We start from the raw sequence: 288,358 nt of genomic DNA on the forward strand, positions 1-288,358 counted from the left end.
TAATTTGTAGCATTTTCATACACCTTCCCACTTTAATTAGCATTTTGGAGAACAGCCTCCCCCCTACTTCCACCACCACCACCACCACTACCACCACCTAGTCGCACACCTGACTTTGCCTGGCTTCTCAAAGCATTTGTAATTACCAACAATATCCACTTCATTCTTCTCAACAGGAACCTTGTTTAGCCAAGCAAATCTTCCATTAGTTAAATAAATGCGTTGTGGTTTCATTATGGTCCAATGGCAACCACAGATGTGTGTGGTGCAGCCTGGATGTTGCTTTTAATAGAGCTGCAGCTGGTGGGATATCCACACTTAGTTACACATGACAACACATAATCAATAGAAGACTGATTTTAAAAAATATTTTTTTAACCATACAATCAATCCATGTCAACTGCACTTTGCTGAGACTGATTCTGAGGTTTGAATGCTGTTATGAAACTAAAAATGATACCTGCTTATTCTGGTGCTCATTAGGGCTGGTAGCTCTAGCACTGCCCAAATTACAGTACATCTCCTGCTACATATTTCCCAATTTTTCTAAAGACGCTCTGCATGCCATTCATCAACAGTGGAGAGATAATGTCCTGACAAAGCTTGTTTTGATTAAACACTTCATCTGTATTGGCTGCTGCATCATCTGAACCACAGCAGACCAGTCACAGTCTCTTAATCGATACAACACCTTGGGTATTGACCAGGTCTTTAGCTCAGACCACTTCCTAATGGGTCAGGACACCTGTGTTTGCTGTACCTTGCAGAGTGGGTTGCCCATTCTTGATGCCAAACACCCTTATCAGTATCTAGTCACACACACACACACACACACACACACAAAACATGCACAATCAGAGCAGCATCCTCTTAAGCCGGTCATTTTGTTATCACCACATTGCACAAACCAACCCATTCATTAGCATTGATTTCCCTTTGAATGACTATAAAATGCTCCTCTGTCCATCCGTTCGCTCTATCTCTTATTCTGTTTTCCTCCTTGTTCCTTCCTAACCTTCCCTGCTCTGTCTCTCCTCTGGCTCTGAAGGGACTCCTCCTTCTGGACGCTGTACAGTAGGTGAACTCTTGTTAATTGCTCACAGCAGTTGGAGGTTATCAGCTGGCTGGCAAGTGAAGGTCTGAATAATAAGCTGAGCTGAACAAGGCCCAGGTGAAAAACAATTAATACAGGAAAGAAGCTGCTGCTTTCTAACCAGGGAAGACAACAAGGGAGGAGGAGAGATTAGATGAAGTGGCTGCAGGTTTAGGGGTGACTCATAAAAAGGGTAAATAGGAGCGCAGGCAGTTGCTTGGCTGATTAGGTGCTGTATATAAAAGGTTGCCCTGAGCATGCCTCTGGCTGCCCTTTTCATGGTGATTCCTGCATTTCCATAATGCCACTTTCTGATGGTTTGAATGTCTGAGGTTGACACACACACACACACACACACTCTCAGACACACACCCACATCCTGACTATACACGTGGCTCAAAGTTTGATCTGCATTGGACAGCACATCAATGAATGTATTGATTTTTTTTTTCCTAGTGCCGTTTTTTTCTGGACGACCTTGCATTTGCAGACAGAATTTCAGCCGAACTGAACCATGGACCTACCTGCATGGCTCGGTTTCGAGAACCCTCACTGGAATTGTGCGTGTGTGTGTGTGTGTGTGTTTCAATTCATTATTTTAAACACAAGAGTTATCAATCATATCATACCTGTGGAAAATATCCAGAATAAATACTTTTTATGAAACTTAAGTAAAGAAATGGTGCAGTCAAGAGCAGTGTTCTTCAGATGTAACCCCCTTTTTTGAACATACGCGCACACACACACTCTTCTTCTATCAGGTCTCCACTGTTCATCCTCCACTTTATTGCCTGCGGGCACTCTAACTTGGGAGTCTGAACTTATTATGCTTCTCCCCTCTCTGAATTTTGGTGCACTCAGCTTGAGAATGGAGAGGGAATGAGCTTATTCTACCTGCGTCAGCACAAGGAATGGTTATGCTGCAGACGGTGAGGAAAGTGTAATGAGGAAGCACTAGGTTTTTGGTTTTTGTCGCGGAGCCCTTCACCCACCCACCCCCTACCCCTCCTTTGGATCGGCTTCTCCCTCTCGACCAATCAAGCATGATGTGATTTAAGCCCCCCAGCCGCCACAGGTGAACTCCATGAGAGCAGATTTATGAAAATGTTTAACTTTTCCTGTAAGACTGCTCCAGGCTTTCTGTCCTCACTCAAAACCAATCAACCAAAACGCTCCATTTCTCTCTCTTTGTTTCTCCCGTTATCCTCTCTTCTTCTCTATCCATCCCTCTCTCCCATATTTTGTCCTTAGTGTGTCTCTCCATTTTGCACGCTATCACACCTTTGTCCTCGCCTCCGAGAGCTAGGGAAATAGGGATGACAAATCTTTCTTCTCAGCAGGGATTGCTGGAGGGACTTTTTCATTGATGGAGGCTGATTCTTTCACGCTGTGGTCGGGGGAAGGCGATGCTTTCTTTTTGTGGCAAGCATTGAGCTTAAATGCTTACCCATGGTTTTGGGTATGAACAGTGTGCTTATGTTGCTAAACAAACATAAATACTCTATTTTTGCAATCTTTTTTCTGGAGAGCAGAGAATAAATAAACAACATGACAGTCGGTTCAGTTTTCTGATAAATGGCCTTGTGTGCTCCAGTAGTTGTGACACAGAGGGCAAGAAAAGAAGAACATCGAGGGAGAGAATGGAAGGAAGATGACAAGATATGGTGTTTGTCTGATCCTTGAGAGGGGAGAGGTTTCATTACCTGAGGGACTTCAGCGGGTGGATGTCTCGGCGGTGGTGTATTTTTTTCTCATTGCTTGTCAGAATTGTTGGTGCTGCTACATAGACTTCTGTGTTTTTAGTCACTCAGGGATTTCTGCGGCACCGGCAGGAGCCAGACAGCCCAGGAATCAGCCGGTGATGGATGGCTACGTCTGTCCAAGAGGAGTGAAGGGTCACGGGGGTTCACAGCAGTGATGGAGACACTTCCCTGCTCGGCCCCCATGACTTTTTTAATTAACCTCTTTGGGAGGACCAGTCTCTTCCTGCAGAGATAATCACAGGCTGGAAAGTCCCTTCATTAGGACTTATCTGACCTCTGTGTGTCCAGTAGTGTCCACAGTTGCTTTCCCTACATCCTCTGCCTCCCATTCAGTGCAGTAATGGCACTGCCACACGGGGAGGGAGAAAACAGGCGTGAGAGTCAACAGAACACATAGGATTGTACCCAGTGCTTCAGAGTTTTCATTCTTTGTAACCTCTGTTTCATCTCTCTAATTCTCCTTGCTAGAATTTGTTATATTTCACAGTGAGGCAACTCCATTGATCCCACCAAGAGACAATCGCAGTTTAATGGTGAATTAGGCAAGGCACCTCTTGCCAGATTCCTTTGTACCCTTCCTCTTTTCATCTCTCATTTTCTCCTCTCCGCGCTTACTGTAGACCTTGTGGCCTCATTATATACAAACACACAAGACACAGAGACGGAAATAAAAATTATCTTATTTTTCACATTAGACATCTAAGGGACAAACAGGCCTCAGTACTCCTTAGGGGAAGTGATACCCCTCTGAGTGATGCCCCAGAACACGCAGATCAAACGCCTCTCCTCTGGGCTCCGCGCCTTTCTTCCCATCTCTCTATTTTGGCTGCCTTCTTTCATGTTAGGGAACAGTGGCTTAAGTGGCTCTATTGGAGTCCTCTGATGGGCTCTCAAATGAAGCCTGGGTGAGCTTGGGAAATAAATTGGTTTGTTCTGAGGCTTGTGACTCCCATGGCGCCCCCTGCCGTTCGCGCTCCGATCTGCGCTGCATCCGACGATAGAGGAGGGTGGGGACGGGCAAAACGAAGTACACAAAGCTGGCAGGGAAGAGGTCAAGGGAAAAAATGGGGGGGGGGGATGACTCATGCAGCTTGCTGTGCTGGAGAATTTACATTTCATCTCGGTCAATGAGAGTTTTATACATGCTAAATGAACACTCTACATTTGATTTATTCACAATGGAAGGAGGGAGATGAGGAGGAGAGAAATTCATGGATCCACAGCTCCCCTGTGTGGACTTCCTGCACAAAAGCACTCTCTCACTTTTTGAAAATCCAGAGCATCAATGATTTGACTTCTCTATTTCAGTCAGCTGAATGGTATCACTACACACTCCATCAAAGCCGTAATACTGCATCTCATGACCAATCAGCTAATTTAGCTGCAACACTGAATCCATTTTCTTTCCTACGCCTACTTTTACACCATTCTTCTGATTCACATGTGCCAATAACATGCCAGCAGGCTGTATTGGTTTGGTTTGTTCTTGTATCAACAATCCAGCTCTGAATAATTCATATTTCTTTAAGATTCCTGTTTGTCTGCATCTTCTTCATTCTCATGCAGGCTTGCAGAGTCCTTGGCTTCTCTGTGTAGCTTATCTGAAAGGACAAGTTGCTTTGCTCGCTGTGTGGGGTGATGTGTGCGGGTTGTGTGCACCCACAACCATACATCTCTGCGTTTTTGCATGTCATTTTATTGCCTACAAGAAGATCCACAAATCAGAGAGCCTGGTGTTTGTGGTTAAAACATGAGAACATAGAGCCTTTTTCTTTGGCTCTGTATTTCTTGCGTGTGTTTGTTTCTGTGCCATTTATCTGCAGGTTTTCATCTTGTTACAGAACAATCTGGGCTTTCAGTGTGAAAACAAACACACACCTGTCATGTCCAGGTCCTGAAGTGTTAATTAATACATGCTGCTCAAAGATACCACATCCTCTTTGTATAACAGATTGATAGCACTTATGTCACTTTGCAACTTGTCCTTTAAACTTGAATAAAGCATCATTGATATCTTTGAAATTTTACTATATGGGCACTGGTTTAAGTCTTTAAAGTTCACAAGTCACTGCAGTAATTAAAGAGCTCATACCAGTGTAGTTAGTGACCGTTTGTGATGACCCTTGATTGTAATGTTAGCATTTTATCTGCTCCATAACAGCAGCCTATTATTAATCATACAAAATAGTACTAGTTCATATACAGTGGTGAAGGATTTTTTTTTTCTTCAAATATAAAATTTTATGCTCCACTGGCCTCATTAAAATTCGGTATGTAGAAAAGTATTGAAATGGTAACATTAAGCAACATTCAAAATACTGAAATTACCATAAATTGTTATAAGTTGTTACACCAAAAAGTCAGTATTTTGTGCTATAGGCAATCACTAACATATATATATATATTCCTCTTGTTTGGCAAAACATTTTTCATAGACAAAGAAATCCACAGAATGTTGTCCTACACATATATATGCAGTTAATGCAGCTGCATTGAGACCCGCAACAGTACTTTATCAACTCATTGTGTCTCTTCACTATTGTATGAAAAAAGCTCAACCATCTCTGGCACAGAGTCTGTAGTATACACTTAAATGATAAGCAGTAAGTATTTATAGTGCAGTGCTCTGTGAGCCAAGTCATTTGCTCTATGGATGTCATTCATCCACCAAGTGAATAACAATATGATAACAATACAGTTTTACACACACAGGTATATTACTACACTTGACTCATACCTCTATGGTATGTTTCTAAATCTAGTTTAAAGAAGGACTGATTGAAGATTTGAGGTTCTAAAATGTGCAAATGTGCCCATGTGGAATTCAGGATTATGATGTGAAGTGATGGACAGGGCCTGCTTTGACTTTCCACTCACTTGTTACACCAGTGGAACCAGTGGTTATGCTGTATAAAACCCACTGTCAGCACCAGTCCCAGGTGCACAGTGCATGAAAATCCGTTGAATTTAACCATGTTTTGCAGCTCTGACACCCCTGACAGAATTAATGTGTAATTTTTTTGTTGCAGACATCTGAAATGTTTTCACCGTGTCCAAATTATGTTTCTAAGCAGTTCTCATAAAACTAGGAAATGCGTCAAGGGGATTAAAAAATGTTAAGTAAGATTTTAGAGTTGTGAAACAGGGCCCAGTGTCCTCAGGACCCCAAACACAACATTTCAGTTAAGTAAAAGTGGCACTGTCACCAAAATATACACATATAAGTATTATGAAGCAAAATGGCACCTTTGAGAGTGTTATATTACCTAATAGCACCTGATGATGCAGCATTTTAATGTTGCAGCAGGTTGAGGTAGAGCTATTTTTAATGACTTAACAGCCTATATTTTGATAGTTTATTATGTATTGCTGTGTCATACTGAAGAAATGAAGCTCTAGTTCCTCTGTTTAAATAGCTCATGGAGGACTGTGTGGAAGGTTTGAGGTGAAGGGAAAGTGAGAAGCTTCCAGTGCTCAAGAGACAGTGCAGAGCCAAAGCAGGAAGGCCCCAGGTCTGCAGCAGTGGCATGTGTGTGCTCGCACTATAAAATATAGTAAATTCTGCTCTACAGTTTAAAAACTCTTTCACCTTTCACGTTGCATCGAACATCGTTTTCTTCTACATAATCCTCACCTCCTCAGTCTAGTGGAGGTCACCCTCTGCAGCAGGACTGGTTTTGATGCTCCAGGTGACACTGGGGAGGATTCGAACCAGAAACTGCACCAGTGATCCTTTACAAGAGCTAACAAACCCACCACACCACTGTTACAGTGGGAGACAATGTGCAAACTAATGGCAGATGTCATTTAATGTGGAGTTCCCTATGAAATGCCATGGTGCAGAATTATAGCTTAACATAAAATGAATATACTCAAATAAAGCACAAGTAGGATGTCTAAACATGTTGTGCTCCACCAGTGAAACATGAGCACTGTATAGGAGGTCAAATAAAACGTGTTACTGTAGCTTTGGGATTTATCACACCAGTGAATTAAACTTCGAGTCCCATCATCCTTATAAAACAGTGCTATTGTCCTGTGATTTCGTTATGTCACAGCTTCATTCATATTACCAGCGCAAACACGCCATGGGCTGATAAAAGTTGTGTTCATACCACGGTTAAAGCATCAAAGCCGATTATGACCCAGGCCAGGAGGCAGAGCAGCAGAGGTGAACGGGCGATTTTATTGGTCGCCGGCGTGTCAGGAAGTCTAAAAGCAGCCAATTGAAAAACACTGACACTGTCTTTGACCGTCCGACCTACAGTACCTGTCAACACAATGCACTTCTACTTTAAAGGTAATGAGCTCCCCGAGTGTGTGTTTTTTTTTTTCTTTTTCCCAGAGCAGCTGTTTAACCGGGGCTGAAATGGTTATAAAAATGACAGTACACCAATTATCCCGGGAGAAAGACTCAGCGCTTTTATGAATGAAGTTCAGCACAGTTTGTCCCGCTTTTTATCTACACCAGCCGGACTCTGGGACATAACATTTGTTGCCACTAACAGGATGGAGTGGCTGTTCCAGCGATGCCATAAAGAGGCTGCTTTCCACTCTGTCTTTCGCTCGGTGCTGCTCATGTCTTGTGTGGTAAGAGCAACTGTGATTATTTTATGCTCTAGTATAATCATTTCTTACATGAAGACTTTTAGAAAAGTCTTAAGCATACTATAACAGGAAGGCTCTGACGTCGGAAATGCAAAATTGTTATTAATTGCATTTTTTTTTTTACAAACATTATTTGTGCTGGGTTTTCGTGCAGCTCTGTCTGGCTTTGATGCTGTGCTGTGCAGAGAAGTAGGACAGATTATAAATTGGTCACTGCGTCCAAGCCAAGGCCTATACTCATTTATCTGTGACAGACAGCGCCAAATAATAAGAGGATAAATACTGAATCCAATCCAATCCAAACATGGCAGCCCCTTCAGAGGGTAGGAGATAATTAAATTCAGCTATAACTTCAACTCATCCAGACATAAAATAACACGAAACAACCACATGTCCAAGTAATTTATTACACATACAAACATCATTCTGGAAAGCCACAAAATATGCTCTTAAAATCTGTTTGGTGACTTTGACATGTCAGCACTTTGAGATGTTCTTGTCCCTTATTGCCCCCGTGCCACACCTCCACAATCCTATTCAGCTCCTGGTCCTGTCCGTGTCCATGTATCCTGGGCTGTGGTCCATTGGTGTCCAGCTTCACTCAGCCTTCACGGGGAGCTATGTACCAGGCCACCACTCAGTCCTTCTCGTCAACAGTCCCAACGAACAGGCGGCCAAGGACATCGGCAGGTACAGCACAGTAGTGAGTGGTCAGCACTATAATCATATCAGGTGACATCTTAACAGTCTTTAAAAAATAGCACAGGGTTTCATTTTCTAATGCAGTTCAAATACCTCAAAGGAATAGTTAGAGTACAATGAGAAGATCAATACCACTCTTGAGTCTGTATAATTAAAATGGAGCTACGGCCAGCAGCCAGTTAGCTTAGCACAAAATTCTGGAAACGGGGGAATAGCCATTCTCGCTAATTAACAAGTCATCTTAAATCTTTTTTGTGTAATCTGTACAACAACCAAAGTGTAAGATCGATAAATAGTGGTTTAATGGTTAAGCTTCTGGAAACAGTGCAGTTTCTATCCTCAGGTTCTGTGTACACATTGAGCAAACAAGATACAAACGTCTGCTTTACGGGTGCTGGTCAAGCTGGAGTCATACTGGCTGTTTCCTCATGCTTCCAATGCAAAGACAACAACTGTCTCCATAGCTACATATTTACTAATTACATTCTTTTGCTTTGGTATGTGACTTGTGGTTTGCAAATTAGATAAAGTGGCTTAAACAATTTAAAGTCAGTCACACATACTGCATGTGATTTTTCTTCATGGGGAGGAGATACAATCTTGTCAAAACTCACAACTGGTAGGAGCGCTGTATTTGCACCCTCATTTTCTTTGCTGGCATTTTAGCTGCATGCAAATGAGCTCTATCTATTTACCACATGTCAGGGCAGAAAGTAGCCACAGAGCACGTGCCAGATATGTAAATCACCTCCTCCAGAGCCCCCGGTTTGAGCAGGGGGCACGGTCGAGCTGGCGATAAACTATAATATGAGTTTAGCTGCAGCAGGAAACAAGAGTTTACTATCTTTCTCAGAATTTACCGCACTGAAGTATTTTCCTGCAGCCCTCTTGAAGAGCACTGTGATGAAGGGCTCAGTTTTCATGCTGTAATTGATAAACAGCTGGTGGCTTGTAAGTGTTTAATTTTTCTTTCCTCTCTTTCCATGTCTGCCCCCACCGTTTCCATCCACGCTCCCTGCCATCCTGTCTTCTTTTCCAGGGCGATCATGGAGAGGCGGCTGGCAGCCAGTATTAACATTCTCTCCAGGATCTCCACAATGTAAATCATATTTGACCCTATCTTGACACAACTTTCTACTGAGCTGATGCACAACCACGAAGACCTGCTCAGTTGTAATGTCTCTCACATACACAGACATTTACATGCAAACAAACACATATGTTCTTTTTAGCTGGTTACCAGGGAAACCACAAGGTGAGCAGGCTGCATCTGAATGGCTTTTATCAGTTTTCCTATCACTAGAAACTGAGTGGCAGTTAGTCTTCAAGGTAGACATGTGTTTGTATGCATGGATTAGCTTTTCCTGTTAATGCATAACCGCACAAGGAAAAAGGAAGGAAAAAGGACAGCAAAGGACAGACATTAAACCTGTTACCTAAACAGATGTTTTAGCCTAAAAATAGAGGATGTGGTCGGATTAGTTTAGGGGTGAGGGTGTTGATGGAGGTGGTTGAAGGTTTGTGTGTTTGAGTGCAGGTGTGCAATGGAGAACGTTTAAGTCTTATCCAGGGTTGTTCCATGTCACAGTTCAGCATTTATTCTGACATCAGTCATGGGACATGGTTAAAAATGGGTTCTCGGTGAGTGGTGCGCTGTCAGTCCACAAGGCAACAACGTGTTTACAGGAAAGAGGCAGTTATGCACAGGAACAGTTTGACAATATCACTGTAAATCACAGTGGACATTATAAATGGTCTGGCATTGTTGAGAAATGGCGCTGCACTGTGTACCGTACATGGCCTAGTTCATGTACTTGTGTAGCTGTAATGTCTTTTCTTCTTTGGTTCTTTAGGTTCTATTGGAAAGGTGAAATCCAGGACTCAAGTGAAATTCTGATGGTAAGCTCACTGAGAAAGTCCTTTTGAGATCAACGTGTACTCAACAGGCATGTTGAAGCACAACGCAGAGCTGTAAGATGAGATGTCATTGTTGTTGCAGCTGGTGAAAACAAAGACCTCCAGGATCCAGCAAGTCATAGATTATGTGAGGTGAGGTTTTGCTTTATGTAATATATGTTTATTTTAAGGTTATCATAGTGAAAATGTACATCAAATTAAAGTTTCAAACTTACTTAATGCTTAAGCCTGTGCACACTGCTGTAGACTTGCATTAAAAGTTTGTTGTGGTTATTTTCAAGATTTCATTACCTCACTATAGGAACTTAAGAAATTGGACCTCCAGTTTTCCACTAGTATTCATGAAAAGCATATTTGATAATGTGGTGTTATTGCTTTAGTTGCTTTAGCTTGAAAAGGATTTTTAGATGTTTGAGCTAATAAAAGATCCAAAAACAGATACATTCATTAGAAAAAAGGGGAAGTTATTGATAAATTGTATATAGAATTTCAGGCGTTGGTGGATGGGCTATGTTCTTTATTGGTATTTATACATCCATATTTGACAATGTCAGGTAGAAGAATTTACATATTCTAGCTGATAATTACCATTAGTAATTAATAATATATTTTCATTTTCTACTACTGGTGAACTCAGCATTAAAGCATTCAATTTGCATATTTATCTACTACAATATCTAAAATTTTAGTTAATGGATGAGGAGAGGAACTGTGTGAGTTTCTTTGCAGTGTGACCATCATTCTGTTAAAGGTTGTGTTGTGAGGTGTTTTAGTTCAACAAGTAGAGCCTGCTTTTCCTCTTTTTAGTTTACTGGGGGGCCTCACTCCAAACAAACTAGAGGTTTAAAGGTGTGTGTTAAGTCAGTTATTAAGTGTAGAAGGGGTGTAGAATGCTGAAATGACAAAAATGAGTGAAAAAAGGCTCAGGTTGAAAAGGGCTGGAAGCAGTAGAGATATGCTGAAGTGTTCATCTGTATGAATAAATGGTTTGTTTTACGTGACATGTTTGTGTTTGCATGGCTCCCTTCAAGGTCTGTCCACCCCTACGCAAACCCAGAAGTCCTCAGCTTCCCGGTGAAGGACGGCAGTCTGGCTTACATGAGTTGGATGGATGAAGCCATTCCAGATGACTGATACATCATTAAAATCAAAGCCAGTCTCAGCATGGACTGCAGCCCAGAGAGGAAACCTGAGCCACGTGCGCACGCTGTTGTTTTGAAGGCTTTGGATCGAAGGGTTCAGAAAGTACCCTGCTGAACAAAAGTTCAATACATGACATTTACAATATTTTGTTGCTCTGACCTTTTCACTGTAAAGTCTACAATCTACTGTGGAGATCTGATTTAAGTCCTTTGAAGAGCTTCATATCCCAGCCACAGAAAATACTTGTTTCTGATTGGCTGCCAGTTGTCAGTTAAAATCGTATAATGGGACAAGTACATTGCAGTGCAGTACAGGGTCAGTTCACTCACACTGGTATAATTAATACAATATGGTTTAAACTGACAGTAAACTAACTTTTAAAAGTGGATTACAATATTTATCTCCTCCATTATGCATTATGCATTATGCTTTTATATTATTGCACTTTTTACACAGGTAGCACTATCCTAATAGCAGTGATTCTTTAGAGTATTATTATTTTGTGTATTGTATTTGCATTTGCTTATGATTTGTTTATGCATCCTGCAGCTTTAACATAGTGATGGTTTGTGCTGGATCATATTAATGAGATCACTATACCACATGACCATAGCATTAAGGTTATTGTTTTATCATAGTCATGTACTGTTACTGTTACTCAACCTGCCGTTGCCCGCACATTAGTACTACCTAATGCTTATAAGCAAAATTTGTAGTCACAAGATTTTAAAAGCTGTTCTCCAAAACGCTGAGTCCTAACAAAAAGAAACCCGATCAGCAACACTCAGAAGAACAGGATGTCAGGGCAATCTACATGTACCCACCGTTTCAATACTTGATTGCTTCATCTGGCTGTAGAAGAGGGACACAAACACGTGTGCATGTGTGTTGCTGACATTTCCTTTATTGGTGTGTAGGATGCAGTTAGTGACACAGAACGTTTTGCCTTGTGCACTGTTTGTACAAGTAAATCTAAGATGGTCACGCAGCTGAATTTCAGTCCTGCTCCAGGTTAGCTCAGCTTGTACTAATAAAACATTTACTAGTATTGTGTAAAACCTCAAATACAGCTACACAACCTACTGGGGATAAATTAACAAACAGGCGTGATTGATAGTACTTGGCATTATTGTACATCTTGACTGTTTAAAGACCTCTGTTTCTCCTCTCCTCCTCCGCCTCTGACATGTATTGCTAATGACTTATTAGAAAATGTTTTCATTGTTTGGTTTGCATATGAAAGAGCTGCTGCTGATAGGAGCATGTCTCGCTTGGATAACACATCCTTGATCTCTGCAGGAGCAGTCTTGCCAAGTGAAAGCCAAATTAAATAACTCAAACAAACCAATCAGATCCTGATAACACATTTTAAGATTGCTTTGATAAATACGAATTGGACATACGCCACATGACCACACATGAATCGCGTACACTTCCCAACACGATTATTATGACCTGTCGCTTGATGTTCTGTTCATTTCCAAAAGGAGCTTCATTACTGTTAAAGACAACAAATCTGTTATGGTATGCCATGTCATATTGATGCCCATAGAGCACTTGTCAGCCATGCATGCTTACCTCATTGAACAAAAATACGCTCTAAGCCTCAGTCTGCAGAAAGGGTTTCCGGCATGAGGCCCCAACAAAGAAACTGCAGACACGTTTTAGTCAGGGTGTTGTGTCTGTGGAGCCAAAATAATCCTCCCCATCAGGACCAGAGATCAGGCCATGTAGTGGCTATATGTGTGTGTGTGTGTGTGTGTGTGTGTGTGTTTTTGTGTGGGTGGGTGGTACCTCACTCCATATGTATCCATTTACACACCAGTTTGACATGTATGCACAGTTTGTGTGTATGTGCCATCTTTGAACATGCCATACAGCCACCCGTATGAGTAATTATAGTTGACTAGGGTGAAATAAATAAAAAACTGAAATGGTATCCTGCAATTTGATTAAATGTTCACTAGATGGTGGTGTTTCAATACACATGAAAAACATGGTTATCATGTTGAATCAACTGTCATTTTTGTGCTGAGATATTAAAAAAACACAAGCTGCTCATTTCCCCCCTTTCAATATATTTCTGCCATATACTTTGCTTTTCTTTTTTCCCTACATTTCCCACCACCCCTCCTTCCTAGTAACTTGAAAGGTCTCTGACTGGCCCTTTTCCTCTCCTCCACCATCGAGATGAGTACCATGCAGCACCATCACCAGTTTTTGGATGACAGAGGAAGGGTAAGATGATTTTTAGATCTTTGGTTTCGAACCAGCCTTCTACGCCACAGAATTGTAAAAAAAAAAAAAAACATAATTATCACCAGATACATGATGTGTGTCTTAGTAATGATCACACAAAACCCAAGTTCCACCTTCATCAGTGAGGTGTTCTAAAGATAAATTCCATTAAGTGTATAGTATGTCTTTCTCATATCTTGCTATCATTATAATTGCCAGGAACAACCAACCTCAATGGGCACTGGTTACTTTACATCAGATACATAATTAGTTTTCACTTCGGGTAATTCAACAGACTGAATCTCTGTGTATTTATGTAAAGACCTGCTATACAGTATGTTCAGTCAAAGCCTAATTGGTTGTGGTAACTAAAGAAATGTCATCCTGTATATTTCCACATGAATATTATCCAACTTGTGTAAACAGGGAGACATATGGTGGGCTCTTTTTCTTCCTGTGTTTCATTAAATTCTCCATGGGTTGCAGTGGTAGGAACAGGATAATTAAGAATAAGCTGTAAGAAACAGGCACAGATAACATGCTCCCACTGAGCAATTCAATAAACTGTGGATAATAACACACACACACGCGCGCGCATTATCTAATCTTGTGAGGCAAGGATCGTCAGCCAACGTCAAGATTTTTTTAAAACTGTGTGTATGTATTTGCTGTGAGTGGCACTATAATTTATCAATAGTGCTATCATGAAAAGTGATTTATAACTTATACGAATGTCTGGATGGCGACAGCAGCAGTGGGGTCAGTGACCTTTTCTGCATTTTATACTGTGCACATGAACAGTGTGCACAACTACAAATACATTTCAGCCATTTGCGCTCACACTGCAAGATGTTAAAGTACTGCTTTACAATATATTGTATCCTATGTTGTATCATGTCACTTCTCATAATAGAGGCATTTGGGTTGTCAGGTTGTGGAAAATCTTCCTGCAGCATTAAGTTTGCTTTGTCCTTTTAGCTCTTTACTGTGTTAATTAAAGAGCCCTCTCCAGTGAGCTGTTTGACCACCTACCTTTCAGAAAAGGGCTGCAGGGCATCGGGAACAAAATCCATCCATTTTCAACAACTTATTAACATTTACAACTGCAGACTTGACAGATTGCTTTGTTAATGATTTGTTAACATTTATAATTCCAGGTCACTCATAAAGTTTTGCTGAATACTTATTGGAAAATGAAAAACCCATTACCCTTTATTAATGACTTTCTATCATCTATGCCTCGTCCAGTTTTTGGATATTGGAATAGCAGCAGTAGAATCCAGAAGCTCAGAAATAATTCAGCTCACCACATTGCCTGGCTTTTTCCAGTTAGCACTGCATTGCTTTTACAGTGTTCCTGTATTGTTCAGCCGTGCACCAACCCAGGTTCTGCCATCCCAAACACACACACACACACACACACACACACACACACACACACATCAACATAATGCATTCCCTAGCCCATTACTCTAACCTTAACTAACTATCACAACTAAATGCCTAAACCTTAACCTTACCCTAACTGTATTCTGAACCCTAGAACTATTAAGTCCCCATGGATTTGTGTGCATTCAGGTTAACATCTCCAACAGGACATAGGAACAAGGATCACACACACATCTCATAACAGTAATCTTCTGTCTGAAAACTTGTTCTCATGTTTTTTACCTGCAGACATTCAAGGATCCCAAACCTCGCGAACAAGTACAACATGATGTGTAACCCCCTGACAGATCATTACAGGAAGCTGATGAACAAAATACAAGGACATCAAGGTACACCAGCCAAGTGTGGTTGTCTCTTTAACTAAACTGTCACAATAATGTAAAATCAGTTCATATTCCCATTCCAAGGGGCATCAACAACGTAAAGATGACAGTTTGCAAAATGACATGTAATGCTACTCACAGCACTTCATATACAGCACATTAACTCCACTTGTCTGGATCCAGCAAGGAAACCACACTGTTTGGCTCTTAAGGCTGTTCTTAATGTAGGATCAGGATTTGTAAATTAATAGCATGAAAGAAACATGAATGTCTCATGCCGTTGGTGCTGCAGTTACAGCAGCTGCCATTTATGTCTTGTGTTCCTTAGGCGGCAATGTATAGTAGATTACTGTGCATGCAAACACATGAGCCAAGTAATCATGGCGTCTCACTTAATATGTGCTCTAATGGTGAGTTACCCAAAACACTGTTAAGATGAAATAGTTACTTCCAGCACTGTTATTTCTACTAGTGGATGGGAGCACAAAGAAGCGCCCACAGGACTGTGGCTGTCTAGTTTTTGCAGTTTCCGTGACCACAGGTGCAATCCCGGTGCAGAGTTGCACAATCTGGAACAGGGGCTGGAGCACGGTGAATACTTTGCAAGTAGGAGGAATACATTAGTAGCAGACAGTTTACTAATGGGCTGGGAGGAGAGTCCCGACCAGCAACTCCAGAAAACTGCTCCTCCCTGGGGAGGTGCAACATGATTATACAGCAGCACCTCAGACTTGCTTCTGAGCACAGAAAATCTACTTTAAAAATAAAAAATAAAAAATGTAATGCATATTTTAGAATCAAATTATATCTGTCCTGTTTTCTTAAAGTTTTGCTTTAAAGAAAAACTAAGTGTATTAAGTAATATGCCCTCACAGCAGACCAAGATGGAATTTTTAAATAGGTAGAGAATGAGTTTTTGTATTTAACACAGAGTAGCACATAGCAGGGATCCACTTGACACAAAGGCAGACCTTTTTGGATCCTCTTACCTACCATAGATGAAAAGGAGCTTTGCACTCATTAGTGACATGGTAGAAAGCAAACAAACATGTGAAAAAATATTATGCCTAATGAGCAGAAAAAACATGATGACACGTGTTAGCAGGCATGCATATATAATCATAGTGTTTTGGAAACACAGTGCATTCTTTGAATGATTAACTGTAAATTGAATGCACATACCAGACGTGGTCTCATCTAATGGCTACAGGGTTTTAATCAACTGAAAGAGAAGAGTCTCATTCATCTTACCAGCAGTCAAGGACAATATTATTAAGAAGCTCTGACTCATCTACCCAAGTATACAATAGCCTCTGATTGAGTTTCATTGAGAGTGCTGGTGTTCATTTTAACATGTGAAAGAAAGAAAACAACATAGGGTTTATGATTCTGTAGAAGTTTCCCTGCACACACCAGGTTTAAGATAAGGATATGCTTTAACAGTGAGTGTGTGGATTTCTCATTTTGCCATTCAGGCTGCACATTCACTAAAGTTAAGATCACTCACACACTGTCAAACAGGTGTTGTGGCACATGTAAACTCCGAATTGGTTTAGGTCTCTGCATCGCAAGGTTGCATGGAGGGGAGAGAAAAGTAATGGCTCAGTGCCTGAGTGAGTAAGCCCACACTAAAGGTGATTGCTTTCTTCCTCTCCTCAGCACCTCCTCTATGAATCCCTCCCTCCTCACGCTCCTCCCATCTCCACTGCTCTCCATGCACCTCATAAATCCTCATCTGCAGCACATGTGCTCCGTGTAAGACATGCACATTCACGCTCACAGCAAATGAGAAGGAGAGTGAGAGAAATTGAGAATGAGATTGGAGACACTTGTGCATGGTAATAAAGAAGTACACATTTCTTCTCCCATACCTTCGTCTTGGCTCTGTTGCTCGTTCACTTGCTCACCACCACCTCCCCCTCCCTCCCTCCCTCCCTCCCTGAGCTGCTACGCGGATTCCGTCATCAAAACACACAGCGAGGCATGCTGGCTCGCTCACTCTCTGTAGGTTTTGGACACACACACACACATTTGTACACACACTCTCACACTGGAGCCAGCATTCAAGATGCAGCAGCAAGAAAGCATGTCTTCTGATTCCCTGTCAGGTAAAACGCAAAATAAGATGTGTATCTGTCATCCCTCCCTTTTCCTGCATCATTATCCATCTTGTTCCCCTCTTTGTTAAATCCCACATTCTTATTTTTTCTCTTGTTTCCCCGGCTTCTCTCTCCCATCATCTCTTGCTCTCTCCCTCTGTTTCCATCTGTCTCTTTTCCTATTTGTGTGTTTTCCCTCTTTTGTATGTTTGTATGTCCATGAGTGCATGTGTGGTGCTATCATAGGTGATAATTATGATGATTGTTATTGCAGAAAAGCAGAAGGTTTTTTCCATATGGTAATGTTGCTGGGAGTATTATATATATATAGGTGGAGTAGCTCCTGCTACTATGACTTCACATCCAAAGCGCAGCTGTGAAAGTACATATGGACCTGAGAATATTGCTTTCTTCTGACCTAGATACAATGACAAGGCTTGTGCTACTTCAGCTGGGATCTTCTTGTTTTCCTCTAACTTACAATGTGTTTAGTAGTTGACTGTGCTTATCTGTGAAGTGTTGTTTTGAGTGTCCTCTTATAGAGACAGCATAATTTGAATGCTGGCTGCAATGGAAATTTCGCTCTTATATGAAATTTAAAAAGCAAGAGGTTCGGTTTGCTCAACAGTGGAGGGGCCTGGTTACATGTGTTGAGCTCAGCCTATGGAGGTTAGAGTATTGCTGGGTATTGAGCTGGGAACTAGACAGTGCACGCTCATCTCTCATTGTGTAATTCATTTGATTAGCACCAGTAAAATGTTAATCTGGAGGCAGACATTCATTGTTGCTCTTAGTTTACTTTGATTTACAACAGCTGAATGCTAGGTTATGCCATACTGGTGATAATGAATGCATTTAAAATCAGGAGAATTAAGAGAAGAATTAGTTTTTTTCCTCATTGTGCACAGCATCAGACTTATTAAGGCTTCACAATGCGAGCCTTTCTGAGATGTACAAAAACTGAAAAGCAGGAAATAATGAGACTCTGTATGGTGCAGGGAAAAACTGAATTTTGACACAATTTCACCTCTGCCGACTGATGATTAACAGCTAGAAATTTTGGGCTCCTCATTCAAAGACACCTTTCATTATCCACTCTACTTTTTTAAAAAGTAAACAGCTACCTGATGTGCTGTAGCTGTATTTTTTGGGAGGGTCAAGGGCATCCTATTCCAGCATGCTCTGGGTAGAAGGCAGGGAAATAACCTGCTGACACTTTCAAAATTGTCTATTTTTATTTTTGTGCCATTTTCTCTGCCAGTCTAACTTGAAACCATAGACTTTTTTATATGTCTTCACACCTAGTCTGCTCAACTTGAATTATCTGAGCATTACAACATCTGCTCCTCTATTTTTTTTTTGATACAGGCAGGACCACAGTGTATATTATATACATATTACATACAGTTTTTCTTGGTGGCAGGTCACCAACACTGACAAATGCAGACTGAGACTAGGGGGATGCAAGGTCCACAGTTCTTGTTTTATTGACTTGATACATACAAATGAATAACTGGCACCAGTGGAAAAACATAAAACATTTTGCCACATTACAGATTCACTTCAGGAAAGATGCAGCTAAGCTTGAAATAGTAGGCTGTGATTATCTTGTGCTAAAAACAGAAACCTGACACCTGAGTTCCACAGTTGGAGTTTGTTTAAATGACTAACAGAAATACTGAGTTTGAAAATTGTACAGTGACATTTGGATGAAGACAAAACATAATGTTGTTGTGGCTGCTGTGGTGTTGTTCATGATTTACTGAAACATCACTCCTGTTCTGACACCTCACCTGTCACCCATCACCAGCTTCATCCAAGCTCCCAGGTGAAATCATTATCAGCACATCCTTCAGTTCAGGTTGACTCACGTCACGTCTGCTGTACTTTATGTACAGCAGAACAACACAGCAGCACAGCTCTGAGGTGATTGTGTTACAGATGCATTGTTTGCTCCGTGAACGTCTTAAACAGATGGCTGTTATTAGCAGCACAATCCCAGCATGAAGAAGAAAGCTGTAATTTACCCTTAAGTGTGTTGTATTGGCCCTACAGCAGTGGCATAGCAGGTGGCAGGCAGGATTACATAATGTGTGTGAGTGCAAGAGAGACATGTGAAGGCTCACAGCAAGAAAAGTGTAAACCACAAATAAAATGACTTGTTTGATGTAACACAGAGTTAAACAACATGGACTTGCAGCCTCTTTTAGTTATGCATTTCTGCAGCATGCTACTCTGGTTTCCTTTCTGATGACAATACAATTTTTCTGATTGTCTTGGCAGAGTTTCTGTAACAGTTTGAATGTGGGAAAACTCTTAATCAAAGAGCCAAACTGCACAACGGAACAAAACAAACATTTCCAGAAATATACTGCATTTTCCTATGAGAATGAGCAGCAAACAAGACGCACACACACACAACCATTGTACATGGCAAAATGAAGCATGCATCAAAAACCTGAGCAAGTCTGCAAGTCCCCACCTCTACCTGCAAAAACAAGAGATTAGAATTGGTCTAGAGCTAGTGCGTTGCTTTAGTTTCTGTTCTGACAGCACCATCACTATCATTACTCAGCTAACTTTTAAAACTGTAGAGATGATTGACAGCTAAACCTTCCTGTTCATCTATCCCATGAGAATATAGTTCTAGGTAGATGGATCTCCTCTCTGCCAGAGGGCCAGTCAAAGGATACTCAACCAGCAGCTACTGAGAGAGTTCAATATCTGGGTCAGTTTGGATGTGATAAAAACATTGTCTGATACAGTCAAGTGTATCAGCTTCTACACAACTCCCACTCACCAGCTATGAGAGATGACTACTATTAAGTCATGGCTTGGAAGTCAAGGTGATTGGAGTTCCCAGCCACAAGGCTACAAAATGGAAATTAAATCTTTCTCCTACTGACCTGCTTGAATTCATTGTTTTGTCTTTGTAGTCAGGGGCCATGCTTCTGTCTTGGCTTACAGTTTCATTTTTTGACTGTTTTTATGATTCTTTTCACCAAGTGTATTTTATCAGGCTTCACCATCTCAGAAACACAGGGACACAATGTTAGTAGCAGACAGTCTTTTTCACATTTAGTTTTCACAGTCCAGCTGTTCATGGCTGTTCTTCAGAGAAGTTAACAAACTAATTACTGATTTGTTTGCCCACATTGTTCTTTCAAACCTTGTCTCAATAACAGCCCATGGACTTAAAGAAATTAAACAAAATTGAAAGCATGGCGGCTTGTTTGTCCCAAAGCACAGCCAGCTGTCACTCTGTCTGTGTTAGTGTATATGTATTGTATTTGTGACAGTGAGTGCTAACAAGGCAGTAAACTGACTCATAACTGATGAGGCAGCTGACAACAGTAGGTAGAACCTCTTCACCTATATCTTTTCAGTCAGCACACCAAATGCAACCATTCACACCATATCACTGTGATATTTTGTGATGAGTCATCTGGCCTTTCACAGCCTTTTTTCCTGGTGAAGTTGATTTGATCTCTTAAAGTCTAACCTCTAGAATGTGACCCAATCTGTCTCAGATAATATATGTAGTTATCCTGATCTCATACAACTCACAGGCAGTGAATTATAACCCAGACAAAGTCAGAACCACATGTTTTTCTTCAAGCATTTGTCCGCAGTCCCTGCGTTCAATAAAAGCTGGATCTCATAAAGCAGCAATAACTGTGGGATTAGCACCTTGCTATATTTATTATAACTGAAGTAGTATTTGTACAGTTATTCCTATGTTCCCTAGCTCTATAAAGCACATAATGAGAATCTGAAAAAAAGATGTTCAGCTGCTTTGTATTCGCTTAACATGACATGAATTATTGTTGGAACTCGTCAAAAAGGTTTTCTGTTCTCCATGTGACGGATGGAGGAGATCCTTCCCAGTCCTGGTGCTGCCTGTTGAGGATCATCAGGCTGGATGGCTGGCACCTGGCGAGGTGTGGGTGTGGACATTAGGCCTGATCAGAAGTACTCTGCTGAGGGGGCAGGCAGTCTCTCTCTGCAGTTTGTTCTGCTTGGATCTCCAGCACATCGCGTGGGGATTGTTTGGGGCCTGGTTTTCTTTGTTTAGTGGATTATGTTGGTTTGACTCTAGGTTTTCGCATCCACATACTCATACACACACCCTCAGCCACCTCACTTACAGACACGCATCCATAATACACTACTGATTACTGATTCCTTTTTCTTGAGTTGTTTAATAAATTTCTTTGTTTAAAAGTTATGCCTGGTGTGGTCTCCACCTTTTTGTCTGGTTCCCTGATTATGGAACGTGACACCCAGCATAGCCATATGACTCTTATTGTAATAGGCCTATATTTGAAGGAACCTATCACAGTCTTAGGGTTAAGGATATGGTTCCAAGATATTGGACCAGGGAATGTAGGACCTTGGGAGCCTGGGAGCATAGTTGCACTCCCATTTGTGCAGTCTTGATCTGTATCTAATATATAATGTATTGATTTTTTTCAGCCTCAGTGTACTGGAGACTCTCTAACATATACTGAAGGTTGGTGCATGACATTCTGTTGTCATTGTACCATGTTTACTTTGAAATCCCTCAAGTTGTCCGTTGCCTGGGCTGTATGAGCACTTGTGTCTCCAAGACAACTTCTGCAGCTTGTGTGCTCTATAGTGACAGTGATTTATACAGTAAGAAATTCAACACATTCATATGTAGAACACTGATCTTTGATCATTTCCTCCCTTGACTGAGGGGTTCAACTGTAGATAAAATTTTAATTGATGACCAGAAGCTACAAAACTGCTCAAGCTTCATATTAAAGCCGTGGGTGTCAAAAGCAGCAACTACAGAGACTTTTTCCTTCGCTTTCCAGCTTGCTCTGTTGTGCCATTGACTGGTTGACACAGCCCCTGTGGCCTCGTGCCAGTATCTTCATGCTTCTTAATACTGTCATCTCTTTGAGCCTGTTATTCGACAACTATGGCTCAGTGAGACCCTTCAGTCCACATGAGTGGTTGCCAGTGGCAGTGTGACATACTCTAGAGCTGTAAATGCTGGTGGAGTCTCCCCCAAGTTGTGATTGGTGGTAAGCTCGTGGCATTTATTTGCTTGCATGGCACTTCTGGAGAAGCTCTGAGAGGAAGTTCAATCATCATCTCTGCATGTGGGCTTACCTTGTGGCCTTTGCAGCATTGCTTTGTGTGAGCAGAAAACAAGATGAAGTTTCTCAGCAGCAGCACAGCAAATTTAGGGACTCTAAATCCCCCTAAAGCTGCATCGGAGCACGTGGCCAGTAGCATATAGACAGGCAGGATTCATAACTTTCCATTTTAATGGATGCATCTCTCCCTAAGTGCCTCCTCAGTTGGTTACGATGAGTGTATACCACTTTATCCTCTCACCATTGTCAATTCTGCTTCTATTTCTGGAAGTTGTACTTGTATTACATGAAACGGCGGCAAACAATTACACAACCGCAATTTCTCTGATTATGGATATTAAACCAAAAAAATTACTGCAGGTGAGAATGGTGATTTTGCATTTAGATTACAGGAAAACCGTTGGAACACAGCAGCAAGAAATATTTAGAAGATCCAAACTGGTTTTGGGCTCTAACATATTTATCAGCTTGGCCTCAAGTCAGCACTCAGTCCAACCAAGCCACGGTAATACACTTTTTGTGTGTGGTAAGAAAGGGACAGGAGTAACTAATAAAATAAATGATGGCTGCTCTCCATATTCGGCATCAGAAGCCTTTCCAAATAGCCAGCATGTGCAATAGCGGGGTCCTGGAACTGGCTCATCTAAATGAAATGCAGCCAAAATTAATGTGATTAGTTACACCTGTGATTGGCAAGTCCTGCATGAGAGAGGTCGTTTCAACATCTTATGCTTGTGCAAGGTGGAAATAGATAAACAGGTACAGTATCACCAGAGGCGCTGATACCATTCAACACTGCAGCAGACCTTGCTTCACATGTTTTCAGAAATGCATTCATTTTTAAACATGATTATATGCATGAAATATGTGGATATTGTTTCCATAAAAGCAGTATTTAGAAATTTAAATATGCCAATTGAATCAGATGATATTTTGGTGAGAAAAGTCTCCCTGGAATCGAATCTTCAATATTTGGAGGTTTGGCTATTCTACACCTCTAAATCAGGCTCCTGCAGAAGTCTACTTTAGATGAGCTGGGAGGCTAGAATCTATATTATGTGGGAGTAGAAGGTGCAGAAATTGTTACATGATGGCAAGTCAATATAAACCTCTATATTTTCACAGAACTTGTGTGATACACATGAAGGAAACCCAAAATATCAAGAAAAAAATTGTTAAATTTAAGACCTCACTAACACAGATTTGTCTTCGATTACGCTCCAACCACAGTCAACTCAGTAAATTCAGGAAGGCAGCCTACGTCCTGCCTCACGTTCTCTGTGTTTGTGCTTCAATCTAAAACCTACGTTCGATCACATCCTCTCTCCTGTGTCACTCACTACATTGTTACTGGAACAGGAGAGCAGGTATTTCAAACAAAATGTGTTGTGAGGCATCTCCTCCAAACTTAAAGTATTGATCTAATACCATTAGGGACCTTTTATATTTGTTCTATCAATACCTGACGGAAGGACTCTGCAGCAACCGGTGAAAGGTGAGGTTTATTGTCATATTGTGGAGCACAGCTATTGATGCAGAAGGGGGGAAAGAAATGCTAATATTGTGCAGTTATTGATCTCAGTCAGCCACTAACATGTAAAAGACAGGAGGGTGCAGCACAGTGTAAGTATATGCAAATGCAATGTGGCCATGCTCGTCATTTGAGTTAGATTAGAGTGTCTAGCTACTATCTGATTGGAACACTCCTTATCTTTTACACACAGAGGAAAGCACACTCATCCATGACACCATGCTTTCATGGACACACAAACATCAGTGCACACACACACACACACACACACACACTGGCCTAATGAATACATGATCTATTGTCTCTTTTCCCTGCTGTTCATTTGAACTTTAGTAAAATGGGCTTGATGACATAACTGCCCCATAATCAAAGGTAACACAATACAAAGAGGGCAGACTAAGTGTATCCTAATTATACTCTCTTATTTGGGAGAGGATTTTGTTGCTTTGAGAAACACTTACAAAAACCAAACACCCACATGCTAAATGCAAGATGTTGTAATGTTATTTGCATTATGCATTTGAAATTAACCATAAACAAACAGCAGCAAATATGGTTATTTTGAGAAGTTAAGGTTAAATATTTTAAATATATTTTTGCATGCATATATATACATATCTATTCTACAGCTGGGTCTCATACAGTTTCTATTGTGGCTTTGTCAGTCTCTTAAAAGATCTTCTCTGAAAATACTGCTGTACAGGGGTACTCTTACAGCTCTTCATGGGCTTTGTGGAATGGCATTATTATTCTTTAGTCAGTCCTCTCTGATCAAAAAGCCTTTTCAGCATGGCAGAGTGCTGTTCCATCTTGCATCTACTTCCTGTGTTGCTTCAGTTCAAATGTGGAGAAGGGAAGACTCTGCAAACTTAGGTCTAATTCAAGTATTTCAACTTTTTGGTCACTAGACATTTATAATGGCAAGTATTTGACAAAAATTTTTGACGTTCAAGTCCAAAACATGTGCAAAATACATGCTGGCTCACTGACATGGTTTACTGGGACACTTAAGTTAGATTGAAGCCCTCCTTAATGTTATTAGTTACATGAGTATTTCCAGCTTTGGCTTTAAAATGTCTACCATAGAAAGAATTGATTACATGAAGTGACCGAGCTCACAGCACTATGAGAATGACACAAGGTTTATGAGTTGCATTCACAGACTGTATAAACAGTCCATGGTTGTACCTGCAATTTGCAACACAGCTAGAGTGAAGGAGATGTCAATCACACACTGTACGCTGCCAACACAGTCTTGTGAAGAGGTCTAATCAGGCACAATAAAATAACACCTGTGTGGGTGGACCATGGGTGTTTATTAGCCTATTAGCTATGATATCATTGTAGGTCATTATTCTCCTATATTTATACTACATACTTAGATACTTAATGTAATCATATATATGTGGTAATTATCTTAATTGCAGTGTTTCACTGTTATGCCATAGACAAACATCTGCTCCCACGTCCAAAGCAGCAATCCCACTTATCGCCAGTAGGCGGCAGTAAATGTTTGATTGGCGCTGTCACTGCCATAGAGGAACAAGTTAAACATGTCTTAATGTCCATATTTTATGTTCAACAGGTATCGGCAAAATAAGGTCGCTAAATTAAACTTATTTGCTAAACTAGTAGAATTTCTTTGTTCAGTCTGTGATATTTTTAGCTTTATATATAGTTGTATGTTTGCATGTAATTTTTGCTCTCTGTGAGTGTAGACCCAGTTGGTGCCTTTCATGTAATTAGGGCCCGAGCAACGAGTTGCGTGGGCCCAACGGGGCCATGCAACGAGTTGCAAGGACCCTCTTGTTTTCGGTCTGTTTATTATTATTATTATTATTATTATTATTATTATTATTATTTTTTTTCTTCTTTTTCCGCCTCTTAGATCGGCTTTTTGAGGGCCTTAACATGTGTGAAAACTTACCAAAATTTGCAGACGCGTCAGGCACGGCGAAAAATTTAATAATTTAGGGGTCTTGAGCATGGGCGTGGTAAAATGCCCTCGGTAGCGCCACCTACATTTTTAAACGGAACAGCCCCTCAAGCCCGTTGCGCCTAAAAATCTGAAAATCTACACACATATGTAACATCCCATGACGCACCAAAAAGTCTCTTGGAGCCATATTCTAAACCCAACAGAAAGTATTTTTATTTTGACCGGAAGGTGAAAAAATTGTGTGTTTTTGGCCATTTCCAGGGGTCGCTTGAACGCGAACTAGTCCTAGACGCATTATCCCATTGACTTCAAAACTTAATAGTATGTTCTTAAGACATAGACGATGTTAAATTGCGGCAGATTTTGAGTTTTTGTTGAAGGGCGTGGAAGTTATGGCCCCTCAAAGTTCGATTACTCGCCACGAAACAGGAAGTTGCTTTATTTTTGCTATATTTCGGCCATACTTTGTCCAAACTGCATCAAACTTTACAGGATTGTTAATGGTACCTATCTGCACACATCCATATGTCAATATTCATACAATTGTTGTAGCGCCACCTATTTATAGCAGGAAATGACATATTTTATAGTGTGATGTCCAGTTTCTAGACGGGTGACCAGATTCACTTCAAATGTTGTCAGCCCCTCCTTGACAATTTTTGGAAGACTGGCTCCGAAAATTGTGAGTTTGGGTCGAAGCGTGTGCCGGTTCTGGCCCGTCAAAGTTCGGAAACCCAACTTCCTGTTTGAAACCTCAGATTTTGGGGTAACTTCCTGTTGCGACTCTCTACTTTATCCTACAGATGGAGCCATTGTATTACTCTTTGATGGGTTTTTGGAAGGGGGTCTCTGTGTGTGTGTGTGTCTGTGTGTGTGTGTTTGTGTTTGAGGGGGGAGGGGAAGAGGAGTTGATTGAGTCTGTGAGAAGCTGCCACAGAGAGGTTACAGTCAAGAGAGCCATGAGCTGTCACAGATGATGAGCTCTGAAAAATATTATCACAGAAAATAATTAGCATAAAAGCTTTTATTTTAAATTTGTTGCAACAAATTCAGGTTTCTTACACTGTTTCCCTTATTGAAAACTAAATTCTACCTGAAATGTATCAATAAAAATCTTCTTTTGCAGTTAATGTCACCAGTTTATAGTTTAGTTTTAATAGCATTCCCTGTCACTGATGTGCCTTTAATTATCGGTTCTATCAGGGATCATTTATGTGTTTATCTTACGGGGGTGAGCCACCTCACAGGTTGGTTATATTACCTGTTGACCTCAGCTCAGTGAGCTAAGACAATGTTTAATGCAGTGTTTTTTCTGATATGAAAATGGATATTATTCAGCACATCTAACCTCAGCAGGCCCCTCTTCAGAAACTCATATCTGTAGATGTCAAAGCTGGCTCAAAAAATTAAACTGGCTTCAAATTAATTTTAAGGAATTGTAGGTTATTTTGAATTGATGTAATCTTTCTCCATCACCCTTTCTGTTTCTTTCTATCTCTCTACTCATCTTCTCCCATATGTCTCCCCTTGAACAAAGCTGAGCGTGGATTGATGCTGTCTTTACAGTTTGGTTTTGATCAGTTAGGAAATTTCACAAAGGGTCAGCTGATTTTTTCGTGTTACTCAGTGTACGGCGACAGGAAAAGTGCACTAGGTCCACCGGCGTCGAGGTTAACCAGCTGAATATAAGCCACTCAAGTTGACGACAAGTGCATTGAAAAGTAAAAGCTGCTGGCCTTTACCTTTTCTTTGTCAAAGCACCTGTTTGGCCAGTAGTTAGTAAAGTAATATTTTCAGCGTTGTCCACAGTCTCATGACATGTTTAACATGAAGCACAGCACGCTGATTAAGCTCATGGCAAACCGTTACTAACAGCTAAAATGAAAGCTTGTCTGTATATAGTCTAACTGGTTAGTTTGTCACTAATCTCAAAATTTTGCAAATTGCTATAAACTTCACTCTCTTAAACCAGTAACAGTCTGAGCTGGACTGATAGGGGTCTGTATGGATAAAGATAAAATCCTAATGATACCCATCCCTACAGCTGGTTAGTGGCTTCGCCCTGACTTTAGGCAGATGAGATATTCACTGTTCAAATAACTTCATTATAAGCCTTGTTTAAGCATAAATGATTTATATATGCACCCAATAACAGAACTTAAAAAAATGCTTTTGCTCAAAGCTCAAAGCTTGTAAACTCAAGTTAAAACTGAGTTTTATCTCCTTTTGGGAGGGGGTATTTCTCTGTGTGTTTGTGTGTGTGTGTGGGTGTGTTTGTGTTTGTGTTTGAGGGGGGAGGGGAAGAGGAGTTGATTGAGTCTGTGAGAAGCTGCCACAGAGAGGTTACAGTCAGGAGAGCCAAGAGCTGTCACAGATGATGAGCTCTGAAAAATATTATCACAGAAAATAATTAGCACAAAAGCTTTTATTTAAAATTTTTACATCTGGGAAGTGTGAACTGTTACGCCAGCGTGTGCCCTGCGACCTGCGTTGACCCCGCGGTTGCCGGGGTCCCGCGGTCGCCGCTCCCCCGACGGGCGCCGGGTGCGAGGGCCCGTTCAACGCTGCTCGCAGCTTTAATTTTATTATGTTATTATTTATCGTGTATCTACCGTTGTTCTGAATGTGTTTTCAGAATCCCTAAGGATTCTTATGAATTATTGCCAAAATAAATAAATAAAGAAACAAAAATAAAAGTAAAAACGTATAGCCACTCATTTCCCAAGTGGCGCCTCTATTTCCGAAACCAAACAAAAATGGCCGCCCACTGGTGTACGACACAGTATCACAACTCGGGAAACCGTTTAAAAAACATTTTTAGCGTGAAGCCCACGGAATACTTTTCATCCAGATGATTAGTGGAGTCTTTGAGGAGTCAGAAAATACCTTCAATACAGCGGTAAGTGTTTTAAAATGTCCTTCGGGTTTTTCCAAGCACATTCGGTTATTATTATCTTTTGAAGAAACAACGCTGTATTGACTTTACGATGGTGATGGTAGTTCTGTTTATGCATCTGCAAAGGAGCAAACTACACCAGTCCACCTGTTGCTTAAAGAGAGCTTACTTAGGTGGACAGAAACTGTTGAATCAGATCACACGGGAAGTAAATGTTGTGTACCTTAAATCAACTAAATAAACACAGAAAAACGAACAAATTTGCAATTCAACAAATCTACATTGTCACATGGTCAAATAGTGGGTTAATTTCTTTGGGGGGTAATCATCATAGAGTTAGTTTTCTTGCCCATAGAGTCTTACAGCTGGGAAAATAACTGCTGATGTGGGGAGAATGCATTTTGTACCTACAAGCCTGGAATACTACCTCAGACAGCAATGCCTGCAAAATATTGATTGAGAACAGAATATGTATCTGTCTTGAGGCTGATCAATAAATCAGCAAGGCTATGAAAAAAAATCCATATAATTTATATCACATCAGCCAGTTGTCCTTGGATCTGTCTGTCAACCAGAGTAAGTGAGTTCTGTCTAAGACCTGTTTGAGAAATGTGGTGCATGGTTAAATCTGAGTTGTTTTTTATGGCATTGGTCTTCCAAGTTATTTGTGTTTCCTTAATTTCAGTCCTTATTTTCCACTGTAGTAGATGGTGAACAGCCTTGTTCACACATGAGAGTAAAAAAACAAAACAAAAACCCAGCGCTCATGTGCTTCACAGTCTCACTCATGTTGCTTTATTAAAACACATGAAGCAAGGCCTACTTAGTAAAACTGCATCAGTCCAAAGACTTCACTTCAGTTTTCCTTGCCTTTCTGTCTCATGTCTATCTCACTCTCTCATGGTTTTAAAGCTTGTGATGCTAATTCTTATAATTGCATAATTCAATCAACACCAGGATTAAAAACCTGTCTCTAAGGAAGCTCCGCTAAATGGAAAACTCTGTGCTTGACCTGCTCCTGTCCACAGCATGACTGTAAGCTGATCAGTCAGATGCTGTATGCAGCAGCTGTATCTCTGTATGTGCATGTGTGTTTGTGCACTTGTGACTTGAGGCTCTGATGGCATGGTGACGAAGCTACCTGGGATATGACACAGTCTCTAAGAGAAAATGATCAAAGAGACTTAGCTGACAGGGTTGTGACCACTCTAAACTTAACTAGTGCATTAGGCACATTTCACACACTCTTGTCCAGTGTATGGGAGCCTTAATTCCACTATATTGTTAATTAGATTATTAAAAGAATACATGACAAAAAATTGTCAGTGCATTGCATGAATAATATACATCTCAGTGCACTGAATATTCGCTTTCAAACTCTGCATGACTGAAAAGTCTCTGGAAACAGCACTGATAGTTTTATATTCTGTTTCCCAAGTTTACATTTCCAAGAACAAGAGATTAAAACCTTCAGTTTCAAAGTTTCTGCCAGAAGCACAAACACTTTCGAACAAACTGTAAAATACAGAAGTGTGTTTCTCCCACTAATTATATGAAGTATGTCATATGCTTCAGTGCTTCTCATTTGCTGTTCATCAAAACATCATCTATATTTTATAACGAAACACACTGCACCACCATGTAGGGATGCTTCTCTGCATGTCCTATCTCATGAAAGGGAGAGCAGCAATGCACCATCGCTACAGCACATTCTTTAGCTGCATACTCCTCTCATTAGCCTCTAGCTGAACTGCACACAAACAACACAGCACACAAGAGGCGCACCAACAGGTGATCTGCAGTGTGAAGAGAGAATATCTGAGATGCTAATAAGGGTTTGTTTCACAAAACAGATCTGTAATGAAACTCTTGGATTGTGCTCTGCGTTGATCAGTCAGCCCCTCTGTAACAGTAACCGACGTGTGAGAGCTGATGGATTGCATTTCCCGTGTGAAAAAGCATATGTATTGCTTTTCTGAGATTTATGTCAGCTCCCCATTGGAGATACAGGAGAATCCAATATATTCCTGTCTCGCTTCTTTTATATTTATCCTTTCTACACCTGACATCCTCAGTGATTGAAGTGACAAAAAGTGGAGCGCACGCAGTGGTCATTACCCTCCAATGGTACTTCTAATTAAGGAAAGATTTTTTGCATTCACTGAGCAAAACACTTATTTGCATGAATGGAAAATCATAAATGAGGGGTCCATTAAACAAATTTCCTAATTGTTTGCTTTTTTTCTTCCTACTTCACCATCCCTCTAAAGCTATTACTCTCTATTCTACCCCATTATCGAGTGCACAAACACCAGCCCCAAATTGTCTTATCTCTGCTTTGATAAATGATATCTTTCTCTTATAATTGTGTTTCTCTCTAGATGTGCGGTGTCCATCAAGACACTGGATGTCACGTGGTCACTCCTGTGAAGAGCGAACTGTGTGGAACCCGAAGTACTGTGTGGTTGCTGACTGTCAGATGCTGCTTCTGAATGAGGAGGAGGTGGTGAGAGCAGACAGCACAATCTCTTGTCTGGCATGTTCCTCTGTGTCACCATTGTCTCTCTCATCTGCTCGTGTGTGTGTGTGTGTGTGTCCTTGTCAATGTCATTACACAATTTATGTTGGTGCACTGCATGTCAGAGTCTGAACTTTGTTGGACATCTACTTTCTGTCACCTGATACCTCATACTTTACACTCTAATCCCTTTTTCCTTTCTAACTGCTGCTGTGTTAAGCTGTCATATTAATATACTAAATAATGATAATATTAATTCTAATAATGATAGTGAATGGAGATTCACAATGAAGAAACACAAGGTCCAGACTGAACCCTGTGCTGTGTGAAGAGTTCACTCTACATTTACATTCATCCCACATCAGAGACCAGCAATAGCCAGGTTAAGCAGAGCAAGGCTGAGTCTGGCTCTTTGCCTCTGTTGTTTTGATTAGTGTCACACTGGATTATGCTAGTTTGTGTGAGATTAGAGGTCCTGTTGTTACGAGCAAATCAGCAGTCAGCAGGGTAATCTAAATTACATTGTTCTGTCGGCAATATCCTCTCCTCGCTCAACAGCTTTGTGTGAGCTCATATTTAAAGCCCCCACAGTAGTGCAGTGCATAAAATCATGCAGATACAGATCAGAAGCTTCAGGTAATGTTTACATCAAACATCAGGGGGAAAATGTGATCTCAGTGCCTCTGACCGTGGTGTGATTGTTGGTGCCGGACAGGCTGGTTTGAGTATTTCTAAAACTGCTGATCTCCTGGGATTTTCACACACGGCATTCTCTAGAGTTTACTCAGAACGGTGTGGAAAGCAAAAAAACATCCCGCGAGCTGCAATCCTGCGGATGGAAACACCTTGTTGATGGGATATGTCAGAGGAATGGCCAGGCTGGATCAATCTGACAGAAAGGCGGGTAACTCAGATAAGCACTCTCTACAACTGTGGTGAGCAGAAAAGCGTTCTCAGAATGCACAACACGTTCAACCTTGAGGAAGATGTTGCTACAGCAGCAGATGAAGACCACGTCTGGTTCCACTCCTGTCAGCCAAGAACATCTCAGACTGCACAGGACACCAAAACAAAAACACATCCTGTTTTCTACTGGTGGTAGAGTCACAATTTGGCAATAAGATAAATCCATGGACCCAACTTGCCTTGTGTCAATAGACCAAGCTGCTGGTGGTCTTGGGGAATGTTTTCTTTACACTTTCACACTATCGGCCTATATAAAATCCTATTATAAACTGCTGTACAGTGCATTGGGTTTGATAAGCCCTCTAAGTCTGTATATCATGATCTCATTGATACCTGCGGCAATACACCCCCACAAACGCAGCTCCCTGCATTTTAAGTATTATAGAGAGTAATTTCACTGTCCATGTCTTTTTTGATCATAAAGCAGGTCTAGGTGCTGTATACAACACTGTATTGAAATGCTGAAGCAGGTCTAGGTGCTGTATACAACACTGTATTGAAATGCTGAAGCCAATATATCAATCTATCTGTCTATATTTTATGAAATATCAGAGCATTTTAGTCCAAATTTGTCTGTTTTGTTCATTGCAATGCTGACTGCTTAACATTTTCCTCAGTGGTGGCCATCACCACAGCATTTACTGGTGAGTTTTACCAAGCTACAGTGGGCCACAATGAGTTACCTGTTATTGGCCTGGCTCTATGGCATGCAGAAAACAGTCAGCCAATCAGAGGACAGACTCAGAGACAGACACAAAGTGCCCTGTTCTTGTTAGAGCAGAGATAAATGAGACAGAGGAGATGTAAAACTATACTGAGATGGTTTTTTGGTTCTTAAAACCACAAATATATTGTATTACGGATATCAAAACTTCAAATAAAACCAGTAAAGTGTAAAACATGGGACCTCTAAATGAAGGGCTGTTTTGTTTCGTAGTTCTAGATTATGTCACTATGTGGCCTCGGTCTCTGTCTGCGTTAAAGCGGCTACATGTAGAATTTGACCCACTTTGGTGCCCACATATGGTAACTAAAACACTACAGACAGTATGCACTCCAACCCTATATAATTTATGTCCTTCAGTGAAGCCTACAAAATGTGCAGCATGATTTGCTATGATTAATACCTAGAATTATATTAAATTTTAGAAGTTTAGAGAGATGGCTTATACCTTTTTCTGAGCATGGAGTCATCTCATGTAATTTGTCACATACCTTTGGCCAGCTTAAACCTGGTCATTCCAGTGAGAGCTGCTCACCCAAATGTTTCTGTATGCACCTCCTGCTGTGGGTGCCAATAGCTCATGCAAGTTGGTGTCTTTCAACTAAGGCCACTATGTGAGGACCATCAGCAGCAAATTAAATTAGAAGTGCCTTGGAGTTTCTCAGGCCCTCTTCTATGATCATTAAGGTCTCAGTGACAGAACAGTGCCCCTTTGAGGGACTATGGCATCTTGAGCACTTAAGTTGGCCGAATGTTTGATCTCAAATATGAGTGCACTGTTTCAAAGTCACAAAAGCCTCTGGACAAGGCATAGTTACTGGGCTTGGTTAACCTTTTTTTCATACCGGCGTGACTGCTGGAACTTGGAACATGTAGCCTAAGTTTCCCTTTGTCTGCAATTACTGAGGTATGCCATGTTGAAATAGAACAATAATTGCAGGGAGGAATTATTCCAATCGACCCATCGGCAGGCTTTCCAATACAGTGCTTTTTGTTTCACAGCAACAAAGAACAAGAGCTTTTAAATGCATCCATCTGGACCCTGACTATGAAAGGTCATTGGTAACGCTGCTGGATTTCTGTTATGTCAGCAAACTGCAGGTCAAAGCGATGATACAGTCTTATAATGGCTTTCTCCAAGTGAAGGTGGGATAACATGGTTTAAACAAGCTCAGTTAAATGGATCAGAGCATCAACTGCTGTGAACAAGCAATCACACGGTCAAGGTCAAACATTTACACTTCTGAGAGATCTGGAGAGTATGTCATGGCAGTATTGCTTTTCAGTTATTTCAGTAACTGATTACGCCTTGTACTTAGTCTCAGAATTAGTGATTTGATTCAAAGTGTTTTATATATGTATATTTCAAAGCAAAAATACAGCTTAGGTAAAGCTCCTTAGACTCATGCAGCCTAATTTACTGTAGACATTCCTCCATGTACAGTACTGTGCAAATGTTTTAGGCAGTTTTAGGCACTAAAGGTGAACTGAGGATGCAGTCCCACGATTAATTTTTATTCATCAGTTAACCTCATGTGAAGTGTAGTAAACAGAAAAAACCTAAATCAGATCAGTATTTCTTATGACCCCCCTCCCCTACCACCCATCTTTAAAACAGCTCCAGTTCTCCTCAATCCCCTGTACTTAGGTAGTTTTTTTCTAGCGTCTTGGAGAAGTTGCCTCAGTTCTTCTGTGGATTTTAGGCTGTCTCTGTGTCTTCTGTCTCCTCATGTATTCTCAGACTGACTCCATGATGTTGAGATCAGGGCTCTGTGGTGGGGGGGGTCAGACCATCTGTTGCGGGACTCCTTGTTCTTCTTGTCTCTGAGGATAGTTCTTTATGATGCTGACTGTGTGATTGGACTCATTGTCCTGCTGCAGAATTAATCTGGGACTGATCAGACATCTCCCTGATTGTACTGACAAAGGATAAGAGCAAAAACCTGTAGACTGCCTAAAACTTCTGCACAGTACTGCACAATACTGTATGTATGTGTGATAATACTCAGAAGTGATATAGAGTGGTTCAGGAGAAGCCTTAACTTACTTGTTCTTCTTTTCCCTATGATGCAATTCTCTCCAAGCAAACAGTACATAATGAAATATGTCTAAGAAAACACTAGCTGTTTGTCTTTTGAAACACATTTAATAATTCAGATTTAGCCACAAATTAAAAATGAGCTTATACTTTGAACTTGCCCATTGGTTTTTGATGTATGAAGCTGACAGATTTAGTCCACTGCATACTGCACTTTTTTGGATAGTGAAATAAATTAATTTATTATGCAGCATTTAAGCATATTGCTCTGTTATCTAGAATTTTATATATTAATAGGTATATATTATATTAACTCTTCATTTGCTTAAATTTGGCCTGTATATTCCTCCATTTTATACAACCTTTAGAAAACACTGGAGTGAACAAAAATGTGAGGTTCAAAAGTGAGAGGAAAGAAAAATCAGTGTGTGCAGCAAGACTGTAAGAGTCCCTGAACAAAAGTGTTGATTTATTGTTGGCTGTGAAAGTTTTTGCTGCAGGGGTTTTTGTAAACAGTGACTCTTCTTTATGTCTTTGTTTCTATCTTTTTGTGTTTTCTTTTTTCATCTTATTCTATTTTTCTCTCTCTCTCTTCGGTCAGTTTCTCTTCTTCTCCTCCTCATACTCATGCTTCTCTTTTACTCTAATGGAAAACATAGAATTGAGGTGCAGTATCACTGAGAACAGCCAATGCTGATACTGTCATTTGTTATAGGATGTTTTTAAGAAATGATTGTGGCCTTATTTGCCAAAGACGATTAGGCCCTGAGCCATTTGTACAGCCAATGTGACACCTCCGTAACCATAAGAAAAATTATGCTTCCACAAACAGAAAGAGAGACAAATACAGACAGTGAAAGCAAAACTATGAGAGAAGGGATAGCCATCTCAGCATTCAGCCAGTGTGTCACATGTCCAGAGGGCTGCAATATGAAGCCAATAAACTGAGAGAAAGGTGTGATTCCAGAGGGCTTTCCGGACTTTAAACTTTTCTCATTTTCACCTTCAGCTCGTTGTGAAGCCTTCAATTGTTCCTTGGTCACATGAAGCCTGTGTGTAAAATTGACATTCAGCTTATTACTCTCATCTACATCTCTAAAGTTGCACATGACTGCCAGTAGAGGGTGCTCATGATTTCAGTTGTGTGCAGTTAAAATTCCCTATGGATACTTGAAAGAAATGCACCAGTGTTTAAATTTAGACTCAGTCCAAGTAGGCTTTGCCATTTGCTTTACTGTTAATCAAATCAGTGCTCACAGTACATCAGTGGCAAAAGCAATTAGCTTAATTGAGTTAGTAGGGAGTGAAAAGATAGATCACTATTTCTGGCAGCGATATATTTTTCTCAGTTAACCTTCTCACAGAAAATTAGTTAGATGAGTTTCTTATCTCATTAGAACCATTGTTGTTTATTATTTAAACCTGACCTTTATCCAGAGAATGTTTTTCACAGTAAGCATGTGTTTCACTCCAGCTCATACAGACACACCTTGTGGCCAGTCAGGGAATGTGCATTAAAACTAATGTTCTCTCTGGTAGAGCCATTCTGCCTATTCTGTTATTCACCAAAACTTTCCTGCCCAGATTTTTCCATCTAGTCAGGGGACTTTTTCCTCAGCTGAACTGTCAGTAGCCAGCTGCTCTGACCTTTACTCCTCTCAGAGATTACTCATTCAAGTTATTTTACCAATGATGGAATAAAGTGAATACACATCGTGACTTCATCATACTTTCCCTCCTTTACCGTACTTTCCTAACATCAGTTAGCAAATTATACACTTAAATATGCTAAAATAGAGATTTGTTTCAAATTGAAGAGCAACACAGACACATTTGCTTACACAAGTGACTCTATCTTATTTTTTAAGTGGCTGTCATCCTCAATATCATCAATATTTTAGGCATGTGAATGTAGGTAATGAGTATTACTAATTAATTGGATGAGTTTATGAATTCATCATTAAATAAGATTATTATGATAAAGCTACACATTACTGCAATTCCGGGCCAACACTATTGTTTCGCCCTTACAGTACAGGACTGTACATATCACTGTCACTACAAATTGTTTCAGTGAGGCTCAGATTCTCATCTTGCTTAGTCATTACGGCTCAGACCACAGACAATGTCTTTACGTCAGAGAAAGTCTGAGTGAGAGCTGTCCTTAAAACCAAGTCCCATGAGGCAAGTAAAGAGGTGACTCGCTGAGAGGATCAGGGAGAGGGACAGAGAGATAAACAGACAGACATGGAAACAGAGGGACATAGAAACAAGACAGAGGGTGCTGCATTGAGTCGAGAGGTGTGAGGATGTTCGATAAGCCATTATCACTCTGCTCGGAGGACGTCAGGCCCTATCCTTTTTTCTTTGAGTCACCACTTTCTCACCACAGCCATCCTTCTTCCTTTGTCTGTTTAATCTTTTGCAGCCAAACATTTGGTATGCAAACTATAGGAAGATATGGTCTGACACCGACTGATGTGATGCTAATGCCTTCTCTGTTTTATCCAATGACTCCTCATTTATCAGGACCAATCCAGCTATTGTGTGCTATTGGCCCAACACAGCATTAAACATGGTGACCAGAATAGCCACAGCAAAATAAATAACGGGCCTCTGTGACTATTGTATGTGCATTTCTTACAGCTGTCATTTTTCTTTTCTGTTAGCTTTCATTCTACTGTGCGTGCTCTCTATCTGCCTACGTTGTATCTGTGCCTTTTGTTAAATTCATTCAGCCTTTTATCTGTCTTGAATTTCTTTCTCTGTGTCCTCCTTTCCCTCTCTGTCTCAGCAGATCCGTCCCTTGTTTTTGCAGGAGAAGCGCTCTGCGTCATGCAAGGTCCATCTTCTGCGCGACGCACCATCAGCGTTCCAGTGGAACACAGTTTCCAGAACTCCATAGCCAGCTGTCCACTGAGAGGGTGAGTAGCCTGAGGACATGCCTCTGCTGTGATTAGCATGCATCATTATTTCCATACACACACTGGAAATCTTTTAATCGTTTTCTTGACACAATTTAATTAATTTAAATAATTAATAACATTGAAATCAACTGTTAAACACTTGTTCAACATGGTTGTGGACAAAATCATCATAATGACTGTGGAGACTAAGGAGAAACAATGCTTTGTTAAAATCTTTGCTCTGGTTTTGGCTTTTTCTATATTCTATTTGTGTGTGCAGTGCTGCTAAACATCATCTTAGTCAGAGTCAAACTTGAGCACTCATGCAGATGCTTGTTCTATTCAGTGGTCAAATGGGCAGTGTAGCTTAGGAGAAGCACTTCTTTCCGCTCCTCAGTGACATAACCAGTCACACACTCACACAGGCAAGTGAGCCTTTTAAAATTGCTGATACTATTTTTTTCTACTTCATATCCACTAGATGGAGAGCTTGGTGCTTTGTAGCACTCCAGTGTACTTGGAATGTTTCATCATAACCACTAAGGCAGACATTGATAAAGGCTTCGGTCTCTTTCAAACTGCAGGTGTCATGTTGCACTCTCCCTATTGCTTTTATGAAATGTAGTGCGGTAATATAACACAGTTACTCTCTGCATATATCACTATGTACACTTACTTCTATGGAAAAGATGGAGCGCCACAGTGAAACTGTTTTGAGTCTGTGAGGGGGAAAACACAGCATCAGTCACAGTGAAACACTAGGTGGCACTCAGGTTTGACATTCAAGCATTTGTATCCCACAGTTACTGTTGCTGGGTTGTTGGCTGGCATGCAACTTAATATGATCTATCTTTAAATCAGTGTGTGCAGTGGTTATTTAGTTTAAGTGCTTTTTAATGATGTCACAACATTATTTTGTCTACACCCTGCATACAGCACAGTATATTAATTTAGGTTTTATTAAGTTAAGTAATGTTCTGAGGTGGCATTGCCCTCAGGTATATATCCCTCAGGCAGTGTTACTGGACAGCATATAGATTGTAATGTTGTGTAAGCAGTGTTGTGTAAGCTTTTTTAACCAAAATGCTCTCATGTTTCTTTGTTACCACAGTGGTTTTAGTGATGTTTTGTGCTGTGAACAGAATCATGATTTCTGCAGACACTCCACATCTGTTTAAACAGTGATTTTCACATCTGTCTGTAACTGAGTCAGTCAGTTTGTGGTTGGATTGATGTGTAGTGGGATCTACAGATCATCAACCCTCGGGGAAGCCATTTAGTTCTGTGTTAAATAAAAATACAACTTTTGAGCACTGTTTTTTCATATTTTCTTCATCCCTTAGTTGATATTAAAGGTGCTATATGTAGATTTTTGCTATCACTACATAGCCAATGTTAGGATTAAGAACCCCAGCAACCCGAATGTTAACTCGTACTTTGCTTCTATTTCTATTACATATTTTCTTCTATGGAAGTTAGGATGTTAACCAGCTAACCCCAGGTCATCTCATAATACCACTTGGCAATAGTCAGTCACTGTTGCATTCAGTCTGCCCCTCCAGCATGAAAGGATGAAGAAGTACCGCTACCCAGAAGGCGTAGTCTAACCCCTTGTCTTGTAAACACAGCAATGGCTGAAGCTCTTGGTAAGTAAACAGCTGTTAATGTCAGTGTTGGCTACATAGCTAAAACTTACACATAGCACCGTTAAAAAAATAAATGGTAAGTTTTTGTCCTTTTAGTTAAAGCATGTAAATGTCAGTTAAAACAATTTAGAAAATTTCTCATTCAAATAGTCATTTTATTTTGTGTGCTATAAATACCTTCAGTTTTTTTTCTTGTACTTTATTTTAAACTCTTGTCTTTCTCTTATGCCCCTTATCTACCAGGAGAGGTCACACTCTTGTTGATAGCATGATAAGGAAATGAGCAGAGATGTCCTTATTTCTCCTCAAAGTTATTCCCTGCATAGCACATATTTGACTTTAAAAATACAAAGACTACAGGTGCTAAATCACACACACAACACCCAAAAGAATAGAGGACTTTTAAATATGTGCATCCCATTTTCTAATCTATATTCACCACTGATACAAGTGATGACACGGTGATGAGAAAATAACGTAACATACATTATTATACAAGATTGGTATGATTGCTGTAGGTTGGTTTTGTTTATCTGAGAAGGGACAGAGGCTAAAAGAATAAACAAAGTCTGCCAGCTACTTCACTAATTACAGAGTACCCCTGCAACTCTGCCAATGACATTCTGAAACTTTTCCATGACTATTATGTAAGATAATTTTTGAATCACTGATTCAGATTTCCATAGCCAAGATACACTATTCTGCATGTTGGCTAGAATACATTACAATACATTAATATATTACTGTAGTGGTTATTATGTCAGCCATTTAAACATAATTTCATACTTTCAGCTGTTCGCAGGGCAAACTTTTTATTTTTGTCACCTGAATCCAGTTGCATTTGGATTTGAATTCAGTGGTGACTGCCAATGAAAAATAACTCACAGGGGCACTTAGAGATCTGAGGCGGCATTGACTGAACATCGAAGGGCTACTATTACAGAAATGCAAGTGGAAAAAGAATCTGATATGATACTTGCCAGTATGAAAAGCATAATTAGGACTTTAAATGCATGTTTTAAATGTTTTTGTGAACCATAATTTCAGTGTAAAAGTTCCAGTTATATTTTAAAAGGAACTCCAAATATCCAGTGGTAGCATCAAGGTAACCTGAGATAAGTGAAAAGTAATTCTAAATTAATCAGTATGTTGAAATATCAGACATTTGTGTGCATTATTGTTAGTGTGACCATGGTGGGATACTTCAAACACACTTGTTCATTGGCAAAATAATTGTCACATGAATTAACACAAGTGACACTTTCAGTATCATACTGACAGAATGTTTGTTGTTAACTTTATCCCTGAAAACAAACACTAATACATGTTCTTGTCGCCCCTTCAGTGCCTAACCTTTAAAATTGTGCTTGTGAGTGTGTGTATGTGAGCGCACCTGTATGGTTTTCAAATAATGTTCCACATCACAACACTACAAACACTCACATGGTCTATGTTTTACTAAATTATTCATTGGCGTAGGCCCCACCTGCTCTTGTCCTTGTGTGACACAGGCTCTAAATAAGCAGCATGATGAATAAAAATGACACTGAGATGAATAGGAATCCACAGCAAATCAGAGAGCACTCTCATCTCGTCTCATCCTCCGACTGAATAGCGAGCGGCTGCCTCCTTTATTCTTTTGAACTCTTCGCGGTTTTGGCACAAACATGCCAGAGACAGAGAGCGCTGTTACGCTCCCACCAGAGCAACTACGCTTAATTTTACTGAGGTGAAAGTTTTTTTTTTTTTTCTGGATAAAGCTTTGGAAAAGTTCTCAACTGTTGCTTCTTTAAAGATGCTGGGGCATATTCTGCCCTATTTTCCAGTTTTTTACATCTCCCATAAATATTTTCACAAGCTGTAACATTTTAGACAGGATTAAATTGAACTAGATAACTGACCAAAGGCTGCTAAATTATTTTTATGTGCCTTGTAGCACAAATACTGTCTCACATATATTTTAAGTATCTTAATATTCCCTCTGATGTTTAATTTAACAAAGCTGTCCTTCCCTCCATCTCTCTCCTCATAGTTTTTCATTACAATTAGCTCTCATTAGATAGAATTGTATTTGTTGTCTTTGTGCCAGTCACTCCAGTCTATTTTGCCAGCACACAACTAAATAATTGTTTTGCCTTGTCAGTGTCTTGTTTTACAGTTTTAATGATGAGCCCAAAACATGTCAAATATGAGGAACTATAACTTATCAAGAAAGTGGGGTAGTTGAGATAAAACTGTTTCCGAGGTGGAGGTTGGCTGAGCTCCATTTGGCCACAAAATGTAGCTGAAAGGGCAGAGAAACCCACTTTAATGGAGTACAGGTTGCATATGAGCTGGTAGGAAAGATATAGAATCATTATCAGCTGATAATCTAACAGTAGCAGTCAGTGTAGATGCTGTGCTAACGCAAAGTTGTGAAACTACTGTCTGTAAGCAACTCATCCAATTGTTATTGCTGCCAAGCTTAAGTATTTTAACAGCTTTTAGGTGTTGTTAGCACAGTACTCGTTTGGATCCGGCCATGACAAGAAATCTTTATCGGCCACTAATTTAATTAATCATCTTTTTTCAAGCAAAAATCACAAACTTTCTTTGGTTCCACTTTTTCTCATTGTAGATTAAATATCTTTTGGGTTTTGGCACAGGCTGGACAAAAAAACCTCTGAGACGCTGTGATAAGAATTTATTTTCACATTTTTTTTACTTTTCAGGGACTACACAATTATTTGGTGATGAAAATAATATTTTGTTGCAGCCCAAATGTTAACTTGCCACTCAAGCTGTCAATTCAAGAAGGCAAAAGCAACAAATACTGCTTTGCCGAGCTGAAATGAGAGTAGAAACCATGCCCGGGCCAGCTCAGCCTGGTCAGGTTTTTGAGTCCATCTATTGTTAACATTCAGGTTGCAGCACAAGGGAAGTTCCTAAATTCTTCTGGCATGTTAATGTTTTCCAAACTGATGTTACCAAGTCCTCGTTATGATGAGAAAAAAATATGCTGAGAGTGAAATTGATCAAAGTGGAAACATTAAGCACTGCCACAGTCCCCTCCACCCATCTTTCTCCCTCTCTCTCCACCGCAACGTGGAAACTGCTCCTCTCTCTCTCTCCCTCTCCCTCTCCTCTCTCTCTCTCTCTCTCTCTCTCTCTCTCTCTCTCTCTCTCTCCTCCCTCCCATTCTGTGCTCCGGTATACTCGCTCTCTCACTCTCTCCCTCTCTCCCCACTCTCCAGAGAGGGGTTCAGTCAGACAGATGTAACACAGCAGTAGAAGCCTGAGCTGAGCTGGCAGGCTGCGGAGGCCAGACCAGAGCCAGCAGCTCTGACTGGAGAGAACAGCGAAGAGGTGACGGCAGCAGCGGCAGCACAGGGGATAAAACAGTAGTTGTAGTAGCAGTTTCAGTAGTTGTACTTCAGTTACAGAGCTGACTTTACCTCAGGATATGGGTGTGTTGATCTGGGCGCTCATCACCCTGTGAATTTAACATGGACCCTGACACCAGCACCCATCCAGAGACACAACATGGTGAGTGAGATTTGAAGGAGGAAAAGATTAGAAACAATGAGAGTGATACTGTGGGAAAAGTTGAGGAGCGTGTTAGTGAACAAGGGAGTCAGGTCACATGGTTTTCCCGTTAGGGTTGCTATTATGACTAGGCTCTCCATTTGGCTCTAAAGCTGTTGACTAGGGCCTCTGTGGTCAAATGAATAGGACTTCAGTCTGTTCTGTTGAGTAGGGGGTGAAGGGGTGAGGGGTGTTACATGGCAATGTGATGAAATCAACTGCCTGCTTAAGACATTTTGCTCTAATGACCCTCTTGTCATTACTTTAACAGGGTTGTAAAGTTTTTTTTGCTTTTTTGTAGCTAAGAAAGTTGAGAATTGTTTTGTCTGAACTCTCTCTGGGATTTGTCTTGTCGGTTTTTGGCTGGTTTTTGGTGTGAGCTTCACAGAGCAGGAAGCTCTCCTCCTGCTCTTTGAATGGAATAATTAACTGTGAGGGCCGTGGGTGTACCATTTCTGCTCAAAAGCAGCAAGATAATTTGATGGTTATGTGAATCTGTATATTTGTATGCTGTGTAGTGGTGCTGCATGTGGGTGTTTGTGTTAGAGACACAGAGGGGCACCAAAGAATGAAAGTGGGAGACAGAGGGAACGAGAAGGGGAGAGACCGAGAGAGAAGGACTTATGTACACAAATAAATCCAGGGGGATCTAGACTGCACTGTAGGCCAGTGCGAATGCTCACTCTTTCTCTTCCCCCTCATTTTCCGCTGCCTCTTTTTTTTCCTCCACTGCTCCAAATGTTGGAGCCCAAACTAGATAGTTAAAAGGCAGAAAAAAATGGTGTGTTATTAACTGGGCCAGAAAAGACGATGTTTTGTCTTCATGGCCGATGGGAAGGACTCTGCTGTGCTGCTGATGAAGAATGTGGTTAACAGAATGAGTCAACAGAGAACATATTTCCAAGAGACTGTAGTTTCTCTTCGCCAGCGTCTAAGCCACATTGCTTTATGCACTGGGCTCTCTGCCATGACGGCGAAGGAGAGACAAAGAGAGGGGAAAGAGAATCGCTAAAGATAAAACTCTGTTTTTATCCATCTCCTGAGACACAAAACTTCTGTTAGCAATCTAACCAAATAAGCGAGAACATTAAGCTTCTTCTCACCTTCCCAAAATAAAATGTCAACTTCATGCAGTAATACTCACTCTCTTCTCTCAACCAGTCAGCCAGCCTCTTTCAGTGCATACAGCTTGAGGAGATCCCTTCTAAAGGTCCAATATAAATAGAAAAGTGGGAGTAGAAAGGGCAATAATCTGATATCATCTGATTACATTCACACCTCAGGCTTGCACGCTACAGGAAGAGTTCACGCTTCCCAAGGCTTGCAGGCATCACTTTTCACTCATTCTCAGATAGACACACAAACACATGCACAGAAATATCATTGCTGTTGTTTGCAACAAATCCTGGAGTAGACTACTTTGCATTGAATTTCTATATGCATGTGTTTTCATATATTACACATTGCTTTTTGTACTTTGCATATAAAGTAGATGCTGATCTGCTATCTGCATATATAGTAGCTGCAGATAGCACTGTAACTACATCTACATATTTCTTGTTTGTATCTACATCAAGCAGATAGTTGCTGATGCTGGACAACCTCTTCCGATATTCATTATTTTGGAAAAAAAAATATCAATGGCATTCCTACCTTACAACTTAAATTAAAAGTGGTCACTTGAGTAACTGCAGAACATGTGTTCACCCAATAGTTTTTTTTAGAGAGTGTCACTCAAAGTATTCCTCCTTACAAGCACCCATGCCTAAATCAGGCCTTAAAATGAGCATGACCACTGGCTTATAGGAGCACATAGAGATGAGAGGAATTCTGAGGGAGGAAAGTAGAAAGGGAGAGGCAGAAAAACTCCTTATCCATGGCCTTCATTGACATGTAAATAGGTCTGCATGTTTTTGTCCTAGTTGAGAAAGGTTGAATGCTTGCTCATGTACTGGAGGGGAAAACACAGGGACATTTTTTTGTGTAAGTGTGTGTGCGCTTGTGTCAAACAGAACTTTGATTAGACAGGGATTAAACTGGATGAGATTCCTTCTCTTTCTTTATAAAGCATTTTTGTGAAAAACAAGAGGCGTTTCAGTCATTTTCCATTATGAAGTGAATTAGGGTTTCTGAATACACTTCTAAAATACCCAGATTTTATCCAGATGAAACTGCGGTCTTGTGGGTGAGAGCACTGCAGGGCTTTGTCTTGAAGAATGTTCAGCTTTTAATAAAAGATTTATTCTTGCTTGTGTTGTCATGTGCTAGAATCTAGCCAGACTTTGGAGCTGGGTGGTACAGGGTGTGTAAATTTAGGAACTCTGCTGTCAGCTTATAAATTTTAATCTAGTTTTAGGAGAGGGAGCATTATCTTATGCCTGGCCTCATGGTCAAGTCAAGTTCATTATGTCATAGAGACTTTCTTCACTCTTTGGGGTTACACACTTGGCAGATGAATGTTTAGAAACTGATAAAAACACGATGTTTAGTCTGTTCCTGTTTCTAGCTGTAAACATGTTTTCTGTATGTAACCCTCTGTGTTGTCTGTATTTGCCTGTTTTGGAATTTTAGAACATCAGAGGAAAATCATTTTGGCAAAGTTGGATCATTGTGGCACATACCACTTCTTTAAAGGACTATTTTAGTGTTTCAGGGACTTGGGTTTATGGGTTAAGTAGATGAAAACTTGCTGCATGGGCAGATAGTGTATGTGTGGGCTGTGAAAGAACAACAGTGAGCTAAAAGAGGCTTAGAAGCTCATTGATTTTCGGAGTTGGTTGATAATATGTGATTGTACTGATTGTAGTCTCATCACTAGGACCCCTTTGTATTAAATGTAGACATGATATTAAAAACATTATTACTTTAAACTTTCAATAATTAAGAAATTGTGAACTTGATACTGACATAACAGTTGCTTATTTACACATTCAGCAACATCATCAATCAGTTGATGTACAGTGGGTTTCTAAAAAAAAATAGGACACCTTACTCACTCAGTTCAAATTTTGGAACAATTGGATAGATTAAGGGTAACAAGCCTGTGTAGGGCAGTTTTAAATGAGCTATTTGTAAGTTTTGATATCGCTACATAGCCAACGTTACCCTAACCCTAACCCATGCTAACCAGCTAGCCCCAGCCAGGCCGGCCTGTCTCATCACAGCCACTCCAGACTGCCCTGAAGAAACAACGCCAATCACCACCACCCACTCCTGGCAAGAAACCACATTCAGCAGCAGAGAAAACTTAAATTTGCCCCTTTAAGGTCAGAAGCATTTATACAGTAAGTATATATGAACAAATGAACATAAGAAGCCAGGCTGCTGACCTCGAGAGGTCAAGGCAAGTGGCTCTGCTAGTTGAGCTGGAAAAGAATGACAGGAGTAGTTTTAAATAACAGGCTGTGTGTTGTGGCACAGGCTTTTCCAGACTGAACTAGCTCTGATGACTTCTGATTCGTGGGTTAGATGTTATTTTGAAATGAAAACCAAACATTAACTTTATATACACATCTTTAACTTGAATAAACTGCTTTTCCACCTTTCATCACAAGCCTATTAGAGAGAACTTTCTTAAGGTGTCTTGTGTGAAAACATTCAGGTTGTGTCATCCAGTTGAGACTGACTACATTTCACAGTTCTTCTCAAATTCATCTTGAGTAGCTGCTTGTGATGGGATTTCTTGACCATGCTTATTTGACTTTATTTGTGGGGAATGTTTCTGAAGACAGAGAAAAAAACACATACACCACACGGCCATCAGTCCGTACAAGAGGAATGCTGTGGCTGTTTGCTTAATGGATAGTACTACACACTGGAAAACTCAAAATGTGTAAGGAAAAAGCTGGGAAAAAGAGACATGAAAACACAGAGGGACACAGAAAGAGACAGAAGATGTTAACTCACCTCAGTGGTCAATGTTTAGAGGCTTTTTCGAGCTCTACACATTTACTACAAACATGATTAGATTTATGGAGGTCAAGGACACATTTGTTTGACATTGCACATTTGGATAATGTATCACTGACCATTTCCAAATGTGGCTTGAGCATTTAGGTCCTGATGCGTCCTCTGTGCATTGTATTGTGTTACTACTAGGGATTGTCTCATGGATAAGTGTGATGGAACTGTATGCATTTGTGTCTCCTATATATTTCTCCCTTTGACCTCTTTTAGCTAAACTAAGGAGCTGCAAGGTCTGAACTCAAGAACAAAAATTTTTTTTGGCGGAGTTGTGTTTGCCTTTCCAAATGGAAATCATGCCGATCACAGATTACAAGTGACTGCTGGGTTTTAGATGTACTTTTTGTGTGTGGAGAGAAAAAACAAAATAAATATAGATGAGTTTGAAGTCATCATGTTGTTCTTTGTAATTTATGCTTGTGTGATTCGTGATGAATGTTGTAAAGGAGACATTCAGAGGTCAACACACCGCAAAGATGTCTGTCTCCAGAGCAGCAATCTGCTGATTGTGATGTTCAGTTTCTTTGTCTGTTGTAGTGCGTAATTTGTCTGTTTATGGTGCATAACCACAATGAAGCAATTGGTAAATAAGTGAAAATTTCAGCTCTGTTTCTTTTGCTCTTTCTCTCCCGCACTCTTGCCCAGTACCCTTTATCTTGTTTACCTTTTAGATTGAGTTTTCAGCAGTATATCCAGGGTTTTCCACAAGTGCATACAATTTCAAGTTGGATGAAAAAAATGGTGGGGACCACATTTAAATGTAAGTAACGTAGATCCAAACATAGATCCTAAAGCAACACTACAACCAGATCTTCCCTGTAATCTCAATAGGTCTTGCTTGACCACAGTGATGCAGACTCTACTTTGATAGTTGCTGGCTGACCTACAGTACCTCAGAAGCAGAAACAAAATTTTAGGCCAGTTTCTTCTGAACAAAGTGGAAGGTAAAGTTTGTAATATCTTAAAAAGGCCAATTACTGACTCCAGTACTCTCACACATAGTTCTTTTTTCAGCAAAAAAAAAGTGATCATAAAAGTGCAAGAACATGTCCTCACCTTTTTTCTCAAGCTGATCTACTTTGGCAGTTTTATTGTGGAAAGGTTAAGTCTTGTTAAATTGCACATAATTCAGAAATACAAGAAATTCTGCCTTTTTTAAAACTATATTGTTATTACACTGAACTATAGGACTGAATATTTGCACACCTGTAGGTTACAGGAAGGAAAATGGCAGATTGCTAACCAAATGATCCACAGCTGTTAGGTCCACACATGAGATGACAGATGAAAAGTTCATCAAACCAGCTAGTCTGGTGATGGTGGATATAAATAACACTGTAAGAGCAGAGCTAAGCAATAACCTCAGAGAGCTGACTTGTGGCCAGCAGCAACAGTGGCACAACTCCATTTGGCCCTGTTTGTCAGAAAGCCACCCTGATGAGAGACTGTCAGTCAACGGAACACTGCTGGGGAGGGGAGGGGAGGAGGGGGAGGAGGGGGGCAGACGGACGAGAAACAGAGAAAAGCAGAGTATGAGACAATGAGACAAGAGAGTGTTAAGGAAAAATGGAATGTGTGCACAAATGTAAAATCTGACCTTGCTGCATGTTATGTAGATATTAAGCATGTTTGTGTGGTTGTGTGCGTGGGTACTAGTGTGTACATTTCTGTGTTAGTGTATGTCCATGGTGTGTTTTGCTGTCTAAGTGTGTGACGTGTGTCTAAGTTGAAACGACTGCAAGGGCCAGAAACTGAGCCAAGCACAGCCATGAGCTTGTTACACGCTCACAACAAATTTATGTTGGGAATGTGTTTTTCACGTCTCTGTAAATCTTATGTAAATGTGCTGGTCCCACACTGAGCCAAGAGTGCCACAGAGGGTGAGAGTGGTGAGGGTATGAGCTGAGGGAAAGGAGTTGGAAAATATTGACTGTGTGAAAGGAAACTGGTAAAGTCAGAAAGAGCATGAATAGTATCAGACTTAAGTCTTTTCCTTGGGAAGTTCTAATGAGTGTAGGATGCTAGAATAGTAAGATAAACTGATCTTAATCAGTGTTGTGTTTATCCTTCTTCATTGTTTATGTGGTTTACCCATCTACAGATCTGTGATGAGCCACCGGGGTATTCATTTCAGTGCCAGTACTGGTGGGAAAATTGAGTAATTTGAGCCTGAAATTAGAGCTTAGGAAAGGTTGATTTCCAAGTCTTTTACTACTTTATGTGCTTTGTTTTTACCATCACAATGAATTTATGTTTAACCCATGATCATGAGGTTAACTGCTAAAACTTCTTGTTCTACATCATGTCATATGCTGTTCTGTGTATAGTGTTTGTACAACTCCCACAAGTGACATTTAAGGAAATATAAATATATAGGAAATAATTTTCTCAACTATAAACCATATGTATGTATGTATGTATGTACACATCATGTGCATTTACTTTGCTTGAACAGGCCTAAGGCTATTATTGGCATAAAAAACACAGAGTAGCCCATTGTAACGCAGCAATCTGCTGTCCATCTCAGTTGAGACCAGAGAAATGTCTCTTGTCCTTCCTGAGCTTTGTTCCTAATTTTAAAATGAGCTGTTTTGTTGTCTGGCATTGTTTAATGTGCCATCTCAGCTTTAAGACCCAGTGTGTATGTTTCTGTAAGTTCAGTCTGACACTTTTGTCCAAATTGGCAGACACAGCTCTGCTTTATGAAGGATTTCTGAAAGAATTCAAGCAACATCAAGGATTTTACTAGAAGAACTAATCCTCCTAGTATTAACAATGCCTTCCATGATCACATCTAAGTAAAGTCAACAATAGCTCATACAGCTCATATGAGGAGGATCTGGTGGTGGAGGAAGCTACAGTAAAGCAGGAAACTGCATCTGCATGGGGATGTCTACCTAAACTGACACAATTGTCAGTTTAGTTAGATCACTTGCCATTTGTCACAAGGCCCTCAAGAGTTCAGTGTGTCAGTCTGCATGAGCAGGTTTAGGGGATGCTGACAGTTGACAGTACAGAGTGACAGAAAACATATGGGGAGAGAGGCGTGAACGGTATGTGATAAATGTCCCTAATGAAACCGGGGCCTTGGCAGTTACATGGTATGCACTTTAGACCCCTGGGCCCCACGACGCCCCAGTTCTAGCCTTTTATAAGTTGAATTCCCTTTGGAATCCTTCCACAAAAAGCACTTGCTGGCATGGTAGGCATGGTAGCAGCCTGACCCCACGTGCCGGACACAAGTGCCTTTGTCTCTAAAATGGCAGATGTTGGCATTCCTGACTGTCCCATTTCCAACTTGTCCTGCAACTGAAATACACATTCCTGTTTCTCTGCCTTTACTGGCAGGAGGAAACGAGAGATGAATCATAAGCCAGACGCTCTGATTTGAATTGATTTAGTTTGACTGTTTTATGTGTTAAATTTTGTCTGACTCAGCTTTCTGAGGAGCACAGTGTCATTTTGTTTATGCATTAAGTCAGGCTTCAGTACAGACATTTAGATTTTTTTAGCACCCAAGCACTCAACAGAGTATAGAATGACAGAATTACTTCTTGAAGCGCATCATTAGGATACTGTAGATACACATTAGGTAGACTATTTGTTTCTTCTGTTTGTTGCTGATGGTTCAGCTCTTTTGTCACACTGACACTCTCTGTTCTTTACTCTCTGCTTGCTGCTGGTCTCCTGCTCTCTCTTTTCTTCTTCTCCCCTTTATATCCTGTATTCTTCTCCATTGTTGCTGTCACTCTCTTCAGGTTCAGCAGCAACATACCTGCTGTTTCTGGAGAAAGATCTGTTTGAAAAACCCAGTGTTTGCTGTGCCTTTTACTCTTGAGAATCTGACTTTCACATGCTCACGTACAAAAAAACACAGGGTTAAACATAGTTTCTTCACTGTGCACACACGTTTCACACATTCATGGATATAAACACACACAAATCGACTCAGGAAAATAAACAGAGGAATGGGGGGGGGGGGGGATTACTGAGACAGAAAGGGAGACAAACAGAGGAGAAGATAAAAGGAGAGGCGTGTCAGAGTTGTCTATAGGAGTGGACTTCACAGCTTCACTTTTTTGTCCTTGTGTAACACTATAGCCCACATACCAAAGTACTCACTCTCTCACTATGTCACCTTAGCCTTTGGGTTTCTGTCTTTCCCATCCTTACTCTGACCCCCCCCCCCCCTTTTTATAGTGTTTTTCCTGGTAATTGTTTATTGATGCTGGAATTAGACTTAAGCCAAACTTGGGCCTAAACAAGCATCCTAGTCTTCTCGATTTGACCTCAGTGTGCTTTAAACACCTTACCAGGCTTGCATTTAATTGTTTTAAACAGTGAAAACAAACTTTTTAAGAATGTTATGCAGAACTTGGAGTATTTGTCCACTGGTTCATATTGGGGTATTCATATTTCGCACAGTAAGGTTAAAATTTTTCCTGACAGCAGTTTAGACAAAGATAGAAATCAAGAGTGTTGTCCATCTTAAAGTGTGTCCCTGCCCCACTTAACTTCTTAACTTCAGCCATTCTCTGTCATTATTTAATGGCAGATCACCGAACATACATAGACCTCTACACACCTGTGAGTACCTGAGAGCATTTGTCTTACATATTTTTGTACTTAGCACTTTTAGCTGGCATGTGGTAGTGGTGGTTTTAGCAGAAAATGTGAAAAAAGGCGTAATTGTAATAAACTGTTCTGGAAATTTGGAAGCGATTAAGCCAGTCTTTTAAAAAAAGCAATAATCACATGCCAAATATGTCAAATAACTCACATCACCAAGTCTTGGTTCACAACAAACAAAGACAAACTCACAACAAGATGTTTAACTCGAGAGTTTTATAGTTGTGCTGAATGCCTCGCAAGCAAGAAACACATGTCAGTGATAGATGAACATATTTATCCCATCCTCACTGATGTCACAGACTGCCTCTGCAACAGAGCAATTTGTATCATTTTACATTTACTGGATATGTGTGGAAACTGGGCTGTTTCCATTTTGGTTTTGGAAGCCAGGACTCGCTAAATGTGGAGTGGAGGAAACATGGAGGGAGCTGTCTGTCATCAGTTTATTCTAACATTTATTGGCTCTCCTAGTGCCCTGTTACAATAATTATAATTAGCTTAATTATAGATGTAGGAGTAGTTCAATAAAGGAAACATCTTGTCTCCGCAATTATCTGCCACATCACTCAGTTGAAATCTGTTTACCTTAAACACAAACTTGCTCATTAAAGAACTAAATGGTGTATTAAAGACTAAATAAACAAATACATCAGGAATGCTTGTATAGTAATACAGTAGTGGAAGTAGAACCACACACAGTTTGAAAACAGGTTTCATCTTTGTGTCTTGTCCAGTAACTGTGACAATGCTGCTTTTAGAGCATTACCTAAAATATGTGAAACTTAACATCTTTTTTGATGCATGTTTAGCCACAGTGGCAGCGTGGCTCCAGGAATTAGAAGCCCCGGCTGAACTGGGGCTTGAACTTGGAACCCTCTTGCTGCAGGCCACTGCAGACTACCAACCCCATCTCAAGAAAATTGTAATAACATTGAAGATCCTTTCACTCATCAAGCGCTGTTTTGACAATGGTTTATGACCAAATACCTGTCTAACTGATGACATTCCCATCAGCTGCAGCTGTACTTAGTGTTAAGTGAGAATTATCACACTATCACACTAGCATGCTAAACTAAGATTCTTAACATTGTAAACATTATACCTATGAAACAGCATGTTAGCATTGTCACTGTGAGCATGTTAGCCTCCTAACTTCATTCATTTTTGCAGGAAGCATTGCTGTGACTAAGCACAGACTTACAGAGCTGTAGACTTGGTCTTGTTAAATTACTATTGTCACTGACGTATTTTGTTCAGATGCAGAAAATTGCACATGATAGCACTGGATATTATTTCAATGAAAGCCAGCACAGTTTAGCACTTCAAGGGAAGGTCATCATATGATATTTGTCTTATTACACAGCCCTAAGACTTTAGTGTGACAGTCATTCTGACCACATCTAGTTGCAATGTGACGAGATGTGGTGAGAAGAGGAGAGCAGGAAGAAGCTGAAGCAGAACTGAACTGGTGTGAATAGCAGGTGGAGGGGGAGATCTGATGTCACCTCTGTGGGCAAATGTCTTGCTTGACAAATGTCTGGCCAAGGACAGCAGCAGAAACATGAGAGGACTGTTCTTTGTTGGGAAGGAGGCAGGGACATGGGAAAAGACAAGGAAACATCCCAACACAGCCATTTACTACAGTAACACACCTGGTTCCTGTGCTTTAGCATAGTTTTGTGTGCTGACTCTTTTGCTTTAAACATGATTTAGAAACTTGCTTGGGTTAAATTTGCAATTACCTAGTTTATCTCTTAGAGAAAGGAAACAACAGGTGAGACTCTTATTCTTACTATCTATAGACATAAAAAGCTACTGTCTGTCATTTGCAGCCTACAGAGAAATTCCTTGGCTTGCTTTTGCAATAAACATACAGTAAGTATTTTTTAGAATATTTTTATAGACCGTTTAATATTGAAATATTAATTGGGCAGAGCAGAATGCCACAGTTAACAAAGACAAGTAATTGCCCAAGACAAAAACACTACTGATCATTCATAGAACTACTGTTAGAGTGTAGCCTAAGTGCACAGCAAACTTCAGCTAATGCTTTAAAGCTGGAGTGTGGTAGCGAGGCCCGGTCTGGCCCCGCGGTTTTTGGTCAACCGCAACAAGGCCTCTGATTGGTTGGATGTGAGATAGGAATTCAGCTCTCTGAGGTTTAAACTCCACCTCTATCTCCTCCTCCTCCCCTGAGCCCCGGGCGCTGAAGCACGACGGCATTCCCTGTGCATGGGCGTACATGTGTGCGGGCGCACAAACAGACACACACATGCACAGTCTCTTTCAGTCATTTGCTCATATGAAAGGGGCTGTAGAACAGGGAGTTACAGACATTTGAAAACACAGAGCAAGGAAGTGAGAGAAAGCAACAAAAGACAAAGAGAGTACTCTCCTGCCCTCTGTTTGTGTGTGTGGGTGAGCTTTTTTTTCTCTCTGTGTGAGCCTGAGAAGGGGGAGGACCTGAACCCTGCTAAGAGTCAGTGCCCCTGCAGGAGTCCACAGGACCATACACACAGACACTCACTCACTCACACACACACACACGCACACACACACCACGCATACTTGCTCAGTACACTGCAGCTACTGCAGCCTGAATGAGTGCAAAGCAGAGGGAGAAACAGAGCAAGGAAACAGGAGTGTGAGAGAGGGGAGGTGAAATCTCTGGAGTTACTACTTGTTGCTCTTGGTTTTCTGTGTGGATTGAGGATGATATTCCTTCTGCCTTCCCGGTGGCGGTGGGACCTTGTCTGAGGTGAGCGCTAGCATTCCACTCTTTATTTTTTTCCTCCTTTCACCGGCCAGTAATTCTGTGAGAGGAAAAGAAGGGGGGGGGGGTCTGAGTTACAAATTTTGTAAGTTTCTGTGTGTGATTGCTCTCTTGGTGGAATGGCGGAGGGGGGTTGAAGGAGAGGAGGAGGTGTGGAGGGAAGCTTTTCACGTGCCAGGGAAGCAACATTATCACACTGATCTGTCAGAAAAAGGAGCAAAGTAGAGGTTGAAAGAGGCATACTGTCTTTAATGGAGAAAAGAGGCTGTTGAATAAATGTCAGGCACTTAGAGCTGAAGAGCTGTAACATATGAGTCTGAGCTCTGCTTTTACAAGTGGGACAGCAGAAGATGAGAGGAAAAAAATCAGTGCAGATCTCAGTCTCTCCAGACTCTTTTCTGATTAATGCCTCCCTTTCTTTGGTGTTTGTGTGAGCAGCTTGGGACTGCCTTGCTGACAGCACCATGTAACATAAATGTGACATTTATTCATAACCTGTCCAGTATATAGTGTGTGTGTGTGTGGGGGGGGGGGGGGTACTGGAGGAGTAGTCCCATTCCAACACACTGTGGCAAAGGCACAAGGTAGTGTTTAACTACTTCAGCAATGTGTAGTTTTCATTTATCAGCTCCTGCATGATTACAGTGTGTTCTGTGACTCCTCTACCACAGATAGCAGCTCACTTGAGTGTGCAGCCTCATCATCATTCCTCCACGAACATGTGTTTACATGCTGCAGTCTATTACCCACAAACAGAAGTACTGAATGTCAATTTAGAAAGTTGCTCTTTTGGAGGTAGACATTAAAGATTTCTGTTAAACATTTTATGACCTTCTTGTATAAAGGGATTTATCTGTTATAGAAAACTTGTGTCAAACTGGGGATACACTTTACAGTATCCAGATTTCATGTAAAGTGCTTTTAGATATAGATTTTTTTTTTCTTTTTTGCAGTAGTAGTGCAGTGCTGTGTGTCCGGGCGTGGGGCGGGCATTGTTGTCCTATTATTAGAGCAAGCCAGGCCAGCCAGCAGCTGTGGGGAAGGAAGTAGGCTCAGAACAGCCGGAGAAGAGGGATTACTGGGAACACTGAGCGGGAATTATGGACCGACTGCTGGAATGGCATTCCTAAGGTGACCGAGTCAGTGGAGGGGAAGATGAGTGAGCCAGAGCACCAGTCAAGGATCAGTGTGGATCATAGGAGTAAAAGAAAGACATGGAGTTTGGAGTTGAACAGTGATTTGGACTAATACACTCTGTAGTAATCTGCAATTACAGCTGTTGTCTAATATCAGATGGATTACTTGGTTGCTGATTTGTTGACCTGGATTTGTGTTGGGCTTCAAGTAAATTTTTTTGGATTAATCTATAAATTAGTAAAAAAATACCAATCATGCTTTCTAAGGCCGCATCTTTAAGTTGTTTGTTTTGTCCAAAACAATCCAAAACTCAAATATTTTTAGCTAATGTAATGATATAAAACATAGATAAGTCGAACATTGTCCCATTTGAGAAGCTGAAACCAGTAAGAGTTCAGCTCTTTTGCATGATGAATGACTGACTTGGTGATTATCAATTATCATAAGAATGGATTAACTTAATCAGCTATTGAAGTAAACACCTCACTAGAAATGGCCATATTTACCTAAAAGCTACAATGCAACTGTAAAGGGAGGTCATTTTAGATTGAATAAAAGGTGATAAATAAAATACAAACTCAATGTAATCTGTCACTGCGTCTCCTAACCCACTCTCTGTAATGTCTTTATCTCTGACGGCCCAGGCAGAGGAAGCTGACTAAGTGGTCTAAGGTAGCGAAAGTGGAAGGAGTTTCTTACAGATAGTGATTACTTGGTGATTGACTGCTGTGATAAACTGCTGCCACAGTGGATAAAGAGATAATGGCAGTCCCCGAATTACTCTCATATCTCTCCCCCTCTCTCCCTGTAAATCTCTGATGTGTATTCCAGTGAAAAGCGCTTGCTTAATGTTATTTCATAAATGTGGCAACAAGGGGTTTGTTATTGGGAACTCTTTGACTTTTTTTGGTATTTATATTCTAATCTGTATGATCACTGCTGTGTTTCAAGGTGTCTGTCTTATTCTTCACTCTTGTAGTGTTGAATGCAGAATGAATGCAACTGCCAATCGAGCTATTGTGAAACAGTCTCTTCAAAAAAAAAAAAAAATTGGTACAGCACAATCGAGAAAACATTCACGATGAACATCTCTCATCTTGATCGTACTTGTTTAGATATTTTTTTTGCTGTTATGAAATCAAAAGTCTCACTCCAGCTGTGTTTACTCTGCAGGAAGTTATGAAAGTAACTATTTTGATCAGAAGTTTTTTTATTTGTTCTTATTTGTATAGTGGTATAGATCTCTGTATTTTGATACTGAGGTGTTTTAGTTCACTACTGTCCAGTGTTGCCTCCTCACAAACACCTTACTCCTTACTCTGGCTTACAGACTTAGTAGCACAGGACCTGCCCTCATTTCCCCCACTCCCTTTCCAGTTTTCCCTTAACCCTCCTATCCTAGTTCTCTGAAGAACAGCTATGTAATTAGTCAGAGCCATAAATCACAGACAACAGAAGGGTTTTTGATGTGTTTGACAACGATATATGGGGGTGGTTTAACCATGTAGGTGGATTTTGGGAGTACAGGAGGGTAGAGGGTTCCAGCATACTGTACAATTAATATATGAACATGAACATGTGTTTTGCAGGGTACGCTCCATGCATCCAGAGACACGTGCTCTGTGATCTCTGTGATCATGTGTGAGATAAATGATCTGGTTAGTGTGTGTCTCAATTTCCTTCACAGTACATGTGGGTACAGCTGTAGCCTTTGTCTCTGCACTGGCACTTAATGCTCATTAAGATCAAAATCAATTAGCCATTTCATTGTTGTGGAATACTAATGATGACTGTGGAAAATTATTCATTGTGTTCTTGTTATGGCAATAAAGTGCTTAGCATCTGAATTTAGAGACACAAAAGGCTTAGGTTCTTTGCTTTGTTGCCCCAAAATACCAGTTAAACAACAGATTATTCCCACTGCTCACTACTGAGGGAGCATGCACGTATACTGTTAGGATGCACAATATACATAGAAGTCTTGCTTCTAGCTCTATCACGTCTTTTCTTTTACTGAATTTAGCATGCTAACTGGCTAGTCTTGTCACTTTTCAAAGTAGTGCTGCTCAGAGGGCGTATTATAACCTGGACTATTCTAACCTTGTATTGTAAACGCAGTGATGGCTGAAGCTCTTGGCAAGTGACCATCACCATCTTCAAGAAGCCGTGTTTAGCCATAAAGAAAACTTACATATAGCCCCTTTAATGTTGTTTGATGTGAAATTTGCTATGCACATTAGCTATCCAAGATGACGAAATCTATTTATTGTGGCCTTTCACAAGTGTATCTCTTGCGCTTTTGCATGTAAGTGTGCGGAGAACAGAGGAAGAGGACTTCAAGACATGGGTTGTGGCACACTTCTCATAATAACATAATAATATGTTGCCATATTGACCCTCATTATTGGTCCAGCTGGAGTCCACATGTAGTTGTTAATAACTGAATTCTGTGCCCCCCCTGAGCAGATGTAGTGCTTTAACCCTGACTGTGCTTTTTGACATTCATGCCCTCCGCCAGTGAAACGGATGTATGGGCTCACTGTCTGTCTGGCTGTATTCATGTTGGCTTACAATTTGACTAGGCACACTGTAGTGTCAGCATGTATGCTGTGTGCCACCATGCTACATGCAGATATAGTTACAATAGATGCTAATATGGTCTTAATAAGTCACTAAAATCCATATCTGCAGCAGAGAAAAGTGTCTAATATCTGTCTACAGTGGTGACAACTGAGACTTTTGTTTTTGTTTGTTGTTGACCTTTAATGATCTGGTTGCCCATCAAAGAATCTTTGTGTGACATACTCCATCCAAATTAGTTTTATTTGAAAGTAGCACTTCAAGCTGTGAATGAGAAAATGCTCTCAAATCCCAGTGCAATTACTGTGACAGCTCTCATTAATGTCCCAGGAGTTGTTCCATTATTCACTGTCTATGCAGCAACTCTGACATTTTTTTTCTGTGGATGAAATCATCAGTACTGTCTGGCTCTCTGCTTGTTAGCTTAAACAGAGTCTTGTTCAAATTCATAAACTTGAACTGTACAACCCTACAAAAAGCCCTAACAAACAATTCAGTTTTGGTAATGGTCCAGTGTCCAGGTTTGAGAAAGGTTAGAAATGGAGAGTTGATGCAGCTTATGTAATTTCCCCGATGGAGTCATCCCAAAGGGATCCATAAAGTCTGTCTAAGTCTAAGTCTAAGCTTAAGCAAGAAACTGATGATGATATAGTACTGTGGTGAAATTTAAATAAATTGATGTGTAAATGAATTGCCAGGGAAATGAGTCGTATCCAGTTTGACATTATGTGGGCTTTACAGCCAAACAGGGGCATAACCTATTGCTGCGCCAGTATTTTTGTAAAGACAATTCTGAGATGCAAATGTCTCCCGAGGAGTTGATGTTCTCTGAGATTGTGTGTATTAATTTGCATATGTGATGTTAGTGTTTGTGTTCAGTGTTAAGGTGTGACACTGTGTGCGCCATCTTCTCTGATAAAGCCTTGTTGTGTTGTTTTCACAAGGAGCCCACCCATTGAGTTTTCAATGAGCCAAGAGATAACAGAGCAAACGTTTCAGGGCTCTTGCCTGTGGGTGTCCAGCAGTGGATCAGCGTCTAGTTTAACAGTTTAGTAGTGTACACTATGTGACTTATGATGACTATAGTACATGTCTCTCTTATTTTTTGTGTGTTTGTGCCTGCCCTTACACATTTTCCTGTTTCTTTTTCTCCACAAAGTTATGAACAAGTCAATGTCGAGTGGCAAAGGGGCAGCAAGTGTGTATGCTTGTAACTATTGTCTATCAGTTACGATAATAGCTTTATACTCACCAATTTATTTTACTGAGATCTGAGAACATGAGTCTGACACTGCAAGAAACACGAGCCAGGTGGTGTTTAATTTAGTTTAGCCAGATTATATAAACTACTTTATTTGGAGGTATAACAGGAAGAGAGCACACTTAAAAAGTCAGTAATAATCTCTTATTTTACAGGAAGACATGGTCTGTAGCTGTCTGGATGTTTGTACTGTAGTTCAGTTAATAATCTTACTGTTCATCTTTGTTTTCCTTTCCAAGTAAGGTTCACTTGCATGTGTTTTCTGCCTGTTCGATAGTTGACTGCTGGTGTTTTTTTGCTTTTTTCAGTTCCTTTTTAGATATGCGGTCACGTACCTGAATCCCAGCAGCTCATTTGATGAGTTCAGTGTTATTATTACTGTAGGAAATGATGGCCAAAATGATGAAAATAAGACCCAAGATGTAATAAACCCCAGTTACTCTTTAAAAGGAAGAAAAAGTCCCACAGCAGTGCAAATGGGGACTGTTTGCTGTCGGGTTTCCTGCTCTTTTATGTTTGTCTCCACTCTCTTTTCAAATCAGCCTTTATATTGACGTACAGATTTATAAACAGACTTTCATCCCAAAGCTCCAGACATACTGGTAACCAATAAAATCTGTGGAGACAAAAGTCCATCACTGAAGCAGGCCTCCGGCTGTCAAAACAAAAACGGAACTGGAGTGCAGAAAAGAGCACCCACTGTCTGCATACACAAGTCCTTCTGCACTCCCCGAGAATCTTTAAAGCTACTACTCAGGGTGTCAGCCCATTGTGGGCAATATATTTACACTGTCTTTTAAAAAAACATGACATGACGAAGTTTTTGAACTACAATTCGATAGTCTTATTGCTTCCTAAGTGCACCTTTCAGTGTTCTCTAATTTATGAGGCACTGCAGATGAAAAGCTCTTTGAATTCAAGATAAAAGTCATTCTATCTTGTCTCATGTCATGCAGCTTTCAAAGATGCCATGAAACAACTATTAAACCTCTGTTTTCACAGAGCAATGAAGTATTAAAGCAAACAAAAAGTTTTGGGCTTCGGTGTGTATTTTACATACACACTTGATAGAAAGCTGGGGAGACGAGGACTGACTTCAACATAAAATGTAAATGGCCACCTGTTCCAGTGGCATTCAAGCCTGGTTTTGTCATTTCTTGAACTATATTTAATCTATACACAAATGTTGTCACAGGCAATGTATCACAAGGCTTTCATTGTTTCTATGGTAACCAGTAAGGGGATCAGTAGATGTTCCACAGAGTCGTTATTCAAATCAACAGAAAGACACATGCTGCTTCCTGAGGCTGATTAATATGCTGACTAAACATACACCTGACAGTTTGATTTTCATAAGTTCATTTCCTGTACATAAAGCTTATATATTATATTACCTTACATGTTCCATGACAACGAGGTTGATTTCCTTTTTTGTACACACAAGAAAAGGTGTCATGACAGCAATGTTGTTGTTCAAGATACATTCATGACACTTTTTGGATACACCTTTCATGATATATTACTGCACTCACAAAGGGAAATATTCAGGTTCTCTCTGTTTATCAGTTCTCCTACTCAGTTTATCTTACAGTGTTCTCATAGTTTATAACATACATACACACACATACCGTGGGAGTGAGAGGAGTCATGTTAATCATGTAAGGAGACGGCTTAACATGCCAAGACAAAACAGAAAACAGGAAAGAGGGGAAAATGAACTCCACTCCCAGAGGTTCCCCTTTCCCTCCAACGTACCTTACTTCCTCTCGCATAACTCCCCACCACCCACTTTGACCCTTCACACACACTCACACATTCCCACAAAACTGCTCTAAGCTATTTTAATGAGGTCCATAATAATTTGGTTTAGTTTAGTTTGTAAAGGCAAATATGCACATGTTAGATACAGTTTAAAAGGAGAGTAGCTGAGGTTATAATAACCTCATTGAGTTTCTGTTGAGTTGCTTGTCAGTGTCTTTGTAGAACCAACTGGTGAAGACTGCACTGTCCCAGATAGTTGTACTCCTCCTGTGTCCTGCCCTCGATCTCTCTGAATAGCTACACAAATACGGACTCACTGCATATATGCACGCACACACACACACACACACATACACATACACATACACAGGCAGAAGTTGTACCTTTTGTCATTGGGGCTGCAGCCCTCTGAGGTAAAGGTACAGTCCCTGAGTGAAGTAAATGAAGGCTTTAAAACAGAACTCCAAATCTGCCCATTTCCTCCCTTTGGCCTTCCTGACAACTTCCATTTCATCTGCGGAAGGACACAGACAGGCACACAAACACACCCACAATGTGTCTGTGCATGTGTGTTGGGGAGAGAGACTATGAGATTGCTGTTTATAGCTCAGATGTGGATTCCCACGCTAGATAAAGTGTTGCTGATCAGAGGCCAAGCTCAGTGGCAAATAGAATTCACTTTTAAGTGCCTGTTTTGATGTTTGTCCTTACTTGATGTTTGAGTACATCACTGTGTGTATTTGTCCACATGCCTGTGTGTGTAGACTTGTTAGCAGATTCCCTTTGACTGAGTTAACTTCAGTGTGCTGTGCTGAAAGGGCTTCTTGCCAACTCTGTTTCCACATAACAGGAAATTGAAAAGGTGTAGCTCCCCTCGATCAGCTGCTCAAGCTTCAAGAAACTGAAATAATCTTGTCTTTTCCAGTGTACTTGTACCTCTTGCCGTTATTTTCTGACAGATATAAAGAAGCCATGCTGAACTGCTCTTTCAGACCGACACAAAACAAGCACCTAAAAATAGAGTGAGACCAACTTTTTACAGTGCAAGGAATTAATTAAGTCTCAGTAGCCAGGGGTGATAACTTAAATTAACACTTCTGCCTCTGCTTCTCAGTAAATACTCCCTGCAGTTCAGCAAAAATATTCTCTTGCCAAAATAATCCCACTTTCTTTGCTGGTGTATGAATCTAATGTATACTACTGATTTAGACTTTCTCTATACACTAAGTCAGATGGGAGCAAGTATAGAAGTGAAATCTAAGAGAGCAAATGTTCTTGGAAGTATTTTATTGTGAAGCCAGATGTGTTGGGATGCATTCAAGATTACTTTAACTGCCAACTGAAGGAATTTACTTCAGTAAGTAAAGCAAATTGGAGTGAGTTTATCATCGCTTTAAACAGTAACAAGGCAAAGAGTCTACAGTCATGCTAGTGGATTGAGGGATAGCAGTGCTTCAAGCTAAAAGCGAATGTAAACATGCTACTTTGCTCACACTGACAGTGGTAGCATGCTGATATTGGCAAGTATAAGGTTAATCATATTCACCATCTTAGTTTAGCATGCTATCATTCGCTAGATAGCACAACACAAAGCAGAGGCTGATGGGAATGTCATTAGCTTTGCAAGCATTTGGTAATAAGCCAAACTACTGGTCACACACTGAAATTTTGGCCACACTGTGGTGATTTATGTCTTACAGTTCAACCTGAGCAGTGCATAAATGTGTGTGTCAAATTTCATGGGAGTCTGTCAAATAGTAGTGGAGGGATTTCACTCTAACCAGAAATATTAACCAAATGGTGGAGCTGGTGGAAAAGGGAGGGGCTCACCAAAGTCGGTAGGTTTCATCCTCTGGGGACCATGGGCAGAGTACATCTTCACCTACTACAGGTTCACGAAGAGGGGAAAAATTTAAAGTGCAAACTCCAGCAACACTTCTAGTATAAAGCACAACTCTATTGGCAAAAAAACAACTTTATTGGCAATAAAGCTGGAGTTTCTACTGACCAACAGACTAGCTGACAGACCAATATTGCCGTTCCATGCCACTAGCATGGCTAAAAATAGAAACGGTATAATAAAATAATGTAGATGCTGCCTCTGTATTCTGCAGGAACTACAAAATGACTAAAAACACAGCAGAACACATTTTTTGAGTAAAATCTTTCTGAGTGGGTCAGTCAGTCTCATGTAGGCCCTGCAGGTCAGCCCAGAAATTCTCTGCTGTGAATTTGTTGGAAGGATAAATTACGGTAAGACTCTGGGGTACAATATCTTCACAAAACTGTATAAATCTCATGGTAGTCCAGGCCTGGTCCATGCTGCAGGGGTATTGGTTATTGTAAACAAACAGTAAGAAGGATATAGTGAAAAAAAATGTACAAGAGAGGGAAGATATTCATTGATTTCTGGGGCTATGCTGAGCTTGCAGGGGGAGATAAAGGAGCAAAAATACAAGAGAAGAAAATATATTTTGAAATGTGATTTTTAAAACATGTGCCTTCAGGTAAAGTATTTAGTCTCATCTGTAATGTCATCACAGTAATTATCTTGCAGTTCTTGGGAAGTCAAAACTTAAAATTTTAGTAAACCTAAGCAAGTTTTATTATCCATGATCTGATTCAGCTGAAAAACAGACTTTTGTAACATAATATTTAGTGTTTATGAATGATGAGTGATGTATGACATATAATAAGTTCTTTCTCTGTGTTAATGCATGGCAGTGCTTGTAGTACATTGACTTACTGTAGACACTAAAATTAGAGAGACTGAAGCAGGTGCTCATATACCAGACTGTGTGCATGCAGGTGAGAGCTCAATTAACAGTCAGCACATCTGCACTTATTAAAGGTCAGCAGTTGATGGATAGAGAAGTTCTACAGTACCATTAACTGCCTGCCTCAGTATTGGCTGTATCACTGCCAAATCTCTAGTCATGCCTCCTCAGCCTCATTCTGTGGGCCACTTAAATTTCACATGGCCATTTAACAAATTATGCCTATTGTTCATGTGACAATGGAGTCTCTGTGGCTGAATGGGAAGTAGCAACGCTTATGTGGGCTGTGACTGAATTCCATGAATTCCAACATAAAGAACATGAAAACTGTTGAATAAAATGGGAAACAAGATCAGGTATTATTGTTATTTAAGTGAGATATGTAGGTATTTAAGTAATCCACTCTATTAATGGCATGTCAGCATACCAGCACAGACGTTGGAGCTGTGAGTGAGCAAAGAAAAGAAAGTGAGCAATTAAATGAAAGAACAAGAAACAGTGGTTCTTTCTTACAATTGCAAAGAGAGGAGGATGTTAAAAGAGTAGCAATAAAAAGCTGAGGAATGAACTAAGAGGAGGATAATTGAAGCACTACAGTCCCACTTCTGTAATGACATGTTTCTCTACCTATAAAACCAGCTTCCTGGCTCTCTCTGTCCTCTAATTTCTTTTTCTGCATCTTTACAGCCTGTCCTGTCAGAGCACAGACTATAAAGGATTTAGACTTACTATGTGCACAATAATAAAGCACCTTGTATAAAGTCATTCAAGATTCAGTTGTCAGTCATTTACCATTTGGCAGGATTGGTTTTCAGAAAAAACAACCAAAAGTCACTAGTACAATAAGAAATCCAGAGCTCACAATGGCACAAAGTTTTTAGTACATCATGTTCACTTTAGTACTGTTCAAGATAACAGATGTGAGTTTTGTTTTTGTTTTTGGTTAGCAGCCAAGCACCACTTTCAAGCTTGTAACAACAGACTGTTTAGGTGATTTGCCATATTGGAAAGTTTCTGAAAAGCCTTCTAACATGGTACAACGCTTGTTTCTGCTTTTATTCTTCTATCCCTGTGCCCTAGCGTGTTGTTTGACCTGGGATTTAGAGAGGAGATGCCATGTAGATTAAATAAGAGCGGGATTACTAAAAGGAGATGGACAACGCAAACCCGCAGGGGGCTTACTCTGTGTTATGTGTGTGTTTGTGCATGCGTGAACATGTGCATGTGCATGCCCTCATGCCCACCACTGGGATCAATTAAGTCTCAATCTATTTGTTTTATGTGGGGATGAGTATGCCGATGTGAGTTTGTGTGCAGCTAGAATCTGTGGTTCTTTCTCATGTGTGTTGTTTTGCTGGTCTCAGTCGGGTGCTTATTTGATCCACAGAGGATTGATTAGAACAGATTTCCCTGTGTAAGCAGTCACTTAAATGTCAACAACACAATGTGGGCCATTCACACTGTAATCCTGACATTGTCTCTTTGATGAGCATAGCACATGGCCTCACTGTGTGTGTGTGTGTGTGTGTGTGTGTGTGTGTGTGTTACTCTGTGTGTCTATATGGGAAAAACACAGAATAAAGGTACATGGTGGTTGCAGTTATTGCTGAAATAAAGTAATTAGTGGATCAACAGGTAAGAAATTGTAAACTGTTTTTATAATTAAGTAATTTCTCAAGGAAAAAATACTGAACATTTGCTTGTTTCATCCTCTTAAATGGAAAGGTTTGCTTTTCTCAGTTACTTGCTTTTACACACACACACACACACACACACACACTTTTGATTACAAGCACTGGTCAACAATTTCAGGCTCTGTTTTGTTGGTGTTATTGAGTGCGATATAATAAGAGCTGGTACTGTGCTTGGTAAGGTAAACAGAAATGCTGTTAGGATTCTCTCCGTGGTGTGAGCTTCACTGTTGTGTTTTGTGGCTCTGTGGGGGCCTATAAGATCTGAAGACCACCAGTGGAGGAGGGAGATAAGAAAATAAGTACACCAACACAGGAGTGACCACTGGCCAAGCTTAAATCCACACAGGCAGCCTGCCAATGACCACACTATGAAATAACACTAAAGCAACTATGAGAGAGCAAATGATACTTATATTACTGCGGCAGCTTGGCAACAAATTCCCTATATGTGGTGAAGTGGAGTGCTTTCTTAACAAAACCCACTGCTGCATTCAGTGTTTGAGCTATCCTGTCTGAATATTGTGCTTCTCCTGTGCTCATTACTTACCTGAAGCAATGTGGGTTGTGCAGTGAGAAGGCACATGACACCACACACAGATCTGTTCTGTGTTTCAGGCCTTTGTCATCTTTTTGCTTTTCATCATGAGGTGGATCTCTTATCGCAAGTAGTTATATTAAATAGCTTAATTTTGATACCGAAAAAGTGAGGGAGGAATGTGTGTGAGAGCGTGTGACGGAGCAAGTAATGGTCATGTATTTGCCAGGTAATCAGGAGAAATGCTAGCATGAATGTTTTTGTTAATGACATTGTATTTGATGCTCAAATGTTGTTGAAATCTAATCAGTTGCTGCTCTTTAGTTCACAATTGTGGAAATGTTGGAGAAACTTAAACATTTTCCACAACATATATTTATCACGAAATGGAAGTAATGTTTTGTGGACTGATGAAACTAAGGTTCAGTTGTTTGATAAGAACACACAGCACTACATATGGTGTAAAAAGAGCACAGCATACCAACATGAAAACATCATCCCAACAGTGAAGTACAGTGGAGGGAGCATCAGGATTTGGGGCTGCTTTGCTGCCTCTGGGCCTGGACAGCTCGCTATCATCAAAGGGGGAAATGAATTCTTAAGTGTATCAAAGAATCTTAGAGGATAATGCCAGGGTAGCTGTCCACCAGCCGATGCAGGGCACTGACCCTAAACACTGAAATAAATCTACCACAGAATGCCTTCAAACAAAGAACATCTGCCTTTGGGAGAGGCCCAGTCAGAGGCCAGACGCAGCGGTCCCAAAATTTCTCCTGAACATTGTGCAGGTCTGATCCACAGCTACTGGAAATACTTGTTTTAAGTTAATGCTGCGAAAAGAGGTTTGACCAGTTATTAAATCCAAGGGTTCTCTTATTGTCTCTACCAGAACTGTGAATGTTTAATGGGTGTGTCCAAGAAAGACACAAAAGATTATACTTGTTTGAATTTTATTAGCTGTAGCACATGTGTTTGTCTGATCCTATGACTGTGAGATGCAGATCAGATCACGTTTTACGCCCAATTAATACTGAAAACCAGATCATTCCAAAGTGTTCACATGTTTTTTCTTGTCTGTGTACTGAGCTGTGTGCATGCAGTGAACATGTGAGAGATTATGTTTGTGTGTACAGTACAGTATATGGAAATGAAAGCTGTGATCAGCAGTTGATTGTGACTGTGCATGATGGTGCGTGAATGTATATGCCTGTGCCTTTATGGCACATTTGATATTTCATTTGCCAGAGGTCTCTCTGAGCTCATCTTAAGTGGTCACTTCATTAGCGAGTGCTCTCTCATCTCTTCCTCTCTCCCTCACTCCTTATTTGTGCTCTTTATTCCTTTAATCATGGAGGAAAAAAGTTCGCCCCCTCTCCCCCTCCTCCTTCATCTTGCGTATCTGTCTCTGGCCAACAGTGTCACACAGACTCCTCTGTTCTCTTTCTGTTCCTAGCCTTTTATAATGAGTTCTGCTTGGGATGGGGCATTCTGCAATTTGGCCTTTACTCTGGGGCCAAGAGGGAGTAGGAGGCATGAATAAGAGAAGGAAGAAAAGACAGCATGGGTAGATGGCACCAGTCTGTCACTATAGCAGCAGGAGCACTTTAATGACTGGCTATACTTATGGTAGTTATGGCTTATCTTGAAAAGTAACCCACACTTGCACACACAGACATCAACAATTACCCAACATACACATTTTGACATGGTTATCTTACATTTAACTATAAATCAAAATGTCAGTAGTCCATCAACCCATCACTCCACTGTATTTCTTCAGCCCCTGCTTGGATATGATTTGATGGTGGTTCAACTTCAACTTCACAATTCATGAAATTCAAAAAAGATATGACTGAGTAAAGTTGCAAATTTCAGAATAATTCTCAGCTGTTCAAGGGACAGAAATGGGGAGTTTATGGTGATGTTCGGCATCTTGGTCTCTTTAATTCTCCCATTTGTTCCCCTTTGTGAGTCAGACACTAGAGCAGACCATGTGGATCATTTCTTTATTGTGCATCTTTTTATTGGCAAACAATCATTTTCCCAAAAATGACCAGGAAGAACTAAAGGAAATCATGTGGAAAAAGTGCTGTGTACACAAAATGGAGCCAATACTTTTTGTTTCTCTTTTTGTTTCTTGTATTTTCTCACAAAAATAAAGGGACAGATGAAGCGAGAGCAAATCGAGGGCGGCAGGGAGAAGTGGGATAGAGGAAGGTTTTGATACTAACCTTATAGTACAGTCAGTGAAAGAATGAGAACTCTGACAAAATCCTCTTATGATGTTGTTGGATACAAGTTTTCTCTTTTCTCCCTTTTCACGTTCTCATACAGACAGAAATAAACATAAACTGCGTCAAGACTAGTACTGAACATCTCAGCTTGTTAGGATATGTGAGAGCAGGGAATGAACTCATACATTTGTCCCAGATATATTTTACGGGTGCTGGCTGGTTATACAGCACACTGTATAGTCTTCAAAAATCATTTCTGCTTTGTTATTGAATGGAAATGTAAATATATGATTATCCAAATTAAGTTTTTCTTAAAAGTCTCAAAGCATGCCTATTTGTATAAATGTTTGATTTGTTTTTGTGAAACTGCCATTTTATTTTGAGGATTTGGAGATTTTTTTGGATGTTTCTAATTCTGTATATCTCTGTATTCAGTGATGTCACTTAATGGCCAGAGATTTTACCAGGCTTTGATCTTCATATGGGAATCGCTTTAATCCAGACAAATGCACCATTTGCCTTGAGATTAAAAAGTTTGCTGGAGAACAGACATGCTCCTCTTTTATCTGTTATTAGAGAGGGGTCGTTGATTTCTGTGTCTATCTCTGTGCCCTTTCTCCTTAGTGGATTAGATCAGATTACGTGGTGATTGAACAGTGCTATTGAGACATTGTGAATGAGTGGGCCGTTAGCCAGCATACTATATCAAAGCTGATATCTGTTTTCTAACTTCCTTAGTTTCTTGCCATGTAACCAAGACCCAACCACAACAAGAAGGCTGTCTTAGATTACATATATAAGTGCAGTAGTTGTGACTTTAACAGAGGTTTTTTGTTGGGTTTACATTGCAGTGTGATGTGTGCTGATCCAGTTCTCTGAGTAAATCTTATGTGTCTGCTGTTTGTTGAAGCCATTCAGCAACTTCAGAACAGATTGAAATAACAAAATTAAGTGCTGTACTCTCAGATGTACATTACCATGTTTTCCAGAGGGGGTCAGTATTGATACAGTTTTGATCTGCTATTTGGCTCAGTCTGAGTCCACAGGATATATTACATGTAAATGCAGATGTGTGTTCCCAATGATGTAATGATCCACTGACTGAGTTACATTATAGATAGTTTGCACCATCTAAACCCAGAGCTGAAATAATAAATTAGGTGAACAACAAAAAAATAATCTGCAGCTATTTTGATAAACAACTAATCATTGAACACTAAACATTCCACTCCTCCAGCTTGTCAGTTGTAAGTAAATACAGCTTTTCTTTGACTCACATGGTAGTAAATTGGATATCTTATGGTTTTAGAATGTTTGTTGGACAAAACAAGACATTTTATGACACTGTCTTTGACTTTATGAAATTGTAATGGCCATTTTCTGACATAATGAAAATACTTGTTAGTTGTAGCCCTGTCTATATCCTGATTTACCATTCACTTTACCATTATGAGGGGAAGAGACAGAGAGAGAAGGAAACAGACTGTTCACTTTATTTTCTGTCTGACATCTTTAAGAGTTTGGTTGTGTTTACTCCAGAGCAGTAGTGACTTTATTACGTATATTAAAGTCAAGTTGTCTTTTAGAGGGTAAACTATTATCTGCCCAAGGAGATTCAAGGAGCAGTAGCTATCAATTTTAGCTTATCCCCTGCTTGTAATCCATACTAATATATTTTGTCGGTTCCAGACAAATAAGTTTTGCCCAGACTCTCAATCCTTGAATCTTTATGGTTTCTTATCACACACTGGTCTGCTCTGTTATTTCAGAGCGCTCTAATCCCAATGACTCCCTCTGAGGTGTTTTGCTCTAATGGCAGGCTATATTTCAGACATAACAGCCAGTATGTGCCACTTTCTGTGTGAGATCCACCATCCGCGTAGAGACAATAGAATGAGCTGTGTTAAGAATCGATACATCTCTCTTTGTCTTTTTGTTTGCTGTGAAAGTGGAATTAGTTCCATTTTCCACTCAGCTGGATACTTCACCAGCATTTCTAATAAATGTCTTAGATGCCTACCAGGTTCTGTGACTTTCCAGGTTTTAGAAATTTCATTCACTGCAATATATCTGCTATTCTCAGAAGGTTTCTAGTAGTGATGTTTCCCTCACTGGTGTTCATCCTGCTTTCAGTGTCTGGTGGTTTTATACATATACATTTATACATATACTTGATGTTTGTGGGTGAAACTGGAGCAGCACTGAGCATGTGTTAAAATAAAAGGTTGGGCGATAAAACGGTTATGATATAAATAATCAATAAATGTTTGACATAGTCCATTTTGAGGTCATAGTATCCAGAGTAACATGTGAACTTTACCATGCGACCATCCCACTTAGACAAGTTCTCAAGCAGCACTCCAACCTGAAGCAGTGCATTATGTCCAGTCCCTTTTATTCCACCAGTACACAAACCGACTCACTAGCTTAGCATTAGCTTGTAGCAATCTGTCATGGTGAGGAGAGAAAAAAAACAGATGATGTGATGGCGCCTACTGCTGTAAAACAATTTTTATGTGTGTGTGTGTGTGTGTGTGTGTGTGTGTGTGTGTGTTTTGGCCACATTGACCAGCCCTATGTCTTCCTTTTTTTTTCTTTTTTGTCGCCACACGTACTTGACCTTTCTCTTCATCCATCTCTTCAAAAGGTAAGACATTTTTACTTTTAGTGTGTGTGTGTTTCTAGTCTCTTGAAGCAGACAGCAGGCATATTCTTTCTTCCAATCTCTAAAGCATTTTATTGTGTATGAATGATATTGACACACTTATGCTACAATACACCTTAACATCCAGCCCTTGATGTTTTACTCTTGCTTGATGATTCTGTTCTCTATGCACTTATGCTGATCACTACAGTCAGCTTAATGTGTTCAACATGATAGATTTATATTCAACTCATTAGTGGGTCTGTATTAGCCTGCAAGACTTTGTTGTGTCCAAACCTTTTTAATTTCACTGTTGTGAATTATCAATTCAGTTTGCTGGCTGACTGGAAAGTGAGCAATTAAATATCTAGTGGAAATGCCTGGTTTTAAAGTAATGCTCTCAGTGTGTGTAAAGAAACTTGCAAATCAGTATTATCTCCATTACACCCCATTAAAGTATTCAAGTAGAAAGTGAATTAAAGTAAAAATACACTGCACCATGTTGGACTGGCTGCAAATATTCAACATTTTGTTATTGTCAACAAAAAGACCACAACCAATACAGCATTAGTCTCTCCATCAGCACTGGTTTTGACAGTCAGCCCTAAATCCATTGGTTTATGCCAAGACATTAATCTTTTAAAAAATGGTTACAGTCATATAAATTCATGACTGAAAGGGGCTAAGCAGTTTCCTAAGACAGCTGGCCACTATAGTATTTAGCAAACATTACTTAAATGGAACCAAACTGTGTTGGGGACTGTTTTCAGTGGCGGCTTAATACACATTTGAGGCTCTAGTGAGTATTTATGGCAGTAGGACAACTTGTAGGGGATTGACTTAAAATAAACAGTGCCCTCGGTGCAGCATTGTGAGTCACTTATGTGTTTTTGATAGTTTTTTTTTTGACAGTGGATGTCTATGACACAGAAGACTAATCTATATCAGGATTTGGCTGCATGCTGGTCTTTTCATGGAACGTAGAAAAATATAGAACGTAATAAGGCTTCTCCTTAAACCTGTTGTATCTGCTATGAGTCGGATGGATATTAGCTAGAAGGCTAATGAGCTTTGGTATTGTAATGTTTGTGTTCCTTAGGTAAAACAAATGTTTAGCACCAAAGAAATAGTGATTTGATTGCTTTATGGGTATCTCTGACTTGATCACTGTCCAATATGTCAAGCTCTTAACATTAGTTTCTCATCTACACAGTATTTGGCTTCCTCTAATATTGCTCAGACTGATCCTGGGAAAAAATGATAATGTACCTTTTTGTCCTGTCCCACAGGTTAGAGTTAAGTGCTAGCATTCAAATTAAAACAAAAGCCTGTGGTATACTTCACCTTTTTTTCTTGACCTTTTATTGGCCTCTCCACTGCTCACTGGTATCTTTGTGTGGAGTAATGGGAGGCCAGCAGCAGTACACGAACTCTACATGACCCTGATTCTCTGGTCTGTCTGTCTATAGACCCCTAAACTGTCTAACAAGAACTCATTGTAGGTAGCTATTCCCACAGTGACTGTTACGCAGGCAAGACAAATCAGTCTGCTTTGTAATTAAAAATGTTGTTTGGCTTCACACGTGCCTCCTTTGTGTATGTGAATGACACTCAGTGTTAAACATATGAGTTCAGTTGTAACTTTAATTTGTCTGTATTTATGTGACATTACAGGCTAGGTCTTTAACACGCTGTGTGTGTATTGCTGGTTTCACCTCACAAATGAAAACATGTTAACAGTGTCTTCAGGGTGTTTCATGGAAGTCAGCGGCAGCAGTGTGAAGCCTGAAGGTCTTTATATTCCCTCTGCTACCTGGCATGAGTCTCTGACTCGCTCTGGAGTGATGTATACCTACTAATGGTCCCACTAAATACTCTCTGTGGGGTCAGTGGAACAGTCAAGCCTATGTTAGAGACATGGACATACTCTGCTGCCTTCTGTCATTGGGAGTTTATGAGCTGAGGTAATGACAAAAACTCCACACAGCGTGTAGCGTTATGGTCCCCACTGCTCTCACTAGCAACAAGCGGCATCACAGTGAACAATTGAGCAGCCATAGAGGGAAGGAAATGTAATGCAGAGGTAGCATATGAGAGAGCTGGAGACAAAGACTTTGATTAGCTACAATCAACAGATTAATTCATTTATCTTGGGACCATGGGAGACATTGATTTTTATGTGGTGACATCTCTGTGGTGATTTATTTCTGCTCTTCACAAAAGTCACTCCTCAGTCGCAGTATGGTCAGTTCTGTAGAAATTGCCTCGCATTTACTTTTTATACTTTTTGAGTCTGTTTTATTTCTCTCTTCAACCATAGTGGTTATCAGATGCTAACTTCTTAGTTCTTCTGTGTTTCCCCACATAAAAGTTTGTGACTACGACAAAAGTTCAACATCTGCTCCTATTTCCTCAGGTGTTGCATATCTACATAAAATTCAACTTTTTATCATGAAAAACATGAGAAATCAACAGTGGTATGCTTATGATCCATGCAGTTTTAATATTTAAGTACTTTTCAGTACTTTAAGTCTACGTTTTATCAGATTACTTTTTAAATGATGTCTTTGTTTTAGGGACAGTCATTCATCACGATTCTGTTGTAAGGTCAAAATCACAGTGAAAAAAAGCCGACATTGCTTAATCCTTGTGTGCTGACATATGTGTGTCCCTGCTATTGTGCCTGCCTTTCATTGTGTCTGGTTGTGGACTATGGTCCATCTGCCTGACCCTCTCCTTCAGAGCACACTCTGATTGGCTCTCTGTCATTCTTACCAGCCTATTTACATCTGCTTCTGATAGGCTGTCATTCCCTGCCTGGGGAGGCATATTAAAGTGGATAAGTTGTAAAACCTGGAACATGATTGAGGCTGTGACTGGATCAGGAGTCACTGGCTGTGGGGGTGGTGGGGACACATTTTTTATAAATCAGACTTGTTCACTGCACCAGATGCTGTCTTATCTGTGAGTCTGCAACAGATTACTTCTGATAGAGGGAAGTAAAGCATTCTGTCATATGGAAGCTGTCTTGTTAACTCCACTCCACTAAAGCCCTCATCTGTGCATGTTTTCTATGCAGCCCAAACTTTTCTCCTGTTGTTCTCAACTGCATAGCATGCACTCTGCCTGTCTGTTACACACACTCACACAGAGTCACAGGAGTTGGAGATAGTGGTTCTGGATGTATGTAACTGTCTTAGACTCATTTACTGCTTTATGAAACAAAAGGACTCTGTTTCTGTCTATAAAATTCCTTCAGTGCACTCAGGCACTGGGAACAGGAACAGCTTTCCTGTCATTCAGGATACACACTCACACAGTATTCCGGACATCATGCCTCTGGGATACTGGTGTGGGAAACTTTGAGGGGGAGTGTTCAAAGGTGGAGCAAAAGTCTCAGCTTGTAGAACAAGACACAAGCATTCAGGAGAAGTGGATGTTTGATCTCTTTCTTCAATGGGAAATGGTTTCAAAATGGAGTGGATCTGACTCTCACACAATCCATATGGACTTAAAGTCAAGTAGTTGAGTGTCTGCCAGAGGAGTCTTAAGTGAAGTTTGCGATAAACAGAGTTGTACTCCATGAGAACTTTGCTGGGAGTTTTATCTGCACTGATACAAGTTTCAAGAGGACTTTGTTTTCAGTACTGCCGAGATATCTTGTTGTTGGTGGTCTTCAGAGTGGGAACTATAGCACCATGGCTGGGGTCATTAGGAAGGGATCTGGGAGACCCTCATATTACTACAGATTCCTGGGCAAGTCCCGACTGCAGCGTCAGCGGAGCCGGTCCCGCAGCCGCACCAGGCCGTCTGCCAGCAAGGGTAATAAATACTTCTACTGCTAAAAAAGTTCACCATGCAGCAGTTTTAGCCTTGTTTATGCCACAGGACACATGTACAGTCCAGTAATATTGTTTCTACAGCAAACTGTAGCTGTAACCAAAAAAAAACTCAGCAGAGACAGATACTATAGCTCACTAACAGGCCAATAATCATTTTGATAGCATCTGTGTTTCTGATTCTGATTAGCAGGCTCATATTTACAGTGGTGATTGGGTTTTAAAAAATCAGCTTTATTGTTCATATGAGAACTACTTTATAGTAAGGTTATGTTTAGGACTCATGGCACCACCCCACTGCTGTTGATGTGTTTTAGCTCGTGTGCATGTTCATGAGAAGCAGAGTGAGATGGCAGTTTGGCGTTGCTGTTCACAAGGTGATGCTACTCTACCCACATTTGACAGATCACAGCTGAGTGTTAACTTGCTGAGTTCCACCTTGTTCAGGTGCTTTGCCTGCAAAGATTTTTGTTCTGAGCAGCCAAGAAGTTCTTTTAGTCAGTTAGTTCGTTTTCTGCATAACTACTTCTTTTTCTTGTAGTCCATGTCCTCGAGCACTCTGTTTTTTTACTTTGCTGCTTTGTCTGCCTCTCAGTGCTGCTTTACTTGCTGCTGGAGGCAGTGTTTTAACTGCAAGGTTATAGTGATAAGTCTGCCCCCAAGGCTTAGCTCAAGTTAGTTGAATTGAAAGAGAAGAAGGAGCTCTGAAATCTTCAGCATATTGATTTTGTTCCAAGTGAACTGCTGTAACTTGCCAAATAAGATATTAAGACTATTGCGTGTCTCTTGCTCTCTTGCTGTGGATATGATGCAAACTTTCTAGAGACAAATTGTTTAGGCAGGAAATCATCAGGCTCACTTTCTCTCACTTTATCTGTAATTGAACCTTGCTTGGAATATTTTTTAAGTAACTTTATGCAAGTACATGTAGTTTGTCTCTATGGTATATAGACAGACAAAGCTAGTGTAAGTGCTTCTGTGTGTTGTGTGTATTTGCCTGGTTTGTATGGCCTCACTTTGCTTCTCTAGCTGATGAAAGACTTGCTTTGAAGTCTCCCCTCTGTATCATTCAGTACTCAAAAGACCACACACACACACACACACACACACACACACACACACACACACACATGCATTTGAGCTTATGTACAAAGACACTCATGCAAACACACTCCACCTTGATCTTTGTGGCTAAATGCAGGCTCCCCTATCAAAAACTTTTGCACACCACAACATTATCACAGTGATGTACAAACAGGAATGGCAAACAGAGAAGTTGTTCCTACATGAAGTAGAACATATCAGCAACTCTCAAGTACACTAACTCTCAGAAGGGAAGAAGGGAAAATCTCCCCTTCGCCCCTGTACACAATTGTTGCTGTGCGTTGTATGACCCTAAACCGGTAACCGTGTGTCATTGTTTATCAGTGCATCCTAGAGACCATAATGTGTGTCCACTGGCAGAAATCATTATGTGGTTGTTTGCCATAGTCACATGCCTCCAGAGGAATTATTATAATTGAATCAATAGACAACAAACAATTATAGAAGCTGCATAGAATATTAGAGCAGCTGTCTTTCATATCATGTTCAGTACTATTAGTTTTTCATAAAGCGATATTTAGGCAACAAGTGAAGCTGTTTTCCTCACAGAGCACCTTTGAAAGGAAGACCTGCTAATTGCATTGACAGAGGAAAGCAGTGAGTGCATTTATTGTACATGTAACACACAGGAAATCTGCTTGCAGAAAAAAAATCACATCAGTTTTCAGTGTAATAGCTTTAAATACTCATGGACAAGGTTAGGGAGTAGCAGGTGAACATTGTGGAGAATTTAGGAGCTAGGGTGAGTTACTGGAGACCAAAACAGGACAAAAAGTAGACTTATAGGGTGTTTTCACACCCATAATTTGTATGGCCCCGATTTAGGCCAGGTGTGAACACAGTAATTGTGTTCTGGTGTGGACCAAAACAACCACACAGAGAAAGGTTGTGGTCTCAAATAAACTCTGCGATGCGATTTGACCTCGATCCGACTCAACTAGCAGGTGTGCTCCATAAGTTTGAGCTAAACGGCTCCTGTAGCCAGGTGTACTTTGCATACTGCCCAGATAATTATACTGATATGAACAAAATGCCAACTCTGCCGTTGATCCATGGTAACTTGCATCACAAATCTTCTCTTGCAGAAATATACACTTGTCTAGAACTCAGGACTGTCTTCATGTATTGACTTTCTCACTTCTTAGACACATCTGGCCGATAAACAGAGTGAGTGCTGTCAAGAAGTTTGCAGTGATGCAATTTGGTTCACTTTGATTTTTCTCTACGTGTAAAGAAACTGAACCAAGGGAAATATAATCCAAGTTTATAAACTCATCAACTGATTCAGACCACAGCAGATGAACTGAGAATGAGGTGTGAAAATGTCCTTACATTTGCCTGGTGGCCAGAAACAAGACTCCAAATGCAGTCCCTAAAACATTATCTCTCACTAGTTTAAGTCGTTGCCATGTCACGCATATGCATGAACAACAAATCACTTTTTTGCCAAGGGAAATCAGGTGTCTTTAATCCCCATGGAACCTAGGTTTCTTGTTTACATGACACTGATGAGATCAGGTTATGGGGGAAAGCAGACAGTAACCAGGTTACTCAAGTGCATTTATGCCCATCGAATGTTGCATATTGAGCTGGGCTGCTTTATTTCTATTTGTATTATTACAGGATTTTTGCATCAAGTGCTTTGATTTGTCAGATATTTAAGTCACTGGATTGGCCCAAAAACAGACCTTCCCATCTGGTGTCTCCAAATTCTCACTGTATACATCAATATTGTGATATAAAATTACATACACAGTGATAGAAGATTTAATCAGTATTTTCCGTCCTTCTGTATGTGTATGTTTTCTCTACTTCATTGAAATGAGATTTGCTAGGATACAAATAAACTTCCCCAGTAAACAGTCGTACGTGCCTGGAGCTATAGATGATGTTATGTTGCTGAAATGTGTCTCGTTCGAGAGGCCCAGCAGCACAGTATAAAAACTGTATTTTTGTTCACACCACAGCCACAAACAGATCTGTGAGTTTATCTTGAGGAAGTTCCTGTAGCACCTCTTGACGTACACACTGTCACTGGGACAGATCAGGTGGCAGTTGCATGAGCTCATGTGTTATTGTTTTCTCAGCATGTGTGTGGCACATATCTATGCGTCATTATCAGTGTGTGGAAAATTTTATATCTGTTGGGTTCACGCTCACATCACTCCGGATCTGTTTCCCCTTCTTTCGCTGGGGTTGGTGACATTTACATGCAAAATTACTGCTTATCTGAAAGAGAGAATGGCAGAGAGACAAACAGAGAAAGAGAGGGGGGTATTGTCTGATCTGACTTGTTACGCTGACGTGTTGTGAAACTCTTGATGCAATCAGACTCTTTGTTCTGAATTGTCCTGTGACTGGAATACTGTCATTTTTCAGAGAAGAAATCATCATCAATCTCTTTTTTTTATCTACACTGGCAGAGCCTTTGTATAACACACAACTGTTTTAAATTGTAAAGGCCCATCCATGGAAAAGTTATCTTAGCAGTTGTAAACTTTTCTATCTCCTCGGAGAGAAACATTTTGATGAAGAAATTAGGTCTCTGAAAAAAGTGGATGATTTTATCAAAGTTAAGTTTCTGTCTGATATTTCTTGCCTCATGTTGGGTAGATTACTTACTTGGCTGAGATTAGTTGTCATTATGCTTGCCTTTTCTCTTTTTGCGTATTAGATTGTCCTTTGGACTGTTTAAATGCAAAGTTTGTGTTTTTCTCTCCTCTAGGTATGTTACCCAAACCCTTTGGTTATTCCCTGGCAGAAATAACTTGCTGGTCTCCCAGTGATCTTAGCCTATTCCTGCTGACCCAGATTTCCACTTAAAAACTGGCAAAACATAATCTAAATGCCAGCTGGCAAGTGTTAACACACACTTATCTCAGGGTCCTTCTAGATGAAATTAATTCCCTCTCCTTGAAGATATCTAAGCCTTTTAACCTAAACTCAGCCACAGTTTTAACTTTCCAAACCCTTATTCTGAACTGAAATCTATTTTTATCCTAGCGATTGAATCTCAAAGGAATAGTTTGACATTTTGGAGAAAATTATTTTTCACTGTCTTACAGGGAGTTTGATAATATCTGAACAAAAACTGCAGATGAGAAAATCAGTCTAAAACTTGAAGTGCATGGATGACAGTTTTTGGTCTTACAAGGGGCTATGTGCCGTACTTTTTCTTGACAGAGCGTGCTATGCTAAGCTAACTGTCTACTGGCTTTAGCTTCACTGAACAGACAGCAGTGAGGAGCAGTATTGCTCTTCTCATCTTATTCTCGGAAAGAGAATGAATAAGTGCATTTCCCAAACTGTTCTACTACTGCTCTTCTACTTCTTTAAAGGAGCTGCTTGCAAGTTTTGCCATCACTACATAGGCAACATTAGCAAGAACAGCTTTTTAGTTAACAGTCAAGAAGAAACTTTGCCAGTTCAGCATCAAACTTCATTCCTTTACTCACCAACAGCTGTCTCCAGTGGTGGAAAACAACAGCAATGTTTTGCCTCTAGTTCTGTCACTTCTTTTCTTCTAATGAAGTTAGCATGTTAACCTGCTAGCCTCAGCACAGCCAGCCTGTCCTGTCACTTTCTGACTTACTGTAGGGCCCAGACTACCTTGAAGAAGTAGTGCTACCCAGAGGGTGTATTCTAACCTCTTGCTCAGTAAACAGCAAGAAAGCACTTTCAGTGGCACAGAAAATGTAAAAATAGCCCATGCAGGCGCAATACTTTGTAGCAAAACACTTCTTACAGTAATAAAACATTAAATGAAATGTTGGCAGATAAGACTAAGATAACTCAGGTCAAATAAAAGTCTTTGTTTTGCTCATTATCACATGCAATCTCTCAGGGGCTTTAACAATGGTTACAGTCTTAAAACAAGGAAGGACTACACAAAACAAAAAAGGAAAACTTACAGGAAGAGGAAGAAAAAAGTGGAAGACAATCTAAGCAAGGAAGTTCAGTGGTGATCGGAACTATTAAAAACAATTGCAGAACTTTGTGACAGAAATACAGTCTAACAGTTGGATTATATATTGAGTCAAGTTAAGACATAACAAGACCAGGATAATAAGCCCAGTAAAATATTTCCATAGAGTTCTTGAGAAAGTAGTTGCAGAAAAAAGGGAGATGTTTCAAATAATTTGGAACCTTTAAATTCACAGGCTCTGACAGATGTAGGTCCTTACTGCTCTGTGACTGCTCCAGTGAGAGCAACCAGCCTTACACAACAGAACACGCAGTAACAGAAGCAAAGCAGCAACTGCAGGAAACCATGGAGTTTCACAGCAGTAAAGAAATGATATACAGCCAGCAGCTTGCAAGAAGGTGTTTGAACCACTCGACAACAACTCAATAATGCATTACCACTGACAGTTATTGCATGTAATTATATTCTCAATGGGTCATTACCAAAAAACAGTTTTGATCTGCGTTACTGCGTCATGCGTAGTTTTTGTTGGGGTGTTTATGATGTTGCCAGATTTTTCGGCTCAGTGTGGGCGTATGTGTGTTTGTGTTTGTGTGTGTGTGTGTGTGTGTGTGTGTGTTTGTCTCTGTTCACTGATGGGAAGTGAGGACAGAATTCAGGCAGATAGATGGGAAACACAGGCAGAAGAACACGGACAAAACATTGTGACTCAGTTTCCAACGCCTGAGTCACATGTACACCTAAACACAGGATGTCTGGAATCAAGTCTGTATTCATTATTTATGTATCCGAGTATTGATCTGCTTTAAATATTAATATAATGGAGAGAAAACTTGGAATGTAGAGCTAAGGGTTGTCAAGTTCAGACTGTAACTTCATCGCCATGGAATCACTTTTCCTGTTTTCTTTAAAACAGATTAGCCGTTTGATCTGTTTTTGCAGTTTGTGCCTTTGCATCCTCTCTGAGATTAAGGTCATGTTTTAGTAAAACAAAGGCTTCTTTTATTAACATAGGCAACCTAATTGTTTGCTCATTTTGACTTTATTTTGAGTTTATTTTTCAGAATATACAATCAGGGAATATGAGATGGAGCACTAAAAATAAACAAAGGTAACATGTAGTTAAAGTATTTCCTCTCTTCTTTTTCAGCTCTGTATTACCAGATGAGAAGTGACAATGTAATCAGTTTGCCTCAGAGATCATGAGGCAGAGGGCAGAGACAGTTAATATAGCAATCAAGCAGGGACATGAAACCGGCAGAACTCTCCACATCATTTCAATGTTTAACCCGGGATTACTTTATGATCTTAGTCTCATTTCTAGGGCCCATGTCCTTGTCTACCCTCTTCTCCCTCAGCCTGGCAAATTGTGAAGATAGGCCAGATGACACAGTGCTTCTGAGCACCAAAAGGAGTCCAATAATGGAGGGACAGGTGCAGGCTAATGCCCCTTAATCCATAGATATCAACTCAGATTACAAGCCAGAGCCAGGGAACAGTTTTGGAGAAATAGCTGCAGAACTATAGAAGATCATTGCCATACAGCTCACCCCTTACTTGCACATGCAGCACAGCAGACAGTATGTGCAAGTAAGCATTGTTATTTTCTCATATAGGTGCAAGGACAGTCAAGTTTGGGAAAAAAATTTGTTTGAACTGATGTTGGAATACATTTTAAGAAATGCATCCACAGGAGCTCTTAAAAACCAGTCATAATGTCAGATATCAACACCCATGCAGAAATGATAAGTACAAGCACAACTCTGTCAATGTGTGAGTCTGTCATTCTGTGTTTGTTTGATTTGTAATTTTTTGGGGATGGAAATGTTTCAAAGAGCTGTCGTATGTCATTTGGAAATATTATAAACTGGCACCAAGCCTGCATTATGCGTTTGCTTCACATCTGTGTGTCTGCAAGTTGATATTATTGAAGTCGGCATCGCAGGAATGTTGCTGCTGTGTCGCCCTCTGCACAAACACAAACTTCCTCCTTCTGCACCCCACTCTTCTCCTCCTCCTCTTCCTCTTCCACCCCTCTCCTCTGCTCTGCCTTCCCATACACACTGCAGACACACGGATGTGCCAAACTAAACATGAAGCAGAGTCCCTCTCCCTGGATGCGACTTGAACATGGTTGAATATAGAATTCTTGGCTTTGTGGAAAAAAAAATCCAGCCTTAAGTCGGCCGTGGGATGCAGTGCTGCTGGATGCTTCCTGTGTCTGTATTTTTACACTGTTTATTAGATGACTGTGTTTCGCAGACTTAGAGATATTTGAGGCGTTAATAGTGAATTCTAGCATGAATTCAGGCTGCTGCGATCTTTGTATTATCAAGCCTAAATCAACTTAAGTTAGTGGACAGTGGACTGTTGACTGTGTTTGCACTAGAGGTTGTTGCAGGATGACATTATTTTTTTTTACTCCCTCGTGCCTGCTAAGCTGCTCCAAGGAGACAGAGCAGCACCTCTTTATCACCCCATCATCTCTGAACTGAGTAAATACCGCATCTCAGGGGTCAAAAGTCCAGCGCTGTCCTCACAGTTCTGTGTTAACACATTATAGTCTCTGTGTACACAGACAAGGGAACACACTCTCTTCATCTCTGTCACACACCAATACATGTGTTGGACTGAACCATTAAGCTTGACAGTTCAGAGCTGTGCATGTAATGCAGTATGTGCCTGGGTGGCCCTCCACTGTGACCTCCATTACATGGATCATTGTCCAACTGGGAGCCTGATATACCACTAATGAAACTGTGCCTGCTGACAAAATAGAAATAGAAAACTTCTTTCTGGTAGATTGCTGTTTGATTGACATTAATTCATTTATATTCCAGAGACAGACACAGCTTTATTGCAGCACTCTCAGCGAGTCAAGGCAAGTTCTAGTTGTCTTGTAGTTGAAGAGAAAACAGAAAAGTGATGTATTTGTGAAGAAGGGAGGATGAGAGGAGATGTGGACCGAGAGAAGATAGTCCTCCAGGTAGAGAGAACACAGTAAACACAACCTGACAGCCTGTGATTTTTTGCTGTATATTTCACCAGCCCACAGAGAATGTATGTGTGCATGTGTGTGTGTGTGTGTGAGAATTTTTGTCTGCTTTTCCGTCCTGTCATAACACAAGAACTCTGCATTCTCTTTGGAGGCTATTTTTCAGCCCTGAGGGTATAGACTTGTGCTACTGACACGTGCTGCTGTTGATAACAGGTTCCTGCACTCAAGAGACTCTGTTCATTAGCTCAATGAGCGCAGGTTGGATTATTTTTCTAACTAGTTCAAATACACACTTTGAAGCAACTATAATCAATATTTTATTTGTTTATTTATTGTTTCTTTTAGTGGTGAACCCACTGATCATTTCACCCCACTCTGCCTCTCCCCTCAGCTCTACAGGGGTTTGTGGTGGGGCTGAGCAGTTAATTAAGATATTATCAAAAATTCAACATGACCAAGTGCAATATCTGAATCACAGGAACTGTAATTTTTTGGTAAAGGTAAAAGGTGTCACCACATACCAGTGCAAAGGACACAGACCCCATCAAAAATAACATCATATTATCACATAATATTCAAAGATTTTCACTAAAATCATGACTCATACCACAGTTGCAATACCTGTCAAAATAATAACAATATGATTTTGTGTGTGTGTGTGTGTGTGTGTGTGTGTGTGTGTGTCATCCAGCCTTAGTTTGTAGCCTTTTTCAGCTTTTTCAGGTTTTACTGCCTGCAGTATTACTGTTTCAGTTCACTTTCAACAATCTCATAGTGCTGTTTTGGGTCACTACAGGCTGCTCTTTGAAGTGAAAAGGCTCTAAAAACAAGGAAACAAGGAAAATTTAAAACGAGTATATTATATTGGATTTTATTTTGCCAGATGGCCACAAACAGAACCCCCAAGAAATGAAAATGTTGCTCCATGTGTGCTGAGGCAACTATAAGCAAGTATGCTGTTCACCTTTCAAGCTTTCAAGGGGTATTGTGTTGTATTTATAGCTTGTTTCCTCTGCCCCCAAGACGAGGACTGCTAGCTAGCAAACATGAATGTAAATAATGGTCTTGTTAAATTATTAAACAAATCAGCCATGCAAATGTTATACGAGAATGCAACTGCACTCAGTGTGTTTATAAGGCATCAGAGTACATGTAGTGTATTTAAGTATAGCTTTGTTTTTATAAGAGAACTCCATGGGATACTTTTAATTAGTGGATAATGTGCCATTTTCGTTTATTGCAATAGAAACTACGTGATTCAGCCAATAACCCAATCAATCCCCACTGAGAAGTTGTAAAATGAGTGTGTGCCTATCTAAATGAACTTGTTATGTTTAAAGAATGATGCAGACAGCCTGTAAGCAGTATTAACTGCACAGAAATGGCAGCAACAATGATAATGTACATAGTTCTGGTATAAGTGCACATATAGTAGATGACATATTTTTTCAGTGATGTGGTGGTAGAAGACAAATATCAACCATTCCTGGTCAGCAGGATGTTTACCAGTCGAACACCAGCAGTACAGAGTGTAGACACTGAATGTTCTTTTCAAGTTGCTGTCATTTGAAGGCACATTAAATATCCTGTGCAACAACTTGCTTATAACAACCTTTGCGAATTATCTCTGACATCACTGAGCCACTTAGCACAGCCAGCTCCTCGAGCATTTATAGATCATACAGCACACCACTCCAGGCAAAGGAACAATAGAAAGTTAACCGTTATTTTTATTACAATTATATCTGCACTCTGGCACAGCCGCACCAAAAATAAGTTGTTATGCAAAATGTTCATCACCATTCCTGTTTTTCCCCTTGATGATTCACTAGATGCTATCAGTTGCCTGTCTGTCTTCTAACAGTTTTTGTGACACATTACCACCTGCCTGCCCAGCGTGCTGAATCTCCGCTCACCTCCTGCATGAATCAGTTATACTATATTCATCCTGTTTGTCTCACCCCAACAGAAACTGACAGAATGTTCGAGAATATTGTGTATCACAGTTTTCAGAAGTAGGAGAAGCTTTGAACCTTTCCTCCCCTACCCCTCAGATGGAATTTTGCAAGCTGGAATATCCTGTGATGGTGAGGTGTTAGAGGAAGGGAAGATTAGCTGGCACTGGTCACTGGATGGAGTACGCCTGATTGGGAAATGCTAAGGAAATATGCAGTCTGACCTGCATTACCTAATGTTAATGGAAGGAAGGAAAGACAGATGGAAGGTAAACATACAGACAGACAGATAGTTAGTTATAGATAGATATAGTTAGAGAGTTGAGCATTTGACTGTACTTCCTGGGTCTTGTTAAGCAGCTGTGAAGAAGCATGGGAAGGGTGGAATCAAGACAGAGATTGCTCTGTTTGTGGGTAGATAGTGATGAAGGATGTAAAGTGGCAATATGAGTTTTTAGGGAATGTGTAAGGTTAAAGAACAAATGGGAAAAAAAAGGTGCAATGAAGAGGTAATGACAGATGAGAATTCAATTCGATTTGATGTGGGAGATTTGATGATGCAGGAAGAAAATTTTGAGACACAGGTTTGAAGAGAATATTAATCAGAACACACAGAGGGAAGAAAATGGGTTGGTGAAGGAGAACGAGAATGATCAGGATAAAGAAGGAAAGGTGGAGGATGAAGAAGAGAGAAATGGATTGAAAGGAACAGACTGGAATCGAAGGTCAAAATAAAGCCTTACAAAGATACCTCACCTTTTGACATAACAGCTGTTGCCTGCAGACCCCACGACCCTGTGATTGACCTTACAAATAGAGCCTTGCAAGCTAGATGGTCGCACATACACACTCATGCACCTTCAGATACCAGAATAATCTTAGTTGACAGCTGTTAGACAGACCCCTCTAAATTAGAAGTGTTAACAATCTCAGACCAGCCACCACATGTAGTACAAAACAGCTCCTTGACGATTTACGAATTTGTGTTTTAATTTAGGTTTTATTGAGCGTGAGCGTCTGCTTACTGTTTGCTGTCGGTTCGGGGGTTAGAGTCAGACACTAGTTATATAGCAAGGGGAAATTTTCCATGCATTTATAGAGAAACATTTACACGCAGATGGTGAAAACATGTGGAAGCATGCACTGCAGTTTCACACAGCAATTAGTTTGCAACTAAATGATGTGTGTGTGTGTGAATGTGTGAGCAGTGCTGTGAGCGCTTGTTGCAGCCAGCTGTGTACAAGTGAGGAGATTTCCGTTAAGAAATTAAGCAGACTGGAGGGGTGAATCCAATGGAGTTGAGCACAGAAATAGAGAGAAATTCACACTGCTGGCTTAATTCAGTCAATGTTCATGATTATCTTTTGAACGCTACTTCCTCATGAACAAGTTTCAGATCTAAAAGGATTAAATACACTTGTTGCCATGGCAGCAGTTATTTGAATACCACCATGTTTGTTTATTATAATAAAAAAGGGACAGGCATTTTTAATATTTCTGTTTGAAATGTTCTGTTAATGTACAATTTTTATTAACGTTGTACCATGATAATATTTTGGACAGGTTTTCATCCGCCTACTTACCCACAGCATTCGTTTCCTGTCAACAGTTAGAAATATAGCACATTTTAAAGTATTGGTAGATGGCCCTTTTTAACATTTTATCCAGAGCTGTCACTCTGTGTTGCCAAGGTCAGGCAAACATCAGTGAAGTATTGCAAGGCACTGATGATCATCATTCATTATCACAACAACCTGTTGTGTTGAGTCCAGAGATGTTGCATACCAGGTGATTGGATATGCAGTCTGTGGAACATACATTATATACTACAGTGTAGTGTGTGTGAGTGTGAGAAGGATTTACTTTATAATGCAGTTTCATCTTGATGAGTCACACTGCCACACATGATTAACACTAATTTCATTAGTTTCCAATGTTGCACACAGTCAGAGATCTCATTTAAATAATCTAACATTGCCTCAGTGATGCAATGACCGCATATGTTTTACAAAGGCTGATGATTATATCACCGTATCTGACCTAGTTAGACACATTTTTTACATTTTTATTCATGTTGTTAGAATGCCTTGTACTCAAAGCTATAATACATGTACAGATCATAGCAGCCTACACAACTTTCCATTTATCACACAGGGTTACATAAGTCCACCAGCTGCCTCCAATATAACATACTGATAATTTGCTCTGTACCTATGAGTTAGCAGTTAGCAGTGATGGCTATCTGAAATCTGTGGGGACTTGCACGCTCAACAACACTTGCATTCCACTTGGACATGTCCAGATTTGCTGCTTCCACACATATGCTCTGGAGCTCTTTCACATCTCTTTCATGCTGACCTGATACTGTGCTGTACTGTGTCTCCAGGTTAAAAAAAGAAATTATATAGAAACACACAGGTTAAAAAGATAACAGATACAGACAAGTTCAGACAAGTTCAGTTAACACGGAAAGGAATGTGAAAAATAAGGAACTGAAAGCTACAGGCTTTTTACATATTTATGGAGGAATAGGTAATAGTACGCAATCCTGTGTTAACGTCTTTGAATCAAATCAAATATAAAGTCAAGAAATAAATTGAAGATATGACCAACAAACACTTTTTTTTTCAATTTCATGAAACTTTTGCCTTTGATCAATACGAACAGATGTTGAAAGCTTTGAACATCTTAAGCTAAGGTTTGGGTTTATTACGTTTGAATAAAAAAGTTGAACCTTTATCAGAACTGTCACTTACAAAGCATAAATTTCTTGAGTTTGAAATTGAGCCAGGTCAGACTAGTTTGAGTGCAGGCCTGTTTGGCACCTCAGACTCCACACCCTTATTTCCAACACAGTTTGTGCCAAAGCTCTACCTTTGGTTCAGTGGTGTAGCTCAGTTTGAAGCTCTGTCTGTGTTGTTTCTGCTTGGAGTTTGTATATTCTCCTGTGGGTTTGAGTGAGTTTCTTCAGACAGTGTGGAGGCAGGCAGGTCAAGTGAATTGGGAATTTTAAGAGGGATACACACAGTCTCTATTGCAATACACAATAATGTCAACTAGGAATAATTTGAAATTTTGGGAATTACACCTTATTGTTTTCATGTGGAGAGTTAAATGAGAAGGTTGATATAATTTGTATGTTGGATAGCTTTGTTTATTATCCTTTTTTCCTTTAAATAAAAAGCTAGAGCCAGTGTCCAATTAGCTTGTCTTAGCATTAAGACTGAAAACAGGTGGAACAAACTAGCCTGGTTTTGTCCAAAGCTTAAAAATACACCTTTGGGATTAAACAAATGACAAACAACATGCTAATTAATGAGCTTAGAGATGCTGATAGGATTCTATTTTATTTACTTTTCTACTTTATAGTGAGCCAAGCTAGCTGTTTCCTTTTGCTTCCAGTCTTTAGTCTGAGCCAGTTGTCTCCTGGCACCATAGTTAACAGATAGAAATAGAACCAATTTCGATCTTCTCATCTAACTGTTGGCAAGAAAGCAAATAATTGCATTTCCCAAAACGTTGAGCTACTCTTTAAACATGTACTTTTCAAAAGACCAATTCCACTATGTAAAGATCTCTCTGTTTGCAGAGTCTCCTCCAGAGAGGACAGGACGCCGACGCAGTATGCCAGGCAGCTCCTCTGACAAGACCACACCCGCCATGGAGGCCACGTCCACTGCTGCCACACCTTTTAGAGTCACCGTGAGTACTGTGAGTGTGTTCTTCTGTACTGCCTCTGTCTTCTCTATTTGTTTTACCCTCTGGCTTTCTCTTTGTATCCACCTTAGTTTGCCTGAGCAGGCTGTTAGTTATATATCAGTGTCGACAGAATCCTGGTCTGGTGTCCAGATGGACCCATGCCAATCTGAAACTCGTTTACTTCAAATATTGGAATGGGACCTTTGATGTTTGGCGTCTGCACATCATGCATCTTGGGCTTATGTTCAGCACAGTATCCTCCATTGACTTTTCACATCCGGTGTGATTTCACATTGCATTTCACGCTGAATTATGTTCACGTGCTTCAAGCAAGCTAACACACACACACACACACTTCCACACCTGTGCACACACACAACGTCGTCACTCACTAACTTCTAAGCACACTGTCTCTCCTCGTCTCTGTCAAACATGCACGCACATGCAGCAGGCCTTTGTCTGTCATCTTGCTCTAATTCAAAACCAGTATGCTTTCTGCCATGTTTAATTCAACAGATAAACAGCCAGTTAATGAAGCAAAAAATTCTGTTATGAGTCATCAATTTAAAGCTAATTAGCAGTGCATATTCCCATTAATAAATAATGAGTGGGGAGATGACGACCCAGAGGTGAACTGTAAACAGTAGATGTTAAGCCAGCAGGGCCAGGGACATGCAGCACTCAGTCTCTCATAAACAATCCTCCAACTTCATGTAAACTTTCTGCTTTTTGAAATTACACTAATGGGCCAAGTTAAGTGCTAAAACACATTATATTACTATAATACTAAACTATACTCTGAAAATAGAAAAGATATTCTTATTTCTTTCAGTTCCTCCTTTTTGATTCCTTTTTTTAATCACTTCAGCACTCGGTTTCGCTAAAAGATCGTGTTCAGTCTCAAAAACCCCAAAAAACCCAAAGTGGGATGCCTCCAAGGCTTAGTAAAAGCTCACAGTAAGTAAAAAAAACAAAAGTAGGCTAGACCCACTGTTATTGGACCACCAGCTGAGTGAGAATAGAGTCTTTCACTGAACTGAAACAGTTGTAACTTTATTTTTGGAGTAACACATATAAATTACCACAGCTTGATGATGCCAAACTCTCATCTGTTCATATAAAAAAGTGTAAATGATGTTTCCGGGGGAATGGTTACCCGCTGTGTGTGTGTGACTGCATGCATTTTTGTGTCTCTCTCTGACTGATTTATTCCAATTTAAATTTGTTTTTCATAGGGATGTGAATTTAGTCACCGAGCAGTGTTTTTTTTTACATGACTAGGAATGAATGAGTAGATATATAGAGAGAGATGTAAAAAAGAAAAGAAGAACGGAAAGCTAGTAGGAGGCACATAGGGTCAGATGGAAGGGCTAAATATTGATTAAGTGTCTCTTAAGCAGCTCCTCGTACTCTCCGGGGAAGAGAGAGCGAAGAGGAACACTGCAGCAAAGTCATCCTGTCTCAATCACATGACCACTTCACTTACTTCTGTGGGCTTATTGCTAAGCAGCACTTCTTGCACAAAGATTCCTCAGACAGTGTTTGACCCTCTCCTGCACTTTTCCTCATACTGCCCCCTTCTGGCCTCTGATTGTAGCACAGCTAACTTTTTGATCTGTTGGGTTCCGTTGAATACAAACAAATAAACTAATAAGATTTGACTTAAATAGAGTTGATTTTCAGCTTAAATTGTTTAATTTTAAGGACAACAAGTAAAAAATGTGTAAGGACACCAGTATGATTTTGCAGATCTATCAAATTCTGAGTATAGATAGTACTGTAGAAAGACACAATACAGTATATGGATGGATGGACAGAGGAAAAGGATGCAGGCATGGTGGCACACACAAATGTTGGAATGAAAACAGGAAGACAAGTAGGCAGGCACTCGTTTTCTCCTCCTTCTCTCCTGCATCTCCCACTTTTAGCAATGACAAACCACCCCTCACTTTTCTCCCTCCAGTGAAAAGAGTTGTGGTGACATCTAAAGTACCCCTCCCAGGCCTTGAGCTAAATCTGTCAAAATGTTTTTCTCTCATGTTCTTTGCAGACTGGCTTTAGTGTCTGCACACACAAGTGGATTCCACGTGCATGCTCACACACGGACACACACACACACACATATGCATAAGCACATCCTTCAGTGCTTCTCAAAAACAATTTCTCACCAGCAGGCATGGACAAAAACTAAAATCTCTTCCAAGCCTAATCTTCCACAACCAATTCAGAAATAGTAGAAGACTGCATATATTAAATATAAAAGTTACAACTTAGTAGTTTTTCTTATTCAGTGCTTGTTTAAAGAGCTGACAAACAAACCTTATCTAAGTCTGTCACGTCCATGTCCCACTGATTGCACTAGCTGGCTGGATTGATTCTCAATTGTGACTTAGCTCCTTATCCAATCTCTCACCGACTCCTGTTCTCCCTACCTCTTCTCTCCTCTCAGATAATAGCAGGGGGTCTAATTGGACAGGTATGTCTCTTGTTTTCATCAGGTTGTGCTACAGGAGGACGATAGAGGTTGATGTGGAGGGAGGGAACACCCTGCTGATTGTCCAGGCACTGATTCTATCAGGCTCCATTAAGGAAGCCTGGAATTGCCAAGCCAAGGGAATAGAATTAACTTGTTGCTAGCATTTGCTTTAATTTCATGAAAAAAAAGCACTGCGATAAAATTGAGCTGTCCTCTTATTGCTGATTTAAAAGGCATGGACAGGCTGAGATTACAATCAAGTATGCAAGCCTATTATGCACTCACACACACACACAGGGGCATGCACAGAGATAACACATCTGCACTGTAAACAAGGTACGATAGTAAATATGGACAAACACATTCTTTCCACAGCCATCAAATTCCCTTCAGAGATAGTACAGTAAGCCAGAGGCTGGAGAGTTGGTGAAAACCAGGCTTTCCTCCCCTTCGAGGATGCATGTTGAATCAGATTATTCCATCCCCTCCTTCCCCTAATTAGCTGTCAACTGTAGAAATGTGGAATAATTAAAGAGCTCATTGAAATTCACACTAACATGGGATACTGTAATGCCCCCTGTCAGGTTGCACTGGCTGTAATAGCCTTATCATGTTTCTGAGTATAAGTAGGTGTTTGCAAAATGAAAGGTAAAGGGCCAGACAGCAAAAGCACTAATATGTATGGAAGACCAAACACAGCAATGTGGTGTCATAAATTAATTAATGGGGGGATCTCAACATTATGTGCATCCTGTTTTTTTTTGTTTGTTTTTTTTTGTCCATTCATGCATTGATATTTATTCAACCGAGCTCCACTGGGACATTCTTTTCCCATGAGACAATTTACCGCATTTCTTTACAACACAATAGAATATTGACATGATGTATGACATCTCAGTAGGTGTCAGTTTTTATTGTATGTTGTAGCTGCTGGCCATGTTGCTTTTCAGACCTGACTACACACAGCAAGACATAATGGGGAGAGGGTCAAGCTTTACACATCAGTGCGTTTGTCACGGAATGTCAGTCGTCATTTTTTAGATATGTAATTACTGATGTCATATGGAAACATCCACTGAAATGAGGACCGCTCAGAATATAAACACGGGAGGGTCCCACAGGTCTGTAATTCTACCCTTTGACCATCTTTTATTTCAGCTCTAGCTTGATTCTCTCTGCAGCCGGTGCCGTGCTCTGCTGAGCCCTGATCTGCCGGCAACCTTGTCACTCATTTGCTGCACTTTTCTCCTCACTTTCCTCCTCATTTAGTTTCATTCTATTGCTTTTTCTATCAACTCATGCTCTGCCACCTCCACATTGTGCTCCACTTTTTCCATTTATCCTGCTCCGTTAGCACATCCCTTCCTGGCAGGAACTCACTGTCATTTTCTCAATTTTTTGACTGGTCTCACCTCTATTTCTGTCCTCTCTCTTTTTCTCTATATGTCTCTCTCTTTATTTGTCTCCCTGCATATTTTTTCCTCTTGCTCTCTCAGTCATCCAGTATGAGTAGGTGCTGAAGGCAAATTAAATGCTAACATTTTTGCAGTGCTCCCAGTGTGTCATGTCTCCCTTGGGGTTTAATCTAGTGTTAATATAGACATCACTCATCCTTCCCGACTGATTTTTAAGTGGGAGAATAGGCTGTTCATATCTGCTGACCTTCACCCCGTCCAGTAGCTCCAAAAGAGCTTTGACAGGCAGATGGAATTAGTTAGAGAGTCGTGTTTTTAATGTCACATTGCTATCCACGTGCACTTTAGAGGGTGAAAGAGAGAACGAGGAATACAAAATAATCAGAGAAATGATAGGTTTGTCTACCTTCCTGGCTCCTCTCTTTCTCCCCCCCCCTCCCACTCATCAGAGTCTATCCATCAGGGGAAGGAGAGAAGTAAAAACCGAACGAGCAGCTACTAATCAATCCACCTCGCCTACAGGAACAGGTTTCTATTCACTGACTTATTTCTGCAGATGGGGAAAAAGAGAAGCTTTTTAATTTGTTAGCTGTGAATATGCCAACAGCAGCAGGCACACACACTCTCTAGGGGCTGCAGGGAGGAGGCATGGAATTACTATGACTTTAGAGGGGATTGTGAATGATGATATGCGGAAATGAGAAAAGGTGTGTGTCTGTGTTTGCGCAAATGCGTGCGTGTTATTGATTTTTCTACCACATCACCATCTTTGCCAAGAAAAAATCAAAATCCCCTGCCTCTCCTTAGGTCCTCACGTCATGTTGTCAAGGAAATAATCTCGACGGTCATGCTAAACACAGTCAAAGGAACAATAATCTTTCTGCACAGTCTGACTCATATTTGTCATTGTTTAGAATGGCGCCTATGCTTATTTAACCAAATACCCACATACTCACATGCACGTATGGAGTGAATGATGTATTTATATGGCTAATATTTAAGAGAGGGAGAGAGAGTTTTATTCAGAAAACTACCCTGTCGAGATCCTGTAATGTCTCGCTCACTAAGTGCAGTGACTCAGCCCTGTTCATTTAGCTAATAGCCCTGAGCAGAGTTCGCTGATGGCAGGTAGCAATAGTTAGCCATTTGCTGCCCACTTGTCTGTAAGCTTACATATACCACACCATCATGTCGGCTAGATTAACCTAGAACACTAAAGTTCACTTTTGTAACACTGTCACTAACGTCAGGTATATTTTACCCGATGTAACATACCCAAAAAAAAAAAAAAATACTTCTCATCAAAATATGTAAAAGTACAACAATACATGGCAGTTTGAAGTACTTTTCTTTCATTTCCATGTATACAACATCTCACAAAATGAAAAAAAGGTATCATGGGGAGGCTCTATAAAAAGGCTCTTAAATTAGTGAAAAATTAGGTAGTTGTTAACAAAAAATTCCTAAAAAAAACAATAATGGTGCTGGGAACTTGTTCTTCGGTCAAACCGTTCTTGGGACATGTGAGCCTTGTCCTGTGAAGTTACAGGCTCCCTGCATCACTGATAACTCTGGGTGAGATTAACAAAAAAATTCATTTTTTGAGAGGGGGGGAATGACCAGGTGACTATATAAAAAAATTATCACTAAGTGATATTTATTCATACCCATAACTAAAGTAAGCTGTTTCAGGTTATGTTTATATCACTACAACAAATCACCCGAAACGCGTGCCTGTAGAAAAAAACAGGGATGGGAGCAGGGAAACACGCCTACCTTCACTAACGTCAGTGAGCACCCTGAAGCTACCCAAGGACCCAACTCAGACAGCAGCAACACAATGAAAATAATGTGAACACAATCGTGTGGGTGAAAATCACCCGATGTTAATGTTCTAGGGTTAAGAGTAACTAACTATAAAATGTGACAGTTATTAAGTATGGACACAATAGCCATTGCTCATAATGATAAGTGGTGAGCAGTGTGTTTTGTTTTATCATGTTTTAGGTAACACAATGACAATGCATAAGATCCCCCTACAACCTTAAAAAATCAGCAGTAGCAGCACATATAGTACGAATTGCGGACAATGTGTGGTATATACCTGTTTTCATAGTACAGAAAACTGTTTTCCCCTTCTGTACTAACAGGAAATAATATAAATAATATACTTGCATTATAGGCTGTCAATCGGAATGTGACTTTGAAATGCCACCACCAGTTTCACCTCATAAAAAGAACACAATGTGTGTGTAGGAATTTAAAGGGGTACTGGACTTTCATAAAGAGTTGCTTGATCCTGCATTGCCCATAATGCAGCTCTTTAGCATCGTTTCTCAGACTTTTTCCTGCCTGGGAAAATCACACAGCTTTCAAACTCTTTGCCCCAGTTTGTAACACAGGCTCTCTGCCATAAATTTGTAGTTTCCAAGCCCAAACTAAGTTATTCTGTCAGACTTTAGAGAGCTCCCTCCAGAGCCACAGATGAAATTATACAACTGCTTCTACAGGCTGAGTAGTTCTCCCCATGACTGGTAAACTTCAGGTGGAAAATTGATGGAGTGAGCCTTTATTTATTTTTTTGGTCTTGTTTTCCAAGATTTTCCTCAAGCTGTCTCACCACCACATGCAGTTCATTGTAGCATTTACAAGATGTAAGTAGCTGCTCCATTAATATACTAATAATATATAATTAATATATAACTGTTTTGAGTATATTTATATATTTATAAGTCAGTGTGAAGACTAAAAACTCTCTGGGAATTGAGACACTGCTGTTGATTTTAGTCACATATGCGCACACTAATGAACCATTGACACTCCCATGATTGGCGTGAGTTTAAATATACTGACATTAGCATGTCTTTGTTCCTAGCCCAGAGTGCTCCGTGATGACAGGTGTTGTTCATCAGGATGCTGTGGCTCCTCTGTGATCAGCTGGCAGGCTGTCTAGAAGTCACTCTCTAATTAACCCTATTCTGTTGTTGCCCGGGGCGACCTATTTGCACTGTAGGCGGTAATTATACAGGTGTGATAATGGCCTGACTGGGACGGAGGGAGGTCCTTTCGCTGCGTGTCACCTGTCACTGTCTTGTGAAATGTGTGCATGCATTAGAATGACATAAGGTTAAAGCACTGTAGGTATGTCTGTGAGGTTTTATGAGCGTCTTCACCAATCTGTCATTCATGAAGGTGCTCAGTCTATTACTCAGCTGCTGTGTTGTTTGGTTGTAATAAAATCTGCACCTGAGCCTGAGCACTGCCCAGTTTAGTACTTTGTCCTGCATACTGGCTCACTTGTTAAATTCTGTCTTCTTCGTGCTGCCCTCCTAAGTTTCTCTATCAACTCTCTGATACACCATCTTTATTCTGACTCTTTCTTTTTCATCCTCTTCTCCTTCTTGATCTTTTACCCTGCACTGAAATCTAAAAAAAAAAAAAAAGAGCTGGGAACACGATCTGTTTTTTTGTGTGCTGTGTGTCTAAAAAACTTGCAACATCCTGCGATTTCTGCACCACATCTCATTTGTTCATATTCTCTCGCTCTTAATGCCAGCCAACAGTTGCCATGGAGACGGCGAGGTGCTTGGGGGAGTGTGATTGCAGATGTTAGAAGAAGTAAACACATAGACTCAAGACAAAGAGCAGAATGAGCAAACTAATAAAGGGGTGTATCCATTGAATTAGTGTATGAAAATGATTACAAAACACACAGCGTTTGTTCGTCGCACAATTTGTCACAAATGCAGACATAACAAGCACTGTGGGAGACGACCTGTAATTGCACCAGAAGTATTACCCACCGGCTTGTAATGCTCTTTGTGAATCCTCTTTTAGTTTGTTAGTTTTATGTCGCTTTGTATTCAGGACATACATTGTGTCTGACCTTGTCCTGACTTCTCTGATGAGCATCACTCACAGTCTGATGTGAAGATCTATACTCATTTGTTTACCCTTGAACTACTCATGACATTAGGCCTCACCAAATTCAGGATGTGGTGCGTAAATGTTGGTATTAATATGTCCTGTCCTGCTGCCAAGTTGAGCTTAATGATTGATACCTTGGAGCCTCCCCCCAAAAACTTGCAGTGACACGGTTTTATTGACTGTCTTTGTCTCTCTCCGTCAGGGCTTTCTAAGTCGACGGCTGAAGGGCTCGATAAAACGCACCAAGAGTCAACCCAAACTTGACCGCAACTCCAGCTTCAGACACATCCTTCCTGGCTTCAGGAGTGTTGACAATGACAGGTAGGTGTTTGTTCGTTGCAGTGATGCTGGTGTGTGTTCTTGTATGCTGGATTTGTCCATGTGTCTTCTATCCTGGTGCCTCTCTCTGTCTGATGGCTGGTTATTCAGGTCACTGTTGACATTCTGTGTTGTGTTGTCAGTATATTGTAAAAACCAGCGAATCCTGACTCTCCAATCTGTCACTTCTAATATGTCTCGCTCCTCCTCTCTTTCTCACTGTAACACATGAATCTCCTTTCCTCTCCTCTGTTCTGTCATGGCATGTTTGGTTTATGTTAGAGTTGAGGAATCAACTCATGCAACTCTCTGCATCGAGGTTGTACGTGTGCTGAAATATGATTTGTTTGCTTTGTCTCGCTATTAGGGCGATTTCAACATACTGTTGACAAGTTACATTGCTTGACAATGTACTAAGAACCACAAGTCACATCACAGAAACAAAGCTTTCTCTAACCAGTCACATGGCAGTCTGTTAGGAACAAACAACCCACTTCCCAAAACAGCCTCAGCATCCTTGGATGTGTTAGCTATTACTACACACCACATACTATTGTTTTTCGATTAAAGCCAGATACTTACAGTATGAGACACTAGTGCACTCACTGAGTAACCTTTTTTGTGTTGGCACCGAAAGCACCAACACAAAAGCCACAACGACCTAAATGCAAAGACTTGTTGTGGATAGGCCAGATGTTCATGCTTTGGTCCCAGTAATACATGACACATGCTGTTGTGATTGGCCTAAGAAATAAGGACAGTGGATACAAACATTTCACACTGCATGATTTATTAGGATTTAGACTGATGAGATCAAAGAATTGTATTTATTTTTAGTTACTGCATTTATCTAAAGGAGCAATTTGTAAGATTTGTTATCGCTACTAGCATTAACAGCTTTTTGCCTACCAGTCTAGAAGAAACACTATAAATTTAGAAAAAAAAAAATTGTCAAACTTTATTCCAGGAGTTGTCTCCAACTCTTGAGGACAATGGAAATGTTTTGCTCCTGGCTGTATCACTTCTTTTCTTCTGCTGAAGAAGCTAGCCCCAACCAGTCTCATCACTTTCTGATTGCTACTCACTGTAGTGTCCAGACTGCCTTAGGAAGTGCACTGCTCAGAGGGTGTATTCTAACCCTTCTGTTGTAAACACAATGATGGCTGAAGCCTTGGCAAGTGACCATCACCACTCCTAGCAAGAAGCCATGTTCAGTGGTAGAGAAAACAAACATACCTTTTTAAATTGGTTTTCTGTTTGTATACATTTCTTGATATTTTTTTTGTATCTGAATCCAATATGTTTGGTTAAAGCTCAACAGAAATGACAATCTTAATTTCAATTGTGATATATATTAATATAGTGATATGCAAGTAGGGCTGGGTACTGAACTTTGGTTCTTTTATCGCACTGACCAAAATGCTTTAATACTACCTGGTATTGAAAGATGCCTTGTTTTTCGGTGCCAAGTTTTGATACCAAGGAGTTAATCACATGATCAGGATCTGATAATGCTGCAGGTGATTGGCTGTAACGTTACATGCAGTATAGGCATGCAGGAAAAATACTTACGTGGTTACACTCAGTCAATCTGTATTGTGAACTACTGTGTGTGTGTTGAAGCAGTTAAAAAAGTTTGTCTTCATTTTAGCAAGATTGATGCTAGTAGAGCGTGATGCAATATTTGCAAAAAGGACATTGTTGTTAAAGCTGGCAACACGATGAATTTGATGAAGCATTTGAACGTGCACGGAATCAGTTTAAAAGCAGAAAGGTGCTTTGTGTTCAACTGCAGGAAGATTTAAAGTTCCACAGCATGCAGCAGTGAGCGTTAGACACTGACTTGTCACTTGTTCTTTTGCACTCACAGTTCTTTTGCACTGAAAAATATTTGTTGTATATTTTTTATGTTAGAAAACTGCTTTGAGTGGAAAAATGCCAAAGCTGAAAAATAAAACTCAAGAGTTGTACCATTATATGTAATGTCGTTTTCTTGAACTTATTTTATAAAATTGGTGTCAAAAAAAGCATTGTTCAGGAACTGGTATTGAAGTCAAGGTATCTGTATTGGTACCGGTATTGGAAATGTTTGAACAATACCCAGCCCTATATGCAAGAAAATTATCATGATAAAATAGTGCCTCCAAGGTCTCCCACTGTACTAAAGCTCAAGTGTTGTCCCTCACTTGTAAGTCCCTTTGTCCTCACTCAGCATGCAGCCTCACATATGTTTCTGTCAGTTCTTGCCACCTCTGGCCTCAGTCTAAACTGTACAGATGTATGTTGAGTCTTCTGCCCACAGCACCACCCATGTGATAGTGTTTTGCTTCAGGCTGTGATAATTGCCAGTTTCTGATAACTTCTCCCAATTTCCTCAGGGGCACAGGCACTTGGCAAACATTTGCCCTCGCCTGACAATGTCAATTAGAATTTCAGACCAGGCTGCGATGACCTGTAATTGCATTGCCTGCTCACTCTGGATTTTTGATGGTCTTTCCATTCATGAGCGAGAAACAGCTATCATTCCCAGAACCTATCTTTGCTGTGTCTGGAAAAAAGCCAAGGTGTCCATCTGTGGGGTTTAATTAATGGAGGTGCAGCGTTTGAAGAGATGCTCCATGGCTTTTGGTTTCAAAACTTGGAGCTGAATGGCTGCCTCTCTTCGTACTTTTAATGAGGCATTAACATCACTGTCAAACTATCACAAGGGAACACTACCAATTGTTCAGCGTGGAACATGGTGAACTGTTCCTCTGGTGCAGGCAGACAAAATGAGCTCATACCTCTTCTTTTGTCCCACTGTCTTTTCTCATTTCTTTCCCACTTCTATTCATTTTTTATAGCTTCTGTCTTTCTAACCTCACTACCTTCTATCCATTTCAAACTCATCACTCTCCAATTTGAGCCCTCCTTTTCTCCATTTTTCAAATAGTAGTAAGGTTTCCTAACCTATCAGCGTTTATGTGTTTCCCTCTGATAAAGCGCTCAGGGTAGACAGCAAATATCGGACAGGAAATTGGAATGTCCAGGAGGGTGTCTTATCTCACCTGGTTTAACACAGAAACAGACGCACTACACACACCTCATTTGCAAATACACAAGCTGACTCGTATATAATGATAGGTCTCAATACACATATCCTCATGCAGTAGAAGAAGAGAGAAATGCCACTCTGGTGCTTCCACTCTTCTAGGACGTAGAAGAAGAAATATATATTGTAGTTCGTGTGTATGTGTGTGCCTGTGTGTGTGTGCTTTTGTGTTTGTGTGAAAAAGAGGGAGAAAGCATGAAAAAGATGCAGAATGAGAGAGTAATGTGCTGTGAGAGGAGTCAGTGACACTCCCTGTCAAGCCTGGGAGCAGCCTCCCCACAGGGTAGAAAATACTGCAGAAGAAGACAGGCTTGGGAACTGGCAGAAGAGGGAAGAGAGATGATGAGACAAAGTGGCAACGGAGGGAGGGAATCCTATACCCTGAAAAGTCCCTGGTGTGCAGATGTGCAGCCTTGAATGTGAGAGATGCAGAGAACATTTAGAATTCACTGTACATCTCAAACACCGGCCACTGTTGTATCTCATTGTACATGATTTGTTATGAAAGTTATGTATATTTATGAGGTTTATTACTCTGAATAATCTTAAAATAATTTTAAAATAAAATAACTACATTTAACAGCCATATATTTGTTGGTATTTCTATAATAATTATTTGAGGAGAGAGCAGACACTCACATTTTCAGTGTGTGTGTGTTAGCTGTGATGACATTGTTAGGCCTTGTAGCCTTGGGCGGTCTCAGGAGAGAGACCTGCAGATGAGGAGCAGCTGGACTTCGCAAATGAAATATTCATCTGTGCTAATCAGTCGCTGGACACTCCTTATCTGTAGCAAAGCAGAAATGCAGCGATGTGTGCGTGCCCACACCAACACTGTACACATACAAAACAAATTATTAGTTTATTTTCCATTAATTTACTTTTTAAATACATCTTGAAAATTTTGTCTCCTTATTTTTTCATGGTATCACCTAGAGGTAGGCTAAATGTCAGGGTGCACAATTTTCCACTCTAGCTTTTACTGTGGCAGTCGAGGTAATTATAAGGGCAAAAAATGGGAAACCTGGTCCACAGTGCAAGTTAGAGTGAGCTGAATAACTGTAGAAGCTTCACTGCTCAAAAGCTACTCATAAATAGAATGAAATGAGGCAGTTCCAGATTCACGGATGCTTTTGTGGGTTGAGGACGTTATTATTGTGGTTAACAAGGAGAATATAATACCAGTGAGTTACCAGCAAATACCAGATACACACAAATACGTATTTATATCAATATCTGGGTTGTATGACATAACTACAAACCTTAACTTTGTAACTGTTAATCAAATTAAAGTGGTAAAAACATTACGTTACCATCTACTCTGTATCAACAACTAGGATGACCACACAAAGGTGTTTCAACATAAGAAAAAAATGATATAGCAAGTCATTTGTGATGTCAGATCACAAACAAATATTCTGAATATCAGGTATACTAACAGCAGATGTCGCTTTGCAGTTGTAAAAGATACAATTTATCATTGACACTGTGTTTGTTTCATTATAATCAAGTCCCTCCATGCAGTGGTCTGTCATTTCTTTGTGCACTGACCTGATAATGTCCTGTATGCATTTTGTTGCTCTCTGCTGCTCTGATCTGCTCTACACGTTTTTCTAATATCAGAGAGGATCTGACCCTTACTAGCTTCCGCGCTCTCATCTGATCGACACTGACCTTGCCTGGACACGCTGATGAATATCATAGTGGCTGCAGTGTGTGGGCTTTTAAATTCTGTAGCAGAGTGCCCTGGTTGGACAGTGCAGCGCATGGTGGGGTCGGTCCTTTCATATTTTTTCAAGAAGCACTTGGCAGATATTATTTTTAGAGACAGAAATTAATTTTTCTAATTCAAAATGGTAGTATTTGCCTTTGCCTTTCTGTATTTGTAGTTTAGATTTATACAGAGGACATTGTTTTATCTCAAGGCAGAACGTTTATATTAACACTAGCACTGGAGCAGTGTTTTTATTTGTTGGTTCATGTTTGACGTGATGCACCTTCCTGCTGAACATCTCCCTGCACCCACCCACCCCCAAAAAAGTACTACTTAGTTCTGTGTTTCTTTCAGTCATGTTCCTGTCTCTCACTCTCTCCTTGCTGCTTTCTGCCTTATTGCATCATGCCAGATGTTTCTGGCCATTGTAATTCAGGGTAATTTACGTATTGTTTGACTCATTAAGGGTACAAGCAAGAAGTGCTTCTGTGTGTGTGTGTGTGTGTGTGTGTCTGTGTCTGGATCTTGACTGACGTTGACAGTACTGTGCTCCTGCTGAACCACATCTACAAAATATCACCCCCTACATTAATACATGTGCATTTACACACACACACCCACACATTTTACACACTGTTGTGCACTTACAGCTTCCCTGAAAGCAGCAAAGTCATGTATGACATCATTGCTGTTGACAGTATCCATCCTCCATCTTCCTGTCTGTCCAGCCCCTCACCTTGTAATAGGAATACGTGTCTGTCTGGATTTTGTGGCCACAGTGGTGGCTGGATATAACTGACTGATTGTGATTATGTGTTTTTGATTCTGTGTCTGTAATTGTATGCATATCTGTGTGTGTGTGTGTGTGTGTGTGTGTGTGTGTGTGTGTGTAACTGCAGTTCTCAGCACTGTGGGCACCAATGACTCATGCGTTTTTATGGAAAGACTGCTTCAATAACACAGCAGGAAACCTTTTTTTGCCATCACTCACAGACTTCAGCTCTGAATATTAGCAGATGGATAAAGTGGCTGAACAGATTTGTTACATCCGTATTTCTCTTCCTGTTTCTGTCCTCTGTCTCGCTTGCCTCAGACAATCTGCTCAGCATATCCTTTAATTATGTTTGCATTGCAGGGAACACTATACCATACACTGAGTGATCTCATAGATGCATGCTGCGAGACGCTGCTGTACAAATTAAGGGGGTATAGACAATGGATGGCCTTAATAAAATGTCCAAATTAACAACTGAGACAGATAAGATAAATGCATTCTAACACTGACTTGAAACACAAGGAAAGTTAATACACATTAGCTTTGACTTATTAGTACCTACCAGCCATTTGCAGCTGCTACCAGGATTTTAAAGTAACAGTGTATTTGTCCCAATAGACCCTCTGCCTTCATCATAGTACCGAGATCTGGGTTTCTAGTTCAAATTAGCATTAATACAGCTGTCTCTAGCTATGAACAGTAGGGAGGCTGATAACAGTAGCCATGTTGCTAAGGCTACCACTAGCAGCCAGTAACAGCTGATTCACTGTCTGTTTGATAATCTAAACAAATTCCACATTTCCTGGCAGTGGCTTCTATAAAATGAGCAGAGGTGAAACTGTCTTACTTTACTATATTACTACTACATACTGTATTCTTCTTTGTGACAGCAGCACCAACAGTAATACCACTTGGAAAGTCTGTGGGGAACTACTTAAAGCTTAAAGCTACTTAAAGATACTGAGTGAAGTGAGTAGTCTTAATTGCCCCAATCCATAAAAAGTGAAATGTTCTGATTAGTCTGACTTATTTTCACATTTTATTATTAATTTAACTGTGTGTATATATATATATATATATATATATATATATATATATATAATTCTGTGGTAGGAAGACTTATATTTTCTTCTATATTTTCTTTTTTTCCCTGAAAATTAGGTGTTTTGAAAAATAGTGACATTATGTATTATGGTATGTAATAATTACAAAATCTTTCTTCATTGAAAGGTCATTGAAAGACCTACATACATTTCCATTAGCAATTCTGTGTCATGTCACAGGACAGAACCTCTTGTGGTAGCAAGAGCAACAGCCCTGGAACCATTGTTATTTTATATGTGAAAATAATGAGGTCAGATTGTTCTGACTGTTCTGATTGTTCAAGTACCTCTTGAGACATGACAGTCTCTACATAGCAACATGGACATTTTTCATACCATTTTATAGATAGTAGGAGCCATGTTGTAGTATTGAGTGGTGTCTACTCTCATTAGGGTCTTGAATGTCCAAATATGTTCCAAATATACTGCTTGTTTATTCTTTAGACTGGCAACCATAATGTTCAATTTCAGTGACCATATAAGGTAGTGAAGCGGTGGTACAGTATCAACATGTGTGCTGTAAGAAGCTTTACCTCTGAATGGCTGCCTGTAACAGGATTCAAGGGCCCTTAATACAAACCCCCTGTCATCTCTCCATAAAGCTGCAGCAATGGGTACCATGGTAATTGTTGCAGGTGGGGGTGTTAGAGCATATATATGTGTGTGTGTGAGAAAGATGGAAAGAGAGCAGCATAGTGAGAGAGAGACATCCATCCATAAATCCAATAAAGTGATGACATTTAGAGTTATTAAATTCTGTAAACATTCCCCAGGTGGTCCGACTGTAATATCCAACCTTTTCTATTGCTGCTTCCCTTCTTCCTCTCCCTATCTCCCTCCACATCTCACTCACTTACTTACTGACATTCAGTTTTTGCTCTCCGCGCATCCCAAAGTCTATTAACCCCTCATATTATAAGTCCGTGCCACTTTTCACTTTGACTTTCTCCTCTTGCTCTTGTGTTTATTTCGTCTGTCTCTCTGGTGCATTTCTGCTTTGCTGTCATTCGTCATTTTGGTCCTCTCTTATCTGCCTCTCTCAGTTATGTTGGGAGCTGTTGTCTGGAGCTGCAGTTCACCAGCGGATTTCTCTTACATTAAACCCAGTCGAGCACACTCACAGCTTTGTCCCTAGATCCTCTTCTCTCTTTTCTGTGCCCTCACTACTTCATTTTGTGCAACCACGCTGACGTTCTCCTCCTTGCCTCTCGTGTTTTTCACATTTGTCATCATTTGCTCACTCCCAACCCTGTTTTCTTTCTTTGTTTTGGGGGAAAATGTCTCCTTTACCAACTCTTTACCCTTTTTTCCATTCCTTCCATCAATCCCATTCCCAGGATGCAGATGGTCACACCCCCCCCCCCATTTTTCTTTCATATTTCAGTAAGAGAAGTGATTATCAGTTCATTTTGGCATCAGTTCCTTCACTTATTTATGTTCTGATGTACTGATTCATACTGAGTGCCTGATCTTCTTAAATGTTGATTCAGTGTTTATTAATGATGATTACTAGCACAGTGTGCACACACACACACACACGTTATGGATATTGTCCTGGACCTAATCCAGAGAAGTAATGTACTTAGTAGTGACAACAATCAAATGCCCAGTCACAGATTTTTTTTGCCAATCTGAAGAAAAACAACAGCAGTGCTTTCATTATGCTCATTGCAGTGGTATAATTAGGCAGAGGAAGAGTGCATCTTTCTCTTTCTCTCTTTGGCATCCTTCCCTTCTCTCCATCTCATTTGCAATGTATCAGCATGATTTGGTGTAGATGAAACAGAGCTCTCAGGGTAATAATGTGTTGCACAGAGCATGTTTCACCTACCACTGTGCATTATTAAGCCATATTCCATGCAGACTAGGATGGATTCAATTAACCCATCAATAACATCTCAAAACTTAATGCCTCTAATTTTGTGATGATTACAAAGCTTCATGGCAGTGTCTCTTTCTATCAGGGATCATAATGAGGATTTTATTAATTTAATGTGTAATGCCGTGGTGTTTGGGTGCTTAAGCAGAGGTGGGCGTTTTGAAAAGGTTTGATTTGTCCTGGTTTCATAAACAGAGTGCTCTTCATTTGGCTCAAGGACAGAGATGGCTATTCAGTTTTGAAGTTCTTGCACTCAGGAACAAGAGTGTGTTTGTCTTTCAGTGTTCAGAGAGTGTTTCAGAATCTAACAAGTTAGATAAATTGATATCCAAGGCTACCAACCCCCCCCCCCCCCTTTTTTTTTTTTTTTTTTTTTTTACTGAAGTCTCTCCAAAATAAGGACCTAAAATACACTCTGTCTTGAGAGAGATGAGATGAGACTGATGTTAGTGCCTGTGGTTGTAGTACATACAATCTCACTGACACAGAACATCTTCACAGACTTAGTGAAAACATTTACAAAATATGCATACAAAAAATTAAACAAATGTATTAATTCTAAAAAAAAAAAAAAGAAGTATTCCGTGACTTAAAAATGGACACCATTGGTGGTGGTGGTGAGCTGAGTAAATGATACACCTGGTGCCTATTATATGCTGTCATAAAGTTTGTAATAAAAGTAAGTGTGAATTGTACTCTCTTTATAAAGTCCACTGATCTTTTCAGATTCAGCAGCTGTAAACACAGTCCCCCAAACAAACTGACGGAAGCTTTGCAACTAGAGGTTCCATTATAATATGCTAATGTGTAATTAGATTTCACATGGCCTTGGTTCCTCTTCTCTGCTCAGCGCTGTTAGAAAACCTTTTGCTTGTTATTTGCTTCCTTTATGGAAAGTATGCATCCCTCATCCTTATACTAAATGGCTGAAAGTGTGAGATTTATGCTGTGCCAAATTATACTAGTGCTGGGCATTTGTTTCAGTGTATTTTTAAGGAGTTTTAGCTGTGTTTTGCTACTGTGATCAGTTCACTATCTGTATAATTTGTGGCAAAATCATCCCTGGAGCAATCCTAGTGTTGTTGACACCTGCCCAGCTGGTGGGGTTTGGTAGCTTGGTTGATGTTTAACCCTGCTGGGCCTTCTGTGAGCCCGGGTGAGCGTGGCCAAGGGTCTCCTCTCTTTCATTCTCTCCCTGGGTAATGAGCTGTAATGGATAGGGCCTTGGGCGTGACAGGAATACCGAAGGCCCCATCAAAGCAGCACCCCGCGCATCCCTCTAAAGAACTGCTCAGTACACATGCAGACGCTCATTTACTCATTCATTCCTCTCTTTAATCAACCCTGGTCACAGGCTTTTCACTTATTTATCATGCACCAATGTTATAAATATTATAAAATGTGAAGGCTTTTTGAAGAATCATTGTTTATGTCTGAATTTAAGGAATACATGATTTTATGAAAGCTATAGGAATAGAGTTAGTGTATGAAGAAAGAGTTGCACACACCAATAACAGTGTTTCAACAGATGATAATTTATTTTGGTGCCTGATCCCTAAACAAGGTCATAAGATGATAGGAAGCTCTAAACATTAAATTATTAATTGTCTTTTTTTTTTTTTACTTTTTGGCCAGAGATAAACCTGTTAGGTAGAACATCCAAATCATTTCTATATATTTACGACTCACATACACACACATTACAGAGTTCAGTGGCAGTGACAGTCCAGATGGTACTCAGTGACTCTTACAGACCCACTAAATTACCATGGTGATGACTCCAGATGCTTTGTCACCACTTTCACTTCACTAACAGGCCTCTCTGCCACTTTACTGCTCAGCCTTCGATTCACTCGTTTTTGTTGTCTGTGTGTGTCTGAGTGTGCATGTGTGGTGTGTAATCTCTGTGACAGGAGTCGACTAGGGTTTTTATTCTGCCATGGACTAATAAAAGCCTGTATATTACAAAAGTCAGGCACGGTGCGGATCTGACATAGTGTGGTGTGCATTTCACTTCACATTATCCAGAATGACTAAGAGGGAGTAAGAGGATAAAACATCTTCATTATCAACATTTAGATCACTGTCATTATGATCAGCTGATGGTATTGATCCATAGTGCCTTGACAATATAGACAAGGCTAAAATAAATCTGCAGGAAATGTAAACTGAGACTTAAATGTGTCACTTAGTAATGACTGTGGTAGCAGGTGATATGACGACCAACACTATCCTAACTGCATCCTAACTTTCTGAGGTCCCAGCACTTGGAGGGTTTTTACAATTGCAATTTACCATCTGCCTATCCAGTATGTTCACAAAGTTTGTAAAAGGCAACCTCTCCTTAAATTTCGACAGCTGGATCAGCATCATCCTCACTTCTGTTTTTGACGATGCATGCCAGCAGTGAGTCAGATCTCAAAGTTGCACATCACAGGCAAGCTGTCCATCCACCAGTTCTTCTGACTCTGCATCAACTGATCCAAGACACATCTGGCTTGTATCCCTAGCAACTATACTCAGTGTGATGCTCAGTGCTCTTTTAATACAGACAGGCCAGCCTTTCTAATTGCTTTGAATGTACTGTACAGTGTAGTCAAATGTGTGTGCAAACTGGCTTGCAAAGATAAAGGAATCACCTGACTACCTGTCAGACTGTATTACTTCATACAAGCCAGTGCACAATCTTTGTTCACAAGACTTAAGTTACTTATCTATCCACAGAAAATGTTTCAGTCTTTTGGAACAGCCTTCCTGTCGTGTTAGCAATGCTGCATCACTGGAAACCTTCAAAGCATAAAACTCACGTTGCTCCGCTGTCTCATGACCTGCCTTCTTACATCAATCTTTGACCACATCGACAGTTTCTGTTTTTTCATCTTTAGAAATTTTGGACTTTACTGCTATTACTTCTATTTCAGATTTGTATTAAATAAGTGTTCTATTATAAAGAGTGTTAAGAAACCTCGGTGTGAGAGAACACCTCAGACTTTTATTCAGCACTGATGAAGCTTGATGGATTCCTGGTGAGCTTCATTATCCACCACTTACTCTGCCTTCTCCAGACGCTGCCTCATCAAGGTCAGACTGTCACTGTGTACGGGTGTGTCTGTGCTAAGGCTCGGCCAGTGTGACCAGTATCTTTATTATATAAACGCATTGACAGAGAGGAAGCACAGGCAGAGATAATCTCCTCTAAAACTCCTGTAAGACTGATTTTTTTTCCTATATATTCATTATCTATTCCCTATTGCTGTTTCATTTGAATCTTTCAACCTCATGACATTGTTGTATATTCTTTATTCCTAAATGAATGTTTCAGCCTTCACTTTGTTCCTAGGCATTAATATGAACATTACATCACACATCTATAGTATTGTAGATCCACTCATATTCAACTAGCATTTGATAATATGGATAATATGGACCCTGTAAGTGTTTATTATTCTTTTGATAAATACAATTTTCTATGCTCTGTCAATAAAATACTATTGCTGTAACATTTATTTGATATGGCTTGAATTGAATTAAAGAGAGGAGAGAGACTAGCATATGTAGTGTAACAGCAGCACATCTCTGCTGATGCAGTCTGACCTAGTTAGAAACAAACATTTTAGTACCAAGGTGTCGAGCTGTCTGTTTACCTCTCTGCCTGCTCATAGCTCCTCCTTTGAGTACTAGGATGGGTTGCCACTAAAGTCAAAGGTAGATTTCAGTTCACAGCATGTTCTCCTGTCACTCTCATTTACATTTTCAAGAGAGGCATTGAAAAATAGCTTTTTCTGCCACTGACTCAAATCAGTCAGATCCTATTAGATGGGTTCCTACAGTGTGATGATGCTCTCTGTTACATTCTTTACTGATGGCTGTCATTGCACTGCATTGCATGCTCACTACATGGAGAATAGTAAATGCAGGGACAGATACTGAAGTGAAGGAGAGATGAGATAGGTGCCAGACAGATCTCAGGCTGTGTTCTCTGAGTGCTGTCATTGTAAGCTGGATTGTGTCTGGGTCAGATGTTCAGCTTTTCATTGTGCTTTAACAAACCCTCTCAAATAGCTCCCTGCAATCAGACTGCACTCTTGTCCTTTCACAAGATATTTTTCAAATGATATACTCAAAGAGTTCTAAGCATGTCATTGTTTTTTGAACTGCACAATCTTCTGTTGTAGGCATACGTACGTAGATTTGTTTATATTCATAATTACATGTGCAGATGTAAAGTGTGCTGTTAGACTAATTATTTTTTATCATCATCACGGTCAAAGGTGTGTTTAGAGTGAGTGTGTTAATATTTAGAGGACTTGAACGTGTACCAAAGGTGACAGTGTCTTTATCACTGTGCTTGGATTTAAAACATCCCACACTTAATTTCATTGATTGCTTAAATTCCCAACAGCTTTAGCTACTGTTTTTACACATCTTGCTTCAACTGTTTTCACCTTGACAATAGATTGTTCATCAGATGTGATGTCAGAGAGTCATATTTTCTTTTCAATGAATATGCATGTATGTTAATATGGTTAAATCAGGAGACTAGTTCATGGATACAAAGCACTGTTGGTGAAAATGTAGTTTAGATCATTGGCAACATAACACACCAAAGCATCCTCCCAGTGATTCCTAGATGGGAGTCTCGATGCGGGCGGTGGTGGGGAAGGTGGTTATTGAATATTGGCATCAGTTGTCAGAGCTGGAAGCAGCGTGTTACAGGTGCAGCTAATTGGACTGATAAAAGGGAAAGTGATTAATGATTGGCTTATGTGTCGGAAGTGAGAGGAGTGGTAGCTTTAGGCTCACCTAATTGGATTAAGCGAACCAGAATGGAGTTGCTTTTTAGATTTTAAACTGTTAGGATGATAGAGTAAAATCTATGAACGGGTAGGAGCCAGGAGGCATTGCTAAAAGGAAGTTAGAAATGAAGAAGCATCCCTGATAAAACCTTCATTAAGCTGAATAAAGAAAGGGAAAAGGTTGAGCTTCAAAAGCAGCCACACATAGTATGTTATCAGTACAGTTAGGGCCGTGCCTCCATTAACAGTGAGAAGAGTGAGCAGGGTTTGCATCTGAATAATAAGTAGCCCAGTAAAAACGAATGGCTCCTCCACTGTTGTGCAAAAACCCTCATAATTAAATTCTGCAGGAAGGGATTTTTGTTTTTTGACAATTTTTAATCATATATTGTGTGCCAGTTGTATAAGAATAATTCAGTTTAGTTCTTAGTTCTTCAGAATGATAACAAAAATGTACTACAAATATGAAATGTCATTTCTGCTGCAATCTTTGCTGATACAGCTTGATTTTGTTGGTAAATGTATTAGCTGCAGCACATCTAGGCTAAAACCACTGTGTTTTACAAGCGTTAATGCATTAATGCAGTCATGTTTCATCACCTCTGTAGTCACACATTAGCTCATTCCATTTGCTACAAATGCGTGTTTAAATGTGAAGTAAACTAATCAAAGAAGACCTTACAATGTAACGCAACACAAAAAGACAGCAGGCTATGGTCTCAAAAAACACCATCGATTGTAATCCTCCCCCTCTTTGATTGCAGTGGAATTGCACTGGATTGCACCTGACACTGCTCCCACTGCAAGAATAAATAATGAATCAATAACCCACAACAGGCTGAGATTAAATTAAAATCATTGTTTTTAGGTTTTAAGTCATTGACACTGTAGTCATTGCAATTAGCTACTGTATTCATCAGATACTTGTATTCAAAGACACTGTTTTTTACATATATTCAGTGCTAAAGGTGACATCACAGGGATTAAAATGGGGATGTAAGCCTTACAGATTTTGATTCAAATAGAGTGAAATGACAGTCATTGTCACCAGTTAAGGTAGAACTCTTTTATATGTCAGTTTCAGGAGGAAACAGGTGGCCCGCAACAAGCTACTGAAATACTTTTACTTTTCATGATTGTGTTATTTTAAACCTAACAATGTGCTTGTGACCTGTGCTTTTGTTTAGAATGGGTGTGAACTCAGAGCTCAGTATTTGTACCTTCCTCCACACCCTGTTGTGTGGTCATTTGATTTACACATATACTTGTGTGTGTGTATGTGTGTGTCATGTGTCCAGGAGAATGAGGGGTAAGGGTGATGTCATATTTGATGACATCATTGCAGACGTGCAGGGAGTGCAGATTAGAGGCTGTGGCTCTTCTGAACCAGCTCCCCACAGCTGCCCTGCCTTATCGGTGTGTGTCCCGCCCGGCCCTTTATCCCCTAGTGCCAGCTCTGCCAGTGTGTGAGCTCTGGAAATAACCTCAAACTCACCCCTATCTCCACTGCCAGTCTACCAATCCCGGCTCAAATTGAGCATGGCAAAGCCCTCCCACCCACATTCCAGCCTTACTATTACCAACCCTTTGGCTGGCCCCATCAGCCAAGTCACTTTGCCAAAGCTGAGCTCCAGCCTCATATGTACAGTGTTTTTTCTGTCTGAGCCCCAGCATGGAGTCCTAGTCTCCCAGCTGAACTGAGTCCACACTTTGAGCTGGTTGGCGGCACATGCAAGCCCCCTGCTCCCCCCAAGTCCCAACAACAGTGGTGGCAACAGGAGCAGCAATAGTGCCTAACAGAGAAAGCAGCATACCTCGCACCAGAATTGACAGGACAAAGAGCACACACACACTCCCGCTGGAGTCACACAGGGGGGCAGGGCCAAGCTAGGCTGCACCACACACACATACATGTGATCCCCCCGCACACCATATGCAGGCTCCTCCCTGCGCAAGGAAACAGAGATGGGAGGTGCAGTCAATCACTGACAGTGAAAAGGGTTTAGCTGGAGTTAGTAAGAGGGGGAGAGACAGCAGGGGAAAGGGGACAAATCTACATCATTGCCTAAATCAGAGTCAGGTGTCGGGGTAGCCTTAAACTCATTCATGCGGAGTGAGAGAAAACAAACAGAAGAGAAAAGAGAGCGTGTCCCGTGTCAGAGACAGCACAGGAAGTAGGGCATGCTCTGTACAGGGTGAGTGAGAGAGAGGGTGGGAGAAAGAAAGGAGGAGAGGGAGCAGCAAGAGAGAGAGAGCATTGTAGCGCTTATTCTCCACCCCTTGCCTTAAAGCAGCAGCAGGAGGAAAGAGAGAAGGAGTCAGGGAGAGAAGGAGGAAGAGCACCACAAGTAAGGAAGAGAAGCGGCGAGCAGCGGTCTGCATCGGCAGCAAGGGGGAAAAAATGGAGCTTTGAAATCGCCTCTGCCCTCATCCATCCCTGTCTTTCTTTTTCTTTTTTTTTTCCCCTCCCCTCTTGTTCTGGCTCAGCCTCGGTTACTCTCTCAGCCTGCCTTTGATTGTTCTGTGGAATTCTGACAATGCCTGGTGAGTGTTATCCTGCTTTTCACATGTCACCCGCTGTCCTTTGTGCATTGGTTTGCTTAGGTTCATTTTTTTTATGTAGCCATGAATAGAGATGTTTGACTCTGCTTGTGGAGGATGTTTCATTGAGACTATTTACGCTCTTCTGCCTCTGTGAGCTGTTTGTACTCCAGTTGTGCTGTCCTCTTCTTCCTTTGCTTCTCTCTATCAGTGACAATGCAAGGGAGGTTGCTCCCCTGAGCACACACACACACACACACACACTACTCCATCCTGCGTACATTCAGGGTACTCAATCATCATTCTGTAATTGCTTTTAATTCCCAACAGGCTGTCATTCAGAGTAGTTCATTTAGTATGTGTGATAATTTATATCTAACAAAAGAGATGATAATGCAGAGAACATGTTTTCGATTGTGAGCGTTGACCACAACCTAAATGTAGCAACATCACACAAAGCTGGCCTGTGTGACAGAGGGCAGCCAGCTAACACAAATCAGATGACTGGGCCACACTGTGAGGTCAGTCGCTGATTTTGGCCAGCATCCTAGTCCAAGTCATATGTTGGGAGGCAATTAGCAGTTCAGAGAGGTGTGTGGCCCAAGGACAGAGAGTTTGGGAGTCTCAGAGAGCAACAGCTCATTTCATTGTAGACACATTTTAATGTGTGCACAAGAGAGGAGGAGAGGAATAGAAAGGCTACTTTTGGTGTTTGGCCATCATTTTGCCCAGGCCTCAGGAAGCAACTATTTGTAATCTTATACACCCTTATATCTTTATATGAGATTTAAGATAATCTTACAAGATGGTAGTAAGTCAGTTAGTACAAATGATCATGTAAGCTATGTCAGCTTTATTTACATTTTAGGCATGGATTATTTCTGTTCATTTCCTGATTATGGTGTGATGTTTCCACAAGCATCCACTGTCCCAGTTAACTGCATCATACACAGTTTTACAGTTGCAACAAAAAAAAAAAAAAAAAAAAAAAAAACATGTGTAAAACATACTGCACATCCTACTTACATGCATGAAATTAGTCAGCAGCCACATACAAACTCTAATCAAGTTATTCCAGTCAGCCAGTCAGTCCAATTCAATTTGTCTTGTAAAGGAGACAGAACACAAAGGCACTGAGTCAGTAACTGTTCCCTGTCACACTGGGGGGGGGGTCAGTTAAACAGTTTGCACCAGAGAACATCATTCAACCAAACATTTATTTTTCTCAGACATGGCTTCATGGGAGAAAGCCATCTTTGGTTTAGTAAACACATAAATGGTAGTTTGATGGGTTTGTCTTCTTGTTTACTGCAGTATGCAGATATGTTTCGGTGCGAGAGCTCAGCTGGTGGTCCTCTTGATTGTAGCCTGCTGTTGAGCCCTCCAGAACAAAACCACGCTTGACTTTTACATATTATGCTGCAAGCATTTGTGTCAGTCTGTGTTTGTATGCAGTAACAGTGTGGTTCTTTGTTTTTTTTTCCCAGCCTGGGGTGCTGTATCTGTTTGCATGCATAAGCAAATGTTACAGTGCACATGCATATATTTGCACATACTGTATGTAGAAATGCATATGTTTTGAGCGTGCATGCTTTAGTATGTCCTATTTTAGGTCAAAGCTTGCTAACCAGCAGCCTAGACAAGGGATTGCAGAGCGAGAAATAGAGATGTTAGTCATTTTCACACAGTCTTAAACATGCAGTTGGAGCAAGAGGGAGAGATGATTAGAGCGAATGTGGGATATAGATAAAACAAGCAATGTGAGAAAAGGGAAATAACTAAGATGACTGAAATGACAAAGCATAAGAGAGATGACTTCTTCAATTGTTTATGCTCCAGTATTTTGTGTACTAGTTTGTTCTGGGTGACTAAATCTCTTATGCAATGTTCACCTTCCAGGTTGTTGATCTTAATTCCTGCTCTTGGACTGAACTTGTGCGATGTAGAAAATCCATTTTGTGACAATTAACTGATGTATTGTGATGTTTTATATATTTATATATATATATATATATATTATTTGCTCTTTGTGCAGAGCTGAGCTTTGTACTGTATCTTTCTGATTCTCTTTCCCATCGCTTCGCGTCATTCTCTGAGTGTTCGGTCCCTGTGTAATTATTCTGTCAAAGATCATCTCTGTGATGTCCATTGATTCGCTGAGAGCTGATGAAGTGGAGCAGAGTATTTGATCAGACACATATATGGGGAGGGAGGAGTGGGGGCCATGCAATGCCGCACCCAGGGGCTACTCAACTGGAGTTCAAAAGGTCTGAACCACAGGCAGTTTGGAGGGCTAGAGGGAGAAACAGCCAAACACATTATGAAAGATAATTAATGATGACCACATAAATGTGAACACCCCAGGAAGAAAAGCTATTGTGCAGTTCTGTAATTAAAGCAATTCTCAATTTGCAATATGTATTTTATTGCAGTTTTAATACATAACATTCATTACTTTTACATAAATAGTAGTTTTGTTTTTGTTCTTCTACTTCCTGTTTCTCAGTGTATATATTTTGGAAAGACGAGGTTAGGACTGACATCAAGTTTGAGTCCAATAATTACATTCAAATACACAGGGTTCAAACATTTATAGGAGATTGTGGACATTCTTTTGAAAAAGAACAGACTTGCTATAGTCAAAATGATCATTCTTAAAAGGATTTAGGAAGGTCAATTCAAAGAATGAAAGGAGAGAATTACAGCCCTTGCACAAAAATGTCTAATTTCCAAGAGTTTGTATTTAATGATTTTAATGCTTTAAAGTGTGTGATGCGTTTCAGCAAATTCAAGGTTAGATTGTCATCTTAGGCCCTGCTCGTCACTATAAATGAGAGATGGTTAAAGCAGACTGCGTCAAAGATCTTCAGTGACATTATTCTGGATATCCTCAACCTTGGTTGGGAGAGGATGAAAGAGGAGCATATGCTCGTGATGGGGCAGCGTTGTGCGTTGTCAATAATTGAATCACTCTTTTGCTCTCTCATGCCCTGAAGGCCGTAGCGCAGAGTCAATAGGAACAACAGGAGAGGAGAGCTCTCAAGCATCAGTCCTACAGGTCTCTTTCAGTCCTTCTCTTCTCATATTATTTATCTCTTTCTTCATGTCTCTTTTACACATGTAAACACATAGCTGATGTCACTAGCCCATCTCTTCATCTCTGTGCTTTACAAAATAAAATGGAGGTCAAGCTATAGAGAGATGAATGAAGGGAGGCAGGGAGTGATCTCTAATGCCTTTGTTACGTACCATTTCCTCTCACTTCTCTTCCATTACTTACTTCTGGAGGAGAAGACAACTGTCTTTGGATCAGGTTGATCTTTTAACTAAGCGCTTTAGCAGCTATTGACTGACTGTGCAGTAGCTCAAAATCGTATTGATTGGGTACTTCCCTGACCAGATGTGGACACTGACATTACGACGATGAGTGATTTTGGAACTGAGAGCCACAGGCAGGCTGTGGAAGTCAGAAAGTAATGAGAGAGGGACTTTACATTTTAATGGCCTGATTTGTCAAGGTTATATTGATACATAAATACTTGCCCATGATGGTCAAATGCAGCCAGAGATATTAAAGGGATACCTTGGTATAGATCTTGTAGCAAATCTCTATCTATATATCGTCTTATTGCCTGGTCCCTTCATGGGAGAGATTACACTTTAAAATAATGAAACTTGATCTGCTGCAACTAGGGCTGGGTACCGAACTTTGATTCTTTTATGGCACCAACCGAAATGCTTCAATACTACCCAGTATTGAAAGATGCCTTGTTTTTCAGTGCCATAGTTTCGATACCAAGGAGTTAATCACGTGATCAGGATCTGATAATGCTGCAGGTGATTGGCTGTAACGTTACATGCAGTAGAGGCATGCAGGAAAAATACTTATGTGTTTATACTCACAGACACGGTTCACATGTATCTGTGTTGTGAACTACAGTGTGTGTGTGTGTGTGTGTCTCGCAGCAGTTAAAAAATGCGACAGAGGTCAAAAGTGTGTCTCCATTTTGGCAAGATTGATGCCAGTAGTGCACGACCAATTTGATGAAGCATTTGAACGTGCATGGAAACAATTTAAAAGCAGAAAGTTGCTCCGTGTTCAACTGCAGGAAGATTTAAAGGTCCATAGCATGCAGCAGTGACTGTTAGACACTGACCTGTCGCTTGTTCTTTTACACTGAAAATTATTTCTTGTATATTTTTTTATGTTACAAAACGACTTTGAGTGGAAAAATGCCAAAGCTGAAAAATAAAACTAAAGATTTGAACCATAATACGTAATGTAATTTTCTTTGTTACAATTGATTTGATAAAATTGGCATCGAAAAAAGTAGTGTTCAGGAACTGGTCAGGGAAGTCAAGGTATCGGTATGGATACCGGTATCAAAAAGTTTTGAATGATACCCAGTCCTAGTTGCAACCCAGATTCAGTGCAGTGGCATTAACAATTATTCTTCTCCTTGATCTTGCAGTCCTCTTTACTGCAGTAATATTCATATTCTCTCTGGATGACTCATTGGAGTGTTGATGTGAGTTCAGTTTGCTCTTCTCTTGGTCTTGTCAGTCTCTTCATCTTTTTCTCCCTCTGCCCTCCCCCTCCCTGCCCTCTATCAACATCTACTTGTCCAACATGTCTCACCCTCTCTCCATCTGCCACCCACCTCTCTGCGATGTGGACTTGTGGAAGCTTGCCTGGAATGTATCCACCAATTATTTTTCTCTGCTTCCCTCCCTTCCTCCTTTTCTTTACCTCTGTGCAAGCAGGTGGTGCTCCACTAAACAGGTTAGTGGTTAGCAGGGGAATAACTTGTCAGAGGCGAGGCTTCTCAGGGACTGCCTACAGACAGACAGTCAGCAGGGAGAACCCTGTCTCTCCCACCCTCTCTCATGACCCCGTCCTGTTGCTGTCTGTTGCTGCACACTTGGCTCATGACCTCGCACATACCCGCCCACACACTCCTTGGCACAATTTGACATGGATTTTTCTCACAAAATCACATGGAATACAAATACATTTTTTGTGTGTATGTGTGCGTGCATGCACAGAAAGCATCTCTGCACACACATTAATGCACATATACACATGAAAATGTAACAGAAAATGCAAATGGAGCCACATGACTCTCAGTACAGAAGAGTACAGAAGGCCATTGTTCAAAATGCATTTTCCTATGAATAATGGAGATTTGAGAGAGTTTTTCTGCATTCCTCTTCTGCTACAGTGATTACAAACAAACTTACTATAGATAGAATAGCCCTGACTTGTCCCACATTATATTTGGGAACAGTCACAATCCAAACAACCCATTGAGGTATGATATTATTATGACCTAGACCAGAGGAATGAGGAAATCCCCTTGAGTGTTTAGTCTCCATGCTTTGCCTTGGCTTTGTAGTTAACCTTTACCCAGCCATTCTCCAAAACAGCAAGGCATGCAGGTCTGTTTACTTGTGATAAGAGCAAGCAAATCTAATCCATTGCATCAGGGGGAACAAGTACATTAAACCTCCTCCAGTTTCACCTCCCAAATGATGCTTAATTTGCTTTGGAGCTGGAGAACCAGTCCACCTATAATGGGGAGCAAAGACTTTTCCATCGTACAGTTCACAATGACTTCCATTGTTGAAACAGGCGACTCCCGCCGGCTCCTGTAGAGTTCCACTTAAGTCTTTTTACATAATGATGCCTATGTAATTTCTACAGATTCTTGAATGATTGAGCTGAAATATTCTCCTGTCGTTCAAGAGGCATTTTAATGAAAAGTACTGAAATTGGTCCATGCCGGACCTGTTTCAGTGTTAGTATTTCATAGGAGATGACTGGCATTTCTGGGGCTTTGGGTTTTTTTAGAGCTCAAACATCAGTTTGAATTGAAGCGTCTCTTGACAGCATATCTCAGCTGTGACATCAGTCTCCCCTCACTGGGTCGGCAGCTATGTAAAAACAACCATACTATACATCTGGTAGTGCGTCTCCTCCCTAAACCTGGCTGGCCTCATTTTCTCCTCTTCTCCCTCGCTCCCTCTTTCTTTTTCTTCTGCCTTCCTCCCCTCTTTTTTTCTTTTTGCTGCCTTTTCCTGAAGTCCCTCTCTCCAGCCAAGGACCCAGGATTTTCCCACAGAGCATGGTGCTGAAGGCTGAGCCATTGTTTCCCGCTACAGTGAAAAAGGGAGGGAGGGAGGGAGGAGGCAGGCTGACTTCCTGGCTGCCAACTCTGGGTGTACGTCAGTGTGAGAAAAAGCAGGGGAGACAGATCTGATGATGACAGAGCAACTGTGTATCCCAGGGACTGACTTCAGCTTGAAAAATATAGATTTTGTTTTATTTCTCAGCAAGTAGCACCTAAATAACTTTATAAAAGGCTGTCAGCTCCTTCCCTGTTCGACCCCTTTTTTTGGTTCAATTTGTTGTTGTCCCTTCATTACAAGCAGAGATGGTAGGAGTCAGCAACAACCTTAACAGTACCTTAGATGCATAGGGAGCATTTATTCTGGCAATATTTTTTCTGAACACACATTTTAGATTATTGTTTTGCAAATACCACAGCAGAAGTATAAACAACATTTAAAATCATAAAGTAAATATAGTTATGAAGAAGATTTAAAAAAAAAAAACCTGCCATAAAGTACAACTAAGTAGATATAAATGCACACTTGAGCTTTTATGTGCTATAGGATATATGTTTTGGCATTACAGTATAGTATTCTTTAAAAACGTCTGTATCAAGTTGAAGCACCCTATCCAACCCCCCAAATCTTACCTTAATAGGACCATGTCACGATATGGTTTCTGCATTACTTCATTATAATATAATGTTACACTGGCGTATGGGCAGGCTTGTCCTAAATAACAGCGCTGTCTTTTTAAATGGATGTGGAGAGGGGTGTGTTAGTAGCAACAGACATCCTTTGGGAGTGGTGTGGTGTAACTCTGAGGGCAGAGGCTCCAGCCACGTTCCCAGAGACTCAAAAATAGTCGGGAAAACACTGAGACCAGCCGCTAGTGAGGAATGCGATCCAAAGTGAAGCTGTGCGTTCCAGGGATCCAGCTCGGAGAGATTCAGCTGGACCATGTTTCACATATTCAGTAGATCGTAAGTGTCGCTTTGTTTTAATACTTTATTCATGGTTGTGCTTGTTGCTGGCGATGGTTACAGCACAGCTGCACGCTGTGGTTTATGGAAACCTCTGTCTCTGCATCCACCCACGGTTCACTCAGGACTGTGTTGTGGTTTTATCTGACTATTTTCTGCTACATAAATGCCATAAAGTACTTTCTATAGCAGTTATGTATGTAAAGGATGGTCTGGATAGTTAATTGAAAAGGAGTAAAAGTGCTGTAAGGCTGCATAGTTGGAGAGGAAGGTGCTGAGAGAAAAACTAGGATACGTTTAGACTTGAACATGAAAACTATTCACTGCCAGAGGCAAATCTTGGCTTTAGAGTGCAAATAAGATCCGTGTATTGACACCACACTCTACAATTTAGACCCAATTATGTACTAAAGCTGCCTCACCTGTCTAAGTCTGGTATTAAAAAAATACAACAGTGAAAGCCAGAACAAAGTGAGAAAAGTAACATTTGCAGAGATTATAGTCTAGATTGCTTTTGCCATCTTAAGTTTTGCCATGTTGTGTGGGAAGAAAGTCTCTGCCCTCCTTTTCTCCTTGTGAACTTGAGTGTTTGTCTGTTTCTTTGTCCAATGCCACAGGCGTGTTTGAATATTCAGGTCAAGAAGTGAAAAACACACTTCCTCATCTCTACTCCTTTGCACATGTTGTTATCAGTTCCCTAAGCGCTTAACAGTTATGCAAGAGAAAAAGATTTCTTGCTTGTAACTAATTTATATTTTCTTCAACTCGTGCTAAAAAATAGCATCAATTATTTTTGGAGTTTGGTCTATCTTTGCCTCGCAAACATGAATACAGCATTGTCATGTAAGCCCATATACACAGGGACATAAGCACATTAGCACAAATGCATACACCATTTCCATGACCTTGGCGTGCCTTAAGTATTCTCAGCCTTATGGTCACAGCTGAATCATATCCAGTGAAATGTGAATGTCTTGCCCCCTAATAGTTTCTTATTGTTGCTGTGGAGGTTCGTGGTTAAAGCATACTTATATTCCCACAGTTGCTGTGATTAAATGATAAATCAATTATGGCTAATGAGGAATAACAAAATGGGTAATACTAAACTCAAAGTAAAGATGTATTTGTGACTTAATTATGTGATAACTACTACAGTGAAAGCAATTATAGTATTTTGTAGTGTGATACTTTCTCCTGCTCTCCTCCAGTAAAGTCAGTAAAGGACAGTCTTTCAAACCAGTCTGACACCTCGCCACCCTTCAGGGTTTAACAGTAAGGATTGCTGGCTGGCCTGAAGCCAGATAATAAGTCAGTTAATTGGGATGACACTGGCCCAATTAGGCCAACTGTACCACTACCCCCTGTCTTTCTATGGTGATAGCTATATTATCTTTGCCTCTGTCTTCCATCCCATTCTTCTCTTTGCTGTGGTATTTTAGTACAGATTTAATGAGTGTGTTGTGGTGGTCATAGGTACTCTGAAATACAAAGTGAAAAGTAGAAGGATGTTTCTTTTGTTGTGAGCACTGTTTTCTTAACTTTAAAATAATGAATCAGCTTTGACCCATCAAGGTTATCTGTTGGCAGTTTCAAAGTGGACTGAGTTGGCTGGTTTTTAAAAGCACCTGTAATTATCACAAACACTTACAAATCAGGTATCTGATTTATTCAAGACTAACTTCTTCACAGCCTGAGTGAATGCAGAAATGTACTGTAATACTGGTTATACTTGTAACAGTTAGTTACAACTTGACATTCTTAAAATGTATTCACCTTCAATTAGTCACATTTTCAAAAATTGCTCAGCCTTCAGGTCTTGCATATTTCAAAATGTATTTTGCGGCACAAATTTAAATAATGCACAATATGAGCACAAATCAATAGGGTAAAAGTAAAGTACATTATATTGATTTTGGTTCATTTTGCTTTGTCTGCTGATGGAATAATCAATTTCTGGTCCATGACTTCACCATTGCTCACACTCAAATAAATTGTTTTACAATGCTGTTTGTTAGGTGAAAATATACTGTGAAAATGTGGACTGTTGACCTGGTAAACTAGGTAACCCCTTAATATTGAAGTTTAATAAAGTTATGTAGAACAGAGAGAAGGAGGAAGAATTGTGCTCTTGTCATTTCTCTTGCTCAGTTGGTCAAGAAAAGAAGAAAGAACAAATAGATCAACAAAACAGTTCAATGTCTCATAAACCATTTCTCATGACACAGGTATTTGTACATTTGCTTGCTTAGTAAATACTGTACATACTACAGTTCAGTGCTTTTAATTATTCGTCTGTCATATGAGAGGCGTTATCATAAATTTTAAAGAAGACCCTGATTCAGTGTTTAAACAGTCACAGTCATATTTACTCTTCTCTCCTCTCACTTCTAGCAGCATCTTTATGTGTGTGTGAGTGTTTTTCTTCCTGCTCTGGGGATATCACATGTGTGTGAATGTGTGTGGGTGAGTAGTCACACTAAGTCAGTGTGATGAAGTCATGAGACAGTATTCCACTGGGCTGCACGACAAAAACAGATTGTATATATTCTAGTAAAGCCATATTCAATCATGACATTTCACATTAAGTGCATTGTTTAAATCAATATCACACTGCAGTGACGGGTTCCCAGAAGGCATTAATCATCACTATGACATTTGCCCTTTGCCCTCTGACCTTAGCTACTATGTAAGGAGTCATTCATCAGAGCGACCTTTGACCTAATAATAATGTCTCTCTCATGTGCGTTGTCCTGTTTGGATTGCCTCATCCCTGATGACATTACTGTAAATAAAACACAAACACCCATACACCTATACACCCACACACAGACATTCCTTTTGGTGTAATAAAGTCCATTGTTCTGTAGAAGCTGCATTATTTGCTCTGATGACTCTTGACTCTTGGCTCTCCAGACTCGTCTGGGAAGAGAAATAAGATCACTACGAAGGATGTACCACGTGTGTCACATCCTGCAAAAAAAACAAAAAAAAAACCAAACCAAACAGTCCTCACAGATCATCACAGGTAATTGGCATGCTGTGTTCTGCAGCTGCTAGTGTGATCGCCTGTGTCCAGCGGTTCGCAGCCAGTTGTTCTGTTCTCTTTCACTCAGCACATGACCTCAGAGCCAAACCCCAGCCAGCCCGCTCCAGAGCAGCTTTTCATTGCTCCGTATTGGTCCCCCGCAGTGAGTGTCCTAGCAGATGTTACACTGAATTACCTCCTAGCCTAGCAGGGAGGCTGCGCTCTCACTGTAATCAAGCTGTGCAGTGTGTGTGTGTGTGTGTGTGTGTGTATGTGTGTAACCAGACAGGCTGGCTCGATGGCTGCGTTAGCTCCTCCAACAGTTGTTCTCCAACCACCTGATCTCAGTTACCAGCCAGCTTTTTCCCCACAATGAAGTCTGTCTGCCAGTGCTCTGAGTCAGGCATCCCTGCAGACTCCTAAAAAGGGGCTTGGTGGAGCTGATCATTTAGGAGATACTAAATGCTAAAGCTAACCCCCTCCTTTCCTGTGTGTGTAAGTGTGTCTTTAATGGGAAGGCGTGTGCATGTGTCTCATTCTTGCCTTTAAAAGCTTCCTTCCTCCCTGTAAATGAAAGGCCATCTTTGTGTGGAGCTATTCCTTCCATACTTTAAGCCATCTATAGCTCTGACTGGTTTTTGTTTTTCCTCACAAAAGTGCTCATGCTATAGCTCTGTTTTTTTTTGTATTCCCTCTTATTTGGTGCAGTGATGCCTGGGGCAGTGCCTCTCTCTTCCCCCTTCCCAGTGTAATCTGTCTTTTGTCTTGAGTGCATTAGACCGCTGGCAGTGTAAAAGCCTAAAGAGCCGACACTATCAACCAGCACAGGTGCTGCAAAGCACTAATGGACTGGATATAGACCCACAACAACTTGACAATGTACATTTTCGCTTTTTTTTTTCCTTTGGCTGTCATTGCTTTCATAACCACATGGCACAGCCAATCAGGACTCACTGAGGTCATGGATGGATTAGCAGAAGGGGGGACTCTGGTTGTAAGTGTCAGTTTAGATGTGATGTGTGGACATTTTTCTCTAAGGGTTATTGGTAAAGGGAGTGGTAGTGGGGCCATCACATTAGCTGCTGCATCACCAGCTCGCTTCAACCTCAAACTCTGTTTGTCTCCAGAGATCATTCTTTCTCCGCAGTGCGTTTGACTCGACAGTGAATGGGCTTTGCTCTGTTGTTCTCTTGACTGGGTCTTCCAGCTGCCCTGATTGGAGTCTGGGCCTGAGTCAAGGCCTGTAGCCGCATGTCAGTGGTTCAGCGCACACATCCAGCGTTCTGCACCAGCAGCCTCTGACAGGATCCCCCTCGTCTCTTTCCCTTGCCTCCTGTTGACTACCCTTCTTTCAGTCTCCTGCTGTGGGCCAGACGTTTGTTTTGTTGTCTATATTCTCCTGCTACCCATCACCCTGTTCACTCCAGTGCAGATGACAATTGACAGCTGGCAGGTTGATGCACAAAAACATGTATTTTTCACTACAATACAAACACCATTGTATTGCTGAATGACATGTGAAACAAAGACATGAATCTGCAGAAAATTCTGATACTGACTACAGTACAGTAAGATTTTAACTTCGTCTCTGAGCCGATAGTGCCTCATTATTCATGCAGAGTGCTGAGAACGACTAACCACATCTGCTTGGATCAAATGAGCGATCAGCCCGTGACAGAGTACTCTGCAGTGTGACAGACACTTAGTTGTTTCATCACGGCCTGTGGTCCTGTGTCCACTGAGTCAGCGCCAAGGCAGTGGGAATAATGGACACATTATTGTGTGAGGCTTGATGCATGAATAATGGTTTATTTGTCCGGTTGCCTGTCTCTGCAGTGCATGTGTTTCATAATCAGTCTTGAACAATTACTGTGCGTGCAGTATGTGTTTCGCTGTTAACCGTGATGTTTTCCGCTTTGATGTTTGAGTTGGGGCCCAGGTGCTTGCAGAGTGGTTGGTGTTGCTGGCTGGCTAGAGCTCTTACGTGGCAAGCCAGCTGTTAGGAGACTATTACAGGCAGAAATATGATAAAAACTCTGCAACCTCACCTTAAGTACACTATTACAAAGCATTTGTCTAACCACGTGCTACAGGTCTTACCAAACCATCACAGGCACCATATCTGCTCATTTTCTTTCAACGTTATCTTTAGTCTTATGTTTGCTGTTAGTCTTACATTGTAGATAACATATTAAAATGTTGTAGTATGGAGCCGGCCCATCTCGTCACTTTTCGATAGTGACTCACTGTAGCGTCCAGACTGCAGTGAAGAAGTAGCACTGATCAGGCACCGTATTCTTGATTCTTGTATTGTAAACTCAATGATGGGGATGCTCTTGGCAAGCGACTATCACCAGCACCTGCTCTCAGCAAGAAATCATGCTCGATGGTTGAGAAAACTTACTAGTAGCACCTTTAAATCCTGTTACTTTGTATTATTTTATGTGTTCATACAGAATAACATATATATCTATATCTATATATATATATATATATATATATATATATATATAATGATGTGTAGCCGCCAAAGGAATAAGAGCTAGACGTTGTCATAAATTGAGATTGCACTCATTTGTCATCCTGTATGTCTTTGCCTGGCTCTCCTTGTTGATATGCATGCCTGCTGGCACACAGGTCTCGTGTGTTTGTTTGGTGGAGAGCATTATTAACAAGTAATTGCTGTGCCAGTCTGCAAGTGGAAAGCGTATTGATCGTTGTAAATGCTGGTCTCACAGCAAAGCAAAATGCTGTGTAAACACTGTGCAGGGCGGTATCCACAGTCGACACTGTTAGCAAGGAAACTTAACATCAGCTTAACTCCAGCATTAACTGAACACCTCTCTAGAGAGAAGTATTGTTTTTTTAGGTTATGTCAGAAGCTTAACTTTGACCGGTAAGGTAACGTGTTGGTTATTACTGTACAGTATCGTGTGTGGAAGCACAACACAAAGAGGGTCTTTATACCACTTAATTCCCCTTCATGTGCACTGTAACGTGCTGTTGCACATGTGAATGTAGTGAATGCATAGTCTTGAAGCAACCCAGTCAGATGGAGACTTTCAGAGTGCTGTTACTTTGAGTTGCACTACATTAATTCAGCCTATCTTGAATAATCAGTACAAATGTAGTGGTACAGCCAGCTAGCCAACAAGTCAGTGTGTTTGAAGTCTAAGTGCTCTGACGCCTATATGGGCCCAAGGTTTCAGACTATATCAGATCCCAGACAGGCTATCAGATGAACTCTTTTTACAGGATGCAGAGACAAAGCGCACTGGGGTGCAGTCCAGACACACTCAGAATCCATTACTCTGCTCCGCTCTGTCCGGTGCTTGCTCCTAACTGAGTTTCTATTGAACCTTAGCAAGCAGGGCACAGTGCATCTAGTTCTCAAACTGCCCTGATAAGATTTGGCCTGATGCAGTGGTATAAATTCCTAAATAGTAAATGTGCATCTATATCACCAGCCAGGTAGGTGTTCAAATGATGAGAATCTAAAATGTCAAACATAAGTCAGCAACACTGATCAACTGGAACGATATTCACTTTATTTAACTGTGTTGCTGCACATGGGGTTCACCAACCAGAGGACATTTTTAGTGGTCATCCCTTCTCAGTTTGGACAACTTTAAAGTTAGAGGAGTTTATATAGTAAGAATGGTTGCTATTGACAGGCTTGGATCCACCTATAAGATCACAAAGGAAAAGATGAAATAAAGGCAGACAGAAACAGATCTGAATATTCATCCCCTACTGTAAACAAAGCATTCATGCCATGCGGCCCCTTGCAGTTTAATTTGTCCCTCAAACAGAAGACCAAAAAATAGAGAATAACATGGGTGTACAGATGTGAAAGGGGGGGGGGGGGGGGTGTTCATGTCATTCCTGTCTCTAACACCTGATAAAAACACCACAGGCTACACATGGATCAGTAGAGACAAATTCATTCATTAACATCGCAAATGCCAGCAATAAAATGTCATGATGTGTCAGAGGTACTGGTGCTTGAATAATTATGGAATCCTGTCACATCCTCTAGAAGGTATTTGCATAAATATACCTGATGGGCTCACCATCATGCACCGATTCAGAAATTCAGAAATTTGCTTAAAGCTTGTGCAACATTTTAGTGGAAACATAACAATTTTCATGTAAAAATACAAACCTATATGTCTCTTTGGGTGTATAGAATTTGACAAAAGCATTTAATCTGTGTATGTATCCAAACATAAAACATAATCATAGATATGATATGATCAATGCTCTGTGCAATATCCTATGTAATTCTGGCAAGGTCGGTACAAAGGCTGTTCTTTGTGGCTTGACCTTTTCAATTATATATTTACTATAGGTTTTAATACAGTTCAGTCTGAGTGCAGGAGCCACTGGAAGTTTCTGAACTGTCAGAGGCCTGTCTGCATCTGAAATATTTAAGTAGCAAAAACAAACCCCAGAAGACGAAGGGAGATAGAATGATCGGTTGCCAAGAGAATAGAAAGGAGATAAACACAGTTAAACAGATGAACTGAACAGTGAAAGAAGAAGAGAGAAGGGTGGAAAGATGTGTTCCAAAGAATCCACCTAACATAAACTACACCCCACCACTTCAGGTAAACAGTGGATGAGAGAAAGACAGGGAAGGAGAGAAATGGAGGCAGAGTATTGGAGGATTGTCAAGGACAAAGAAGGACAATTGCTGAGAATAGATGATGCTGGGGGAAGGGAACCAAAGACTGGAGAAACGAGGAGACGAGGACAGCAGGCCCATGCTTGTAATGCTGGTTATTTGCCGAGGCTGACATGAACAGTGTGTCAGACTGGGAGATACAGAAGTTACGAGCAGATTTCACACATCAGACAGTCTTTCATTGTCATTATTACAAAGTGGGCCACAATAGGCTGTAAATTACACGTTACAGTACAATTTAATACAGTGGCATACAGATGACAGCCAGCATTATTATTCATCAATTCATACTTTCAGTCTCCCACCATTTCCACTGACACTAATGTTCTTATAATATGATATGCTTTGAAGAACAGAAAATTATAATAGTAAACTATGTTCCTTTTTGAAGATGCATTCCTCTGTGGAAATTTCTTCTCACAACTGAGAATATTACTCCAGAGAATCTTGCTTTTGGCAGGCTGCATGTTGTAGTTCATTTTCACAGGAAAAGTGATTGCATGCTTCACATCAGTTAAGCCTAAATGTTAACTACCAGTTCATTAAAAATATTTGATAGTTGCCAGTAGTCAGTCTATTTGCGAGACATAGAAGCATCACCATGCAGGTTTTGAGACTATGGGCATAAAGTTCCCATCCCTTCCTGTCTCTCACAGCACGTCCAACTAGAAAACTCCTGTTTTTCCCCTCCTCTCTGCTTATTTGACTCGCTCTCTGTTCTGCCCAGTACCCAGTCAGCCAATCACAAAGCAGAGCTAGGTGCAAACACCCTTCCTCTGCAGCTGTGGAGAAGGCTAGGAGGTCCTAAAAACTGGATTCTCATAATGCAAAGCTATTCTAGAGGTGCTTGCACATGTTGTTGTGTTTGTTTCTTGTATTTCAGAGGATGAAATTTGCCTCTGTGTGTGTGTGTGAGAGAGAGAGAGTAAGAAATAAAACGGAGAGAAAGCAGATTATTATCCACTTCACATTGGACAGTGGATTTGGCAGCAAAGGCTGGCTGTACAAAGGGCTACATGCGGTTGCTAATCTGTCATTACGGCTGCTGCATTTTTCCTGGAATGCTCTTCTTTTAGTCCAAAGAGGAGATGTACAGTATACACACACACACACACACACAGAGGCTCACACACATGCATGAGATTAGTGTGTAAGATGTCCACAGAGGGCACTACTAAAAGAATGTTCTCTCTCATTACACTAGCAATTGACCCTCTGTCTTCCACGTCCTGCCAGTGTCTGAGTGTCAAGGGCTAATGTTTATGTGGCTGCTTACATCCCCCACTAGCATATTTAGCTTTTTATCCTCTTATCACTGTGAGGCTGACTGGAACATGGCTAAGGTTGATGGTGGGCTGCTGTTTGACGCTGTAAACCTAATGACAACAATTGCTTTGAGTTCACTTCACAACATCTTTGATGATAAGCTTTAAATACTGTTGAGTGTTTAAAAAGCTAAATGTTAGCCTAATATTAAGCTGTATAATGTGGATCACTGGCATATATACACAGCATAGAGACACATTTGCTCTTTCCTGGTAACAGTCACTCACTCTAACTCTTCTAAAAACACAGAAAGTAGGGCGACATCAAACACAGCAAACAGTGGAAAGCTCTTTACTTTGTCTCCTTATATTCTCTGGCTAAAGAATGGCAGAGAATAGGGCTTCAGGGCTGTCTTTGTCAGAATACTGAATGCTTTCTAAAGTGCACTCTGAGCTCTTGTCATAAATGTCCACTCTTCTCCATTGCACTTCAAGAACAGTGCAATTTGTGCGGTGTGTGTTTGTTAAATGAAGCTCCAAAAAACAGAAAGTGAGAGGTTCATCACTGTGAAGCATTATCACATCATGGAAATTGTCTAAGCCTGACCATTAATGATAATCAATGATACAAATCGTTCCCTATTTATACTGGTTCCGCTGCACCCGTTTGCAGCGCAGCTTGACTCAGTCTCTCATGCTTTTTCATTCACTCATTGATGTTTCAAGATGTAAATGAGAAGTCATGAAGAATCCATTAGCGAGTGAGCTTAGAGGTGGGTGTTGATATACAGTAGTGAGGAAGCTTGTCCTCCTGAGAACTCACTGACTTTGAGGCAAGTGGAGCATCCTCTCTTCGTCATCCTCACACTCTCTTCCTTCACACTCACCATGAACGCTCGCTAATACGTGCAGTGCATATGCTCCCGCTCTCTCACCTCCTCTCTTCAGACTCTGCAGGGTGACTCAGTTCTCTCTCCCTCTTCTTCTCCGCTCTTAGATCTCATCTGATGCCAAGGCTGAAGGAGTCTCGCTCCCATGAGTCATTGCTCAGCCCCAGTAGCGCTGTGGAAGCCCTGGACCTAAGTATGGAGGACGAGGTTATCATCAAGCCCGTTCACAGCAGCATCCTCGGGCAGGACTACTGCTTTGAGGTGAGGGGGCACACACGCACATACAGTACACGGACACACACAAACACATCCTCCACAGTCCTACAGAGCATTCCCACTACTGGACCTGTTTCATTTAAGTGTCCACACACAGCCATCTGATGTTCCTATAGAGTCGCAAAGTAGGAGGAGTTATTTCAGGCATCCATGGTTCCATAAGTAAAAGTCGTGATTATTTTCTGTATAGACAGTGTTAGTTTTGTGGGCATTTAGAGGACCTTCAAAGCTGGATAAGAATAAAACTCACCTGGTTTCTTCAGCACACAGGATAAGCAAATGCATTTAGCAATTTCTCTCTAAGTCTGAGTTGTTAAGAAGCATCCAATCACCAAGCTTACAGCTGCACTAATCAGTATTTTTATATCAGGAATGGATGTAACATTGAGTGAAAGTCAAAGTGGCAAATTCAGAGAATTATCATGTACTTGTTCTAGTGTCTTTCAGTTTTATCACCAACAATTTTACTCATTTGGTTGACTCACCACTTTGATCAGTGTTGTTTCCAGTCACAGCTGACAGTGTCCTCAACAGAAAAGCTTTAAAAGCTTACTGTATACTACCTGCCCTGCAGCATGTAGCAGAAAGACAAAATTTAGCAACTAACTGGTGAACAAAGTGGAGCATTTACCTGCCAACAAGCCACATTTGACACCCAGAAACTGCTGGAGATCAAAGCAGAGCAAATGTTGGACTTGCATTAATCGGCCAGACACATCACTCCAGATGCATGCTAATGTTGCTCAATATCTGCTGGGTGTGTATAAAGGCAACTGTTGGCTAACTCGCCCACCACAACTTTAAAAGGTGGTTATATATGAGTGTCGGTGCTTTTTGAGGTTCTTTTGCATGCACTGCAAATGCAGGGAAGATGATAAAGATGAAAACTTTCAGAAGTTTTAATCAGTTTGCATTTGGATTCCGGGTCAGCTGAAGTTATTATGCCATGTTTTGTTCCCAGTTGCAATAACAATGCATTTTGAGTTTACAACAACTGACCGGCATTTTCTCCACAGAAGCCAGGGCTGCAACTAACAATTATTTTAATCAATGACTGTTCTGCTGATATATTTGATAACTGATTCATATTTTGTTCTAAAAGAATGTCAGAAAATAGTGAAAAATACTCATTACATCTTCCTGAAGTCCAATAGTCCGGTCAGTCCATTAGTCCTCAAATACATAAGAGATGAGGATGAGCTAATTAAAACTGATGGCCACAACAAATCTATTTTATTGTTAAATTATCCAGGAGACCATGTTTCTATGTTGAGTGTATCATTAAAAGAAAACCCTGAAATGTGAATTAGCAGGCAGGAACAACACTTGTGGAATCAACTGCAACTGCAGTTCTTGATCGGCTGCTGATGAGCAATTATAGCAAAAAATTACAGCTAGGGGTTTTTTTTGTTTGTTTTATAAACACAGAAGCAAGTGACAGCGGTTAGCTCCAGCTGACATTTCTCTGGTTGTAGAAAATAAATGGGAGTACAGCGAGTAATTTGTGGAGTCGCAGGCTGTGTGAACTCTGATGTGTCCTCATGATCATCAGTGGACTGGCGAAATTTACAACAAATTATGAAAGACGTTGCTTCTAATTACCATAAGAATTCACATGTGCACGATATGTGTGCACGAGCACGTTGGCGGCTCTAGTCTTAGCTAGAGAGCCTTTGGGAGCCTCAGGGAGAGAGAAATTATTGAATACTTTTGTATCTTACACTGTCTACTGTAGAGACCAGAAATCTCCACTAATCTCTATTATCCTGCTCATTACATGCTTTTTCTTTTTACACAGTTTTCTGCTCCCTCTGTTCTCTCTCTGTCCCTCTGTGCATTCTTTCATCATTCAGTCATCACCCAGCCTGCCAAGCAGTCGTCTCTCTCCTCTGTCCATTCACACCATTCAGTCATTCCTCAGCGCTGCCAAGTCATTGTCGGTCTCCTCATATCCACTTTTGTGCATGTGTGTATTTTTGATGAGCGTGCCGTCACAGATGAAGTCGTGTGTATGAACCGTTTCTGTTCCACTTCTTCTCTGTCATTGTTATGCATCAGGTTTGATCACTAAAGCCTTCATTTCCTTTCCTCTCCCGGTGTTGCGGCGGTAGGTCACCACCTCCACAGGAAGCAAATGCTTTTCCTGCCGTTCATCAGCCGAGAGAGACAAATGGATGGAGAACCTGAGGAGAGCAGTACAACCCAACAAGGTAAGCATGTCTATACACAGCAGGAGGGATGAGACTGTGTGAAGTAATTAACACTAATAAGTTCATATACAAGTGTCCCAATTTCAGACTCCACCTCGCAACACAGATACAGACAATAAGCTATACAGTGTTGACATTGTGTCGCAACTCGTGCAGCAACAGAGTCTGATGTGTTTGCATCCAGCTGCGCTCTTCCTGCGCAGTAAACCTCAAGAGCAGAGGATGCCGAGGTTGCAGTGAGGAACACCAAGCCTCCCCAAGTGTTCTCCTCTTTTGTGCATCGATGCCATCTGTAAACACAGCTGTGGCAGAGGGAGAGTGGCAAACATTTCAAGCCAAGAAAATATTCCGAATCTCACGATGTCTCCGCCCCTTCATCTGTCATTATTCAGCAAATTACTCACTAATTAGAACTTTGGGGGAAAAAAAGATTCTTAATAGCGTTGGTTGCCTTTCTCCACATCTCATAAACGCAAGGATGCGTTATTTCTGTCTCTCTATTTATTTTATGATTTTGAGAGATTAGACACAGCAGAGTGTTTTCTGGAAAACATAGAAACTTGAAACAGATACTGGAATTCTTTTGAAACAGATAGGAGGTTGTATAATATGGATTAGACTGATTTTTAGACTCATCTCACTACTACCAGTTCTACCAGTGCTTACTGCTGCTCGAAAACTAGGTCCAGGATGAAGGTAAAACATGAAGGTGAATGAAATGAGATCTACATCCAGCAAAGGGAGGACAAGCAAAGGCATCATGCTAAATTTAAGTGAATAATATTCATTCAATTCATTTATTTTGTTTTCTAAAAATGTATTTTGCTCCTAAACACATTTTAATTGGTGACTTGAGTATGTGTGTCAACAAAAGAAAAACATTGACAGGGCATTGTGCAGGAGACACACAAGACTCAACCTGTTAGACTTTGTGGTTTCTGGTCACTATTTGTTATCATGACCTCGCCCTAAAGTCTGTTTGCTATTGCTGGTGTTTGGTAGAAGGAAGGAGATGCTCATGTAGTAAAATTAGCACCTGTATGCCAGGTTATATGATCTATGTAAATGAAACAAGGTGGTCTAAATGGTGAACCTGCACAGTTCAGCTCCTGTATAAGAGGATAATTATGGGCAATTATGATAGTAGGCAGTTTAGGTGTCACCTTTGTGCTGGTGTTTAATAGCAAATACATTTCTGTGTGAATGAAAAGATAAACATAGCAAAGTTTAATTTCTGATTGACAGTATAGAGTACCTTCTTTTACAGTGAACTGTTGTGTCAGCATACATCTGAGAAATTTGGAGAATTGATCACCCTGCTGACAAGGCCTTACTGAACACTGACCACATGTATCACCAAGACTAAAACCCAGCTCTCAGTCCTCAGGGAGAAAAGTATTGCAAAGACTTAAGGCATCGTGCTGCAAAAGAAATGTGACGATATAGATGTTACATAAGGCACAGGAGTCAGAGGGAGATCTAGGGACAGAGGACACAATGTTTATGAAACATTGTTGATTTCGTATTAAGTTGTTTCAAATGGTAGAGCTGTCCTCTCTGATTAGGATGCACTGGCTGACTCAGCATATGAATCATACAAGTCAAGGTATCTGGCATCTTTTGGAGAGATGAATAAGGAAGGGAAATGATTACTTATCACTGGCACTGACTGTAGGAGGGGTTGTTCTCTGAATTTGTGGAGGACGGACCTGGAAGCTCCAACAAGAGCAGTCTTGTCTTGAGATTTGGTGCAAGAGTGTGACATAACTAGACACGGATTAGAGGAAGAACTTGACATCTCTGGATAAATAGTTGAAGACTGTGGGAATCCAGAGTGAGGGGAAGTGGAGCGTTCTGGCATTTCTCAAGGAAAAGAGGCCAGGTTTGATGTTTTTTGGAGGACAGCGGAGGGGAAATAAATGTTTCTTTTAGTGGCAGATGGAAAGGGCCCTGACCTCTTATTTTAAGGGCTATGAAAAATGCCACTGGCTTTTCTTGGTCAGGTCAGTAAAATAGCCCTGGCATTTGCCAGTGATTTGAGCCAGTTCTTGTCACAGCTGAAAAGGAGAACTCACCTACTTTCTGCTAGAAGGTGATTGTGAAACATGATCTTCTAGACCCACACACCTTATGTTTGACAGATTAGACTCTATACCTTTTAATGTTTCAACGCACACCTTGAATGAACCACCAGATCATGAGACTGAATGTTTTTCAGAGTTGAGAAACGCCAGATATTAGGATGATTTTAAGGACGATAGATACAAGAACATTTGGAATTAATCAAATTTAATTTCACAGAAGAGTGTTTTTGTCTAACATATGAAAAGCATCCAGATGCTATTGAGTTTTCTTAAGCATAGCTACCAGTATTTCAAACATCCAAAGGCCTCCTTAGGATTATGAGAGGCTCTGGTATTTCTTTCTAATAATGTCATTATTAGCTCCTCTCTTCCTTTCTTCATTTCCAGTGGTAGTTTTCAAGGCAATCTGAATAATGGGCCAAAAATGTTCCCTGCTCTTGGCAAAATCAACTGATGACATAAGAACAGGCTAGCACTCTGTGAAATAATGTAGGAGTGAGATTTTTTAGCTCTTTAAAGACTGGAAATGAGAGACAGAAATGGTTTTCAATTGCTTCTATAAAATGTTTGAAGTACTCTGAAATGTTTTTGTCATTTAAAATGAAGAAACTTGAGAATTAAGTTTTTGAGGCAGGTTTTCATTTTAGTGTTATTGGTTTATTTCTGCAGTTATTTGATTTATTTAGTTTATTGGTTTACTAAATTTGGTTTTAGGTTGTTCACTTTGATCCAGTACATCCTCTGAGTGAACCTGTTTTTTTCTTCTCTCTTTTTTTTCTTCAAGTTTCCAGAGTTGTTGGCGAAATCTTTTTTAAAGACCTTACTAAACCACCTCCTATCATCTTCTCTGTCTCCAGGACAACAGTCGTCGGGTGGAGAACATGCTGAGGCTGTGGATCATCGAGGCCAAGGACCTGCCGGCCAAAAAGAAATACTTCTGTGAGCTTTGCCTGGATGACTCACTCTACGCTCGCACCACCTGCAAGCTCAAGACTGACAATGTGTTTTGGGGTGAGCACTTTGAGTTCAATAACCTGCCTGCCATCAAGAGCATCACAGTGCACCTCTACAAAGACACAGACAAGAAGAAAAAGAAAGATAAAAACAATTACATTGGACTCGTCAGTATCCCCGTCGCAGCTGTTACCGGACGACAGTTTGTGGAGAAGTGGTATCCAGTCAGCACGCCCAACCCCCCCAAGGGCAAGACATCTGGGCCTATGATTAGGATCAAGGCACGGTATCAGAGTATGAACATCCTTCCTATGGAGATGTACAAGGAGTTTGCAGAGTACACCACCAATAACTACATGCTGCTGTGCTCGGTGCTTGAGCCTGGGATTAGCGTCAAGAACAAGGAGGAGATGGCGTGCGCACTGGTCCACATTCTACAGAGCACCGGCAAGGCCAAGGTTAGTACCAGTAACATTATTTATTTCCATTTTCTGACTTTTCCTCCCCTTTTAGTGACATTTATCATCTCCATGGAGAAATAATGGATAACAAAACCAGAAAACCAGACCATTATCTTGCCATGAGGCACTGACGAGACATTATAAAGGCATACAGAGGTTAACTATTCCTCTGCCCCCTGCTCATCCATGAACTATTGACCTGCACCGCTAATATAGAGCAGACAAAGACCAGACAGACAGGTGATTTCCTCCTGCTGCACCAGCCTGTATTACATTTTTAACTCAAGCTAATCCTTTACATGTATCCCCTGCAGTGCTTCACAGCATACCAATTCAGGACAGAAGCACAATATATCCACCACTGCCTGTAGCACTATAAGCACCGGAGAGATTAGTCTACCACAGTAGGAGCCAAGTCTCCCATGACAGCAGGCTGTTTGGACTCAAATAATCTACCATCCATCCAAAATAGCTGCTTTTTTACTTTACTGTGATACCACAGCATTTGTCATCTCAGTGCAGCACAACAGACGTTTGTGTTTTGACCCTGTGTATATACACATCAGAGTATGAGATATGAGAGGGAAAACTGTCTAACTGCTGAAAAGTGGATATAAATAAGTTGAGAGCTGAACTGATTGTTAATTTCGATTAATCAACCAAACAAACAGTTAAATGTCAGTTAAGGCTGTTTTTAAGCAAAATGTTTCAGGCACTCAAATGTAAAGATTTTCTGCTTTTCTCTATTTAATATCACTGTAAACTGAATAACTTTGGGCGTGTGGTTTTTTAGTCTTACAAAACAAGACATTCAAAGATGTCAAATTGTGTTCTGGGTAAATATACTTGTCATTTTCTGCTATATTCTTATACTTAATAGGCCTGGTGATTAAGAGATGAATTGAGAAAATGATCTGAAGTTTTAATCAGTAATGAATATAATCATTAGTTGCAACCCTAAAGAAGTTTATTAATGCTGATGGATTATATTCCAAAGCACTTCTAATGAACAAAATTTTTTTTCTCAGGAGATAGGCATCTTGTCCTTGTAATGTCTGAAATAACAGTCTGCCTTTAGCAGAATGTTGCTTCAGGCTGCTTTCATCCCCCCGGCATCAACGTCTTCGTCTTTTTTTTTCTGCCTCGTTTCCTGCGACAGCTCGTGCCTCCTTTTAGTTTTCTTGACAGTATCTCATCAGCGGAACTTTGAAACTTTCTTTGACTTTGTCACAGCTCAGCGAAATGATGAACGATTAGTGCTTAAGAAGTGATGTCTACCCACACTGTACCGCCAGTCTGCCGGTTTAGGCGAGGCACTGATAGCTGCTGATTGATGGGGGGAGAGGGCCCCTACTGGTCCCCCGAGAGACAGTCACATCCTTAATTACTTTCAATTAATCCCCACCTCCTGAGCAAAGCACTAAAACTTTTACTTCCCTCTCACCTCCCAATGTTCCTTCCCAGTAGGATTCCTGCTAGCTTGGGATACGCTGCTTGTAAAACATCACTGACACTGGAGATGTTGTCTAAAGACTGCTAATCATGAGAGATCCTCAAATGATGTCCTCACTACATCTGTGTTCAAGAAAAAAAAATTCAACACGAAAAATTCCTTTTAGTACTGTCGGGATGTAAACACAGAGAAAAGCTGCAGTTGCATACAGAAGGATAGGCAAGCAACAGCCTTTGGACTGACGTAAACAGGAAGAATTAATGAAAGCTGCTGTCGAAATGTCGAGTGTCAGCGCTGTTAACTACTGCAGCTTCCTTTTCTGAAGAGACTTTCATCATTCAAAGCACTGTGAAGTGGTCTGACATATTTAGGCAGCGCACACACATTTGAGTACATGTTTTTCCTTTAGCCTCGATGGATAAAGCAGTCATGTCATGCCAAACACAGCATGCAGCCCCACCAAGAAAACCACTTATCCTAAAATATTCCCCAGGCCTAATTAGGATATCCTCTTCTGCTACATAGATGGTTTATATACACATATCTTGGCCAATTCTGCATGGTTTGTTCATTCCCAGTCTAATGACGAAGTTCTTTTTTCATGCTTTGCCAACTTGGGCGCGGTTTTCCTGAACATTGGTGAGTTATATTTAGCAATCAACTTGAGCAAAGATAAACTCTGGAAAATCCTATAAGCCTTGTTTTATTGTTTCCCTGCAAATGTTTGATAGAGACTTTGGTTATTTACTCCCCTCCTCGGTATTGTCGTGTAGTCTTTCAACTATCCCATCTCAAGTTAAATCCAGTCAGTGTCTAATTCTGTCACTGTGGATCTCTATTGCTCAGACGGAGAGACAGAGACTATACATTGTGGTTGCATTAGAAAGTCACAAAAGAGCACAGTGCACTCTCTCTTGTGGTGAAGATTCTTTTTTGGAAATGCAGCAGTAACTCTTTGTGGCTCTGAAGTTCTGCCGAAGTGCATCGTGTTTAATCAGCTGTGTACAGGTGGGAAACGGCTTCTAATTGCACCTGGCAATTGTTAGAGATGCAGATTGCGGGTTGTGATGGCCATTAGTATGCAACACTCCTAGACTTCTGTTTCTTCCTGTGTCATTTTATCACCCATCACCGAATAATTACGCCCCGAATATTCTGCTCCGTTGCACACCCACTCCTTCTCCCTTGTTCTCTCCCCACTTTCCGTCTTTGTCTTCTCTCATCTCTCTTTCACGCTTCATTGCATCTTGAGGCCAAGGCTCTCTGGAGAGATGTCGTTACTGATGCTGTATTGATGTCTGGATGCATTGGTGAGCACGACGGCCACGCCCTGCATCACTGCACAGATGCTAACTTTATACATACACACCTACATATAATCACAAGATATTAGCAGGTGATCTCAGGTCATTTATTCAATTGGGTAACATGGGCAAGTAGTCAAGCAGTTGTATTAACATGTATGTGGTCGTAAAAGAGTGCAGGATAAAGTGAGAGGGGCAAATTATGATTGTGCGTTGAAATAAAAACTGATTTTATTTGATTTTGAAACCATAAGTCCAATTTAAATCAGATTGAGAGATCCAATCATAATATTTCTGCTGATTTCCTGTGCCGTGATGTCACGACACCAGACCGTCTCCGCCCCTGTGAGACACACTGTTATGTCTGTACACCCAAACAGCACTATTAGATGCTCCACAGTAACAATAACAAGTCTTCTGCTGTGTTGGAATTGCCTGAAGAAGTTCACCTTTCTTTCATCTGATAATATCCACTCCTGGCATGATTCCTCTGCGTTATTGATCTAGTCTTCTCGACGCCTCGGCCCTCAGGAAGATTATGTTCTAATTTTGTTGCTGCTCCTCTCAGCCGCGCCGACCGTTGGAAGTGACGATAAGGAGGATTTATCCTTATGATAACTGGCCAGAGGAGGGTGGTGTTCTGGTTATTATGCCATTGCGTTTTTATGTTACTGCTCCTCAAGGTAAACTAATAGCCCTGCTTAAGAGGGCGAAATATGTGAGTCTCTCCTCTCTACATCCTCTATGGTAAATTGTTGTCAGCCTGCAGCACAGCTCCAGTTATGATAAGCAAAAGCATCTTATTAATGGATTCAGCACTGTCATCAGCGGGCAGTGATGCTCATCACCACAGCTGTGGTGCACACACAGTTTGTTGTACGTATATAATATGGAGTGACAGATGATTTACTAACATGACATGAAGGGCTCTGGTAGTTCTGTATGCCTCTGGGCTTTTTTTGGCCGGACCGCAGCAGCGGGGCGAGCCTCAGAAACGCAAATGTCCCAGACTGACTGACTGAGTGATTAAGCTAAACCACTGGGTAAGTGCTGGAGTTTCCCTGTTGGGTGTTGCTCTTTTAAAATGAACTGGTGCAAACAGTTTCTTTTACATCATTGGGGGTGCGTTTACAGGCCGTGTTGCCAACGTAGCATCTTTGTTGTTAGATTTACCGACTTCTCAGACCCTTTTAGTGACCTTTTTTTTCCTACCAAAAAGCACAGAGCGACAAATCTAAGAACATTTTGGAGAAACCTTTGCTACTTTCTGTAGGAGAAAGTCACCAGTATGAATGAATCACTTGTCCCCTGAGAGGGCCAGTGATAGATCAAAGTGTTTTTATGTAATGGCTTCTCCAATATATGCTGCCGTTGCTTTCTTTTTTTCTTTTTTTTTTAAATTACCACATATAGCACTACTGTGTCTGGGTCACCAGACTCTTTAATAGCTGTAATCTTATCATTTACCACATAAGAAGTGAACGCTCTTATGATGAACTAAGATGGATGCTGGAGGAGACGGATGAGGAGTATGTGGGTGTGGCTGTGGGTGTGTTTGAGGCAGAGACAGAGGGCATGTAGATGTTAGCTTGTCATGAGGCCATAGATCCACCGTATAGGCTCATAGCAGAGCAGGAAATGAAAACAAAGCACATCAATGCACTTGCTGCCCTCATATTCTCTGTACAATTTGCACTACAAAGGCAGTGCATCATATCCTCAGACTGTTTAATAATCCCGGTGTGATTTTTAGTGGACAGCATGGAGAGATGGAGAGGTGAGAACAGCCAAACAGAGAAAGTTGAAGGCAAAATAAAAATATAAAGAAGGAAAAGAGGGAGAGAGAAATCTGTTCCACCTTGCAGAAACGCAGTGTCTGGATGTGGAGCCAAACAGCAGCAGGCTGCAGAGGGAAACATTCTGCTCTACAGTGCTGCTCAACACATTGATCCAGAAACCCCTTGATGTCTCTGTTGGTGCTAAGATTACATACACTCTGTCGCTCCCCATCGCTCCTCTCTGTGTGTCTTGAGCTTAATTTATATTTGATTTAGTCTTATATGCAAGATATACGTGTGCGTACAAATGAACTGCTCAAAACATAAATATAGAATATGAAATTAATACATTTGTCACAAGTAAAATACAATTTGCACAGAAGAGCCATTAAGTATTACTTGCTCAATTCAAAACAATGACTTTCCTCTGTTGCTGGCTACCCTCAGTTACATTCATTCTGACTAGCTTGCCCAGATGGGTCACTTTTAATTGTCCATGTTTTCCTTTGCCTGGAGGAGTCAGCACAGCCTTTGGGATCTACCTCCTTTTGAAGCACCTACAATGTTCAGACACTGAGAGTTGATCATTACGAAACTTTAAAACAAGAAGTTGTCTCCTGCTGTCTCTTTTTCATAGAAGCTTACAAAATCTACCACTCTTGGCAGCCACACTAGCTGTGTGGCTCAAAGGATGGTAATTTCAGTCTTGTTTGTTCAGTCCACAAGTGGATGAATCTTAATGACTTGTCACCCGCCTGACTTTCCCTCTAGGCTAAGTTGACGTTTTAGTTTTAAAGTGAAATCCCTCAACTACTGGATGCATTGCGGTTAGAATTTTGCACAGATATTCGTGTGCCCCTAAGGACATGGTAAACAGTTATAAATATCACCATGTTAATATTGTCAATGTGTGTATATTAGCATCTCAGCTGTGCTTAAATACAGCTGCAAAGTACCACTAGTGTGACTTTAAACTCATTTTTAAGCATAGATATGAAACATTAATAGTAATTTAGGTGATATTATGTCATCTGTACCATATGCCACTGTTTCACAATGTTGACAACAGCGTGGAAATCCCTTTAAAAAATATTAAACTGCAATAGAAATGTGGAAGTATCTTAACCAACTGGAAGGTTTTTTCAAGCAAGATTTAAGACTCAACAGGAAACTTAATGCAATGTTAAAGTGGTCAAAAATACCCTTTTAATAATTGAGTATGTATTACAGGACCTCATAGACTGATGGCATTGCCACTTAATAAATTCAAGAGAGACAGCCACACAGAAATACACACAGACAAACACTGAGAATATGCACAGCAAGTCAGCAAACATGATGCTTGGAAGCTGATGACACTTGCTGTAAGACCCCCTCCAGTCAAACCTATCTTCATAATGATCATGTGCACTAGCAGCTAAATCAGGAGAGCCGTAGCCTTTCCTGTTTTTGTGTTGAATGACAAGCCTCTGTGCCCACGGAAGGAACCGCTTCCATTTCCATTCGGCCTCCAGTCCTCTCCGTCAACCCAATGTGACCCTCACAGGAAGAGCTGCAGGCTATAACGCTGTAATACTAGCCACCAGTCTCTAGGGAGGGAGTCAAGGGGAGGCAGAAAGAGATGGAAAGATGAGGAGAGCGAGGGATGGAGTGGATGGAGTGGTTCCTGTTTTCTCCCTCTGAATGTTTCTTCAGTCTTTGCCCTAGGCTGGAAAACCGGACTCATCGATCTGTCGAATTGTTAATATTAAACAGGTTTCTATTTTCCCCCTATATTCTGTTCTTTTTTTCTTTCCATTCTGTGACAATTCTCCAATTATTGAGCCCAAACATTGTGATTTTAAATGATCTAAAAATGTGTATTTGTTGCTATGTGGTATATATACACACATAACTGAATATCAACACTCAAAGCATCAACAGGTAATTTCCATTCTATTTGTTTTCTAATGAATCCCATTAGCTCCACAGTCCATGACTTCTCCAATAAGGTTTTTTTCATCCACACACAATATAAAAATAGTCTATGAACAAAGTGCTGAAATGAAAATCTTTATTCACGCTCTGCTGGAAATGGTTGGAAAATGATAACACACACACAAAAAACATTTTCTTATATTAAAATACTGGGTCAGCAGCAGGACACCCTGAGAGAACAGTGAGCATTGGTATGAATACATTTCAATATTTGTTTTACATCACACAAGATCGGCATCATTTAGGCAGTGTATCATTTAACGCTACATAAATTGCATTGATTTCCATGCACGTTATACAATGGAGAACAATGAAGCAGGGTTAAATTGATCTCAGCAGTGATATTTGAACTCACTTGAGCCATCAGCATACTCCCAGGCACAGACAGTTTTGAAGAGGCTGAATTGAGAAGAGAATACTCTGCTGTTTTTTCTTGGTCCAGTGTTATCCTTTTAAGGCATTTTAACGCTCTCACTCTTGTATTTGTCTTCTTTATATTACCATAGAAACACATACTCACAACAAAAAAAAAAAAACATCTGAGTGGGTACAAAGCATGAACGTGACCTTTTTCCATCTATTTTCCTCTGTTTTCTTTCTCAGATTTGACATCCTAGCTTTACAAGCTACCGCAGTTGGAAAGCATGTCATTTCAAACATCAGTGTGTCTTGTTCTTTGTCTGTGTGTCAGTGTGTGAGACACTTGCAGTGAGAGCCCTGATTATAATCTTGCAGATTATGTTGTTTCTTCAGACTTCAGTGGGGCTCTGTGTTTCTGTTTTTCAGCTAAACTAAACTTGTGGCTCCACACTGTGCAGTGGAATAATACCGGACAGAGATGTGAGCACTGTGCACACACGCAGGGCTAATGCCTAGTGGTGATTAGATTGTTGTGTGTACAACAGTGCAATGGACAAGACTTTATGAGTTTTTACTGGCATCTACAGGGAACTTCATCTTTTTCAACAGGAGTCCGCTCCCCTACTATTTATTAGATCTGATCAGCCATGCTGCACCATCTACCCTCCACCCCGACCCTATCTTCATGTCATCCTCCTCTCTCTGTGCGCTGTGTGTTGGGGGTGTTGAATTTTTTTGAGGCATGGTTTGGCTGATGAGATGTGGCAGCGAAACAGAGAGTGTTCTACTTCTCCTTATTAACACTGTGGCGGGGTGGGGGTGTGGGGGAGGTGGGGTGTAGGGTGGGGGCAGAATCGAGGGAGTCTGAGAATAGGCTGGGATAGGAGGGATGACGGGAGATTAACTCTTGACTCTTTTTAAGGCATAATTGCTCAGATGTTTACGATACTGGTGGTTCTCCATGATTTAGCCTATTACAACAAATCACACATATACTTAGCAATACTGCCTGACCATTTTCAAGAGGACGCTATATGTTTTTACACTGACTCCCTATCTTTCAGGCAGTAATTTGTTTTGACATATTTCAGTATAATATAAATACCACTTGAAGAGACTTGAAAGTAATTCTTTACAGGGAACATATTTTTGACTTCAGTTTTGAGTTATGGAATGTCAAGGCAGTGAGCCAGCTACCAAACTTTTTAGCCACATAAGCAACATGGCTGCATGTCATGGTCCCCAGGGGATGAATTTCTATGATTCTGGTGATTCTAGTGTCACCATTTAGCCTGTTTGATTTGGTTTATTGATAACAATATGTTGTGTTTAGAAAATGTTGCATTTAAAAATACAACAATGTTGCATTTATGAAATGCATATTGAAATTTGTCAGGGATAGAACAATTAAATCCTAGACTCAATTTGCGTTACTGTCCCTGGTCTTAAGTAGCAAGGAATAATAATGTTAGCATTTAGCTCAAAGCACCACTGTGCCTGCATGTAGCCTCACAGAGGCATTAGAATGGTGACAGACTCCTGGTCTCATTATCAAAAGAAACCAATTCACATCTTCCTCAATTGAATTTCTTACCACAAAGCCAATTAGGGATGTTGAATTTTCAAAATGGTCTTACTTGCAACTGCATTAACATGCTGTAGAAACACTTAAAAAATATTAATGATTAAGGAAATGGACAGGTTGCAGTAGCACACTGAAATGAGAACCAAGGAGCCTGTTGCCACCTGGAAGGTAACAAATCAATCTTAAGAACATATGGTATGTGCTGAAAAATAGTCAACATAATGTTTGCAGTTTGTACTTTGGGCAGAGATGAAATATGCAAATCTACCATTATGTTCCCACTAATTTACTTATATGCATGTGTTATAATTAAGTTCCAAGCTTTCTTGCATAAATACTCAACCTGAAATTCACCTCTGCACACAGGCACAGACACACACAGACTGAAATCTTTGCCTATAAATTGGCACTTCTATTCCTGTGTGGCTGCTCACCGCAAGACATTATTGTTGGGGGTGGTTGGATCGAATTTTTGTTTAGGCTACTAGCAGAAATTATTCTGTTATTATTCTGTCTCTCTTTTGATGTCTCTCTCTCTCTGTGTGTTTCCTTCTTCCTCTCTGTCTCTCTCCTCCTCCATTTCATCTGACCGTCCTCTCTAATCAGGCCTGGATTTGCCTCGCCTCAGTGGCCACATAAGGAGAGCAGAGCAGAGAGAATGGAGGAGAGGAGGGAGAGAGAGCCACAGAGGGGGGAGAGGTTAGAGGAAAGATCATAATTGGGATGACATTTTCTTCCAATAAAAAAAAACTGCACAAGACCCCTGGTTTAATAATGGGATGGGTGTCCATACAACACAAAAGGTCAGGTTTTTTCAGGCGTCTGTGTGTTGTGTGCTGCTCTCTGCTACATGTCTTGCATGAACTCCTCACTGTCCAGTGAGTTCTTTGCAAAATAGCTTTAAAATGACAAATATACTGTTAAGAAGATTCCTTTACAATTGATGTCATAAAAACAAACCACTAACCTAAACTGCCATGCTACTGGCCTGAGTAAGAAGTCTGGACTAAAGAGTAACCTCAATAACATATAATGTATGGGGCCACTCCAGGACATTAGCATTGTTGTTTTGAAGCCATTCCTGTGTAGCTTTGGATCTATGCTTGGGCAAGTCTTACAAAAGGTTTTCCTCTAGTATATTCCCCTCCATATTCCTGCATTAATTTTACCCTCTGTCCTCAGAAGTCTTCTTGGATCTGATGCAGAGAAGCATCTCCTATAGCATAATTCTGCCACAACTGTAAGTCACACTGAGGATTTGTGTCTTTATGATAATGTGCAGTCTAACAAAGAGCTGACGGCCAAAAAATGCCCATCTACGTTTTGGTCTGATCAGACCATAGAAACTTCTTCCAGCTGACTTCACAGTATCCCACCTGCCTTCCTGCAAACTGTAACTGAGAAGTTACGTGAGGTTTTTCTGTCATGGCCACTCTCCCATAAAGTTGTGATTGGTGAAGCACCCAGCCAACTGCTGTTGTATACAAAGTCTGTGCAATCTGAGCCTCTGAAGCTTGTAAGCCATTCAGAGAGGTCTGTGGCTTTCATTTACATTTTCGTTGAGTTGTTCACAGTGTTCATTTGTCTTGGACATATTGCCTCAACACTGACTCACCAAAAGTTTGACCATCCAGATACATGTGTATTTATATTACAGTCAAGTGACATCTGTGTGTCTGTCTGTGTATGTATATATACTGTATGTATGTATGTGTGTGTGTATATAGGTGTGTGTGTATATATATATATATATATAAATGCATGAACCAAAAAGGCTCCTTTGGATGCACATCAGTGGATGATCGGCTCCCTGTGGCGTATCTTTGATTAGGCGGATAACAGGCCTCTGCAGCAGCTATAGAAACCGTCTGAGAGGCTCTGTTGCTTGCTTTTTGCCTCCTCCTCTGTTCTTTAAAGACCACCACTCTGTCTTTTTTTTCCTTTCCTTGTCTATTTCTCTCCATACATCTGTCACTCGCCTCTCTTCTCCCTCGCTGCTACGCTGGTTCCCCTAGTTTAACAAGCTGCCAGGGGACTTACATCAGAGTACACCCACAAATTTGTTGAAGGGATCTAAACAAGGGATGATTCATCCCCAGATGGCTCCATTTCCATCTTTCCCTTTCAGACTTTGAATTTTGGAAGCTTTAATGCCTGTCTCCACCTGTTATTTTTCTTTACCTGATGAATAATATATAGTTCTTATAGATACCACTTTTAAACTGTTATTTTTGCCAAGACAAATAAATAAGATAATCCAATCAAAAATAACTCACACTGCCAATTAAAAAGAAAAAACAAATTGGCCAGGTGATGATAACTTTGGTAGAAACTCAGGTTGTGAAAGTTCCTGGCTGTTATACATCCACATTTTGTCATTTGCCTTCATTATTTGCTGCTAGGAAACACAGACTAGCATATTTCTGTTTTCATTCACTCGTCGTATTGCAAAACAGGTCTCAAAATCACTCTTTGAGCATTTGAACAAAAGTAAAGAACATTTTTGCTGCCATTATATGAAAATAGGAGTCCTGTCACCGTTGTTTGTCTGTTCAGTTGTAAACATGATGTTATTTCTTTTCATCTCTTGGTTTCAGCTCTGAGATTTGTCAGAGTCAAAGGATGATATGAATAGAGCTATTTTGTTTCCCATCATTTTATTATAATGATTATGCTTTGTGCATGGTCATTGGTTATAAAAATGAAACACCCCTGTTTCCCATTTCACACACAGCACAGGGACAACTGATAAAGTTGAGCAGTGATATTTTGAATCCTGGCCACCTGTCTCATGACTTATACAAAAACAAATATAGTCACTGAAATAGTTGTAAGGCAGTGAAAAGAAAAGGAAGATTTTCTCAGAAATTTTGCTGTTAAAGCTGCTGTAATGTATATTTTTATATTAACAATTGGTCAAATTACTTTGCGTAATATAACACTGGACACAATCTGTGACAAACCCACAGAGATCTATCACAAAACTGCAGTTCTTCTCAGCTCTGCTAAATATTTTCATCACTTTCATCAGTGTCATCTTCAGATACAGGCAGCTGTTCTCAGGTAAAAAATAAAAAAAACATAAAAATAAAAAAAACTATTGTTTGATGCCTGCCCAGCAACAAACAGCTGACAGAGACTATTAGGAACCAGCTGCTTAATATAATGAAGCAGTTACCTGCTAAAGAGCCAGATAATTTTCTTAGGAGTTAGTGGGATTCAAACCAGAGCTGGAAGGAGAGCAAATATTGGAATAATCGACTCCAGTGAGTGATAATGTTACTTCTTGTCTTCTGGATGTGAAAATAAATTTGCCACATGAATTTAAATGGACAAACACAAGGTGATAATCTGTCAGCGTTGTTTACGTCTTGCATTTGTCAGTGCAGGTTTAAACGTGTTTTCATTCGCATTGGGCTCATTGGCATTCAGACTTGTATTACTTTGTGTTTACCATATGATTCTTCTATAAGGAATGTCCTGTGTGTTTTTGTTGGGTGGGAATACATTAGGCACATGTGGATTCTTTTAATCTACACTGTTATTTAGCTGTGATTTAGAGTCAGTTCATTTTCAAAATAAAGCAATTCCACAAACAGACTTGTAAGAAGCTCAGGTGAGTCTTTACAGACTAGCTGCAGGCAAGAATTGGTAACTGAAGACAGTCTGACAAATGGGTGAATAGTGGCTGAGGAGTGTATACTGTCGTAGCCTAGTGATAAGGGAGAAGGTGTGCAGGCAGGAATCTGACGCTGTGACTGGTTTAGGCGAGAAGCACCCAGAGAGCCACTGGTGGACATGTGGGCAACATCATTGAAACTGTAATTCCAAGCAGCAGAGTAAGAAAAAGTCCAACTTGTTTTTCTGAGTCTGAAATATCGGGAATTCCTGGCACTGACGTTAGTGAAAAGAGACACAGTCAACAAACTGTTGGCAGAATGACTGCAAATACACCACCACTGGCAGTTACATCAAAATGAAATCCAATGTTAACACTAATACAATTGAGTCAGCTAATTTTAGATTAACTGTACAGTGTTTGTAACTGGTTACACTTGGAACTGCAAAGCTAACTCCTTATATGTGGATAATGACATGGGGCTGTAGGACTTGAAGTTGACCCTGTGCTTGTCTTCGTTTTTATTTTTTTCTGCAGGACTTCCTCACAGACTTGATGATGTCAGAGGTGGACCGCTGCGGAGAGAACGAGCACCTCATCTTCAGAGAGAACACGTTGGCCACAAAGGCCATAGAGGAATACCTCAAACTGGTGGGACAGAAGTACCTGCAGGACGCCCTCGGTGAGTCGAGCAGTGATCTGGAATAGGGTCTGTCGTCTGAAGAGTCCCATTTGGAACTGAATCTGTTTTATGCCCATACTTTAAGTTGCTTGTGTCGTGTGTTTCAGTTATTTTGTGTTTGTCCATTTGAGTATCTGTGTTGTCACTATGGGTGTGTGTGTGTCTGTCAGATCTTCTGCAGGCTGCAGGGGAAGAAAACAACAGCAGCATTTGTCTATTTGTCCACCTTTGCTCCGCACATATCTTTTTATTGCTCTCTCTTGTCTTCACATTCACCTCTGAGCTTATTCATTCACTTACTCCAGAAAAATGTTCAGTTGCCTGCAGCATCAGTAAATTAAATGTAACAGGTAGTAGTCCTCTCCTTCCAAGAATCATTTTGACAGCGAGACAACTGCAGCAATTCTTCTGTCATCTCCATTTTTGCTTTGGAGGCTCATTGTGGACAACATAGCTCATACTGCGATACACTGATGAACAAACTGCTACATCTGCAATTGAACTACATGGATTAACTAAAGCTAGAGTAATTAAAACACTGTCTAGTGGGTGAATGCCAGCTTTCAGGAGGAGCGGTTTTAATAAGACAAGTGGAATAAAATATGGTTAAAATACATTAATGTCAGTGAGTGTATTTGGCCATCTGCAGTCCTAACAATAAGCACTCTGTATGCACTGTATGCCGTTCTCCCTGACTGATTCAGAAATGTACACAGTGGTAGTTTAATCTCCAAGCAGCACACATCCTTCCTGGCACTCACCACCTGTATGCTGCTCATATTAGTGCTGTTTATGTCATTCTGTGCATGTGTGTGCGTGTGTGTCTCTCTCTCTTTCTGGTCTTTCTTTGCGGCTAGAAATGCTGCCTGTTTCCTGGCGTGTCCTTCTCAGGGTTGATGCAGAGAAATATTGAGGGCTGGTGAATTATACATCATTCTTTTTGGTGGAGTTTCTGTTGTGTGACATCTGGCTAAACTAAAGAAATCATTGAAACTGCGACTGGGGCAGAGCAAGGACAGCCAAGTTTCTCTTTAGACCACTAGGGACAGAAGACACTCCTGTTCCCCATTTTAATGATCTTGATTAAAGTTGAATAATAATCTCGGACTCTTGCCAAACTACAGTGTGTTGACTCGCTGAGATCGTAGCAGGAGGTAACAGAAAGAACATAGTTATTTTTGCCACCATTTTTATGAGAGTAACTTTGATTGGCTTACAAGAATCTTCCAGTTCTTTTGGTCTTTGTGTTTGTTGTCAAAGGTCAAACTTGCAAATATTCTGTCTTGAAAAACAACTTCCTTTTTTTAGTATATAGCTTGGCCTGACTACTGTCTCAATGACAATATCAAACTCTGCTCCCTGCGGTTTTGACGTCACATTTTTCCTCTGTCCCAGCTCGGCTCAGCAGGGCTTTGCAACCACTTCAGATCACAAACACAGACAAAAAAAGAACTATCACAGTTCCTTTTTCCGTGCTGGTTATATCTCATAAATACACTGCGAAATGGATCTGTAAAAACCCACATGTTCCTTAATTTCTTACTTCTTGTTCTGTTTTTTTTTTCTCTTCAGGTGAGTTCATCAAGGCTCTGTATGAGTCAGATGAGAACTGTGAGGTGGATCCGTCCAAGTGTTCTTCAGGTGACCTGCCAGAACACCAGAGTAACCTGAAGATGTGCTGTGAGCTGGCCTTCTGCAAAATCATCAACTCATACTGGTGAATAGAGGAACACAGCCTTGAACCTTTCTTTCATTTTCTGTATAGTTATGCACAATACAGCTGGGTTCATAAACAGTTACTGCACTCTACAAGGCCAGAGGTGTCAATTGGCATAGTTTAGCTCTTAACAGTATCCAGACTTCACCATTATTAATGTTCATTCTGCTTTATCTCATGTGATACAGCGCAAAAAAGAAGGAAGGATTTATAGCATCAAAATGTTAAAGTTAAAGAATCTCTTTGTGTCATTTTTCTCCTCAATGCCACACACTGTCTCTTATTCTCCACAGTGTCTTTCCAAGAGAGCTGAAAGAGGTCTTTGCATCATGGCGGCAGGAATGCAGCAACCGGGGCCGACCAGACATCAGTGAGCGTTTGATCAGCGCGTCTTTGTTCCTGCGGTTTCTCTGTCCGGCCATCATGTCCCCGTCGCTTTTCAATCTGATGCAGGAGTATCCAGACGACCGCACAGCACGTACGCTCACGCTCATCGCTAAAGTCACCCAAAACCTGGCCAACTTCACCAAGTGAGTTTTTGCTTTTTTAGCTGGATTTTTGAATCCAGGGACCACGCACACATTCCTAACTTTTCGGTAAAGAATTGTGGAATTTATAAAGTTACATTTCTGCAATACTATTATTATTATTATTATTGTCTCTGCTTCCTTTTACCCTGTGCGATCAGATTTGGTAACAAGGAAGAGTACATGTCCTTCATGAACCAGTTCCTGGAGCACGAATGGACCAATATGCAGCGCTTCTTGCTTGAAATCTCAAATCCAGAGACAATCTCCAACACGGCAGGCTTCGAGGGGTATATCGATCTCGGCAGGGAACTTTCCACACTGCACTCCCTCCTCTCTGAGGTGGTATCTCAGATGGATCAGGTACTGAAGATGATATGCTGCATTACCTGGATTATATTGATGCACCAAATGGCTTCAGATCTTTTCTTACACAAAGTGTTTCTCATAGACACTGACATTGTATCTGTGCATAGCAGATTTTGACCGACTATGCTGAAAATTGTAATGCATTAGTTTCTAAAATATATAGAGGATATACTGTAGATACATAGATTCTGTAGATTTCATGTAGGACAGGATCCAACTAGTAAGAAAAGGTCCAAAGATCTTCTCTGCTTGATCGGGTTGAACTGAATAAGCAGGAAGTGAATCATGCTTAGACTACATTAGGATGTTTATCGTACATGAAATCAATAATTTATTACTGCATTACATAAACAGTGCACAAGAGGAGAACACTGTGAAGCCTGAGAGGCTGGGTGAGGCATATTAATGGATTTACAAGGACATTTACATTAGCTTCGGTAGCAGATGGGAGGCTGGTAATAATTAGATAAGGGGCAGGTTCTTTCTTTTTTTTCTTGATAGAGCATCTAGTTTTCTGAAACCTTATCTTTCAATAATTCAGAAATCACAGTGAGTCTGGTTGATACTCCAGTCCATCAGACTAGCCAGCCTGTTTCATTATTTAGTGTGTTTTCTGAATGAGAGAGTTGATTGCATGGCATAGGGAAAATAACTTGGTCTAAAAAATATGCAAATATGAAATGCAATCACATAACACTTGAATAAAATCCAATTAATGACAACTGAAGTGGTCCAGAGTAATATTTAATTTGGCTTAAACTTAATTGTGTCTGTCTTCACAGAGTGCAGCCTCTAAGCTGGGTCCTCTGCCTAGGATTCTGCGGGAGGTGAACACAGCTCTGTCCAACCCGTCAAGTGTCCAGATGACACCGGGACAGTCCTCAGAGCATATGGGCTCACCTCCCGCTGAGGCAGGCTGCAGTATCTCCACCGGCCTGCAGAAGATGGTCATAGACAATGACCTTTCAGGGTAAGAAATATTCAAGATCTCAGCCAGAACACTCTTAACAGAGTTTATTCATTTATTCCAAAGATACTGTTTTGCATGTTGTTTTTGAGTCATAAATATAAAATTGGAAGAAAAATTTGGTGCACTGTGTGCGATACAGGGGGTCTCAGACTCCCTAATTAACATCTAGGACCCCATGAAAACTTCAGATTCAGATTTTCAGAGGTCTCAAAGACTAAACTTATTATTTTCTATTTATATTGGTGCTGCAACTGCTGACAGGGATATTGGTAACGGCTATTATAGTTGTGCCAAGTATGAATAAAAGTAATTAATACTTTTAAACTCTGCAGCTCCTCTCCTCCAAAAAAAAAGCCTAATTTAAGTTTTTAAAGTCCACATAAATAAAGTTTTTACATGTGGAAAATAGCAGTCCTTATTCAGCCAATGGAAAAAATACTAAAGTCCTTAAAATCTCCTTTTATTGCTAAAAAACAAATATAAATTACGATGGGTGGATTTTATATCCAGCCATTATTTGTCACATTATATAAATCTGGAGACAGGTGGTGGAAATCTTGGGACAGCTTAGTAGTTTGTAGAACATCCGTTACCATTAAATCCCAGTGCCTGTTAAAAACATGGAGGGCACTTTTATACCTGTGTTTATTTACAGTATTTTAGTCATTTCCCCGACAGTGCCTTTGTGCTTCCAGTTTTTGTCTTTACTGCTTACACCAGCAGCCAGCGCAGGTTATACTACTGGCCGGGTTTGAAATTTAATTTAAGAGAAAATTGATTTCGAAATAGGTTAATCACAGAACAGGTTGGTTCCAGGAAACAGATTTCAACACAAAAAAAGGGACTGGAGCTCCTACGTGTGAGGCCAACACTGACACCATACACCCATTGTTCTTCACCACCATTTCTGCTGAGTGTTAATGTTTGTCAGCTGAGGCCATGACTCAGTTAGTCAGAGAGTCACCTCTGCTTGTTTACATCAGCCAGATGAAACCTCATTTACTGTCCTGTGGATGAGTACACACTCAGACAGCACCTTATCTCACTTATCTCCTGTCCACTTACTCCCTGACACAACAGTAGCAAGGTGACACTTAGAAAGATTCTCATGACGGCACAGGGGCCGCAAGGAGAAAAAAAGATATGAATAATAGACAGAGAAAGCAACACCAGTGAACACAACACCACCTCCAGTATGCAGGCAGGTACTGTAGATGAGAACATACTGCTCGTAACAGGAAGATGAGACAACAGCAGAGAGGAAGAGAGTCAGACAGCTGGCATCATTAGGCTCATCAGGGGCCCAGGATCAATACAGCTAATTAGGTCATGTCCCTATATGACCTGATGTCAGAGCCTACCCTCTTTACTTTATCATAATAACTGTTCACTCACATATTGACCTGTGTGTGTGTGGTGTGTGTGTGGTGTGTGTAGTGTATCGTCCTCATCAGAAAGCTGTAAGACCAAAACAACACTCGAATGAGCTCACCACGCTCACTTAATTGCTTCTCATCCACTAATCTGTGACGTGAAAAGTAGGAGAAAGAAAAGGAGACAGCACCAAGATTGAGAAAGGGAAGAAATTGAGCAGAATAAAGAGAAGAAAGAAGTTTAAGGAGGGAAGGGTAATGGAACAGATGGAGAAGGACACAGAAAGAGGGAGGAGATGAGCATGATGTGAATGATAGAGATTATTGGAAGATAAATCACGTCTGTCAAGGTAATCGTCTTGTGGCAATAAAGCTTCCGTCTGCTGGCCTGAAGGGAAGGAAGGAAGGAAGGGAAGGTGAGGGGACGAGGGACAAAGCAAATGAGGCTGCACATCTTCAAAAATGGATTTATTTCACTCATATTGTTTGGTAGTTTTAGATCACCAAATTCTATTGGTTGCTATTAGACTTTAAATAAGATAATGTAAGTTTTGACAGAGAAAATGCTAAGTTAAATTCATATACAGTACAACAGTTTGAAAAGGTTTTTCTGCTACAGCTTTGCTTGGTCAGTTTGCTGACTTAATGACTCCACTGCTGCTTTTACTGTTACAGTAGAGTCCTCTGCTCAGTGGTTTCATATAATTTGCGATCAGTCCGTGATTAGCTTAGCGTTAAACATGGATACCAGATTTACTTCATTTTTTGTTCTCTTTTCAGATTGGTTGACTTCACCAGGTTACCCTCCCCCACCCCAGAAAACAAGGACCTATTCTTTGTGACAAGGAGCTCAGGGATCCAGCCTTCCCCAGCCCGCAGCTCAAGCTACTCCGAGACCAATGAGCCTGACCTGGGCATGGCCAATGGCAGCAAGAGTCTGTCCATGGTGGACCTCCAGGACCCACGCAGTCTGGACGGTGGCCCAGGTCCCAGTACCTCAGATGTTTTGGGTGAAGGCCCCGCCTCTGGTGGTGGCTGGTCAGCCAGAGCCCCACAAGGCAACATCCTTGGTGGTCCCACCCTGAGGAGACCAGGCCAGACCCCCACCACCCCAGGCACAGAAGGCACCCCAGGTCGACCCGCCCAACTACTAGCCCCCCTCTCTTTCCAGAATCCAGTCTACCAGATGGCAGCCTGCCTGCCCGTGTCCCCGCGCGGAATGACCGACTCTGGCTCAGAGTGCCACAGTTCTGTCAGTTCCCATAGCAACAATGAGGACGGACCAGCGGGAGGCAAACACACCTTCTTGAACCACGGTGGTGGTGGTGGTGGAGGAGGCGGAGGTGGGGGGAGCAGCGGGGACGAGTACACCAGGCGCTCTGGGGAGTTCAACCGCCGACAGCTGTCTCTCACAGAAACACAGCACCAGCCCACCGTCCCCAGACAGAACAGTGCCGGCCCACAGAGGAGGATAGATCAACCTCCACCTCAGAGTATTACTCGGGGCCGCACACCCCCAAATCTGCTCAACAGCGGACCATACCCCCGGCCCTCCTCTGGCAGCATGATGACATCATCCCCCGACTGGCCCGGCAGCGGGGCTCGGTTACGACAGCAGTCTTCTTCCTCCAAAGGTGACAGTCCTGAGACCAAGCAGAGGGCTCAGCACAAACAGGTACAGGTCTCACACTGATCATCGATTCTAGTGCTAACATCTTTAACTTACGTTTATTGAGGCTGGTGTTCTTAAGTGTTTTATTCAAGACAACCTACTCAGTCTATGTAATCACCTGATATTACAGTGATAGAAAAAGTTGCTATAACAAAATGCCCATTTGTCTCATAGCATGTTAAGCAAGGCTGTGTGGGTGGACTCAGCACAGACACTCTGCACATTGTGCCCTAATGAACTACAGTCATTGTGCGTGTAATAACAGTAATTTGCATACAGGCAGCTCATCACTTCACCACTGTTTTACTGGTCAAGTTTAATGGGCTGAGAATGAGGGTGGTGGAGGCACAATTAGCATCTTATTAACAAACAATATGCGTGCTAACGTGCTCACGAGGCAACAGAAAACAGACCTCATAGATACAAACAGATACAGTATATTACTGGGTCAGTGTATTTGTACAGTATGTTTGTCAGTGTGTGGCCACAGTGGGACCTTTCCATTGAAAATTGGCATTATACTCAATGCCTTTGCTGGTAAGTCTGTGTTCATTATTGACTCTAGGTTGTAATTAAAAACGCTGGTCAGTGGTTGCCCTTGGTGACTGCCTGAAGGGGAGGGCATCTGCATATTAACCATTATGCCTTGCTTTCCTCCCTATGGAGTAGTAAACAGAAGAGCACCACACCCTAATTTAATTTGTATGTGAAGGGAAGTCAGGAAGTCCAGAATTTTAGAGCCACCATGTTCGGATATTTTATATCATCTTTTAAGTGATTATTTTTCAGCCACTCTGGCAGCAGGGTTGTAGGGATGGACAGTCCACCACTTTGGTCCAGCTTGAAAATATCTCAGCAACTATTGGTCAGATTGCCAAACATTTATGGTGCCCAGAGGGTGAATTTTATCCTAATCCTAATCTTTTGTGATCCAGTGATTTTGTAATTTTGAGTGTTAGATGGACTATTATGGATTGCCATTAAATTATGAATAAACATTCAGTTTCCCCTTAGGGTGAACTATAATAACTCTGGTGCTTGTAGCACTATCATGAGAACTGTAATTTGTCCAATTCTTTAGTTTCTGACTAAATAGCGTGGTTGTTAGTGGCTGTCAGCTCTTCGTCTTGTTGGCTGAAAAATGAGATGACCTCAGTGAACTGTCAGATCTGAAAGGTGTCATTTTTGACCAGTGGGGACACAAAAGTCAGGAATTCCACATAGTGGCTTTAAGTTGAGTTTCCTTCCCAGTGTAGTTTAATGAGTTATGGGTGACACAGACTAAAGATAAAATCATTTATTTTCTAAAGGAATGCAAATTTATATCTTAATTCAATCTGTCTGGAATGAAATTAACTTTTTCTAACAGGCTGTCAATTAATAGACATTAGGCGGTAACAAGAGTAAAGTTTCACTCATATTGCCTGTGTAGGCTGACACAAAGTTTCATTTTTCTTCCTCTTTCATTCTGTTTTGTCCGTTCAGAGGTTTAACTTTCAGATATTTAAGCCTTTTCAGACGCCTTCAATGCACATTAGTGCGTCATAAAACATCTACAGCTATAAAAACATCCTACGTCCCCACTCATGTTACTGTAACAGACCACGGCCACCCTCTCTACTCATCGGCCCATGGCAGGGAAAAACACACACACCTCAGCTGGTAGTCTCTGCCTCCAGGCTGATTTCGGTTCACTCATTTAATCTCACAGTATTTACCTTCCTTACTACTGGTATGGCACCGTGGGTGTACACACACACTCTCTCACATGTGTAAATCAGCGCTTCAGAGTGTGTGCTGCAGCGTATGTGTGAGCGTGAAGACAGGAGTGTGTATCCATTCCACCTGCTGCTTTCAATTCAGATGAGTTGGTGCATTTCAAGCTTATTTCTGTTGTTTCTGTGCTATTGTTGCAACCTGCCCTCCTTCCCCTCCCCATCACTTGCACTCAGCTCATGTATGTGCGTGTGTGTGTGTTGTGTTGTTGTTGTTGGTTTTCACTAGGCCCCCTCCCCAGTGAACCCCAGTGCGCTGGACCGCACAGCAGCCTGGCTATTGAATATGAATGTGCAGTATTTAGACCATGAGGGGATGGAGCCAGAGTCACTGAGAAACAGAGAGGATCTGACTCAGGTGGAGAAGGTAACCTGCCTCCTCATCCAACTTCTGACCTTTATCAACCCCCTCCTTTCACAAACCACCTCAACCTTCAGCCCTGATACTTCAACTAAACTCTCCTTCCTTTCTTTACCTCTCATTAGTTCCCTCACATACCTCTTTTCTTAAGACACACTTAATTATCTGCTGTATGTATTCCCACATCGCCCTTGCCTTTATGCCCGAGCACCCTTAGACATACCCATACTGTCACTTAAAGCTATAATTATGCGCATTTATAACATAAAATTGAAGTAAATAGGATATATAGTGCTCAGCATGTGACCCCTATAATACCTTAATCTCCCATTTTCTTTAAATTGGCTTTTCAGTAATGTTCAGGCTGTTTATCAGTGATGTTGTTTTTCACAGCCAGCAGCCAACTGTGGCTATCAGCTGCTGGAAAGTCACAGCAACAGCAATAATGGCAGAAAGCTGTTATAACAGGCAACGTAATTGTGAGACTAAGTACAGCAGGCAAAACCAATTTGATTAATCTTGATTAATCTCTCTTGATTAATCGTGAAAAACGACGGTCACAGTTTCCCTGAGCCCAATACAGATGTCTTGTTTTATTTGACCAACTGTCCATAAATAATCAGGTTAGTATTATACATGACAAAGAATTTTCACCTTTGAAAACCTGAAATATTTCGTTTTTTTCTCTCAAAAATGACCAAAACAGTTAAAAGATCTTGAAAATAATTGCATCAGAATTTTTTGTTGACCGACTTAGCATTGCATTTAGACTTGGCTAGCAGAACACTACCTGTCTTAAGACAAATTTTCTATATTGTACATTAAGCAAACTGAAAGAAGCTGATGTAAAAGAAGTCAAAAACGTATCTCATACAGAAATGAAGAATAACTTAAAAATGTGCAGTGAGGCTTGGAATTTTACAGCATTGGATCTTGTAATCTTAACCCTTTTCATTAAAAAAAAAAATGTCTGCCTTTACGTCAGAAAACACCACACACCCTCACAACTCCCCCCACCCCACCCCCCTCTCTCTTACCATCTTTGGAATGAATTTAATAGCCCAAAGCAGGTGTGTGTATGTGTGTGTGTGTGTATGCACATGCAGTACATCCACACAGACAGGTGGTGTGTGCTCGCATCTATGTGAGAGATAGAGATAGAAAGAAGCTTTTTTTTTTTTTTCTTTTCTTTGCTGCTTCCTCTGCCTACGTTCCCTGCTTCTCTTCTCAGCAACCTTTACAAATATTCACCCTCAGCTTCGCTTCTATGCTTTGATTGGCTGCCACATGCTCCCCCATTTTTTTCCCCATCCATAATGAATACAAACCTGTCATCCTAACATAGCTCATACTTTATGGAAGCCAGCAGCCCAGGCAAGGAGAGCAACCAAAGAAGGCAATAACTTCAGCCTTAACAAAGAAGCCACAGCCACCTTAAAATAGCAGAGCAGCAACAAGAGAAGGATTGGAAAACAGTACATCTTCGCACAGCAGCTTAGACACAGGCTGCAGCTAATGGTCCATACAGTCTTAACAATGCAGACTCCACAGTGGTTTTTAAACTTTCACATTCATTTGCATATACTGTATATATTCAGTGATCTATAACAAATTAAGGCATGTGGTTGTCTTGTTAGGAGGAGCAGACATCAGGACACATAGGAGACACACAGCGTCAGCATCTTTAAGTTTAAAAACTAATGCTTGAAATTAGATTTTCCACTTAAAAACCTCTCAGTTTCAGTCAGAGAGAAACACAACTTATTATATTATATAAACACTCTTATTGAGAGAACGAATTTCTTGCAAGATAACACAAAATAACACAAAAGAGGCTCCTCAAAAAACAATTCATAGAATGACTAACTTGATGATTTCATTGACCATCCGTGAAATCATCATATTATGTCCCTGTAATTACCCATGTCCAATGACATACCCTACTGTATCATTTCATTTTGGTCCTAATAATCAATGCATTTACTCTATCGTCTTTAAGTAGCTGATTTTGAAGTCATCCAGATTATTCTCTCCATCTCCAAATTGATCCTTAGTACTGCAGATATTGGTCTATTTCTAAAGTTAGTTCAAGTAAAAAAAAACAAAAAAACAATAATATTACATTTTAGTTGAACTGCTTGTTTAATTTTAAATACAGGTATTTCCAGCAGAACTTTGTTATGGAGCACAAAAGTTTTCCTACATTTTCTCAATCGTTTTCTTTCAAGTGTTGCTCTTCATCTGAGTTTCCTGTGAAATATGTGAGATAGATATTAGTATGGTTGGAAATGCAGCCGACCTGGAACACCATCAGTTGTAACATCAGGGACAGCAGGTGCAGAGATGCATCTGCTCAAACCACCTTTGTTTTCCAACTCGCTTTTGTCCTGTCCTGTGTAATGAATATTCAAATGTATCAATTATACTCTTTAGTTAGTTGAATTTCAGACACACATCTACAAACATGTTACAGTCAATGCAATAGCATATTATTTATTAACAAATATTCAGGAAAGGTCTGTGATGCAAAGGCACAGGGTGATACTGTATTTTAGCAAAACCTTTATCACACTTAATATCCAAAAACAATCAATATAGATGATTGAACATGTTGCTGTTAAGATTTATTCTCAGATTTTAAGATGTTTGCAGTCTTATGTCACAAAGCAAACAGTATATTTGATGTACCTCTCAAACAAAGGATGAGCTTCTGCAGTAGTTTGATTCCCTCTGAGCTGGCATCCTGTGTTTCAGGTAAGAGAAGATGACACAGGAAAAGACACCGGCACCGTGCAGACTGGATGTATTGAGAGCAGTGCAGGGACCGCGGGGCAGGACAAAGGCAGTTACAGATACAGTAGATGTCATTCATTCTCAGGGGATCTGGTGACAAGAGCTGTGGGATATTACAGACGGAGAGAGGAGTGGAGAAAGGGCAGAACAGACGATAAGATAAATCTATTTGAGGTCACTATTCCTCCTGGGAAGTGGTGGGGGATGATGGGAAAAATGTCCCAGTGGTGGGCAGGAGAGTGACGTGGGAAAAATAGGTAGAAGGTGACAAGGAAAGATAAATGATCCCAGCAGCATCCTCACTGTGTGTAATTGAATCTGATCATTCAGGGTGCTCTGATACTTTGTCTTTCACAGTGTTCTCCATCAGTTATTGCTGAATAATGAGCCGCAGTGCGCTCAGATAGAATACACAGATAAACTGGTCAGAAAGGACAAGTATCCAATGAAGACTGTCCACCGCCTCATTATACCAAAGTGTAATGATTTGATAACACTTTTTAACCACAGCAGCAGCGTGGCTAAAGGGCATCCACCACTTTGATCCAGATTGAAATTTTAACAACTTTTGGATGGATTGCCATGAAATTCAGTAGAGACATTCATGGTCCGGAGAAGATGAAGTCCTTCAACTTTGGTGACAACTGACCTTCACTTTAATGTCACCATGTGGTCGACATTTGTCGTTTTGAGTGAAATGTCTTGACAGCTATTGGATGGAAAGCCATGAAATTTGGTACACACATTCATGTCCCCCTCAGTATTAATCATAGTGACTTATGATTCTTTAAATTTTATTTAGCCATTATTAGGTCAAAATTGTAATTGGTTCAATACTTTGGATTATGAACAAATATATGGCAAACTTCTGACATTTTCAGCCTCAGCTACATCTTGTGCCCACAGCTAATTAACACTAAACCAAAACTGTGAACATGGTAAACATGACCGGCTACATCAGCGTTAGCATTTTTATTGTTAGCACACCAATGTTAACATTAAGCTAAGTACCACTTCAGAGTGCATCTAGCATGGCTGCAGTGTTACAGCCTGTGATATCACAGTCGCTGGTCCTCAGGTGACACACCACAGTATCCTTAACTTTTACAAGAAATATGTTTTTCTGTCCAAAAGAGATTTGATTCCTCCATTCACCCCCACCCCGCTTTAAAAACACTCCTTCAGAAGCCTCTCTAATGTCCAGTGGGAGGTCAGGGAGAGATTTTCAGTGCTTATTTGACAGACTAGACTCCTATTTCACTGGTTCCATCCCTCCTTCCTCGCCTCCTTCGTGTCTTCATTCATTCTAAACTTCCTTTCCTTTCTTTCTATGTTTTTTCTTTGATTCAGACTCTCTCTGTTCTAGAAATTATCAGGAACAACAGGACATAATCTCAGACCTGATTGAGAGATGTCTTTTTTGTTCTAGTCAGCTATGGTAATGAAGAAGGAGGGGGGCCCGCTGATAGGGCTGACGATGATGATGATGATGATGATGATTGTGATGATAATGGAATCGTCTCACTGCTTCTTTACTCAGTACCAGCAGGAGATCGCAGTGCTGCAGGAGAAGCTGCGGGCATCGGTGCAGAAGCTGGAGGAGTACGAGGCCCGTCTGAAGGGGCAGGACGAGCAAGCCCAGAAGGTGCTGATGGAGTACCAGGCCCGACTGGAGGAGTCAGAGGAGCGCCTACGCAGACAGCAGGACGACAAGGACCTCCAGATGAAGGGCATCATCAGCAGGTGGGGAAGAAGAAAGTGTTGAAATGCAGCTGTGTGCATCATGAGACTGTATTTAAATTAGTCCTGTAACACTTGCTCTGCCTGATTCTGTCTCCAGGTTAATGTCAGTGGAAGAGGAGCTGAAGAAAGATCATTCAGACATGCAGGCCGTCGTAGACTCTAAGCAGAAGATCATCGACGCACAGGTCAGTTTGCTCTTTAACAATTCATTGACAATTCTGCACGGGTCGCGTATGGTTTTATCGATACTTTCTGTCTTTGTGTTCGAAATTTCTGTGTGCTGTCGCTTGTGTCTTCTACTTGAAGAAACAAAGGGTCACTGAAATACAAAGAGATGTTTAATTCATAGCTGTCTCAGCTCTGGCATTGACAAGCTTGAATGGCTGAGCAGAATTTCTCAGCTCCCTCCCACTCTCTCTTATAAAACATACGCTTACAAATTCCTTATCTAGTTTCCTGTCAACATGTACAGTAGCTCCTCTATAATCCATGGTGGTGCCTATTCATAGAAAACTGTGGTTAAAATTCCTCTTAGTAAAAAAAAAAAGTGTTGCTTTACAGCACTTTGATGAAAGGAATTCTGAATTTTGATTGTTGGGAATATAATTATAAATTAAGCAGAGAGTGATTGTGTGGGCATAACTGTCACATCAAGGATTAAACACTGCAGGAGCCTTTGTTACTGTTGTCTCTAGATACCATTTCTTCTATACTCTGGAGTGTATATTATATGCGTGCAAACACAATTAAGAAAACACAAAACGCAAATGTGCATCTTAGGGAATAAGTTTCAAAGTATTTTTACAGCAGAGCTGGAAAGAAACACAACTGTGCTGCTGCATGACATTTACAAAAACTGTGACACAAACATGCTTAGGTGATTAATCTCCTTCACGCCTAAAGTAATGAGACTTTGCATCTGCAAACAAACGCGGCACAGGAAGGCAATAAGTTGTCTCCCTCAGTAAACAGGCAGAGAGAATGAAAATAAAAAGCTCATTATAAGGACAGGGAGGGAGGCTTCGCTCTGCGGTTCAGCCCAGCCTCTGTCATGCAGTTAACACCACTGGACACATGCAAGAACTCCTACCAACAGATCACAGTGGCACATAATTTGTCACATTTACCAGTTTTCTTGTGCTAATAATTTTCTCTAAGGCACAAACAAATGTTATTAGTGCTTCAGGCCTGTTATATGAGTCACATACAGATACTGGGCACAGTCTGATGTTTGATTTAAGAATTAAAACGCCTTAATCTGAATTAATTTAGAGTTTAAATGTTACTGAAAACAACAAAAGGACAAAAGTCAAGTAAGTAATGCAGAATTAATGTCAGTGTGAGAGGTCACTGTCAGGGTCAACATCTCCCACTGCATCTGTCACCTACTGTAGGTCTCAGCTAGGATCTGCATGACTGTCACATCCCTGTGTCTCCTGCCAGTTCATGAACAACTTTGCTTTAGCAACTCGTTCTTTAGCAATTGACTTTATGTCAAATTATTCCTTCTTTATTTCTGTTTGAGTACAAAGCTGAGCTCAGATGGCACATTGTTGGCAGACGCATAATTATTTTCCAATTTTTCAAATTCCACAACTGGCACTGTTAAATTTGTTCTGGTTTCATGTGCTGATTTCAAACAGCAGGACTTGAAGCTCTTTGATGGAAAAATCTTTCGTCTGGGATGACATTTTTTGAAAGAAAGTTGCCCTCAAACAGAGCAGTAGGTAGCCTCAAACAGCAATTTGAGATAAAATTTGACTAATCTCCACATGAGCAAGGCTCTGAAAAAAAGGTAAAAGGTTTAGGATACAGAACATCGTGGCTTGTCTCTAAATTATAATTAAAAAATATATAACTTTTTTTGTTGTTGTTAACTATATTCATGTGTTCATGTGTGCAGGAGAAGCGCATAGCATCTCTGGATGCAGCCAATGCTCGTCTGATGAGCGCTCTGACCCAGCTGAAGGAGCGTTACAGCATGCAGACCCGCAACGGCATCTCCCCCACCAACCCCACCAAACTGCAGATAACTGAGAACGGAGAGTTCAGGAACAGCAGCAACTGCTAGACAGACTGGCATCTGCCCCCGAGCGAGTGTCGAGCGCCTGCGAGTGTACAGTTATTCAGTGAGAGGACGTCTACGTGCATGCATGGATGCATGACTGTTTTGAAGGGCCGCGAGGGTGTGCGTGTGTGTTTTTAAAAGCAGACAGTACTTTTAGAGGACATTTCCACTTTTTGGACACAGTGTCGGAGTAAGGACATCGCTCTGAGGGGGCCCAGCCAGAAAAGGCGGGACTGCAGCATGATGGACGGGTCACCCAAGAAAAACAAGATCACCAGACGGCCTTCGTTACGAGGGCGAGGACGGCCAGTGGAGGCGGAGGCAGAAGCTTGTACATACAAAACTCAACGCTGTCCATCAGTCAGACACTTTGCCAGTGGATGTGTGCAGTCGCTGGGACAATTCAAACCCTGCCTATGCCTGGGACGAACCACTATATAACCACACACAGTGATGACCGCTAGACACGGTCGCCCTAACAACCCTCCTCTCCTCCGCTCTGTCTTTATTCTACTCCCTCTTGATGAACAAAGTGGACGCACTTATAAACAATAACACGCATTGAGGATTATCACTTTAGTTTTCTTAAGAGTGCTTTATTTTAAAGTCACTGTTTATAAAGAACCAAATAGGAGCTAAAATAGATATTTTTAGTCTAAAACAATCTTTATTTCCCCCCTCTCACTCCTTGGGTGTGTTCCTGAGTGTCCCGCTGACCTTGCGTCCCCCAACCCCCCAACCACCCCCCCACCCCCATGTAGTGCACTTTGTGAAAAGCTATTGGTACATGAAACGCCTTAAGTAAGGAACACACCTCAACTTTATCCCACAGCTCCCCCTATTTCTGCAAAAAAAAGGCACAACTTATACTGTGGATTTGTAAAGGATACAAAAAGTAAATTGTACACACTTAAATGTATTATGAACACTAAAGTAAATGAATTCTATGTGATACTATATTAATGAAATTTAATATAGATGTATGCATTTCTTTTTTCTTCTATAGATTATACACACATAAACCTATATTTGATAATCTCAAATATAAAAGCAGCCCTTTATTTAGGAGTGAGATCTAGTTTTATTTTTCTTCTCTACGATGAAAGACTGTAGTGTGTAGCTTGCTTTAGAGCCCTGGAGGAGGAGACCACGGCGAGCAGTGATGAGCACCGTCGCCCTCAGTCATCCTTCAGATATCCGTGATGCTTAACCCTTTACATACAGTATGCACTACATTCGAGAGAAATGTCTGTACAGTAGTCTCAGCTCTGGCTTCGCTTGCACAACTTGGCTCAATCAAGTGGTTGGTTCTTCAACCGGTGCTCATCACTGCTCTTAAAGACACAGATCAGTTAAACCCAGATTTTGATTTGGGTTGTGGTCTTCTTTCTCTAGTAGCACAAGAGCTATTGAGAGACGTGTTTAGACACACTAACTCATACTATACACTGGACTGGTGAGCCATTGTTACAATGGCCTCCTTAGTTACAACATTTTCTCTCTTAACTGCTTTGTTTGTCAGTGGTAATGAAGTATGCTGCATCCAAACTGTGACTCTATTAATCCTAGTGGCATCATCTCTCGCCTCTTTTCTTCTCTTCTCTCTTTTTCTTACTCACCTCCACCCTCTTCCATCCCCCATTCTTCTGAATGTGAAGATGCTGACTCACAGTTGGTCTTAACGTGGGGTTCAGTCCCTCGAATCTCTCCTGTCATTGCGCCATCCCATCTCAGCATCTGTATTTTGTATATTTTTGTATCCATTTTTCTTACCTGTAACAGAATATATACATCAAGTGTGAGGCTCTGCATGCTTCATCCTTGCTCTAGAGCCAATGGTAGCGTCAGTATCACCTTTTGTTTTCTTTAGTTGCCAATTGGAAGGTGGTGATGATGGTGGTAATGATGATGAATGGCTTGGTGCAGACATATATAGTGAACATAAGATATAACTGAGTGTATCAAGAGGCTGGACAGCCTGGGAAAGTGTAAATAAAATGCTCACACTATTTTTACCTAATGTTAACAGAGCTTTTTGTAAATGTATCTTGTGCTCAAACTCTGCTGTACCATTATGGATATTGTAAATACAAAATAGCTCAGTCGGTCATCTGTCCTCATTGGGTAGAACTATATGATTAAATTAACCTTTCAGTGTTCTCCCTGTTAAAGCTATTGTTTATGTGTTTAGAGTGTTATATCGCTAGCCAAAAAACTGATAACGTAGGAGTTCAGCTCCTGGGAAGTCACGGAGAATGTCTAGTTGGTTTCAGGCCAAGCTGAGTCCAGTCTCGATGAGATCCACAAGCACAATCCTGTATTTCTCATCAGTCTAGCTCTATGCACTTTTACGTTCAGTGGTTGGTGTTTATAATTAGCTTTTTTTTTTTTAGCATAACACCTGTTTCAGGTGTTTAAAAAAACGTGGCAAAGTTCAAAACTGAAGAAAGGGATTTTTGGTATCGCTCAATCACAAATCGTTGTACCTGATAAACAGAACTATTTACAGCTTTTTCATATTTAAATTAATTTTAAAAATAGCCTCAGACTAAAGAATCCTCTGGTAGCAAAAAAACAACATATGGGACTTTTCTCCTCCTAATATCTTACAGGGATCCAGTCTTAAAACAGTATTGTACAATTGCAGAAATTAAAGCGAGAACATGTAATAATACGTATAATACATGAATGTGTAAAAGTAAATGAGGTTACAGCTTTATTTGTCCGATATGCACTAGCTATGGGTGGCTAAGGTTAGCAAATTTTGGGCAATTTTTGCTGTATAAGGCAGATTGATTCAGTCCACTGACTTCTCTCCACATGCTATTGTCACAGTAGCTAGCATTGTAGCTAAATGCTAAAGTGGTGTTTAGCATTTACATTAGCCAGACATTTGTAAATTTGGTGCTAACATTACAGGCTTATTCGTTACTGACTGTTATGACAAGTATTTGCTGGTTTAAGTCAGGTAAAGCTAGAAAAAATTTGTTACATTTTGCTGTATAAGGAACATTACTTATGAGTCTTCTCTGTTACAGTAGCTTAGCACTGTAGCTAAATGCTAAACTACTGCCTAGCCTAATGCTAAATTACTGTTCTAGTACAACTCTGCCATGACACTCAAGATGTGCTGTTTTTACAGTAGCTTAGCACTGTAGCGAAATGTTTAGCTAAATGCTAAACTGCTGTTTTTTTGTTTAGCATGTTCACTAGCTAAACAGTTGAAAATTTCTATGCTAAAGTTCCTTGATGCTAACATCACTTGGTCAATTATAACAAGTAGCTTGATGATTAAAGTTGCCTGATGTTTCCAAATTTTAGTTTTTTTTTTTTATGAGGTACATTGATTTCACTGACTTAATGGCGCTTCCTCACTTTTGCTACTGTTACAATAGCTTAATATTTTATCTAAATGCTAAACTACTGTTCAGCAGAAAACTATGGTTTAGCATTTAGACAAAACAGTAGTATGGTTTAGTGTAGCAGGAGTTTAGCATTTAGCGGTGGTGGTGGTGGTACAGAAAGATACATAGCCTTGCTTTAAACTGCAGTGTACAATACTGTAAGTCATTTATGCTACATCAGTACTTCTACACTAAGTAGGAGACGCACCCTGATGTTTGGTTTCTAATTTGACTCTTCAGCTCTCAGTTCATTTATCCCATCCACATTCCCACCTCAGTTCTGTTTTATCAGTCTGAAAACCACGAGCTCACGCTTCACACAGTTCAGCCAGTCCAACTAATGCTCAATCAAAATATAAAGCTATAAATAAAGTAAAAGATGTTGTATGTTTTCTATTATCTTGTAGAAAATACTTTTGTAAGTATGTTGAAAGTATAAAGTATTTGCTGGATTCTGCTTCCTTTGACGACAGTGACAAAACAATAATGTACAGAGGAATTTGTGTTGACAAAATGTGGCTGTGCAATTTATGTACATTCGCAACTAGACCTATTAAAGTTTTATTTAGCTATTTTAAAATCTCGTCCCCTTGTGTCTGTCTCTCATCGCCCTGCTTGCATTGTTCTCTGGGAAGCTTTGTTATTATGAAATGTAAATGAAGCTTAATTTGAGTGCATGAGAGATGAATCACATGTTCATTAAATACTCAAGCAGGCCTAGATAGATGACAAGCAGCTAGAGAGAACATATGCTCAGACTTGGGGTCCAAAGGCAGAGTGGAGGGTATGATGGAGGGATGTGAAAGACTGGTTTGAGCAGTGCCTACTTCTCAGCGAGCCTGACCTACATACTGCCTGATTGTTATTCCCCACAGTGGGTAGGAGAAAGCCTGAAACAGCCTTACCAACAAAAACGGAGGGGAGTTTGTACCAAATGTCTCTATCAAATAGCTGTATAAAGCAAGAGAAAAACAGTATGAAAATCTTAAATGTTATGACTGCATTCTTTTACCTTATGTGATCGAATGGGGAAAGTGGACCTCATTACCAGCAGGTCCTCATCAGAAAGCTCCTGTGCGGTTTAATTGCTCCCTGTGCAGCTCACTTGTTTCTTTGGCCAAGTGGAACAGGCTCCCTGGGGCAAAGACATGCATTTAGGACATCAGGCTAATAAAACAAGCTAGTAGTCTTTATCACTCTCCAATACTCTCCCACCCGTGGCTCCAAAGTATCAAAGGCAAGAAAAAACAGCCACATATTAAGCCACTTGTTGATGGCGAGACAATTTCCTGCCAAGCTCAGAGCAACAGCCAAGGAGTACATACTTTAATTCCACTTCAAAACATCTCCAAAGGAAAAGGCCAAAGAAGTAAGTGTTGTGTGCTTTGGATATCTATTTTATGCATAAGCAATCATTTTACAGAAATAAACCCATCTCTTAAAAGCTGAACCAAAACTACTTTGGCTCGAGAAAGTCTATGAGGTTGAAAAAATAAGGACAGGGATCGTATGAAAGATGAAAAATTGCACAGGTTTAACTTATTACACCTTTCTCAACATACTAACAGTGAAATGCAACCAAATACTTACATTGTTAACTATAGTATGAGCATTTTAATTTGATACTATTTTTTACACTACATTATTTGACAGGTACAATTTAGTTACAAGTTAATGTAAAGAATAAATATGATCATTAAAATAACTGAAGATATGCAAAACAGTAAACTGTGGCTTTTGGGGCTTAGGTTGCTCCATAGCTGCCTACTTTGCCAGGTTGGCAATGCACTATATAGTAGTAGTTAAGCTTAGTTCCATCTTTACAAATTACAGCATTAAAGTGAAACTATGACCATTTGAAATTAACACAATATACTCTTCTAACAAATGAAACTCCATACACAATAAAACACTCTGGCTCAGTTCAATACACACAGGGGTCTTCTAGCTACAGCCTTGTTTGGTCTGGAATGACCAGTAGCTTTTGTTGGCTGACATTAGCTGTTGTTGGCAAACTGTAGCCAGATATGGTTGTGCAATAGATATTACTTTGTCAGATTTGTGACTGTGCGACTCCTCCTTACATGTGCTACAGTTACAGGATAATGATTAACGCTGTTAGTTTACTGCTCATACATTAATACCTCAGTAAATATATATTAAATGAAAATTAAATAAACACCATCTTTTATATTTTGTATTTACACCCTGTACTTTCATTAGCAGCAGAGAATAAGGTCAAGAACAAGACAGTGTGTCTGAATATATATCAGATAAAAGCACAAAATTTCGATGGAAGGTAAAATATTTTTTTTTGGCCCGTAAAAGACACCTGAGCTCAGCCTCAGCTGTTGGACCACTGGGCAAAAAGAAAAAAAAACATGAAGACTAAAGACAGTAGAGCCACAGCATTAACTGGACGTTGGCAGCCTCTGCGACAGAAGGTCGAGGAAAAATTGGCAGATGGTTGTTCTGTGAAACATATCTAAGGTCTTAAAACGTGTTAAAAAACGAGCTATTTCAGACTCATCTATCAGTCTTGTTGATGATTGTAAATAGCACAAACTGCCAACAGTGCTGCCATTATATTACATATCATCCCCTACTGATGTAACAAATGGTGCCCCTTAATGAGCCCATAGGGGAAACCACCCTGAGGTAGGACAGCAGCGATGGACTGTAAATAATGGTTTGTACAGTATATTTTCAGTAACACGCACATCAATGCTTTCTATGATTTGCTCAAACATATTTGTATCATCCATATGACTGGTTTTTAAAAAATTAATTCTTTGTATTACAGTTTTAAGAACCCAAGTCAAAAGTTTGTTTTGTTTTGTTTTTTTTTTAATATCTGGTCAGTATCAGAGCAGCAGTGGCCACATCAACACTCACATCCTCAGTTTAAAGAGCAAAACAAATTTAATTTTTTGCAGTCTTATCAATACATTTCATTCATATGATTGATCACTGTTAATAACCTTATAAATCTACTTAATATTATCATACTGCAGTAAATATGTCAGTCATACAGTATCTATAGCAGAAATCTTTTACATGTGAAGTTCACTGTATGAGTTAAACAGCTGCCCACACTGCAGGTGTTTAGTAAGTGTCAGTGTTCCTCTGTGTAACACATCACACTTAATCCTTGGTCTGCATGTGACAAATGAATTTAATAATCTTAGAAACAAACTTGAAGAAAAATACTTACAATTCAAAAATGAATGCTCAGTGAGTAACTGTAGTTTAAATAATCTGGGATGACCGCAACCTCTCTGGTTGGCATCCACCAGTGGCTGCGTGTTACTGACGGCCACATCACATGTTGGATAAGGTTTAATTACAAAAGCTATATGAATCACATTTAGAACACAATGCATCTGTCTAAATTGTGAAATTTTGTGCTCTGCAGTTACCTCTGAAATTCTTAACTCTCCATGGCAGTTGTGTGGCTACAAAGACTTCATCCTAAGAACATGTTCTCTGAAGGTCTGGGGCTGCCTGACTGGAATAGCTGCAGAACTGAAAGAGCATTACTGGAGGCTCGGCCTTTTCCCTTTGAATACTTATTCACTTAACTCATCACTAATGGGCTCATGGAGTTGGGACGCACAGCTGAGCCACCGACTGTAAATAGGCTTTCACCATTGAGCTAAACACAAATAAATACAGTACAGTACATACACACACGCTCAAACATACACAATATGCCCACACAAATTGCTCAGTCACCGTCACATCCACTTCTGTGCAAATATAATAGAAGAATTAGAATTTTTGTGCAAATTCAAGAATATAATACACATACTAAGGTCACTCCCTTACACCTATTTATGTGTGATGTGTGTCAATCTATTAAAGTGAAGCATTTGATATTATCCCTGAAAAGAAAGTTTGTTTCTGTGTTATGTGTTGCCAGACAAAGGTGAAGGGAAGCAAATAGCTGCCCTGTAGAATCAGTAAGGATATCAAAAGCAGCCATATCCTCCTCCTGACTGGACCACAGTGTTCATATATGATCACACCAGGAGGGGAGAAAGAAATGCACCAACCTCCTCATATCCCTTGTTCTATCTCCACTCCAAACCCCCTGCAGACATCCTCCTCCTCTGAAGAAAAAGCAATCAGGCTGAGAGCAGTCCTCCTGTAAGTTAGCCAGCGGGGGGTCAAGCTAGTCCCTCTCTCAGCTCCCATCATCCCACCCTTGCAGGAGCAGCTGAGGGGGAGATGGACACCTAATTTCCCTGCTCCTGTGGAGAAGGCTAAAGGCAGTGTTTGGGAGTTGGATGACTAGTTTGGAGCCCTCTCTCATCAGTTCTCCACATTGGCCCTGAGTGTGCGAGGCTTGAGTTTTTGATGCAGCCGATAGTCCTGGCTGGCCGCCCGTCGCAGTGGAGCAGGAGAGCCGAGCTGCGGGTTGGTGAGGCCCAGCGTCTGAGTCTTGACGGCTCGTGGCAGCGCCCTGCTGCAGCTCAGCGAGCGTCTGTCTTCCACGCCTGACTGGGACTCGAGCTGAGCCTCGCACAGCTCCAGCAGTGACACTACCTGCTCCTTCAGCACCAGGGATTTGAACCTGCGACCTGCCAGGAAGAAAAAGGCTTCCACAAATGCTTGCAGTCCCATCCCTGAAAAACAAAGTGCAGCTGAGGTGAGGACACAGAAATATACAGGAAGAAGAGAAGAACAGGAGTAGAACAAGGACACAGAGTGACAGGGGAATTATGCTCAAGTAAAAATGTGGGATCTCTCCAAAACTTCAACTGCAACTCTGCAGTGACAGACACCACTGGATTTCTTGGATTTCCATACTGCTGCTAGGTGATAAATTATATGAGTCCAAACAGAAGTCATGGCAGTTGAAAGGAATAGTTTGACAGTCAGCAAACCAGCATGTTTCCCAATCTGTCAGAGTTAGATGAGAGGACCAACATCATTCTGACGTCTGTAAGCTAAATGTGAAGCTGTCGTTAGCCTGGCTCAACATAAACACTGAAAATGGGGTGAGACAGGTGTCCTGGCTCAGTCCAGCAAATGCAAAATCTGCCTACCAGCACCTCTACAGCTCATTAATTAACACACTATATGATGTTAACAACAATTCCCTGTTTAACAAACGGTTATGTTCAGGACTATTTTTTGCCTCTGGGCAGCTGCAAGGAAACCAATGACCAGAGGCTCGAGGAAGTTGCTGCTCCAAGCAAAGAAAGCCTGTCATTTTTACAGATTAATGAAAATGAAATATCATATGTTAATTACTGAGCTTTAGAGGTGCTGGTAGACAGATTTTATTACCTTGGGACAGAGCTGGGCTAGCTGTTCCCTATTTCCAATGACCGTGCTAAGCTAATTGGTGGTTGTACGCTTATATTTAATGGACAGATGTAAGAATGATATTATTTTCGTTGAAATCACCAAAAAAATTTAAAAATGTCAGCAAGATTTTTACAGGGATTTCTCAGCTTCTATAAATGACTTTCTCAAGTATGTCACAGATGACTGACTGAATATGACCTTTTCAATCAACTACTTAAAAACTATATATCTATAATAAGTTTGTCTGTAGGTCTGTGCCTGTAAACAGTAGAGTTTCAGTCTCTCCTGAAATGTAAATTCAAAATCAAGTTCCCTTCAGACACATTTGGGATGCTGTATAATCAAAGTATGATAAAACATTAACATATTGGTTTATATTAATCTTAACTGTATGTTTTTGCCTCGAAGAGAAGGAGGCCAGCGAGATCTTTCTTCTCTGCTCATTAAACCACTGAACTCTTATAAAAGGTTAAAGATGCCAGTGTGAAAATTTTATCATTTTAATTTGATCATTTTTCAGATTTTTGCCTTGAGAGCCAAGGTCAGACTGACTGAGGGTCAGAGAATGAACAAGAAAACAATACATTGTTAAGAAATTAATTACGTGAGCTGAGCAGGAGCTGAATTTTCACCCAGAGGTTGCTTTAATATTTTCTACTGCAGCCTGTGTTATTCTCCACCTAGAGGAGAAGGACAAATGAGCAGAAAAACCGAGGAACTGTGGAGTGAAAAAAGCTGATTTACACTGGACTAAAATGGTGAAAGTTTGTATGTCATCTGCTGTGGAATTATTTCACGAGGACCGTCTGGCACAAGAAAACATTTACATTCATTAACAATTAATTCCTTCATATGTCCTTTTTAAACCAAGAAAAAACATTTAATAATTTGTAAATACAAGTTTTATGCCTCTTCCTGGTCCTCACCAAATCCTCCAATGCACATCCACAGAAATAACAGACCCTGACTTCAGTCTCTCCCCGAATGTGTATGAGCTCATTCTAAATTCAGCCCATAATCTCGCCTGTACAGGCCCTTCCATCCTGGTCCATGTGATCTCCATCCATCCGCTCCACCTCACAAACATTCTTCGCAAGGTGCAATGTCTGAATAATTCATGTCTGATAGTCTCTTCCCTGTCACATTGTGATCTCAGCTCATTTCAATTATGGGAGCACAGTGTCAGAGGGAAACTGACAAAAATGACAAGCAATTATCTCCAAGCACATTATTTGCTCCAAGTCTCAAGGATACCCAGCTCTCTGTCCTCTACATGTTGTTTCTTCGTGAGGGTTTTTGTTTTAGTGCGTATACATGTTTTTGTTTGTGTGTGTGTGTGTGTGTGTTACCTGCTTCTCTAGAATCAGGCGTTGTTCCTGACCAGCGACGTGTAATGTCTATGTAGAGGATGTCCACTGAAGCCATGGTGAAGTTACTGTTGCTCAGTTTACAGGTCCTAAAAACAAGTAGGAAATCTGACTGTCCACGTGTTTACAGTCTGACTGACATTAACAGTGCACGCTCTGTGACTGCCTCTGTATGTAAACGGGAAGGACAAAAAATAGAAACCCCTCTGTTTATAATGTAATCACGTACACCACCACTTTTAACTATGATCTCAGTGATAAACATATAATGGAATTCAATTCCACATTTCCAACAAAGTCAACAAAAACTGGACAATGGAAACTTTCTAGGGAAGAATTCATGGCAGAGCTGTTGTACTGACTGCAATAGTATGAAATGTATGCTGTAACAGACAAAAATGCAGTTTGATTTTAGTTGGACTTTAAGATTTTCATCTCTACTTGAAATATCAATTCAATAAAAATAACATTATTTTAAACCTAAATATAAATCAATGAAAAGTAGAAACAGAACAAGATAAATATTCCCCACAGCAGTTAGACTTGACCGGCATCTTTCCTGGTTTAGTTTAGTTTAATTTATTACATTTATTTGTCAGGGACCATATAAAACAAAAACATTAATCTCACACAAAGAGAAAAGGCCTATTGCACCAGATTTAGCCACTAGCTAACGGTCAAACTCATGTGGATAAACTAGTTCTGTACATGGCCTCTGTAGAAGTTATTAAATAGTATTATAGAATCAACAAGTTCTTACATCATTTTTATAGCTTATATAACACAAGGTAACATGAACAATGTATTCATATTGATAGTTTGTGCTGAGCAGCTGCTTCTTTATCTTTTTTTTTCTTTTGGGCCTTGCTTTCACAATTGTATTAACATTTTATGTAAGTTTAGCAGCTGTGAAGGTAGAGGCCAGTGGGGATCCAGTGAAATAAATTAAATTTGTACCTGATGAAGGTTCGGAAGGCAGTGGGGCCCAGACGCATGTTGCCCTTGACCCCGAGGAAGCGTATGAACAGAGCTGCAATTCGCTCCACCAGCCGCAGGTAGTTGAACTGTTTGGTGTACTTGGGGTAGACCTGCTTCAGACACAGCGAGGGCAGAGCCCCCTCATCTGGGCTCCTCTCCTGTGTCTCTGCCTCCATGGGAATCTCTTCTCTGTGTTCGAACCCAGCAGCCCTTGGTTGGGAACTTTTGTTGTAGAATAACAGGAAAGGAAAAAACAGGTTATTGTAAATTTTACTGCATTATTTTCCAAACACAGGCATTTCTTTTCTGTATTAGCAAGATGACCGGGCATTTAACCATGAGACTACAAGTAAGGCACTACATGTGCTACTTTTTGTGCTGTACAGGGCTGAGTAATGGCCTTCAGGCCCTACACAGCTGAAGCACAAGACCATAAGGCCAACCCAGAGAGCTTTTGTCAGCTGAGTTACAGATAGCCAAACACCTGAGGTAGATAAATGCACCAAGCTTTTCACTTGAGTCTGCACTTACAGCCGGGCTTGGCAGGGGAAAAGGGAAGAATAATGTTGTATGAAGGCCAAATAACTCTTTTCACTCCCTCATCCCGCAGCCTCTGCAAAGCCTTTTTGCTGTCAGTGCTTACATCCACAACATTTACCTGCATCAGTTGCAAGATACAGCTACATGATAGAGCTTCAGCATTTGAAAATCAGTTTTGAATTCTTAAGAAGAGAATGCTGATGCCTCTCACCAGGTGTGGATACTTAATTAAGTAAAACAAAGCCCTGAAATGAAGAGGACTTTTGTTGGACCATGACTCATAAAGTACTGGACACACACGTGATGCCTCTTGAAAATCCACACTGCATCTCTGCAGTTGTTTAAATCTGTGTAGAGTATTAGTCGATGAAAGTCTGCGTTTGCATTAAGACCCATTTTGCCAAATCCACCCAAGTGACTGATGGTGGACAAATTGTGCTTTTAAAGACATCATGTTTGATGCCCTGAATGAGGTAGAAAAAAGCATAAAAGCACTTCAATTAATTACTTAATTTGGCCAAAAGAAGTAAATCAACCATAGATTCAATCCATCAGTCTCTTGTGCCACAAAGGTGGTCGGGAGGCAGAAGGACATGGGACGTTCATGCAAATAATGACATGGTTTCCTGATACTCCAAAAAAAGAGATAAAGATAAAAAAGAAGATAAAGTGCATTCAGCATGCTTGCTCTGGTGAGAACACTGAAAGTAAACAAAAGTGGGTTTTTGGCTTTTTTTATTTGTTAGAATTAATATTCCACAGGGTACCTATGACCTTATGTTTTAAGGTTGTGCACACCAAGCCTCAGGAAAAATGCTGTGCTCTGGGGCAATTTTGGCATAATAGCTACAGTCAGAAGACAGACAACAGAAGGAAGAGCTGCAAAAAGATGAACATGTTTTCGTAATATTAGAAATGAATCCATGGATTGATAAAAAAATAGAGGTAACTTGAGGAGTTTCCTTCTGAACATCCAGTTTAGGAAGGAACTGTGTGTATTGTCAAGGACTAAAACTTGCATTGTTAACATACATATTAGCTGCTAGCTATCTTCTTTTTTATATGAATCTGAATATCTTTTGACATTTTAATATGTCACCATACTATTGGAAAGTTTTTACTATTTTTTGACATTTGTTTTTGACCAAACAATCAACCAATTAATAATTTACTGATTAACCAATTAGAAAAATAATAATTAACTGAAGCCCTGAATGGGTGTCAGATTAGTGATCGTTTACTATGCCAAAATTGTGCCCCTTTTTCAGGTCACAATTCATTTATTTGAACTTTGCCCTCTGCACTACCTGCCCATCTCTCGCCACTGGCTGTTGTGTTTCTCCTGGAGGATTTGGTAATTCTCATAGAAAATGAATGGGAGGCCAGGCGCTCTGTGAGTTTTTACCTCCAGGACTGTGTGGGAGAGTACACACTGTGCTTGCCTGACATCTCCCTCACTCTCCTGTTAGCTTTGCTGCACTTGTAATGATTACACTTTTATCATTCTTATTAGTATTACTGACCTTAAAAAATTCCCATCACAGAGGCCTGAGCAGAGGTCTCATCAACCTCAATAAGTGAAAAACACCTGTGTGGGTGAACAGGGCCTTAAAGGATAACTCCCATGGTCAACACATGTGTATGAAGATACAAAAGCAACAAAGAGAAATGCACAAGGTACTTTCACGTCAAGGGGATACAGCACTGCTGGCTTTTATGAGGCAGTTTCATTCTTCATGAATTAGTAAGTAGTGTGAATGGCACCAAGAGAGCACTGCTGAATGTTTAATAGAATCAATCATCCCTCAGCAGCCAGAAGGACACCACCCACATCTATTTAGACAGGATAGGCTCGGCTAAAAACGGACACATCTTTGACAGAAGCTGACAGCCAGACAGATAGTGAAGGGAATGTCTACAAACATTCCCAGCAGAGGGAGAGAAGAAAATGATGGAGGCGAAGCAAGAGGGTAAAAAGGTGAAGAACGGCAGGTTATTAAAAAGACATTCAGAGGCCTGGTGCCAAATGTTAGTCGAGTGTGCGTGAGGAGGACTATGCCTAATTCAGCTGTCATTAACCTGCATAAAAGCTATTCTGGTCTTCTGGTGAGTAACTCTTCAGAGCTACTGCACACTGTCTGAAATCCTAAAAGCTACCAGACATGTCATTGAAAAGAAATCTATGAGTCTCTACACTTATCTCCATCTGAGAGATCTGAATTATTGACTTAACTTTTCTGAGAGCATGAGTCATACAGAACATACACATAAGAAATAATCTGCCACACAGGTTTAAATCCCCTCTTTTCTCACCCCAGACATCCACAAGAATCAGAAAACTTAACCTGGGGCTTACAAGCATTTTATTCAAAGCTTTCCTCATTAAAAGAATGGAAAAATGTCTCAACTTTATGTGGTTCATCCTTAGTTACTTTAGACTGCACTCAATCCACCTTTTATCTTTTTATGCAAAGGATGCGTTTGTACCCTACTTTAAGGTATGTGTGCCTATGAATATCAGTTTTTTGTTCTCACCCACATTCACACACATCTCTTATAAGGGCTCATAAATCACCCTCAGAGACATTGTACAAAGGATTAATGAGCTGGGTGCCAGAAGTACATGTCTGAGAGTCACTGATACCATCACACCCTCCTTTTCATAATTCCCTATTCCCTATTTATTTATCACTTCTCCCTTTCCTCCATAATGCCACTTTTTCTCCCTTTGTTCTGCCATTTTATATTTACTTTCTTTCTTATATAAGCATTCACTCTGTCTCCTTTAAATAGCAACAGCACTATTTAGCTCAGCTGTGCCCTTGTATTGTGTGCCTGGTCAGTTCTCATCTTTTTCTCACTTAATTTTGTCAAGTGAAATTCATACGGGGATGAATTTAGTCTGAACTCTGCGTTCTGAATGACTGAATCCCATCCATCCCACTGCAGAACAGCTGTCAGTGACCACAACAGAGGTGTATTTACTTACTAGTAGACCATCTGTGCAGTAAACAAATTACTTAACCTCCTGTAACCATATTGGGAACATTTTGTTTGTGCTGTGTTAATGATTTTGAAAGTTTACAGAAAAAAGGAAAACTCAGTCCCTCATTCCCCATTAAAATACATCTGCACTGAATCTAAATCTATACACATGAATGGCAGCTTAAATGATGTTTTAATAAAAGCTATAATCCACGTTCCTGAGATTTTAGCTGTGACAGTGTGGCATCAAAGTGCCAATCACAAGACTGTCTGGTTCTAAAATTGTTACCCAATTCTCATCTCCTCTGTTTTTCCCCCATTCATCAGCCACCTTTCTCTCCTTGATCAGCGATCCAATTTTCAGACATGCTTTCATGAATTGTGGATACATGGTTGCTGGAGATTTCAGCGTCCATTTCCACATGTAGTGCCACATCTTTCTACACAAACAGCTTGTTTTAACATTGATAAAACTCAACAAAGCATTCAATGTAGTAAAAATGAGTGTTTCCCATCAAATAAATAGGTAGTGTATGTACACAGCATGTGGCTTTGTGCCCATGCAAATATACAAAGAGCAAACTGAGGAAGTGAATGATTAATGAGTTCCTATTTAGCGCCTGTATCGTTGGCTGCAGTAATGATTACTTTTTTCTGGAGCATATCCAATCTTATGGCTAATTTAATAAACATTAGCACTAGCTAGTTGGGACATAATTAGCATATCTCCCACGTTAACCACAAGACTCAGTCACTATCTGCATAGCTGACAGCACACTTCCCTGCAATCACAACCTGACATGAATACTAAATCTTTGTGTTTGGGTGAATAGAATTATTACTGAAATTTGATTTTATCATATATGCATAACTTACTGAGATGTGTGAGCCTTCAGTCTTGCAGTCTTTATTTGTGATATGGGCACTAGGAGGCACTGCTAATGACTTAGATTTCACCTTTGGTCTGGACCTTACTATGTTTCTAGGAGAGGACAGTTTACTGCTAAGTTATTGCCAATCAATTACACAATTATTTAATAGTTGAGTACTGACTGTCTAATCATTAGCTTCAGTCTACTTAAGTTGCTCAGAGATCCAGATCTCTAACCACACTCCCTATACACCTGCACCCCATTACCTGCCTTCTGGTCCATCTCATTATTGTCATTTAAAACTAATTGTTGTTATTATTGGTCTCTCCTCTGGATTTTTTCCCTCTCCACAAGGCTTATAACTTATTCCAAGCCCTCCCACCCTGTTAAGTAGTATCTTTCTACAAACATATGACACATGAAATTTAAATCATTACTATTGGTCACTATAACTTCCTTCACATCATAAACCCTGTCCTTGTCGGTGTCACTATAAGTAGTGCTATATTTTTATGGAGGCACTGAATTATATCATATTAAAAATCACTGAACTTGTTTCTTCGTGATGCACATCACCTCAGTCTGAACTCACGCCTCTTTTCACCACATGACCGCAGATTATAGATACTCTCACACAGAGATATTTTATAAATATTCTTTCACTATTTGATTGGCTTAAGGAGGCTTAAAATCTAAAGATAAAGTGTCAGTGTGTGTCTAAATGGAGTTATATACACAAAATGAAATGAAATGAGCCAAATAATTTACAACACAATTGGTTGTCAATAGTTGAAAGATGACTGTATATGATCAAATATATAATAGCTGACAGTACAACAACTATGACCTCCTTAAATTTATACTGGTTAAAAATAGCACAAATCTATAAAACACAATATTCTAAAGCGCCGTAAGCTGTGTATTACTGCAATTAACAGTTATTCTCATTATAGATTATTTAAAATAGCCTATCACAAATTTCCTGAAGCTCAGTGTGACAGCTTTAAAAACCATCCAAAAACCAAATACCACATGAGGCAAAAAATGAGCAGCAAATACTCAGAAGTGAGAGGGTCAAACCAGGGAATGTTTGACAAGTTTAAATCGCTTACTATACTGTCAACCAACTAATCCATTCATCATTTCAGCTCTAAAACTGTATATTGTACAGACACAGATATAAAGGTTTTGAGCAACCTCCACTAACTCGGGGCATAAGTTTTAAGTCAACACAAAAAGTATGAGGGATGTCAGATTAAAGGATTAGAGTCTCTAAAAGTATGTAGATAGGAATTAGTTGAAATGAACAGAAACTGAAATGTGTATACGGTGTTATTCTGTAGTCTAATTCATCCATGGACAAGTACAAGACGTGGTTCTAGTGAGTCGAGCCAGACGAAAATACAGCAAAGCAGGAGAAACAAGGATTAAACAGATTTTATAAATATGTTACTGGTCATGAATATAATAGTTAAGTGTGTATTATCCACAAGAAGATATTCCTCTCACTTGCAGGACAAAGCAGATCAAATATTTGATTATATATATATATATATATAAAAAATATTTGAAGATAATCTGGGGAGGAGGCGAGAAAGAAATAAGAAATGAGGGAAGGAAAGAAAAAGCAAGAGAGAGACAAAAAGGCAAGAAATGGAGATAATGATAGAACAGAAACAGTAAATCCTCTTGTCACAGAAGAAAAACAGATTGAGAAGAGAGAAAAAAAAAAAAAAAACACAAACCCTAATGGTAGATGAGATTTATTGCCAAGCACCACACAGGGCCAGTCAGCCAGAGAGATTGGGCCACCAGACTTGTACAGTAATGTGTGAATTTCCACCACAGCTCAGCTGAATTTAATTTTTCCATTTAACAGGCTTATGGAGAGCTGTTGAGTGGTGCGGAGCTGGGCTCTGAGGAAGGACGGGCAGAGTAAGGTATCATGTCCTTAAGAGTGGATTCTTAAGACCAGCAGACAAAGAGTGGAGGGTGTAAGAACTCCAACTTCAAACTACGGGTTTACTGTTTAATGTTTGTGTGTGAGAGAATGTATTTACGTTGAAGGTTTCTTGTGGCCAGGGTCCATAAGGCGCAGAGTATCCCTGATTACACCCACTTTGACGTCTTCATCCACAGGACTGGGAACATATTCAAAAACACCTGGTGCTACCTGGAAAAATAAAATAATACTAATAAAATAATAATAATAAAATAATAACATGAATGCTTTGATTTTCACATCATTCACTTTTACCTCCTGTTCATGCTCTATTCTCATACTGGGGTTGGAGTTGACTTCTAGTAAAACTGGCTTCAGGTTCTTCATCAGCAGGATGTCAAAACCTAATATCTGAGACACAAACAAATCCTAAATTATATACTTTGTATATATATTATTAGAATAAACTACACTGTATATTAGTGGCATGACACAAAGCTACTATCTGCATCTGTTTATGTCACAAACACATATGTACTATGTTTTATATCAGACGTGGTTGGAAACTGCCTAATATGCCTTATAAATAAATCTGGCTGCAGACCCAAAAAAAAAAAAAACACAATATTTCAAATATATATTTTCCAGTTTAATCAAATAAAAAACCACAATTTGTACTTGAACCCAAACTTTCAAAGAAAAAAATCTAAATGAGACTGATGAGGTAAAATACTTGTGCAGCATCTGTCTACCTTGATCCTGCAGTGAACAGCAAATTGATTAAAAGGTATTTAGAGTGGATTCCACCAAACTTCTGAATACTGAATTTAGATTGTGGGATATCTCTGTTTTTTGTTTTTTGTTTTTTTAACAACCAAAAGTCAGTTTCCTTATATTCTGGCACATCTGTATCATGAAGTCTATCTAGTAGCCATGCCTTGGTTACTAGTACTTCCTGTTCATGCTCAATGGACAACATGTCTTAATCTGAAGATAATAGGAGCACCTTCTTACATGATTTGTTAACAGATTTATGGACATCTATCCTTGATATGAGAGAATTACGTTAACTGTAGCAGTGTATGATGTTTGGACATTTAGACTGAGATAAGTGGGATGTTTGTGGTAAACCGTGTCAATAAGATAACAGGTGAAGGTAAAGGTGAAGAGGGAGAGCAAATGTTACTGCAAAAACAATGTCTTTCATATCTGTTCAGTGCATTATATGTGCATATCCAGATAATGCATCCGTACCTCACACCTGCTTACACCCCTACTGTATATATTATACTCCTAACACAGTGTTAGGACCACTACCCACCTGGAAGCATGTGGGTCCTGGTTTGCCAGGCGGTATATCAGCCTGATAATAGACTTTAAGTTCAGGCACCACAGCAATGACAGTCTTGATGACAAGAGCTATGATGTCCGACCACACCTTCTTGATGTCTACCCCTTTTGCTGCCAGCCTGTAGAGCACGCTGGAGAGAGTGCGCTTGCTGCCTGTGCTCTGGCTGTCTGAGTGGACAAAGTTGCCGCTGTGGACGTTGAGGGAGTAGTTTGTCAAGTGCATGAAGACATGGCTCAGATTCTTCTGGCTTGGCTCCTACACAATCAGAAGGAAAGTGATCATAATTTTGTGCACGTTATACAAATACAAACATAAATATGCATCTCATGGCATCAAAGCTAATTAACGGCTTAAAACATCATTAGCAACATTATGGATACCTGGTAGGGCTCGGTGCAAAAACGTGTCAAGCCTTCCTTGGCAATGTAGATCTCCAATGGCTCCAGAGACTTTATCAGCACGTAGAGGCGGATATCAAACTTGAGTTTGTCAATGAGTAACGGCTTCTGGATATACTCCTGGACTACACCCTGTTTGGCCTGTGAACCCGCCATGAGCTTTAGGTCACTGGGGTCACGGATGAGGTAGATGCCATCGCCCTGGGAGCCCCCATCTGGCTTGACAATGAAGGTGGGATTCACTGTGGCATCGTTCTCCTTCACCATGCGAATCTACAGTGGAGGTGGGGAGAGAGAAGGATGAAGTTAAGAAAAACCTTAATGACAGAGTGTTTTAACCCTTACTGTACTACATCCAAATAAAGATTTACTGAATCTTCATTTTGCAGACTGACAAACTGACACTATGTTTGCATGTAAGACACATGCAAATCAAAATCAAACCTTATATTTCTGTTTTAAGGATACTTTTTAAGTAATAGTCATGTTGGATTGAATACCTAATTATTGAAACAGTGTCACACTGCACATAATGAAAAAAAGCCTGTGTTCAATGGGAAACAATTTTGACTGCTGAAAGCAAAGCTGGATTTAATAGTGATATTCTGGTGCCCTCTGCTGGACATTATATATAACTACAACACAAATTTTCCTTCAACCAGAACTATTACTATTGAACATCTGCCAATGTAATTATATCACAAATTAAGATCATTCATCAGGCAAAAGTGTAAACTGCTCACTCATGTCATTCCTGATAACAGGAAGTGAAATTTAACTGCCACCTGCCAAAATCAGTTGGTTGTGGTGGAGAAAATTATCTAATGTTGAAATAAATAAAAACTGAGTTTCTCTGATTAGATATGATGACAAATGTGAATGTTGTACATGTGACCTGAATTTAATGCTAAAAACTGATAGAAATCTTAATCTACCTGCCAAAATGACATGGAGACAAACATTGGATAACAACAAAAACATAATATCCATATTTATGGCATGTGCTGAATGTCACCCTTGTTAATTGTCTGTGACATACTTGTTCACTGTAGTCAACAAGGGAGAAGCAGTTCATTCTGTAAACACTCACTCATTTCCTTCATAGGACAAGTGCACTAGATTCAACCATGTGTTAAGGAGTGCCAGACTGCTATAAAAGGTAGTATGCAGAAATGTGTTACTCTGTCTTTTCCCCTCAGGCAAAGCGAGCAATGAAGGCAGTCACATGAAACAAGATTTAAACAGGTCATACTATTAACAACACTACTGTTGCAGTGTAGTATGATGAGAATCTTCAGCAAAGGAATTGTAAAGACCACAATTTACTCCATGACTTCAGTATCTGCGTGCTGAGAGGAAGAACCACAGTAACACAGTACTTTCCAGAACTGTCTGTCCATTTCTTTCCATACACAGGCCTGAATCTGAGTCACTGGTATATTTTTATTTAGAACACCATTCTGGGGAGGTCATCTTGCAATCTTTATCTCAGTTCACAAGACATAACTGTTATCACTTGCTAATGTAAAGACAGAAAAACAAATAAGAAGTTTCTCAGCTCATCAACCATGCAAGAAAAATAACAGGCACCACCCAGGCCTCAGTATCAGATCTGTACGCCCAGATAGCCAAAGCACCCCTTATTACACAAGACCATTTACACCCACTCCATAACACATGACTATCGCTATAACAACCCTTCAGCAAAATTTTCAAAAAATTACTCCTAACAACTGCCATTAACATGCTAAATAGCCAAACTGTTCTTAACTCTATGCGTAAATACATATGTATTTTTATTTTAGTGTTGTGAATATTTTTGCTACATGCTTGCTTTTCAAGTACTTTGCAAGTACTTGTGTGTACTTGCTACGGACAATAACGTTTTTCTGATTCTGAAAAGGAAAAGAAAGCAATTATGTTTTTAGCTTTAGCCACTTAAAATAGGCTACAAAAGGAATACACTGTCTCTTCACAGCAGACCTGTAGACTTGTAATAGCAGGAAAAGCACACATGCAATTAATGAAATTAATGATGGCTGCATTCAGTTGAGGTGTTCCAGGTAAAAAGCCACGCTGTTATATATGCTGACTCACTGACATGACCTATTGGGGCATTTAAATGACATGTAAGTATTGTTAACGTTATTAATAACATCTGTGTTTATGCTTCTGTGTCAAATAAAAATGTCTGCTGTGAAAAAGGTCTATTTAAATTGAAGGAATTTGACAGCTCGTTTAATTTAATACTTGTAAATTCTATGTTAAATGGCTACTTTACTAATTGTCTTTGTTCATAGCTTATCTCTAACTTATTCTTGTGAAATGCAATGAATGCAACATTATGCAACATACATATTGCAGAGAAATGCAGAAATGCAATGATCCATTTCAGTTGATCCAAAGAAAAACTCCACTGTTATCACATGCAGTATCATAATATTTTTGTGTTATGCAAATATACCTGCGTGGAGAACTGCTGATACTCCTCAGGCAGGATCCAGGAACGGGGATAGAAGTCGTACTCCTCTGGGAACAACTCCTGCATAGTCCGTACTGCCCGACTCAGGTTTATCTTCCTCAGCATTTCAATCATTCCTGCAATGCACAAAATATATCTAAAAATGCACTTGAAAATTGTAGACATAAAATATGTTCTTATGTTGTAGTTGCTTTGAATGCAGCTCGTTTTATTGTAAGCAGACAGAGGCTTTAGAGGGACTTCCCAACACTAAAAAAGAGTTACATGCTGAAAAGGCAGACGGACACAACTTTGTATAGAGATCTGACTTAAAATGACACGATGATATAATGGAGGGTGAGTACAAACCACGGGGTGATGTAGATTTGGATGTACAGTTCTTACTAGTACAATAATCTCTAGAGTCTCTAAAGTAATGATTATTGAGGATCAGTAAGGCTTTAACTAAATCCCTCCTGTTGTGATTACAGAATACTGAGTACACATGAAGTACTGCAAGCTGAAATCACATCATCTCTCCAATCACAGTTCAACAAGCATTAGTGTAGGGTGCTTCATGTGAACAGAAAGTTGTAGGAGAGGATACCTGGGAACTTGTTCACCTGCCCTGAGACAATATTTTCATTATCGTGGAAGGAAACACCATGCCAGTAGATATCACAGGCCGTTCGTCTTCCCAGAGGAAACTGAAGATAGATACACAGAAAAGTGAAAACAGGAAATAAAATATGATATGCAAAAACAGAGAATGATAAGAACACTTGATTCAGACAGTCATATTTCTTCTGCTTCTGTACATGACAAAGAGGGCTTAATCTGTTCGTATGATTCAGGGCTTTGGTAGGGTGCTTGTCCTTCTGGTGATCCCAGAGTGGAAGGATAATCTTGCCTAAAGATGGTAGGTAGTGCGTGTTGTGTTGTGATGAGCTGGGAAAGAGGAGAGGAAGTGATACTATAAAAGGATTTAGAGAGCTAGGAAATCCTACTGGCACAAAGCACAGCTTTTGTCCTTTACACCTCTACTCCTGCCCACACTCATACACTCCAAACCACATATTATGAATCAAATGTGTTGTTACAATAAAGTTAAAAGGACAGGATGCTGAACTTATACTGTGAAAACAATAAAAATTTTCACATATCCACATTTGGGCATTCAGCCTATCAATTTGGATTTAATTTTCTCATATCAAAGAAGAGACAAACACCATATTGTAACTTTTTTTTTTTTAATAAAACCAAAGAGTGCTGGCTATGTTTGGACCCCTCTCTAGTACATGAACCCGTAGTTAGACCTGGTTCAGCTGTTGCATTTCTCCTGCACACTGCTAATCTCATTTCTCTGCATCAATGCACAGCTTTTTATCAGCTGAAACATTCTACTTATTTAAAAGACTGTTTTCTGTCAAATCTGCATTCAGGGAGTAGCTTCTTAACAAACAGAGTTGATGCTCTATTTACACACTGCATGAATCAACATTTTTACTTTGGTCTCAACACAACAGGGAAAGTCCTATAATAAAACAAAATAATAAAATATTGGTATGTATATCACCCAACTTAAGTAACTGTGATACCACTAATTGGAAATATTAACCCTGCTACATTTGGGAGGTTCCCTGTCTTCTGCTTATATGTGAATAGGACATTTTAAAAATTCTGATTCTGCTTGTCATTTAACTCATCTATGTACACCGTAACAGGAAAGTAACCTGACAAAACAATTCACTGCTCAGTATGTGTTTTTTTTTTAAGTCGTCATGGGCAGTCTTCGGCAGTCTACGGCAACAGATTTTAATTATTTATTTTAATGGCGCACTTCTTGATTTCCACCCAACTCTGGGTTAATATATTAAAACTTGGAAATTCTCACATCTGAGTTTCAAAAGATCAACACTGAGCTGTGGAGAATTATGTCATGGAGTCTATATTTAACTTTATAATATCATGACTCTATATCAAGTTGTATTGGAAGGTCAGCAGCGCATCGTCACCACTGCTAAATTCTACCCTGACATGACCCACTGTCCGGCTACAAGATAGATCTATGACAGAATTACATCTCATTAATGAGTTAGCATGAGAGCGTGTGAGAACAGGGAAACCCTACTCGAGAGCCAAGCCCTGCTATAAATACCACCAGAGAGATGCCAGTGTATAACTGTCCAATCACATCAGGGAATGAGGTCAAATTAATACAAGTAGTTTCTAAGGGATTGGGCCCAAAAATAGCCATCCTGAATGTGTATGGAAAGACATAGGTCCACGTTCATGTTGTTCACATGTGGTTCATCACTTGAATGAATGAATGAATGAAAACACTTTGCTCAATGAAGAAGTGTATCTTAGCTGCTATAGCAAAAAGCAGCCATAGGACAGATATTTTAAGTCACATTTAATTGTCTCCAGTTAGCAGAACTTAGAATTTCTGTTATTCAGGTTATTATTTTCCAAAGGTGCCACAGGAAAGTCTCTAGGTGACAGGTCTTTTAAAATGAATCTGCTCTAATTCACAATGTCAGCTTAGTCTGTTAGATTCTAATCAAAATACTGAGCCCATGATTAAATGCATGGTTATTAGCCTCATTTACTGAAGTTGTCAATCAGACCCTCAGGCGTGCCTTACTCTCTCTACCTCAAAGACGACTAAAACTCTATTGGATTAGATGAGCTTAAGGCTAATCATTTCCACTGTTTAAGGGAATGCCATATGTTGAAAGTCAGTTAAGAGCTGTCTCTCAGGCCAGAGAATACTGCAGATGTAGAGACGTAGTAATATGGATGTAAACTGTCCTTAAAACCAAATGAACAACTCATCAGTCAATAAACATCATGATCTGTATCTGGCACTGCATGTTTCAGAGCTTATCAGCTGGTAAGCGATGTTACAACTCATTTACAGCATTTTTCACCGATCAATGTTCATTTCATAACTGATAAAACAAACAGAGCAAGGCTACTGGAGTTTCAACCCCTTTAAAGATGTCAACAGGTACTTTCAAAATGACACAGGATCTATAGCACCCTTGACTTTGCTGGGGGTGGACTGTGTAAACAAAGCAAGGTAATGTATAGCCCTCCTGTCTACCGTTTCTGATACGAGACCTGGATGGGTTTAAGTGACACTGTGTGGTCATCAGTGATAAGTAGAGTCTTTACCTGACCTGTCCCATGGCGCTGCCTGTCTTTACTTCTCATGCATAATGGAGACCATGTTAATAATAGCTGACAGAGGGTATTAATTGCACCACATTCAAACTGAGCAGGTGGTGTTTGTGGTTCAGAGTAAGGAGAACTGGATCAATTAGCCCTCTCATAAATCTTTTAAAGTTGTTGCTTTTCATTTGGAATAACTTTCATCCACAGCCATCCTCTGTAATCTTACACATTTGAGGAAGGCAAACTGAGTGTTAAAGGTTATCGTGTCATCTAAATAACAGGGTGCCAGGTTTTCTATCTTATTCAAAACAGACTTTGGTAGAGATACTGGAAATAAAAATCCAGTGGGAAAGGGAAACAAATCATACTCTGAATATGTAGTGGTGGAAAAAAATGAAAGGCAGAGTTTAGAAGGTTAACTGACACCATTCACAACTTATTTTGTAAAAGTGCATTTTGTTTCATAAAATATAAAGCAGTACTGACCGGGTGACCACACTGATCAATTTTAGTGTGAAAAATAGGATTTAAATTAATGCTCAATTATAGTTATCCATTCTATTTTAATAACTGGACAGATTCATTAGTACATTATGTTCAGCCAAGTAGAAACAATTCCATGTTACTGAAAATGCATGTACTAACTTTATCACTGTCAAATCTCCTGTCTATTTTACGACTGATCAGTTTGGTCAGCTGCAGTAATGTATGTACATGTCATTTAATGACAAGTCCATAAATTCATTTAAATGATCACCTAACTGCTGTAACGCTGCGCACATGGTGCTGCAGCACGGTTTACGTAAAAATAGATTAATAAAAATTTTAACATTTTAACACAGTCTTCACAAATGCTATTTTTGAATAAAATAAATAGATCAAGTGTGCAAAACTTTCTTCCACACGCTCCTACAGACTCAAATTTAAGTTCCAACCTCTGAAAATTGAGTATTGCGATTCACATTTTGTCAGAGTCACTGATAAAATTTCTTATTTCAAACAGCAGAGAGAAAACACACAAATTAGTCTAATGTCCTAGAATAGGTTTTCTAAGGAGAGGAAGGCTAATGCAATTATTACTAGACTGATTCTAACTCTGTCTTTATCATAAATTACAGTAGCAAATGGGAGCAATTAAGATTCTAGTGTCTTTTACTGACTGTTAAATGCCCAGTAAACATTATCTTAAGTTGTAGCAATGCTGTGAAGATTGATATCTTTGAAAAGGGCACTGAGAGCCTTTTCTTCTAGTTCTTCCAAAGCACAAATACAATCTAAATAGCCTTTGCTCCTGTGTGACCTCTCCTCCTGAAGTCAGTCAGTGCCTCCATTTATAACCCCCTGAGGACAAACTACATTACTGAAGGTGCCTGCTGTTGTGTTTAGCTAGAAGAAAAAACTGCAAACATATGGTTCTCAATGGGGCATAATCAGAAAACAATAAAACAAACGTTTTCATGCAAGCATTCTTGTTGCCCACAACTAAGCTGCTTGTCATCTAACTGAAACACTGATGCACTGAGCAGCTGGAGCAAAGGATCCTCTCTAGACCAAGATGTGCACTGGTGCTTAGTTATTAATCCAGTGCACTAGCATATCATAGGACTGAAACCTGCACAGATGTAGATGAAAAAAAGCATTTCTCCAAGATAAACCTGAAAAAGAAAATGAAAAAAAGTTCTCATATAGCACACCTCTTTCCACTTTAGCTGCTTGATGCTTAACTTCAGTGCCTCCAGTGAGGTTTTGGCTTTTGACGTGTCCACTGTCACTGGTCTTCTCTTCTTTGGAAGTTTGAATCCATCCTCACGGCGCATGTCTTGAACATTTTTGGATGCATGGATGGTCACATAGTTCCCATTAGTCTCTGACTTGCCCTGCAGTATCTTTCCAGTTCCTCTGATGTGAAGTGTCCGCTCATGCCCCAGTCTATTCAAGTTCTTCCCATCGTGAGCAGAAACTACAGACCCGTGCAGTGACAGATCTGAGATGTCTTTGCCACAGGAGTTCTTGTCATCTTTCCCCTGCTTAGTACGACTTTTACCTCTATGTTTACAAGTGATGGAGATGTTGGATGCATCTCTGCCAGCTATAGTAGTGCTTGAAGGGTCTGGTGAAACAGAGGCAGGAGGTGAAGACACTGGCAGCTGCTCCTCAGTATCCACACCCTCTTTCTCTGCATCTTCGCCGAATGATTTCATTTGTTCGAGTTGAACCTTGACCTTAACATAATGATCACTCATTATGCGAAATGCTACGAGTGACGCCGTTGGCCAGGGCACAGTTGTACCACAGAGTACAGTAATCCGACGCCGGCGAGCTAACGTTATTCTGAAATAATGTAGTACGCATTGCTAGCTGAAATGGCTAATTAATGAGTGAAAGCCACTTGCTTCAGCTTGTCATTCCCTAAACAGACTGAGTGGGGACACCCACACTCTGCAAACGTTACCTTGCTAAAAACCGGTTGGCATCTCAGGCTAAAGATGTAACGCTAGCTAACGCCGTTAGCCGGCTGGAAGCAATAATTTAATGAACAACTTCAAAAGGCTAGCGGCTCTCACCAGCTGGCGTTGACTTAACCTAGCTGCTAGTGGCAGGCAGCACTTGTAGCCAGCATTGAAGCTAGCTCCATGAAAATAGCTAAACCTGACGTTAGCGTGTCAAACTTCATTTAGCTAACATATGGTTCTGAGCTGCTGCCAAAACTGCCCTTTAACTCATGACAGACTTTACCTTACGGATACCGTTATGCACTTTTCTAGCAGTGACCAGCGTTGTGAAGACGCCCACAGTCGTAGGTTCTGTGTGTGTTTGGTATCGTCCCTGTGTTGTTAAGGTGCAGCAGCAGCAGGAGGACGCAGACCAACCCATAGCCCAGCCTCCATCTGGTTTGAACCCAGCTGATGCTGCCTTTTGAGCTCCTCGTATTTCCTGCTTTTGGCTTTATTGCTCATCGCCCACTGACTATAAGTAAAACCACGGATTTGGTGGTGTTTATCTGATGTAATTGTAAATCAGTTTTTGTCCTACGCAAAAATGTGTTTTGCAGCTGCGGCGTTTATTGCAAAAAACAATTAAACAAACACAATAATACAGCACTCATGTTAGAAACTGAAATAACTATAAAAATACCACCTACATCCGACAACAGCAATGTGCATGTATTAATCTCTTGACTGTATAAGTGAATTTTTGGCACTGGCACTCAAACCAACGCTATTTACCAATTCAACTGGTTTCTGCTTACAGCAATATTTATTTCCGACAGCACCTGAAGGCAATATGGAGATGCTATATTCAGAGTCGCCCTTTTAGAGCCACAATCCAGTATTTTACCATGATTCAACTTATTGAAAAATAAATCTCTTCCCTAAATGTATTTTTGAATCATCCTTCAATTTGTCAAACTGTCCATCAGCTACTTGAATTAAATTGAGCCTAAGTAAGAAGGTAAACTTTATTAAGAAGAACCCAAAAGACCCAAAGAAAAAAAATGTATTTGAAAATGCTCAAATGTTCCAAAGACAGGAAAACCAGCATTGCCAAAAAGACAGACGGTGGGTACAAATTTACACTCATTATAAATGATTGCAAGACCAAAAACTAATTTTCAAAAAATATTATTTCAGAATGTGTGTGTGTAAATGTGATTCACCTAAATAGAACAGAATCTTCCCTCTATGACAACAGAGAGGAATAGTGTACCTGCTTGAATGACAAACCAGACACTCTGCACATGTTTGCAGGTTGCATTTCTGCAACGGGATGTCTTCAGGATAAGAATTACATCCATTAACGATGAGTGCTGGTAATTCCACACCATATGGAGTAAAAAGTTTGCTGGAGTGTATGTGCAGAGCAACACTCCTAGCACAGCCAGATGACATCCCAGAATTTATGTCTACATATGTGGACAAAATGGCTCATTTCAGGGATGAAGACTCAAGAGATATCAAGGAGGTTGCCTATCGGTATCAAGAGCAGTGGGGTAAGTCAGAGTGGTATTTTGACTCAGGCATCCATATGCAGATGAAGTGACTAAGACTAAATATACAGTACACCACAAATACAGATACAGTATAGTATGATATCATATGGTTAAGGATGTCTAGAGCCAACCCCCCAATCAAGACATACACCAATTCATCTTTCCTTTATTTAAATTCATATGCATACAAACAATAGCCAGGAGTTTCAAGCTATTTCTTATTCAGGATGATCATTGTGAAACTTTTCTCAGTCTGTCCTTGTGGTCGTCTTAGTCAAGTGGTTTCGCGACAAGATGATAATAATGAGATCAAAGTATGCATGTCCATGTTTTGACCTCTGTTGACCTTTGCAGAGAATATGCTCTTGCAAGAAAAGAGCAAAAGAACCCCAAAAACTGCCCCATTAGAATCTCCTTCGCCTGTATCCAATATGTGCAGTACATCCTCTATGGCCTTTCCAATGTCAACCCCCCATGAGGCGCAAAGGAGGGCACAGAGAGTGTCCTCAGTCAGGATTCGCAGTCAACCGGAGAGTATAGAAACTGAAGAAACATCTGCCTCTAGTAAACCAAGACCAGTACCACCACCACCATGTGGAGAAAGAGTTGAGACATGTCGGGTATCACCAGTAAGAACTCCCTGTCAAAAGAAAACCAAACCATCTCTGCCGTCTGCATGGCCAGTGCTGCCACCCATCCCACAGAGAAATCCTCCACAAGTTTCAAAGCAGGCGCAGGGACTGAAATCAACCAAGGGACAAGGCAGTGGTGTATATACTTGCTATCTGATGGATTGTCCTTATCATAATAAACCCAAAGAAGGGTCTGCAGTTCACAGAGTTTTGGAGCCAGTCAGAACCAGCACAAGGCCAACACTGAAAAGAGATGTGAAGCTGCACAAGTCAGAGGCAGGGCCTAGATCATCTGAAATACGCGTTCCATACAGACCGAAAGGAGGACCTATTGTAGATCCAGAACTAGTGCCAAAGAGAACCAGGGTAGGGCCTTTGACAAACAGGACAACTGGCGCAGAGAGCACCTTGCTATGTGGCAGACAGAGCACCGCCCACAGCAGACGAGGAGCAGCGCCAGGGGGCACAAACAGCACAAATCTGTCACATGTGTCTTTTGAGTCTTCTACGCAGACTTACCCTCAATTTCCACATACAGTCCATATCATTAGATACAGGGGTATGCATGTACAGTGCAGTGACCTTCAACCACACTCTGCCAGGCTGCGTAACATCGCCTCACAACCTAATCTGGAGGCCCAGCATCAGCAGGTGGCAAAGAGCAGCACTCCTAGTGATCCCACAACTAGAGTCTCTTCTGCCAAGAGCAAACCCTTGAATTCCTATTTGTCCTATTGGAACTGATTTTAGGAATTCCCTTTGAAAAATTCAGGCCCTGATATGACTTTTTACTATTACATCAATAAAATGCTTCAAATGATGATTTCTTCTGGAATGACTTGAGCACTAAAGATAACACTGCTGTAAACATTAAAAACAGATGAATGCATTTGATGTTTGATAGCACTTCTGAGGGGATGGTTGTGAAAACCAAGGCCAATCTGAATACAAGTGAGGCTTATATTAATGTCTCAGTTGCTTTAGTGCTATCCTCAAAAAGCTTATATGACTCCTTTTTTAAAATCCCCAATTGTTTATTTGATCTATTTTTTAAATTTTGAGTATAAATTGATACATTAAACTAATTCAAGTGGTAATGTTCTTCTTCTCATTTTAGCACGAAGACATTTCTACAAAACGTCCTCATTTCCACTCATTTGTTATATTGAGACATTTGTTTTTATTGTAAAATGCCATAATATATATATATATATATATACATTATATTTTTATTTGTTTTATTGTTTTTGTAAGGTGCTCACTGTGAACAGGAGACTTAGTGGACTGGTGCAGACTGTCACTGAGAAATCAGTGAATCTTGTGTTGAACCTGGTCTGTGAAACTCTCAGATTTGAACTTGTAAAACATCATTTTATTTCAATGATATTGTTGGACTAATATTCATACAATGAAACCACAATAATGGAAAGGATGAGCCTAATGTAAAAATAACCTGGATGATGTAAATGAGTACAGCAAACATACACAAGCAAAACATCCTTAATCATAACTTATCTACTCACTAATTTGGGTCATGACTTTAATTTGAACACTGATGCAAGTGATTTTCATATGAACCACCACAGTTTTCACTGTACTTCATATATTTGGGAATTCATTAGTGTAACCTAAACAGTGGACTTTCAGTCTAAGTTGATTTTGCTTTTGTTTATTATCATTATCATTATTATTATTTAATTTTTATAGGAAGAAACCAAAGGACCCAGAGAAAACCCTGACAGCTGTAGTCTTGCCTCAGATCTAGGTAACCTCCTGCGATCGTAGCTTAGCAACTATTGCCAGTTGCTAGTTGCTTAGTTGCTTAGCAACCACTGCAGTTGTCATGTCAGCCCATATGCATCAGGATAAATTGGGCCTGTATCCATTGCGTTTTTTTCTGACAGAAAGCGTGCTGCACGTGGGTTTTGTTTCCATGACAACACCATATTGACAAATGATACTGTTGCGTTATAGATCAGCATTGCCCTTTTATGTTTTATTACTGCTTGTTCAACATAGTTTGTTCACAGTGAGCACCTCCTGCTCACCTGATGGAGGTCTTTCAGCACAGGCTTATTCATAATATTAATTGTTGGGGCTTTTTAAATTAGTGAAATATTTAAAATATATGTTACAGTAGTAATATTTCAGTTTTCCTGCAAAAACTGAACTGAATTCATTATGATCCATTTAATCAGTGGCCATTTTGTTCCCCTTCCAGCAGATTGTTGGAGCTCAGCTTAGGTGGAGGAGTATAAGGATTTTCAGCTAAGTAACATTTTTTCTACACATGGAGGGTGATGAATCAAAAAGAGAGAGTGAACTTGTGCTTATCTAGTGTCAAGTATTTATAAATATGACCACAGTGACACCAAAATTTCAACTGAAAACTTTAGACTGAGTGGAATATTTACAGCTCTGACAGCAAAAGGTCTGAGAAAAATTTCAAAGCACAGATTTAGATTTTAACACTTTTATTGAATCGGGTCATTTAGAGCGCCCAGTTGATGCAGGGTTTTGAGTGAAAATACAATGATAACAGCACCCTCTTTGCTACTGGGACCAGAGCCTGCAGGTAATGAGGCACCTTTAGCCAGAGGAGGGAGCTGTGGCCCACATTACAGTTCTGTCACATAACAGTCTCCACAGCTTTTTATTACTTGGTGAATGTGGTGTAATTTTCTTTTTAAAGCAAGAGAGAGAGAGAGAGAGAGAGAGAGAGAGAGAGAGAAAGATGAGCAAAACATCCTGATCTCATCAGTGTGTGTTCATCTGATTAAAGGCTACAGACATTGCAACATTAATTAAACACTGATAACTACATTAACAATTTCATGGCACATTTATCTGCACATAAACAACAGACAAATAACTTTGTAGCATTTTTAAATCAACTATTAATTAATTGTGCAAATTAACCATGATTTGTTTTATCAAGTGATTAGGTGCAAAGGGAAAAAATACAATAAGGACAATATATATACGATGACGGTGAATAGTAGTCCTCTGGCTCTATTGCCACAATGATATGGACATAAGCCTACATAAAGAAAAACAACATTATTTATTGTTACATTTATATTAAAATGGGGTAAATATGTAAGAGTGTGTGCTGTAGACGTATATTTTCTCCTCTCAGGGAGGACAGGAAGCACACAGAGATTTACGTCGGCGGTATAAAAACATCTCCCAGCTGAGATTTGCATCTTTCCCTTTAAAGAAGCGCAGTGATGAGTCCCTGGGAAACAGAGGTTGTGTGCTCATCGGGAGATCCACTGACCGTGACTGTGTCACAGTGGGGCCATGTCCAGTCTCATCTGATGGAATAATGAAGATTCTGCTTTTACATTAATCGGATTTGCTGGCGATCGCAGAGAAGGACGTCTTTAATGTGGGCTGTAGCGGAGATTTTCTGGCTCATATGGAGCTCAAATCTGAAACTGCTCAATTTCAAGGACGCACTCTTGATCGTTTTCTTTTTTTCCACCGGCGAATGATTTGTGTTTTTTAAAAAAACGGAAACCATACAGTAGAGATCCCGTGTTGTGTCAGCCCGTCGGTGCAGTAAAAACACAGGCTGAGGCTGGAGAAAATACCATGACATATGCTGCGCTCAATTATTAGACGCGGGTTTGGGTTATTTGCGGCGCATGGCGTAGGTTTGCAGTGAGGATGTGATCGGGCAGAGATCTCTGGTTTCTCGCTCCGCTGCCTCCCAACAAGAGTCGCTCATGATGCCCAGGGCTTTGCGGAGACTGGTGCATTTGGTGCTGTTCTGCCCTCTGTCCAAAGGCCTGCAGGTAGGTATGGGCAGCGTGATGTCAGGCTGCTATTGTTGTCGCTGTGACAAGGTCTACAGGGTAAATGTACCTGCGTACATGTCAAACCACCAGGTCAATAAGCGCATCGATGGCGTCTAAGTCCAGTTCACATCATGCATCACAAAATGTCGTGAGTCTTAAATGAGAACAGTACACATGCACATATCAGCTATCTTAGTTGTAGCTTAGGGTCATATGACCAGCTGGTCATTTAGTTATTGTGTAGGCCTCAGAGATGGAATGAGAATCAGTGCATTATATACTTAAGCACAGTACTCAGGTATTGTGCTTAAGTATATGATTTGATGCACTTTTACTAGTCATTTTTCTTCCACCGCATTTCACAGCTATACTTTAACATTTTAACACGGTGCAGAAATGTAGTCATGCCATTGTCTAGAGTTAGGTGTCATTTATTTTTCTTAATTCAAGAGTAGCTGTCCTTTATTCTGTTTCCTTCAGGATTCTCATACTTATTACCAGGAAATTGGGAAACTGGGTAATAATCCAATAAAATATCACACAATATTAAGACAGTATGAAAGGGGACATTCTGCAAATGATTCCTCTTACTCTTGATACTAATGATCTTTTTTCTTGTTGGTACTTGTTTAACCTGTTTTACTTCACTGAAGTAAAATTCTAAGCACAGGACTTTTACTTGAGGGCAAATTTGTGCAGTGTAGGAGTGATATTTTTGACTTATTCCCCCACTACATTACATTTACTCCACAGAGGGAAATATTGTTTGCTACATTTCACTCAGCAACGGTTGTTAAACAGCTGTAGTTACTTGCTGTTTTTCAGAGGAACAACAAATAATATGCTAATGAAATACAGTTGATTCATAAGAACGAAACCAGTGGGTCCCAATCCTTATTTACTTGTGACCACTTAAGATAGTGTGATTGTCTATCTTTTATCCTGAGGTCAAGTGACCAGCTGTTCGTTCAGTCACTGTGCAGTTGTGTTACAGGCCTGATTTTATAATCGGCTGTCATTTCCTCTTGGCTTATTGTGTTTTCTCTTCTCCTGGCCAATCCATCTACCCGTCCCTCTATCCCAAACACCCACCCACCCACCAAAGAGTCGTCTGCCAGCCATCAAGGTGAAGTATCTTCTCCTGGCGTGGCTGGGCATCCTCATCACCAGCTGGGTCATCTACATGCAGTACGCCTCTTACTCTGAACTCTGCCGTGGGCATGTCTGCCACATGGTCATTGTAAGTATAGTCTCTCAATAACTCTGCATCAGCATAATGGTGACAAGACAGTAACCATATCAGGATGCCACAGAAAGAGCAGGAGTCAGAAATCCAGGTTACTGCATCATCCTGTCATCACATTTCCACGTACAACCACCTCTGACAGCCCCTGTACTACAATCTGATCATGCACAGCACCACTGATTAAATATGTTACTGAGTGAAATGGTTCATTAGTGGCAGCCAAATTCACTGTCATGACACAAGTATGGTGTTTGTAAAATGTGGATCAGATGCAACCATGAAAATATGGCAGGACAAGTGGGCAACTGGAGGACTGTCCTTTAGGAGGAGGAGGGACAGTTGGGGGCTGCTTGTGTCAGCCTCTTCCTTCATACATGGTCTTAGACGCTGCGTAAAGATACAGCCTATAGCTTAGATATTCTCCTGCTGTGCCCAGCTGTTTTGCAGAGCTTTCAGCTGCTGCAAACAGAGCAGGCACTGACATTTAATGAGACTCTGAGGAACAGGATGGTGATTAACAGGATAGCAAATCAGACAGTAATTAATGAACAATGAAAGATCAATGATGTAACCTCATTACAGCAAATAATTAGATGTGCACAACGGTGTATGTGCCTGTGTGCGCATGGATGTAAAGTTGTACATTTTTCTGCGCCTCAGTAAACAAGTGTAAACAAAGGTCAGTATGATAACAGGGAAATGTGTCATCCCACTTAGATTAGTCTTTGTGCTGATGACGTGGGATTTTTATCCTGTGCACTGAGGTTACTGATTTGCCTCTTGCTGCTTTGTATTTTGGTAACTTGTCACAAACGTGGCTGCTTTGAACTGGGAGTGGAGGTGCACAGTGGGGATGTGTCAGTACACTGCTGTTCATGTTTACCAGGATTTAAACGGGACAAGTCATGTTCTGTTTTTGTAGCTTTAAGTGGCAAAAGAAGCATGGACCGTGGATTAAAAGTCCATACTGCGTTTAGGTATAAAGCAAACCACATTGTCCACAATTTTGTTACTTTTGGACAGAGCAGCTGCTGTCACATGTTTCCAGTCTGTGCCAATGTAATTTAACTGGCTGCTGGGAGTTTTTTTCATAATACCAGACACTGAGAGTGTTATCAATCTTCTCATCTGGCCGTCAGCTGTATCTTTATGAGGTGTAACAACTGTCCTCTTCGTGTTACTGTGCGAAGACTGTGTTACGTTCATCTAAGGTAAAAAGGACTGTTAATACAGTTAATGAGCTTTCCAGGTCGTCAGTGAATGTATGATATGCCTAGAGGCTGTGAAGCCTGTCAGTCAGTGCAGCTACCTCTGACAGTGATTTGTGTAAGGTAGCACACCTGTGATCGGCAGAGAGCCAACGAGAACTGTTGTTACTGTTCCTGCTAGTTCGGAGAGTTCGTCTACAGCAGGAATCGAGTGAGATGTTAGCACAGAGATCACACTTTGTTGTTTTGGCATTGGCTATGGCCCACAGTAACCTGTGTTCAGTAGTCAAATAAAGGATTTTGAAACAATGCATTCTTGGTAGCTGCAGACTAATTTTTAATTGATATGAATTGAATACACTTCACTGACAGTTTAAGCTGCAGCCACACAGACTAGACAAGTTTATAATGGGAAAAAGTTGGAAGGAACTTGTATCTTTAATTTATTTGCTTCACGTTTTCTACAGTCACTGTGTGTTAAGGATGTCACATGACATTTGTGCCTCTACTTCTCCTTTCCTGCCACAGAGGAAATGATTTAATACACTGTTAAATAAAATTCTAAATTGGTTGTTATTACTATGTCTACTATGAGTTCATCACTATTTACTTATTAGATTTTTTTTCTTTGAAGCAATGACAAAGCAGTAATTATTCTATCACACAGTATTAAAAATCAGATTGCAGTGTTTTCAAATGATACTAATGCGTTGATACTTTTAAATGTAACAAGATGCACTGGGTCATTTGTGAATGCTGAGGTGCAAATACTCTGACAAGGTGAAATGCTACTAATAATAAGATATTAAACTCAAAAATATTGTCTACATCTAGCTTTGATGGAATATAATACTAATAGTAGGTAATTTGTGGACCAGTGTAGTGGCATGTACATATATGGTATAAATGCACAAAAACAAAGCCTTTCGTTTGATGGATTACTTTGTTTTTGATCATAAATAGTCAAAAAAGGAAGAGAGGTCTTGTAGGAACATTGATCCTGTTACACTGGACATACACTTCATCACCAGTGGAATCACCAGTAGATCATATGTTGAGCATTAGAAGGAAACCTGAGAGTGACAGCTAGTGGACAGATGTAGAATGGCAGATCTGAAATGAGATGTGTTGTAGAAATGAACAGCACCCAGACAAAAGAGAAGAAGTGAAGGCAGAAAAAGAGGATAGAGCACAGTGTCTCCATCTCATGGACTGTCAGAAAGCAGTCTCTGCAAAGGTTTGTGTAAAGGTTTACAGACCTTCAAGGTGGAAATAAACAGAAATCTTGAAATATTTGATGTAAATACAGAAGTCATGTTTGCAATAGGATGAAACACTTAAGGGATCTTACCGATTGTTTCCTCTGTATAATGCAGATACACATCCTGTTTTCTCTTGCAGTGTGATCACTATAGAAGGGGCATAATATCAGGCTCATCCTGCAAAGCATTGTGTGATCAGAGAACTCTAACCCTGCAGCACTGCATGTCCACTTCCTCTACACATCAGGTAAAATAAACACAGACTGAAACACAAACATTTAGTACATTTAAAATGTTGAATAAAATGTGTCAGATTTTATTCAAGCTTTTAAAATCTAAGCATGTATCCCTGAGGCTGTTGAATATTCAATATAACATCATCCCCACACACACATTAAAAAAATTATTAATGTCAGTGACATTACATTCTCATTTAATTAGTGAACATTTAGTGGCCCAAACTGAGGTGTTCGGCTTTTTCATGAAGAATATTAAAAAATATAACAACAAATGTTGACACACAGGAAAAATGTTTGGATTACATTTAGTAAGAGACATGACTGATGTCATGTTTTTTTACAAAAGATTATGTCCTCCACTAACCTTCACTGAATCTCACACATACAAGCACACAGACACACAGTGCTCTCTAACTGTTCCCACATTTTTGTAACTGCAGGTGTACAGTGGACTGTGGAAGGAGAGACCTGTTGTGATCAAGTGTGGTATTGAGGATCCAGTGAAGACTGATGGGGCTCCAGACTCTGTACTGCGACAGGAGATGAGTTTATTTGACAAACCCACTCGTGGAACCTCTATGGATGAATTTAAAGAGATGCTGCACAGTTTCCTCAAGGTTGTTTAGTTTCTCTGCAGTTACACATTCTCACCTTAGTAGTGTATTATATGGAACAACTGTTGCTGCAGAAAGCAGAACCTAATCTAATCTAATACTGTGTCTTGGAATTTGATTTGAATATTTCTGGAGCACAATGTGCATCAATGTGTTTAATTAATCTTGAAGGTAAATATCTATAGCCTTCTATGGTGTGCATGCAGACTGTTTAAATCAAATATTTTTAAGGCGACAAGAAAAAGAGAGTGAATTATTTGGAATTATCTACATTTATGTATAAATCTGCCCTAAATCTGGTCAGATCCACCAGCTGAAGCTCAGTAGACACCTGCCGTGATGCAGCAGGACAGTGAGCCTGAACACTGAAGTAAATCTACCACAGAATGACTTCAGACAGAAAAGATCAGCCTTTTGGAGTGGCACAGTCAGAGCCCAGACCTTAATCCAACAGAAATACTGTGGAATGACCTCCAGAGAGACGTTCACACCAGACATCCTGACAATATGGCAGAGCTGAAGCAGCTTTGTGAAGAGGAAATATCCAAAGTTCCTCCTGAATGTTGTGCAGGTTTAATTTACGGCTACCAGAAGCTCATGTTTGAAGTTATTGCTGCCAAAGAAGGTTCAATCAGTTTTTTTAATCCAAAGGTTCACTTTTTTCTACCATCAGTGTGAATGACTAATGGGTGTGTTCAGTTTACAAGAGAGATTATACTTGTTTGGTATTAGCTTAAGCACACTGTGTGTCTTTATATTTGTGACTTAGATGAAGTTTAGATCACATTTTATAACCAATAAATGCAGAGAAACCATTCTGAAAGGTTACTTTCATACTTTATCTTTCTGCTGTATATCAATATATAATTCATTTTATATATTCCACATTTACCACACATATAACCAGTACCAACCTTGCTCTTGCAGGCTAACCTTGGTGAGCAGCCATCTTTGAGTGCCTTGGTGGACAGGGTGATTACTCTGGCTGATGTTAACCAGGACGGCAAAGTGTCTCTTGCAGAGGCCAAATCAATCTGGGCTCTTCTCCAGATCAGCGAGTTCCTCCTGATGGTGGCGCTGCAGGAGAGGGAGCACACCCCCAAGCTGCTAGGCTTCTGTGGGGACTTGTACGTGACAGAACGTGTGGGCCACAGCTCCCTCTACAGGCTAGAGGTGCCTCATTATCTGAAGGCTCTGGTCCCAGAGGCCTTGAGCTCCAGCCTGAACCACTGGCTCGCACCAGCCTGGCCTCGCAGAGCTCGCATCACCATCGGCCTGCTGGAGTTTGTGGAGGAGGTCTTCCACGGGTCCTACGGGAGTTTCTTAATATGTGATGCCAGTCCTCACCATGTGGGTTACAATTCAAAATATGATTGCAAGATGGCCAACCTGCGCAGCGTGGCATCTGAGGCAGTCGTGCGAGGATTTTTGAGGGGACGGCGATGTGAGACTAATGCAGACTGTACTTATGGCCGGGACTGCACGGCCACCTGCGATCGACTGGTGAAGCAGTGCAATACTGAGGTTGTACAGCCAAATTTAGCAAAAGTGTGTGTGCTGTTGCAGGATTTTCTGCTTTTTGGAGCACCTTCAGACCTCCGTGGGGATCTGGAAAAACAGCTACGCACCTGTGTGACCCTCAGTGGTCTGGCAAGCCAGATGGAGGTACATCACTCACTAGTCCTTAACAACCTGAAGACATTACTGTGGAAGAAAATCTCTAACACTCAGTACTCTTGAAAACAGGCTGAGATTATCCAGCCTGTACTTCTACATAATAAGTGAATTATTAAATGAACATGAGTAGTTTTTCTGACCATACAAATCTTTTAGAGGCTGGTGGTTATTAATGTGTTTTCACTCTGCATTGACTCTGATTAACAGTAAGCTGTGAACTAATGAATATACAATATGAAACAGCAGGTGAAGCTGGATCATTCTCTTCAAGCCCCATAATGCTTTTGTTTTCCGGTGCATTATTTTGAGAAGCACATTCATCTGTTTAGACATCTCAGGGCACTGCCTATAATTTAAATTCTGTAAATAAATGACAGTTTTTAAAATAAAGCACCCAACATACTTGATAATTTTGGGTTTCACATAATACTCTTTTGTCTGTCCCTATAGAGACAGATTGTCAGCTTGTGACAGGGTGTGATAGTTTTAGTACAACTGTAAATATTAGTGGAACATTGTTGTTTCCTGTGTATAAATGAATCTGCACCTGAAGCAGTGGTGAGACACAGCAATGGGCTGAATAATGCATATACAGTAGCACTGAAATGTCCCTCCTAGTACTGATCTGATATTGACATAAATCAAACTGAACATCTGGAGATGTAAAGGACAATCAGACATGATTCAACTGAATGAACTTTTCATCTATGAATAAACAAGTATTTTCAAGACGTCGTGATTGAAATTACATTTATCCAAACTGGGCAGCTGCAGTCAGTGCAGAGGGAGTCAAAGGTCAAAAGAATTCAGTTAGATGTTCTCAGAGAATAACCCTAATAACTGCCAGCTTTTACTGACCTTATAAAATACACTGCGAGGCTATACATTTACTTTTCTTTGTGTTTGAGCTACAAAATATGAGATAGATACCAACGTTTTCTTGATCATTTATTTTGAAACATGATTTCAGAAAAAAGCAGAAAAAAGGCTTGTTACCGTGAAGACCTTTGTCCAGACAGTGTTTTTCATGTTTCAAGAGAGAGTTTACGGCCGCCTGGAGAAAAAGCGCCGCATCCCCCATCCGACTTTGTTTTTTAATAGTCTCTGACCGCTTCTTTCTGAAAATCTCTGCTCTTTTCAGAGAGGCGCCTGTGTCGCTACTATAGCCTCCTTTCAGGCAACCAAACAGATAAATAAAACAGAACTCGATCTAACAGTCGCTCTTGGACTGTGTTGTTGCCGAGTCATTCACCCGCTGAGCGGCGAGAGAAGTTTGTATGAGGGCAAGCGTCCTCCGACTGGTGCTCAATGTGAAAAAAAGAAACAGAAAACATATTGGTCGATGTTGGTCTGTTATAGAACAGTGAATTTGTCAATATAATGTCAAAAACAAAACCCACGCAGCGAATTTTCTGCCATTAAACAGCGCTATGGACGCAGAGCCGTTCGTGCGCTTAAATGACAATAGCAACGGTTGCTAAGCAGCGGTCGTTAGTTACCTTTGTATCTTTGATGTTCTTATGACGTAATTAACGACGTATTACAATAGTTTGTAAGCCCAGCTCTCAGAGACATCCAATCTATTTCTGAAAGTACAAACCGACAGACCCGTACGTGAGCCTTCGCCAAGGAATACAGAAAATTCACAAACTACCGTCAAGAATAGAAAAGAATCATCACAGAGAATGGAGATACCACAGGTTCAAATAGACACTATTCGTGCCCTGGTTGAGACCTTCTTTTCGAGGACGACCACAGAGCAGTGGAGACTGCTGAGAGAGGGAACTCCTGATGATGCCACAAAAGTAATGTTGGCAGACCTGCTTGTGGAGATCATTTCATCCACTGCAGAAGTTGTATTAAAGGCTGTGATCAGCCAAAATGTAAGTGTGAGTGAGGAAGTTGTTCAGGACAGTCTGGGCGACACAGTCTCTCAGAGCTTCGCTGAAGTTCTGGAGGTCGAGGACCAAGTCCAGTGTGTCAGTTCAGAGAAACTGACAAGCTTGATGGCAAAAGAGATTGCACAAAGTGTGAACTCTGCTCTCGCCTCAATTGTGCGCTCTGAGGAGCCTGTCCTGAGCCATGTCACTCCCCCCCGTAGACTTAATACCATGGTTGGCCTTGCCAGCAAAATGCTGAAGGCATTCGCAGGCCAGGTTAAAATCTTCTGCAAACCAAAACCACGCAGAAAGAGAGGAAGCCTGACCAGCTCCATTAAGACCCAGGACGATGAGGACCAACTCAAGCGGGAAATGGAGTCAGACACTGATGACGATCAGTCACCAGTCAGATCTGTCAAACCAAAAACCCCAGAGAAGGTCCCATCACAGGCCAGCATCGTGAGTGACACAAAAAAAGCTGTCCAGGAAGTAATCAGCAAGGAGGTAAATGCAATCATTGAACCTCTTTTGGACAATATCTCAGACTCTCAATATGAGCTGCTGCAGTCAGAATCTTCACTGGAGATAAAAATTGTAGCAGATGACATTGCTGAGTCAATTGTGGAAGAAATTAAGAGTTTGCACGAGTCAGTATCTGCAGGTCCAAGCCCAAAATCCCAACAGAAGACATCTTATTTGAGCACAATAGCCAATAAGATCAATCACTTTTTGACAAAGGGTTTTGCCAAAGCAGCAATCCAGCGCATTGTGGCAAAACTGAAGAGTAAATTCCACAAAGACGCCAAAGTTGAAAGCAGGGAGTCAGTCCAGTCTTTAATGGCTGATGTTGACACTCTGCTTCTGACAGAGGACGGCAAAAAAAGAAAAGGTGGAAATGAGGTTTGTGTGTTCAGGAGATTCAAGGAGATTACAACTCCTCAAGTTCTAACATTCACACAAGAACTTATTGATCTCCTCCACCGTCACATGGCCGAAGGGAGGATGGCCATTATCCCACAAACCGAAAAGAAAGGAAAGAAAGGAAAGAAGACAACTTGCCGGACAGTGGCTATTCTTGAGTCAGATGAAGACATGTATGCTGACATAAGGAACCAAGTCCAGTGTTTCCTGGCATTGATGAGCTGGTGGGTGAACACTCAGGTTGGCCACCACAGTGACAGAGTGACACTGGCTTTAATGGACACTGAGTCGCTCGCAAAATCACAGCTCAGAAAGATCTTCAAAGTGAGGGAGACAGCACCTTTGCCAGTGTATGTCTCAGTAGGCATACAGACATCTGCTGAATCTGTGCAGTGTACATCAGCACAGGACGCAAAAAGGAAGTGGTCTGTCAAATTGCTTGTAGAGAAACTTGTCTCACGTACATTCGAAAAAGCAAAAGTGAAACAGTCCCTTTCAAAGCCAGACGCCATCATTCAACATTTATTTGAAAAAACATGGGACGAAGTTGAAAACATGAATTTTGAAATTAGCCCAAAATCCTTCAAAAACATCGACAAGGCCATTTTCAAGGACCTGTGTAAGTGGTACGGCTGTGCAGAGAACTTGTTGGTTTCCTTGAAGTTAGAGGAACCAGAACTTGAAAAATACATTGTTCTCTCTATAAAAAGTCACCTGACACCACCAAGACGTAACGCCATCTCCAGATTCTTCAGAGCCATTACCTGTAGGAGATAAGGATGGCGTAATTAAGATAACATCAAATAATATGGAGCTCCAGTCTTGCCTCACATCTATGTTACCTCCTTGTTTCACTGGTTTCTGTCCTTGACGGGATGGAGGCCTGAGGAGCGGGAGGTTTACTAGATGTGGGGTGGGACTACAGCTCTCAGGGTTTTTCCAGGTCCTCCGGTTTCTCCCACTAAAAAAAAAAAACAAAAAACAAAAAATCAAAAAAACAAAAGATCTGTGGCTGGACTACAGCTCCCAGGGTTTTTCCGGGTCCTCCGGTTTCTCCCACTTAAAAAAAAAACAAAAATCAAAAAAACAAAAGATCTGTGGCTGGACTACAGCTCTAAGGGTTTTCTCCGGGTCCTCCGGTTTCTCCCACTAAAAAAAAAAACAAAACAAAACAAAACAACAAAAAAAAAAATAAATAAAAAAAAAATCAACTAAAATTGAAATTTTGCTGTATTGGTTAAACTCATGAATTCCCAAATGTGTATAAATTACAAAACTACAAAACTGTTTCTTCATATGAAAATCACTTGCATCAGTGTTCAAATTAAAGCAATGACCCAAATTAGTGAGTAGATAAGTTATGATCATTTGTATCATCCAGGTTATTTTTACATAGGGCTCATTCTCTCCATTATTGTAGTTTCATTGTATGAATATTAGTCCAACAATATCACTGAAATAAAATGATGTTTTACAAGTTCAAATCTGAGAGTTTCACAGACCAGGTTCAACACAAGATTCACTGATTTCTTTTCAAACAAACAAAAATATTAAAGTTTTTCTAGCATTTTAAGATAAGAACAAATCCAATAGAAAAAATGAGTGGAAATGAGGATGTTGTGTAGAAATGCCTTTGCACTAAAATTTGAGGAAGAACATGTTAGTCACTAAGTTCATCTGTTAGAGATTCTTATGGTATCATGACCAAAGACCTATTCCTCCTCTTGAGATCCAAAGAGGTAAAATAAATAATCCACAAGAAAAACTGAAGAAAAGTCCAGAAAATGAATACAGATTTGTGCAGTAGAACTTTGTTTCTGTCTCCTTTCCTCTCCCATGAATAATCTCACAGCCTCTCAGAGTTCTGCTCTGTATTTTGTGAGGAGGGGGTGAAGTACCTTCTGCTGGTGTGGCTGGGCATCCTCATCACCAGCTGGGTCATCGGAAACCATGATACAAATGTTCACAATCTCAAATCACAGTATCAGGAGACAGAGCCTTGATACCCTCCACCACAACCTGCCACCACCTCAAGCTGCAGCCTGAAGTGAAGAAACTCCTTTTTAAATTTCACCATTAACTACAACAGCTGTATATAAGCTGTATATTTTATTGTATCCCAACTGCATGTGTCATGTGACTGTTTTGGTCTAATCACGATCAAGCCATCACACCTGCAGTAAAAGTAAAGCTTGTTTGACCAGCTAAAGCAGGAATAATTACCATTTATGGCCACTTGGGGGCAGTAGGACAGCTGTCTATATACATAATGTCACTGTTACAGTGAACCTGTTGGCCAATAGTTGCCTGTTTATGTATCTAGCAAAAATGGAGCAATATTAGCGTTTTTCAGGTTGTGTTTGTGTCCACCTGATGAAGATAAGTGAAATATTTATTCTCCTTTCACTTCTGTTTTGGTCTGCATTAAATCTGATTTTTTTCTCTAAATAAATAAAAATCAAGAATAAAATGTAAATAAAATGTCACAGATGTTTATACTGATGTCTTGAGACATGCCTTGATACTTTTTGGGCCTGTCTGAAGTATTTCTTTCATGGTCTTCAGTTGTAAAATACTCACTTTCAAATGCGTCTTCAAGGCATATATGTCTGCAGATAGCTTCACCTGTGACTGAGGCAGGATGATGTTTAGGCACCTTGGGCACTACATCTGTGAAGACAAGTTTGTTTTTTTAATTATGTCAGTTTCCTGTTTCATCGATCATCAAATCAGTTACCAGCTTTCAGTAAAGAGATCTGTTAGTAATGTAGGTATAGTACGTATTAAATGCAGATGATAATATTGACCTTTTATCATCTTCCACCTTATGACACACAGTATCATACTGCAGCGTCTGATGAAGCAGGCTTGATGAGAGCAAAAGCATCAACTGTCATCTTCCCAAGCAACTCTGCTGCTGCCCCACGTTTATCTGATCCTTCAAATGTCAACTCTGGGTTTCTGTATGATGAAGACCTTTATTAGTAGGACACAATAAAAAAAAGTTTAAGTACTTAACACCTTTACAATTTCTGGTCAAAAACAGTTTTTTTGTCCTTACAGTTATGTGACTCTGAAAGTCTCTTATTAACTTCAAATATATATATCTACTGCACATTCCCTTTTTCACAATAACCAACTATTGGACAAATTACATCATGTGTCTCTATCAGAAGGCCTCCTTTATGTGTGAAGTATTTGAAAAGCAATTCAATGTGAGCTAGTTGAGGAGCTGGTGTCAAAAAAACACTCAGTGTTAGTGGTTCGACTACACAGAGTCAGATATTTCTCAAAGCAAACTTATCTGTAAAGTTTTGTCAGACAACAGTCGATGCTTAATATGACAAATCTATTCAACCACCTTAAAAGCAGGCACCTAAAGGAACATGCTGAGAACGTTACATTCAGCTCAGTACAAACCCACTCATTGCCTGTTATGAGGTGCTGAAACATAAACAGTTATCATTGACCAATGGATTAGCGCAGTCAAAAAACACACTATGAATGTTAAATATCAAAAATAAAGTTTAACTCCAGTTTTAATGACTAATTCGAAAACAGTGTCTTTAATGCAATATTGTGTTTTACATCAAAAAGTCCCTAGGCTGGTTCGAGTGTGGATATTCTCAACAGTACATTTCAAAATGGGAAATAGACCAAGCCTCATTCAGTAAGGTTGATGTTTGTGTTACAGATCAACAATATGAATTACAACTGACTAATCAGTTCATAGGAAAACATCAGCATGGTGGTAAATTGAGTCTAAGTATCTGGCCCGGTTCCATACCCAAAGTCCACTGAACAGTAGAAATTGAGCTATCGTGAGCCAGTTATTTTGTGCCCACTTACTGCACAACAGAGACACTGCAGTCAGAGTTGTGTCTCAAGGGGCAATATAAACCTTGATGTGGCTACAGAGTAAGTTTTCAGCAAGACCTGGTACCATTCACTGTCATCTCAGTAAGTGGGATGAGCTGTCCTCATGGGGGCAGAGCCATGCATCTTCTTAGGTTGCATGTACCTGCACGAACAAAAGGAATACATCAGAACACAGTGAAGATGTTTTACAAGTATTCCAGAACAAAATCACAACCACTGAAATCATTTTACATACCAAAGATCATGGTCCATTGGTCCTTTAACATTTGGCATCCATGAAACACCGCTGAAGGCCCCATCTATGAACGAGAAACGAATGTACACATATACAGTGTTTATATTTGGAAATATTTACAGTATTCAATCACTTAACTGACATGTGACTGTCACTGGCTTTTTATTTTCCACACATAATGTCTGTGTTTGGCTTTTCGCTTGACTCGCTGTCTGTATTACCAGATTATTTAACCCATCTATTCTGTTATTTACTGTTAAAAGCAGATTTAAAAGTATTTTTAATTACAGCGTTTCCCACCACCAGGTTGGCTACAGCAACTAAATAATGTACAATGGGGACATTTTTTGCTACTTTCTCAACGTGAACGTCTCGCAGAGCCAGACATATCTCCCCAGCGCTTTGTTAGCGACTGTCACTCAAACAGTTCATACTTTGACAGGACTACCAGAGCTAAAAAATAAAACGGCAGCTCGCTCCATCCATACGCACACACCACCATTAAATATCTGCTCAAATCAGCCAGTTTATGGGGAATTAAATCTGTCACTAGACCTACAAATTCCTTAAAGAAAAAGTGAAGTTGTTTACTTTGGTGCCACCTTGACCGACATCGGGAAGACCTGAAAGTTTAACCTGTTGCTTACGACGTGGAAAGCAGCCTGCGCCCAAATACGATACACTAAATACAAAAAGCAGACACTGGCTCTAAAAGTAAACCTTGACTTCGCGTTTAGTTTTTGAGTCTACGCAAACATAATTTTTGCATATTAATGTAACGCGTAAGACTTTTTAAAAGTAAAATGCGACGTTACAAAATGAAATGAAAACATGACGGTTAGGAAGTTATGAATAATTTACAAGTCACAAAATCCTACTCACCATTTTGTCCTCGCAGATTTCCCCCTGTGGTCAGACAAGGTCAGTACAGGAGAACTTGTACAGCTACGGAAAGCGAGAAGTGCCAAAATAGTTCCGTCATCGCGGTACCATACAGAGATGTTTAATGGTTGGTTTTTCACAATAGGTACTTTTTAAAGTATACCACAAATACTTTGTTACAAGTAACAGTCATGCAGTAATATCAAAGTAAAAGTACTCGTTATGCAGAATTGCCCACTTGAGAATAATGTCTATTATACTCAGATCAGTTACTTAAGAAAAAACTCAAAACAGTCAAAGTACAACTCAAAATTATACTTGAATAAAGTAGTTGAATAAATGTGCATGGTTACACTTGACTAAATGAGACTGAATCATATTCTATTTTAACTGAGAGGGAAAATGAGTATGTATTATGCTAGTAACCCTCACAACTAAAAACACAAATGATAATGCTAAGAATTGAAATCATTCATAATCCTGATTTCAATGAAGGAATTTTGAGAGCAGTACACAACTACTTAATTGTACAGTCCCACTGTTTCCCCTACACGTACAATGCATTTATTTAATTAATTAAAGGCTTCATGATTATTAACTCTGCCATTTGAAATGTGATGTCATTTACTGTTTACTGTGTTTCTGCAAAGCCTCAGGGGCACAACATAGTGGCAGGATTAAAAGAGGACTGGGTTGAAAAGTAGAAGCAAACTCCAACACTGTGATATAACGTGATGAGTTTTAGTTACTTATGTTATGTTCTACAGCATGTGAATATAAATGCAACAATAACACAAACTGCTGTCTGATTTTTGATGTTAACAGTCCATGTAAACATATTCATTGTTGGTCATTATGTCAGTGGTGCGCGACAGTTAAATCTGTACAAACCTGCTGCAACATGAATCATCTTTAAGGGTCTAGTATGAGAAAAAATGTTAAATTAGAATGAGAAGACCATGTCACAGAAACAAGACTCAATCATAAGTAATGTACACAAAACTTCAGTCTTAATACAAGACAGCACTGCAGCAAATTTAACTCAACCCAAAACACCAACACCAGATCTTTTCCAAATGTAGATGCACGATGAAAGGGAGCAGCAGAACGTGTTTACTTTATAAACTGCATTTTGTTAAGTCTTTTATTTAAGGATTTATTAGTCATGAGCTTGGTGTGGAGGGTGGGGACAGGCTGTGTACTATCTCCATCTGTCTCCTTTTGTCCTTGGCACGGGTGATAGTCATCTTGAATAAGCGACAGTACAGCTCCATGGCGGCTGGAGTGTCATCATTCCCAGGCACAGGGTACGTTACCAGGCAGGGGTTGCAGTTTGAGTCCACAACCCCCACTGTGGGAATGTTCATCTTTGCTGCATCTCTAATTCCCACGTGCTGCTGAAACACATTGTTGAGGGTGGACAGGAAGATGATGAGGTCTGGTAAACGGACTCCTGGGCTGTACTGGATGTGGGCATTGGTAAGGAGGCCACCCTGCCAGTACCGTGTATGAGCGTACTCCCCACAATCCCTAGCAGTGCTCTCCACCAGGTGGACGAATTGACGCCTGCGATTGACAAACAATATGATGCCGCCACGGTATGCTACATGGGCAGTGAAGTTCAGAGCTTGTTGAAGGTGCTCCACAGTCTGGTCGAGATCAATTATATCTTGGTCCAAACGGCAACCATAGAGGTATGGCTCCATAAGCCTAAAAAAAGAGAATTACAGTGAAATTTTAAAAAGTCATAAATTACAATTGGAATTTGGAGCCTTCCACCTCAAGATACATAGTTATGCATGGGATACTTCTTTGCATATTCAGTTAAAGCAGACAACAGCTCCTTTGGTGTAAGATCGAGGATTTGTGAGTAGTCACTCAAATAACAGCTCACACTGTTTACTGTTCTGCTCTGTTTTCTTTCCTGCATGTATTTTAATGTAAAAGGGAGTGGTAGACATTTTTGGTAGCACATGTAAACCATACCTTCAGTTTAAATCTTTGTCAGATTTGTAATTTATACATTTTGACCAGTGACGACTAATGACAATGATCTGTAACATATGGCCAAATCAAGTAAGCATTTTAAGGCCTAATACGGTGATATTTTTCACTGGCAAAGTCTAGAGTGAAACAAGCAAGAAATTAAGATTGATGAAGAGCATGCGTTGCAGATAACCGGGAAGACACCAAATGTCTTTTGATGTTTGTGGGTTGTAGGTATCACACAATTACTGACTGCAAACAATTTGCAACCACGTATCAAATATGATTATTTTAAGTTTATATTAATGTGTTCTATCACTTCAGGTTTCCTTAATTTGCAGGACCTTATACAGAGAGGGTTTGGATGCTGGTCACACAATACAGATGTGACCACCCTCAAAATACTTTTCATACTCTTTTGTATGCAATCTGGAAATCTCTGGGTTTTTAACTGTTGGTTGGACAAGTGATCACTCGGTTAATGGAGAAAACAGTTGGCAGAGTACTTGATAACATTAATAATAATAAGGTGCAGCCGTCCTTTAAACTCAAATAGTCGAATCAATAAAATAGGATCAACATCATGTCGTTTCTTCTACATTTCTGAATGTGTCTAGTTGTTAAAAGTGTGAATAGCACATCTATAGCCATGTAATTCACTTAACAATTCCCATCCTCTGACCCAGCAGAGCATCCAACATTAATAAGTCACACCAACCTGTGCCTGCAACCTTTTTTATGGCCAAGATGCACCCTGGCGTCGAATAAATCTTTCAACGAGAAGAGCTCTGACACACAGAAGTAGTCCGGCTTCTCAAGAGGCAGGTTCAATATTTTTTCTGCATGAATAAGAAAAAAACCTGCATGAAGTATGGAGAAAAAATACACCAACTCTAGTTATGACACATACATCCATGCTACGTTAGCTCACCTGTAACATCATCAGTTTGGGGTTGAGGTGTTTTAACAGTCGCTGCAGTAGCATACTGGTGTCCACCACAGGAGTATCCAATTGTAGCAGTCCGTAGCTGCCGTAGCCCCAAAAGTCCTGAATACGAAACAAAAATATTGGTCAAAACATTGAACGTTAACGTATAAGAAGTAAGTACGGCTAGCTAACCAACTAGCTACTGACATTAGCTATAAGCTAAGTGGCTAGCATGTCAAGCATAAAAATAAAACAGTTCCATAACTGTACTTGCCACAGATCTAAAATTTTGTTAAATACACTGAAAATAATCTGAGGACAATGTTACAATGGTGGAAAATTAAAAACTTTTAATGTGCAGAAACCTTTCGTCAGGGTCCGGACTGCCATGCTTGCTGGAGGAGTGGAAGGTCAGCAAACTGCGACTGCGCGTTTGTAGTTCTTTGGATACCGTAAAGCTGTGTTACAGTGGACTACAATACCCATGAAAAAAAAATTGAAACTGCGCAACTTTATTGAAAAACAAAGCACAACACTCACTGCGCCACACTTACATTGAACAACTATTAAATATAAAAACAATATGAACCAATGTCAATGTTGAATAACTCCTGATTTATAACAAATACTAGGCAAAAAAAAGGTGACACTTACAAAAACAATAGCTGTAGTATGAAGAGGAATTCATGTTGTCTATCTGGCCAAGGTCAACTCCTCAACAACCTTGACACCAGAAAAATTATTCTTATTTAGGGGCAACATGAAAAAAAAAAGGCACCACACTCCGGCAGTTCCTGGGGTTAAAGATTTACCTTGTACTTCAAAACTGCAAAAAAGAAGAAATGCCCTTAACTGATTACATAAACAAACAAGTAAACTGAAATTTCTTTCTCCATGTATAGTTACGTATTTCAGAGAATCTATCTAATATATAACTTAGAACATTACAAAATAGGACATAAGACATTTTTCATACTTCAAAAAAGGAGTGTTAAATACTGTAATCCAAAACATAAAATTGCCATTAGTCTGCAACATCAAAACCAACATGAAACCTTACATAAACAAACACTTAATAAAGTGCAAAGTAACAAACCACAGCTTGCAATATCAAACACCATATACATGCATGTTTCAAACGCAGAGTGAAGTATCATTCTGTTATGCTGTGCTGGTTGGGTGCTTCGTTTCTCCTGCAAAGAGATGATAATGAAATAAAATGAGCATTCTCTGTTTGACTGTGACCACTCACTGCAGAGACAAAACCATCTGCGTCCAATCACATACCTGCTCACTGGAACAAACTGAAGCTTTCTTTTGACACGTTGCAGAGTCTTGCTCTGAATAGGAGCACTAATGAGAGAAGCTTTCTCCTGCAAGCATTGTGGGTAACAGCCAAAGTAAATAATATTCACTTGTCCTTGTGATAGATAAGGCTACTGAGTTTAGGTAATGTGTTACTGAATATCTGGTGTCATCATAACAGGGATACAAACAGTGAAGTGAGGCGAACTGTAACAAAACTTGTCATCTCGCTACATAATTGTACCTTCTTGCATTTTTCAGCCAGGTACCTCCTGCTGAACATCCTGCTTCTCTCCTCTGTGGTAAGAGCTATGCAGGGTCTGAAGGTGATGCCAGGGTCAATGGCACTGGACAAAGACCTGAGCAAGGCAAAGCAGGACATGCATCAGAGAAGTCCCCACTAAGTACTCTTATAATTCAAAACAACATCCACCTTCAAGCCAGTGAGCATAAAAATTTTCCACCAACTACAGGAATGCTAGTAATGATTAAACACTATTAATGAGGAAGACTCATTGTGTTCGGATTCCACTCTTTATTACACAGATGCACTTAGAAGACACAGCAAAAGGTTTTATTTGAAAGAGTAAAAGAAAAAAGAAAAACACTTCTTACAAAATATTTACAAAACCTGGCAATGCACAGCATGTTCAGTAATTTTTTTTGATAAACAAAAATAAATAGCCTTTTTTCACATAGGAAATTCAAGAAAACTTTAACATGACAAAGAAATGAACACACTAAATATCAAGTTTAGCAAAACAGAGAGAAGTAATTATGTGGCTTCGGTGGAAACTGGAACAACACTTGTGTCATAGAGGTAATAAGTCCAAGACTGCTATAGTGGCTTTCATCAACTACTGAGCTTTAACTTCCCATCTATGAATCTGAAACCATACAATAAACTAAGGGCACTGAGTCTGGAAAACAAATGTTGTTGGTTGCAGGGTAGATGTAGTGTGATATAATATAACATGGTATTCGAGAAAGGATACAAGATTGTTCCAGTATCCACTAGTGTTGTAAAATTGCGCTAAAAAGGTGCCTATTAGGGGTCATGGTAATAATCTGTTTTTTGCAATGTACCCCAGCCTTTTTCTTTTTATGTGCAAAAGTCAGAAAGGATCTACTGAATCTATGGATCAATGGACGAAATAAAAATAGTTTTGAGTTTGATTGTTTTCAAGTTGGAGTAGACAATTCTGAGACACTCCTCTTTGCAGGACTTGAGTGGAAAGGTATTACGGGGGAAGAATGAGTCTGGAGTGGTCTGAGGAGACATGCAGTCAGAGTTCAACAGTGGTGAGCAATGTAGAGGCTTGATACAGAATAATCTGGGGAGGTAAAGTAACAGCACACTGTATTGATATCTGAGGAACCCAGTCCAGACAGCTTCAGTCATCAGTAGAAGAATTACATTTTACATACCTATGACTTCAGTGTTGTCAGAAAAAGGCATTTAGGAGAATTAGCACAAATTCTGATAAATATAATCACTTGTTATAGAAAATTTTATAATAATTGTTTTGGCCATATGACTCCCTCTACATAAAGATTTCCTAATAATGGTGTTTGGGGCTGCTACAAACACTTATTTTCATTACTGATTAATTTGCCCATTATACTCTTGATCAACTGATTAACTCTATGAAGCACAAAAAAACTAACCAACCCTTCATATATTACAGAAAAAAGCAGATACATCATCACATCACATTTAAAAAGATGGAACAAATGATGAAGAACGCCTTAAATATTTAACTCTCTATTGACTAATCAATAGTTTCAGGTCTGATTGTGTTTTGCACGCACAAGTCTCTTTTCTGCTTCTTTCTGACCACCCCAGTAAACTGTGTAAATGTGTCAAATTTGATGTATAGGACACCTGAAAATGAACGATCTAATTATCAATGAGTTTGCATTGAAATACCCCTAAACAGGGCAGTGATAAACATATTACAATAACATCAACAATGGTTACTTTCTAACTTTTGCACATAAAAGGTTGCCGATTTCCTCTTAAAGTAAACCTATATATCTAAATTGTGTAAGATTAAATAACAGCATGTATTTTTCAGATTAACATGGCTAATTTGTGTTGTTCCACTGACACATTAAAAAGATAACATCCTAATTGTAAGCATTTGGACTTTGGTGACAGTTTATTTTTCTTGGTCACATTTTTTTACATGACAGATATTTAGAATGATGACATTTTCTGCAAGGAAGTATTCTGCATTTGGATAGTAGCACTACTCATGCAGTCTGCCTCTTCTACAAAATGTCACTGTATTGCTTTTCAAAGGTTCAGTGATATGGATGGTCAAACACAAAAAAAGTTTTTGTGACGCGCCATTATGTTACACAGCTGTATAAATGTACAAACACATTTTTTAAAATGCCTGTTTTGATTTATTGTATTAACAAACATTCCCTTAGAGCCTATAAATGAATGAGCTTGATCATAACCTACCTTATATTTATTAGCAGGGCACAATCAAGAAATGAATTTATATAAAAGTTGGATTATGGTGATGCTATGGGACATAGTGACCAAAGGAAATACTTACAATGTGGAAAAGCCCTGCTGCTTCTCTGGATTTCTCCTGTCGCCTGACTCACAATCTGCCTCATCCACAAACTCTTCCTCTGTTCTTTCTAGATGTACTTCTTTATCATCTCTCTTCATGCTCTCGCCCTCTCTTTTTTTCTCAGTTAGCAAGTCCACTCTCTCCTTTCCCTCGCTCCTTTCCCTGCTTCGAACCTGGACATGGTTGGTCCTATTAGATTCCAGTTCGACAAACACACTCTTGTCCTTAGACATATGCACCATACTCTCTGTCTCTCCTTCTATAGAGCACTGTGACTGGTGGCCAGGCGGCAGGCTCCGTGTAAAGGACATCCTCGGATGCTGCCTGGCAGCAGACAAAAGATTCAAAACAGGGGACCTGAACGTGGTATTTACACTTGTCCTTGTAGAGGACCAAACAGAGACTGGAGTCTGTGATTTGAGGTTGATGCTCCCGCTTTGATATGGTAGAGCTGCTGATGCAGTTTCGCTGATTTTGGATGAATTCATATGGAATGGTGTTCTACTGAAAGTTCTTGTGTCAGTAATGGGAAGTCCCAGACTCTGGCGCCACTTATTTGACTCAGAACGAGAATGAGCAATACTGGGACTCAAAGCTGGTCGAACTCTCTCCACCTGAGGAGTGACGTCCTGGATGTCACCTCTCCCTGTGCTGGGCCTCCTTTGCTCGGTTCTAGCAGCCCCTGCCCCATCTGCCGGCTCCAAAACACTAGGGCTGCAGGACTGGACTGAGGACAGACATGATTGTGCACCAACAGTAGAGATGTCTGGCAGCAAACTCTGTGGCGTTGGAAGAGTCTGTTTATCTTGAGGGGGACAACTCAAAGGTGATTGTCCAGAGAAAGGGGTGGCGACACTTATTCTTGGAATTTCAGCCAGCTGATTTTCCTGTTTAATCTCTTCTTCTTGAGGTGAGGTACAAACTGTGACGGTACCATTCCTTGATACATCTCCATCTTTACTTTTCAATGCAGTTGAAACTTTGGCCTTTTCAGCCAGAAACCTTCTGATCTCTTGCTCAATGCTATCGTCACTGTCCACTGAACTACTATCTTCCTTTAACTGAGGAGCAGTCTGATTATTGTGCAGCAACATGGAGTCTAGACCTTCAGTGCCTTTCAATATTTCTGTATCACCTCCATGCATTTCCTGCTCTTTTATTTTATCTATTTGTTTATGTTGGAAAATGTTCTTTTTACTCAGTCCAGTCTTGTCTTTGATGTTATCCTTACACTTTTGTACTTTTTTCAAAGCACTGCGCTTGGAAAAAGAATCAGGTTTTAACTTTTTGGTCTGTAAAACATTTGTTGGTAGTGGTTCCTCTTCCTTGAGGCACTTCCTTGATTTCCGCTTTAAGTCTCTTATCTTTTTCTTTGACTTCTTTTTTGTCTTGAGCAAGTCTTTTATAGCGGTGTCTAGGTCCTCATCACTGTCAAGTGAGCTGCTTTTGTCTCCACTTTGTTCTGTTTTAGCTAATCCAGCGACTGGGTGTGTTTGACTTCTGTGCGAAGATACCAATGGGCTCAAATCTTTTCTATGCTCAGGTAAAGATTTAGGAGATGTTACTTTAACACTATTATCAATCCCTGACATGTTGAAAATGCTACAGTTTTCCTCTTTGTGTTTTCTTCTCTGTGTCAATGACACTCTTGAAGGTTTCTTCTGGGTTGCAACTTGTTTTGCTTTTGCTTTCTCTGGCTCATTCATACCTTGAGGCTCTTGAGTCACTGCTGAGCCAGGTGGCTGTTGGTGCATTTGGGCCTTCTGCTCGAGAAATTTCCTGATTTCCTGCTCGATCCCATCTTCACTATCAATGGAGCTGTCATCACTTTCTTCATCTGGGCAAGTGTCAGGAAGTGAGGGCTGCAAGGAAGATTCAGCAGGGGCACAACTGCTGCTAAGGCCAACACTATGATGGAAGGCCCCGGGCATAACAGTTTTAGAAATGTCCAGTATTGCCTCAGCACACATGAGCTCTGCAGTTGTATTAACCTTTGGGGGAGCAGTTGTAGGTTGATCCTTAAAACTTTCTATTTTAAACGAAAATAATCCATTTCCTTTACCTCTCTGGCCCTCGGAGAATGAATTCTTGGGGATGAAAGCAGATGAAGGAGGAACAGATTTCAATTCTTTCTCTGTTCTGGTCTTTTTCTTTTTCAGTTTGTGTTTCTTCATGTTTTCCGTGCTTGTACTTCCAACAGCATGTATTAATGACTTACTAAAGTGTTTCTGTTTGTGTAAGAATGGTTTCAGGACACTCTTCTCCTTGAGTTGCTCAAGCTGGTAGCAGCGAATAGCTTCTTCAATCCCATCATCGCTAGTGGAGTCTGACTCATCTTTGTATGCTTGTGGATTGAAAGTGTCCCTTCTGTTCTGCTGCTCCCTTTTCTCCAACTGGTACCTTTGAATTGCCTCTTCGATACCATCATCACTACTGGAATCATTTGAGTCTTCCTCCAGCTTCACTGTGACTGGGCACTTCACTTTGTTGAAAATCCTGATTGTTTTAGATGGGCTCTTTGTCTGCTCTTTGGATGAGATTAAACTTTTGGTTATTGTACTTTTATTGGAATCCAATTTCTTAACCATGTTGTCATTGAGGGTGGCCTTGTTTTTGATATACTTTTTAATAGGTATAACAGCTGGTGCTGCTGGTGTCTCGGCTTTGACACTTTTTGGATATTGGTTACTTGTGATCAAAAATGTATTGCTGTCAGAGTTCTGTTTGGAAACTTCAGGAATGGGTGAGTTTTTCCTCTGAATTTTGGATGACTGGAGAAACGTGGAGCATGGTTCTGCCTTGCGTTTGTGATCATCCTTTTCCTTCAGGTATTCCAGTATTGCCTCCTCAATTCCTCTGTCCACAGAATCATCACTGTCGGAGTCACTGCTCTCATGGTTGACTGGGGAGGAAACATCTGCCTGCTGGTTTTCAGTGGGGCCTTTCGTTTTGGACTTGGCTCCTACATAAGAACCCACTGCAACCTTGCAGACTTGCGGATGACCGTCTTGTCCTGATAGCACATTTCCCTCAATCTCGTCACCCATCTCGAGTGAGGACTGGGTGCTCCTCAGGCTCTCTATGATCATCTGGACCTTGTTTGAGATAGGTGTGCCTCTGGTGGACAACTCAGTGTCAGAGTCATTGAAGCACTGAAGGCTATAGCCTCCAGGTGGGCCACATGTTCTCCATTCTGTTTGCGTCGCTGCGACAGGAGGTACATTCATCAAGTACATTCTAGAGAAGTAGGGTGAGGTCCTCGACCACTGGAGTGCAACTGCCTCCGATCACAGTCACATTGTTCAATCTAGGAAGAAAACAGAAAGAGTGCCAGGAAAATCAAATTACATTGAAATTTAAAAGTCACACATGTAGAATTTCTGTAGGATTAATCTATCAGATTATTCTGATGGCAAGCATTACTATTCATTCTGTGTCCACACATCAGATTATCTATTTCAGGGAAATTTGAGGGACACTGCAGGAGTTTTTCAGAAAGTTAACCACTACTATTAATACATTATTTGGAGAAAATAAGGGTTGAAGTCAACACATACTTTTGTTATCAATTAGTATTGATTAGTTTTAAAATAAGTATAATTACTTCTCAAAAAAAATAAGGATACCAATACCAATATTGATATTTGAGAGTTTAATAATGGCTTTTTAAATCAATTAGTCAGTCCAAATTGCTGACAAAACATTTGCCAGTTGTTTAATCAATTAAGCAATCTTTCTAATCTTCAAGTACTAAAGAAAATGCTGTAAATTGTCATTCCGATAACTATTATTACCATAGGCTTTGTTTTTTTGTCTGTCCCTATTGTTAAACTAATGCCCTGAGAGAGAATGGAAAACATGACTTTATGTAACATAAAAAGATATCACCATAGTGATGATTGTTATTTTGTCCATTTTTTGTCAAAAACAATTTGATTTAACCATCAGAATTAAAAACGTAATCATCTCCAACAAAAAAATATATGTAATTCCTTTTCTTTTACTTACACTATTGTTTATCAGAATGGTCAATACTGAAAGACATCCCATCTCAATACATATCTAGGCAAAGAGCTGCATGTCCAGTATAAGAGGCATACTCAGTGCTCTGCTGCTACCTTGTGGACGAACTGGATGTGACCACTCTGCAGTAATAGCCACAGCCATATCAACCTGCTACTGGACTGGGGGAAAAATGAGCTGTGGGACCCTGTTCTATAGTTGGTTCAAGTTGACTGAAAACAAATGTATCTGCTTACAATCACACACTTGGTATAAAAAATAAAAATAAAAATAAAAAGGCAAGTGCAATATTTAAAAGTACTAAAAGTTGATTCTAACACACACCTACAAGACAGGGCTTTAGATTAGGTAAATATGCAGGAGCCGACTTGTAGTCCATCTTATTTAATATGGTGCATATTGCAACAAATGTGCAATAATAAAAAAAATACTGTAAGGTAATCGTCACAAAATTAACCTGGGGCTCCCAAGGCCCCTTGGGGGTCTGGGGCCTTGAGGCAGTTGTCCAATTCACCCTGTTAGTAATCCAGCCTCAGGGCTGCCTTGAAGCTGTGATTGGAGTGTTAAATACATTTTATTACAGGTTAAATAATACAACTGTATTTCAAAACAATATCCCACTCTACCCTGAAATCCAATGACTTGACTGACACACACTTGCTATTAATCTTGGACCTATTTGTCGTGTACCTCTTTTATAATTTGATTGTGGCATTGGTTAAAAACATGTTATAAAAGGCTTAGAATTAAGAATGGTGAAGTATGGTATAGCTACTAAGTATTTTTTCACTTGTTGAGATTTACCTTCAAACACAATTAACACCCAAATAATATAATTCAGTATTTCTCAAACACTACCAAATGAAGGTGAAAGAAACACATTAGTCATTTTAATATGTGCTTGCTTTTTATTTTAAGTGGGCAAATAAACCACATTTTCCCTTGGGGCCCAGTGACACCCACTGAAAAGCCCTTAAAGGCCCCCAGGCCCCAATGAATCAATTTCAGAAGGGTATATGTTAGTATCACAATATAATTATTTAACTTAGTCCTCCAAATGAGTATTGTCAAGATTCTTACGGAGTTGGAATTGACTTTACAGGTTGATGTGGCTAGTTCGGTCATTTATTAAGAGACACCAAGGGTATCAGTAGCAGGCTGGCAGCTGTGTTTTAATACAGCCCACCTTTAATTACAGAGCCCACTTACTCCACTTAATGCTGTTAAATTATTGTGTTTATCCATTTGACCTGTTCCCTCAACAAATTCTTTCTCAGTCAGTTTTGATGCTACAAATGGATGCTGTTTACCTCTTCTTAGTTACTCTTGGATGGATAGCTTTGACTGTGCACACAACCCGCTGTGTGATGCAATACAGAATGAATAGTGGAAGTTGTCAGGTCATGAACAGGCTGAGCCACTGAGGTTCAATTGCTGATAGAAAAAGTATTCATATCTTGATTTCCCCTCTAAACTTCTTCTCAAGGCCCAATGAAGTAGAAATATCCCATGATTTGATCTGTATCTTCTCTCCCAATAATCTTGTCAAGACCCACCAGATTTATCTTGTGATCCCTTGGAGGGGTCCAACCCCTAGGTTGGGAACCACCTGATTAGCCCACCTAACCATATTGCTAAAACCAGCTCCATTTAAAGCATCTACAACAGTTAAGTGCTGCTTACACACTGATGCATCAGTATTAACAATAACAATACTGTCAGATATAGAAACATATCAGTTACAGAGGCCATTTCTTTGCAGCATGACTAATTTCACCTCTGATATTTTAAGTACATTTTGCTGAATATAGGACGTTTACTTGTAATTAAGTATTTTAACACTGTGGTGTTAGTGCTTTTACTTAAGTAAAGGATCTGAGTACTTCTTTCACCACTGCTAATTACTTGAGTAAATGTACTTGGCTATTTTCCACAAGTGGGTTTAATACACCTTCCTTTTGAGCTGATAGTATACATACTTAAGATTTTTCTTTTTAACACAAATGCTCATGCTGTTTTGTTATCAGTTAAACATATGTTACGAGACTGCAGATGATGCTGTTGCTGTGACAAGCAGGACTAGGAAACTGTCCTGTGACAAGCATGCTCTCTAGTATTAACCCCAGGAAGGAGTCGTTATACAAGAGCCTTTGCTAGAATACCTACCCGAAATGTAAATCCCCCCTCCCAGCCCATTATACAGGCTACAGGGAGAATGAGCCACCCGACAACACCAAGAGACAATATCCTCTAACCCTTCTCACAAGCAGTCGAACCTGTGAGAAGAGTGCGAAATAACTATACGAAACCGGGATAGGTCATCAAAGACGCCCCGCTGAAAAATGCTGAAAAGCACATAAACCGAGCTGAAAGGAAGCAAAACGAAACCTAACGTTAGTCGTTCGCCAACTTTGTTTGACATATCATGTGTACAAAGAAAGTTTCTCCAAACATGCCAACATTAGTGGGTAGCATTTTTTTGTATTACATAATCAAAACGTGTTGTTGCATGCATTTTCCCTCCCGGACGGTTTCCTGGTTGCAACAGAGCAACCCCGGCTGTCCCCGTAACCGTCTAGCGGCACGGACTGCACCGATGCCCGGCGTGCAGCGTCAGGAGACTCCGCAGAGCAACCATGTTTCTTGGTAACGGCCATGGTTGTCAAAACCCACCGTACTCGGTTGATAACGCCGCTAAACGTAAGTATAATGCCTGATAACGCTTCATATAAAACAGAAAGGCATATTCTTTTGGAGAAATGAAAGAGGTGGTGTGAAACGTTGAAGGGATAACCGTGGCTAGTCGGTGACTTGAAAGACACAGGCGGGCCTCCCGGCAGCTGCAGCCCCGGCATTTTCTCCGGCAAAGAAAGCCTTTGTATTGAGCCACAGCGTACACTCCTAGCTTCGGCTATTTTCACACAGATAGAGCCACAAGACAGACAGTGCACAAGTTTAACTCACCTAAATATGACACAAAACGACTGCTACAGCAGAAGTGCGTTCATCTTTGCCTTGGTTTAAGATGTTAGGAAAGCCGTCGTGGAGATATGTCGGTGTCCGTCACCAGCTCACCACACACCGCCTGAAGGTCTCGCCGTCGAGTCCCCCTCCGCTCCGACTACCGGGCGGACAAGCTTCCTCAAACCCGGAGTTCAGCCAAGCACGGACCCTTTCAAAGATGGCACCGGCGGTTTTTCCCCTGGAAATATGAACACTTACATGACTATATTTAACATTTTAACATCACAGAACACACGTCCAATGTGTAATTTACACCTGTCTGTGCTGCATTTATAAAGGAAAACATCCTTTTCCGGGAACAATTTAGTGGGCAACAACCCTTAAAAATATTTTTTCTTTAGTATCCCAGAAGACTTGGCGACAGTGCGACTATCAAACGCCTTCTTATGTAAAAAGTTTTATCTCCTTTGGCAGAGTTGGTGAATTAGACAACTCCCAGTCAGGCTAATAGTAGTCTGTGTTTAACACTGGCATTAACTCTTATGTTTAGTTGGAATAAAATCCCACACATTATTGTGCATCCATACAATTTTAAGTGGTATTTAGGCCAGGTTTGACCTGTCATCGTCTTTATAGCTTGAAGTTTTTGTCGTCATATCTGTATTATGCTTCTAAAACACTGGAATAATGTCTCCACAACAATTTGGAGCCATTTGTTCATTGATTTCATTCATTATTTGTTCACTGAATCGAACATCATCAGGTGTGCCTAGCGGTTATAGGGCTGCAACTAATAATTATTTTCATTATCAGTCAATCTAATCTAATAAGAGAGAAAATAGTGAAAAATGCCCATTATAAGTTTTTTTTTAATGATGTCAGCTTCAAATTCCTTTTTCACACTTCTAAACCCAAAGTTATTCAGTTTATTAACACATAAGAAAAAGAAAAGCAAATCTCCACATTGTAGAAAGAGCAACAATAGAATGTTATTAATTTTTCTTTTAAAATGACAGAAATTATTAATCAGTCAATTAATCAACTAGTTGTTTCAGCTCTTGTTACACACGAATAACTCACCAGCACCAGTGTGTTTCAGTTAAATTCTAGGCAATACTAAAACAAAGTAAATTAAAATGTTATTCATAATCCAAGGAAAAAAAGAATTATTCTGTCTTACACTGAGCTCACATTTTACTTTATTTAAATTAGGATGCATGATTGTCACGTTTATTCAATATAACTCTTTTAGGAAGGATGATGTACATATGGGGGTTAATTGCAAAGAGGTACTTTGGCAGACTGAGTACTGTTGGGAGTGTCAGCGCATGGATAAAATATACTAAATGACAATGCCTTTGCCAAGAATCCTTCATCATGATTACTGCAACATGGCCCAAAAGGAAGAGCTGTGTTACAGATCCTGCCAGTGTTACTGTTAGCTTCAATAACGCCAGCATTAACACCAGAGGAAAAATCCAATCCAAATCAAATTCAGTGTACCAATACAGAAATCATTTTTTAAGTGCCAAAATGCTGGTGAGAAATGATAGGTATATTTGGAGGAGATGATCTTCATAGGAATGCATTATACACTTCACATAAAAGATGTCAGTAGTGATGCAAAGATCTCTACATACTGTATAAAGTGGCCTTTGAACTAAACATGACACCTTTAGTGATTTGTTGTTTACACAAATGTAATTTTGAAAGATGATGGCTAGAAATCCAAATGTTATGAGTTTACATAAAAATTAAAGGAAAAACCTGGCTCTCATTTTATGTTGGTCTATCTAAAGAAGGTTCTATGGGTCTTTTATGAGGTTCTGTTGCTTATTGAGGAGGTTATCAGGATTGTTAAGGATGTTTTAATGGTGGATGAGAAGGTAATAGAGGTCCTTTAGGTCGTTCTAGTGGTTGTTTAGATGGTTTAAGTGGTCAGTGCACAGGATCTACAGATGGTTTTAGGAGGTTGTCATAGTTAGGAAGGTTCTACTGATCCTTTTGGATGTTCTAATGGTCTTTGAGAAGGTTCTGCATGTAGATTTGGAAGTTTTAGTGGTCAGTGAGACGGATGTAGAGGTCCTTCAGAAAGTTCAAGGAGTCTTAGAGGTTTTGGTGGTCCTTTACAAGGTCTCAGAAGTCCTTCACAAGGTTCCCAGTGGGCCTTTAGGAAGTTTTTGTGGTAATTAAGAGGTCAGAGATGTCTTCTAGAGGTTGTAGTGGTCCTAGTACCTGATCAGGAGGTCTCTAGTGGGCCTTTAGCAGATTTCAGGGGTCCTTTAGTTGATTAAACACCTATGGGAGATACTGTGGTGACATGTTAGGCAGCGCTCCCCACCACCATCAGCAAAACACTGAATGAGATAATGTCCTTTGGAAGAACGCTGTTCATCACTCCAATTCAACACACATTTAACAATTTATGACAGGAGTACTGAAGATGTCCTGGAGTCTCAAGGTGGAATGTCACATTACTAATGCACTTTTACTTTTATTTGTCTCCCTTTTCATTATTGGGCTGCAACGATGAGTCGATTAATTGGATTATTATAATAATAACAAAATAATTGGCAACAGTTAATTGTTTTGGGTGTTTTTTGTTTTAAAGAAAACATGTCAAAATTCTCTGTTTTCAGCTTCTTGGATGTGATTGTTTCTGGTATCTTGAATTTATCATCTTCTGTGATAATAAACTCAATATGTAGTTTTTTTTTGTTTGTTTGTTTGTTTTTTTTACTGTTTATTGGACAAGAGAAGACATTTGAGGATGTCACCCTGGGCTTTGGAAAATTTGGAAGGACATTTTTCACATATCCATGATATATTATTGGACCAAATGTGTAATAAGTTAGTTGAGAGAATGATTGATAGATTAATTAAAATGAAATAATACAATTTGGAATGTATTTCTGATAAGTTATTTGTATTGTACGTATTCTTTGTACAATACATAGTGTAATCACCAAATAATTTATTTTTGCATATTCGTCAACCCTATTGCATACCGTCATCTTACAAGAGTGCTAGCATGTTGTGTTGTTTTAAGTTGATTTGATGGGTTTTCCTCCAGTGGTTTTTTTTTATTATTATTTTATTTTATTATTTTATTATTTTATTCTAGTACGGATCAAGTAAACAAGAGTGTGTGCAGGAGAAGTGTGTACAAAGAGCTTACAAAGGCTACTACAAAATAAAGTATTTCAATTTAAGTTATTAATTTGATTTAGTCTTGTTTCAATAATCCACCCATCCATTATCTATACCTCTTATCCTTTAAGGGTCACAGGGGGCCTGAAGCCGATCCCAGCTGACATTGGATGAGAGGCAGGATACAACCTGGACAGATCGCCAGGCTATCACAGGGCGGACAAACAGAGACAAACAACCATTCACACTTTTTAGAGTGTCCAATTAAGTCACCAATTAACCTAATCTGCATATCTCTGGACTGTGAGAAGAAGCCAGAGTTTGTTTCAATAAGCAAAGTAAAAAGTAAAAAAAAAAAAAAAAAAAAGTGAATTGGAATCTATGAGGCTTTTAAGGCATATACTCACATTGCATTGTGACTGCTGGCAAAGTCGGACCATGAGAAAGTAATGGAGCACATGGAGCCAATATAACAACTGTACCACTCTAAGTGGATGCCATCTGGGTTCCTGTCATACAAAAGAGGAAAAAACATTTTTCCCAAATTTGTCCTACTGCTCATGTTAACAATCCACTTCCTTTTTGACCAATATTCACTGCAAGAAATGAACTGTTTTGAGTTGCACAAATGCCAATTCATGGTGGCGCAAAGACTGGTACAAGCAGCACTACAGCACATTGGTGTAATCCTGACCTTGAAATGCACTTTGCCTGGTCATTTGCTATTTTCATTTGCATGCAAATGAGGAAGTGGTGCGCTAGTTCTTAGTACTTTGTGATAACGGAGTCTGACATTGCACTGAGACCAGACATCAGGAGACCACGTCAGTTCTCATGCCACCAGCATTCATTTGATAATAAAACAGAAATACAAAGCAGTCTTTTTTCCTTTACTTTCTCTCTGCATCTTTCTTCTGCTGTTCAAAAAATGCTGTCAGTTGTTTAAGTTCAGCTATGTAGACAGAAATACACCAAAGTGGAAAAAAAAAGAGGTTCAGCACCATGGACAGCAACCCTGCTCATTCCAGCCTTAGAGGGGAAAAGTTTGGGAACAGGTACATATTACCAACATGTCGAGGTAGCTGCTGTTGGCAGCATCAGCATAATATTGTTGCTGCACACATAAACATGGCTAGACTATCTAGTAATTAAGAATGTAAAACTTCATTGTAGAATGTAGAAGCCATAAATTAAATTATGGCTCAACCTCAAAACTGCCTTAACAAGTGGCCTTTCTGTTATACTTGGATCTGTTTTCCTTTGAGCGGGGAGTCCTGGAAGAAGTTAACATTAACCTCTACATGCTCATTACCTAGTGAATCTGGGAGGGTGCATAGAGGCTGGAAGGGATTGTATAAAGTAATTTGGTGAAACTGTAGGAGTAAAAACAGAAGTTTTGTTTATGCAAGTAGGAAACATAACATATTCTAAAACCTTAAGAAAGGAAAGAAAACAACTGCCAAATTAGTGAGGATAAAAAGAATATTTGCACCACTGAATTCAAGAAAACGATACCACAACTAATTACATGACTCTGTGTGGATCTGCATTGGCTTTTCCTCACAGTACCAGTGGAAGAATGTGATATTGCCCTTGAAATGGTGAATGCAGTGGTCCAAAGGGTGAATTATAAGAATGGAGAAGTTAATGACATACTGTTACAAAGCTGTGTTAATTCATACTTTAAAAAAAGCTGAAAATAAAACTGGGATTAATCCTCAGAAGCACAACGCTTGGCATAAACATGCAGGTTTTTTTTCCCCCCCTGTAGTCTGCCTGAAGACAGCTCAGGGCTGACAGAATCACATGCCTTAGGCAGAACCACAAACAGGACAGCACAGTGCTGCTTATGACTTACTACCAACACTGTTTGGAAAATTCATACTGACTCATGACACTTAACAGTGTTAAATATATTCAATTAATTTTCAAATACAGAAATGCTCCCAATTATAGGGTTTCATCACCTGTTAAACTCAAATCACAATATGAAGCTATTCAAAGTTATTGTCCACCCCTCACTACTACTATTTTCTGCAATATACCACCAGATGGCAGTGTAGACCTGTGTAAAAACACAACAATGCACTTCCTCTATCATTTGTTTTTTTAAAAACAAACGGCAGGACAGAAGAAAGGAGTTTGAAACTGAACTGCATGAGCATAGCTAAAATAAAACAAATGAAAATAAATAGATATAAGACATGACTATAAAATGCAATTTTTAACTTAATGTTACTTACAAAACCATACAATAAATATTTTTTCAAAGCCCCCCTCTCTGTGGGCTGGTGAAAAAAATGTGAAAAACACTGGTTTTTGTCATCTCATGTTTTATCTTCCTCCATATTCTGTATGGAGGGACAACAGGAAGATTTCATGTCTTCTTGCACGCTTCATTTGCCAGTTATAACATATTGGGTTGAAATACAGCAGATTGATTCCTTTTCTGTTACCCCTACATATAATAGATTGCATTGACTGTATGTGAGAAACAGGAGCATGAAAGCACACAATATCCAGAACTATAGTCCAGGGTATTGAGTTGTACAGAGTTAATTTCAGCACCATCAGCACCATCAGCACTATCTGCTGCTGCAGTCATTATACATTTTTCATTTCTCCATGAAAACATTCATATCCTCAGTATATTTTTTATAAAACCTTCAATATAAAGTTAGATTTCTCACAGGAGACATTTAGTGTTATAGTAGCCATAAATCATGTAGTATTGCTGCTACAGGGGGCAGCAGAGACCCACTGTGGAGTTTCCATTTCTTTTTTTGCAGTATTTGTAGTATTCAAATGAGAGAAAGATAGTACAGTAACAGCTTTAATTATACCACAAAGTTCAGTCTTAATTTGCCTGCTTTCAATCTGTATCATCTCCTCGGAGGAGGAGCTCGACAGCCTGATATGATGGCTGATGTTTGTCAGCCAAAATGAAATTGATCCAGAGCCAGAAATGCCACTTGGCAGGGCCATTATTTTTCTTAATGTGCCTGTCAAACACTAAGAGTGCACATGTCTTGCTGGCATGTGTACTGTATGAATTCAGAGCTGGTGGTCTGCGGTAGGAGGATGCTGCATGACATGAACAACATAAAGTAAACAATAGTAAGAAGAGACAAGAAAAGAAGGAAGTATGCTTGAGCCTCACTGTACCTTACAGTAAGTGAATGTTTTACAGTGAGATGTGAAAAAGGCTTGAGGTTCAGCCAAGACTCTGGTTGTGCCCCTGCTCCCACTCAGCACACATGTATACACATATGCAGATCCACCCACACACAAATACAATGGGCAAGTGCTGATCTGTGTTAACAAAAAGGCAGCATATTTAAATCAACCAGCTATACCAGTAATGATTCTTACAATAGCACAACTGATGGTGTAGAAACAGCAGAACTATCAAACTCAAAATCTCAAGATCCAGCCTTGCAAATGTGCATTAAATGCAGAGCTGGGCTTTTTCCTGTACAGTGACAATAAAGGCTATCTATCTATCTATCTATCTATCTATCTATCTATCTATCTATCTATCTACAAAAACAGAACAAGGTAACCATATGATAGTTGAATATAGTCTATAAAACAAGCCAAACTGAATAAATAAAGCTGGTTGTGTCTCACCAAATAACTGACCAGGCAGAGGTATGAACCCTTGTGAGTGTATGTTGTATTTTAATATCCAAGATAATGCACATTTAAGTAAAATACTGATCCTTGTCATGATTTAGACTACACATGCAGCTCAATATGAAATGTATGTATGGAAGTTAATAAACATTTGGGTAGTGAATAAACTGTGTTTTTGCAGGTGACACAGGCTTCAGTTGCTGCATAATATTGTTTTTTGATTGATTTACATCCTGGCAGCTTATTTCCCCCTGGGTTTTCTATTCTTAGAGTGAATGTAAACAGCATATTTGTCAGGTTTGACATGTAGTGTGATTCACTGATCTCTGTCATCATATTTATGTGAACGCCTACAAACATGCACAGCACGAGTGAAGCCTGATGGCAGAGCCGTGGCGTAATGTTTGGCATGAAAAGGCAAACTGTCACCTTAAGAAATTAAACTTGTCTTTTTTTATCTCTCCATTTTTGGTCCTACACTGCAGCAACTGCAAATGCATTTGTAAAAATTCCAACATAATCACAGAGTGAAATCTGCTTAATTCAGCTCTGAGTTTGTGCCATGTTTAATTTGTTCTTGTATCCCACTCAGGGGGAAGTAGTGTTTGTCAGCATGTTTGCTATTGACCAACAAGTGAACATGAGCAGTTGTTCTATTGCATTTGGCTCTCCTGCTGTTGCAACTTTCTCAGTATGCATATTTGGTATTGTGAGTTTATGTCCTTGCTCTCTCACAGTTGGAGCATTGTGATGCTCTGCAATGTCACACAGAGGCCACGTTGCATAACTGCTTTTCATTCTCAACCTCAGAGACTTACATAGAGTCAAAGATTGTCCTTTGCCTGTATCCATCCACTGATTTGTGTTTTTCCTCACAGAACCTTTACATTTTTACAAGACAAAGGAGTCAAATTTACATTTTTATAGTATTTGTCTTTACATCAGACTTTTAAGTGTATTTTACTGCCTGTAATCATCTGATCTTATGTGAGATATGGGAATATGATGGTCAGGTATCATGGTTGAAAATGTGTGGGAGGAGATGAAGGCCATTGCTATTTTCCATAGTATTCTCCACTGTGGAGGCAACTAAGTGATCTAGAATCACCTGAGATTTCAAATACACAGGCAAACTGGATGGAAAAAGAGCAGCATGAGAAGACAAATGATGGTGGGGGTAGCACAGGATGTATAAAAACGTTTGTCTCATTACTATATACTTGGTTGAAATTAATTCAATCTTGAAACCATCAAGACATGTATTAGCTCATGAAAAATATCTCCCGTGAAAGAATTTATTGTAGGTCACCCAGAGACAGATGAGATAAAAGATGATTGAGTGAGCCTGTAATGCTTTTTAGCTAAAGTTTGCAGATGCAGAGTGGGTAATCACCCTCATAGCTTTGAGGACAATGTCATGTCAGATACACACTCTATTTCTAACTCCAACAACCCTCTATCATCTCCACACAGTGGGGTATTGATTGGTGGAAAAAGTACATTTAATTTCTATCTCAGCAGGCTGGCCGAGCCCAGCTGTCCTTCAGACCCCCTTTTTCTCTGCTTAATGGAATATTCCAGGGAGAGAAAGAATGAGTAGATGTGTGCCTTCAACACCTTCGCTCCTTAGGGAATACTGATTTGATGAGTTCCTGTCATGAAAATCACATGGCAGTTATACACTTGGGAGTTTTTTTCACCGCTCATTCATTCTGTCATTTGAATGTGATAAATCCTTTGCATAGGATGCCGCTCATAGTAGATCATCAGCATGTGTGCATGTTACAAGAGATGTTTTCTGCACAATGGAAATGATTACAAGCTACAAGGTCATTACAGAAGTACAAAAAGTAGTGGTTTTTCACATCCACATCATGGCATCCTCTCTCCCCTGGACAGTAGTATATTTTTGAAATTCCAATGTGTTTTATATGCAAAAAGATTGCAATGCATAATCTCTTATACAGACTATTGCACATTACATCAGACACTGATGTTTACAGTGTCGAAATAAAAAGATTCATGAAGTATTCATAAGTCAAACTTGTGTTGTATCAATCAGTGATTTAGGCCAAAAGAGACATACTTATTTGTATTCATACACATATATACAGATAGGTTATAAAATGAAGGGAAAATCTGACTGAACAAAAAGAACAAATTCAGATTTAAGGTACAAAGGATCAGTGAATGGTTTCACGACTATGAAAATGATGTGATCATATGTTATTATGGCCCTCACAGACACCAGATGTCAACCCATTTGAACACCTATGGGAGACCGTGTTAAAGAGCGCTCTCCACCACCATAATCATAACACCACGTGAGAGAGTGTCTTTTACTGTATACAAATATGCTTCAAACTGTTGTTTTAAAGGGGAAGATCTTACTGATCTTCAGCATCATTGTCTGTTTACAGAACAGAGTGCTACTGCATAAGTGAAAATAAGCTCTACAAGCCTTTAGTGACTTTAATGGAGTTAGAAAGAAGTGACCTTACTTGACTCCTCATCTCTGCTTGAGGCTACATTAACTGCTACTAGCATAATACACCTGAATCTCCAATCAAACTGTAGTGGACTGACTGCATTGTTGGTAATGTTGGTGGTGGGGTTTGACAAGAATGGAGAAGAATGTGTGGAATAAAAAGACTATATATCTCTGGTTCAATCAATTTTGATTTTCCAACAGTGATATAGAAATGCAATACTAAATATGTGTACTCTTTTCTAACTATTGATGAATTAATTCATTAAAATTTCTAATTTGAAAATGAACTTTTAGTACAAACCACGTCAAGATCCAACAGTACTGATAAAGTATTCCAAGTTGTGCATTATGAGAACTTATGGGCTTGTTTTTGTTTTTGCGCTGGAAGCAACAGGACATTCATTTTCCTTAATATAACTGGTACTATATTAGGCAAGAGGTAGCATGAATTGTTAAAAAGAGTGGCATTCACCCTCATAATCACAAAGGCTTTTTTCCTGAAGTGGAAATTGCGTTATACATCTTCTGAGCTTTTAGCAGTTGACACTTTAAGCCTTTGGGAGTGTTTGTGAATTTCAAAGCACAACCATATGTCTCTTACGGGGATGGTATGCCCATGTGTCCTTTATTTTTTTCCAGTAACCCCTCCTCTGGGGCTTTTCCAACCACACACAACCTCATTATAAGTACAGATGACATCATATGCAGTCCTTCCTTTCTCCCTGAAGACTCAGTGTGGAACAGTGTTGCTACGACCACCGATAAACACAGGAGAGTTGGCCCTGTAAGGCAACCTATACATATCTTTGCATCTGTTTTGATGGAAAGAATACACTGTTTAAGTCGAAGCTGGCCAGTAAAGTCAAATCAAAATGGAACAATCACAGTGTTTTGTCTTGTACAATTATATTTCCACTGTCTAAAGCAATATAAAACTAATGTAACATATAAGCCTTTAAGTTTGAATGGCATGAAACACTTCAATACATCCTCCATGATCCAATAAAACAGCAAGACAAACACTGATGGAAGTTATCACACATCCTGCTGACTTCTTGGCAGACAGGAAGAAAATGTTTGCCTAGTCGATGTGACTTTTAACCAGAATGCCCCCTCGGGTTCAGGACTGGGATTGGAGTGAAAGGTTGTCTATAAAATATGCATGTCGCACTTGGGGCTAGTGGTGGTGTAAGCATGAGTGTGTGTGTGTGTGTGTTTTTTTCTGTGTGTGTGTCTATGTGATGGGTGAGGTGCTAAGGGATTACTTGAGAACTGGAGAGGTGTGGAAGTGTAGTTTTATAATACACTCTCATTCTGTGAGTGGATTTATGCTCTAACTATATTTGATTATAATACAGCCATATTTCAAATGAAAATGCTAATCCACAGTAGCATTTTGTTTTCATTCAGTAAACAAAAAGCAGATGTGAAAACCTGTTCTACATTTTCAAGTTCAAATGCACATTGTCTGCCAATATTAAAATGCAAATGTAAAGTCAACTTCACATTTAAGATTCTCACCCTGTATGACACACCCCTGTCATAATTTACAAGAGACAGGGACAATCCAAACAGTATCACAAAATCCATCTGCTCTCATCTGCACTTCAGAGCCAAAGTTTCTTTTAATCGCCTACACAGCAGCTCTTCATTTTGAATTATATGAATTAGTCCCCAGTCTTACCCCTCTCTCTGGATTTTAAATGATACAGATATGCTTTCTTTTTGCCACTTAGGGGCTGTGGAACAAGTGTGAACACAATCTTGATTCTCCTTTTAGCTTTGCTGTGGTCTCCACCAGCTCCTGATGGAAATAACTGCCTCTTTAGCGGCTAAATGCTCCACTATGTTGACCAGCTGGTTGCTAACTGTGTCTGTCTGCCCTTTGGTGCTGAACAGGAGCATACAGTCAGTTTATTAGGGCATCTTTGCTGAAAACAGGCTCCTAGAATCTGCTTCAACTACCTGGCCAGGTCAGATTCAACCCTTTAAACAACGCTGGGCTACTTGCACATGTGCTCATGGAGAAAGAATCCAGTGCACTGGATGACGGTTGAAGATGGGCGCCTTGGCAGATTCATTCCAAAGCTGACAGAATATAAATATTTGAGCTCAACTCTACAGAAAACTTTGTAGTTCAGGAACCAGTTGCACCAGCTGTTCCAAAGTTCAAACGTAGTTCATCTACTTCACATATTTCATAGCATTTTATACATCACTGAATGAAATTGTTTCACACCTTACAAACTGGTTCTTCCATAGAGATTAGTTGTTGTAGATGTAATTGTCCTGTAGCTAACTGAACCGACTGACAAGTAAAAGTTAGCTTGCTATATGAACTGTTTAGAGTGAAGACTAAAAGCAGAAAGATGGAATCACCATTGCTGATCTGAAATTTGATAAATGCTGTTTAATAATGATGTAGTTCTTGATTATTTTAAATTACAAATCACAAAAATAACACAACATACCTCAAATTACAGAACATTGCCAATAACATTTGACTAAATGAGCGTTATCTTAACTGAATATTCCCCTCTAATTATAAATTGTACGCATAAGTAAAACCCACATTTACAAAAGATATATACTTTGCACTTCTATAACTGTAATTTTTAGACATTATGCCATCATGTAATGCTTTAGTGATTTCCTTCACATATTTAATTGTGCTTGACTGGACAACAGGTTGGACACCTATTGAAGTTCTAGGATGAGAGGCACCTGGCAGGCCAAGTAAAAGTCAGAAAGCCCCAGCTGAGCTACACTACCCTGCATTGTTTCCACATTTATCCTACTGCATAACAGCAGTGAGCCAACTCATCCTCTTTACAAGGCAAAAAAGAAATGTAAGGGCATGGCTGTACTGTACTTGCAAGTACAGTGAAAATATGAAATATCCACTCTTAGGATTCCCTGTAGCTGTACAGCAGTGCAGCTAACATGAAATATAAATTCAACTGCTGTAGCAGGTAAAAATACTTGCCCCTCTGTGCTTCATCCTGCCTCTGTGTCAGGTAATATATCTGGTGTGGCTTCGGGGTAAAAGCTCCAAGAGTTTATTTACCCTTGTGTGTTCCAAGGTATCCAAGGAGAAACTACAGCAATACTGAAAAGGACTATCCATTTCTAAGCATTATCTTCACAGGACAATAGCTTATCACATAAGCTATAATGTTCTGTCTGGTTCAGATCAAACAGACATTTAATCTATTTATTTATCAACTTTTTTAATGGTTGAGAAAAAAGCCCTGTAGCACCTTGGTAAGATGCTCCATTATTGAGCCATTGTTTTTCTCCTATTGCAGGACCGTTCCTGTGGCAGTTACACCAATATAACCAAACCACAAACACAAAAGCTGCTCCCCTGTGGTCTCCAGCCACATATTCCTCTCAGTAAAACATGGACATTCAAACACTCCACGATACAGATGGAATCACTGGATGGTGGTTTGGGATAATGTCACCTCTCGCTGCACTGCCAACCCTTTTTGTTGGTTGCTAGGAGACAACACTGTAGTGCCTAAAGGTTTTCAGAGATTGTGTAATGTTTCAGAGCCCTACTTTTCCAGCTAAAGTGTGAGACACGTGTTTGTTAAGATGGAGGAATGTTTGATCTGTCAGTCAAAGGAAACCTGCTAACACGTGTAAATGTTAGTGGCAAATATAGGCTGCTGAAGCATATGGTAAAAAATATTGTTCAACTGAAAAAGTGACATGTTATAGTAGCACAAAAAGCAGCTTTATGTGATTCAGCGATGTTATAGATTAGAAATTACACCAGAGATAATAATGATTACATAAACTTCTGGATGTGCAGGAATTAAAAAAAGGCTTGCAAGTTTTCCTTTCTCTCAGTGCTTGATAGTAAATGAGATGTATGCCTCCACCAGTGGGGGGCAGTAAAGGTCTTTATCAAGCTGACACTCTCTCACTGGCAACTTTGTTCTTTTTTCTCTTTCCTTTCTCCTCATTATGTTTCAATTTTCTATCTATCCACTCAAACTAAGTTCTCACAACAGGAGAGTGAAAACAGTCGATTGGAAAGGAGTCACTGCAAACTCTAATTTGGAGAGGAGAGGAATTTCCCAGGAGGCCTTTTTTGTGTTCATGAAACCCCCACCCCCTCCTGCAACCCTTCAAAAAAAAAAAATCATATATGCAAAAAATACTGTTGTTTCAAACAGCTCTGAAGATATTAAGACTGTTTATCCACCAGGAACATCCCTCTACGGCAGCGCCTACTTTTTCTGTTTTTCAGAGCAAACAACACACTAATCCGCAAACAAGCATTTAAAGCTTAATTTTGGGCTTAAACCACAGAAGCCCACACTATCAGTTCTCCAAACACCTGTTCAGTGACACCACAAGCTTTAGCTAAAAACAGGTGCTTTTTAGGTGAACTGGTGGATCCCATAAGAGCTGCAGGCAGGAGCATGTGATTATGATTTAGGCTTTAGGCAAAGGATTAGCAGTAGTTGTTTTGAAATTACAGATGGTCAGGTAAAAGTTTAATGTAGTGAAGAATCTAGACAGCACCATGTCTGCCAATAACAATGCTGGGATCCATAAAAAAATATTGGGCCTATTTTGGTTATGATCTCTTAAGATTGTGATGGCGCTTGATGATTATGTATTTGGGAGATAAAGTGTTTGTGCCTTGTATGTACCTACCGTATGAAACATTCTCTCTGCATGTTTTTCCACACGACCTTGTTGTTCTTGCTCATTGTATCCTCCTACCATTGGTTATACAGCCTCAGAAAACAGAGGATGCCTGGAAGAAAGAAGCAGTGTGAAACACAATTTAATATCAGCTCTGTAAACTGACAAACTTGCCTGGAAGGAAGACACAGAATGAACCAGTACAGTAAGCAGTTAGCTGTGTGGTTTCATATCAGCATCTGAGACTGTCTGGCAAATCAGACTAAAAGGAACAGAGCGTGCACACAAGCACTATGTAAGGTTAGAAAGACCAATTGTCCTAGTTCTTGGTACATTCACAGTAAATTTAGAACCTCCTAATGTAAGGCTATATCTTCGTCCTTCGTCTTGTTCTGTCCTTTGGCCTGCTAAAAAAAATATATGTTTCCCAACAATAGTTGTCCTAATAATTTTTGGACAAAAGGAGGCATCAGCCATGTTTAGGTTTATGACAAACCATCCACCACATTGTCTATTAAGACATCAACCATCTTTTAACAGACTGATCTCTCATGTTTTCCATCAGAAGTGGTATTTCCAGGAGTTGGCCTTCCCAAGTGGCAGTATTGGTTTCTTACCAGACTCACAGGTACTAAGAATTGATGTCAACATAAGAAACAAGAGAAGGCTGCTGTCAGGCTGCCATTTTTACTTCTGAAAATATTGCTTAAACTCACTACATTTGGAATTTGTTCTTTTCTCGGCTGCCAGCTGTCATTTCATTTGAAGAATAACTCTTTCTCCAATCTGTTGTCTTAAGGAGGAAAAAACAGGCAAGCCTGCAGCTACAATGAATGAGAAGACTGAATATGACTTATTTTACTGAGACAAGTGCACATTTCTTATTAATGTCTTTTATAACTCAGTTCAGTTGTAGTCCAGTTATCTCAGGATACAATTCATATTTATTTACTTACATTCTGTATCTGAATGCAAATTGTTACATGACTACTTTGGTACTGTAGTACTTTAAGATAAATACTGATGACAACATGCTAACATAATCACACTGACAATGCTACAATGCTGATGATTAGCAGGTATCATGTTACTAAGTTCATTGTCTCAATCTAGCATTTTAGCATGCTAATGGTAGCTAATTAGCACTAAACACAAAGTATAATACAACGTGACAAAAGGTTAAGGGGTCACCAAAGCTTAACAATTCATCCTGATGGTGATGAATGTTGGTCATCAGATCAGATCTTATGGCAATGCATTCAATAACATATGAATAATGGACACAAATGTCAACATCATCTGGGACCCTTAAATAAGTGCATAAAATTTTGTGCCAAAACATTATTGGATATTTAAACATTTCAATGGATAAGTGAAAACTTTGACCCACTGATGGTGCTGGACAAAATTCAGGGGATCTTCAAATATCAGCAGAATCCCTCCTCTGGCAACTAAGAATGTCTGTACAAAATTTCAGCACAATCCATCCAGTAGTTGTTGAAATATTGTAATAATGAATAAGGACCGAGGACCAAGTGATGGACCGATTAACAGACTGGTAATGTCACCTCTAAAGCCACACTGCTAACATGTAACAGTGAGAAGCAACTGGTGAACTCCACATTCAATGCAATACTTCTACCATTGACAAATCCCTTTCAAATCCAGATGCTTGTACAGCTGGTGAGCAAATACTGTCTGTAACTCCATGGAGCCTAGAGCTATTTTCATCTCATTGTCTTGGATTGCGTGTTGACGTTTTATGATTTTCAAGGACCTCCTTCCCCTGCCTCTTATACAACCATGTGCAACTACCTCCAGTTTACAAGCTCACGCAATCTGACTCTACACTGCCCACCCAGCATGAACTGGAAGAAAGATCAAGTAAACAAGAGGTAGGTGAAGACAGCTGAACATCTACCAAGCTAATATATATATATATATATATATATATATATATATATTAGCGTGAGGTGGACTCCAGTGGATTACCCATGTTTCTCCTCTCCTTTCTTTAAGGATGTGTTTGTATATGTGGTAGCCATAAGAACCTGATAAGTTAACATATTAAAGCTTCCTACTGAAAGTTTCTGTTGGATTCGACATGCTTCTTACAGGTGGTCAGAAACAGTTAAAATCACCACCAAAATATACATGAAAGGAGAACTTCAGTTCCAATTTTATCATTCTCTACTATACAAGTGTCAAAGCTGCCTCTATCACAAACAAAACAAATAACACTTACAAATGGTTCAAACAAACCCATAAACCAATACCTTTGCTTGGTGCAAAATTACAGCCTTGTCTGCTTAAAATTATTTTTTTTTTGTGTGTGTGTGTGTGTGTGTGTGTGTGTGTGTATGTTTTTAAGGTTTAGTGTGGTGGTTTTTTAAAAGAATTATTCATTTTTTATATTTTCAAATGTTTGAACTTGTACTGAAATATGATAAAAGTGAGCATCCTGTCCTGAAAATTTAGAGATGAGACTGTATGAAAATGAGTTTGGAGAGGATAGCTGACAGCTCTGTCTGACCTGATGTGTGATGTTATGCTGAACAAATATCAGAGAAGAAAAAACTGTTTTTCTTATTGGTATTTCTTCAGTATTCTCCGTGAATACAAAGTATTTTTTCTCTCAGCTGTGCAACCCACCATGCTCCCTCTGATGTGATCTTCATCTTTGGGGACTAGAAGTGGAGCACTACCTTCAACTGAGAAAGGCTTAGAGTTTCTTGGCATGCCTGGAGGCCCACGTACCTGAGGTGATTTGGGATTTGTTGCGAGAGAGACTTTGCTGTAGTGGCAGAGTATGGGAGGTGAAGAAGTTGCACTGAGCTAATGTCCCATTCATTTCTGTTGACAGGATGCTGGTGAATCTGGACCTTGGCCATATGCTGAGGTTATGTGTGATCGTCTGCGGCCACACTTTCTAGAAACACAGTTTAATCCTCAGTGGATCGAAGGGTGAAAACATATTTATTGAAAAGGAGCAATTTATTTAGTGGTGCGCTAACCCTCCTGAGGAAACTCAACAAGTGAAGAAGGTGTAATGGAAGTCTACACTCTGAATAAAAGGGAGAGCAGGTAAATTACAACAGGCGACAGGTATCAGGATTTTTTAATAAGAAATCATTCCCAAAAGACTGTCGCCAATTAGAGGCACATAATTGAAAATTTATCAGTCAGATACAATCCAGACACCACCATTCTGAACATTATAGTCTAATAGATCACATTGTTCTTTTTTTATTAGCAGCAGCTTGCTCAACCCCAACAAAGAAAATGTGGCATTAACATATCTACTTCCCTGTCAGGAGGTAACAAAATGCATATCAAGTGGAATGAAATAATGGTAAATTAAGCTTGATGGAGGAATTGGATTTTCAATTGACATCACACTTTTGGCAGGGATACCTTGTTACAGGGCTGATGCGTGTCACCTTGCTGATGCTCTTTACTATTATCCTTGTGACTGTATCAGTTTGATTCTCCAAAGTTAGGTCTTGCATTGAAAATAGATGCCTCAGAGGATTGTGAGTGGGAGACAAGACATCCATCCGCTGGCAGCAGCCAGATGTACTGTACAGCCTGCAACTGAACAAACTGCGGCTGAATTATTAATGTACATTTGTAAGCTTGAATAGACAGCACACCCTGCTGTGATCGTACCTTATGTATGTCAGTTCTGATGTCTTTAACATGCACTTCTCATAGCTACTTCATGAGTTATGCCTTGATGAATTGCGTGACCTCATGTAAATGTGATAAAGGTATATTCGGATTGTCACGGTTGTTGACGTGTGTATTGGGGGTACAGTGTTGGAGCAAATCAAGGCTGGTCTTCGTGGTATGGTGTCGATGAAGGTGGCCAGGTGGAGGCTGAGCTGTCAGACACAGAAACACTTTACCAGGCTGCATCTGTCATGGCTGTGTCAGAGCACTCAATGCACAGCGGGCGGGAGGGAAATAAGGGGCGAGAAGCCATTTTACAGCACAATGCCCCGCTGTTTATACACCACTCATAGGCTGTTCGACTGGAATGCCACTCTCTGTTTTGACAAAGATATTGAGCTCCACAGTCTACAGCTCTGAGCATTTATTATAACCTTCTCCCCCACCAATATCAGCAGCCACCGAGCTGTAAGGGTGAACAGTAGTTTGAAGGCTGCTGAGCCTAGAAGTTAAGTAAATGAACCCATTACACATGTCAACTGTCAATGTCCTACATAGTTGGTGCCTTAAGGATCTGAAAAACACAATTGTTGCTATCTTCACTTAAACTTAACAGGGACCACCTCACTCTCCAGTTTTACTCATCTAAGATTTGTTTATGGGTCTTTTAGGACTACTGCATGTGCAAAAAGCCTTTTTTGTGGCTCCAGAAGTAGCTACACAAGGTCTGATAAATTATCTTGAGTGATGCCACTTCAGAGGACTGAAGCTTGAAAGAAAAAATATGGGATGTAGAGGAACAAGTGAGCTTCCCAGATCTCTGTAGCCTGCTCATTTCTACCTGAGGCTAGTGGGTTGATTAGCCACTGTTAGCATCACACACCTCCTAACAGCATGGCATACCCTTTCTGACCAAACTGCTGGTGGTTAAGTTGCATTATAGGTAATATAGGTGCCAGATTTTGACATGAAGAAGAATGCGTTGAATAAAAAAGGTGTTAGTCTAGTTCTGCTGCATAGATGTTATAGGAGTGCAATGTTAAATCAGTGGACTTTTCAGTGGGTTTTTTTTCATAACATAGACACTAAATATTATTTTGAGTGAGTCCTGCTGCTGTAAATATTCAGTACAGCACCAAATGTGTATTAATCCACAGGTGAAGATAGTCCCTGGCATATACATGACTTACTCCTGCTTGCGTAACATCAGCTTAAAACTACAGTGCCCAGGTGTCTTTTTTGAGACCCAGTGGCTTTGAGGATTGAGGAGAGTATAGAGGTTGCAAAGTATTGAGGGACAGACTGAAACATTGCTGAATGTTCAACACATAACACACACACACACACACACACACACACACACACACACACACACACACACAGACCATATCCTCTGTGATTCCCTGTTTTTTTGTTTTTTGTTTTTTTGTTTTTGCCTATTTATTCTCTTTGTTTCATGAAATTCATCTTGTGATGTTTTATTCTAAGTCCACTGATGTGCTGTTAAAATCTAAAGCCTTGTTATGTTTTTATTCCCCTTACACTGGATTCATATGAAACTTTAATGATCTCTGTATAGAAACTGGGTCATTGCAGCAACTGTGAATATGATATAGAATAAGACAATCAGAGAATTTTGAGAGTAGCACAACTAGCAACAGCACTTGAACATACTGAAAATAATACACATAATAAATAATATATAATGTGTAATATGTGCATATTATGTAACATGTTCGTACTGTAAATGTAGATGATAATCCATTGACAAATGTATGAATTGAAGCTGTTTGTAATTTCCTGTATTTCCTCACTGTAGACTATTTTACACAGATGTTTGCAGTTTTTAATTCATTAATTTCCTTGTTCATGGTTCAGCAAAGTAATTTTCATCATCCAGGGGCACAATATCTAAGATTAAGGACTTGATCTAATCGTTTTGTTTTTGTCAATTCTGTCATTTGCAGTTTTTACAGTCTCTATCATTAAAATCTTCTCCACCTCTGCTAGTCTCAGATCTGCTTCTGCAGTCAGTCCTCCCACATGTTCTGCTGTGCTCTCTATCCATCCTTTGGTTCTCTTTGTTACTTCTCCTCTTGTTTTATTCTGCTCTTCTCTTTCCCTAAGGGTACCCTATTCTGGAGGCCCTTTGGGTTCTGCAGATGGACTCAGCTGAGCCCTAGGGAAAAGAAATAGAGGGGTCTCTCTTCTGGGGGTAAAAGAATAATGACACGGTGGATGGGTTTTGCCCAGAGGCCTGACTGTGACATCCAAATCAATAGTGGACGATGACAATGGAGTGGGTATCCATATTTCTATTTATTTGTCAGTCTATACATGTGTACATATAACACTGAGAGGACAGACTGGAAATGTCATGCTTTGAATACAATGAATGTGCTTTGAATACAGTGAATGTTCTGGTGCAATGATAGTGTTGATAGTAAAAACACACAGGATCTTTCAAAACAAAAACAAGGAGTCCAGTCCCATTTTAATCCCACAAACATAAATGTAGAGCCTGTCAGTGTGCTTTCTCCTTGTGAAACAAATTGTGCCAGGAGCCAGTTGCATCAGCTGTTGTTTCCCGACAAAATAATGCAATTTAATAGAGTAGTAGTAGCAGCAGTACAACTGTAAACACATTCCTGAGCCATAGGTGTCTGTTTACGAAAAGTCACTAGAAGTCACATCGTCCAGTCAGAATCCAGCCTTCTCAGTGAGCCTTGTAAACTGCTGAGCCAAAACATTATGGCCGCTCACAGATGAAGCAAATAACGCTGATTATTTCATAACAATGGCGCATATCAAGGTTTGGGAAATATTAGATACTAAGTGAATTACTCTGAGATGGAAAACCTGCACAATTGCTTTTTTTTTGCAGAATTTTCCAAGATTCAGTTTCTGCACCTCTGGGAGAACAGTATGGCTTTTGCCAGTTAAATATAGCTCTGATACAGCTCATAGTTTCATTTTGAAGGGAAGCATTAAGCATCTTTTCTCTTATCTTTGGTATCTTGTAGGAAGGAAGCTGATAACAAGATCTTATCTCCTTTTTCTGTATCTAGGCAGCTGTATTTGGTTTCCACATCCCAGAGCTAAGAGTGCTTTTTGTGGGCTCAGAAAAGGCCCACAGTGTGGCCACATGTGTCCTGTCATTTCTATAGTACATCCAGCTGCTGCTGTTGTACAGTAGTAATGGAAACATACTGGTATAGCTACTCCAGTCAGTCCCCACTGGCTGCAGGCCTCATTAAAGCAGTGGAGGGCTCAATGGCCTGTCACACCACATCTCTCTGCCCATTTATCTGGGGTGACCATTGTTGCATGGTTGTGTGTGCACCAGTGTATCAGTGTGTGAGAAAAGCAAGGGATGTGTGCTAGGGTATCAGTAGGTCACTGTGTTAGAGATGTTCATTGTCTGTGTCTGTTTACTGCTTTCAGTTCACCACAGGCAGCTTGTGTCAGATACTTCGGCCGATTCTTCCACAGACAGACACATCCACACATCTTCACATCCAACAATTCTGTGTTTCACTGAAGTTATATGAATATTTTAGCAGAATAGGGAAAAAGCTTAATAGAATGGCAGCCAAATTATCATTTCAGAAATAGATTAGATTGATAATACAGGTTGTAATAAGGATAAAGTATAATTTATTCAGTCTTGTGTGTGCTCCCACCTTTTTCCACATACACAGGGCACAACACCTGGTAATTTATGCTGTGGATAAATTGTTGGGTTTTTATTTTTTGCATGTTTCCCTTGCAGGCTGTCTGAAAGTCCTTGCACTTTTCAGCTTATTAACATTCCCTGCAGGCATAATCCAAGGACGGCCCTGTTCGCTAGGTGGATCATTTCAGCTGTCAGGCCACATTCCTGCAGGAAACATTGTAAACAACAGTTGAGGAGAGTGACAGAGAGGAATGCTTCCGTGACACCCGGGAGAAGAATGAAGCAAGTCGTTCTGTGTGAATTAGTAAACTCAAAACGCATAAAGGACAAATGCAGTGGGTTAGATAGGATGCACTGTTACACATTTTATGCATACAGACCATGAAATTAGTTTCCCCTGCAGATCTCTCAAACTCCACTCATCAGATTTCAAAACTATTGATTAGTCTGGATTCATCCCAAACTCTGTAGCCTATAATTCCACAGTGGATAGATCTTTGCTTTTTAGTTGAATCTCTCTATTTTTGCTCCTTTTTGTGATAAAGCCTGTAATCCTCCTTCTTAAATCCACTTTGCCCCTTGACCTCCAGTATACTCTCATCCTTTATCTAAATCAGGGTTCATATACAGCTTCATTTCCGGTATATTCCTCACTAGACACAAACACACTAGCTGCACAGCATAAAGACTGATTGTTGCCTTGATGTATCCTTGATATCTGATTGTGAAGACTGTGGAGTGTCTGCACTCGCCTGTCAAAGATAAAGCAGCTCATCAGTGGTCTCTTTCCTCCCAAAGACCAGTCAGACCAGTCGGGGCCATTATAACTACATTGTAAATCATGTTTGACTTTTATAAGAATCTCAGCAAATCTGAAGGTGATCCTGTTGTTTGAACATAGTAAAAGGGCACTGCAGTGATAAAAGCTGGACTTATAATTTGGCGTTAGGGGTTATGGGCATAACTTTGAAGCTGAAGCACGTAGCTGTCATGGGCTCCTACAAGTTTCTGATGTCAGTGGAGATTATTATAGTAAAGACAACACTAAAGAAGTTGGAGAAAGACTATAAGTTATCTTCTCTTTTTCAGTAACAAACATCTTGCAAAGCCATTTTCACTGCAAACCTCCTGCTCACAGCAGTGGGTGCTCTATATTACACAATGAAAGAAGGTAAACACCCAGTAGTCTCTCATTCAGTAATAGGACAAAGCAAACCTTCCTATTGTCACTCTGTATCACAAATCACAAGGAAAGAATGCAAACACAGCTACTGTTTGGAGTGTGATTAAATCACAATACAGCCTTATCGTATACACCACATCCATCTGGTACTGAGGTGCTGATATGAATGCAACACTGAACTATAAATCAAATCCTGCGCTATAGGTACTCACAGTGGGACAGTCATTAACCCCATGCATTAAGCGTAAATCTAGCTTTAGTGCTGCACATCAATATAGATGAATAATCTGTATCAGATCCCTTTTTGCAGTTAAAGTGATTTCTAAATTTATAATTATTATATATTTCTATTTTACAAAGGGTATTTAAGGATATGTTAGAAATGGTCAGTTAGTCTTAAAGCCTCTGATACATCTTTTCCATCAACATGGAATCAGATCAGACACAACCTTGATTACAGTGGTTCTGCTCAAAACTGATGGAAATGCGGGTTGATTCAGAACAGGCTCAAGACCCAGAGCTAATCTGGTGGAAAACAATTGTAATTGGGTGGGCCAGTGTTTGTGTTTGACTGACAGCAGGACTTGGAAGGGCACCAAGACAAAATGTTAACAGACATGTACTGGTAGGTGTAGCCAAGGACACAGGGCATTTTGTTAGCAGTGGTATTGAAGAATGAAGAGTAAAAGAAAGAGGAAAAAAGAGGGAAAAAGGAGCAAAGGTCACAGATAATATACAGAGAAGATATGTATGAGACAGCAGAATCAAATGCAATTTATTCTCAGGTAGAATGGTCCAAATTGAAGCAGCAGAGGCCAGATTTCTCTGACTTTCAGTCCCTAGTATGAGTCAAGCTGCATAACATTGGATTTTACGTTTCTCATAATGCAACCAGTAGTATCTGCCCAGGTCTTTCCAACTCTGCTGGCTTATATGTAGCAGGCTTTCTGTTAAAAATGTCTAGTCTCCAAAACCAGGTCGAGATGACTCTGATAACACTATTAGGTGTTATCTGGGCTTTTCTCAGACTTGACAGTACTCTGCCAGAACCACAGAAAACATCAACAGTCTTCACAGAGAGAAGAGTAGTCATCATGAATAATAAGCTCTTATGTGTAAAATAGGCCAGTTTCCCCTTTAACAATTCAAATCTCAGTGGTGTTGAGTGACAAAAGGGATACATTTTTTTTGTTTTTTGGGTGATGCTTCTTCCTCTAATATATTTCTCATTTGCTTAAAGAGATTTCAAAATAAGCCAATAAACAACCATGTTGAGGTTTTACTTGTTGTTTCATATGAATGACTAAACAAAGCAGTGAAAGCACATCTCAGAATGTAGCTCCCTTCAGTCATTCCTGTACCACGCAAAAACATCTCGTAATCTCAGTTGAAAGCGTTCCATTTATTTTTCTTAAATTCTGGTGCTGTTGCCAGTGGATGAATATGAAGCATATGCCTGTTGCATCTAATGTTTCATGTTCTTTTAGTACCTTTTTTCTGTTGGTGTTTAGTGTTTCAAATGAATAAGGTGACACTGAGGAAATCTTATATACCACTTGGAAAATATGCTGCAGAAGACACATCCAGTAATCTGGGGAAGTCAGCAGGAAAAAAGTATGTTTAATCACCTCTCCATCATAAGTTAGGTGGTAAGGAAAATAAGAAGACAGTAAACAAATAGAGAAAGTTGAATCTGAGAGTTCAGATGAGGTGAAACAACAGCAGAGAAAGACAGAAAGTCTGAGATGTGATTTACATGTCTTTTCAAGCAACAAGAAAATATGCTGCTATGATAGCTTTTTGATGTATAAAATAAATAAAGAATTGCTATAGAGTCTGGCAATTAGCGAATACAATGAAGCAGATGTATAATCTGCACTTAAACACCTCTAATAAGCCACATCTTGCTGCCCAGAAGATAATTGCAAACTAGGACCGAATCGCTCTGAACAACATAAATGCAATGGAGTTAAAAGAATACATAATATTCTGTCAGATTGTGTTATTACAACTCTTGGCTCGTGTTGTCTTGGCACAGAATGTGAATTTGTAGCATACTAACCTTATAAATTGGGATTTTTGTCACACCTATTTAAGAGGGTGTAATGAGATTGGAGGTTTTGTTTGTTTTTGTTTTGAGGTTGCAAAATGAATGCTGCCATTGTACTAACCCCCCAAGGTGATGGTAACCTGGCTTTGACTGCATTTATCTTGCATTGTGCACCAGCACTAGCTGTTTCATTCCAAGATTCATGAACGCTGAACTGAATTGATAAGTTGCACAAGCGAATGTCTCAAGCACACCCAGTGCGACTTTTATTTTACCTCCTGAAGACTGAATCAAATGATTGATCCTTTTAAAAAATGTTTCATATCAATTCTCCCAAGAGGAATGACAACATGAGTCATTTCAGCAAGTGCTCCAAAATGACTTACGTTGAAGTAACAAACCTCTCTAATAGAGGGGGTAATTCTGATTGGAGCAAAGGAGGAGGCCCATATGGGGAAAATGTCAGAGTGGATGGGTGGGTCAACAAAACACTGGACAATAACACAAGAAACTGCTATTTGTGCTGAGTGCAATGCTAAATTTCAGACCTGTAGTATGCAGTCTGATGCGGCCTGCTGTATTTTGTCACATGAAAAAAAAAAAAAAACACTCTTTACATAAATGCATAGAACAGCTGTTGTCGATACGTCAAGGCTTCTTGATCACAAGAAAAGCAGTGATGCATCCTTATGTGCAAATCTCACCATAAACTAATTAGAATTTGATTTTTAAAGAGAATCTGTTTCACATTAAGTTGAACATCACATTTACACACCTGGCGCTGAGAGACAGTGTGACAGCAGTTCCTGCTGCTGAGTATCTATACTGAGGCAGATGTGTTCTGTATGTAGGTCAGGTTAGAGAGCAGAGTGTTGGCAATCTGTGAACTGTAAGAGGTCTGTCATTTTTTTTTTTTTTTTATCAGGTATTCTCATCTTCTCTAGATGTAGGAATTCCTCATGTTTGGCTCTAAAACCTTCATCTTAGATCATTTCTGTGTTACTGTTCACTCTTCTGCTTTAGCTGTGTTAGAGCCGTTACTTATCAGTTTGATGGTAATGGCACAAATGGAAGTGAGGTGTAAAATTCCTAAATGTTTAATGGTATGATCACAATAATATGTATTACAACTACACTGGGAACACATTTGGTCAATATAATATCTCTAAAGCCAGCAATTTAATTATTTCTACAGCTGAGCAGAATGTGCATTGCTGTGGGTGGATTCTTTGTGACGTGGCTCTGAGTTTGGATGAAGTCTCTTTTTACCTCTTTCTTAGAGCGTGTGGCTATTTCTACTAACAATTGGTCTTTTTAGTTTGGGAATGATTCCCTTGGATGCCATGAATTAGTAAAAGCATATCTCTGACTTGCAGACAGAAAAGTGCGACCTAAATGGGAGACACGTCAATTCGTTTCCATCCATTGCACTGCAAACACATCTTCCTCAGGAAGACGACATAGGACTCAATCAAACCAAATCATATTTTTAACTAATACCTACTGTATACCCTTTAACAAACTTATGACTAGCCACAACACACAGGTAGCTTACTCATTAAATGTTCTCTACAAACCTTGCTATCATTTTAAAAGCCCTACATGTAAGTTTTTGCTATTGCTACAGCCAGTGGAAGGCAACAGCAATGCTAACCCCTATTTTGCGTCTATTCCTATCACTTGTTTTCCTCTGCTGAACTTAGCATGCTAACTAGCTAGCCACAGCACGGTCGGCCCGTCTCATCACTTTATGATAGCAAGTCACTGCAGTGTTCAGACTGCCCCGAGGAAGTAGCCCTGCTATTATAACCTCTTGCATTGTAACCACAATGATGGCTAAAGCTCTCTGTTGCTCACATTTGGCAACAGAGAACATGTACCCAATTACTGTTCTTAAGGGCAGTTTTCAGGTACTTGTCCTTTAGTTGAGTATTACTTTTATGATACTTTATATTTCTTCTTGCCCACATTTCAGCTTAAAATAAGGTGCACTGTTATGGACGATATACAAAATCAGCTTCTCCTCAACCCCTAAAATGCTACATAAAGTCATTAGTAATACTGATTTTTTATAATGAAAAATATAGGATCATAATATTGCCTTTTTCTGCATAGTGAGCAGTGATAGCTGTCCATGTCTTTGACTATGTGAGGCATGGATTCTCACCAAATATCAGTGTGCCATATTCAGTTTGCATCATCATTACAACATTGAATGTAAGAAAGAGCAAAAATGTCACATCTGATTGAAGAACCTGTTGGAGAGAAAGCTGCAATCCCACTTTAGCTGTGTGACTTGTCGACAATTAAAAAAAGAACTCCACTTTCTAAATTAGGCACTAAAGGTGCACACTGTGCTTTTTTAATGCACGGATACATAAAAAAGTTTTACTGAAGATGTGGGTGGTGCTTCTGAGAAAAGGTGTTGGGATACTTTAAGTTACCTCAGGGCTTCATATACACAGATCACTCAGAGTTGAAGAAGTGCAAGAGTGTGTGGAGCCACCTGTAGAAATGCACTTTTTTAAACTAACAGTAAAAGAAACATTCATTCAGAAAGTATATACTTTAGGAAGACTAATCACACTATAAGGAAAAGAACACATGACATAGTTTAGCACTACAGAATGTGCACATTGCCCTCCTCAGACTTCATACAATAATGCCTCTGGATATCACAGCAGCCTATTAGTTTTTAATAAGCACCCTCCTATCCACGGTGGGCCATTAGTAGCCCAGAAATAATAACAGCAGAGTCCAAAGTTTCCATCCACAGCCTGAGCCAAACACAAAGACAGAGATGGAAGAGAATGTGGAAATTTCATTCAGTGCAGAGATGCAGTGAGGAATGAAAGACTGTATACACAACTAAGGGTACACGCTTCCCTGAAGCATGACTACTTTGAACAAAAACCTAAATTTAGAGAGAGACCGAGCAGCCTAGATAAACACAGAAAGAAAACATTGTTGGGTTTTGCAACAGTGGAATGGAGAAAAGATTATTACAGTGTCGGGAAAGGAACAGATATCCGTGCAACAGAGGAGAAAATCTCTCAAGTTCCTCCCTGTCTGTCTCAGGTTGGGTGCACCGAGCAATGACGGGCCCTGAAGCAGCCATGGATCTGAATCTAGTTAACCTCCTGTCACAGAGGACACCAGCCGGCTGAGGTAGCTGAGGCGCCGGCGCTGTGCCGAGCAGGTCTGTTCCAACAATCGCCCTCTGACACCTCCTGGCTGTGTGACCCCTCAGCTGTGAAGGGCCCTTACCGCTCGCTGATCACACTTTCCATATATAGCTTTCTGGCTTGTGGGAGATGACTTTGCTCACAAGTCCCAGCCTGTCTCATTGCTTAATCATACATACATTTTTCATGAGAACCTCCGCTCACAGATAAAAACCTGAAGGTTTCATGATCTATTAAGCTTCTGTGATAGTACCATGTTATCAGATGCCTCAAAGCTCAGTTGTCATTCTGACTGTGACAAATCTCCCGACGGAAGTTATTAGCTGGAAACAAGACAGCTGGATGGGACAAATGAATCATTTTGTGGTGTAATATGTTGTGTTTTTAAAATGTCTGTTCGGCCTCAGTGTGGCTCCTTCCTGTTCACTTGCAAAAATTGTAAAGCTGTGTAGCCCTAAACACAGTCCCAGACACATTGTGCCTCTGGTGGCTACTTCACAATAAAAGCCACTTCATGTTTAATCAGTTGAAAGCTTTTAATGTGAAGCAGCAGTTGTAGGACTCTTCATACACTTACAGAAACTTAATACACCTCTGATACGGTGTTAAGAGAGCAAACAATAAGCAGTGAGGCTGTAGATAAAATTACAATGGATTAAGTGCTGCAAGTTTTCCTGTGTAACGCTAGGGCTTTGGTGGGCAATTTGCATCCAAAGCGGGAGTGGCGGACTCCACCACCACCAATAAAGACTACTGTAAAATCACAGCTTATCATTTTGGTAGGTGGATTTTATTACCTTAGAACAGAGAACAAAGCCTGTCCCCCTGTTTCCATTATGGACAAGTATGAAGTGGTATCAATTTTCTCATCTAATTCTCAGCAAGGAAGCAAAAAAGTGTGTTTCTAAAACTTCTTGTAAATCTCTGTCTGTGATGCTGTGGGCTAATAATTTATCCCCTCTCATCTTCTTTCCCACATTGTTTACCAAAAATTTCCCTGTGTTCCCTCTTCCTCTGCCCATGCCTCTTTATAACCTCCCTTTCTTCCCCTCAGTTTCACTTCGCTCATCCCTCTGCCTTTTCTATTCTGGATGTGAGGCTAAATTAGTGTGTAATTATAGTCGCCGGCTCTTGGCTGTGTAGCTGTAATGGAACAGAGCCTCTCCATATACCTCGGTAATAGTCTGACAGAATCCAAATGAGAGGGGCTCATGTCCCAAATGCTAACTTGATTCTCTGCACACACACCTTATACAGTGTATGTCTCGTGGCACCGCTTCTTTGAATAATGAACTAGTTAGAAAAGTTCATGATGAATTTTTGTTGTCAGTGGAGTGAAATTTTGTGTTGGGTCATTAGAAGTACAGTATATTTTCATAAATAATACCAGTCACACACGCACACACACACACACACACACACACACACACACACACACACAGCAGTGCTCATTATCTCCTTAGAGTTGTCCCCATTTTCATTCCTCCAGCAGCAGAGAGGAGGTTTGTGAAATCTCTCCTGGAAAAGCACGGCACCACAGAGGCCGATCCTGACCCAGATTCATTCCCTCATTGTTTAAAGGTAAGGCTCAGATTTGGAGCTGCAGGTGCGCTGTAGGTAAGCAGAAATATTCCTCCCCTTCTTAAATCTGCACCGACATCTATCTCCTCACACATTTTCTCAGCTGGAATGGAAATATCACAGTTACATAAGCCATTTAAGAAAGTGGCATCATTGCAAACCGGGGTGATTTAATATAGTTTTCTCTGGGAATTGGTACGGCAGCGGTAATGAAGGTACCAGGGAGGAGTGCAGCGGCGGGGGTTTGTTAAGGTTCAGAGGAGAAGACGACAGAGACACGAGTGACATAACAAGAGAGAGCTGGGATAAATTAAGAAGGCGGCCGTGGACGGTACAAAGCAATAAACTTTGGATATGGAGCATGGATGAATAACTGAAGTGGAGAGGGAGCTTGTTGAGATGCCACTTATCTCATGCACTAAGATGTTCTAACAAAACGTCCCACTGTCATCCCCAAGCAGCCAAATCCCAGGAGTCACTTTACTGGCACAGCAAAAAAAAAAAAAAAAAAGCTGTAGCGGTTGCAGTGTAATTGCCCTTCTCCTACTGCTTTTTACCATCAAAGAAGACAAAAGGGGGAAAACGAGCTGGAGAGGCAACAAGTATATGGGGATGACAAATGAAACGATTCAAAAAAGCATTAAAAAAACTGAAAAACAAGCAGCACAAAACGGCACGGAGAAATTGCCACCAATTTTTATCAATACCACTAGCAAATTCTTTCATCAATCAAAGCAAACACTGGAATCTGAGCACAGAGATCTTATACACCTTAATAAAGCCTTGTTCATGTATAATTATAGTTTTAATTCACCATGTGGTTCTTCGTATCTCCTAAGAGCTGTCCACAGAGGGCCTGTAAACCCTACACTGTGTTACAGATGAAGTGTTAGTCTGGCTGTTCCCAGCAGTGTGGCAACTAGAGCAGCTTCTGATGGAATATTTAATGTAGGAGACTCTAAGAATTGATTCCTGCAACATTTCTCACATCTCCTCACTACACATGCTCTCTCCCTTTCTTTGTTACTACCCCCCCCCCCACGCTGACACAAGAGCCACAGAGAACACATGCAAACAGATATTTTATAACGAAAACACACACAATTGTGCTTGTGTAGCAGTACTTCAGTGACTCTGTGAATTTTTCTGTTCATTTATCCACAACACGCGACACATGAAAATGTGCCCATGTGCCGAGTTCTGCATTCAAATATATACTGTGACAGAGAGCAAAGATGCTGTAAAATGACATGTAGGGCAGGAGAAGCCCAGGGTGGGGGGGTGGAGGGGGGGTCTTACAAGAGCACGAGCCAGGTCATGACGAATTATGTACCGCTGAAATGGTTCCAATTCCCATTGTTCTCTCCAAAGAGCCACAGCTCTCTGCAGGAGACAGCCCCTCACTCTCCATCAGTGGATAAAAGATGCAAAAGTGATGAGAAAAGAGGGAGGAAAGATGGAGGAATTCAGAGGGGCAGATGGAGGGTAATTAGAGAAGGAGAGAAGGTAGGCATGTCCACGAGCTGGAGTGACATTTGTTAATATGTAAAGAATATTTTTAATTAGTGTCTGTGGAAGGGATACATAGTAAGAGGGCAGGGGTTTGGTGAATGACAGGTAAAGAACGAGAAAGATGTGGACAAGGCTGAAAGGTTTTACTGGAAACATGTTATAGATTGCAGATCTGGGAAAGAGAGATGGATGGTAAGAGTGGGAGCTCCATTAGATTATGGCAACCTATTTCCTGATGGACCCCTATTTTACCACAATACATTACACGTCTCGAGATAACTTCTGTGTGAATTGCCTATAAATAAATTGACTTTGACTTGACTGACCCCCTGCCTCTCTCTTTCTCTCTCTCTCTCACACACACACATTACTGAGGGAAAAAATGCACTATACTATATGGCAATTTTATATAGGTATTTCTTCTTTACTTTCAGCATGACTGTAACAGAAGAAAACAATACAATGAACCCCAATAGTGAAATTCATTATTATGATGATAAAAGATTCTAAATTCAAAATTAAATTTAATGATAATTATGCAATACAAGATTGTATAATGAAATTACAGATCTCTTTATGTAACTCACAAAAAACAAATGTTATAGAAATTAATTAATAAATAATCACATAGTAAAAATGAGACTGTTTTTATGATGGAGTGTGAAGGATGAATTCAGTAGTCTCATGGCCTGAGGAAATAAACTGCTCAGAAGTCTGGTGGTGTATATGGCAGCGGATACTACTGTGTCGCTTGCCAGAACAAGGCTGGGGGTGGGGTGGGTGTTGCCTTGTAGTATCCTCTGGGCTCTGGGCATGCACCTCTCCTCACCAGGTACCAGTGATGTTCTGGGCGGGTTTAATCACCCGCTGCAGAGACTTCCTGTCCTTGGTCGTGCACACCCCATGTCAGTTTGTGATGTTTCTAGTTAGGTTGCTTTCTATTGCTCCTGTGAAGGTTAACAAGAAATTGGCTATGGAGGCTGTTACCTGTCTCGGATAAAATATGTTTATATACTGCTGATTTGCTTTGCCAATTTGCTCTGGCAAATTTGTTTTAGGGGAAATGTAATTGCTGCCTGATTATGTTTGCTGGAAATGTTTTTACCAATCCAGGAAGTGTGTCATCCTTACTGCACACACGTTTTAGGGAGAAGGCCAGGGTGGATCAACCCTGTCTCCTGAAAATTACATTGATAAACTAATTTGCAACAGTAAATATGTTTTGAGCAATGTAATGCCACCTTTAATAGTTTATGAATAGTTTTTTTTAATCAACTTAATGAGAAACATTTTAACTAAATGTAACTGCCAGTAGCAAAATGTTACACTGTATCTGCCAAATGTTCACTGACAACATATTTAATTTGTTTTCCTGACAATATCTGCTCTTGCAGTACACTATCTGCTTGTAGCAACTACAGCATGATTAAACGTTTTTTATGGCTAGTTAGGCACTCAGAGACATTGGTGTATTAAAAAAAGTGACTTCAAGAACGTGTTCATTATCATTTAACCCTCAAACCAGGATCTTTCTCAAACTTGTGCTTTTCCACACGTGCCTGAACCTAGTCCCATGGGGAAATCCCACATGTATGATTTGTGAATGCTGCAAATACATAGCACTTCTGTCACTGGAACAAACAGTTGACACAAATTATTGCATTTATACAGTGCTCTACTCTTGATTACACACACACTGATTGCAGCAAGCAGGCGTTAGCCTGACAATCAGAGCAAAATTGGGAGCAATTTGGGGTTCAGTGCTTTGCCTAAGCTGAAGATGGCGATTGAACCAGCAACCTTGTGATTAATGGACAACCCACTCTATTTTCAGGGTCACAGTTCTAAATATAGCATATAATTGTAATTTTCAGGCTCAGTTGGGTGATCGGGAATACGGAGCTTTGGAGGCTGCAACTAATGTCCAGCATCTCATGTGTTTTTAGGTTAGGCTACAAAAAAACTCTCGCATCCCATGTTTCAAATAAGTCTTGAGATTTTCAATATTTAATTGAAACAATGATTTTTCAGGTGTGGTGTGAAGCGTTGGTGCATAGCAAGTCAGACTTTCATATATAAGACTGGTTTTCTTATCACATCACAGACCTTCAGTCCTAATGGCAAACATCCATCCATCCATCTATACCGCTTATCCTTAATGGCCACAGCAGGGCTGGAGCCAATCCCAGACGAAACTGGGCGAGAGGCAGGGTACACCATGTACAGATCACCAGTGCTACTAACATTTCCTAACCTTAAGTGTTTTAAGTGCCTAACCTTTAACCATATTCTGTTCACTAAAACAACAATCTTTCCCTTAACCAAGGCGAGAGTTGATAGCGTTGGTCTGAGGAATTACAGCGTAAAAGTGATCAATCAAGTCTTTAATTTGTGGAGAGAAAACCCTAGTATTGTTGTTCTCTCAAAGGACTTACAGATTGCCTTGTTTTATAAACCACCAGGTTAACAAAAGAACAACAGTTGCTCAGTCAAGACAAGGTTGATTTAATCAGCCATACATTCAGGTGTTGATCACGCCTTCCTTAGTACAATAGAGAGTGAGTCACATTGTCATTATCAGTGCATTGATTACTCAACCTGAAATTAATTTCCCACACCATGCAGAAATTGTAGACAGCAATAATTTGAAAAAAGTTGTTACTGAACATATCATAGGGTTTTGTAGAACTGTCATACACTCACTCTGGTCAAACACTGGTGATAGGATTGCATTTCTATTGCCTCCACTGTTTAAAATTCTACTGTCATACTCAGTGAGCATAGCAGCAGCCTAATATTTAATGAGGTTTGTGGTCTTGTATTTATTGGGCCAGTGATATGTCAGGACTGATTTTCATGATAATTTGTTATGTGCCTTTGTTGTGAACACTAAAAGTGGTCTTGGACAGGTATGTTGTAGCCAGTAGCACCATAAATCTGGTTGTTTTGTGATGTGCAGTCCTTTGACAAACAAAAACCATCTGCATCCATGTTCATGTTTTCTTAAAAGAAGAAAGAAGAAAATGTTCCATGTATCTTTAGTGATATGGTCAACAGCATCTGAGCGCAACAATTTCCTCTCCTCTTGAACTACTTCAATGTGATTCTTTGACCCCTGACTAAAGAAAGGCCTTAGTTCCTGCTTCAGTCTATTTGTCTTGTTACACAAGCTCAATATCTGGCAAATAATAATTAACTCTGATGAGAAACTCATCTATCATTTCTTCCAGCAGTTTCTGATCAGAAACTACCTCATCTGATTCTTGATTTTTCATTCAGCTCCACACAGAGATGTTTACTCACCAGGACTTATCGGTGTATCATCCAGCCTTCTTTAGCCAGCTAAAACCCTTTTGTTCTGTTTGTACAAAATGTAACTAAATTATCACAGGGAAAGTTATGCTTTTAAGTGTGTCTCAACTGCACTGGTCCCTTCCCAGTGGTGGCAGTTTCCTCAAACTAAACAGGAAAGGTATCAGGGCATTGTTTTCACTTCCTGCCATTTGTTGACTCTCCTTTCACTGTGTTGTTGGTCTGTTTTTAATTTGCTAGTCACCTGTGGTTCACAGTATTTCTACCATTTTGATGCAAGCTGGTTTAATCAAATGATTCAATGGAATCATTCTTTTGGTCACCTTCGGCCTTCAGCATCGCACTTGTCATTACATAGAAACATTCCCCAGGTTTATCCACTGTCTCAGGATCTTAAGTAATTTGACTTTTTCATTTGCAGAGTTTCACATTTTCTTTTATTAATTTTTCACCTCAAACGACACATTAATTTTGGAAAGTGCATTGCTTCTATGATGCCAGAGTCAATATAACTGATCTAGATTTTCTTTCTGACAGTGTCTTTTCACTCTGATAAATGTTTTTACCGCATGGTATTTTGTCACACAGGTGACGGCTGCTTAGTACACCTGCCAGCACAGTTGGAGAGCATATGTTTTTTACTTGAGGCATGGGCATTGCCATCACTACATGGTCAATGTTAGCATTAACAGCTGTTTACTTACAAAGAGTTTCAGCCACTGTTGAGATTAGACTGATGGGAAAGCACTGGAGCTGCTAATGCTAACATTGGCTCTGTAGCAATAGCAAAAACATGCATATAGCACCTTTAATTATTTATCATCTCTAGTTACAGAATATTCCATCACATCACAGAGTCCTCTTATTCTGACTGTGAAATTTGTGCTGGGACCTTCTTGTACCTGCTGGCCAGCTGTAACATTGTGAGCAGCAGCAGGGGTGAGCAGCACAGAAGAAGCAGCTATAGCATGTCACATGTGACCTCCCCATGCTGTTCTAGCTCTCTTTCCCTCAATGCCTGCCTTTACCCAATAACACTTTACTAAAGTAAATACATCTTGTGTAAGCAACATGAACTTGCTCAGTGATGCCAGTGCATATGGCAGCAAGTGGGGGTGCTATTAGACTAGATCAACCACAGAATGGGAGATGTGTTCCTGTAATTAATGAACAGCCACATAAAAAAGAGCATTTTATTTGCCAAGCTAATTTCCTAGTGGGTCGGCAGGGGGGCTGCTGTAAACCTAGCCCTATCCTAGAGCTGCCTACACCTTGACAGATAGATGGCAAATTTTACAAATTATCCTGAATTTCATGCTTTTTTTTCATGATGTTTTTTAAAGCATACACTGATAAAATATTAATATTACTTTGCATGGATTCATTTTTGTCCTATACTCTGTAAAATCAAGAAACCCCTTCTGGTGAATCTTTGGCACCCCCCGGGGTTGGGAAGCACTTTTATGGTTATGGGGTGAATGTGAAAGTACATGGAGGGAGAGGAAGATTCTTGCAGAGAGCTGGAAGCATGCTTTCAATTTCTCTGATAAGTGCTTTCAGAAAAGCAAAACTGGCAATGCACTCTGCTGCCATTTTTGGAAAAAGGTTGTGTGATCTCTCCTCTCACTCTCTGCCTCCCTCAGTCACTTCGCCTGTTCTATTCTTTTGCTCTCACAACAGCAAAGAACTTCCATTTTTAGGGCTTCAGGTGCAATCACAAGAATCAGTGTGAGCACACGTCAGATTAATGCACAGCAGTCAGTCAGTGCATGATAAAATATGAATGCAGAACTTTTCCAATACCCATTTAGCTTTGATCTAAGCTAAATCAAATCGAATAAAATTTGTTAGGGTGAATTTAAGCTTAAATGCAACCCTGTATCATTTGTGAAAGGCATGTACTTCATGAGTGACCCACCACAAGACGAAGAAATCACATAACTTCACTGCAGCAAACTGCTTGTAGTTCATCTGTCCAACCAAAACAAATAAAGCCTGGGACCAAATGTGCATGGATTGAATTGCATCCTTTGTAACAAGTGCTTTTAAAAAGTCCTATAAAGATTTCTCAATTGTTCTCTATTTTTATGTTTGAAACACTCTTGTCCTTGCCTTGAGGATTCAATGCTCCCACCAGCTCTGTTCTGGGGGTTGATGCAGAGCTGTAAAGTAATGTATGGCTTTCATATTCTTTGGAAAACACCCGCATTGGATGCTGGGAGAGCTGACGCTGACAGGGAGCCAGAAATAAAAAACATAGCCTTCCCATTGCTTTAACTGGCAAAGCAGATACGACAATATATTTTGCATTTGGTGTGATGTATTTACCTGCAAAGACTTTTTTCACAGCTTTGTTTTCTTGGAGGTTCAGTCATAAATCATATGGCTTTAAAGAGATGCGGTGCAGTGATTTTAAAGCAGCCCCACTAAAAGAATATTTTGTGAGCTGAGAACATCTCTTAGGGCAATTCAGAGCAGATCTGAAAATACCACCTCCCAGAATTCTGCACTGCATGAACACGGGAAGTGCATTACCTTAAGGCACTGCTGTGTGGAGTGCTGTATTCATCTGGCACACAACCACTCTATAACCCCGTCATGTTGTGCTACCCACAACACAAACTTTTGGCAGATGAATTCAAAATAGATTCCTATTGACAGTGATGGCCTGGGGAAAAGCAGGACACTGTTTTTTCAGGACAACAGATCTGACTTTACAAGAAGAATCTACACTGAACATAAAATAGAGGAAAGAGAGTGTGAGATAGATGATAGATTTTAATTTTGCTCCTAAAATATTAAGACATATTTGTCTAATCTAACTCCATTGTCTGGCAATAGTATTGTCAAGAGATGACATAGTTTTATGGTAAAAAGTATGAAGATCTATTTCCACAGTTTGTAATAGCTCACAGCTCTCAGCTCAACTCTATTAGCTATTAATATACCTGTGACATTAAATGTGCAGACACAGACAGAGAAGACTGAGATCGTCCTCATTTCCTCTGAGGATGATCGTAGCAACCACCAGAAGATAAGGGTCCAGAGAGCAGGACCACAGAGATGGAGAATGTCCATACAAGACCATGGTGCCATGGTTCCTAGAATACACTGGTTGAGTCCTGATAGAGCCTGTAGCAAAGTCCTTATAGGTAATTCTTGCCACTCTGCAGCCATTTGGCAATGCCCTCAGGGAGAGAGCCGTAACTTCACTTTCAGTGGTTATCAGGACATAAAAACTGCTTATATAGGAAACCTATTAAAAAGTTTGACTTTGCCCCAAAATAAGGTTGAAAAGCCTTTTTCCCTCCTCCATGCTTATTCAAAGTCAGCTCAGTGCATTGGCTTTTGCAGGGGAGGGGCAGGACATGGTTAATACAACTGCCATCTTTGGCCTGGAAAGTAAAAATCAAATCCTAATCACAACTAAATCAAATCAGCTTTGATTTGCACTGTATTACAGTGTTACAAATTCTGTGTCTATCTTTTTTGTATTGGTTTGTTGACTGCGTATCTAGAAGTGAGTTTCCCTAAAAGAGACTATCATGCAATACATTGATATTCGCAGAGTGGAGACATGCAGTAATGCTGTAATTTTATCTATACCAGTTGTACCAAGACACCAGGATAATTAGTCAGGTACTTCTTATTATCAATTATCAGTAACTCACTTGATCAGTAGACATGAGATCTGCCATCATCTTTGTTTTAGAGTTGTCAAAGTCACAAACTGCACCACTGATTTGCATTAATGCCAAGCCACAGCAGCTACACACCCTCTCCTTATGTTCAAAACTAAGTAGACCAGCTGCTTAAGAAATAATATGCATATGTGCGACTGCTGAAAAACACTCACTGAACCCTCTCACCTCAGCGCTGGCCACATGAGTTATGTGTTCCTGTATTTAATGAAGGCACACAGCCACAGCAGCTGCGGCTGCTCTACCTTCACTTAAAACTCACTTTTATTCCTTCCTACATCAGGCTTTTCCTGCAGACTTGCAAGAGGCCTAATAAATGAATGTTTTTTTTTGTCTACATGTATTTAGGTGTCCAAAGCAGGCAAAAAGGAATGCCATGGTTACCAAATCACATCAGCACCATGTTGTGTTTATGTGTGTGTGTTTATGTGAATCTGCTACCTGCAGAGACAGAACAAACAGTCTCCAAGTATGGGTTTATTTTGTTCATTTGTTGTCCTACCCATTATTAAATGTTAATGCACTGCTGCTAATTAAGACCTGATGCTTGAAGTGGTGGCACATCTTGGTAGATTTTATAATAATAACAAAGTAGCTTTTACAAATATGCAGATTAGAAAAAGAAAGTTGCACCTAGTTATCTCTTCCTCTCTTTTCTCTCTTCTTTCTCTCAGTTTCTGATTCTTAACTTTCGCTCCCTGTATACATTATGTGACAGGTTTGTGCTTTTCTCCTCCCACATACCTCTGCAGCAAAATCACCTATACTGATAAACTGGCATCTCTACCACGTTAACAATGTCTCCTATGAACGAGAACAGCCTGCAGTGCCTGCAACAGACATGAAATCACAGTCAGATCCAATGCATCCTCCTACATTTGTGGGTTATATACTATATAGCCTCAAGATACATATTTTATTTTAAAAAACTCATAATTCTACTAGCTGTGTTGTTTGTCCAAAAAGATGCAGTGCTATCCAGTATTTGATACATCAGTATTAATTTGTAAAGTTAAGTTTTGCAAATGTTCAGTAAATCAGTGTTTAAGTTGTTTACTGTGGCAAACCTTCACTTTTTACTGTCTGCATTTGTCATATATGAGGGATAAAATGCTTTAGGACCCTTACATTATGCATTGACCTTGGCCAACAGTACGTCTGAGAATCTATTGGCAGCTTTTATGTTAGCCAATCATTAAAATGGACTAATCGTTGCTGCTGGCAGTGATCTATTCCACCCACAGTTTTGTCAAAAAGTTGGCTAGTGTTGAGTCCAACTTCCCGCTACCCCCCCACCCCCCACCCCGACCCCCTGGACTGGGCAGAATAAATGGGCTGCTTGCTTGCACTCATCCCAAATCTGATGTGCCATATTGTGAGCGACATGTTGTGCTGCGGTGGAGACCCAGCACACAGGAACACAACTGGAGAAGGATGGTGTATGTGCCAGTCAGTACAGATAAATCAGGACCTCTGAGTGACAACCAGAGCTGTGGTCATGTTCTCTATGCGGGAGCCTCTGTAGACTTCTAAAAGCATGCTGCTCAGGCAAAAACTCTGGTGCACTTCTGCCTCAGATGGGCACTGACACGCATAAACACGTCCATGTTGGGAAAGACAGGCTACTGACCTCATTCGTGTTTTTCTGTCACGCTGTGATTAAATACATATTTTGTCGCCCTTTACTTTCCACAATGAAATTATAATTGAATTTGTTGTTGATTACTTCAGTGAAAATGAATGCTGTATGCATTTTGGCACTGTGGTAGACTAATATTACTATTCTGTCCTGGTATCAACCCTGCAGTCAAGTACCATGTCACCATTAATGTGGACTGACTGCAGTTACCAATAAACACTGGCCTTTTAAAGTGGGCAGGCGTTACTTTGATATGACACTGAAAATTAAAACAGCCTGAACAGTTGATGTGATGTTAGTCTACTATAAAGTACTGACACTGATGTGATTATATAAGCCTTTCCATGAGATAGATAGCTTCATTCACATTCACTCCACAGTCTGTCCACCACTTTGGTCCAGACTGAAATATCTAAACAATTCATGTCCCTAGGATCTAATGACTTCAGTGATCCCCTGACTTTTCCTCTGGCACTGTTTTGTGTTTTTCATTGAAATGTCTCGACAAATTTTGGATTAAATACAATGAAATTTGGTGGCCCCCCCCTTCAGAGGAACTGTAATAATTTTGGTGATCTCCTGACTTTTCATCTAGTACCACCATCAGGTTAAAAAAAAAATAATTACAGGTCAAAAATATACCCTGCAAAGTCTGAACTGGTTTGGAAAAATGTCAAGATAGTGATTTCACAACACTGAAAAATAGCTTTGCTCTATTTTAAAGACAAATACATCTATTTTCTTTATTTCTATATTAAGAAGAAAAAGAACAATGCTACATATACATAGGCTAATTACAGTTTCCATTTTACAAACTGATTAACTAACCTTTCATGTGTCCACACACACACTAATATCCTTGTACACCTATCTTTGTGTGGTCTAGTCATTGACATAATGAACTCCCTAGCCCCATACCCTAACCTTGACCATCACAACTGAATGCCTAATCCTAAAACCAAGTCTCAGAGCCCTCAAACAGCCATTCAAATGTGAGGTTCAGCGTTTTGGTCCCCACAAAGCATGAATATAGCAACTGGGGACAAGGCTTTTGTTCCCCAGTTGCACACACTGTCTTCAGCTAACTGGTCAAAAGTAACTTAAGTCAGATCAACACACACACACACACACACACACACACCCATCACTATAACAATAACAAAGCAGAAAACAGAAAAATTACATCCTACATGTGTTTGTTGGCACATGGAGTGGCTATTTTTCTTTTCTCTTTCGTTTGTTTCCTCTCTCATTTGCTTTCACTTTCTCTCCTACAGTATCTCACATCCCCCCCTCCCCTCTCTCTCCATCTCTATCTGTCTCACTCTCATTTTCCTTTGCTCCCTCCCTCCCTCTCCCTCTCTCTCTCTCTCTCTCACTCTCTCTCTCTCATGTTTATTTCATAGGGCCCTCCAGCATCTCAGAATAAATAAATTATACATTTCATTATGCGCTCATTTCAAAGCTCCTTTCAGGAAAGGGACTAAGCTCATTTGTCCCTGAGCTTCTGTTTATCCTAAATGACTGCATCAGACATGATCATGAGCGTCTGGGAGCCCTGACTGTCCATGCTCGTTTGTCATGTACCAGACCTAATTCCCATAAAGTCCACATTCCTCTTTCTAATACAGCAGCCTGGCGCTGATCCGAGGATTAGATTCGGAAAGTAGGCAGAGAAAATATGTGGAAGCACACACCAAAGGAATGCTCACATAAATTATATCACGGTAGGTGCTCATCAAGTTGATGCTCATACCTGAAGCAGGCAGGTCTCATGTTTTTCCAAAAGCATTATGGTACGATTGTTTCATAAATATTACTTGATATCCACTCCTGTACTTTCCATTTATAGAGGGAAAACCTTCAGCTTAAGAGATCTCTGAAAATCCAATTTTGCTTTTGTTCTTCATTTCCCTCTACATATTGATTTTGACAGCAGCCGTCACAGGTCCTATTGGGTTATGTGCTTGAGTTTGCTGCTGTGCCATGTTGGTGGACCGTGTGTGGTGGTGAACTGCTGCTGACCAACTGACGTTAGTGATGTCGTGTTCCTGGCCCCTCTCCTGTAGACAGGCAGCTCGTGCTGAGGGTCAGTTTGACCCATGGTGGTGGTGATTTTAGGGCCAGTGAATTGTCCAAAAAGTGGCTTATTCCCTTCACACATGGACACACACCAAACGACAGATTTATCTGTGTGCATTTGCGTTCAGCTCACAGAAGATCCATAGGTGCTCATGTGGTACACTAAATCACGTAGACTAACACACGCACGCGCAGGAAAACACACGCTTGCGTTCATGTAGATACACAATGCCAATAGAGAGCTTGGACGCTCTCTCCACCCCATATGGACCCTCGCTGCCATCTGTCCCACTGTCTACGTGCCAGGCGCTGCTCACTGAATCTCCTCTCCCTGTTTCTCTATTGGACCATAGCGCTGCCCCAGTAGGCCTCAGCATTTTCGCCTTTATACATGAACTGTGGTAACCCAACATGAACAATATCTACACTTCAACAAACAGCACCCCAGAGGAGCAATTCCCAGGAGCTGTCGAGTTTTAAGCTGTTTCCATTACGATGATATCGTAACAGCAAATATGAAATTTCCTCTTGGAATATAAATGGAAACCGCAGGAGTGGGAAATATGGTTGAAATCAATATAGAAATATTAATATCTTATTCTGAAAGTTCTATGAGTTTCTAAGTGACATTTTATGAAAATCATTAATTTGGACATCACAGTATGATCATATCACAGCCCAATGCCAGAGAAAGCACAGAAGTGATATTATCACATGATAAAGAACCAATATTTTAGATTTTTCTCGTTGACAAACACAAACTGTTACAACACTGATGCATGGTGAGACTGACTAACACATTGTTGGTTTTTGCTCTCTTCATGAAAATTTTGACAACAGGAAAAATAGAGTAACAACAGCCTTATCCTTTTTTATCACCCACTAATTGTTGCATAGAGCCATATAAGATGCTCTAGATACATAAATACATTCTCTCTCTCTTTCCTATAGAGCACTGTACCTTATAGGAAAAGATGATGGCCTTATTTGAGTGCAGTATAGCTAGCCAACTGAGTCAATAAAACAAAGAGTAAATAATTGTAATAATTGTATTATAAAGTGGCAAGAAAAAGTAAATGAACCTTTTGAAATTACCTGCATTTATGTATGATTTTTTCTTGAAACAGGGTCAGAGCTTCATCAGTTACAATTATGAACAAACATAATCTATTTCAACTAATAACACACAAATCATTCTCCATTCTAATTCATCAAAACACTCACAGTGTGGTTTGGGAAAAAGTATGTAAACCCCCAGGCTAATGAAATCAACAAAAGCTAATTGGAGTCCAATCAATGAAATAAGATTAGAGGTGTTGGTTAGAGCTACTCTGACTTATGAAAAACACAAATATTTTGAGTTTGCTATTCACAAGAAGCATCTGCTGATGTAAACTGTGCCTTACAAAAACTCAGAAGACTTATGATCAAGAAAAAGACTTGCATAAAGCTGGAAAGTTTCACAAAGAATTCTAAGAGTTAAGATATTCATCAGTCCACAGTTAGACAAACTGTACATAAAAAATTGAGACAATTTATTACTGTTGGTGCGCAGTCTGCACCCAGCTGAGACGATTCCAAAGGCACGATGCAGAATGTTCAATAAGGTAAAAAAAAAAAAAAAAAGAAGCTCAGAGTAACAACTAAAGGCTTGAAGGAATTGTTGTAGCAGGTTAACATCTCTGTTTATGCTAATCATGGTGAATGGTTGCATGGAGAATTGTGTCTGTGGTAGAACACCACAGAGGAAGCCACTGTGCGCTTGAAGTAGCAGCTTGCACTCTCCACAACACCACTGGTAAAATGAAATTCAATTAGTTTGGTAAGGACAGGCAGCACCAATGTATGGTAAAAGAAAATCATCCCAACAATGAAGTACAGTAGGGGGAGTATCATGATTTGGGGCTGCTTTGCTGCCTCTGGGCCTGGACAGCTCACACTCATCAAGGGGAAAATGAATTCTTAAGTTTATAAGGATAATGTCAAGGCAGCTGTCCACCAGCTGATGCAGGACACTGACCCTAAACACTGAAGTAATCTATGACAGAATGGTTTCAGACAAAGAAAATTCACCTTTTGGAGTAGTGCAGTCAGAGCCCAGTCCTAGTACTAGTACATCTGTAAGACCAACGGAAAAAGTGTCTGTTTTATCTCTACAACTCAGAGATTCACTGCTCTGTTCAGTCCAGACCCCACTTCTTGGTGCCTCTTCCATGTGTGCTTGTGTTTTATTCCTCTTTCTAAATATGTACCCAGTCCCATTCTAGCAGAGCCAGATTCTTCTGGGTGCTGCACCACTGATATCTCAGAAAGAGAATGACTCACACTCCCAACCCCGAGACTGTGGAGCATGTGCCCCCAGGGGAGCCAGTCTGTTAGGGAGGCTGTTCCAAGAGGCTGATAGGCTCACCTTAAAGGTGCTATGCTATCCTCAGACATGTCACCTCTTCCAAAAAAAGCAACCTTTTCACTGCCTGGAAGTGCCTTTTCTGATAGAAAAACAGTGAGAAAACCCAGGGTTATTTTCAAGTTATTTGTTCTCTGCCTCCCCTTTGATCACTCCTCTCTTTCTTGTGTAAATTACAAACAGACTGAAGTCCTCATGGAATAGAACAACAGTGGCAACAGTGATGGAAGGATAGTGAGGAGGAGGGAATGTAATGTGTTTACTATGACTTCAATGGACCACATTTTTATATATTTTATATATTTTGACTGAATAAACAGGGAGGTGATGAATTGTTTAAGCTCATATATAAATCACATTTGCAAACAATATTAGATCACATTAAGACCATCTTCAATTTCATTATCCACCATCAATCAACCTGTCCATCCATTATCTATACCTGCCTGTCCTTTGCAGAGTCATGTAGCTAGAGCCTCTTCCAGCTGGCAGTGAGGATATAATATTCAACATGTTTAATATATTGGAGACACAATACCATCTGAATCCAAAATATAAGATAACTAAACAAAGAACATTACATCAGATGATATATTACTAAAAGGTGACGTCCATTTCTGCAGTGAAGATGCATGAACTGGTCAAATTAAGAAGTGTTACTGATATAAAAGAAACCCTCTCCTACTTAACACGTAACACTGGTGAAGGGTCAGGGAGTGCGATAGGTGCTGGTAACTATAAAGCCTATATGAATTATGTTTAAACCCGCGACAACAGATCTTTTGACCACTAGGGGGCGGAAGAAACAAGTTGTGAACATCGTTTGAGTTGAAACTTGTAGCAAACAGTTGCCTATTTAGAACTCCAGCAGAAACAGAGCAACACTATCGTTAATTTCTAAAGCCTCTGACCACTTTGCAGATGTAAGTTCAGTATTCACCCTTTGTGATCTGTTTTTGGCCTCTACCAAATTCTGAGGCAGCTTATTAGCTGCTAAATACTTCACTATGTTAGTAACTGTGCCTGCCATAGGAGCTAAAGACATAAAGAGATCCATCTGCTTATGTCTGTAGAAAAGGAATTTATAGTTGGTTTGGACAGAGGGGCCATGTGTGTTGTTATTCTGCCAGTGCATACTATTAAAGTGAATTACATAGTTATCAGCTTATAGGGGAAATCTGAATGATGAATAAATAGTGTATTAAACCTACAGTAAAACATGATGGAAATATCAATGCGTGCCAATGCTTTGCCTCACTGACTTTAACAACTACATATTTGACAAGTTTTCTGTTTTCTGAGGAATACTGACCCTTGTGCTTTAGAGTTGTGTGGTAGAGGATTGCTCTCCAAGCACCGCAGTGACCTCAAACATGCATCAAAAATAAGCCAGGGCTGTTTGAAAAAAGAGCATGCAGTGCTGCTGTGGAGTCCTCCACAGTCACCAGACACCCTGCCTCTTTCTGTCGCTCTCATATATCATGGTGTGTCATTCAGAGCATACTTCAAAGATTACTGAATGAGAATCTGAGAATATGGCAGAGCTTCAGAAAGACTGATGCTGTCTAGTTTGAGAATCCCATAAAACCATTCCAAAAAAGTAGTATGTGAGGGCAGTCAGACAAGCTGATCAATGTATGGATAGCCATGTACCTCTCTTAATCATGACTGAATTCAAATCAATGTGCCACAGATTACTACACATCCTGCTTCCTACAACTTAATTTGAGTTCATCTGTGGTGAATTGATTTTCATTCATTCTCATGATTTAGAAAAGGTGCATATTTATTCATAATAACTCAAACTAAAGGCCAAAAACAAAGGTATGCAAATCAAGGAACTCTCTCCTGACCTCCAAGATTATTTTGATGTTCTGTGTGAATCCAAGGTTGGATCCTAAACTTTTCAAAATCATCAAAAGTCTCAGCAGCACAGTGGGTTCCACTGTTGCACAGCAGGGCCCAATTCCGGACAAGTAAGGCCTTGGTCAGGGAGTTGATGTACCCTAACCCTTGAACCATGCCTGAGTGCAATGACACAGTTAAAAAAAGAAAAGAAAGAAAGATAAGGAGAGCCCTCCTGGGTAGAAGAGTACACTCTTCTACCCTACTCTAAGTAGCAGTCTGCTTCCATGCTTTGGTACAGTTGTTTTCACACCTGATGGACCTGAGCGTGATTCGTTGATCCATGCCCAGGTAGAGTAGCAGAAAAGAGATAACCAGCCAAAAGGACAACCATGTCAGCAGCACTCCATCAATCAGACCACTACAGCAAAAGATGATTAGTGAAGCACAGGGAGTGAAGCGGCAGGGACCTGGATTGGTGGGGATAAAGGGAACAAAGAACAGGGCCAAATACTGAGAACAATTTGAAGACCTGTTCTAAAGCACACAAGCCCAGACAATGCTGGAATAGCTTAAAAAAAAAAAAAAAAAAAAAAAAAAAACTGAACATCCTTGAGTGGTCCAGCCAAAGCTGAGACTTTAAATCTGTGATCTCAGTGAGGATCACAGTTCACAGGAAGAGAAATCAGGTGTTTAAAGCTCAACAACAAAACCGGATGCATACTGTTAATGTTATTATGATGTTATAATGTCCTTTATTGTGGTGCCCACAGCATCCTTTGCCTTTGTGGTGAGGTGTGGTACCTTTGTTAGTTTAGTTGTGCTGTGTTAGACGTACGCTAGTCTGGCTTTCAGATTGTTTGTGTCTGTCACTACCTTTAGTGAGCTACAGAGGCACTGTGGCAGGAAAAAGGTACAAACCCGACATGTACTGAATTCAGAGAAGAGTGACAGATCAGCAAATCCCAGACCCACTTACTGACTTGAATCAGACACGTTTCCTATATAGTCATGTTCAGACAAGGTACTCTGCTTTGATACCTGTCATAGCTCTGCATATCACAGAAAGCAGGGAAGTGTGTGGAAACTAGAGCAGAGAGGGGGGAAAGAAGAAGAGGAGAAGATCAAATATCTATCAGCTGTAAATGTTTGGGCACTAGCTCAAATTTTCATCCTCAAACAATTTGCTTTACACCTAATCAGAATTTACTTGTGAGGAGCCCGGTTTGAGATGAGGGTTTATAGTCTGGTAAATGTTTATGTTTTTCTGGATAACTGGATATACGTCATAATCTTTCAAGGGCATAATTTCTTCTGGAGGTGGGGGTGTGGTAGCATGTTCCCCTCACTCAATCCTCACTCAATCCTCAATCCAAAATCCCTACCCACCCACCCACACACACTTTTACTGGTTCACTTTAATTCATTTTCCAAAACACCACTAAACTGTGCTGTCTAACTGCCAAAATCCAGATGGGAGAAGCTTGGACTTGAGCAACATGTTAAAAGCCTCGTCGGAGTCATCATCACTTATGACCGTGCGCTCACAGCATTTAATCTTTACAAGCAGGAGCGGAGATTTATGGATTGGCCTGGATTTTGTCTCTCAGGCAACACACAAACTGCTGGGGTTTTTTGTTTTATCCTGATGGAGGTTTTGGGGGCTTAAACGGTAAAATACAAGGCTCTTTGTAGTAAGGTTAGCTGTTGACACTGTAAATGGCAGTTTACATTTTATATATATATGTATATATATATATACTAGGCTAGGTATAATGCAGCAGTTTGTGTGGCTTTTTCTAGTATACTGACATTATTATGAAAATGACAGCTATTTTAATCAGAATTATTATTTTCTAGATGACATAAACCTATATAAATAAAGAATGTAACATTCATAGAGATTTATAAACTATTTTTGAAAAGACAAATCTCTGACATAGTTGTTCCTCCTGCCATAAAACTGCAGTGATGCTACAGTGGATAAAAGGCTGGACTGGAGGATGTTTTAATCTTATCTTCTTTTTTTTTTTTTTTTTTTTAAGTTTATATAAATTTTTGCAACGGGTAATAAAATATGAAAGACCTTTTGTGGTTATGACATGCACGCAAGTACAAGTAAAAACCATGTCTCTGACGTCAACTATGCCACTTCTATTCCTCGCTCCAGCACCAGCCACGCAGGATTAATTTTTCAAAAGCCCTGACTAAAGAGCAAGACAGATAAAGTAAATAAATATATAACTTAGACAATGTGTACAAATCACTTTTTTACTGTGGGCCAGGAAAGGTAGAGTTGTTTATTTGGCTGTGCTGGTGTTTGTAACTGAACTACAGAGAAGGTGATGAATATTAAAGCTGGAGTCTGATGCAGAGAATTGAATTACGTCAGGTCACAACCTGGTGACCACATGTCAATGCTTTGAAGCCTTGACTTGCTTAGTCTTTGTATGCTGGCTGTTAAGGATGTTTGCATGTTTAAATTATGCCACTGCTCAGATGATAGCTAATCCATAAGGGAGTGGTGTAATTGCATCATATTGATTGCTCTATACACCAGAGTTACTAATTTGTCTGTCTTAACTTGCCTGTTTGGCATTCCCATATTTATTCTTGACATTTTTTCAACCAGGATGGGGAAAAGCAAGCATTTAAAATTACAGCTATCTTTGTCTTAAGTGTTTACTCATAAATTGTAGTCTTTAGATTTAATCACACACATTAAGCACAAGCACATTATGATCAAGGTGCTGGCATGTGTTTGATCTCAATCTGTGTAATGAAATTTCACATTCCCAGTATTTTAATGGGGGCTCATTTACACCAAGAGAGAGGCCTTTATCAGAGTGACACAAACATCACCTCATACCAGACCTCATAAGTAATGTTCTAAGATTCTAATTTTTTATTTATATATTATATTTTTATAACAATAACGTATAATAATTATATTTTCATATGAGCTGAAGCTTGTTCTCTGGGTGTTTTATTTTACTTTCTTGTTGTTCTGCCCTCAAGAGACTTGTCAAGCTGCTCTGCCATGACAACTGTGAAGGATCGAACAGAGGCACGAATCAAACAAGGCAGCCTCAAACTGCAGCTCACACGCTCCACATGCTTTCAGTGAGACAGGAGAGTGCACAAGTCTGACACAGACACCAGACTGAAGAAGATCATGATGCCAAACTTTACTGAAGAGCATTAAGGATGACAGAACAGGGTATCAAGTGACACAGAAGTGGATGGCACAAACAGACCGAGTACATCGCTCAACAAGCCTGGGTAAATACAGACAGAGAGCGGGCGGATTAAATGGTTTAATGCACCGGCTGATGATAAGATGATGGAGCACACCTGCTGATGCAGGTAGCAGGTCAGAAAGGTGATGAGCGACAGGTGTGCAGGGCAGGAGAACACACTGAGGACACCTGGTGGACAGGTGAGGGATTGTTAAGGATAAAAAATACTGATGTGCAACACACAGAAGTTAATATTAACAGACTTTGTCAATCCTATTATTATTCTTAGCCTCTCTTTGATTTGGGAGATAAGTATGGTCTAACTATAGTTCCCATAATGCTGCGGGAGATGTAAACAGGAAATATAAAGTTGCAATGTTTAGAAGTCACTTAGAAATTGGCAGCAACTTGAGTCCTGTTCTGCTAAGCTGATATTTATTTAGGTTTTGGCAAGTTGGTATCATTAAACGGATGCCAACTATTTGCAGTGTACCTGTGGATGTACAGACAACCATCACAGGATTATTTTGATACTTAAAACTTCTGATTCTCAGACAAGATCAGGACACCTACAGAGCATCTTTTATATACGTCATTCTGAATCTAAAAATATTGATCTTTTGTCTCTGTGCTCAGATTTGACTGAGTTATGACTCAGAGAAATAAGACTTTGATACAATTTACAGCAGTCGGGTGCTCAGGGTTTTAGAGTTCTTAGCCTTTCAGCTCACGCTGTGTCTCTTTCTGATGCAGTGAAGATTGTGCTCCAGTTCTATACTACATGATAACTATACACAATATGAACTATATCTTTACAGTTTACTGTTTTGTAGTTACTGTGCAATAGCAAAAAAGCAAAATGCTGATTTGTCTCATCACCACTTGCATTTAAACTTTTTGAAGCTATGAGTAGAGCCTTCACTCCCCAGCATAGTGGGATAACAGTGTCCATCAAAAGCAGAAATCTTAATAGAAAAAAGTTTTCTAGTGTGTTTCCAGATAAGTGTACATTCTCAAAAACCGCTGGGAATTGCTGTAGCATGTAGCATGGATTATCAATATTGATTGCTGAAAGCTGTATTAGCAAGTAAAAGTCTAAACCTGGTGTGATTATTGACTGTGCCTGCTTATTATTTGCCATCTTGCTGGCATTCATCTTGTTCTTGTAGCTTTTAGTGAGGATTGTCAGGCTTTTGAGACATTGTACATTTCCAACATACAACTTAAACTTTATATGTAGTGGACAGAATGATATGAAAAGAAGGCATGTTTTAGTTTCTATGAAGCTATCACATTGCCTCTTTGCAATATGTTTATAATAACCAATTTTATTTTTTATCATGTAGTTAAAATGTTTAACATTTTGCTGTTGTAATTTAGTCTTAAGCAGAATTTTTGAAGACAGTGTTGATTAAAAAGGTTGTAGCAACTCAAATCATAACCTTGCAAATACATTTTATTCCAACTGGACCTTGAAAGATGTTTTAATTAGTCTGTTTAATTATGGAAAAGTACATGTTTACATAGCACAGACACTATTATTCTGTGCATAAATTAACACTATAATTACCGTAATATGTTAATGGTACCTGATGATTTAACATATTGTAATCAATCACAAATTAAACATGAATTATGCAAAAGACCACCTGATTAAGTGTGCAGAGCAGAGTGAATGCACACGCTGCTATACAGAACTGTTTTTAATGATACATGTCTCACAATTTTTTCCTGGAGTTTAGACACGTTTACTTGTTGCTCACCCTCTCGCTAAGTGAGATGTGTCATTGATTTCCACCCACAGAGAACCTGATTCACAAACACAATCACACCATTCAATTTGTAGAAGCAAAAAGTAACAAAAGACATTTGCCATCAAAGGTGCTGAAACATAAAATCGTATTTGTCTTCTCTTCTGTGATGCACACTGGACTGCTGGTGTGATTTCCAGTTATATAAAGCTCCACATGAAGCTCTGTGGTGGCTTGGGATTGCTTTTACATTACAGGGCAGGTCATCCTGTGCTAAGTTCAATCTTTTTATTCAGCAGCATATATTAGAAACTCAACATATAACCTTTGCCACTTAAAGTATATGACAATACTAGGATATTAAGAATTATTTTTATTACAGACAGTGTTGGGAAGTAACTCATTACTTGTTACGTGTTACAGTTACTGATTAATCTTTCGATTTACTTTTTAGTAGCAAGGTATCACAATTTGAAATTCAGCAAACATATCACAGTTATAATCCTAGCAATGCTCCAGTACTTTGACAGTTTGGAAGTCGACTTGTTTGCTGTCTTACCAGAAGTCTGATGGAGAGTTGATGTCAATTTCTTATCTGTTCATTCAGAGGGCAGACTGCTGCAGGATGTGTTTGCTTAGTGCAGGGGTGGGAGGTGTGAGGAGGATGTTAGCCTTTGCCAAAAGAGAATAAATTTGCCTCCCGGTAACTCAAAAGTTACTTACTTACTTACATTCTACTGGTAAGTTGAGGAGGGAAATTCTCTGGAGTGCTGCATGTGGTCAGTCACCTGGTGTAAGCTAATATTAGCTGTTGATAGCCATGAAATACCTCCTGAATACTGAAGACTACTTGTTAAACCACAGTGTCTTGTTTTCTGTTACTGCTAAAGTATTAAATATCAAAGATATTACATGTGGGTGCAGAGGCTATGGAATTGTTTAAAGGGAGATTTGATGGTAGAAGAAGTGGAACAAATCGCTTTTTAAAATAAGTAATATGTAGGAAGAAGGAGTGTAAAAATAAACCTTACATATCTCAAAACCAGTATAAGAGAGTGACTTGTCCAAAAGTTCAGAGGATGTAGTATGTACAAACATCAAGCAACACAACTCCACTCAGTAAATCTGCCCAGATGCCATCAAATCAAATGCACAGACATCCCACCCCTCTCCGACACCAAACACACACACACATACACACACACACAAGAAGGCACATTGTCGGCCTTCGGGTCACTTTGACCCAGAGGACAATACGAGGGTTAAGTGAGTTATGTGGGCTTCAGCATATTTTGGTTGTTTGTTTACATTTTGAATAATTAAGTATGCTGAATTAGCTACTGTAAGTTCCTGTTTGCTATAACATTGGATGTACTGACAACTATGAATTACTTTCATACTGAAAACATGATGATTAACAGGGAAGTTGTGGAGTTATAAGGAGCTTCCCTTCTCTCTGATTTCTAAGTAGATGTTTGGACATTGGACATAATGGTGTTCTTGGAAAGTGTAACTCACAGTGAATCCTAAAATATGTGCATCACGTCTGTGTGCTGTGTGTTTGAAAAGGGCCGACTTATGACATTGACACTTATGTGATGTCTGATGTGAGTTTAAGATGTTCTTGAAATGAAATATGAGTTTTGGATATTGATATTTGATAACTGGTTACACAAGAAATTTGCTTATTCAGTTGGTTTGGAGATCAATTTGACTTTTTAAATACAATATGTGAATAAAAGTAACAAGGATTATAAGACATGAGTAGCATTCAGCCACAAGTGGCTCTCACATGGAAAAAGGATGAAGACCTCTGAGCTAATGTGGCTTCCAGCTGGTGCCTAAGTCCTCCTAACTCCTCAGTAACTGCATTACTGAATACTGCATTCAGAGGGATGACAGTGACCCAAGAACTGCAGTAAACAAAACCAAATCAGCAGGATTTAGTGAAACATTCACTCTCCTTAAGGACTAACCAAAAACTTATCTAGGATCATGTTTACTACTGTTGGTGTTAACAAAGACACATTTTTGGGGGCTATTTCTGATTTAGAATTTGAAACATTGCACTGTATTCTTACAAATTTAGGGTCTAATTGTAGACTGTGAATGTGCACATCGAATTGTCTGAGAGGGTGAGATACACGCCCCTCGTAATGAGTGATTGAGTAGGTAACGTGCCCAATATGGTTACAGAGGGAATCCACCAGAATGGCAGCATGGGTAGAAAATGCCTGTGTAAAGAACAAGGGAGTTTGATTGATGATCACAAAGACGCAGTGACTACTCGAGGCTGATGTTCTTTTAAAGTGTTTTTTGTTATCAGTTCCTGACTCATTTTCACTACCCGAGAGTGTATCATGTTTTACAAAAATGTCAGAGTCAAAGCCCCGGTGGACCTAATCCGACTCAGTTCAAGAAAAACACACACAATCTCTTACTCTCTATTTGCTCTTTCTTTTCTTTTCTTTTCTTCTCTGTCTGTCTCCTCCGCAGTGACTCATTCTTCTATAGACGCATATTTTCACAACTCGGGGTGAAACTCACATTTTTACACACCTCGAGCAGTCACACCTAACAGTAGAGGTGTCAGATTCCGTTTTATTTTCTTCACTGAAGTTGCATCTTTTTCAAGTGTGAGAGTTGGCCTTGGTGTAAGTTCCCACTACCACACAAGGCAAAGGAAAGGAGAAGAGATACTGGGTGTGTTTCCCAAAAATACACACACATTGTCAGTTAGTGATGATAATGAGAACACATGACAATACTGAAAAAGAGAGCAGTCTTATTTATTTATGGTTCTATAGTGCATTTCTTATTTATTTCCTTTCTGGATGTGACTTTAAAGACCCCTCCAGTTTGATGCACTTCTTTGGAAGTCTTTACTCTCTATTCAGTTCAGCCTCTGAACAGTCTCATCACTGGCAGACAGACAACAATGCAGGCAGTTTGCTCATTAGTGCCTTTATCAAGAGAAAAGCCAACAGTGCTGATGACATGATACCAATAAGGTAAGAAAACGTTTGAAAGAATGTGTTTCGGTGACCAGAAACAAAATGCAAATGTGGTGCATTCACAGCACTGATAACAAAAAATGTATGATGGATTCTATAATCTGTGTGACTGATGATTTACAATGAAGAGTCTACTTTCTGCTGATTGGGGTAGTGAGTCATGATTCCATCCATCCATCCATTCAACCATTCAACATTATGAAGCTCTCAGTATGCTTAAAAAGAGGTGCTTGTTGAGCTTGAAGGCTCACTGGAGGTAGGAGCATATCAAAAACAATCTCAGTAAATGGTCAACTTACTTGGTTTTTCTGAAGCTTTCAGCTGCATCTGGTGGGGTTCATCTGCAGGTGGAGTATGCTCAGTTGTCATGGAGACAGTTCAGTTGTTATCTCATGATAGATGGCCTCCTGGATCTTTCTCAGGCTGTCCATTAACTCCATCCCCCCTGGAAGACTGGAAGAAAGTTTGAAGGTTGCTTTCATCAGTTTTCCAAACTTTCCCTTTCTTAAAAGTTTCTCACATGACACTGGCTTATCAGACATAGTTAGGTTGAAGTTGGGCGGATCTATGCTGGGAATTACCAAATGTGATGTCCTAACTTAATAAACTAATAATGATGATGTTGTAACCTGTTCCACCAGGGTGAGAGAGATGTTAATCAATCACAGTTTGTACACACCTGCACATTTTGTAAGGAACTTTAATCAGGCATCCACTGTTTGCTTCTCACCTTGACTTCTTTGTGTCATATCTTTGCACAGTTTTCATTTGATTTGTTTTCTTTGGTCAAAAACTTTAGATTGCTTTCCATCCTCACTCTGTCTGAGCAAACTGTTCTCTCTAAACATACTGCAGTAAATGAGCCGACTAAAAAACACGCTCAGAAAAGGTGTCATGAACTGAAACTCATTTGCATCCGTTTCACCAATACTATTTCACTGCTGAATAGAGTGTGGGTATGCAAATGTGTGGATGATGTCAGAACTGACATATTGAGCCAAAGCACACCGGAGCATTGTTCAGGTGGTGACTTTGACAGATCTTCTGTGAATACCAACACAGAGCAGAGCAGACAATGAAAATAACAATGAAATTATACCGCCTCCTCTCTCTTGTTTCCCATGTGCAAAGTCAATGTACTAATCATCTCCAGTCTTGTGTTCTCAGCAGTCATTACTAATGAGGATAAGTGTTTTAGCTACCTGTCTGCGTAACGTTATGCTCCAGATATTTTACAACATCTTGGGTGTTTGTGACAGCAACACACATTATTCATTTTCTAAATTTGACACTGAAAAGAAGAGACTGATGTTGCTGGTACTGGGGGCTAATGTAATTCAGAGGCAAACTGACCACCTGGACTACTGGGTCTTTTATAGTAGGCTGGGAAACTTGGCAGTCTAGCAACATAGAGAGAGAAGCTAAGCTCCAGGGTGTTTGGCATTCCTGCTAAGGAATGGAGAATTTAAATAAACCCAAATAAGATAAAATGAAATCCACAGGCTTCTCTCGACAGGTGGTTTCCTCTAGTAAATTCTGGTCGCTGTCAGCATTGCATATGAGGTCAAAGATGCATGTGTTTCCACATCACCGACAACATCAATCTGTCAGTTTCCCAGTTTTTACTCTTATGCTATTAAATACGCTGAGATACACAAGGAGATAAATGAAGTGTGACAGTGCTCAATAAATGTTTACTGCGCAGCAGGTCACATTGAGCTGTGAACAGTCCGGTGCTGTATCCTTCATCACTGAGCAGGGAACTACAACTGACCTCACATGACCTGGACAAAATACATCACTACAGATGTATCAGATTGCTCAGAGAGTATGTAGGGGTAGCTCTGTGTGCGTACGTTTGTGTCTTTGATCCTGTCCTTCACTGCACTGTAATAAACGCTCAAACCTGGTGGCGTGGTGTGTGGATGGCTGTGAGAAAAAACATCTCTATATATACAGTATGTGTGTGTGTGTGTGTCTCTTGTGGGCAGCTTATAGGGTATTAGTGAGAGTAGTACTTGAGTGAATCTGTGCCTTTGTCTGGCTCTGGTCTCTGGTCTCTGCACCTACAGCCACCCTCAGACGACCTTCAGCAAATCTCTGTACGGTAGCAGCTTCCCTGGTGCAATGACAGTCTTGCATGAATCCACATGGCTATATCTCTGGGGAAAAACACAAAGGGAGGGAGAGAAAGGGGAAGGGAAAGGATGGAGAGGAAAACAATGGCTAGATTAGACAGGTAAAGAAAAATAAAGAAATGTCATAAAATACCTAAATGGCACTGTGTTTTGTATTAAAGGAACATTTTGGGACTGAGAAGTTCGATACCACTCTTAGATCTAATGCTAAATGCAAGATAGAACTAAAAAGCTAGCGGTAGCCGGTGACTGGCTTAGCTTAGCATAAAGACTGGACACAGGGGGAATCAGCTAGCCTGGTTCTGTCTGAAGATAAAAAAGAAACCCGCCTTCCCGTGCTTAAAGCTCACATTATGCACAAACTCATTCTGTTTGCACTGTCTTTATGCTAAGCTAAGCTAATTAACCTCTGGCTCTAGCTTGCTCTTCAGCATACAGACTAGCATACAGACATGACAGTCCTCTCATCTCAATCTCACCAATACAACTACTATGCGTATTCCCTAAAATGTTGAATAATTCCTAGGACTCAAGGGTGGGCATCAGCATTATCCTTGTCTCTTTTTATTCGTGTCAAGGTCAAAACCATATTCCTACCACACTAAAAACACTTTATGCATGAGAAAGATAGCAAGAGAAATAATAAAGTGAATGAGTCATAGCCATTCAGCTCATAGCCTCAAGCTGGCAATTCAGCATATCACTGATCTCCATTTGGACCACAATCCACCAGTCAGTCACTCTCCTGCTCGTCACCGATTCTCTGACAGAGGGCTGTGTGGTCTACGAGACAAGCCATCATGTAGCCCAGCTTCTAATGAAATGGGGTCAGATAAGTGATGACAGACATAGCAAGGAAATAGGTGTGTGACAGGCTTTGATACCAGAATCTCTGCCGGCAATCAGCCTGTGATCAGACATGGTTCTCTGAGTATGAGTGTGTTTGTGTGTATGTGTGTGTGTGTGTGTGTGTACGCATACGTCCAAGATTGTTGAAGTGAGTCATCTGATGTACCATTATACAGATATATATATTGAAAAATAATTTTAGTTTATTACAAATTTGGTCTTATTTTGCAGTTTTGGCCATCATTCCTATCAGTAATAACAGCACTACATCATACCAAGTTAATTGCTTTTATCTGACAATGCGATAACATCAGTAAAAAGAAGGCTAATGGCACGGAACATGAACAGTCAGACAATTAAACACATTTCAAATTACCTCCAAGTTAGCCAAAGTTTTTTAGAAGAGAAAATGAAGCCAAACAGTAAAACTATTATCCAAACTGTTATAATCAGCCATTACAATTTCAGACTGACTTCCAAGGATTATTTGCCAGTAGTTGTGTGTAGACACAGTGTTCTGTGCAATTAGAGATTTTTTGTGACATTTAAAATGCAAATAAAGTGGTGTAGATAACGTTTAACAACCTCTCTGATGGCTTGTTTCTTTAACTGCTGGACTTTGTTTTAACCCATGTTAACCTATGTTGTACATTTAATCTCTGCACAGCCACAATGTATGACTTCTGTACTCACACTGTACGCTTTTATCGACCAGTCACGACATGGATGCTCACACTATACATAAACACGTAACCTGGGTTGTGGCCATTGGCAGTTCAAATAAATTGTTATTCAGAGAGGAATGTTGCATCATCAAAATGACCTCTGGCCTCACCCTGCTACCTAGTGGTGACAACATGATTTTTCTAACCGGGTGTGGAATCAAGTGCTGACTGACAACCAAGGTTTTCACACTCCAGAAACCTGTCCAACAGTCTGACAGTCAAGATCACTAATTGGCATTTCTGTGTTAAATGCTGTCACCTTGTTCCTGGATCATAGCACATTGGTGAGAGCAATGTTAGCATGAGATAGCATTTTTTTTTTTTTTTGCAGTAACCAAACAACTTCATCTCCCTCTGGATGTAAATGGGGCTGAATCACTTTGTAATCTGGCTAGTGGTGATGCCTATGCCTATGATGCATATATCACATGTGGCTACATGTGAATGAAAGTATCTGGAGTTTAGATGGATAAACTTGAGATGACTTGTGTAAATGGGGCCCTAGTCTTAGATCCAACAATTAATCAAGCTAGAAAACTTTCTCAGCTATTCTCACTCTGCCAGTAAATGACTTTAGAGGTAAACAAGACTACTGGTCTAGTCAACTTAGCATTTGTAGTTGTAGCCATGGGCTAATGTTATTACACTATAGCTTGTGTATTTCCCTACAAGGCAATAGATGACTGAACACAGCTCTCTGCCTTGAGCTAATGAGGTCCCAACCAGAGTGAGTATGATCAACATTAAGACATAAAGCAGCTGAATTACAATGCTCTCCAAGGAAGTATAAGCTCCCATCTCTGCCTTCACTTTCTTCCTCTTCTCTCTTCAGCTCTCCACTGAAACCCTCTCCTCCTTGCCTCTGTTTTCCTTGTGTCCTCCTTTTTTTTTTGTTAGCTCTTAATCAGCGAGCCCTGTTTAGCTCTTCTTGTCACTGTTACACTCTGTCTTTGTCATGGGATCCATTTGATGTAGTTAGGCACAATGAGATTCCTCCACATCTGGGTCAATTTTCTGTCTGAAGATTAATTTTACATGAACCTATTTCTAGAGCTTCCTAACACACTTGTACATGCACGCAAGCACATGTACCAACTCACAAGCTGCGCACACACCTATTCATCACCCAGCCAATTCAACCATCCCCCTATCAAGGAAAATGAAACAAGATGAGTATGTGAAGAGCCACACACACATACACAAAGAGGACATCCTTATTTTGCTGTTTTACCATGCAGGCAAGGAAAGAGGCGAAAGGCATCATGGTTATGATCCTCCAGGAGCAGAATAATCTGCTGAGAAGGGGGAAGCGGACGATTTGGATGTGCAGATAATTAAATCCTGGCCTGTGAGAGGACTAATGATGAGATTTTCTCAAAGCTGCTCGACCTTATCGTTTTCATCTGAGCCATGAAAACAGCACTGACTGCGAATCACGCTGGCGCTTTTATTCATCACTCAGCAGTTCACTCCCTGAGAGGAACTCTTCTGAGACCAGGGAGAGTCTAGATATAACCCGGCCTGAACCTGATGCTCTGTCCCAGAGCCAAAGATAAAGATGGACTAGCTAGAACTGCCCTGCTCAAATCATACTCCAGGTCTAATTATGTGAGCATATGGCTTGTGGGCCCACTTGATAGATTCCTTAAGACTGCGATGAGGTGGAAGAGGGGATGTTGAAAAATTTAGAGTTGATTTGGATCATCTGCATATAGTTGTCATTCGGGAAGAGTGAACTCAGGAATGACAATGCCTTTTCCCCTTTTGTTACAGAGTCGAGAGCTAGCATTTGCTCAAGTTGGTCTTATCATTTGTTCCACATGCAAATGAGATACACAGGCCTTGGCCCTCTGCACAAGATTTATATCTAATGAAAGAAATAAGAATATGTCACTTACGAACAGATAGAAAACATATTTTTTCTTTAAATGAACTATTTAGTACATTATATAAACATGGTGCCTCTGCTACACTTTGACATTTCTTTTAAAAAAAGACCCAAAGCCTCTCAGACAGACTGCTCCAAATATGTTGTCTTTTTGTGGCTCAGTGGAGGATTAGGTTTCTTTTGCCTTTGTCTCAGCCACAGGGAATGCCCTGTTGCTATTTCCTCACAACATTTTTAGATTGTGCTCAGTTTGGCACTGTGATAGTTCAGGATATCTTTATCTGGTTCCTCAGTGCTATTGATCTGGAGCTTTGCAAAGGTAGAGGCAGTGGTAAAGTGGTAATCTCGGACTGGCTGATCGATACCAGAGTTACATGATTCTTGGGGAAATTGTTTGTGGAAATGTCTTTTGTGTCTCCTATTTTTCCAGTAATTGGAGTATGCAAGTCTTGCACCAAGAGACAGAGTCATATTTTTTTACACACAACAGTTTTTTGTTTTTTTTTTGCAGCTGTACATTTTTGTATTATACTGTGGGTACACTGAGCTGTAGACTATGAGTCTATAGCTATGCTAGCAGCTCTGCGAAGTTGTATTTTGGCTGGGGTTGAGCTTTGAGCTACAATAAATGGTAACATCAACTTCCTAATATGCTCACAACGACAATGCTAACCTATAATCCAAATCCATGTTGTATTGTTTTCTGAATTGTTGTCTATCTTCAGGGCCACCATACTGAACCAAAGTAATGGACTGTACAAGCAGCTGACACCTTAGAGCCACATCACTAACATGGCTAGGACGAAAAAAAAAAAGAGCATCAATTTGAATTAAAATACCAAACAAAAATATGCAAATTGTTGTCAATCTGTAACTCATTTCAAAAGCTAACACCAGTGAGGCTTGTGCCAATACATCAAATTGCATGAGCGATGAAACTAATAAATGAGAAAACACTCGAATAAATGAGTAATATCAGGAAAGTAATTGTTCAACAGAGGCATTAACTGAGAGATATGAAGTTCATCTATAGCCCTAAACCTGCAACATCTGTGGTTTTGAAAAATGAATGGATCCAATTCTAATTGGTAGAAGACATCCAGATATTACAATCCAGTCATTGCGCCACTCCATCTGTCAGGCTCCAATGTTGAATACATAACTTCACCTTGTGGTTGACCTATGAAATGATGTTCAAGTTAAAGCTAATAGGTTTTAAAGCACTTTGAAAAAGCAGCATCATGCATTATTCACTGATTGCTTTACTATTGATTAGTCAGTCACAGGTAATGGAGAAAAAAACCCTGGCTAAATGCGCACTGGTTGGGTTTTTGCATGGTGTAAAGGCCCAAATGGAAAATGGCTCTCCTTGTGAAACAAGAGCTCAGTATGAAAAATGGTACACAGTATATACTCCACAGTGTTTTTATTACATTCTAAACTCTGTGCTCTTGTGTGCGTGACTGTATTTAAAGCCATTTATCTCTGTTCCTCTGTTGCCTGGTGAGTAGTGTTAAACCAGGTGACAATTGGCCTTTCAGACATAACTGTGAGAGAGACAGTGCTCTGGTTAATAGCAGTGAGTCCTGCCTGTCTCTTAATATAAAATAATCACCTCAATAATCTACTCAGCACTGATTAACTTAAAAGACATAGGGCCTAGATTTTTTTGTGCAGTCAGAGGTGCCATTAATGCAGGGTAGCAAAGTGATTTGTTGCCCTGTCGAGGCTTTATCCAGACACCGTAGCACCACCACAAAACTAAAAGGCTTTTACTCTTTGTCACCTCCCTTTTTAGTGGAGCACTGACACTGGTAGAAAAAAGTTTCTGCTGGAAATAGCTCAGGAATAGAAGTATAGTTGGATAAATAGGAGGAGGCAATAGGAAAAGTCCACTAATGCACCATGCTTCATTGACCACAAACAAACCCAAGCACCAGGAAAGAGGCAGAAAATATGAAATTATGCAAACAGGCCAATCTCATTATGTTCCACACGGCTTCTGTAGCTTCTGGTGTATTTGAACTTGTCGACACAGCTGCAAGACTCAGTTTGCCTCAAAACAAGAGCTCTTTTGCAAAGTTACGATTTATTATGAGTTTGAATGCTTTACAATGTACAAAATAAGCAATTAATACGAACTGTACACTCACTTTAAGTTAAAAGTTTGACATTTTGGGAAGTTTCTATCATTTACTTTCTTGTTGAGGAAAAACTGATACCAATGAAACTAGGGCAAGCAGACAATGAGCATCTCAATTGGTACAATTTAGGAAGTGTTGGTTGGCACATTTTTTGTTCAACTTTGGACAGAGCTAGGCTAGCTGTTTCCCCTACCTCCAGTCTTTCTGCTAAGCTACACCACCAGGGAAAAGTTTTAGAGCACATACATTTTTCCAGCTGATATTTAAACTGACATTATTCAGTGTCTCAGTGTTGCGTCAAATAAACAATTGAGATTTTGGAAACAAGGAAACATGGAATCTTTCTGTTGAAATAAATGTAATCAAGATTTTTGACTCATTCAGCCAATGAACACACTCAGTGTTTTTTTCTACATCAGAAATGTAATGTTGTTTGGAAAGTTCATCCCAACAGTGCTGCACAAGTTCCCACAAATATGGCCTTCAGACACTGTGTTGCACTTGTAGGCTGCTTTCACCTATTAACTTTCATACATTAACTTTCAAGGCTTCATTTACTCCCATTGCTTCAGGAAAATTGAAAATCAACCAACTTCATAATACCTGAAAATATCTGTTTTCTATCAAGTTTACATAGTTTTTCAATTTTTGTTGACGTGAACTTTTTTTTTTTTTTTTTTTTTTTTTTAGCTTGGGCAGTTTATTGCTGACCTTTGACTGGACTGGAACTGCTTAATTTTCAATAAATGCTGAAAAAATGTGGGTGTAACTTCTGCTTCTAGCTTCACAGTGAAATAAAAAATTTCATCTAACTTTTGGCAAAATGAATTATTTCTTTAATATATGAAGTCTTGCTGTTGTATTATAAATGCATTCATTACTACTGAATAATAAGCTTGATTTTGCATAGCTCCACCAATATGCAATTTGTTAAATTTAATTAATTGCAGAAAAAAAAACTGAATGGCAGTTGTGTTGAACAAATCAATTTGAAAATTTGTTGATATAGAAAATTAAAGATGTTAAGATGACAGAAAAAATAATTAACAATCTCTGCGAAACAATCCACATACAGCAATGAAGAGAGGATGTTAATTTACTAAAACAAAGAAATTATAGGTATTCTGTGGGTTTTAATTCAAGTCTAGCTAGAGGCTAAGTTATAAACAGGCAATGTTATTCTCATTCCCAAACTGGTAAAGTCAAAATCATTTATTAACCTGGTGTGACTTCCTGGTTATAAATAATCAATGGAAAAAGTTGTTTTCTTGGCTGTGAAGAAACGCAGAAAAGTTCCCGAGTACCAACAAATTGGCAGGTTGACATGAGGCTGAGACAGAAGAGGGTTTGTGATTTCATAACACAGATCCCTTTCAGAAATAACCTTCACAGAGGGTGAGACTACACTGTTACACTAATTACTGCCCAGACGCTGTCAGTTGGGATATTCATTATGTCTTCTGCAGAGAAGTGAGGTGTAAGGAGGAGACACAAGACAAACAGGGGTACTAAGGTGGTGGCGGCATGGGTAATGAGAAACCTCACAACTCAGTATTTTTATGACTGTAATGAAGAGAAACAACTCAAAAGGACTGACAAATGTCCAATGTGCTCTGGTCTTCAGTTACAGCTAAAGTGTGCTCTGTGTAGCAAAGGGGCAAACTGGGACATCCACCAATGACTCTATTAGCATGGGAAGGGTGATTGCGGATAATGTCATTGGCACTGGCACTATATGAGTGTGATACTGCATATTATTACTGTAACTTTATCAGAGAGGTCTTGTCCTAGATTCCATCCTCATATATATTTCTCCTTAATCTATCTTATTAAAATAAAATGAGAATGAATTTGAAGCAGGGAGAGGAGCAAGATCATACAAGCAGAGAGTGGCTAAGATTTGTGAAGAGACAGATATTCTGTGGTAGATGAGGTGGAATTGGTTAAACAAGA

General features: G+C 40.1%; 7 protein-coding genes and 1 long non-coding RNA gene across 19 annotated transcripts; 5 read left to right on the forward strand and 3 right to left on the reverse strand.

Annotated features, from left to right (window-relative positions):
* The first annotated feature begins 7,148 nt into the window (after positions 1-7,148).
* zgc:63972 (protein CutA homolog) lies at positions 7,149-12,332 on the forward strand. The gene is made up of 6 exons (XM_018662284.2): positions 7,149-7,446; positions 8,006-8,154; positions 9,206-9,265; positions 10,020-10,065; positions 10,166-10,215; positions 11,115-12,332. The coding sequence occupies exons 1-6, from the start codon at positions 7,282-7,284 to the stop codon at positions 11,215-11,217; spliced, it is 573 nt and encodes a 190-aa protein (XP_018517800.1). The 5' UTR covers positions 7,149-7,281; the 3' UTR covers positions 11,218-12,332.
* A 30,531-nt stretch (positions 12,333-42,863) lies between these two features.
* dab2ipb (DAB2 interacting protein b) lies at positions 42,864-167,794 on the forward strand. 9 transcript variants are annotated; one of them, XM_051072963.1, is made up of 16 exons: positions 42,864-43,153; positions 88,594-88,715; positions 96,724-96,842; positions 129,807-129,960; positions 132,087-132,185; positions 135,127-135,681; positions 148,298-148,442; positions 150,015-150,159; positions 150,453-150,689; positions 150,848-151,049; positions 151,838-152,025; positions 154,179-155,073; positions 157,075-157,212; positions 161,540-161,742; positions 161,840-161,927; positions 163,646-167,794. In XM_051072963.1, exons 1-16 carry the CDS (start codon positions 43,114-43,116, stop codon positions 163,811-163,813), a joined length of 3,498 nt encoding a protein of 1,165 aa, XP_050928920.1. In that variant the 5' UTR covers positions 42,864-43,113; the 3' UTR covers positions 163,814-167,794. The 9 variants fall into 9 exon arrangements, with proteins under 9 accessions (XP_050928920.1, XP_050928921.1, XP_050928924.1 ...); XM_051072964.1 differs by having other exon boundaries at positions 88,594-88,706; XM_051072967.1 differs by lacking the exon at positions 42,864-43,153 and adding an exon at positions 54,054-54,545.
* ttll11 (tubulin tyrosine ligase-like family, member 11) lies at positions 163,962-191,511 on the reverse strand. 4 transcript variants are annotated; one of them, XR_001962309.2, is made up of 11 exons: positions 190,299-191,479; positions 186,032-186,131; positions 185,428-185,561; positions 182,946-183,236; positions 182,536-182,820; positions 181,530-181,625; positions 181,333-181,445; positions 174,855-175,097; positions 173,880-173,986; positions 171,270-171,842; positions 163,962-168,349 (listed from the first exon to the last, which is right to left on the reverse strand). XR_001962309.2 is itself a non-coding variant. In XM_018689313.2 (10 exons), exons 1-10 carry the CDS (start codon positions 191,476-191,478, stop codon positions 171,529-171,531), a joined length of 1,821 nt encoding a protein of 606 aa, XP_018544829.1. In that variant the 5' UTR covers positions 191,479-191,511; the 3' UTR covers positions 170,118-171,528. The 4 variants fall into 4 exon arrangements, 2 of the variants coding, with proteins under 2 accessions (XP_018544829.1, XP_018543387.1); XR_001962343.2 differs by lacking the exon at positions 163,962-168,349 and adding an exon at positions 173,135-173,210 and having other exon boundaries at positions 171,734-171,842; XM_018689313.2 differs by lacking the exon at positions 163,962-168,349 and having other exon boundaries at positions 170,118-171,842; positions 191,341-191,511.
* Positions 191,512-192,241: 730 nt separating this feature from the next.
* LOC108881683 (uncharacterized) lies at positions 192,242-194,073 on the forward strand. The gene is made up of 2 exons (XM_018674156.2): positions 192,242-192,595; positions 192,950-194,073. Exons 1-2 carry the CDS (start codon positions 192,406-192,408, stop codon positions 193,969-193,971), a joined length of 1,212 nt encoding a protein of 403 aa, XP_018529672.1. The 5' UTR covers positions 192,242-192,405; the 3' UTR covers positions 193,972-194,073.
* Positions 194,074-195,747: 1,674 nt separating this feature from the next.
* Positions 195,748-204,007, forward strand: dipk1b (divergent protein kinase domain 1B). The gene is made up of 5 exons (XM_018693377.2): positions 195,748-197,027; positions 198,136-198,270; positions 200,886-200,993; positions 201,426-201,602; positions 202,527-204,007. The coding sequence occupies exons 1-5, from the start codon at positions 196,959-196,961 to the stop codon at positions 203,337-203,339; spliced, it is 1,302 nt and encodes a 433-aa protein (XP_018548893.1). The 5' UTR covers positions 195,748-196,958; the 3' UTR covers positions 203,340-204,007.
* Positions 204,008-211,800: 7,793 nt separating this feature from the next.
* On the reverse strand, positions 211,801-214,464 carry mrps2 (mitochondrial ribosomal protein S2). The gene is made up of 4 exons (XM_018694450.2): positions 214,353-214,464; positions 213,991-214,107; positions 213,778-213,898; positions 211,801-212,783 (listed from the first exon to the last, which is right to left on the reverse strand). Exons 1-4 carry the CDS (start codon positions 214,375-214,377, stop codon positions 212,237-212,239), a joined length of 810 nt encoding a protein of 269 aa, XP_018549966.1. The 5' UTR covers positions 214,378-214,464; the 3' UTR covers positions 211,801-212,236.
* A 41-nt stretch (positions 214,465-214,505) lies between these two features.
* Positions 214,506-228,080, reverse strand: ppp1r26 (protein phosphatase 1, regulatory subunit 26). Its single transcript, XM_018691123.2, has 5 exons — positions 224,871-228,080; positions 217,863-221,190; positions 215,537-215,651; positions 215,275-215,360; positions 214,506-215,180 (listed from the first exon to the last, which is right to left on the reverse strand). The coding sequence occupies exons 2-5, from the start codon at positions 221,117-221,119 to the stop codon at positions 215,141-215,143; spliced, it is 3,498 nt and encodes a 1,165-aa protein (XP_018546639.1). The 5' UTR covers positions 221,120-221,190; positions 224,871-228,080; the 3' UTR covers positions 214,506-215,140.
* LOC127142815 (uncharacterized) lies at positions 221,510-228,898 on the forward strand. Its single transcript, XR_007813887.1, has 2 exons — positions 221,510-224,606; positions 228,152-228,898. It is a non-coding gene; the product is annotated as an uncharacterized LOC127142815 (long non-coding RNA).
* Positions 228,899-288,358: the final 59,460 nt, after the last annotated feature.

Source organism: Lates calcarifer, linkage group LG9 (assembly GCF_001640805.2).
Source record: "Lates calcarifer isolate ASB-BC8 linkage group LG9, TLL_Latcal_v3, whole genome shotgun sequence".
In the NCBI taxonomy this organism is placed as follows: Eukaryota; Metazoa; Chordata; class Actinopteri; family Centropomidae; genus Lates; species Lates calcarifer.

Excerpts from the sequence above, each read along its gene's own strand:
- zgc:63972 (XM_018662284.2), top strand. The coding sequence starts at position 7,282 with ATGAATGAAGTTCAGCACAGTTTGTCCCGCTTTTTATCTACACCAGCC. Across the intron at positions 8,155-9,205 it reads GCGGCCAAGGACATCGGCAG|GGCGATCATGGAGAGGCGGC; the intron begins GTACAGCACAGT and ends CTTCTTTTCCAG. Across the intron at positions 10,216-11,114 it reads CAAGTCATAGATTATGTGAG|GTCTGTCCACCCCTACGCAA; the intron begins GTGAGGTTTTGC and ends GCTCCCTTCAAG.
- dab2ipb (XM_051072962.1), top strand. The coding sequence starts at position 74,882 with ATGGCTGGGGTCATTAGGAAGGGATCTGGGAGACCCTCATATTACTAC. Across the intron at positions 150,160-150,452 it reads AAAATCATCAACTCATACTG|TGTCTTTCCAAGAGAGCTGA; the intron begins GTGAATAGAGGA and ends TATTCTCCACAG. Across the intron at positions 157,213-161,539 it reads ATCTGACTCAGGTGGAGAAG|TACCAGCAGGAGATCGCAGT; the intron begins GTAACCTGCCTC and ends TTCTTTACTCAG.
- ttll11 (XM_018687871.2), bottom strand. The coding sequence starts at position 190,847 with ATGAGTGATCATTATGTTAAGGTCAAGGTTCAACTCGAACAAATGAAA. Across the intron at positions 183,237-185,427 it reads ATCAGCAGTTCTCCACGCAG|ATTCGCATGGTGAAGGAGAA; the intron begins GTATATTTGCAT and ends CCTCCACTGTAG. Across the intron at positions 181,626-182,535 it reads CAGGACCCACATGCTTCCAG|ATATTAGGTTTTGACATCCT; the intron begins GTGGGTAGTGGT and ends TTTGTGTCTCAG.
- LOC108881683 (XM_018674156.2), top strand. The coding sequence starts at position 192,406 with ATGAGTGCTGGTAATTCCACACCATATGGAGTAAAAAGTTTGCTGGAG. Across the intron at positions 192,596-192,949 it reads TCGGTATCAAGAGCAGTGGG|AGAATATGCTCTTGCAAGAA; the intron begins GTAAGTCAGAGT and ends TGACCTTTGCAG.
- dipk1b (XM_018693377.2), top strand. The coding sequence starts at position 196,959 with ATGATGCCCAGGGCTTTGCGGAGACTGGTGCATTTGGTGCTGTTCTGC. Across the intron at positions 197,028-198,135 it reads CTCTGTCCAAAGGCCTGCAG|AGTCGTCTGCCAGCCATCAA; the intron begins GTAGGTATGGGC and ends CACCCACCAAAG. Across the intron at positions 198,271-200,885 it reads ATGTCTGCCACATGGTCATT|TGTGATCACTATAGAAGGGG; the intron begins GTAAGTATAGTC and ends TTTCTCTTGCAG.
- mrps2 (XM_018694450.2), bottom strand. The coding sequence starts at position 214,377 with ATGGCAGTCCGGACCCTGACGAAAG. Across the intron at positions 213,899-213,990 it reads CCAAACTGATGATGTTACAG|AAAAAATATTGAACCTGCCT; the intron begins GTGAGCTAACGT and ends TTATTCATGCAG. Across the intron at positions 212,784-213,777 it reads AAAAAAGGTTGCAGGCACAG|GCTTATGGAGCCATACCTCT; the intron begins GTTGGTGTGACT and ends CTCTTTTTTTAG.
- ppp1r26 (XM_018691123.2), bottom strand. The coding sequence starts at position 221,119 with ATGTACTTGATGAATGTACCTCCTGTCGCAGCGACGCAAACAGAATGG. Across the intron at positions 215,361-215,536 it reads TGGCTGAAAAATGCAAGAAG|GAGAAAGCTTCTCTCATTAG; the intron begins GTACAATTATGT and ends CAATGCTTGCAG. Across the intron at positions 215,181-215,274 it reads CAGTTTGTTCCAGTGAGCAG|GAGAAACGAAGCACCCAACC; the intron begins GTATGTGATTGG and ends ATCTCTTTGCAG.